Below are 288358 nucleotides of genomic sequence, written 5' to 3'. Positions count from 1 at the left end.
GCATACTCTAGAAGAGTATATTTCTTAGTGGGTCTGAAATCCCACAGTGGTTTTTCCCTATTTGGGTTTCCATGTTAAATCTGGTGTTATGAGTGTTATGATGATTATGTGTTTATGAGTTAACATGTTTAGCAGTTTTTGGTTATGTTGCTGAAGTAGAAGTTACCAAGGTTGAATCTGTTGTTTTTATGGAAGTTTAAGTTTGTATGATTCAACCCCCCCCCCCCCCACCCCCCTCTCATCTTGTTAGCTATTGGAATCTGTACTTTACAATTAGTATTAGAACTAACAAGAAGTTGATGATCAACCTTGTGGAGAAGAAAAGGAATCTCTTAGAAAGGGGGAGAAAAAAAAGATCAGATATGGGAGAAGACAAAAGCAGGAGAACTGGTAGATTATGTGTTACTTGCAAGCAATTTGTAGATGATAGGCTATGATAATGATTTCTCTAATTGTATATCTGATTGGTGTTTCCATCAATGCCAAAGGGGGAGAATGTTGGCATGTTTGGCATAACTGATGCAGATGAGATGATGCAAGTGATGCAATTGAAGGATAATGAACTAGTAGAGGATAGAAGACTGAGATTTGTGGTTAGATGACATGATTAGTTATTTATATTGTCATTGATGAAAAATGATGTGAAATGATGTTTGATGATGATCACTAATGTCTTCTGATGTTTGGTTTTTCATCTAAGTGATTTGGTTTATCGAAGATAGGGTTTATCGACAGAGAACTAAAGTTTGTGAAATAGGAGTTTAACCAGTAAAGCAGAGAAGTTTTGATTGAATCGGGTGATCGGTGATGATTAGTGGTATACCTTGAACTTCTTATGGGCTACAAATGCAAGTAAAGTTCTGACACCTTCCAGTCTTGCTACTGGGGCAAAATTTTCTCCATAATCTTCTCCTTCTTCTTGAGCATAACACTTGCATAATAATCTTGCCTTGTTGTGAACTACAACACCATATTCATCTAACTTGTTTTTGAATACCCATTTAGTACCTATAACATTCTTATTTATCAGTCAGGGTACTAGGGTCCAAGTGTTGTTCTTCTCAATTTGATCTCATTCTTCCTCCATAGCTTTAACCCAATAATCATCACCAAATGCCTCATTAGCACTTCTAGGTTCAATGGTGGAGATCATGCAAGAGTTCTCTCTTATTATTCTTTTAGTTAGTACTCCAACATCCTTATCCGCAATAATCTGTTCAGGACTGTGATTCAGTCTTATATATCTAAGAATAACATGATCATTCTCTTCAAGTTCAGCTTCTTCATTATCATCTTCTTCTGAATTTATTTGTTCTGGTTGAACAGGTGCATCAAAATTTGCTTTGCCAGTTTCTGACTTAATAGTTTCAAGTTCCAAAAGCAAAATGCAAGGATCTTCATCCTTTTTCTCTAAATGGGTTTCTTCTGAGACTTTAGGACATTCATCTACTCGAACATTAGCACTCTCAACAATTCTCTATGTCCGATTGTTGAATCATTTATAGGCCTTAATCTTGGTGGAATAGCCAAGAAATATGCCTTCATCACTCTTATCCTCAAACTTGCTAATGTAATCACCTCTTTTAATAAAACATTTGCTACCAAATATCTTAAAATAGCTAACATCAGGTGAACTTTCATACCAATATTCATAAGGGGTCTTTTCCTTACCTCTTTTCACCATAACACGATTCATTGTGTAGATAGTTGTACTTACATCTTCTTTCCAAAATGTTTTCGCTACACCTCCTTGTATCAACATTGTCCTAGCAGCTTCAACCACTGACCAGTTGTTCCTAGAAATATGTAAGTGTGTTTTTAAAAATTTGGTATGTTGTATGTAGTAAAGGGGAGTATGTGTATAAATTAATATTTTTGTAAGCACCACTTAGCGGTATTGTTGTAAAATTTTCTAAGTGTTGCCATCAATGCCAAAGGGGGAGATTGTTGGCTTGATGATGATTGCAATGAATTCATCATATGTTGTCATTGATGAAACACATACACACATATATGTTTATACTATCTACTAGTATGACTTCAATTTTTTTTCCATACTTCATATGCAGTTTCAATACCATGAACATCTACATATTCAGCATCAGATAGGGAATTGATAATAGCCTCCAATTCTTGATGATTTTCTTGTTGTTCTTTCTTTTGATCATCAGTCAGAGTTCCAGTAGGTGTAACATACTGAGTTTCTACATTATCCCAATACTGACTTCCTAGACTCTTAATGTAAATCTCCATTCTGTCGCTCCATATCCTATAGTTATCTTTGTTGAACTTCGGACCTTCCTTCTTCACCATGATCTACAAGATATTTTCCTCAAGTTGTTAGGATTTTAGATTTAAGAGGATCTGAGACACTCTTATACCAATTGATGGACTTGAAAAGCATTGAGAGGGGGGGCTAAATCAATGACACCAAAAATAAAACTACTTCAAACACTAACCAGTAGATGAACTTAACAAAAAATTTAAACACAATGCATGCAATCCAAAATGATATAACAACATCCACCATAACACAAGTGTTTGTATGTGGAAAACCTAAATAGGTAAAAACCATGGTGAGATGAGACTCACAAGATAGCTATCTAAACTCTTCTGAAGTTCGCCCTGTTAGGAGCCAAGCCTATTAAAGCTTTTACAATAAGTCTTGTTAAGAACTATTCCTATTAGGAATCACCTGGTTAAGGGATTTACAAAATGCCTTGATAAAAATAAAATACCCTATTAGGAGTAACCTTGATAGAGGATTTGAGAATCCAAGCTAATGGACCACCTTGTTAGAGGATTTAAGAAGTAACCAAGCTTGTTAGAGCTTATCCGGGTAGGGGATTTCAATTCTGCTATAATTGTTAGAAGACAACAGGTTTTGTTTGATTTGTCTGTGTAGCACAATACATGCTTGATCAGATCCTTTTAGCATATTCAACACTGCTTCTCAACATATTCTGCAACTTAACACTTTTTCCTTTCCACATAACATATCAATTTTGCTCATACAAAATAATTCATTGTGATGTCAATAAATACACATTTAGATTTCATGTCAGCCTCAAGAAATCATAACACAATTTCCTAGGTGCAATGTATTTGGTCAAGTGATCATAACTCATCACAAAAATACCGCCAAACTATCGGTGGTGATAAATCATCACACAATCTATGAATACTAGTTGGAACACTTAATACCGATTAGAGTTACACCGCTTGTCCTTAATGCTTCTGAAATAGTCTCCGCTGATATTCATGTTGATGTTGAGACAATTATAACCAAGTGGTTATCTCCATGCATATACCGGTTGTCACCAAATACCAGTTAGAAATAAACCTATAGTATACTAGTTGTAGTATAAACAACTTGAAGTCATACCGGTAGACAATATACACATATGTGTGTGTATGTGTTTCATCAATGACAACATATGATGAATTCATTACAATCATCATCAAGCCAACAATCTCCCCCTTTGGCATTGATGGAAACACTTAGAAAATTTTACAACAATACCACTAAGTGGTGCTTACAATAAAATAAATTTATACACATATACACATACTCCCCTTTACCACATATAACATACAAAATTTTCAAAAGCACACACATATTTCTACTCCCCCTTTGAGAAAAATGCCAAATTGATATATATATATATATAGAGAGAGAGAGAGAGAGAGAGAAAATTTAGATCAAAGTGTCCAGGATATACAACAATTGGAAAAACTGAATCAAGATTCATGCATTAGGAATCTTTATAAAAATTGCACTAAAATTCCTCTTCAACTGAGATAAAACATGCTCCCATGTTTCCAGCGAATTCTTAATGAACTCAAGTATTGACATGATCTGATTATGAAATTCCTCCATGGAATCCAGTGAACACATTTTTGGGGTAGCTAAAATAGCTTTTGCATGCGTGTAGGCTCTCTGTAGGATGTCCACTTGTGATGTGAGTTGACTCTTTAGTTCCTTTAATGGCCGGAGTCTTTTTGCTTTCTCAAGATCATAGGTGTCTAACCTATTGTGCAAATCATCCATAGATTTACTAAAAGCAAAAATAGAGTCTTGAAGTGGCACATATGTATTGCATATCTTCTCTAGTTTCATCAATATTGACCTTCTGCTTGCCTTTCTGATCTTCAAAAGGGTTGACCGTTTTTCTCTTCCTGGATCTACAAAATTTTGCCAAGTGCCCCGGTTTGTTACAGTGATAGCAGGCCATACCAGTTGATTTCCAAGGTCCTGCATTACCTCTCCTAGTTCTTCTTCTGCAATTCATAGCCACATGACCAAAGTTATTACAGATGGTGCATATGACATTTGTTACCTTTTCCATCTCAAATGGACTAAACTGGTTGTCGTAGGGTCTTTGCCAGTTCATATTGACCCGGTTATCAAAATTCCTCATCTAGTTGCCATTTGGTCTTGGATGCATATGCGGTACAGGATTATTTGCTCCATACCTACACTTAGTTGATCTATGTCCATATATTTTACATGTGAAGCAATGACCTTAAAATTTCTTGGAAACATACCTAGCATTAGTATTGTAGCTTTCATTTCTATTAGGTTTGTCTCTACAAACATTTATAGTGTGACCAAATTTATGGCAAACAAAACAAATAGGTTTAAACACCTTCTTACTGGCAGGTTTTTTGGCCTTAGGAGAAGATTTGTTCTTAAGAGTGTTGCTCTTTGTACTAGATGATTCTCCTTTCTCAGATGTGTTAAAACCAAGTCAAGAGGTATCACCTTTCATCCTTTGTGATTCGATTTGTTCATCTAGCAAGGTAGAACTCTTGTTGAACTTTTCCAGTTTCTCATTAGCTTCGGTGAGCTGTCTGGTGAGATCTTAATTATGTTTTGGCAGGTTCTCTCTCAGAGATGATGCTAGTTCAAGATATAGATATAAACTCCCATTTTCTTCTCTTTCTGCAACCAAATGCTCATGCATAGTGACATTTTCCCGCTTGATCTTGACAATCTCTTGATCTCTTTCCTTGATAAGATCTTCAACAGTTCTTCTAGCTTCTAGTTCCTGACTCATGCATATAATTAAACCTTCTAACTCTCTCCTCAGATTTAGTTTCTCACTGTTTAACTTTTCAACTTCCTCGACTAAAGCATCAATATTGGCCTCATCTAAAGAATTGTTATAAGATATTTCCAACAACTGTTTAGTCAACTCTCTCCTTTTGCTTTGTGAAGCTTTAAGTTTGATTCTAAGGTTTTGAAGCACATTTCTACTAGCTTCAAGCTCTCTAGCCATCTCAAAGTAGCTCATGTCCCCCATGGTGGTTTGAAGGCTCCCTTCTAAGCGATTAGGCTTCAAAGAAGTTAGGCTCTACAAGAACCAGTGATGATAGTAATATTTATCTCAAGTCTGAAGGAGATGAAATACTAATACAACAAGTGAAGAATGGTATTTTCATTACACAATCTAAGTATGTGAAAGAGGTTTTGAAGACTTTTGGCATGAGTAACTGTAAACTAGTTGGAACACTTAATATCGATTAGAGTTACATTTCTTGTCCTTAATGCTTCTGAAATAGTCTCCGTTGATGCCGAGACAAGTATAACCAAGTGGGTATCTCCATGCATATACCAGTTGTCACCAAATATCAGTTAGAAATAAACCTATAGTATACTAGTTGTAGTATAAACAACTTGAAGTCATACCGATAGACAATATAAACATATGTGTGTGTATGTGTTTCATTAATGACAACATATGATGAATTCATTACAATCATCATCAAGCCAACAATCTTCCCCTTTGGCATTGATTGAAACACTTAGAAAATTTTACAACAATACTGCTAAGTGGTGTTTACAAAAAAAAATTTTATACACATACTCCCCTTTACCACATACGACATACAAAATTTTCAAAAACACACACATATTTCTACTCCCCCTTTGATAACAATGCCAAATTGAAAAAGAAAATATATATATATATAGAAAATTTGTATCAAAGTGTTCAACATATACAACAATTGGAAAAACTAAATCAAGAATCATGCATTAGCAATTCTCAAAAAAATTGCACTAAAATTCCTCTTCAACTGAGATAAAACATGTTCCCATGTTTCTAGAAAATTCTCAATGAACTGAAGTGTTGACATGATCTGATTATGAAATTCCTCCATGGAATCTAGTGAACACGTTTCTCGGGTAGCTAAAATAGCTTCTACATACGTGTAGGCTCTCTATAGGATGTCCACTTCTGATGTGAGTTGAATCTTTAGTTCCTTTAATGACCAGAGTCTTTTTTCTTTCTCAAGATCATAGGTGTCTAACCTATTGTGCAAATCATCCATAGATTTACTAAAGCAAAAACAGAGTCTTGAAGTGGCACATATGTATTTCATATCTTCTCTAGTTTCTTCAATATTGACCTTCTGCTTGCCTTTCTGATCTTTAGAAGGGTTGACCATTTTTCTCTTCCTGGATCTACAAAATTTTGCCAAGTGCCCTGGTTTATTACAGTGATAGCAGGCCATACCAATTGATTTCCAAGGTCCTGTATTACCTCTCCTAGTTCTTCTTCTGCAATTCATAGCCACATGACCAAAGTTGTTATAGATGGTACATATGACATTTGTTACCTTTTCTATCTCAAATGGACTAAACTGGTTGTCATAGGGTCTTTGCCAGTTCATATTGACCCGCTTGTCAAAATTCCTCATCTAGTTGCCATTTGGTCTTGGATGCATATATGGTACAGGATTATTTGCTCCATATCTACACTCAACTGATCTATGTCCATACATTTTACATGTGAAGCAATGACCTTCAAATTTCTTGGACACATACCTAGCATTAGTATTGTAGCTTGCATTTCTATTAGGTTTGTCTCTACAAACATTTACAATGTGACCAGGTTTATGGTAAACAAAACAAATAGGTTTAAAGACCTTACAGGTAGGTTTTTTGGCCTTAGGAGAAGATTTGTTCTTAAGAGTGTTTCTCTTTGTACTAGATGATTCTCCTTTCTCAGATGTGTTAAAACCAAGTCGAGAGGTATCACCTTTCATCCTTTGTGATTGGAATTGTTCATCTAGCAAGGTAGAACTCTTGTTGAAATTTTCTAGTTTCTCATTAGCTTTGATGAGCTGCCTGGTGAGATCTTAATTATTTTTTGACAGATTCTCTCTTAGAGATGATGCTAGTTCAAGATCTAGCTATAAATTCCCCTTTTCTTCTCTTTCTGCAACCAAATGCTCATGCATAGTGATATTTTCCCGCTTGATCTTGACAATCTCTTGATCTCTTTCCTTGATAAGATCTTCAGCTGTTCTTCTAGCTTCCAGTTCCTAACTCATGCAGATAGTTAACCTTCTAACTCTCTCCTCAGATTTAGTTTCTCACCATTTAACTTTTCAACATCCTTGACTAAAGCATCAATATTGGCCTCATCTAAAGAATTTTTATTAGATATTTCCAACAGTTGTTCAGTTAGCTCTCTCCTTTTGACTTGTGAAGCTTTCAGTTTGATTCTAAGGTTTTCAAGCTCATTTCTACTAGCTTCAAGCTCTCTAGCCATCTCAAAGTAGCTCATGTCCCCCATGGTGGTTTCAAGGCTCCCTTCTAAGCGATTAAGCTTCAAAGAAGTTAGTCTTTGCAAGAACTAGTGATGATAGTAATATTTATCTCAACTCCAAAGGAGATGAAATATTGATACAACAAATGAAGAATGGTATTTTCATTACACAATCTAAGTATGTGAAAGAGGTTTTGAAGACTTTTGGCATGAGTGACTGTAAACCAGTTGGAACACTTAATACCGATTAGAGTTACACTACTTGTCCTTGATGCTTCTGAGATAGTCTCTGTTGGATATTCATGTTGATGTTGAGACAAGTATAACCAAGTGGTTATCTCCATGCATATACCGGTTGTCACTAAATACCAGTTAGAAATAAACCTATAGTATACTGGTTGTAGTATAAAAAACTTGAAGTCATACCGGTAGACAATAAAAACATATGTGTGTGTATGTGTTTCATCAACGACAACATATGATGAATTCATTATAATTATCATCAAGCCAATAGAATGTTGGCATGTTTGGCATAACTAATATAGGTGATGCCATTGAAGGATAATGACTAAACCAGTAGAGGATAGAAGACTGAGATTTGTGGTTAGATGACATGATTAGTTATTTGTGTTGTCATTGATGAAAACTGATGTGAAATGATGTTTGGTGATGATCACTAATGTTTTTTGATGTTTGGTTTTTCATCTAAGTGATTTGGTTTATCAAAGATAGGGTTTATCGGCATAGAACTAATGTCTATGAAATAGGAGTCTAATTGGTAAAGTAGAGAAGTTTCGATTGAATTGGGTGATCGGTGATGATTGGTGACTTGCGGTTTGAAATATAAGCTTTTATGATGGATTTGAGGATGTGATTGGAACCGTATCTTGTGATGTTTTTTGGAAGACATGTTTTGATTTTCTGATGAAGTCTTGATAGGGTTTGTTGGCATTACAATAGAAAGCAGATTGTTGGCATTTCAATAAGGATATTGAGAAGGTTGTTGGAGATTATTGATATAATTGAAGAAGGATGATTATTGTCTCAATAATATAATTTTGTCATTAATGTCAAGAAATTGATTTTCTGATTCAGTATGATGTTTCCATATCTTGAGAAGTATGTGTTAATGAGCATTAGGAGGTCAGTAAGTGACACAGAAAGAATGTGATAATAAAGGGGAGAAATAAGTTATTCAATGGGCAACTATTACCGAGTTAGACAATGATGAGATCATGTTGTTCTAATTGCTTTGATATCCTACACATGTTGTTGATTATAAGTTTAATATTGTATTATGTCACCAAGCAAGGAACCTAGCCAGTAAACCCTAAGGTACCTAGTCGGTAAACCCTAAGGTTATCGATATCGGTTAAAGAAGGGAGAATGTCTACCGAGCAAAGTTCAGTATTAACCAAGTAACAACCGAGTTATAATAGATCTCATTGGATGGATAAAAGCATTACTTAATGAAGGATGCTAATGAGATGGAGATGAATAAATGATTAGTATGTCACACAAGAAGTTTTTGTTAAGGATCTACGGCAATGAAAAATCAAGAGGAAAATCTATAGCAAAGATTGAACCGCAATAACCTAGCACAAGTTCCTAGGAAGGAATGCAAGTTCCAAGGTGAGGTAAAACATTTTCAGATCAAAGGATTCATTGAACCTAGTCCAGTTTAATGATGTGATGGCTAATATTGATCATGGGAAATGTGATCAAGGAGATTAAGCAGTTAGAAATTGTTTATAAATAAGGAATTGTTGATAAACAATGTATGCGGACAAATGTATGCACTGTGACGCTACAAGATTGTTTACCGAGCTCAAAAGCTTGAAAATCTAATTGAAGAACATATTGAGAAGCCTAACAAGCCCAACAAGGGACTAGATAATTCTTATGACAAGATTGTTTTGAGCAAATAGAATCTGCTTTAGCATTTCAGATGTGAAGTTGCAGATATAATTTATTACTGTTATTTGTTTTGTAAGTGACAGGAAATCTCTTAACTGAGTGGACCTAATAGTCTTATTTGTAAAACCCTCTAGCGAGGTAACATTCTAAATGAGTGTTTGAAATCCTTTGACAAGGCCACTTCTAACAAAGTGCAAGACTCTAACAAGTTTGAGGGAAATCCCTTAACCGGGTCACATCTAGCAATGTGTTTGTAATCTTTAACAGGATTTTCTTTTAACCGAGCATACTCTAGAAGGGTATATTTCTTAGTGGGTCCGAAATCCCACAATGGTTTTTCCCTATTTGGGTTTCCACATTAAATCTGATGTTATATGTGTTGTGATGTTATATGTATATGTATAAGCTCCTAAGGTTGAATCAGTTGAATATATTGAACAAGTTAAGTTTGGATGATTCACCCCCCCTCTCATCTTAATAACTATTGGCATCAGAACTTTACAATTGGTATTAGAGTAGTGGACTCTAGAAGAAAAGTTTAAAGGTACTTGAGGCAAAGATCCGAAGATGTATAAAAGGGATGCACCAAAGCTGAACAAGTCAAGTTTCTCCACATGGCAGAAAAGGATGAAGTTGCACTTATCATGAACTGGAGAATATGCAACATATTATTTGGAGAATGATTACATACCACCTAGCACCAACCTGATGGTTGTGGAAGAGATAAAGGCAAAGCAAGAACATATTCAAGCTATGATTGAAATAACATTAGCATTAACCGACTCAGAGTTTAAAGATCTAGAAGGTTGTAATGATGCAAAAGCGATGTAGACCAAGCTCATATATGTGTATGGCAGTGATGAACATGTTCAAAGAGAAAAATTTGATAGTCTAAGAGGACAACTTGAATCTATGAGAATGAATGAAGGTGAGAACATAACCCAATATAGTACAAGGTTAAAGGAAATTGTCAATCAAATTAAAGGAGCAGGAGGAACTATTGAAGAAAAGGATGTAACAAGTAAGTTGTTGCGAACCCTTCTACCTGCTTATGCCATTCGAGTCTCTGCAATCAATGAATTAAGGTCTGTACCAAACATGCCAGTCTCTTTGGATGCCACTATCAGTAAGCTACATGCATTTGAGTTAAGTAATTTTGATAATAGTGGGTCTTAGGTAAATAAATTAGAATCTGCATTCAGTTCTTTTCATATTAGTGAATCTGATGACTATAATGATAGAATGAATAAGTATTCTGAAGGAAACCACTGTGGAGCAAGTGAGAGATTTCATAAAAACATGGAAGAAGTACACAAACTATATGAGGAAATCAGAAAGCAAGAAGAGTTTGAAGCACTATTAGCCAGAAGGTTACCAAGAGGCAAAGGTAAGTATAAAGGAAAGCTACCTTTAAAATGTTTCAATTGTGATAAAATAGGACATATGGCTTCTAATTGCCCTGACAAAGAATCTACTGAAAAGAGAGAATACCGAGATAACAAGTAGAAAGACAACCAATACAGAGGACACCGAGACTTCAGAAGGAGAGATAGAAAGACATGCCTAGTAGCTAATGAGGAATCCAACGATGATAAATCTGATGAAACTGATACATAGGAAGTTGTTTATGTGGCTATTAAAGATGGATCAGATGAAGAAAGGTATGAAGAAAAAGCCCTAATATCTCACATAAATAATAATGATTCTTGGATCATAGACAATGGATGCTCACATCACATGACAGGTGATAAACACAAGTTTTTTAAATTAGAAGACTATGATGGAGGATATGTAAGATTTGATAATGAAGCACCATGTCTGGTGAAAGGTAAAGGATCTATAACACTTCTTGACAATGCTAAATGTGATGATGTATACTGGGTTGAAGGTTTGAAATACAATTTGTTGACTGTAGCACAACTAAACAATACAGGATACCGAACAGAATTCCAGAAGGGATGTGTCAAAGTTCATGACAAACATGGAAAGTTAACTGCTACTGGGACACAAAAAAAAGGTAATACATTTCATCTTGACTCAACTCAGAACAAATGTCTATATGCAAAAATAGAAGATACCTGGTTATGGCATAAAAGGTTTTGTCATGTAAATTTTGATAATCTGATCAAAATAAGTAAGAAGCACCGAGTAAGAGGTCTACCGAGCTTGGAAAAACCTGAGAATGCTATGTGTCAAGGATGCTAGATGGGTAAGATGACAAGATCAAGCTTTACAAGTCCTACACTTCTAAAGGAATTTTAAATCTAGTACGCACTAATCATTGTGGTCCCATGAAAGTTCAAAATTATTATGGTGATAAATATTTCATATTATTTGTGGATGATTACTCAAGGATGATGTCAGTTATGTTTTTAAAAGAAAAATCAAAAGCTTTTCAAATGCTTAAATGGTACAAGGCAAGAGTTGAAAATGAAATAGGAAGACAGCTGAAATGTCTTAGATCTGATAGAGGAGGAGAGTTCACTTCTGATGAATTTAACTTATTCTGCAATGATCATAGTATAAAAAGGCAAGTGTCTGCACCGAGAACAACTCAGCAAAATGGGATAGCTGAGAGAAGAAACATATCAATTGTAGATTGTGCCAAAACCTTGATGATAGAAAAGAGGGTACCTCAAACATTTTGGAGAGAAGCAATCAGCACTGCAGTTTACACCCTGAACCGAGTACAACTGAAGAAAGGAACTATGAAGACACCATATGAAATATAGCATGACAAGAAACCTAATGTAAGTTATTTTAAAATCTTTGGAAGTAGATGTTATGTTCGCAAAGATGACAGAAATGGAAAGTTTGACCAAAAAAGCGAAGAACATTTCTTGGTTATTCTTCTAGAAGTAAAGCATTTAAATGTCTGATCAAATCATCTAACAAAATAGTAGAAAGTGCAAATGTGAAAATTGATGAATTTGCAGAAAGAAATGATGAAGGAAATTCCAAAGAACCAGAAAATTATGAAGAATTTGTTTATGTTCAATCGAGAAGTCCTACCGAGAAAGTTGCTGAAGAAAATGAAGATAATATCTAGTTACCGAGTGATGAAGAAGATCATACAGAGCCTACCGAGCCTATATTAGCCAAATATGTTAGAAGAAAACATGCATCAAGTCAGATTATAGGAGATAAGGATGATCCAGTGATGACAAGGAACAAACTGAGGCTAAACACATGTCTGATATCTGAATTTGAACTAAGAATAGTAAAAGAGGCATTTTACAATGGAGATTGGGTAAATGCTATGACAGAAGAGATTGATTGAATCAAGAAGAATGAAACATGGACATTGGTCCCAAGACTGAAGGACAAAAATGTAATCGGTACAAAGTGGATTTTGAGAAACAAGATAAATGAAAAAGGTGAGGTCATTCAGAACAAAACAAGACTAGTTTGCAAAGGTTATGCTCAAGAAGAAGGAATAGATTATGGTGAGACTTTTGCACCTGTGGATAGACTTGAGGGAGTAAGAACATTGTTAGCATATGCTACTTTCAAAAATTTCAAGGTATATCAAATAGATGTTAAATCTACATTTTTGAATGGTACACTAGAAGAAGAAGTTTATTTTGAACAACTTGAAGGATTTGTTGAAGACAAGAGTAAAGATCAGGTATGTAAATTAAACAAAGCTTTATATGGTCTGAAACAAGCACCTAGAGCATGGTATGAGTGACTGCACTCTTACTTAATCAAGATTGGTTTTACAAGAACAAGTGAAAACAACAATATGTACATGAAGAATGATGAGGACAATGGAATACTGATCTCAACCATATTTGTTGATGATATTATTTTTTGTGGAAATGATTCTCTATGCAAGAACTTTGTAAATGAAATGTGCAAAGAATTTGAGATGTCATTAATCGGTGAGATAAAGTATTTTATAAGTTTACAAATACTTCATATGAAAGATGAGATTTTCATTACTCAATCCAAGTACATAAAGGAAATCTTGAAGAAGTTTTGAATGGAGGATTCTAAACCTGTAAGTACTTCTATGACTACTAACTGTAAACTATCAAAGAATGATGAATCTGCATCTGTTGATGAGACACTTTATCAATCTATGATTGGAAAGTTGCAATATGTTGTTCACAGCAGGCCAGATATAGCACATGCAGTAGGAATAGTTGCAAGATTTTCTGCAGAGCCCAAAGAAATCCAAATGACATCAATCAAGAGAATTTTCAGATACTTGAGAGGCACTGAAGATTATGGCTTAGTATATGAAAAGAGGAATGATTTTGATTTAAAATTTTATACTAATGCTGATTGGGTAGGAAACATTGATGACAGGAAAAGCACAAGTGGTGGAGCTTTCTTCTTGGGAGATAGACTAGTAAGCTGGCTTAGCAAGAAACAAGGATGCATTTCACAATCAACAGCCGAAGCTGAATATGTCGCTGCAACATTGAATTGTACAAATATAGCATGGATAAAGCAATTGTTGCAAGGTATAAATGAGAAAGTTACTGAGCTAGTAACTATATTCTGTGATAATACTAGTGCCTTTAACATTTCAAAGAATCCGGTAATACACTCTAAGACAAAACACATCTTTATAAAGTATCATTATCTCAGAGAAGAAAGTTGTGATAGAATATATCAGTTCAAAGGAGTAAATAGCAGACATCTTCACAAAGCCACTGCCAAGGGACACTTTTGAGTATCTTAGAAGCAAGTTAGGGGTCCTACCCCTATCTTGTACTCACTGATAGAGTTCAGTGAAAGCATCAATTCAATAACTCTATAGAATATTATGTGTGGATTGATGCTGATTTATGCACTTTAGGAGGTTTTCTAAAGGTGTGTAGGAAATAGTGAATAGAGACAAGTTGCTTTGACCGAGACCGATTTGATACATGTGTAACACAGCAAGGCAAATCACTTCACAGGAGAAGAAATCATGATATTTTTTTTGGCATTGTTGTCAAAGGGGGAGAAAACTAAATGGAGAAAACATCAGAAGACTAATGATAGGGGGAGAAGACTTCAAGAAAAGCCTAACAGCAATCTGAATCCAATAATGATAGGGGGAGAAGACTTCAAGAAAAGTCTAATAGCAATCTGAATCCGAATCAGTTGGAACAAATCAAGTTGGTATTGCCACTTAAAGTTGGTTTTTCCATCAATTCCAAAGGGGGAGATTGTTGGCATTACAATAGAAAGGAGATTGTTGGCATTTCAATAAGGATATTGAGAAGTTTGTTGGAGATTATTGATATAATTGAAGAAGGATGATTACTATCTCAATAATATTGTTTTGTCATTGATGTCAAGAAATTGATTTTCTGATTCAATATGATGTTGCCATATCTTGAGAAGTATTTGTTGATGAGTATTAGGAGGTCGGTAAGTGACACAGAAAGAATGTGATAATAAAGGGGAGAAATAAGTTATTCAATGGGCAACTATTACCGAGTTAGACAATGATGAGATCATGTTGTTTTGATTGCTTTGATATCCTACACATGTTGTTGATTATAAGTTTAATACTATATTATGTCACTGAGCATGGAACCTAGTCGGTAAACCCTAAGGTTGTCGATATCGGTTAAAGAAGGCAGAATGTCTACCGAGCGAAGTTTAGTATTAACCGAGTAAAAATCGAGTTATAATAGATCACATTGGATGGATAAAAGCATTATTTAATGAAGGATGTTGATGAGTTAGAGATGAATAAATTATTGGTATGTCACGCAAGAAGTTTTTGTTAAGGATCTATGGCAATGAAAAATCAAGAGGAAAATCTACAGCATAGATTGAACCACAATAACCTAGCACAAGTTCCTAGGAAGGAATGCAAGTTCCAAGGTGAGGTAAAATGTTTTTAGATCAAAGGATTCATTGAACCTAGTCCATTTTAATGATCTGATGGCTAATATTGATCATGGGAAATGTGATCAAGGAGATTAAGCAGTTAGAAATTGTTTATAAATAAGGAATTGTTGATAAACAATGTATGCAGGCAAATGTATGCACTGTGATGCTATAGGATTGTTTACCGAGCTCAGAAGCTTGAAGATCTGATTGAAGAACAGATTGAGAAGCCCAGCAAGCCCAACAAGGGACTAGATAAGTCTTATGACAAGATTGTTTTGAGCAAATAGAATCTACTTTAGCATTTCAGATGTGAAGTTGCAGATATAATTTATTATTGTTATTTGTTTTGTAAGTGATAGGAAATCTCTTAACCGAGTGGACCTACCAGTCTTATTTGTAAACCCTCTAGCAAGGTAACATTCTAAATGAGTGTTTGAAATCCTTTGACAAGGTCACTTCTAACAAAGTGCAAGACTCTAACAAGTTGAGGGAAATCCCTTAACCAGGTCACATCTAGCAATGTGTTTGTAATCTTTAACAAGATTTTATTTTAACCGAGCATACTCTAGAAGGGTATATTTCTTAGTGGGTCCAAAATCCCATAGTGGTTTTTCCCTATTTGGGTTTCCATGTTAAATCTGGTGTTATATGTGTTGTGATGTTATCTGTTCATAAGTTTGAATGTTTTACAGTTTTGGTTACATATTCTGAAGTATAAGTTACCAAGGTTGAATTAGTTGAATATATTGAACAAGTTAAGTTTGGATGATTCACCCCCCCTCTCATCTTACTAACTATTGACATCAAAACTTTACAAGGTTTTAGTAGGGTTTAAGGACTGGTGATGAAATCACTCAATCGGTAATGATTTTTGATATGACAGTGATTAACGGTGAGTCTACATGAAGGAGGTAACACAACACAACCCATGTAGAAGATTTGAATGTTGTTTTGGCATGATTCAAGGAAGAATTTCTTGGGAAATTGCAAAATATTTAGAAGAGTGTTTTAAGGTTTGACTTTGGTACAGATTGGATTTTTGTCATGAGTTACGATCATCCAATGGTTGATATTGCATTGTAATTTGATGTAATGATCTGTATGATTGATCTAAGATGGTCTCTTATGATTTTTATTGTAATTCATGATGTAATTTAGGGTTTAGTGACTAAACTAGTTGAGATGGCTATTTATGTTGACATAGTTGATGTTCATTGTGTCGGTGGTCTTAGAGAATGTGTTGAGCCATCCAAGTGAAGTGTGAGATCTGCCTAATAGTTGCAGAGTGTTGAGCCATCCAAGTGAAGTGTGAGATCTGCCTAATAGTTGCAGAGTGTTGAGCATAAATGGATCTGATTTAGCAAGAAAAGAAGTGCAAGTTGTGGGTGTGAAAAGTGGATCGTATATGTATCTAGAATACACAACACTTCAATAAGTCATTAGATGCATGGTTAGTAAATCAATCAACAATGAATAATAAACCATGACAAAGCGACCTATTGCCTTCTAGTAGATGCGAGTTTAGTCTTGCTCTCATATTTTTATATGCAATACCAGTGACTAGACAACACCTAAACAAAGGATTTAATCTATATGATTATAAAATTGAGCTAGATGAATGCAAGATTAAGCTAGATAAATGCAAGATATGCAGGATTTAATGAATATTAGGCTAACATGATTAAGCTATGAATGAATATTTAAGCTAAATGATTTAAAAAATATGAAATAACTAATATGGAAATACTCTCAATATAAAATCTTAGTGAACCTAGAGAAAAAACAACATGATAATAATATATTCTCCACGATCCTTGATTAGGAGATGAGAGCCTAGATTTTTAGAAAATTTAGAAAGAAATCGACGATTGAGATCAAATGATGATGAGTAGTCAAGATTTTCCAAGAAGAAGCACAATCCAGGTGAATTGATGTGATTGGTTGCTTTTCTCAGTTTTAAAGGAAATTGAACTAAAATTAAGATAAAATCAGAAAAAATTGATTTATTCTTCATTTTATTCAATTTTGAGATTTAATTGTTTTAATTGCTTTTCTGAGATTTTTTTAATTTTTAATTCTTTTCAAGATTATCTCCATTTGATTTATTTTCTCAAATTTTATTTCTTTTCTCCAATTAATTCCTTTTTTCCATGATTTGATGGCAAAATGATTAACTTAATTAAATATACTAGGATATTTAATAATTGTCTTCAAATGAGTTACTTGAAATGATCAATTAATCAAATATTTTAATTAATTTAGAGTGATTAATTTTTCATGTGACATTGATGATTTAAGAAATTAATTGTGTGCACCTTGGTGATGTTGTCTTGATTAGGGGGCCTATGGTCTAGATGACCATTTTTAGGGTGAAAACAATGCACCTTTGGTTAGGACCTTGGTGATGTTGTCTAGATTAGGGGGCCTATGGTCTAGATGACCATTTTTTAGGGTATTGCATTTGCCCCTCTTTGAATCGATGCGCGACCAGCGTGTTTATTCAAAGAAAATTTGATGTCAAAGAGAGAAATCAGTTCTGAACTTGATGGATTACAAATCAATGAAAAGTGCAATATTCAGCTTGATTTGAAGCGATAAAACTAAATAGAGTTGATTAAAGCGATACCAATCCTGAACTTGATTGAACAAGAATCGACAAAGAGAGAGATACTGTTCTTGAACTTGATTGATCAAAAAACAAGCATCGCTCTAGAGCTTGATTGAACTAGATTCAGCAAGAGATGCAACTCATTCCGAACTTGATTGAACAAGAATCAACTGAGCAAAGCGAGAGAACCGATTCTGAACTTGATTGAACAAGAACTGATTAGCAGGAGAAAATGTCCAGTTTGATTTGATGTGATTGAAAACTGAACATCGATTTTGAAGATTGATTCAGATAAGGACAAAGATTGATATGCCCCTAGAGATTTCTTTATTTGACATCGAAGAATCTCAACTTAATACAAGGTGGTTTAGTTAAGATGCCCCTAATAACTAGGTTTAATTGATTTTCTTAGTTTGAAAATATTTTTTCTCAACTTTAGATGAAGATTTGAAAAAAATTGTCGACTTTTGATGAAGATTTGATTTGAAAAAGATGTAATGAGTATGCCCCCTCAGGAGAGAAATCGAAAGATAGCGAGGGTACAATGATTTTAAGCAATTTTTAGCAATGATATTTATTTGAGCATGAAAGATTGATGTTGAAGATGAAAAATAGAGTTGATTTGAGAATTAAATGGAGATTTAGAATTGAGCGTGCCATGATTCAAAAATTGACTTGAGGATGAAAGTGCTAAGTGGTCAACATTTTGAAATTTTGACTAGAGAATTGACATCAAATTTCGATTTCGATCTCAAAAATGGACTCGGGGAAGTCAATTTATCTTAGGGTACAAGTTTCACATCCATCAGAGAAAGTTGAAAATTAGGATTTGGGCTATATAAGGGGTTCAATGTGCCATTTTCAATTCATTTTGACCTCCCAAAGTTTGAAATTTGAAAAACCCTCTGCGAAGAAAAATGGCTATTCTGATCCAGGAACATCGATTTGAGCACTAGAGACGTCATAATCGACCATGAAATTACGACCCAATAGTAAGTGATCAATATTAAGCTTGTGCATTTCTTAAATTTTGGATTTTTGTTGATTTTTTTGCATTTTATTTTCCGTTTGAAGTCGTTTGCATCATTTTGTCGTGCAGTTGAACACCATTTCTCATATGACAAACTGTTCATCTTTTGTTTTGTCATTTGAGCATATAATTTTTATCGTTTGGTTTCATCCCATCAGTCGTATGAGATTGTTCTTGGTAGACCATTGTATTCTGCAATAGGTTATATTTTATTATATGGGAATGTTTACTCATGCGAAGTGTAATCTTTACTCATACGAGTTTATGCTTGTCTGTGGAAACTCATATGAAAAACAACAAGCATTTTTCAAAGTGTAAACATCAATTTTTAATGTTGAAGTTTGTATATTTGGATTCATGAGCATGTTTAACATATTTTTAGCACAAGTTGAATCATGTGCTGACAATTTGGATGTTTGATTTTGCAAATTCGGTTGCCGGATATCCAATTTTGGTGTGTATTTCCGTCGATGATGAGGTTAGTCTGTGGTTTATTATATGTAGAGGGAGCACATATTGACTTGTGTGAGTTCAGATACCTTTTACAGATGCATGATATCCATGTGAATCATGGGATGTTGACTGTGTTAGTTGAGCATTTTTATTCAGAGCATAACACCTTCCATCTACCAATTGGAGAGATGACTATTACACCGGAGGACATATATAGGATTCTGAGGATTCTGTTTGTTGGGGACAAGGTTGATTATGATTCTACTCAGTGACTAGGTTTTTTAGCATTGAGACGGATATTCCATGATGAGACTATTCTTGAGCGTGCTATCACATGGGATGATCTGATGAGCAAATATGGTAAGCAGTACCCTCTAGCATGCATTTTAGCAGGTATAATTGGTTGTTTTGTTATGCCTGATAGAGGACAACGGGGTTTTCTTTATGGTTGGGCCAGGATGCTTGAGAGGTTTTTGACTCATCCTTTGAGATTAGGGTGGGGATCATGCTTGCTTTCCCAAATGTATCATGAGATGCACGAGATTGTGTATCGGGAGGGGAAGAGCATGGAAACAGGGGTTCTAGTTTTGTAGATATGGGCATGGGAGCACATCCCAGTATGTAGACCTATAGTAGATGATTCTAGAGAGGTGCACCAACCTATTGTTTTTTGTTATTCAGGTTATGTTACTCAGCCCCATCTGCGCAAGACTGACTATTGGAGGAGGTAGTTGGATGATTTGATCACGGTAGTATGGAGACCGTATAGGGGTTTAGAGCTGTGAGACGATTGGAGAGATTAGAGGAAGGACATGTTCTTGACTCAACCTCTCATTGGCAGATTAGTGTCTATCATTGAGCAGTTTGTAGTATCTAGGGTGATGAGGCAATATGGAGACCACAGGGTATATCCCAAGTGTTCACAGCTTATGCCTGATATGGAGAGGAGGAGAGATGAGGATGGGTACCGAGGCTATCCTATGTGTTGAGCATGCAGGAGTTAGTGGGTTTACAACTGCAAAGATGGGATTACCTAGAGGATTTTGTAGATGTGGGGGTTCTTCCCCAATACAGAGATTGGTTTCATAGACTTCAATTTCCTCGATTTATGGATCCAGGAGAGCATGCACCTCTTATAGAGGAGGTTGAGGATGAGGCACCAACATAGGCATAGGTACCAGGTCAGGTACAAGGATGAGGGTAGGTACAGGGACAAAGAGTGGATGTACCTAGGTGAGCAGGAGGTGATCTCGAGGCTAGTAGAAGTAGGGTACCGGCTGGAGCTAGACAACGATAGAGAGGGGAGGGTGGATCTTTAGGAGTTGTTGGGGTTGAGGCTAGTGGTGCTAGGGTAGAAAAGGGTGCAGGTGAGGAGGAGAGAGTGACTCCTAGGTAGGTTAAGTAGCAGAGAGATGAGCAGGGAGGTGGAGAGGGAGATGGTGGGAGAGAGCAAGGAGTACCAGACATGGTACAGTCTTTGAGAGTGAGGTTGACAGGTTTGCAGTCACAGTTGATAGTGGCATAGATGCAACTTTCACAGTGAGACCGAAAGCTTGCAGAGGTCTGAGCAGAGCATGATCGACAAATTGTTGAGGTGAGAGCAGAGTGTGGTTCTCTTCAACGGGAAGTGTTACATCAGATGAGTCGGGCAGCGTATTATGTTGCAGCTTATAGTGTAGCGGTCCTAGTAGCACAACAAGTTGTTCCGTATTCTCAGTATATGGCTCGATCTAAGGGAGCTAGGGCACCCAGACAAGTCGTCGATCAGCAGACACCACCTCCTCCACCTGACGATGAGGGAGAGGCAAAGAGCTAGCTTTGTTATATCTTCTAGTTTTTGTTATATACCCCATTTTTTGTAGCCTATACGATTCTTGCTTCGATGAGACATTGTATTTGATGGTTGATACCATTTGTACTCCAAGACACTGAGATTATGACGATATATACGAGCTCTTAATTTGATCTCATCTTACTTGTGTTGATTGATTATGAGATGTCTTTCTATATGCTTTATTCTATATGTATGCATGTTCTTTTTCAGTATGGATGTATGCAATGGAGATGAATATGAATGTTCAATGTTTTGTTTCTTTTCATATGCAAATAAATGATGAAAATGAGTAACTAGTAATGCAAATGTTTATTTTTCTTCATGCAATAATATGAATGCTAATAAGTAATAATAAAATGTATGGATCTATATAAGATGCTTATGTATGCAGCTAACATCTCAATACAAAAGTAATTGATCGAAGAAATGATGATGAAAAAGAAACCACTTAGCTGATAAATGATGATGCTTCGAACTCTCATTCAGAAGATAAAGAGATCATTGTTATCATGTCGAAATCACTCAAAATGCATAAAATTTAATGAATTCAACCTAAACCTAGTCACTCGATTTGGAATGCTTAATTTTCATCACTGAGTGTTTTAAAAATAGACTAGGAAAAATAGAGTTCCTTCCTTTTCATATGCAATATTAATTATCTTATCCGCAATGACCCTTTTATCGTTCATATCCTTGGACATATTACACATGCATCCAAATTGCACATTAAAGAAATTCCCTCAGACAAACAAAGAAATGACTCCAACCTCCCTATAGTATACAAATAAGCAGAGTCGAGGTATGTGTGGCGATTTCACCTTGATGCGAAGGCACTTATTAGAGACACCCAGTTGATTAGATGTTTCCAAATCATCAGAATCACCCCTACAAGTAGAAAATAAAGAAAATTATTATGCCCCCAATCCTTGCTCCTCTTACTTAAGATAGGCTTCCTTGAGTTACTCAGAGGGAATAATAATCGAAAACCAATGTAAAAGACAACACACAAAGAAAATTTCAATCATATCTCAAATTGTTTAGTGATTGTTTTTAGTAATCTTGTTTTGCTTGTTTACTCAATGATAAAACTCTTTAGTAGTTTGGAGATGGATGATTGACTCAGATTGGATGACCTAGTACTACTGACAGAGAGATGACTTGATTGATACTTCTTAGGACATGGGAATTGATCGTTCGAGTGCCCTAAGATTAGGACATTGATTGGTTTCAAGCCATGAGGGTTCCAAAAGAACAGGATGTCACAAAAGTGAATAAAAGATATGTACAAATGAAAGAAAAGATGCAGGAAAGTGGGAATGAAAATGAGAAATGCCAAATTTGCGTTGATAGATGGAGCACTTGAGTACAAGAGGCGCCTGTTTACCAGGTTTTCACCTAGTTTGCAAGGATTCTTTCTCTTCTTTTTTTCTTTTTTTTCTTTTTTCAAGACATTTTATGATTTTTTCAAGACATTTTAGCTATACAGGTTGCTAGAGCAGAGAATACTAAGTGAAGAATTTCTTCAAGTGGATGGTGTTGATCATTTCATAGAGCTATTCTCTTTCTGATGTTGAGATATGATAGGTACCAGAGCCAAAGACTGTAGTAACAATGTAGGGACCTAGCCAGTTGGGTTCAAACTTCCCTTTGTTGTCTCAAAACTATTGATTTTTAGGATTTTCTCTCAAAACAAGGTCACCAACCTGAAATTCTCTTTGTTGAACTTTCTTGTTATAACCTCTAGACATTCTCTTTTGGTATTCTCTCAAATGATCAAACGCCACTTGCCAATGTTCATTCAGCAACTCGAGTTCTTGCAATATAGATATTTTGTAGTCTTCATTAGTAACAAGCCCTAGCAAAGAAACTCTCAAAGATGATATTTCCACCTCAATAGGCAAGATTTCTTTGGAACCATGCACCAAAGAAAAATGCATAGCTCTAGTAGGTGTTCTGATACTTGTTCTATAAGCCCATGGTGTAGGATTGAGCTGCAGATGCCATTCCTTTCCAGATTTATTTATTGTTCTATGTAAGATAGTTAGCATATTTTTGTTAGATGCTTCAGCTTGTCCATTACCTTGAGGGTAGTATATGGATGAGAAGTGTTGTTTGATTTTGAATTTTTCAGAGAGCTCATCTAAATATTTGTTTTTGAACTGTCCTCCATTATTAGTCACAATGGAAGAAGGTATCCCATACCTATAGATGATATAGTTAAGGATGAACAAAGCTACTTGTTTACTGGTTGCTTTGATTAGCGAAACTGCTTCTACACACTTAGTGAAGTACTTAGTGGCAGTTATAATAAACTTGTGCCCATTAGATGATGTAGGATAAATTTGGCCAATGAGGTCAAATGCCCATTGTTGACAAGGACAATGTGTGATGAAAGGTATGAGATCCCTTGCTAAAGCATGTATGAGGTTCCCATCTACCTGACACTTCTCACAAGTTTTAGCAAATTTTATAGCATCTTTATCCATATTTGGCCAGAAGTAGTTATCCCTTAGTAGTTTTTGAGCTAAAGTTAGACCGTTTGAATTGTTAGGTCCCGGAGACAACTGAGAGGGGGGAAGTGAATCAGTTGTCAACTAATTTTAAACCAAAAACAACTTAACCATCTTAATGCTTAATACCAGTAAACCAGTTAAGTATGCCGGTAGACAGTGTTAATAGTTAATGGCTATACCGATAAAGATTAATGCATGAAACATAAACACAAAGTCATCCACAACACATGACACCAATATTTGTACGTGGAAACCCTATAAGGGGAAAAACCACGATGGGAAACCTTACCCACAATCAGATGATACTACTACAGATAGTAAGTGTACATAAATGGGGTCTGCACATGCAGAAAGGCCAACAGCCTAGAGCTCACTGCTCAAACACAAAATGGGAGTCACACTGACTACAGTTGGATGGTTAAATCCAATAAGAATATACTGCACAAAATAGCATCTTCATATGCTGGATTCAGTACTATTGTAGTGCTGATATGCTTTCACAAAAACCTAGCTTCACCTTCAAATGATGTCTTCATGTATAACTCTGCTTAATCTCGCATATAGCTTCACACAATTCTTTTTCGCATTCCACATTTGATCTTAAATTTATACCATAACCTAAGACCAATTTTAGTAGGTTGGCTCTACAAGATATTACAATAAAAATATTTTACAAACAATATAATGTCTGATGCAACAACCGATTGAACATGTCAGCTTAATGCATTTACAACAATAATTAATCATTTCCTTAGCGTGCCATGCTGATCTGGAAAAGATAAACCTGCCAGCGTAACCCTAGGTAACCCTGGACCTATTTGTCGGTAAAAGAAAATATGCAAATATGAATATATCAATGAACAAAACTCTAGGACAAGATGTCCAAAAGATGTCTTCGACATTACCAAGTGTCTTCCACATAATTCTGAGTGTTGGTGATCATTATATCCTACTGGTGAACCATATACCAGTAACTGTGCAATAGTTACTTGCTTGCCGGTGAATGCTATTGGATCTCCAAAGTGCTAGTGTTTTAGTAGGTGTTGACATCAATGACAAAACCATACCAAAATACCAACAATCTCCCCCTTTGGCATTGATGGCAACACAAGATGGAAAAACCATCAAAGTACCAAAATAAAAATGCCAAGTATCAAAAACCAACAATCTCCAAAAAGATTATAACCAAAAATCAGAGAGTAATAATCTGTCCTAAACAACAATCTCTCCCCCTGGGAGCAACCTGTGTTATCCAAAGTTTCCATACCAATCTCTTCAAAAGATAATGTGTTTTTCTATAGATATCTCTCCCCTTTTGACATCAAATGCCAAAGTTACAATAATACCAAGTTCATATACAAAATACCAACTACTCCCCCTGAGAAGTAGCTTCCTCATCAAAGACTAGAGTAAAAGTTTTGTCTTTTAATTCTGCCAGTTGATGACAATCATCAACTATCTAAGTCTCTACTGGTGGTGGTATGACTCCAAGCTGATCTTTGAGGTATTCAAAAGTCTCATTAGGCAAAGGTTTTGTGAAAATATCTGCAAGTTGTTCTTAAGTGTTCACATAAACCAATTTTATCTCCTTTTCTTCAACTTTTTCCCTTAGAAAATTTAGTTTGATAGAAACATGTTTTGTTTTAGAATGTAGTACTGGATTCTTAGATATATCAATTGTTGCAGTGTTATCACAATATATGGTAATAGGTTCCTTGCATTTTACCTTTATGTCTTTCAACATTTGCTTAAGCCATAGTACCTATGTATAGTTAGTTGCTACTGCAACATATTCTGATTTTGTTGTTGATAAAGATGTACAACTCTATTTCTTACTCAACCAAGAAACTAGTTTGTTTCCAAGAAAGAATGGTCCACTGGTGGTGCTTTTTCTATCATCCACATCTCCTGCCCAATTTGCATCTGTGTATGCACATAATTCAAAGTTTTCATCTCTAAGATACCATAATCCAAGATTTATAGTGCCTTGTAAGTACCGGAAAATCTTCTTTACTGCTGATTCATGATTTTCTCTAGGATTACTTTGAAATCTTGAAATAATATATACTGCATTCATAATATCAGGTCTGGTTTGTTTTTAAATTATAGTAAACCTCCTATCATGGATTTCTATCTAGTTGGATTAACAGGTGTAGATTCATCCCTTTGAGATAATTTTTCATTTGTAGTCATAGGTGTGCTTACCGGTTTAGAGTTTTTCATCCCAAATTTCTTTAGTAACTCTTTTAACTATTGGGATCGGCTCAAGAATATTCTCTTGTCAGTTTGTGAAATCTGCAATCCTAAAAAGAATTTTATTTCTCCAATCATAGACATTTCAAATTCTTAATGCATTTTAGTAGAAAATTCCTTACATAAACCATCTTCTCCTCCAAAGATTATATCATGAACAAATACTTCTATAATCAAGATGTCATCATTAGTTATTTTGTAATATAAATTGTTGTCTGCATTTCCTTTAGTAAAACCAATCTTTAAAAGATACTTATCCAATCTTGCATACCAAGCTCTTGGGGCTTGTTTCAGTCCATACAGAGCTTTCCTTAACCTGCAAACCATATCATTGTCATCTGTCAAAGAAAATCCATTAGGTTGTTCAATGTATACTTCCTCTTCAAGATCTCCATTCAAAAATGCACATTTAATATCCATTTGATAAACTTTGTAGTTCTTGTGTGCTGCAAAAGCCAAGAATAATCTGATTGCCTCAATTCTAGCTACCGGTGCAAAGGTTTCATTGTAATCAACTCCTTCTTTTTGAGAATATCCCTTACATACTAGTCTTTCTTTATTTCTGACAACCTCACCATCTTCATTAAGTTTGTTTCTAAATACCCATTTGGTTCCAATTACATTTATATCTTTAGGTCGGGGAACTAATGTCCAAGTGTTATTTTTCTCAATTTGTTCTAATTCTTCTTCCATAGCTTTGATCCAAAATTTATCTTCACATGCCTCATTAACAGATGATGGTTCTATTTGAGAAATAAGACATACCTCTTCATTTGCCAATCTTCCTCTTGTCATAACTCCTTTAAATTTATTTCCAATTATTTGATCTTCAAAATGATTCAATCTTACATACCGGGGTGTCCTTGTTTGCTGTTGTTCTTCAATTATTCTGGAATCCTCAGATGGTACCAGGGTAACTGGATCTTCATTTTGTACTGGTGGATTTGGTGTAGGTTCATTTGTCACAATTTCTATTGCTGGTTCATAGTCTATGTACCTTGAAGTTCCTCTGAATTGTTCATCAATTTTTACATTTGTACTCTCAACAATTTTCTACAATCTCTTGTTAAAACATCTATATGCCTTGCTCTTAGATGAATAACAAAGAAATATTCCTTCATCACTTCTAGGATCAAATTTGCGAATATACTCATCTCTTCTAATATAACATTTACTTCCAAAAATTCTGAAATATTTAAGAGTAGGAGTATTACCAAACCATAGTTCATGAGGGGTCTTACTGGTTTCACCTTTGATGTGAACTTTGTTGAATGTATAGACCGTTGTGCTGACTACTTCTCTCCAATACACATGTGGTAAATTTGCTTCTGATAACATACTTCTTGCTACATCCAAGATAGTTTTGTTTTTCCTTTCAACAACTCCATTCTGCTGTGGTGTCTGAGGTGTTGATAGTTGTCTTCTGATTCCATTCACTTCACAAAATGTATTAAAGTCCTTCGATGTGAATTCTCCTCCTTGATCTGATCTTAAAAAATTGATTTTCTTACTGATTTCATTTTCAACCATTGCTTTGAATAGTTTGAACTTTCCAAGTGCTTCTGATTTTTCTCTGAGAAAAGTAACCCAACACATTCTAGAATAGTCATCAATGATTAGCATGAAATATCTATCACCTTGTAAGCATTTAGTTCTAGCTAGACCACATAAATAAGTGTGAATAAAATCAAGAGCATTATTGGATTTTTCTGGAATACTTTTGAAACTAGCTCTAACTTGTTTTCCAAATTGACATTCCTTACATATTGTGTTTTGAGGTTTGACAATTTTCGGTAGATCTCTAACTGCCTTAGAAGTACTGATCTTTACAATGCAATTGAAGTTTACATGAAAGAGTCTCTTATGCCATAACTAACTTTCATCTATATGTGCAATCAAGCATGTCTTTTCATTGTTATTCAAATAAAAGATATTACCTCTAGTCTGATTACCGGTTGCAATTTCCAAACCAGTTCTATTCATGATATTGCATTTTCCATTTTTAAATTGTAACTGAAATCCTTTCTCAACTAATTCACCAACACTTAAAAGATTATGCTTTAATCCTTCGACATAGTAGACATTGTCAGTGTTATGCTTACCATCAAGAGATATTGTACCCTTACCTTTGATTGAACGGGCTTTGTCATCTCCAAATCTTACTAAACCTCCATTGTATTCTTGAAAGTTCAAGAATTTACCTCTGTCTCCTGTCATATGATGTGAGCATCCTGATTCAATGATCCATTCATCCTTTACTTCAACTTTAGCTACTAGGGCTTGTTCTACCGGTTGAACAGTAGGTGTTGGTTGATCTTCTGTTATAGCAACAAAAACCCATCCATTGTCTGTTGGATCCTCATCAGAATCATCAGTCACACCTTCATCAACAATGTAACAAGATTTGTCTTTGTTCTTCTTGAATCTGTATCTCTGATATTTAGGATTAGGCTTGCATGTCCTTCTAGCTTCTTCTCTTATTCTAGCACGTCTATTAGGGCATCTTGAAGCCATATGACCAATCTTATTGTAGTTAAAACATTTAAAGGGTGCTTTACCTTCATACTTACTTCCAATTGGACCTTTAGTCATTTTCCTTGCAAATAGTGCTTCAAGTTCTTCATTTTCTTTTCTGCTTTCTTCAAGTTCTCTTGCATAAAAGGCTTTCCAATCAGATTTGTCAAATGATGGAGCAGATGATGTTGATGCTTGAAAGGCTAAATCTGTCTTTATAGTAGCAACATGACCAAATTCTTCAATTTCAAAAGCTGAAAGTTTCCGAATCAATGTATCCCTATTTACTGATGTATTAGGCATTGTTCTTAACTCATTTATAGTAGTAACCTTCATTTTATATGCCGGTAGCAATCCTCTTAAGATTTTTGAAACAATTTCATCCTCACTTAAGGTTCCTCCACAACATTTAATACCCAAAACAATTTCATTTACTCTTTCCATAAAAGCAGAAATCCTTTCATCTTCTTCCATTTTTAGATGTTCATACCTGACCCGGAAGCTTTCAAGTTTTGCAATTTTGACTGTGGAATCTCCTTCATTCAGTGTTTCCAAATGATCCCAAATAGCTTTAGTAGTAGACCTATCTGATAATCCCATGATTTGTTGATCTGATAATGCACTCAAAAGTGCTTCTCTTGCTTTGCAATCATTTTCCTCATCTTTAGCTAGGGTAGTTGGACTGGCCTGACCAGATACAGTAACAGTCTAAACTTTCTTTGTAATTTCCTAGACGTCTTTTCCAATGCAATTTAGATGTGTCTCCATTCTGATCTTCCATATGCCATAGTTGGTTCCATCAAGTTTAGGACTGTCCTTCCTGAAACAATTAGTAGACATTGGATCTCCTCAACTTGTGCAAAAGAGGACTAGGCTCTAATACCAATTGTTAGGTCCCAGAGACAACTAAGAGGGGGGGATGAATCAATTGTCAACTAATTTCAAACCAAAAATAACTTAACCATCTTAATGCTTAATACTGGTAAACCAGTTAAGTATGTCGGTAGACAGTGTTAACAATTAATAGCTATACTGGTAAAGATTAATGCATGAAACATAAACACAAAGTCATCCACAACACATGACACCAATATTTGTACGTGGAAATGCTGTAAGGGGAAAAACCACAGTGGGAAACCTTACCCACAATCAGATGATACTAATGCAGATAGTAAGTGTACATAAATAGGGTCTGCACATGTAGAAAGGCCAATAGCCTAGAGCTCACTGCTCAAACACAAAATGGGAGTCACACTGACTACAGTTGGATGGTTAAATCCAATAAGAATGTACTACACAAAATAGCATCTTCATATGCTGGATTTAGTACCGGTGTAATGCTAATATGCTTTCACAAAAACCTAGCTTCACCTTCAAATGATGTCTTTGTGTATAGCTCTGCGTAATCTCGCATATAACTTCACACAATTCTTTTTCGCATTCCACATTTGATCTTACAATTAAGATCTTACATTTATACCATAACCTAAGAACAATTTTAGTAGGTTGGCTCTACAAGATATTACAATAAAAACATTTTACAAAAAATATAATGTCCGATGCAATAACCGATTGAACATGTTGGCTTAATACATTTACAACAATAATTAAACATTTCCTTAGCATGCCATGCTGATCTGGAAAAGATAAACCTGTCGGTGTAACCCTAGGTAACCCTAGACCTATTTGTCAGTAAAAGCAAGTATGCAAATATGAATATATCAATGAACAAAACTCTAGGACAAGATGTCCAAAAGATGTCTTCGACATTACCAAGTGTCTTCCACATAATTCTGAGTTCCAGTGATCATTATATCCTACCGGTGAACCATATACCAATGACTGTACAATAGTTACTTGCTTGCCAGTGAATGTTGCTAGATCTCCAAAGTGCTAGTGTTTTAGTAGGTGTTGACATCAATGAAAAAACCATACCAAAATACCAACATGAATGAGATCCACAAATACCTTCATGGACTTAAGATAATGCACGTTGGGACTCTTCAGTTTCTAGAAACCTAAGAAAAGTACTATCCAAACCTCACCTAAATAGATTGTTAGCGATGATGACATACCATGAAGCATTTCAAATTAGGTTCCTTTTCTCATTACGAGTAAGATTAGCAGGAATAATTTGGTCACGCAAGTAAGAGTAAATGTGGATATAATGAGATGAGTCATGTCCAATAATAGAACAAACCATCTGGGACTCAGGAGAATCATAGGCAAGATAATGTAACTCTTCCACCAGGAATTCAAAGTAGAAGTTAGATTCTTGTAACTGTGGTATAGATGCCAAGGTATCCATAGCATCTATTGCTCTATTTGCTGATCTGGGAATCTACTGAAATGATACAAAGGCTAAGAATTTCTTGAGATCATCAACCATTCTCCTATAGGGCACCAAGTTCTCATCTCTAGTCTGATATATATCATTGATTTGATTGATGATGAGCTAAGAGTCTCCATAGATGTGTAATTCAACAACCTTCCATTCGATAGCCATCTTGATCCCATTTACCAAAGCTTCATACTCTGCATTATTGTTTGTGCAAGGAAAGAGAATCTTGTAAACCTTTGGGATTGAATATCTTTGAGGAGTGATAAAAAGTATTCCAACACCAGAACCATGTTGAATGAATGACCCATCAAAGAGAATTTTCCATGATCGATGAGTAAGGTGCATGATGGATTCATTTGGAAATTCTATGTGCAAAGGTTGATTGTCTTCAAGAAGAGTCTCAAAACATTGATATGCAATTACCTATCCTTTGATAGCTTTGCGTTATATATATTCAATATCAAATTTTGTAAGAACCATGACCCATTTAGCCAATCTTCCTGTAAGTGTTGGTTTGCTGAGAAGGTATTTGAGTGGATCAATCTTAGCCACCAACTTAATAGAATGTGCTAACATGTAGTGTCTTAATTTCTATGATGCAAAGAATAATACCAAACAAGCTTTTTCTATGATAGTATAGTTCATCTCATAGGACACCAAGGTCCTATTATATAATATATAGCTCTTTCTTTTTTATTCTCATCCTGTTGTGCTAGAAGTTCCCCTAGTGATGTATTTATAGCTGATATGTAGATGATCAATGGTTTACCTTGAATTGGTGGCATCAATATAGGTGGACTAGAAAGATGTTCCTTGATTTGTTTTAGATGTTGTTCACAATTTGCATCCTAGTTGTATTTGACTCCTTTTCGTAATACCATTGTGAATGGTTGAGCTTTATCTGCTAGCTGAAAAATAAAGTGCCTTATTGATTGGAGGTGTCCTTACAAACTTCTCATTTGACAGATATTCTTTGGAGGTGGCATTTCCATGATAGCCTTAACCTTTTCTAGATCTACTTCAATTCCTTTCGCTGAAACAATATATCCTAGGAGCTTACCAAATGTAACTCCAAATGCACATTTCTTAAGATTTAATCTGAGTTTGAATATTTCCATTCTATCTAATATTGGACCTAGTTCTAATAGATGTGTTGATCTTTTCATGGAATTAACTAGAGTGTAATCGACATAATCCTCCATGTTTTTGTGCATCATGTCATGAAAAAACATTATTACGTCTCTTTGATAAGTAACACTTATGTTCTTTAAACCAAAGGGCATTACAATCCAATAGAAGGTTCCCCATGCACATGTGAATGTTGTCTTCTCTTGATCCTCAGGTGCAATTTTGATCTGATTGTATCCTGAAAAAAACATCCATTAAAGAGTACATCTCATAGCCAACAGTCATGTCCACGATCATGTCTATGTTGGGTAGTGGAAAATCATCCTTCAGACAGGATTTGTCTAAATATCTGAAATTAGTGCAAACACAGATTGATTTGTGAGGTTTAGAAATAGGTACAATATTAGATATCCATTCGGCATAATCAATTGCTCTGATGAATCCAACTTTTAGCAATTTTCTAGCTCAACCTTTACAAGTAATTGTTGGTAATTGACACTCACCGGATTCATTTTTTTGTCATTTATGGCAACAAGATTAGATGGAAGTCATATACCGGAATTAGGAGGCATATGTCGACAGACATTGGCTTTGGAGCATTTAGGGCTACATCGGCACTGACATCAATACTTGAAGGAAGTCGACATCAAGGGAGATTTATTTAGTAATTAATTTTGTAATTTTTGTCGAGGCCGACATTGAATATGTTTTGTAATGCATTGTAAGATGACATAAGGCATATTATTTGTAATGGGTATATAGGTCAGTCTACTAGGTCATTTTGATATATATGATGAAGGTATGACATAGCATGCAATATAAGAGAATATAGCAGAACTGTATAATGCGAAGTATACGTATGTAGATCATTTGTATGCAAGTGTTATATCATGTAATGATATGTGGATAGCTTGGAAAGAATTCTTGGAGGAGAAGAGATACCGGTAGTAGTGTTTAGGGTTTATGAACCGGTACAGAGCAGAGCTAGAACTGGAACTCTATTTGGCATAGCAGATGCATTTTTGAGTTTAATTTTATTATTTTAATTCAGCAAGAAGCTTGTAGTCAGTGAGACTCTTTAGTGATGAGAAGTATGATCTAGGCAATGTGCCTTCCTGCATGTGCAAGCCCCAATTATATGTAATATCCTTTCATATGGCTAGTGAACTGATATTGTGGGTCACAAATCCCATCGTGGTTTTTTCTCTTTGAGGTTTTATACATACAAATTTTGTGTGTTATGGTGTTCATTTATGTGGATGGTTTATTTTCTTCAAGTTATATATTTATTTGTTTACCATTTTATATGTGTATGGTATAAAAGGATAAAATCTTATGTTACCGGCAGAACATTGATTCACCCCCCCCGCCCCCCCTCTTAGTGTTCTTGGATCCCAACAATTGGTATCAGATCCTAGTACCTTGGAAGAAGCTTAACAGCTTGAGGAAGATCTTGAAAATGGAATCTTTGAACATGGCTATGGAGAAGCAACTTGAGATGGCTCTTGAGGATTATGATGCTGAAAGGATCAAGAACTTGAAATTGCAAGAAGAATTGAATTCTGCAAATGAGTTCATTCTTATCCTGCAAGAAAGGTTATCATTAGCTCAAGCCAAGAGAAAAGAACTTTTGCAAAACCTAGATGATGAGGAGAAGAATGCACATAAGGAGCAATGTCAAAAACTAAGTCAAGCAAACATGCTCATGAATAATTAAATGCAAGATCTGACTATGAGGTTATCAAAAGATATTAAGGATAGAAAGAAGAAGGAAGATAATCTTGTTATATCTCTAAAGAACAAATTTGATGAATGTGGTAGATTGACTCATGAGAATAATCTATTGAGAACTGATCTGGTACACTCCCGAAATAATGAACAAGAACTTGAGAGACAAATAACTACTCGGAGAGATGATCTGACTATTGCAAGTGAGTATAAAGAAAAATTCAGGATTAGTGCTATACAGCTGGATGACTTATTGAAAAGACAAAGACAGATTGATGATTCTAGAGGACTTGGATTTGTACAAGGTGAAAGCTCCGGTTCTACAAATGAAGATCAGACAACTGATATGTAGAACTCATCAGAATAGAGAAAACTGGTAAGGCAATCTAATGCTTATAAATTCAATCGTAGATGTTTTGTTTGTAATAAATTTGGGCATATGGTTAAACAATGTAGAAATAAAGCAAATCAAAACTACAATTTTGTTCCTGGTCAGTGCACAAATTGCAAGAAGTATGGCCATAGATTAGAAGATTGCAAAATGAATGTTAAATGTCATGCATGTGGAAAGTTTGGACATTTTGCTAATCACTGTAGCTCAAGGAATGACACCGGATTTGTTAAAGCAATTTAGACTAATAATGTTACATGTTATGCATGCAACAAAATAGGTCATATTACTAAATACTGAAGATGAAAGACTCAACCGGTTAGAAATGATAAAGATAATGAGAAAGGAAAGAAGAAGGTAGATGAAATACAACAAGATCACACCAAGAGATGGGTTAAAATTTTTGAAGAACCAAGTGGAGATGGATCTACACTGGTAACTCCACCAATAAAATAGGGTATTCCTCCACTGAAAGGAAATTCCATTGGTAACTAAGGCATAAGCCTTAGGGGTTGGCAAATTCATTGCAAAATCCTGCATATTACCTCAGAGGAGATCTGGAAGAGATATGGAGAGTTCTTTTCATCATTGATGAAGGGTCACCCAACACAAGACTATGAAACCGACATACGTAGGGCTATTGGTGAAGCATTTATTACAGAGAAAGATTAGGGTTTTATTCACTAATAAAAGGGGTAAGTGAAGTCATTTTCACTCACCAGGTATTCAAGAATTCAGAGCGAAGAAAAGGCAAATTTCAGGCAAATTAAGAGCAAGCAAATGCATTCTGAAAGGATTTCGAGCAAAAACACTCAATCTTCCACCGACATTGACTTTCAGGTATTCTTTAAAATGGCATCTGGATCTTCAACTCCTACTTTCATTGCAAATCCCATCATTGTTGAATTCAAGGATAGGTTAAGGCCTGAATTCAAGGAGGTTCCCAAAATTGCTAAGAAAGAAGACTTTGCAGGAGCATTTTCTAGGGTTCCTAACGATGTGATGTATGTTGAAGACATAAGGGCATACATTCACTACACCCTAGAGGATTTACACATAGAGCACATCAAAAGAATGTATCAATCTATGATATTGGGAGACTCTGAAACCATCAAAACGGAATACAAAGCAATTGAGGATTTAGGGTTAACTGATATTCTATACATACCGAAATTCAAGGATGAAGTTATCAGATACATTTTGAGAAGGGTTCACAATGAGTTTATCTGGCTGGATAGGCCTTACATGATAAAAAAGGAGGCTATTCAATTAGTCACCAGCTTACCCAAAGTCAGACAAGAACCTAGTAAGAAAATTTCCAACACAGAGGTCAAGAAACTCATTGGTGTAACTCTTGATAGTAGATCAATGAGGATTAACACAATCACCAACACTGATGTGAAATTTGCAAGCACGATAATAGGTTATAAGGTAACTCAATCCAACCTATTGAATTCTGTTCCTAGTTCATGCATTCATGCTGCATATCAGATGCTAAGGAATAATGAAAAATATGATTTATGTGAATGGATGAGGAGTGAATTGATGTTGAACCTTGGGAAGATCAAGGGAGTCCAAAAAGGAACTTTCAGATATGGATATTTGATTGTATGTTTGATGCTTTACTTCTTGAATGAGCTACGTAGTCTTGGCAAGAAGTGTTGGGCTCATGACATACTGGTAGGTATGTAGATCAAGTAAGCAATCATCGATCTTGGTATTGATAGAGATGAGAAACTTTGGGGTATTTTAAAACATTCCAAGAAAACATGAGGCAGAGGGAGAGAATATCAAAGAAAATTGTGGAGTACTCCATTGATATCTGTTTTATGGTGAAAACTGATGAAACTCTTATGGGGGTAGTTGAACCTAGGACAATCTGGATTACTGAGCTTGGATATGAGGTAGATGATAGAATTTTTGAACTCTATGCAAAAATGTTGCTCGATGCCCCATTGGATGATAAAACAAAGCATTTTGGTACAACAGAAGAGAAGGCACTTGAAGTCAAACTGGTTTTAAAAGGAAGAGAAGAAAGCCTTATTGCATTTAGAACATTTATCGGGAGCAGAATCAAGGTTCTGATTTTCTCTATTTCTACATTGCCTAGCCATGTGACCAAATATATTGCAAACAAAACATCTACATTGAATTTATAATTATTAAATTGTCTTACCGAAGCCTTATGGTTTTGATCATCATTAGCAGTACCGGAACTTTGTCCTTGCTCAAATCTAAGTCCACTGGAATCTCCAATCTGTCTTTGTCTTTTCAATAACTCATCAAGCTGTGTTGAGTTGATCTTTAATTTTTCTTTGTACTCACTTAAAGTAGTTAAATCTTCTCTCAGTATTATCATTTGTATCTCAAGCTCTTGGTCATTACTTTGGGATTGTACCAAATCAGTTCTCAACATATCATTTTCATGAACCAACCTACCACATTCTTCAAATTTGTTCTTTAGGGATACAACAATATTTTCTTCCTTCTTATTTATGTCCTCAATCTCCTTAGACATCCTTATAGTTATAATTTGCATTTTATTCTTCATAACCATGTTTTCCTGACTCAATTTTTCACATTGTTCCTTAAGTGCATCTTTCTCTTCATTATCCTAATTTTGCAAAAGTTCCTTCCTCCTAGCTTGAACAGATGATAGCCTCTCTTGTAGGACAAGAATGAATTCCTTAGCAAAATTCAATTCATCTTGTATTTTTAAGTTCTTCAACATTTCAGCATCATAATCTTCAAGTGTCATCTCAAGTTGCTTCTCCAAAGTCATATCCATGGATTCTAGTTTCTGGATCTTCCTCAAGTTGTTAAAATTCCTCTAAGGCACAAGTCTCTGATACCAATTGTTGGAAACCAATAACACTGAGAGGGGGCTTGAATCAGTGTTATACCAGAATAGTATATTTTAGCCTTATTAAAACATTCATACACCAACCGATATGTCAATACATACATAATTCAAAGAATTAAAGCAACTAATAAGCCAATCACATAAATGAGAATCATAACACATAAATTTATATGTGGAAAACCTCAAAGAGGAAAAACCATGGTGGGATTTGTGACCCACAATATCAATCCACTGGTCATATGAAGAGATTACACAATATGAAGGGCCTGCACTTGCAGGAAGGCTTACAACCTAGAGCACACTGCTCAATCACAATAGGAGCCTCACTGACTACATAAAAATCCAGACTAAATCCAAAGGAGTGAGAACTGTGAGGCCCTACCCCGAGTCGTCATAGCATTTCAATTATTTTCATGTTGGACCTATTATTGATACTATATTTTAATGCATTATGGACATAGATTTTATATGATCTAGTGTTTGGATAACATTGATATGATTATGTCATATACTTTGATTTGCAGTATTTATTTTGATGCTTGAAATTATGGATGCATGCTCTATAAATGATTTAATTTCATGTTTATGATGATGATACCATTTAGTAGATTATTGTATGTGGATGTTATCAGATAATTGGATACTGGATTTTTATAATTAAAATTTTATGCGATGTCTAAATTGTACTCTTTTTTATAATATTATATGTGATTTTGGAATTACTAATGTGCAAGTGAGATGTGCAGGAAAATTATTCCATGTGACCATGGAAACTATTCGAAGAATCAAGCCTAGGCCTATGTGCGATTGTGAAGCCAAGGGTTGTCTATTTGGAGAGACATCACCTCGTTTGTAAATGTGTTTTAATTTGTAAATGTTATGTTTGAATGTGTGTTTAATTTGGAAATTGTTTAATTTATAAATTCCAAAAAGGGACATTTGCCATGTGTAATTTAGTAATGTGTAATTCTTTTTGTAGTGTCACTTGACACGTGTTGTAGGATGAGTTGGCATTGGCATGTCTCTTTTGAGGAATTTTTTTTTACCAATGCATATTTTTCAATTATCCTAGAATGGTCCCAAGAAAGCCTTGGATAGGGAGCCATTAGAAAGGTCAACTTAGGGTTGACCCGTAGGTAAACTTTGGGTGACTTTCAAGGGGGTTAAACTAACTCCTAGGGTCAAGTTAAGCATATTTTTAGTGGGCCATATGATGTACCTATGGATGAAGGCCAAATTTAGCCATGTGTCCACTCCCTAGGGCCTATTTAGCCTCCCCAAAAATTGAGTTTTCCAAGTTGGCCGAATTTCAACTTTAGAGGAGCCTTCCTAAGTTAGATAACCCTCCTCATGAGTGGCATTTCTCTTCCCCATTCCTTTTACCTATTTTTGAGGTGTCTTGGCTAGAGAGTTTGTAAGGTATTGGGAAGACCAACCAATGAATATCCTTCACCCTTCCCAAGTGGGTTGGAAAGAGTGATGAGTGTCTTCATAGGGAATAGTTTGGGAGGGAGAAGTTTTATCACCCACTCTCCATTTTGGAGACTTAGATTCTTGAGCAATTTTTGTAAGTTTTTTTTTTGAGGATTTTGGCTAAGTCTTGAGAGAAAAAGGTTGTGGATTTGGGCAGCTCTCCTACAACTTCTTTTCACACTTTTGGCAGATTTAAGGTTGGTTGAACTCCTATCTCATGTATGTTATTGTTTTTGAAAAGATTGTTGTTGTATTTGTTTTTCCATTGTTGCTTTTTTTTATATGTAAAGGAAGATGTTGAGTTCTTCCCTATGTGTTCTTGGTTGAGTTTTTATGTTATTGTTTTGGGAGTTTTCAAGGCCAAACTCACCCTTGGGAGGATAGAGTGGCCTTGGGGTGAAGGGTTGTTTGACAGCCTATGAGTGAGAGGCTCTCTTTGGAAGGGAGTGATTCACAAGGGATTTTGTGACCCTTGTTGCATAGTGATTTGTTTATGCAATGGGGGTCATAAGGGTAGTTATGTTGACTTGTATGCCTTGGGGGACATAAGGGATTATAGGGACAAGTTTGGAACTTGTGGATGTGTTTATTTGTAGTCTTGCTATGGCATTATGTTCTCTACTTGCATAATTCTCCTCGAGGTACTTAGTCCACTTTCACCCCACTTAAAAAGTCACATATGTGATGTTGTTTAGCCTTGGGTTGGAAGTCTGATGTTGTGAAGTTTTCTTGCTTGTATGTGTTTGAATGTGTGTTTCCCGTCTAGCCTTGGTTCTCCTAGCCCGGGGGTGGCTTCTTGTAGGCCTAGGCTGGGAGGTGAGCCTCCATGGTCACAACCTCAAGCTTTTTATTGTAGGTTGCTTCGAAAAGGATTGGAAGAAAAAGCTTGAAGTTGATACTATTCTTTATTTGTATTAAGAAAATAAATGTATTAGGAAGCCCTCGTTTAGTAGAAATGAGAGGCTATTCTTTGTACCTACCTATTTGTAAAAGAAATTCCATGAAGTATTAAATGTATTTATTTGACTAAGTTTTACCATGAAATAAAATGCATTTTATTTGAACTATATTTCCTTGCAAAGTGAAGAATGCATTGTTGAAGTTATCTTTTTAATGATCTGTATTTATAGGAAAAGATTAAGCATGAAAATTATAGTTGTTCTTATTGCTATTTGAAAAGGAAATGAAATCATCTAAATGTTTATAGTGCATTTTTAAATAAAAAGAGAAGAAATGTCTATTTCTATCTATAGTTAAACACAAAATTTAATAGGCAACTTAGAAATGTTCTTTTTAATCTTACATGGCATCTTCTTGTTATTAATCAATGGATTCTAGAAAGATTTATATTGCAGCTGTAAATAAATTAATTCTGCTAATTTTTCTATTTTGTAAATGCATGTTAAGTAGGAAAAATAAATAGACTTTTAGAAATGAATATTAGTATTGAATTACATCATGTTGTTTATGGATTTAATGTTTGTTTTAGAAAAGTTAGTTGCAGTTGTAAATAAATAAAACTCTGTCATATTTTTACATTCTATAAAAGTAGTAAATAAATCTAGATATAGTTATTTAAATCAACATGTTAACTATATGTTATTGATGAGAAACAAATTTATTCTATTCTGATATTTGATAATATCCTACTGCTGAGTAAATCATTTAAGAATATAATTATATACATACATATATTCTCCAATATATATACACATATATTTATATTATAAAGGGGTTAAATTTTAATGCCTTTATATTTAAAAATTCACATATACATATATATATATATATACATATATATATATATATATTTAAATATTTAAATGTAAAAAAAAAATTAATAGCAAAAAAAAATGTATATTCTCCCATACCCTTGGAGCCGAAGCTCCCTGTGTGATTTTCGTTGGGCGGCTTGGGCCGCGACCCACAGGGGTGACCTCGGCCGCTACTATGGGCCGTGTCCCACATGACGCCCGTGGCGCCACTACGGGTCATGACCCATAGGGACGGTCTCAGCCGCAACTATGGGCCATCTCCCATAGGGGCGTCGCGGCACTGTTGTGGCCCGTGACTCCCAGTGGTGGCCTTGGCTGCCACTCACAGTGGCCGCCACCGCCGCCACCATCCTTCAAACCTCCGCCCCTCCTCCTTCAAACTCATGTGGCCTGTGCATAATGCCCCCTGATCCAATGTAAACTCTCGGTTGTCTCCCTTGCTCGGCCGCCATGGCCACCACCTACACACACACACAGAAAAAAAAAGAGAAAAGAGATAAACAAGCAACCCTAACCCAATTTTGGGTTATGGTTAGATTGATAAAAAGAAAGAAAAAAAGAGGTTAAACAAGAAACCCTAACCCATTTTCGGGTTAGGGTTAGTAATGAGAAAAGAAAGAAAATGTTTAAGATATAAGAAATAATCAACCCTAGATAGGGTTTGTAATAAAATATTAAATAAAATGAAATAAAAGGGAAATTATTTTCAAAATTTGAAAAGAATTACCCCCCCATTTATCTATAGTCAATATGTACGATTAATTAACCCCTAATATTGACTAGGGTAAAATTGGTTCTTAATGTAGACTTTTTAGGGATTATAATTGAAATTGGGGATTATTTTTTATATAGCAATATTATTCTCATAATTGATTAAATTTTATTAACAAGGTTTATTAAGGAGAATTTAATATAGTTATTTTTCATATTTAATTAAATATGGATGTTTGGGTTAGAATTCCTTTGGGGGATTTTATTAATGAAATTTATTAAATCTATAATGTAAAATTTTAGCCTATGAGGTCATTGTTGGCCGAATATTTAATAGCAGAAATTTAAATATCTAAGGGGACTTAAAATTTGACTTTAGTATAAAATGAATTTATTTGGCAAATATTATAATTGATTTGGTTAACTTTATTAGTTATATTTAAAAGTGTAATCGCATACGTTCAATTAATTATTTTTAATATGTGTTAACATTATTTTTATTTAGTCTTGAGTATTTTAATGCTCTTGAGATAATTAATATCTCTTGATTTATTTATTGGAGAAATTTTTATTAGAGAAAATTTAACTAATTAATTAAGTTGTGATGCCCCTTTTTAGGGAATAATTAGTCTACTCTAAATGTTGATGCTAAAATGATGGAGTTGATTAATTCAACTTTAGGAAATCATTCTATTTAATCATAAGTTAACCCTTAGTTAAGACAAAACTTGTTTATTCCATTTTAAAAATAGATTATTTAATGTAATTATGTTGTTTTAAAAAAAAATGTTGTTCCATTTTTGCCCAAAAGTTTGGGCATGACATTTTGGTATCAAAGCAAGGTTTCCAACACTAGGAACCTTTCTCCGTTATGTTTCTCTTTTAACATTATTTTCTTTAAGAATTGTTATTAATTTTATTTATTTACTTTATTTTATTGATCATTAAGGATGCCGCCAGTTACGCGACAAGCTCGCAAGCACGGTACGGGTCCTAGATGTGTTTGCTAGTTACGCAACAAGCTCGTAAGCTCATAAACATGGTAGGTAGTGGTAAGATGGGTTTTTCAGAGAACCAGTGAAGACAACAATATATATCTCAAGACTGGAGGAGATAAGATACTGGTTAGTGAGGTGTTTGTGGATGATATTATTTTTGGAGGCAATGTTGACATGAGTGATGACTTTGCAAATGAGATGAAAAGTGAATTTGAGATGTCTCTAGTAGGATAGATAAAATTCTTCATAAGTTTGCAAATTCAACAGATGAAGAGTGGTATCTTTATCACATAGTCCAAATATGTGAAAGAGGTATTGAAGACATTTGGAATGGGAGACTGTAAACTAGTTGGGACACCAATGGTTACAGGCTATAAACTGTCCAAGGAGGATGATGTTGCATCCATTGATGAAAAGGAGTACATGTCTATTATAGGGAAACTGCATTATATTGTTCACAGCAGGCTGGATTTACTTATGTAGTTGGATTAGTTTCTAGATTTTAGAAGAACCCGAAGGAGACACATGGTAGTAACTAAAAGGATATCCAGATATCTGAAAAGTACTATTGATTATGGATTATGGTATCCATATGCAGGTAATTTTGATTTGAAAGCCTATACAGATGCAAATTGGGCAGGAAATGTTGATGACAGGAAGAGTACAACTGGAGGTGCATTCTTTCTTGGAGGAAGGCTTGTATCTTGGAGCAACAAGAAGCAAAGTTGTATATAATGAAGACATAATGATATTGTATGTTGTCATTGATGTCAATATGAGACATGGTGTGAACCGGCACATGTGATAGGTGAAAAGAGAGAGGAACCGGCATATGTATGAATTGGTTTATATGCCAAAGTGAAGCAGCATATTTGTTCAAGATGAACCGGCATGTAGTTACGGGAACCAACACATGGAAGCATTGTGTTACTACCAGTTGGTAGGTAGTTCACACTTCAGGATTTTTGGTTGGAGCACCTCAAGCTTGTGTGACTCAATTAGTGATCTTTGTGTGATGAGTTAGCAGTATAATGGAGGACAGATCATGTTGCCATGTAAGCTCTATGCGCGTGAAGGATCTTGCATGAAGAAGACTATTCCTATCTACCTTGGGAATGTGCGAAGTCTGTCAAACGGTGATAATGCATGATGGGTTATCAGCCGCTATGAAATCGGTGGAAAATGGATGATGGAGAATGCCTTGAGATCGATTCAAGATTGTTGCATTTAAAGCAGTATGATTCAACGGTTAGGATTGAACCGCTTGAATTGCTTAACCTAACAGGTTTAGGGTTTAGGGTTTTTGCTATTGACCTGTTTGTTTCCTATAAGGTTGATGTTGAGTTTCTTTCTAAGGTTGTTGGAAAAAGTTGTGAGTGTGTATCCAAGGGATGAGATACATGATTCTTGCCGGACCAAAGGAGAAAAGAGATACCTGCAAAGTAAATGTGCAGAAGGAGAAGAGGAGCCAAAATGGATCTGCATTAGCATTGAGTGTTGTTATCAAATCATTGTAATTCATGTTGATCTCTAACCTCTTCAACAGTTGTGAAATCTACTAATAGAGTAGCCTTAACTGGCTTGATGCAAAATCCCCTAACAGGGTGGTCATAACAGGCTTGATTCAAGTCCCTTAACCGGGTAACTCGAGGCTAATGAGTTCTGAGAAGCTATAGAGCTCGGAGATCCTTTAGCTATTGAGTTCTAGAAATCCTCTAACAAGGTAACCCTAACCGGGTTTAACCCTTAACCAGGTATTATAGCTATCCCTTAACCAAGTGATCCCTAACAGGATCGGTTCCTAGTAGAACCTATTGTAATGTCTTTAACCGGACAAGGCTCCCAACAGAGCGGACTTTAAAAGAGTTCAAAAGCAGCTTGTGGGTATTCATCCCCATCGTGGTTTTTACCAGTTGGATTTCCACGTGAAAAAATATGCGTGTCATGTGTCATGCTTTTATCTTGTGATGCTTTGTTATTACCTATTGAGCATATGATGGTTCTGTGTTTTATGCCTATCTATAAAGCATACTGAACTAACTGTTGTGATGATCAGAGGATAGTTTACCTATTCATGCATGAGGGTGAAATAGTAGTGTTGTTTTGAGTTAAATGAAAAGCTAAGGGTTCAACCGGTCAATGCTTGTTTTAGACACTCTTGGCTTTACCTGTTGCAGTCTGTGTTGAACAAGTATTCCTGTTTGCCAGTCGTTTGAAGTATTTGTTGTTAAACTAGTTTTGGACTGTATTTGTGTTTGTACTGATTCACCCCCCCTCTTAGTACCGGTTTGGTACTAGTGGTTCATCATTAAGTTATCAATTGGTATCAGAGCCATCCAGGTCCTCTGTGTTGTAAGCTTAACCACTTGAGGAAAAGATCCTAGTCAAATGATGAAGAGGGAAGGTCCAAAGTTTAACAAGGAAAATTTCGGTATATGGAAAGATAGGATGAAGATATTCATCAAAAGCATGGGTGTTCAACATTGGAGTTATGTTGAAAATGTATATGTTGTTCCTACCAGTACTCTCATCGATGACCAAAAGAGAGAGATACAAGAAAATGGGCAAGTCATGGAAGCCCTCATCAGTAGTCTATCTGACATTGAGTTTATTGATGTTCAGGACAAGGCAAATCCCAAAAAGGTATGGGGTGCTCTTGAAAATATCTATGGTGGTGATGAGCATGTAAAACAGCCTAAGGAAGAAAGCCTGAGAGGGAAGTTTGAAGACATGCAGATGATTGAAGGAGAGACCATTCAGCAGTATGGAATAAGAATCAAAATAGTTGTTGGAGAAATCAAGAGTGTAGGTGGCAAAATAGAAGATTCCACTATGGTAAGTAAGGTCCCGAGATCCCTATTGCCGGTCTATGCAATAAGGGTAGTTGCTATTCAGGAGCTGAGATCAATAGACAAGTCTAAGGTGTCCTTGGACTCCATCATAGCCAAGTTGACAGCTTATGAGCTGAATAGTTTTGATGGCAGTATTCAAAAGATAGAATCAGTATTTAAAGCCTCTGCTATACCATCCAGAAAAGGAAAAGAGGCTAGCACTAGTGGGGAACCTAATCAGATTAGAGAAATGAATGATGAAGAGTTTTTGAAGGAATTTGAAGCTCTTCTTGCCAGGAAATTTTCAAAAGGAACTGGTAAATACAAAGGTAAGCTACCTTTGATATGTTTTTCTTGTAACCGGATAGGACATATTGCTATGAACTGTCCCAATAGCAACAACAAGGCTAAACTAGAAAGGTTCAAGAAATTCAAAGGAGGAAACCGAAGAAACTATTTTGTGGCAGTTGATGAAGGTGTCATAGATGAGGAATCAAAAGATGAAGAGAATGAAGACATTGTATTTGTTGTTGTAAAGGAAGATGTGGTAGACAAGAAGGCTCTTGTCTCCCAGTTTGATATTTCAAATGAGTGGATCATTGACAGTGGCTATTCTCACCATATGACTGGTGACCGGAGTAAGTTTCTATCCTTTGAGGAGTATGATGGTGGTGTGGTTCACTTTGGCAATGATGCACCATGCATGGTCAAAGGCAGAGGGTCCATCTCTTTGAATGGAAAGAGCAGTGCTGACAATGTGTACTGGGTTGATGGTCTCAGACACAACCTTCTAAGTGTTGCTCAGCTAAATGACAGTGGCCTCACTCTGCAATTCAAGAATAGAGTTTGCAGAATCAAAGGAAAAGATGGTAAATTGGTAGCCATTGGAATGCAGACCAAAGGTAACCTATTTTAATTGAATGCAAATGTAAGTACCTGTCTTATGGTGAAGCTTGATGATAGTTGGATATGGCATAAGAGACTCTGTCATGTAAACTTTGATAACATTGTAAAGGCTAGTAAGATCAAGGCAGTTAGAGGGTTGTCAGTGCTAGACAAACCAGATAATACCCTGTATAGAGAGTGTCAATTGGGGAAAATGTCTTCCTCAACTTTTAAAGGTAAATCTTTCACTGCTGACAACATGCTTGATCTTGTACATACTAATTTGTGTGGTCCTATGAAAACTAGGAGTGTGCAGGGTGATAGGTACTTCATGATCCTCACTGATGATTGCTCAAGAATGATGTGGGTCACATTCTTGAAAGGCAAGTCTGAAGCCTTTGGGAAATTCAAAGCTTTCATAGCATTAGTGGAGAAGGAAAGCGGTAAAAGGATCAAGTGTCTCAGAACTGATCAAGGAGGGGAATTCACTTCCGGTGAATTCAACAAGTATTGTGAAGAATTTGGCATTAAGAGATAGTTGTCTGCCCCCCGAACTCCACAGTAGAATGGCCTAGCAGAGAGGAATAACCAGATTGTAGTTGAAGCAGCTATAACCATGTTGATTCAAGGAAAGGTAGCTCAGACCTTTTGGAGAGAAGCAATGAGCACTGCAGTCTACACTATGAACTAGGTACTCATCAAAAAAGGTAAGGACAAAACTCCTTATGAGTATTGGACCGGTAAGACACCTATGGTTAGCTACTTTAAGGTATTTGGTAGCAAATGTTACATCAAGAGGAGTGAACATCAGGGCAAATTTGAAGCTAAATGTGATGAGGGAATATTTCTAGGATATTCCACCAAGAGTAAAGCTTTCAAGTGCTACAACAATAGGACTCAGAGAATTATGGAAAGTATCAATGTAAGAGTTGATGAATCCTCTGAGAAAACTAAGGAAACTGGCAGTGAGCAAGCTGTAAATGAACCGGTTGCAACCTTCTAGGAACTGGTTGTTAGCCAACCAAGTACCAATAATAATGTCCCTGAACCGATGAATGCTGATACTGATGAAGATGAGGATGAAGAAGAAAAGCAAGAAGAACCAGTTAAGACCATTCCTCAGTATGTCAAGTTGAATCATGATCCTAAGCAGATCATAGGTGATAAGGATGCAGGAATCCTTACAAGAAGAAAGATCAAAGAAAACTCATGTATGATCTCCGAATTTGAGCCTAAATCATTCAAAGAGGCTCATAAAGATGAAGACTAGATCAAGGCAATGGAAGAGGAACTTGATCAGATAGAGAAAAATGGTACATGGTCCTTGGTACCCAGACCTGAGCATAAAAATGTCATTAGCACCAAATGGGTGTTCAGAAACAAGTTGAATGAGGATGGCACAGTGATTAGGAATAAAGCTAGATTGGTATGCAAAGGATATGCTCAAGAAGAAGGAGAAGACTATGGAGAAACCTTTGCTCCTATAGCTAGATTGGAAGGAGTTCATATGGTTCTTGCATATGCAGCTTTTAAAAGGTTCAAAGTATATCAAATGGATGTAAAATCTGCATTCCTAAATGGTGTACTTGAAGAGGAGGTATATATAGAGCAACCAAATGGGTTTTCCCTATCTGAAGACAGTGATATGCTTCGCAGCCTACATAAAGCATTATATGGTCTAAAGCAAGCACCTAGGGCATGGTATGAGCACCTACATTCCCATCTTGTGAAGATTGGATTTGAGAGAACAAGTGAAGATGGCAATATCTACTTGAAGTCTGGAGGAGATCAAATCCTGATCTATGAGGTTTTTGTTGATGACAAGATGAGTCATGAGTTTGAGATGTCACTCATAGGGGAGATTAAGTTCTTCATTGGACTGCAGATCCAGCAGATGGAAGATGGAATCTTTATCACTCAGTCCAAATATGTCAAAGAGTTACTGAAGACCTTTGGCATGGAAGATAGCAAACTGGTTGGTACACCGATGGTGACCGGTTGCAAATTGACAAAAGAGGATGATTCCACACTAGTTGATGAGAAGGAATACCAATCAATGATTGGTAAGTTGTATTATGTAGTGCATAGCAGACCGGATATTGCACATGTAGTTGGCATTATTGTAAGGTTCCAAAAGAGTCCCAGAGAATCCCACTTGATTGCAGTCAAATGGATTCTTAGGTATCTGAAGGGAACAGTTGACTATGGATTGTGGTACCCATATAGCAATGATTTCAATCTGAAAGTGTTCACAAATGCTGATTGGGTAGGTAATGTGGATGACCGAAAGAGCACAATCGGTGGTGCATTCTTTCTCAGTGGTAGACTAGTCTCATGGAAGAGTAAAAAGCAGAGTTGTATCTCTCAGTCTATAGTGGAAGCAGAGTATGTTGCAGCTTTCATGAACTATACTCAGATAATTTGGATGAAGCATGTACTGGAAGGCTTCAAAATCCCTGTATCTAAACTGGTAAGTATATTTTGTGATAACACAAGTGATATCAATATATCAAAGAATCCGGTTTTACATTCTAGAACCAAGCATTTTGAGCTTAAGTATCATTTCTTGAGCGAAAAGGTTCAGAATAAAGAGATTGTACTAGAGCATGTGTCTAGTAAGGAGCAGTTAGTAGACATATTCACCAAGCCTCTCCCAAAGACTACATTTGTGCATTTAAGAGGTGAATTGGGGGTACTGCCCCTTCAGGAGGTGAACTAAAAGTAATTGTTCCACATCAGTTAGGTATTAGAAAGACAAATTTTTGGTTGATTGATGTGTTGAAGGATGCTACTCCTCAGGGGGAGCAGCATGATGGAACAGAGATGCTTATACCTCCACTTTGGCATTGTTGTCAAAGGGGGAGAAGGCAAGAAGAAAAAAGATATCTACAGCAAATGGGGGAGAAGATGTGAAGCAGAGAAGATATTTGTGTATATTGCCATCAATGCCAAAGGGGGAGATTGTTGGCATTATGTGAACTGGCATGAAGACATAATGATATTGTATGTTGTCATTGATGTCAATATGAGACATGGTGTGAACCGGCACATGTGATAGGTTAAAAGAGAGAGGAATAGACATATGTATGAATCATTTTATATGCCAAAGTGAAGCAGCATATTTGTTCAAGATGAACCAGCATGCAGTTACAGGAACCAGCACATGGAAGCATTGTGTTACTACCGGTTGGTAGGTAGTTCACACTTCAGGATTTCCGGTTGGAGCACCTCAAGCCTGTGTGACTCAATCAGTGATCTTTGTGTGATGAGTTAGTAGTATAATGGAGGATAGATCATGTTGCCACGTAGGCTCTGTGCACATGAAGGATCTTGCATGAAGAAGACTATTCCTATCTACCTTGGGAATGTGCGAAGTCTGTCAAACAGTGATAACGTGTGATGGGTTATCAGCCGCTATGAAATTGGTGGAAAATGGATGATGGAGAATGCCTTGAGATCCATTCAAGATTGTTGCATTTAAAGCAGTATGATTCAACGGTCAGGATTGAACTGCTTGAATTGCTTAACCTAACAGGTTTAGGGTTTAGGGTTTTTGCTATTGACCTGTCTGTTTCCTATAAGGTCGATGTTGAGTTTCTTTCTAAGGTTGTTGGAAAAAGTTGTGAGTGTGTATCCAAGGGAAGAGATACATGATTATTGCCGGACCAAAGGAGAAAAGAGATACCTGCAAAGTAAATGTGCAGAAGGAGAAGAGGAGCCAAAACGGATTTGCATTAGCATTGAGTTCTGTTATCAGATCATTGTAATTCCTATTGATCTCTAACCACTTCAATAGTTGTGAAATCCCCTAACAGGGTAGCCTTAAGCAGCTTGATGCAAAATCCCCTAACAGGGTGGTCTTAACAGGCTTGATTCAAATCCCTTAACTAGGTAACTCGAGGTTAATGAGTTTTGAGAAGCTATAGAGCTCGGGAGATCCTTTAGCTATTGAGTTCTAGAAATCCTCTAACAAGGTAACCCTAACCGGGTTTAACCCTTAACCAGGTATTATAGCTATCCCTTAACCGGGTGATCCCTAACAGGATCGGTTCCTAGCAGAACCTATTGTAATGTCTTTAACCGGACAAGGCTCCTAACAGAGTGGACTTCAAAAGAGTTCAAAAGTAGCTTGTGGGTATTCATCCCCACTGTGGTTTTTCCCAGTTGGGTTTCCACGTGAAAAAATATGTGTGTCATGTGTGATGCTTTTATCTTGTGATGCTTTGTTATTACCTGTTGAGTATATGATGGTTCTATGTTTTATGTCTGTCTATAAAGCATACTGAACTAACTATTGTGATGATCAAAGGATAGTTTACCTATTCATGCATGAGGGTGAAATAGTAGTGTTGTTTTGAATTAAATGAAAAGATAAGGGTTCAACCGGTCAATGCTTGTTTTAGACACTTTTGGCTTTACTTGTTGCAGTTTGTGTTGAATAGGTATTCCTGTTTGCCAGTCGTTTGGAGTATTTGTTGCCAAACCGGTTTTGGATTGTATTTGTGTTTGTACTGATTCACCCCCACTTCTTAGTACAGGTTTGGTACTAGTGGTTCATCATTAAGTTATCAGTTCTTGGTGTGTGGATCAATTTTGGGTCTTGTCTGATGCTCTTTGGCATGTGGTTGACCTTCCTGCTAAACCACACTTCTTGGGTGTTATTTTCTAGAAAGATTTCTTTAATTCTTAGAGCCGACCTAATTACATGTTTCACTTTCCTTCATTGGTAAATGTAATCTTTTGTGGCCGACCCAGATATGTTCTGGTGGGTATAAATATGTCATTATGTAATCATTTGTAAGGGAAAAAGAAATATAATTGAGAATACAGATTGAGATTCTCATTTAGTGATCCAATTGATTTTTAGAGTCCCGGTTGTATTGTATATGGCTAGAAGCCTGCATGTAACCAGTTAACTATTGGATGTTCCATGATGATTGTGCGATGAAAACAAGTTGGTTGCCAGAAGTTCTAAGGCAATAATATGATTTGTTTCTGTAATCTTGCTATGTTTTCTTGTTGCTTTCATTGTGTTACTCTTGCTGCATAAGCGAGTTAATTCTCTTTTGAGGGTTTCACCGGTTATGGCTACATCAATATATTTCATGTTAGTAGGTTGAATTTTGTATTGCTTCTTCCTAGTAGGCAAGGCAAGATTTAGTGTATTTTAATGAGAAATGTTGGGAATATTATGTCCCTATCTTCATACCCTAGCCTTGTGACTTCCAGGACTAAGTCAAACCCTAGGGGGGGAGGATGTAGTGCCCCTCCCCAATCAAACATTGTTTAAACTATTATTGACAATGGTTGACCTTATTAATAGCTCACATAGATGGTTGAAACACTATGTTAAGATGATTTGATGTAATATGGTAGACTATGTTAGACAGGTGATTTAGTGAATGATGATCTCCTTGTGGATAATTGGGTTTGGGGTCCTACCACGAACCCATCATAGGAATATCTTTCATTTCTGTTATAGACTTATCTTTCGGGATAGAACCTTGATACATTATGGTCAAGGGACTCTTTGACATATGATCTTCATGAAAACTAGTGGATATGATGTATTCCACATTATGCTTGATTTCAATATTTATATTTGATGATGTTCTAATATTTTGATGCATGTTTATTGGTGATGGTATAATATGATTTCATTGGTGTTGCAAAGATTATTTGATCATAGGTGAATTGTTGGGAAAAGTATTTGAACTATGTTATGGAATCATCTTACCTTGCAGTGCATATTTTGATGCTATGTGTTTGACGTGTATTTCCTTATGTGTATATATATGGATACTGTTTCGGATCTACTAATGTGTGAATTGAGATGTGCAGGATATTAATCCATGTGACCATGGAAATACATAGAAGATCTAGGGCCAAACCTATGTGCGACTGTGAAGCCAAGCTTTGTCTATTTGGAGAGAAAACACCTCATTTGTAATGTGTTTATTTTCATATAAGTTAATGTATGTGTGTGTGTTCAATTTGTTAAATAGTTAATTTATTTCTCCTTGAAAGGGAATGTCCAATATATTTTGATGTGTTGTATTTTATGGTGTTACTTGACACTTGTAATGTGATGCGAGTTAGCATGTGACATGTCCTTGAGAGGGATATGTGAGAACCAATGTATTTTCAAACCTCATTTAGTTTTTCCAAAAGACAACATGGTTAGGGAGCCCTTAGAATGGTCAAATCAAGTTTGACTCGTAGGTAATTTTTAGGTGGGTTTTGAGAGGTCAACTTAACTCATATAGTTGAGGTTACGTCATTTTTGAAGGCCCAATTGATATAGGTATGGGTAAGGGGATTTTTTGAGCATATAACCACTCACATGTGATTGCCAAGTCACTTGAAAAGTGACCTTTTCTTGATGCACGAAAATCAGCTTTTAGAAGATTGAGTTTGGGAAAGACAACCTTCTATTCTTGTGTTTGTATGCACTTCTTCCACCTTCCACCTACCTTTTCAGTTTCCTCTTTTAGTAAGTTTGTAAGAAAATTGGGAAGACCAACCAATGATCTTTGACCATATTCTTCTAAGGAGATTGGAAAATGTGAGAAGAGTCCTAGTTAGGATGGGAATAATTCTAAACTTAGAGTCATTACCAAGTCTCCAATCTTGGAGATCAAGAGTTTTGAAGGATTTGAATTTTAGAAGAAAAATTTAGCTAAGGGAAGGAAGCTTGTAGTTGGTGGGATGTTTGATTTTCTTGGGTTGGAAGCTCTTCATCAAATCTTCACCACCACATTCCATTTGTAGGAGTTGAGGTTGGTGCATGTCACCTTAAAATTTAAATTTGTTTTCTTGTTGTTTATGTCTAAATCTGCCAGTTTGTAAGTGTATTTGTGTGTGATTCATGAGTTTGATTTATTGTGATTTGGATGTGTTGTTGCATATTTTTGTATATATTTCATATGGTTGTATGTTTATGGGAATTAAGACCACACTCACCCTTGGGAGGGCAAAGTAGTCTTGCGATGAAGGGAGTTTGACAATCTTAGGGTGTAGATCTCTCCTCGGGGAAGAGAGGGAAACTTGGATCTGGTATCCTTGCTGCATTTTTTTTCTATAAACTTGGGAGCCATAAGGAGGGATTGGCATGTTTGCCTTTGGGGGTCATAAGGGGTTTTGATTTGGGTCATGAGAGACCAAGTGTGTGTGTGTGTGTGTGTGTGTGAGAGAGAGAGAGAGAGAGAGAGAGAGAGAGAGAGAGAGAGAGAGAGAGAGAGAGAGAGAGAGAGAGAGAGAGAGAGAGAGAGAGAGATTGTTGCTTATGATGAAATTTAATGTTTAATGTTAAGGAGGTATTTGTTACTCATTTCTATGGTAGATCTCCCCTTTGATTTGGTCCACCTTCACCCCTATATCTCAAGTCATATTTGACTTTGTGCAAGCTTGGGAAGATGGGAGTTTTGTGTTGAATCTCTATGTTATTGAAATCAACTTTTTATGTGTAAGTATGTTTGTAACGTGTTTGGTACCTAGATCTACCTAGCTTGGGGGTGGCCTCTTGTAGGCCTAGGTTTAGAGGTAAGCCTCCATGGTCACAATCAAAGGAAATATTTTGTTTGCAGGTCTGATTTTTGGATGTAGTAGTTGGAAGAAGGAAAGTTATCTATGTGGTTGATTGAGGAATGTTTAAGTAGCAACTTCAAGATTATTTCAGTTTATGCTATATTTCAAGTGTTTAGTGAAATCTGAAAAAGATTGTAAAGGGAAAGAAACAAATGTATTTTACTTTCCTACTATGGAGTTATCAAAAAGAAAATGTATGTAAAATAAATGTATTTATTTCTTTAATTTTATGCATTTAGTAGAAAAAAGGAAAAAAAAATACAAGAAATGTGTAGTATTTCTGTTGTAACTTTGATTGAGTAAATACTAAGTTGGAAAAGATTTACTTTCTTTTAAATGGCAATGAGTGGTTGTTTTCATATTTGAGTCAATAAAACCTTGTCATCTCTAAACTAGTGTTGTATTATGTGCATTCTATTTATCTCTCATGGTTAATCTTCTCCCTAAATGATTTTTTCAAATGTCAACTTGAAAGGGAAAAAGAAATAGTATCTAAATCTGCACCTTCCATTTAAGTTTATATGAGTGTTAGCATTGGGATGAGTTCTTATTCAAATTTGATTATGAACCTAGGTAGTGTTCTGTATTTTATTAGATAAAAGAAAAGTTATTCTCACAAAAAAAAAATAGGAAAAGTTTCATTCCATTTTGTGTTTTGACATTTATAACAATGTAGAAAAATAGCTTGCTATGGAAAAAGATATATAAGTTAGATTAAATCTAAGATTAAGAGAAATGGTAATACAATAAAATTAAAAGAATCTTTATAATCTCCTGTTTTACATTCTAAGATATTTAGTCAGAAACTAAAAACAAAAAGAACATTAGATTTTAACAAAACATTAGGATCAAAAGGAAATTTTGTGAGAACTTAGTTTTCAAGCTCTTTGTTTTATTTTGCTTTGGGGTTTGAAAGGAGTAAGGATCTCCATAGAAGGGAGTCCTCCTCTCTTTCTCATTCCCCTTTTATAATTCTTTATTTAATCATACATTGAATCAACATTAAACCAAAAAAAAAAGAGATCTAAAGAACCTACAACTATGAAAAAGATAAGAGATTAAACCTACAACTTGCTTTTAAAGGAACTAGTCCCTAATGATTGTAATATAATGCAATGGCTTAAGGGGTTAAATTTACCCCACATAGTCATTGTACGTTGCAAGTTGCCATTTTAATTAAAAATTTAATAAATCATTTATTCGTTCACATTGAAGATCACCTAAGTTGACACTAGAATAGTCAAGTTCATGAGACTAACTAATCAACCACTTATTCACATAACATAAATCACCAATAATTATGTCTTTAAAAAAAAAAATTTGTTGTTGTGTTTTTGCTCTAAAGTTTGGGCATGACATCTTAAATGAAATTCTTGTTTTCTTTCCCAACTGACATTCTTTACATACTGGATTAGAAGGCTTTACAATCTTATGAAAATCTCTAACCACTTGAGTAGAACTTATCCTTATCATGCAATCAAAATTAACATGACACGTCCTTCTATGCCACAACCAACTTTCATCAGTCTGAGCAATCAAACAACTTTTGTCACGGGCCTTATACATGTACATATGTACACACACACACACACACACACACACACACACACACACACACACACACACATGTATATGTAAACATATATATGTACACACACACACACACAAATATATATATATATATATATATATATATATATATATATATATATATATATTGTGATAATTTTTTTGGCCAAGGAGATTGATTGACAATGGGTGGATTTAACTTGGAAGAATTTTGAATTTTTCTAAGTGTACTTACATGGTAACACCACATCATGCAACCGGGTAGACCGAGCAACAGTAGGGTTCCAAAATCAAGTCTAGCACTAAGAGATTTGAGTTAGTTGATGGTCTATAGGAGGACTAGGTTGTGGCCTATGCTCGTGTCTTCCTACCCCAAGAACTCTAGGAAATTGACCACCTCTTGCAATATCTTCTTGTTCATCTATTGTGTTGAGTTGATTGATGATCAAAGGAGAGATGGTAGTAGAGACAGATTATAATGTCCCCATTTTTCCTATGATCACTTAGTTGCATAGTTTTGCCTGTTAGCCATCTCTGCAGGCAATTGCAGAGGCTAGGAGATGACTTGCACCAAAACAATAAAAAATGCAATTTTCTTTTTAAAATTATAAATAATCAAGTGCACTACAATAATATATAGAGTTTTTTAAATTTTGATTAGTAGATCAAAAGTTAATAAAAAAATGGTACACATTTCTTTGAGAACTATGGAGACACTCGTAAAAGAAATTCAAGAATAATATGGTGTTGTTGTTCAAATTTTAAAAACATTTTATGGTTACAAAGCTCAGAAGATGGGTGAAAATATGGTGGCAATTTTAGAAATACCAGTTGATGAAGTGTAAACTTGATAATGACAAAGTTGAGAAACCAAGTTGATAAAATAAAACACGTCAAAAAGGAGGGAAATGGAAGGAAATCAAACCTCCAACCCATAGCTCTGTCATCCAAACCAATTCACAAGCCTAAATAAACTAAAGCGCGTACGGGTTATTTTGAATATAAAGCACATACGGGGTTTTAATAAACAAAACCGCGTACGGGGTTTTAAGAAGACAAACCCTATATGGGTTATGTCCACATAAAGATAGCCTAACACAAAAAAATACATATGTATGTTTAAAATGTGTTTTTGTATGCATACATATGCATATGTATAATATGTATATATGTATATATATACATATATAGTATGTATATATATAATATGTATGTATATATATAATATGTGTATGCATGTATGCATACATATATGCATATATATTATCTTTTGATATCTTATTACATTGTATTCCTACCCTCCCCCCCTCTCTCTCTCAGGACCCCACATAACACCTAATGACATTATTTAAGGTCCCTTAGCACAAATATGACCCCTTAAGACCATATGAAGTCCTAAGGGGTCATATGATGTTCTAACACATTTACGGCCCCATTAGGACCCTACATGACCCCCAATGATGCCATATGACCCCTTCAGACCATGTATGATATCCTAAGGGGTCAAATAGTGTCTTAGGGGTCATGTGGTGTTGTAACACATGTGTGGCTCAATTAAGACCCCACGTGACCCCTAACGACATCATATGACATTCTTCCTCTCCCCCTTCTCCCTCCCTCCCTTTCCCATCCTCTCCCTCTCCCTCTCCTTCCCTCTCACTATATCTCTCCCTCCCTCCCCATTCTTTCTCTTTCCCTCCCTCTTCTATCTCCCTTCCTTTCCCATCCTCTCTCTCTTCCTCTCCCCCCATCTCCCTCTCTCTCTCTCTCTCTCTCTCTCTCTCTCTACATAACACCTAATGACATCATGTGACCCCTTGACACACCACATGACCCTTTAGGAGCATATGTTGTCCTAAGGGGTCATATAGTGTCCTAATGGGTCATATGGTATTGTAATACATGTGTGGCATCACTAGGAACCCACATGACCCCTAATGACACCATAAGACCCCATAGCACACTACATGACCCCTTAGAACCATACAATGTCCTAAGGCATCATATGGTGTCCTAAGGAGTTATATGGTGTCCTAAGAGGTCATATGGTGTCCTAAGGGGGAAATGTGAACCATTATTACAATATATGACCCCTTAGGACCCCACACAACCCCTTAGGACCCCACACGATCCCTCACGACACCATATGACCCCTTAGCACACCATACAACTCCAAGTAGGACCATATGACATCCTAGGGGGTCGTATGGTATCCTAAGGGGTCATATATTTTCCTAAGGTGGCAAGATGAACCATTATTACAATATAAGAAGCAGTACCAATATTGCTTACAAAAATAACAAACCAACATAATCCCCCTCTCTCCCTTCCTTCATACCCCATCCCTCTCTCTCTTCTTCTCTCCCTCCCCACTCTTTCTCTCTCCCTCCCCCCTCTATCTCCCTTCCTTTCCTATCCTATCTTTCTCTCCCCCTCTCTCTCTTTCCCTTAGGAACCCACATAACACCAAATGACATCATGTGACCCCTTAGCACACCGCATGACCCTTTAGGAGCATATGATGTCCTAAGGGGTCATATGGTGTCCAAATGGGTTATATGATGTTGTAATACATGTGTGGCACCACTAGGACCCCACATGACCCCTAATGACACCATACAACGCCTTAGGACATCATATGGTCCTAAGACCACCATCATACCTTTCCATATTTACAAATTTACTTTTCACCTGTCATATGATGTGAAAAACCACTGTCAATTACCCATTCATCTTTCTCTTCAATCTTAGCAGCCAAAGCTTTCTCCTCAACAATGCAGCTTGTAGAATTCACCAGTACCAAATCATCTTCCTTGATAGAAATAAATACAAATTCATCTTCTGAATTCCCATTCTTAGATTCCTCATCTGTCACACCTTCGTCATCAGCATAATAACATCTATTCTAATATTTGTACTTTCAATTAGGCTTATAGGTCTTATCATACTTCTCATATCTATCATGCTTATCAAATCTATCATGTCTTTCATGCTTATCATATCTAGACATTCTTTCAGGACACATAGAAGCAAAAATGTCCTATCTTATTACAAGAGAAACATTTCAAAGGTAACTTTCCATCATACTTATTGGCTCCCTTAGGCAATCTCTGAGCAATAAGTGCTTCTATCTCATCCAACTCTTTTTCCCATTCTTCCATCTCTCTCATTTCTCTTTCATATTTTCAAAACCCTAGATGGACTCTCTCCCGGATCATACTTCAACTTCCCAGATATAGAAAATTGAAATGCAGTCTCAGATTTTTCATGTGATTCTCAAAATTCACTCAGCTCAAATGCAACTAGCTTACTAACCAACATGTCTCTCATCATAGTAGTCACACTTCAAATCTCATCAATAGAAAAAACTTTAGCTTTGTAAGAAGAAGGCAATGATCTCAACACCTTAGCAACAATCTCATCTTCCTCAAGAGTTCCACTGGCATATCTCATATTCATAACAAGTTCATTCACTTTAGCCATAAAGGATATAATTTTCTCATCTTATCGCATCTTCAATGTCTCATACTTTCCTTTTAGACTCTGCAACTTAGCAACTTTAACTTGTGTAGCTCCTTCATACAAGGTCTCTAAATTTTTCCAAATCTCATGCACAGTCTGAAGACCCATCACATTAGTTATTTCTGAATTGGTCAAAGCACTCAGCAATGCTTTCTTAGCTCTTATGTTATTTTCAGCATCCTCGATTCCAATAGTAGTAACCGGACCATTCTGAGGAACATTGTAGACATTCTTCGTAATCTTCCAATAATATTCTCCAATACACTTCAAGTGAACTTCCATTCGGTCCTTCCATACAGTATAATTATTTCCATCAATTCTAGGACTCTCTTTCTTGAACACATAGGTTGCCATCCTATATCTCCTCAAGCGGTCAAGATTCTTCCAGAGGATCTAGCTCTAATACCAATTGTTGGCAACAACAATGAAGGAAAACTGAGAGGGGGTGAATCAGTTTTCACCGGATTAAACAAATTAAGCACAATATCAGATCTTATTAACTATAGAAATAATAAAGATAAACACAATAACAAAAACCATGGTGGGAACCTACCCACAATGAGATGATACTCTACAGTAGTATGTGTAAATATTACAATGGGGAATGCACATGCATTCAGGCACACTGCCTAGAGCTCACTGCTCAAAATACAATGACCCAAAAGGCTACAACCCTCAAGGAAGGTTCACTACCTTACAAAGATATTTAGACTACAATCTAGTTAAGATGATCTGAAAGAATAGCATATGCTAATGCTTGATGTCAGTTTCGGTTAAGCTCATTTGTCTACCCTGCAACACTCTCTACTCGATACAACACTCTACAAGATGAATTCTCTTATTCACACATACATGACTCTCTGATAATGCAAACTTAACACCCATACCCAAATTACATGAATATAGCACCTATTTATACAAATCATCAACCTTGACTAGAAGGTCGACCAAACCCTCAACACCTAATTACAAAATTACATCATACAATACATAAGTCAACCACTAGAATAATACAATGTCATAAACAACATATCATGGACCCAAATCAATCCTTGACACACAACAACACCGAGAATCTTGCCAAGATCAACTGCAACATGTTACACCACCAAAAATACCACATAACATGAAGAATATCACCAGACCCATAAAGATCTTCAAAAAACACACACAATAATCAATGTAGAACACCAAAAAAATAGGAGATGATTAGAAAACACCAACAAACATGTTAGAAGCATCCACAATAGCTCCACCAACACTTGTTAATCAAATCTTCATCGATCAACATGTTAACACTCAATAACACTTATCAGCAACAACTCATATAAGAAAGATAACTTGTGGAGCATCAAATCATGAACAATCTAAAATGAAGATACACATGAACATCCGAAACATTCTCCCAAATCTGCAACACAAGATATGATCATACCAGAGCACAATGGATCAAACACCAGAACACTGCAATATTGAACACTAAAAACCAATCTTCATACTGAAATCCTCAACTCAATCAAATCACCACATAGAATCATGAAATCAATAAAGAATAAATTATCTCTAGTTGATTCAACATATCAAATAGATAAACCAACCAGATCAACTCACTGCAAACACTGGATCACAAAATAACTCTCTGCAACACCAAAATAGAGGAATATGTTGACATCAATGACAACAAGATATTCTAGTAGTGGCAATATCCAACGTTGTCCCTATAACATCAACATCCTAAAGGAATTCAAAAACATCAAAAAAACTAGAGCCAAAAAGAAAAAGCAATTATATCTACAATAATCTGTAAGTAGATAAAAATCACCAACCAGAAAGTAAAACCATAGTCCAAAATTAGATCGTCAGCTAATAGTAAATAAGCTATAAATACGTAAATTGTTTAATAGAGTTGCCAAGCTTTTGTTGGATATTGTTTTCTATTATAAAGCAGCCAAAACCGAGGGCTGGCCTGAAAGAAACAGAAAAAAGCATTACCAGCACACACACCACAGACACGTGGCAGTTAGCCAATCCCTACTCTAGTAATCAAAAATAAAAACTGCTTGCCGCTATTGGATAACCCGAGATCGAAACCAATCTCGTCCAACAAGTTCCATAACCAATAGTAAACCATCATAATGTCAGTACTATAAAAACTGTTAATAGTAGCAATATCACCATGGAACCAGGCGTTCCAACAATAAAAACTATAGAAAAAAGGAAGGAAACTAACCATACAACCTAATTATCAGCACCCATGTGCTTTGAGAACATAAGCCATGTCTAGTCATCAACTAGGAACTGTAACAGTTCCTTAGTGGTGTCTCTTCCTAGTCCGTCCAGATCAGCCTTATCCTGGTGGATCAAGTACAGAGAGATAGTCGACGAGTGCATCACTTTGACAATGGATTTCCCAATCTTGTTGACATAGGACTCCAAGTGCTCCAGCTTTTTCTTAACACCATTTAAATCTTCAGAGATAGCATTGCAACCTGAACATTGCACCGCCTCTTCCTTCTCACCTTCTTTAGTAGCAGTCTTCTCACCTTGAGAATGTCTACCATCCCCCTAAGAGGTGTGGGACAGGGAAGTGTTAGAATGATGGGAGGTGTTCTTGATATCCTCCTTGATGGTCTCTGAGTCGAGGACATTAGTGCCCAAATTGGAGGAATCTAAGCCCTCCGTGGCCTCCAAATCCTCCTCCCCCTTCTCACTTTCTGCTTTCTCATAATCATCCTCTTCTTCATTATCATAATTCTTTCTCACAACCATTTGCTTCATCCATAATTTATTTCTATGGGATCTGTGCAAGGTGATACCCTCCTTTGCATTAGACTCAACAAGGAGGATTTTGGCTCCTTTATGGGTTTCTTGGAGGTGGGTTTCATAGCAGAAGGGTTGCATTTATTTTTTTCCCCAATTTTGAGGGGGTAGGGGGGGCCTTGGTCAGGGGATTGACAAGGAGTCATCAAATTTTTCAAAGACTTTTTTAGGCCTTTTTTAGAGCCTTCAGGGGGACCTAGAATGGAGGGGGCGGGTTGAACCGAGATAGGTTTAGGGGGGCAAAGGGTCTTATGAAAATTATAAAGCCTAAACATCAGCCCTTGGTGGAGGATGGTAAAATTTCCCTCTTGACTCATACAATTACGGACATATTTGGCAGTAGACTCAAGAGCATGCAACAGAAAGAAAGGAAAAAAATGGTGTCATGGTTGCGAAAGTGGTTTAGCAACGGGAAGTGATAATAGTAGAACAAACCATACCTTCCCTCAAGGGTGAATTATTTCATTATGATTTTGCAAACCTAGTCCCACGCGTAGGGTAAACATTCCTTGTTGCAACCCCCATGCATTATGGCCGGTTCCTTTCCCTTTTTGAAGAAGCGGTTCATGTTTTTTTGTCCGCAACCCTACTGGTTTTCTTCCATTTCCTCTCTTCGATGGAGAGACCCATAGCCTAGGCGATAACTTCCTCACTGATTTCAAACAAAATGTCCTTCATGACCACCCTCCTATTCTTCCAACTATTGACAAATTGCATGGAGAGGTTTTTGTCGAATCCCTTCATGGCTTCCATGAATGGGATGATTCCTCCTTCTTTAACATACATCCAAATGCACGGGTCGTTGTGAAAATAGTCATCAATAATGTCTGGTTCTACTTGGACTAAATCCCCTCCCATGGTAGCTTCCTCCAGAGTGAAGTTGAGATACAACACAAGCCTAAAAAGAGAAATGCTAAGAGGAAAACTAGAGCTGGAGTTAAGAGAAAACAAATGGTAATTAGCCAAAATATTGTGCAAGGTGTAATAATGATTTTTGGTGATGTTTCCCAAGGCATGTGTCCTCCAGCTTCGGGAAGCATGTGAAGGGATACCTCTTGATATCTCTGCCAACTTGCAAAGATCGTCATTATTACGAGTTCTAAGTTTCCAATTAAGGTAATAATTAGGGTCCTTGCTGTGATTAATGATCAAAAGTTGGCACTCCAGCCCATCGACGATGCAAAAATAGGTGGCTAGCCAAGTCAGCATCTGGCAGAGAAGGTGGGGACCACAAGAATCTAGCATGGCAAAGCCCACCCAATTTGAATTTAAATTTACCACCAGTAGCGTAGCATAGCAGCCGACCTAAAGCAACATGTTGATTAAAGGAAACTGTAACTTCATTGATGGATAGAGGCGATTTGATCATTCCCAATAAGGTCCTTATGCTTGTCAGTGAGAGAATATAGGTGTCTCCAGCACCTCATACCTTTTATCTCCAGTCCTGTCACAGCCAATGAGTCCGCCACCGCATTCCCCTCTCTATAGATATGCTGAATTTGAAATTCCTCCAGCCAAACAATCATGGACCAGATGTCCTTGATGACATTGTTGATTCTCCAGCTGATCCCTGAAGCTCCTTTAGTGGCCTCAATAATTAGTTTAGAGTCCCCTTCAATGATCAGTCTTTTGATATTGGTGCTAAGGGACAACTTAATCCCCCAAAATAGAGCAAGGGCTTTAGCCATGTTTCTTGAGACAGAGTCAAAATCTCCTGCATAGGCCAAAACCAAGTTGCCCAAGCTGTCCCTGATAATTCTGCCCCCTATTATTGAACCACTACAAGCAGCACCATCAAAATTGAGCTTGAGCCAAGGGGGGGGAGGTGTTGACGATCTAGTATTAAGCCTCTCCATCTTTTTCTAATTGTCATATTGAAGGAAGATATTTGGAAAATTCCATGTTTTAATCCACCTATGATCCAAAGCCATAGGGCCAGATTGTGGGGTTTTCCACTTGCTGATGAGGGCATTCTCCATGAGGTAATTCTCATCTATATCAGTCACCGTGTCAACCGAGTTGCTGGTGTCACAAAATATCCTATTACTTCTTTCCTTCTAGATATGCCAACAGACATGGGGAGGAATGAGTCTCCAAAAAAGTATGATTGGCGGGTGTGCGGAGGGGCACTTCTAGTTGCTGATAAACTACTGCAAGTCTTCTAAGAATGTCCAAGCCAAATTAAATTTCTATAGAACTTTGTACCAAACCCCAGAGGCAAAGGGGCAATGAATAAAGAGGTGATTTATGCTTTCCTTAGCACAATTACACATAACACATTTGTTGGAAAGCGTAAATCCCCTCCTCTTCAGGTTATCAATAGTAAGGATCTTCCCATGAAGGATCGTCCACTAGAAGAAGTTAATTTTGGTGATGAGTTGAGACTTCCAAACTTCTTTCTAGCTATAGAAATCATTGAAGGAGGCAACCAAGAGATTGTAGGCTGATTTAACACTGAAAGACCCTGAGGGATTCATGGTCCAAACAAGTTTATCAGTGTGAGTGAAACAGGGGATCATGATCCCTTTAAGAAGGGATTGCAGCTCTTCAGCCAAATGAATCCATTGGGGGGTATTTCCTAGACTATCAGCAAGCCTTAACCAACAGCGGGAGGGAGAGATGTAGTTTATCACAAGGGACCCAATCGAATCCTTGAGAGTGATCATGAGGCAACTGAAATAGGAGGAGGCAAGGGGTCTATCACCAATATAGTTGTCCACCCAAAATCTATTTTTCTCACCATTACCAACTTGCCACTTTAGACCCTGCTTGAGAAGTTTCCTATTCTTAACAAAGTTGTTCCAAATTTTAGACCCAAGAGGGAGCTCATTGGAAGAGAGGAGGGAGGGGAAGGGGGTGTGATTGAAGTACTTGGCCCTCATAATCATGCTTCAATTATTTTTTCCCTTCATAAGGATCCATCTGATTTTAGTCAACAAGGCTTTATTCAGATCAGAGATTTTTCTAATCCCAAGGCCACCCATGGCCTTCAGTTTGCACACCTTTTCCCAGTTGACTAAGATGATTCTATCCTTCTCCTCTAATCCTATCCATAGAAAGCTTCTTTGGATTATCTCAAGTTTTTCAGCCATAGAATTGGAAATCTTGAAAAGAGAGAGAAAGTAGACAGGGACACCTTGAAGAGAGGCCACTAGGAGCTAGAGTTTACCCACACTACTCAAAGTTTTTCTAGTCCAACCTACAAGTTTCTTTTGCATTCTTTCTAGGATTGATTCCCAAAAGTGGGAGGTGACCTCCTTGATAGTGAGGGGGAGACCCGAGTAGGAATCAAGGAGATTAGCAACACTACATCCCAGGATTTGAATAAGTTTACCCTAGAGAATTTTGTTTGTGTTAAAGAAGTAAACCTTGCTCTTGTAATAGTTAATCAATTGACCAGAGGCAAGGGCGTACTCTTCCAATAGATGTTTCCATTCTTTAGCCTCTATCATAGACGATAGGCTAAAAAGGAAGGTGTCATCCATGACTTGCTGCATAACCATATGAGGGAGAGTGGAAGCAACCTTTACCCCCGAGATTCTATTGGTCCTGATCAGATTGGAGAAATTCCTACTCAAAACGTCAACTACCATAATGAACAAAGGTGAGAGAGGATCTCCCTATCATAGCCCCTTCCTAGCCTAGAAGAATCCCTAGGGGGTGCCATTGACAATCACCGAATAGTGAACACTTTCCACTGCCACCCTGATAATATTGATAAATCTTTCCTGGAATCCCATCTTAGAAAGGACCGCATATAGGAATTTCCAATTAAATTTATCATAATCCTTAGAGATTTCAAGTTTGAGAGCCATACCTAGGTTGCAACTTTTCTCCATGGAGTGAATGACCTCATGAGTAGTAATGACAACATCAATAATCTGCCTGCCCAGAACAAAACCTCTTTGGGAGGGACTAATGCATTTATCAAGGAGGGGTTTGATTATGTTGACAATAAATTTAGAGAAAATTTTATAAACTAAGTTACATAGGCTGATGGGCCAATAGTCAGTTTGTTGGATATTGTTGAGAAGTGTGTTGAAATGATGTTTTGTCATTGATGTTAACATATTCTTTTGTGTATTCCAATGTTGTAGTCAAATTAAATAAGTTTCTTTGGTCAGTGTGTTTTAGATGAGATGTTGCGGTGACATTGTGGTTTAATGGGTTTAGAGATACTTATCTCTAGTTGATTCAGCAAAAAATTTAGTGATCTGCATGATGTTTTGATCGAGTTGTGTGATCCGGTATTATGGTTGTTATTTAGTTGTTCGTGTTATTTGATATTCTGGTTTGTGCTCTGCATTGCTCCGAAATTGATATATCTTTAGTTGTGGATGTATGGGATGTATTAAGGACGTTGATGTGTATCCTTAGTTTGATTGGTTCATGATTTGGAATTTTGCAAGTGAATATTCTAGGTTGATAGTCAATTATGCTGGTGTTCTTGAGCTTTTGAATGTTTTTAGATCATTTTTTATCTATTTTGTTGCTCTGCATTGATCCTTGTGCATGATATTGATCAATTTCTTGATCTGGTGGTGTTCTTCATGTTATGCGACATTCATGGTGATTGTGGCATGTACAGATGTTTGTGGCATGATTGTTGGTGGTGTTGTGTGTTTGAGGAGTTGGTTTGGGTCCAGACTATGTCTTAGCTGACATTGTTTTGGTCTGCATGTGCATTGGAGATCGGACTGAGCCGACTTGGTATTACACATTTCATTTGTGTGTTATGTGTTTTTGGGCTGACATGCAAAAAATCTAAATTGACGTTGCAGATATATAAAAACAATTGGTAGTGTCATTCTTATGATCGGTGATTATGTTGTGAGAGTTGGTGATTGAGTGTGCGTAGTTCCTTTGCATAGGTGGAATATTTGTGCTCTGGATTACAACATAACTACATATTAGAGTAGAGTGTGCAATTTGATATATGAGCTTAACTGGAACTATTTCTAGGCATTTGTAGATTATATTTATTAGTTCAACCATTTTAGTTATCTATTGTAGTAGATCTGTAAGGCAATGAGCCTTCCTCAAGGTTGTAGCCCTTCATGTATATGAGCAGTGAGCTCTAGGCAGTGTGCCTGAATTCATGTGCATTCCCCATTATAATATTATTATACTTCTAACAAGGTATATTAATATTGTGGGTCTCAATCCCACCATGCTTTTTCCCTTAACTGGGTTTCCACATAAAAATCTTGGTGTTGTGGTGTTATGAGTACTTGCTTTATGTTTATGCATCTTTTCTTTCTTCATATGCTCTATGTGGTTAAGTGATTAGTTTAAAAAGGTTAAAGATTGCAGAACATTGATTCACCCCCCTCTGAGTATTCCTTGATTCCAATTTCTCCAAAGGACATAAACAACAAAAAAAGGAACCCCTATAATGCTAATCATGACTAGGATTTTTGACACCATGACCCACCTACAGTAGGACATTATTCCAATCCTCAGTCAAGAACTTTAAGATCTCCTTGTTGATTTTGTCCTCATTTTCCATGTCTCCTAAAAACCTTATCCTGCATTAAACAAAGATATTTCGCCAAGTTGTGCATAACCTGAAGGTTGAACTTGGAGATGTTGTCCACCTTCTCCATACAACTTTGACCTGAAATAGTCTCCTTAGTGTCCTCCTCCATGGTGACCTCCTCCATTCTGTCATCCCCAATTGGGTTCCCTTGGTTAGCCCAACTATTTTTTATCGACTTCTCCTGGTTCTCCTCCAATTATTCCCCACCACCATCCCTATTGTCCTCTTCCTTTTTTTCCTCATAATCCTTCACTTTTTCTTCCTCCTCATCTTTCGAGCCATAATAATCAATCTTAATTCTTTTTCCTTTCTTAAAAATATGAGAGACCAACCTATTCAACCTTCTTCTACCTTTTTTTTGGTATTTCTCTCCCTACCATCCTCCTCCTCCTTGTTGGACTCTTCTAGAATAGTAACTTTCTTGTGGTGGCTAGTCTTTTGTAATGGAGGAGATTTGCTACCTCAAGGATGATAAATCCAAGAGAACAAAAGACCCTCTGATACCTCACTCAAACTGACACTAAGATGATCCAAGGGATGAAAGTAACTAAACTAATATAACAAAATGTAGAGAAGATGTCTGGACGACACTGATGATCCTCTGTCCTTAGGACGAGCACATAGATCTGGGAAACCAGCGTGATGCAGAGTTGTCCTGTATGGATGGAGCATAAAAACCATACAAGAATACAATTAAAATACTAAATGCTTGTAGGAAATTCTTAAAATAAAATAATATTATGAAATTCAAAATGAAAGAATAACTTGAGAGGGAATAGAGAGAAATCATGAATTGTCCACGATTGAAGCCTCCCGTTAAATAACTTCTTTCCCACGATCAAGAACCTACAAACAAGCAAGAAGGAAAATGTTGGGGGTTGTGTTTTGGAGTCTGCCTAAGTAAGACCCCCATTTTGGTTTTTCCACATCTACAAACAACCCAGATAAAATCCACAAGGAAAATAAACGATAGAGAATTTAAAAATAGTGCGAGAAAAAGGATGATAATATGTGAAATGAAAGGTTAAAAGGATAAGTAAACTCCCCTTTCCAAGATGCTCATGGAAATGATTTCATGAGCTATTTGTGAAGTTGCAATAGTGATAGACTTCACAATAAAGATTGTGAATGTTGTCCAAAGAGATTTCCAAGAGCTCCAACTTGCAACTAATATACTCAAAATGCCAAAAGATCCTCAAAATTGTTTCAAACGAGAGAGATATAGATCTTGGAAGGAAAAATGATGTCGATGGGTGCATGCAGGAATGCTACAATTCCTCTCGAGCGCAGGAATAACACTCAAATGACCACCTGCGAACTATCGGATTCGCAAGATGCTAGCGCATTGCGTAGACTTCTCCACATTGCGCTCTCATCCCAAAGGTGATGGTTCGACAAAGTCTATGAAAATCCAGTTTGAAGTTGACGAAGTGATCCAAATGGACAAAAGGACAAAGGTGGTGGAACTCGACCTCCAATGGCATGGAGGAAGGCACCATTTGTCATGTTGAGTTTGCATAGGGTGTAACTTTTGATATTTCATATTCTTTTATTTTTTCTTTTTTGTCAAGGTCTTTTGTCCTTAGATGTACCAATCTCTATAATAACAACTGAGGAAGAGGGGGTTTTAAGGGAAGTGAAGAAAGCAGCCTTAGGCTAGCAAATGCATTGCTTTTTCCAAACATTAAGTGTACTAATTACAAAGGGGGCTGAAGAAGGGGCTTCCATAACCGTGACATTCCTAGGTGGACACAAAGCTATTTGGAAAGAATAAAGTCTATAAATCAAGTCCTGGTGCAAGGGCACATGCTTTTTCTCTTAGATTTTAGACTTAAGGGCCTCTTTAAGAGAGTGTTCCAAGGAGTGAAATAGGTAAAATGGGAAGGAGATAATGTCATGATTCCTAAAGTGATTCAAAAGTAGCATATGAAAAAATAGTAGACTTTAAAGAGACCTTCCAAACTAAAATACTTCATTATCATTAGGCATATTGTTTTCTTGTGGTTAGGCAACTCCTCTCTCATATACCCACCCTACAGCTTGACTAGGGCTTCATTACCATGAAAGAACCTATTTAGGCTTTCACTATTTGCCACATGACTGGTTCTCTTCCACTCCTTGCCCTCCATGAAAAAGCTAGTTGCTTGCACAATCACCTCCTCACTTATTTCAAATTAAATTCCTCCCACTTTGAATCTCCTATTGACCCAAGTTGTGGTGAATTGTATAGAAAATTACCCATCAAACCCTTTTAAAAGTTATAGGTATCCATCAACCCCTTCCTCCTTACAAATGTGCCACACAATCTCAATATTCCTGAACTCATCTGACTTATCAAGCTCAATGTGCACATGGTCTCCCCCCATTTTGAGAGTAGTGATAAGGTTTCACCAAAAAACTAGAGAAACATGATTTTTTTTTAAAATACAATCCTAAAAATTAGGAGAAAATTTGAAAGCTAACCTTGTGCGGGTCATCAAGGTCATAATAATACCTACATCTTTCCTTAATCCTCTACTCATGAAAGTGACACAACATGCAGTAAGATGTGATAGTAAAATTAAAATACATAGGCTTTTTATCCCTCAGGATTACCTTGTCATTATTATCCCAACTCCCACACATCTCACAATAATGATGCCAACACATCATAACATAGCAATCTAAAAGGCTCACAAGACATAGAAAAGGACATCATATCACATCAATGAAAAGGAACTGCCACATTCAACATGATTGTACCACACCCACTTAGGAGATCACATCAACAAATTCCACATCATCCTCAGACAACTCATCATCTTATTCAAATTTTCCTACCATCAGCATTCAAAATTGCAACCCAAAACCCAATTAGTTAGGAGCTACAAAAACATACTTCCAAAGAGAAGGATGTTACCCATTTGAATCCAATGCTAGGGAATCTCACACAGGAGTAACTAAACATTATTAGGGAGGGAATCTTTCCTCCTCCAATATCTCTATCCTTCAATTTGGAAGCCCAAAGCTGCTAGAGCATCGGTAGCCATGTTGCCCTCTCTATAGACATGACCAATTTCAAATTTCTCCAATCCAAGAAGAAACTTGTGGATATCTCTAATTATTCCTTTAATTGACTAGTTAACCTTGTTCAGTCCCTTAACCGTATCACTTATGAGTTTGGAATCACCTTCAATCCAATTGAAAGGGAAACTTTGATTCACCAAATTAATACCATCCCTTTAGATTGGTTATTTGTAGTTTCCCTTCAAATTCCTAGAGTAAGCAACCACCATCTCCCCTTATATGCATCCTTATAACCCCCTTACAACCACCTCACCCAAGGACTATCTTGCAGCACCATTGAAATTCAACTTAAACCACCCCAACCTAGGTGGAGACCGTCTAGTATTCCTTCTCAACATCATTTTAGTGTGTTAGGTCCTAGAGGCAACTAAGAGGGGGGGGATGAATCAGTTGTCTATTAATTTCAACCAAATATACTTTAACCAAACTTAGTGCATAATACTAGTAAACCAAACTTTAATTTCAATAGACATTTTAACAGTTAATTGTAATACCGGTAAAGTTTAATGCATGAAACAAAAAGACAAATAACATACACAACACATAACACAGTTATTTGTGCGTGGAAACCTTGTAAGGGGAAAAACCACAGTGAGAAACCTTACCCACAATCAGATGATACTACTATAGATAGTATGTGTGTACAATATGGGGTTTACATATGCAGAAAAGGCCAACTTCCTAGAGCTCACTGCTCAATCACAAAATGGGAGTCACACTGACTACAATTGGATGGTTAAATCCAATGATAATGTACTGCTCAAAATAGCATCTTCATATGTTGGATTCAGTATCGATTAAGCTCTGATTTTACTTCTTCAAATCTTCCTTTAATCTTGAATGATGTCTACGTGTATAGCTCTTCTTATATTCGCATATACCTTATTACAATCCTTTTCGCACTTCTTTGCCTTATTTTCACAATCTCATAAATGAGATCTTACATATATACCAAGACCTAAGACCAAATGTGTAGGTCGGCTTTACAAATAATATTACAATTAAATTAATTACAAATAAATCAATATGCGATGCATGATATCGGCTCAATGCATTTAAAACAATAATAAATCATCTTCAAGACGTGTCATGCTGATCTGGAATAGATAAGCTTGCTGGTCCATAGCCTAGACCTATTTGCCAGTAACAGCAAATATGTAAACTCGATTAGACCAATAAAGAAATCACCAAAACCAAGTGTCCAAATGATGTCTTAGACATAACCAAGTAATCTCCAAGTGATAACAGATCATTCTCAGTGTCGGTGAACAATATAACCTTCTGGTTAACCAGATACCGATGACTGTGCATAAGTCACTGAGCATGCTGGTGAACATAACCAAATATCTCCAAGTGTTATCAGGTGTTGACAAGTGTTGACATCAATGACAAAACAAATACAACACATCCATAATACCAACAATCTCCCCATTTGGCATTGATGGCAACACAAGATGGAAAAACCATCTAAGTGCCAAAGTAGAAATGCCAAAAACCAAAAACCAACAATCTCCAAATGAGATCATTAACCAAAAATCAAAATACATAATATCTCTTCCCCTAGGAATAATCTCTCCCCAAAAGATAAAGTTTTTTTCCATAGATATCTCTCCCCCTTTTACATCAAATGCCAAAGCAATAGAGAACCAAATACAAAATAGTTCATAGAACTTATTTCAAAATACCAACTTATCAATTTATCCAACTACTCCCCCTAAGAAGTAGCTCTCCTCATCAAATCCAAAAAAAGTTTCTCTGTTAATTTTGTCAGTCTAATGCCATGCTCCAACTGTCTAAGTTTCTTTCGGTGAGGGTATAACTCTAAGCTTCTCTCTTAGATATTTAAAGTTTCTTTAGGCAAAGGTTTAGTAAATATATCTACAATCTGCTCTTTAGTATTCACATAAACCAATTTCACTTCTTTTGATTCAACATTCTCTTTCAGAAAATTGAATTTGATAGAAACATGTTTAGTTTTTGAGTGAAATACCAGATTCTTTGATATATCAATTGCTGCCATATTATCATAGTAAATGATTATAGGTTCCTTGCATTTTACCTTTATGTCCGTCAACATTTTCTTTATCCATAATACCCGTGTACAGTTAGTTGCTGCTGCAACATATTCTGATTTTGCTGTTGATAAAGATGTGCAACTTTGTTTCTTGCTCAGCCATGAAATTAGTCTGCTGCTAAGAAAAAATGCTCTGCCGGTGTTGATTTTCTGTTATCTACATCTCCTACCCAATTTGCATCTGTGTATGCACATAAATCAAAATATTCATCTTTAGGATACCATAAACCAAGATTTGTTATGCCTTGTATATACCAGAAAATCCTTTTTACTGTTGATTCATGATTTTTCTTAGGATTACTCTGAAATCTTGAAACAATACATATTGCATTCATAATATCAGGTCTTGTTTGTGTCAAATACAGTAAACCTCCTATCATAGACTTGTATCTTGTTGGATTAATAGGTGTTGATTCATCCTTCAAAGATAGTTTATCAATTGTAGTCATAGGTGTTCTTACCGATTTAGAGTTTTCCATGCCAAATTTCTTAAGTAATTCTTTCAAGTACTTTGATTGATTTATGAATATACCTTTATCAATCTATGAAATCTGCAATCCTAAAAAGAATTTTATCTCTCGAATCATAAACATTTCAAATTCTTCTTGCATCTTATTAGAAAAGTCTTTACACAATCCATCTTCTCCTCCAAAAATTATATCATCAACAAAGACTTCTATAATCAAGATGTCATCATTAGTCACTTTGTAGTATATATTGTTGTCAGCATTACCTTTAGTGAAACCAATCTTCAAAAGATATTTGTCCAATCTAGCATACCAAGCTCTAGGAGCTTGCTTTAAACCATATAAAGCTTTCCTTAACCTGCAAACCATATCTTTGTTATCTGTCAAAGAAAATCCATCAAGTTGTTCAATGTAAACTTCCTCTTCTAGATCACCATTCACAAATGCACATTTAACATCCATTTGATATACTTTATAGTTCTTGTGTGCTACAAAAGCCAAGAATAATCTAACTGCCTCAATTCTAGCTACCGGTGCAGAGGTTTCATTGTAATCAATTCCTTCTTTCTGTGAATATCCCTTACACACTAATCTTTCTTTATTTCTGATTACCTTACCATCTTCATTAAGTTTATTTCTAAATACCCATTTAGATCCAATTACATTTTTGTCTTTAGGTCAAGGAACTAATGTCCATGTGTTAATCTTTTCAATTTGTTCCAATTCATCTTCCATAGCCTTAATCTAGTGTTTATCTTCACATGCTTCATTAATAGTTGCTGGTTCAAATTGAGAAGTTAGACATACCTCTTCATTTGCCAGTCTTCCTCTAGTCATAACTCCTTGATACTTATTCCAATTATCTGACTTTCAGAGTGATTCAATCTTACATACCGCGGTGTGTTCACTTGCTATTATTCTTTAGTCACTGTGGAATTCTCAGATGATGCCGGTGTGATAGGATCAATATTTTGTATCGATGTGCTTATAGTAGGTTCATTTGTGATTATCTAAACTGCCAGTTCAGAGTTTATAGACCTTCTAAACTATTCATCAATCTTCACATTTGCACTTTCAATGATTTTCTTCTATCTATTATTAAAACATCTATATGCCTTGCTCTTAGATGAATAACCAATAAATATTCCTTCATCACTTCTAGGATCAAATTTTCCAATATAATCATCTCTCCTAATATAACATTTGCTTCCAAATATTCTGAAATATTTAAGAGTAGGAGTATTACCAAACCATAGTTCATGAGGGGTCTTACCAGTTTCACCTTTGATGTGAACTCTGTTGAATGTATAAACAACGTTATTGACTGCTTCTCTCCAATACACATGAGGTAGATTTGCTTCTGATATCATGCTTCTAGCTACATCCAAAATAGTTCAGTTCTTCCTTTCCACAACTCCATTTTGCTAGGGTGTCTGAGGTGCTGATAATTGTCTTTTGATTCCATTCACTTCACAGAATGTATTAAATTCCTTAGACATGAATTCACCTCCTTGATCTGATCTCAAGCATTTGATTTTATTATTGGTTTCATTCTCTACCATCACTTTGAATAGTTTGAACTTCCCAAAAGCTTCTGATTTCTCCCTGAGAAAAGTAACCCAACACATTCTAGAATAATCATCAATGATTAGCATAAAATATCTATCTCCTTGTAAACTTCTAGTTCTTGCTGGACCACATAAATCAGTATGAATTAAGTCAAGAACATTATTGGATTTTTCTGGAACACTCTTAAAGTTTTCTCTAACTTGATTTCCAAATTGACATTGCTTACATACTAGATTGTGAGGTTTAACAATCTTAGGTAAATCTCTTACTGCCTTAGTTGTACTGATCTTCACAATGCAATCAAAATTTACATGACACAGTCTCTTATGCCATAGCCAACTTTCATCAATATGTGCAATCAAGCATGTTTTCTCATTGTTATTCAAATGAAAGATATTACCTCTAGTCTGATTACCGGTTGCAATTTCCAAACCAGTTCTATTCATGAATTTTCATTTACCATTCTTGAATTGTAATTGAAATCCCTTTTCAACTAATTGACCAACACTCAAAAGATTATGCTTCAAACCTTCAACATAGTAAACACTATTAGTATTGTGCTTACAACCAAAAGATATAGTGCCTTTTCCTCTGATCAAACAAGCTTTGTCATCTCCAAATCTTACTAGACCTCCATTGTATTCCTGAAAGGTTAAGAATTTACTCTTATCACTAGTCATATGATGTGAACATCCGGAATCAATGATCCATTCATCCTTATCTTCAATTTTAGCTACAAGGGCCTGCTCTACCGATTGAATAGTAGGTGTCGGTTGATCTTTTATTATTGCAACAAAAGCCCATCCATTGTCTGTCCGTTCCTCATCAGAATAATCAGTAACTCTTTGTCTCTATTCTTCTTAAATCTGTACCTTTGATATTCAGGGTTAGGCTTATATGTTCTTTTAGATTCTTCTTTCAATCTTGCATGTCTACCAGGACACCTAGAAGCCATATGACCAATTTTATTGCATTTAAAACATTCAAATGGTGCTTTACCTTCATACTTACTTCTAACTGGACCTTTAGGCGTTTTCCTTGCAAATAGTGCTTCAAGTTCTTCCTGTTCTTCATTCTCTTTTTTGATTTCTTCAATTTCTCTTGCATAAAAGGCTTTCCAATCAGATTTCTTAGATGATGATGATGATGATGTTGCAGATGATGATGCCTTGAAAACTAAATCTATCTTAATAGTAGTAATAGGACCAAATTTCTCAAGTTCAAAAGCTGAAAGTTTTCCAACCAAAGTATCTCTAGATACTGATGCATTAAGCATTGTTCTCAATTCATTAATAGCAGTTACTTTCATTTTGTATGCCGGTGGAAAAGCTCTTAAAACTTTAAAAAAAAATTCATCTTCACTTAAGGATCCTCCACAACATTGTATACCCAAAACAATTTCATTAACTCTTTCCATAAAAGCATAAATTTTTTCATCTTCTTCCATTTTCAGATTTTCATACCTGACCCTGAAGCATTCTAGTTTTGCAATTTTGACTGTGGTATCACCTTCATTCAATGTTTCCAACTTATCCCAAATAGCTTTAGCAGTAGATTGGTCTGATAATCCCATGATTTGCTGATCTGAAAATGCACTCAAAAGTACAAATCACTTTCCTCATCTTTAGTCAAGGTTGGTGGATTAGGTTGAGCTTGAGTAGGAACAACATAACCATTCTTTGTAACATCCCATATGTCCTTTCCAATGAAATTCAGATGAGTCTCCATTCTGATCTTCCATATACCATAGTTGGTTACATCAAGCTTCAGACTATCCTTCCTAAAATAGTTAGTAGACATTGGATCTCCTCAAGCTATTAAACTTCCACAAAAAGAGGATTAGGCTCTGATACCAATTGTTAGGTCCTGGAGGCAACTGAGAAGGGGGGGGGTGAGTCAGTTGTCTATTAATTTCAACCAAATATAATTTAACCAAACTTACTGCATAATACTGGTAAACCAAACTTTAATGTCGGTAGACAGTTTAACAGTTAATTGCAATACTGGTAAAGTTTAATGCATGAAACAGAAAGACAAATAACATACACAACACATAACATAGTTATTTGTACATGGAAACCCTGTAAGGGAAAAAACCACAGTGGGAAACCTTACCCACAATCAGATGATACTACTACAGATAGTATGTGTGTATAATATGGGGTCTGGACATGTAGAAAGGCCAATTGCCTAGAGATCACTGCTCAATCACAAAATGGGAGTCACACTGATTACAATTGGATGGTTAAATCCAATGATAATGTACTGCTCAAAATAGCATCTTCATATGCTAGATTTAGTACCGGTTAAGCTCTGATTTTCCTTCTTCAAACCTTCCTTTAATCTTGAATTATGTCTGTGTGTATAGCTTTGCTTATATTCACATATACCTTATTACAATCATTTTCGCACTTCTATGCCTTATTTTCACAATCTCGTAAATGAGATCTTACATATATACCAAGACCTAAGACCGAATGTGTAGGTCGGATTTAGAAACAATATTACAATTAAATTAATTACAAATAAATCAATATGCGATGCATGAAGTCGGCTCAATGCATTTACAACAATAATAAATCATCTTCAAGACGTGTCCTGCTGATCTGGAATAGATAAGATTGTCGGTCTATAGCCTAGACCTATTTTCCGGTAACAACAAATATGCAAACTCGATTAGACCAATAAACAAATCACCAAAAACAAGTGTCCAAACGATGTCTTCAACATAACCAATTAATCTCCAAGTGATAATAGATCATCCTCAGTGCTGGTGAACAATATAACATGTTGGTTAACCAGATACCGATGACTGTGCATAAGTCACTGAACATGCCGGTGAACATAACCAAAGATCTCCAAGTGTTCTCAAGTGTTGACAAGTGTTGACATCAATGACAAAACCAATGCAACACATCCATAATACCAACATCATGTTGTCAAATTTGGCATAAGAACGAGGCATGCCTCATTTCTTAGCAATCTTATCATCAAACAATGAGGGGGGAAAGTATGGGTGGGGTAAAGTGATGACAGAGAGGTTATCTATGAGGAGATTATAGAATGATCTGAAAACCACCTCAATAGGATTTTCCAAATCAAGGAAGATCCTTTTGTTCCTTTATTTCAAATGCTCCAACCATGATGAGGTGAAATATGTCTCTATAAATTGTTTAATCAAGGGGTTGTGTGAGGGCCCTCTCTAGTCCATAACAAATTGTTGTAGGTCCTCATTCATGACCCAGAATGTATCTAGCTTTTGCATCACCAAACCCTATAGTGTTTTTTTGAATGTGTAGTGAATTAATAAGAGAAACATTTTCTTCCTCTTGATTGCATAAAACACAACGATTAGGGAATTGAAATCCCCTCTTGGATAGGTTATCTTGAGTAAGAATCTTGTTGTGTATAATGTTCCACCAAAAGATGTTAATCTTTGGGATTAGCTACTAGTTCCAAACCTTCATCCACCAACTTGGAGCAATATTTTCCCTAAGGAGAGAGATATATGAAATCTTGACAGTGAAATCACATCTAGGGTTCAATTTCCATATAAATTTATCCTCTCTATGGAAGAGGGGAATTCTAATCTATTTTAGCAAATTCTGCAACTCCAAAGCCTCATGCAACAAATGAGGTTGATGATGGCAGCATTGCAAAATTTCTTTTCAAGATTTGGAAGGGGTGATGTAGCCCAAGATCTAATGTCCAAATAATGCCTTAGTGCCATTACAAATTTTCCTAAAGAAATGGTGCAAAATTAAAGGTTTATCCCCCAACCATGTATCCTCCCAGATATGGATATTACCCCCATTCCCAATTTGCCAGAACAATCTAGATTGAATAATGCTTCTATTTTTTAGGACATTGTTCTAGATCTTTGAGCCACTTAGGAACTCTTGAGTTGGAAGATATCTATATAACTTCCCATGGTTAAGATACTTGGCACTTATAATATTTCACCAATCAGCATTATGAAGGGCCAACTTCCATCCAATTTTTTCTATGAGTGCCTTGTTAAGCAAAGGGATTTTTCTAGTTCCCATGCCCCCAATATATTTAGGACAATAGACCTTGTGCAAAATAACCATGACCATTATTTTCTTTTCTTCCAACTAGTCTATAAAAAAGTCTTCTAAATGCTTTCAAGTTTTTATGTCATAGAACTTGAAATCTTAAACAAGCAAATAAACAAGAATGCCTTAAAGAGAGGCAACTAAGAGATGAAGTTTTCCCAGACTACTAAGGGGCTTTCCCTTCCAACCAACCAATTTAATTTGGATTACTTCTAAGATCATGTTACAAAAGGTGTTAGAGACCTCTTTAACCATGGAGGGAATCCCCAAGGAGACCCTAGGTAGGGTAGCACTCTGACAACTAAAACTAGCCCTAATTTTATCTTGCAATTTCACCAAAGTATTGAAGAAATAAATATTGCTTTTTTTGTAATTTATGTGTTGTCTTAAAGATTTTGCATACTAGCTGAGGAAAAACTTCCATTTCCTCACCTCAACCACTAAAGTCCCACTAAATAGGATGGTATAGTCAACAAACTGTTGCTGAATAGTCGACAATAGGGAGGAAGCAAGCTTAACCCCTTGCAATGTTCCCTTGTTGATAAGATTTAAAAAGTTTCTCCCCAAAATATGAGCTAGAATAATGAACAAGGAGAAAGCGGTTTCCCTTGCCGAATGCCTCTAGCCACTCCAAAGGATCCTCTAGGAATTTCATTGACCAACATATAATACCTCACAGTGGTAACACACTCCCTTATTAAGCTAATTAGGTTTCCTCCAAAACCAAATTTCATTAGGGATTTAAAAACAAATTCCCAATTAACTTTTTCGTAAGCCTTAGAAATGTCAAGATTAAGGGCCATCATCGGCTGACAACTCCTATCCATAGAATGAATGATTTCATGCATGATAACCACAACAACAAGAATCTACCTCCCAAGAACAAACCCCTTTGGTTATAATTGATAAATCCATCCAAGAAAGGCTTGATCCTATTCACCAATGTTTTAGAGAAAATATTATAGATAGCATTGCACAAACTAATGGGTCTAAAATCTACAATCCTTAGGGGCTCTTCAATTTTAGGAACCAGAGAAATATAATAATTTTTTTTTCTTTTTCAATAATTTACTAGTTCTAAATAAATCTTTGGCATCCATGGTCACATCGAATCCTACAATATCCCAAAACTCTTGAAAGAAAGCCAGATGGAATCCATTAGGTCCTAGGGCTTTGTAAACCCCCATAGAAAAAATTGAATTCCTAACCTCCTCATTAGTAATTGGAGCTAGCATATGTGCATTGTCAACCTCATCCAATGCATGAGGAAGACATTGGAGAAGTTGATCCTCCAACAACAAATTCCTAACCCTGCTCTCTTCTCTAAAAGTATTATAAAAGTAATCAAAGGCCAAAATACCCAATTGAGTGTCATCCTTAATTTCCTAATTTGAGTCATCCCTAAGGCTTAAAATCATATTCCTCCTCCTATGTTTAAGTTAGTTGATCTATGGAAGAAGGCCTAATTTCTATCACCCTCTCTCAACCACTTAATTCTAAACTTTTTCTTTCAATAGATTTCCTCTTGCTTCAGGTTTTTCTTCCACTTTTCTCTTAGATTTTCCTCAACCCTATGGGTAGATTCTGAGGATTCCCCCTGCAAAATCTTTTTCTAAATAGCAGCCAATCTTGAATTAATCTCTTTTTGCTTAGAAAATATATTACCAAACATGAAATTATTCTACCCCCTCATATTCTTCCCTATCAAATCAAGTTTTTGAGAAATTATATACATAGGAGTTCTCTAAATTGGGATGCTCCACCATTCACTAATACAATCTCTAAACTTTGGGTATGTTGTCCACATGATCTCATAGCGGAAAGGAATGCATCCACAAGTGGCTCTATCAAACCATTCTAGAAGAATGGGGTTATGATCTGAAACTATCTTGGAAAGGGCATGAAGGGTGGCATTGTATCTAATATCCCAGTTGGATGAGACCAAGAACTTGACTAGCCTGGCCTGAATAAGGTGATCTCCCTTCCTATGATTGGACCAGGTGAATGAATAGCTCTTCAAGTCAACATCAACCATGCCATTCTTAATAATTGAGTATGCCAAGTCAGCCATACTATCTAAATAATCCATCAAGCCTCCACATTTCTTCAAAGGAAACAAGGGGAGTTAAAATTACCTTCCACAATCCAATAGGAATCTTGGTCCTATTGAATAAAGGAGGAAATCTCATCACAAAGAACCATATGACCAGTTCGGGTGTTGGGCGCATACACATTAACAAGACACCAAGAGTTAGATTGATAAGTAAACTTAACAAATAAATGACTAGTAGAGGAAGATATAAAAGATCTTCCCAACTTCATGGTATTCCACATAGTGATCACCCCCTAAGGCTCCATTAGCATTACTAATAAAAAAAGTGGATCTCAACCAAATGTTTCTATCAATATTACTAAAAGACCTATGATTTGTTATCTTAACTTCTTGAAGTAGAAAAATATCAATCTTGTTTTTCAAGAATACAATCCCTAAGGGCCAATTGTTTTTGGGAGTTGTTTAAGCCCCTCATATTCCATGAGAGGAATTTCATTTTTTAATTTTGCTTGAAGAATCATGGGTCCTCTACCTCCCATTGTCAATTTCCCTTGCCACTTCCTTATGTCTAGTTAGTCTTTGTGATGGGGATCCAATCTTTAGATCTTTCCCCACATCAATCTTCTGATTCCTAGTTTTCCTTTTATAAGTCATCCAGCCATCATCACTAGTTTGGGCACAACCACTAGAGAAAGCACCAGGTGAGGAGAAAGTATGCACCATACTTGGGGAAGGGGGCATAGAATTGGCAGGGGGGGTACTTGAGACCTTGTGCCCACTTGATTTACATATACTTGGATTAATTGGAGTTGGGACCCCATCAACAACAGTGTAGGTGGAAGGGGTAGACGGGAGTGGGATCTCCCCCTCCATAAGGGGTCCCATAATCACCACATCATTTAGTGTTCCCAAAGAAGTCACATTAGTAGACGACAAAAGGATGTCACCTTGAGGCTAGGAATCTAATTTCCTTGGAGTAGTATTCCTTTAGTGCCCCTAAGAAGACTTATTGGGGGTTTCCATCATCTTGAGGATCCCTTCCATGAAAGGGTAATCCTTAATTTCCTCCTCTGAGTCATCCCCTCCTAGAGTCTTGTCCATAGGTCCACAGACTCTGCAAATGTGCAAATTTCCTTTTGTTTAAGAGTCCTTTTTTTTGCACGGGGGGAGAGGGGAGGTGGTGGGGGGGGCTTGCAATCAAAGATTAGGTGTCCCGACTTAGAACACTTTTTGAAATAAACCATGTCATTCTCGTAAACTAATGCCTGGGTCTAGCTTCCCAACATAGATTGCAAGGTAATAAAATTAGGAAGATTCTTATTCACAACAACCATCAAACAAAAATGAGAAAAATCTAACCTGGATCTCATTCTGGTCACTTCATTTGTGGACATGTAGTGGCTAAATGTGTTGCCTAGATCTAGTGAAATATCTGCTCATCCCAAAACTTGAGTGGGAACCCAGTCAAATGGACCCACACATAACCAGTCTTATTTAAATTTGCAATAGGATCAAAACCAATTTTTTATCTACAAAGAGAGAAATGGTGTTTCTCATAAGCCTAGGATCCTAAGAGGACTGCAACTAAATCTTCCTCCATTGTAAATTTAAATAAGAACAAAGCACCAGGCATGACGCTAATTGTAATAGTTACCTTCAACCTCAATTTAATAGACACCCATTTCCATACCATCTCAATAGTGGGTTTGAAGGAGAGAAATTTCCCAACCAGAGTATTCTTCATTGAAGAAACAACTCAAATCACCATTGAATCCAGTAACAAATAGCAGGTCCTACCTCACTCTGCAAGCACTCTAGGACTATATTGAGGTCAACTTGACTATGCATCTCACAAAAAAGCATATTCTTCCATCCATTGAAGCTTGTGTTTTCCTTTGGATTCATCTGCTCTAACACATTGGAGTTACCAACATTATTATTATTGTCTGGAATGGGGACAATAGAGCTCACAAGTAGAGAATCAATAGTAACCAAAGTGGGGTCATCAGAAGATACTTTGGCAGTGACCTAAGAGGAATCCTTTGATAATGACACAACAATAGTGTTTGGAGGGGGATCCACAGGCGGGGAGACTGGCCCCCACCCTCCATGGGCACCATGTGCAAGGATCAGGGTTTGAAATTTGAAAAATATTCGAGCAGGAAGTTGTAGAGCTACTAATGATATGTTTAATGCCTACTACTCCTTGATATGTATATATATTGGAGACAACACAATGTTAAAGTCAAATATACTTTTATTATGATGTATATAATATTGTATATGTTCAAGTCATTGATTGAGCAATAATTTGATTTTTCCAATGACTATTCCCAACATGAGCCGATAGGGAGAAGATAAATTACATTTTTTAAATCTTTAAATGGAAAAAGTAATTATAGACTATAGCATTGCTATCCAATTTTTTTAATTGCATACAATAATTGGTTGAAGTAATAAAAAAGTTGGATGCATTAGTATCCCACCATAGGAATGAACTAATAATATTGATGATATTCTTACAATACAATACATAAATGATAAGTGTTTCAGATATTTATTTTATTGATGTTATGGTAATGTGAGTTGTGAAAAGTCAAATTACCATGTAAATATATACCAATTACTATCATCTATTATTTGTTATAATAGATTAATACCAAAAGCATTTATTATTAATTTATTTTTTATTTGCCAAAATTGATATCAAATTTTGTCATATCAACATCCTTCATTAAATATATATTCTAAATATTATACTAATTCTTATTATAACATATTCACATATCAAAAAGATTATTGATAATTGTTTTACAATAGAAAAATTATAAGTGGACCTCAAAGGTATTTTTTTATTAATATTATGATAATGTGAATCATGAAAAATCTAAATGATCACTCAAATATCATACTATTACTATCATCTATTATTTGTTATGAATGATTAGTATCTAAAGCATTTTTAAATTTTTTTTTAAAAGTAAAATGCTATAGCCTGAAATATTATTTATAAAAATATGCAGGGTTGCTTAGATGTAGAAGAAAGAGAGAGGAGAAAGGCCAAACTACAACAAGGTCGAGAGGTTTGAAGAAAGTACAACTTAGATACTTTCAGGAGTGACAAAAGCGCTTGGATGCTTATATTCCATTGTGAATGGTGATGCAACTGACATGATCAATTTGTGAAAGTTGATGTTCCAAATTTATTTCGAGCTCAAGCTGTGAATCCTGAAAAAGAAGTAAGCACTCATGTACCACTACATTTTGAAGATGTAATTGACAGTTGCTCTTCTAGTGTGTTGAATTCAGACTTTGAATGTTGTTCTTTTGGATTACTACAAAACACAAACTCTGAATATTGATTTTCTACATTTAAGCTAAGCCTTGACTGAAATTTTTAATCTACTGCGTTTATCTTGATTACAAACAATGAATGTTGATTAAGATATGACCATTACAATCAACAAAAAATCTACCAAAGACGTCCACAATTAGTCTACCCACTAGCATATAGAAAACAACAACAGTTAAGAAAGCACGTCTTTCAGTAAATTGGCCACCTCAAAATATCCACTGGGAGGACATCTGGAAATATAAGCAATCGCAAAATGCACTCAAACCACATCAAAATGACTATTGTAGACCCATAGTTGGTGACCACATTGATGTGAATATTGGAGACCCACAGTTGGTGATGAGGAGTGAAGTTTATAGGCTTGGCAAGCACTAAATCATAACCTTTTCAAAGGGGGCAACAAGTAGCAGACCTAAAGTCGTTTGCAATGGTTATTTGAACCCCGAAGATGCATGAAATATCTGAAATAATTATTATTAATTTATTTTTTATTTGTCAAAATTGATATCAAATTAGCCATATCAACATCCTTTATATACTTTAAATATTATACTAATAACATATTTATATCATATATTTCAACAATATTTAATTATTATTATAAATAAATATAATATTCAATATAAATTTGAACAATTTAATTTTCTATTCAATATAAAAATCATCAATGTCATTGTAGCCAAATAATTATATCAATATTCACCAAACTTTTAATTAATTATTATTAACCATAAATTTAACATCATGCAATAATAAAAAGGTAAATATATTAAATTAATAACTTAGTTTTATATTCAATTAATAAATTATTTTCACTTTCAAGATTTTTGCATATAGATTTTCTATAGTACGATCAAATTAAAGAGGAGGTGACATAAGAAATGACGAAGAAATATCAAGTATAATGTTAAAAGGGAATCAATTGGATATTCTCATCCACTAAAAGAAAGCGACAAATTAGTAAGGAATCATGTGAAATGATAAAAAAATATCTGGTGGAATAGATTTACTTTTTATTATATTAGAAGAAATTTATTTTGTATGCAATGATTTTTTTTAATAATATTAGAATCTTTTTAATTATATAATAGAAGATGAGAATAAAGTATCAAATTTTAGTTAATTTTTTTATATAGTAGAGCCAATTTGTATCTATTAGTTTTGAAATAAAAGAATGGGGAATAAAAAATATAATAATTAATAAAAGATAATTTAATTTTAATTTTTTTTTGTCTATTTGTTTCAAAGGTTATTCAAGAAATGTTATTTTGTACAAATTTTAAAATCTTTCATCAATTTAAAGCTAAAAGCATTCATGTTCAAATATGATAATTAAATTGTATCATATTCATAGCTTTACTTTTCATTTGACAATATCTCTCTTTGAGAAATATTTGCAACATAGTTCTAACTTTTGTTGAAGCATAGACTCTAGACGATGTGTTGGTGTCCTTTAGGAAGAACACTAGGATAAAAGGCTTTAATCAAGACAGAGTTCTTCCCGAAGGACACCAACACATCATCTATCGTCTATGCTTCAATTTTTTTCTTTGATCCCATGGAGGCCAATAGTCCTTTGTCTGAGGAAGTGCTTCCTGAATAGTCATGGGGGGGGGAGGTAATGCTTGAAATCGCCCTTCTATTGGGAGATTATGTACATAACCTCTTGTTCTTCTGAAAGCTGAAAATTACTTCGAGTCTGCCAACTCTGGTTCCACACTATAGAAATTTTTGGATATTGCCTTCCAAATATCCTTGGGTGCAAAAGAATCATTCTCATAATAGAAAAAAGGTGCTCCTTGCATGAACACATTGATTTCCTCCAAGTGTGGCCCAATAGGTTCCGCAGGAATTCCAAAACTAGTTAGTCCCTCTAGACATAAATTAGAGATGTCACATCACACACTCCAGACATTGTTTGTTTGTATTGCATACTCTCTATGTATTTATCACCCTTTAACACTTTCCTCTGCTTTTCTCCAATTGCTCTCTTCTAGGCAACTGATGAGCTTGTTTCCATGTCATTCAAGATAATGCCTGCTTGCTTTCTTTTACGAAATTTACTTGCACATGACTCTTCAGCTTGTATGTTCTGCTTCTGTACAGATATCAATTTTAATTCATGCTCAGATGATAATTAAATAAAATAAGCATTTGTAAAGAAAATATTTAGTCGTTTGATGTTACATATTATCTGACGGGAAGATCCTAGACAGTTCTTGGAGAAAGGAAACATCATTGATAATCCTTTTTTGCAAATAACACTGAATCAAATAAATAATAAATGTTTTATGCAATTTTTGAAAGTAGAACTCCTGCAATGCTTTCATGCACCGATGGCAAAGCTGTCTGACCCACACCATTATCCATAATAGAACAAATCAATATAATAGGCTATTATAAAGAATATATACAAAAATATGAAAGAATATTAAATTACCATTACAAACCCATAAACCATTAAATAGTGAAAATAGATATAAATTTGTAAATGTCTCCCTACAAACACCACAACCATAGCCAAAACAAAAAAAATTCTTACCCACAAAAACTAAGTAGCTGGTGAGTTGCAAGTCTACAACATCTCTCAGATGATCGAACTGTTTCTTAATTTTGTTCTTCTGATTAATCAATGCATTTAGTTGCATGTGCAAGTTTTCTATTTGAAGCCTTCCATTTCCCTATATTTGAGACTTAATAAAATTCTTGTGAGTAGAATGGTGAAGTTTATCACCCAAACAAATCATATGCAAGGGAGACAATCACTTAAGGTCCATCTGATCTTGAGACATTGATGCCCACTTTAGCATGTCACATCCTAAACTGACAAGACTCGTGATTGGGACCCAAAATATGACCCCTCATTTCTTGCCTCATGTGTGAGAAAAAAATCAAACACTTTATGTATGATTAGGTATAAAAGGATGCCTACCCTATCATTTGAAGGGGTCTACCTACAATTCAAGTGATCTCGTAACTATAAAATCAATTAAATTCCAAGCGAACAAGCAATCAAGCATTCATCAAGAATTGAAGGATAATTCAAGTTAAAGCACAAAATTCATGATCAACAGTCATGATCAAGTTAAAGCACAACATTCATGAACAAGCAATCAAGCATTGAAGGAGAATTCAAGTTGGTGCAGGCGCATTTGGAAGACCAAAGGACTCAATGAAGCCATTAAAGACTTTTGAAGGTCTTAGGAGTGAAGAGCCAATCAATTATGATGTCTCAAGGTCCATTATGGCCTTTAATGATGAAAATTGTAATAAGTTTGTAATTTGTCCTAAAGGGCCTGGTAAGGACCTTAGGACCAACAAAAAGATGTAATAGGAATTTATGGCTTAGGGAGTCTACAAGAGTTTAGGCAAGTTCAATAAATCATTTCATGACCTTGTGTGTCAGCAATTAAGAGTTTTTGATCAAATGGTTGATGTAATGCTTTGTACGACAGATAATGCTGGTGTACAGACTAGGACAAGCAATAACAACAAATTTTTGTTTTCTTGAAATTTTTTGGTGTTTTGGCTTATGGTAACTTTGTCTTGAGTGTGTATTTGAATTCCTAATGCATTGAAGAGACCTTTAACATCTTATTTGTAGGGAAGATGCACTGACAATCCATTTGTCTCAGACTTTAGACTAGTTGCATTGACTATTCTAACAGATTTGTGCAATTTGACATTTGATTTGGTTGATTTACAATGAGAATGGTCATTACATGAATGTAAAAGGCCTAATATTCACGGGATGGAACTCCTCTAACATGTACAATAAATTACTAACAGGTTGATGTGCAGATTGGGTGGAGAACTGGGGTGATCACCAAAAGAGCGAATGTAAGAGTGGAGAAATTTCTTGCTAAGGAGCAGTAGTAGCAAATCCGCCTTAAGGAGGGGCACATTTTATGATTGACAATGTTTAGACATTTCAAATGAAAGGTGAATCCATCATTATTTTGCAGTAGTAGCAAATCTGCCTTAAGAATTTGGTTGTTCCATACACCTTCCTTTACTATTTAAAAAATATCATCGACCAAAATATTGTGCAGCAGTAGTATGGAGTGCATTTCATCTATTTTATGCCCAAATATTTCATCATACCACTTTCTTTTCAAAGGTGACTGATCGATTGCGTTGTTTGGGTAATGCATTCCAAATAGATACACTTGCATACCATTTATCTATCTTGAAAGCCTTTTATCCTGATGGCATTAAATTAAAGTTCTTTCTCTATTTTCTGGTGATCTCTGGAGCATAGGTTGCTTTGCATCTACCTGGGATATATTTAACTTGTGTTGTATCTGCAGAAATATGTATCCTAGGTCGATGCAATGCAACCTCTGTGCCACCAATACCAGATAGAAGAGAAAGTACTTTAATTTAGAGTCGTGAGGATAAAATGCTTTCAACACATATATTAGGTATAAAAGGAAACCTACCCTGTCATTTGAAGGGGTTTACCTACAATTCAAGTGATCTCTTAACTATAAAATCAATTCAATTCCAAGTGAACAAGAAATCAAACATTCATTAAGAATTGAAGGAGAATTCAAGTTAAAGCACACCATTCTGCATGACATCCTAAAACCTTGTGTGAGGATTCAAGAAAGATTCATCAAGGTATCATGTTCAATTTTAAGCATTTTTAGATTAGATCTAAAGGGATTATTTTAAAGAGGGAGGAAGAGATATTTTCCTAAAGATGACTACCTCCAAAAATAGAGGAGATATTTAATAAAGATATCATCTTTTAAATTAAGAAATGGGCAGGAGATTAAGAATACAAACCTTCCATATTGCACACTTCAAGGTATATTCAAACCTATTTGACCTAGGAAAGCCCCCATCTATTGAAATGTGGCGACTGATCAACAAAGTACTGTACACTCAACACGTATCCTTTTCGCGCAAGGGTTCGGGGGTGGGAGCCCCTGAGAAATTTTTTTTTGGGTATTGTTTTGATGAAAACTGACATTGTAAAAAAACCCTAAAAAAGGCCGACTTTGTTTTTGCCCTAAAAATGCATGTTATAAGCGGCTGGGATGCTTAAGACATTGTAAGGTTGATGTACTATTTTTGTTGGATAATAAGAAAGATTGGACGATTGTGTATGGTGGACGTAACCCATTCTGGGTGAACCACGTTAAATCTTTGTGTTATCTGTGTCCTGTTTTATTTCATTATCTTTTGTATTTAAATCTGCATATAATTGTTAGTTCATATTTGCTTCGGATCTGCTTGAAACCCTAATGATTGGTATCATAGCGAGGTATTCTGTAAATTGGCAGGACTCTCAGATTTGAGTGGGAGCAATGGAGGATTCCAAATTCAAGGTCGAAAAGTTTAATGGCTAGAATTATCAGTTATGGAAAATGGAGATGGAGGATTACCTGTATCAAAAAGATTTGTGGCAGCCATTGGAAGGAAAGGCAAAGAAAGTGACCACAATGTCAGATGAAGAGTGGGACATTTTAGATAGAAAGACACTGGGATCCATTCGATTGTGCCTTGCACCGTTTGTAGCATTCAATATAACAGAAGCAAAAAGGACTATAGATTTGATGGTAGCATTGGCTAGGTTGTATGAGAAACCCTCAGCTTCGAATAAGGTATTTCTTATGAAGCGTTTGTAATTTAAAAATGAGTGAGGGAGGATCTATAGCGGAGCACTTCAAATGAATTTAATACAATTACCAGTCAATTGTCTTCGGTAAAAATTACCTTTGCAGAAGAGGTTAGGGCTCTCTTGATTTTATGTTCTTTGCTAAAAAGCTGGAATAGCTTGGTTATAGCTGTAAGTAACTCTATCTCTGGTAAAAATACTTTGGTATTTGATGATATTGTTGGTGTTATCCTAAGCAAGGAAATGCGAAGGAAAAGCATAGGTGAGACTCCAACATCATCAAGTAGTGTTTTGAATGTGGAGAACAAAGGAAGATCAAAGGAAAGAGGAAAAGGCCCTTGGAATGAGAAGTCACGAGGGATGTCAAAGAAAGGATGCTCTCAATCTAGAGGAAAGAAAGATTGCTGGTACTACGGAAAGCCTGGTCATCTAAAGAAAGATTGTTGGTCTCAAAAAAACAAAGAAGGAGACAAAAATGAAAATGACAGTAAGGAAGCTAATATTTCAAGTAATACTTTACAAGATGCTTTAATCTTATGTTTGGATAATGTTAATAATTCCTAGGTAATAGATTCTGGGGCTTCATTTCATGCTACACCCCATAGAAAATATTTTCTAGATTATGTTCAAGGTGATTTTGGACAGGTATATTTGGGTGATGATGAGCCCTGTCAAATTGTTGGAAAAGGAAAGATAAAGATCAAGTTGTAGAATGGAAATGACTGGTTTCTGCAGGAGGTAAGACATGTTCCTAACTTAAGAAGAAATTTAATTTCTGCAGGGCAACTAGGTAGTGAAGGTTGCATAGTTACCTTCTCAGATAGTATCTGGAAGGTCAATAAAGGATCATTAGTAGTAGCTAAAGGTGCAAAGGTAGGCACATTATATCTATGTACTAGTAACACTTACTCTACCTTAGCTGCTACAGATAAAGTTTCTGCAGGGACAACAACAATAGATGCTGCAAGAACAGATTTGATAATGTGGCACCATAGGTTTGGGCACATGAGTGAGAAAGGGATGAAAATCCTTCACTCCAAAAATCTATTTCCAAGACTAAAGAAGATTGATTTAGAGTTATGTGAAAACTGTGTTTATGGCAAACAGAAAAGAGTCAGATTTCTCAAGGTTGGGAAAGAGAAGAAGAGTGAGAAGTTAGAGCTTGTGCATTTAGATGTATGGGAACCGGCTCAAGTATCATCTCTTGGTGGCTCTTGTTATTATGTTATTTTTATTGATGACTCAACCAGAAAAACATTGGTATATTTCCTAAAACAAAAATCAGATGTTTTTGAAACTTTTAAGAAATGGAAAGCTTTGGTTGAGAATGAGACAGGAAAAAAGTTGAAGTGTCTCAGATCGGATAAAGGAGGTGAGTATTACAGCAAAGCATTTGAAGATTACTGCTCCTTAAAAGGGATTAGAAAGCAGAAGACAGTTCCAAGAACTCCATAGGAAAATGGTGTGTCAGAGAGAATGAATAGGACTATCATGGAACGCATGAGGAGCATGAGATTGCATGTTGGATTGCCCTTACATTTTTGGGCAGATGTTGTACATACTGTTGTCTATTTGATAAATAGAGGACCTTCAACCCCTTTGGATGGTGGTATTCCAGAGGAGGCATGGACTGGTAAAAAGGTAAATTATTCTTTTCTGAAAACCTTTGGTTGTGAAGCTTTTGTCCATGTTGATAAAGAAAACAGAACCAAGCTTGATGCTAAATCTCATAAATGTACCTTCATTGGATATGGGATAGATGAATATGGCTATCGGTTATGAGATTTTGAAAATAAGAAAATAACTAGAAGTAGAGATGTTATATTCAATGAGAAGGTTATGTATAAAGAACAAATGCAGGAAAAGAAGCATGAACAGGACAAGCAAGAATATGTGGTGTTGGATGAGATTCCTAAAAATGAAATGCCATAGGTACCTGATGCTCAGTAACAACAGAATGTCCCACAAACTCCTGCAAGTGTTAGACATTCTACGAGGTCAATTAGACCCCCTAAAATATTTTCTCCTTCTTTGTATTCTATATTATTAACTGATTCTGGTGAACCAGAAGAATATGAAGAAGCAATGCAGGTGGATGCCAGACAACAGTGGGAGCTAGGCATGAAAGAGGAGATGGACTCCTTGATAAAAAATAAGACTTGGGACTTAGTCCCTTTACCTGCAGAAAAAAGAGCCTTGCCTAACAAATGGGTTTATCGGTTGAAGGAGGAGGAAGGAGGTCAGAAAAGATATAAGGCCAGACTTGTGGTAAAAGGTTTTGCACAGGAAAAGGGTATAGACTATGATGAAATATTTTCTCCAGTTGTAAAAATGACTTCAATTAGAACTGTACTTAGTCTTGTGGCTACAGATGATTTACATCTTGAACAATTAGATGTGAAAACAACTTTTCTCCATGGAGATTTGGAGGAGGAAATTTACATGTTGCAACCACAAGGATATGAGGTCAAAGGTAAGGAGAACTTGGTGTCCAGGTTGAAGAAAAGTTTGTATGGCCTAAAGCAAGCACCTCGACAATGGCATTTAAAATTTGATAGTTTCATGGATGAACACGGTTATCATAGATGTTATTCTGATCATTGTGTATATTTTAAGAGATTGGATAATGGCAGTTATATTATCCCATTGCTTTATGTTGATGACATGTTTGTTGCTGGTTCTAACATGGAACACATAAATGATCTTAAACAGAAATTAGCCAGGTCATTTGCTATGAAGGTTTTGGGTGTGGCTAAGCAAATTTTGGGTATGAGGATTACACGGGACAGAAAAAATAGAACCTTGAATTTGTCCCAAAGTGAATATATAAAGAAGGTGTTGAAAAGATTTAACATGCAGGATGCAAAAGCAGTTAGTGCACCTTTGGCTAGTCATTTCAAATTGACTAAGGAGATGTGCCCAAAGGCACAGGAAGAAGTAAAGAAAATGTCTAACATCCCGTATTCATTAGCTATTGACAGTTTGATATATGCAATGGTATGCACAAGGCCAGATATTACACATGCAGTGGGAATTGTGAGCAGGTTTATGAGTAATCCAGGTATGGAACATTGGAATGCTGTGAAATGGATCCTTTGGTATTTGAAAAGAACCACTACGAAGGCATTATGTTTCAAAGGATCGAATGCTGCTCTTAGTGGATTTGTTGACTCTGATCTGGCAGGTGATATTGATTCACGTAGGAGTACTACAGGGTATGTTTTTACTATAGGGGGAACTACAGTCAGTTGGATTTCTAGGCTACAAAAGGTTGTTGCACTTTCAACCACTGAAGCTAAGTATGTTGCTACTACAAAAGCCAGCAAGGAGATTATTTGGTTACAATGTTTTCTAGAGGAATTGGGTCAGACATAGGAGGATCACCATTGTATACTGATAGCCAGAGTGCCATTCATCTTGCGAAGAACTCTATTTTTCATTCAAGAACAAAGCACATTTAGCTCAGGTACCACTTCATCCAGATTGTTTTGGAGGAGGGTCAATTACGGCTTGAGAAGATTCACACAAGTGAGAATCCTGCCGATATGTTCACGAAGGCAGTTCCACAAGAGAAACTGATTTCTTCATCAGTTTTTGTTGGTCTTCTTGATTGATAATTGTGGAATTTATACCAGTCAATTCCTAGTGTTTTATCCAGTGGATGTTGCATGTATAGTGGTGTTGTGTAGTATCAGTCTCCAAGTGGGAGATTTTTTGGTGTGGAGCCTAATCAATCTCCAAGTGGGAGATTGTTTGGTGTGGAGCCTTATCAGTCTCCAAGTGGGAGATTGTTAAAATGTGGTAACTAATCAACAAAGTACTGTACACTCAACATGTATCCTTGTCAGGCAGGGGTTCAGGGGCAACAGCCCCCAAGAAAAGTGGGGGTTCGGGGGTGGGAGCCCCCGAGAAAAAAATTTTGGGTATTTTTTTGATGAAAACCAACATTGTAAAAAAACCCTAAAAAAGGCCGACTTTGTTTTTGCCCTAAAATGCATGTTATAAGTGGCTAGGATGCTTAAGGCATTGTAAGGTTGATGTACTATTTTTGCTGGATAATAAGAAAGATTGGACGACTGTGTATGGTGGACGTAACCCATTCTAGGTGAACCATGTTAAATATCTGTGTTATTTGTGTCCTATTTTATTTCTTTATCTTTTGTATTTAAATCTACATATAATTGTTAGTTCATATTTGCTTCGGATCTTCTTGAAACCCTAACACCATCAACAAAACTATTTTTGTCATTTTGTGTGTAGGAAATTGATTCAGGAGTTACGTGTGAAGAATTTGGCAAAGTAAATAATGACAATCAAACTCAAATTTTGGTGGCATGAAAAGCAGAAGAGTAGGTCAGTTCCATACACCTTCCTTTACTATTTTAAAAATGTCATCGACCAAAATATTGTGCAGCAGTAGTATGGAGTGCATTTCATCTATTTTATACCCAAATATTTCATCGGTGTATATATTACTTAACAAAACACCTGATACTTAATCGACGTGTCTATCATATGCAAGACAACTGATACTAATCGATATGTATTAGTTAAGCCGGATAACAATCAATGCTCACAATTAATATATTAACCGATATTAATCGGAGTGCATTGGTTAAGCCCGATAACAATCGGTGTTCATAGTTAATAGGTTAACCGATATTAATCAGAGTGCATTGGTTTTAATGTAAACCAATACCAATCAGTATTTTGTGCTATGAGATTTACAATTGATGATTATCGGTAGTTAAGCATTGATTGAACTTTTCAAGTATGGTTGAATATATACAAATTTAAGAATGATCATCGATCAAATGAAGGAATAATAGCTTGAAGTCTTCATCATAGTTTATTGATAGGATAGATGATTGAATGGGAGACTTCATTTATCTCTCATTCAATCATTTATCTTACTAAGCCTATCATGCATTAACAGGATAGAGGGACCTTATATCAAATTAAGGAAGGCATGAGAGTGATATATGTATTAGTGTAATTATTATACTTTTTGAATAATTATCCTTGGTTACATTTAGACCAAATTACAAGTTACATTCAATATAGGACCACACGTTACATCACCCAATTAGGGTCAGACCAGATTACAAGTTACATTTATAGGGTCTGTCCTATTCGAGCTAACTACTATTTCAACACATTCTAACACATGTATCTATTTCTATGCAATAATTAGTAGTAGCTACATAGACTGGCATGGTACATAAGTTTTTTTCTAATAGTTCCCTTCATATGCAATTATTTCAAGATTATTTAGTTGTATCTACCTTCTTAGATTATGCAAATGGAGATTAGATTAGGTTATGTATCTACTTTCTTACTCTGTAATTCTTGTTGTGTTTAATAAATTTTTATCCCTTTGGTGAAAAAAAAGGAGGTTGATGATAAATATCTATGTTGTCTATTAGTTGATTCCCATGACAATAAGTGGTTAATGTTGATACAAAGTAACACTAATAGGAAAATTTGATGACAATCTAATACACATCACTGTTGAACTTACCCCTGTCTCATATAACCCTATGTTGGCTAGGTCCCACCATAATTAGAAGATCCTAATTACTACTATCCTAAACCTTGCATTGATCGTCACAATTTCATAGTGAGTTGAGTTAATTAGCGAGATTGGGAAAGAGTTTGGTATTGAGTTAGGTGTTGGTGGAATGTTTAAGAAGGTACACTATCATCATAATTAATATTGGAGAGTGTTGTGTGAAGAAGAATGGCCATGAAAGGAGTGACTGTCCTAAGTGCTTGAGACTGTCACAAAAAGTGAGTGTTGCAGCAGTGAATCTTCCTTTGACCTTTGGGTGTTTGCGAGGGTAAAGACCCATGGTGGTATATGTTGAGTGGTTGGGAGGGTAAAGACCCAAATATCAACTATCTACTTTTACATCCTAGGATGGTGTCCACCTACTCTAAAACCTTGTGGGCACTCTCTGTCTGATACTAACATATACATAACATGTGCCTCTCATATAACCCTATGTTGGCTAGGCCCCACCATAATTAGAAGTTCCTAACTACTAAAAACACTAGATTCTCCCCTAAAAGGTTGTTGAGTCATAGAAGGCCTAGCTTGATAGCCCTATAGTCTCTCATACCTAAAATATCCTTGTGTCGATGATGGTCACATGTGACTACCCTATGGCCCCTGCTATGGTCTAGAACTTTGTCCCTAATATTGATACTATTGGGTTTTTCTTTGTAAATCATATAGTAAGTCTAAATTATCCTTTGAAGGATGGGGAGGCCTATGGACATTTTAGTCTCTTCATCAAGGTTACAAACTTCTCCCATGCCTCTTGTGTCCTCCCATGTACCTCCTTTTCCATAAGAGACTTTTCCATAGAAACCTTAAAGTCATTTGGATTGGCCATGTGTAGGAAAACTGAAATTTTGGGATTTCCACCCCTAATGAAATAATTGACAAGTAACTTGTCTTGAATGTAATTACAAACTACAAGAACTCCAAAAAATAAATCTCATGTTGACCCACTATGAAACCTTATTATGTAAATTGTGAAACTCATCTATGCATCTCTATCAAAAATATCTTAAAATAGAACACACTTTGAAGCACTCCAAAATGGTATCTGGAGAGGGTTTCCAATGTGAGTTGGTGCATTTTATCCTCCCAGTACCACAAGGTGGAAGCAAGTCCTCTCAAAAATTTCATTGAAAATTATGCCTTTAGGTTTCTCACACATAGATGCAACCCAAAGCATAAGTCCAAGCTAAGTAACCAAGACTTATCCTCAACCCCATTTGTGGATCTTAAAAATGTAGAGGATTGGAGATGAAGCAACTCTCAAATATGATATGTGCTTGCTATAGTCTATACCTCTTGTATTTATGCATGATGAGACTAGGTAATGTGTATTGATCAATATTCTATCTCCTCTATGTGTATTTCCCAAATTCAAGGTGAACTCCTAATAAGCTCCCAAGATGCAAGTATATGCTCCTCTACTACAAGTGGATCCTCGTGGCTTGTAAGATTTGAGGTCCATACTCGAGCTACTCATCTTGGTGAAAACTCTCAAAGTGATATGACACTTCCTTCCATTTACTACACCCTATTTTCTAACCCACACCTCATAACATTTACCTCACTTCCTATCATTATTACCTTCCATCTACCTTTCATATCCCCTATCTTAACCTCCTCCACTTTCCTACATCCTATCCTAAACCTTAACCTCATACACACTTACTTTTACTTCACCTACCTAACCCCATTCCATCCTTCACATCCTTTTATCTCCCCCGTTCACTTTCCTACCTTCCAAAACCCTAACATATCCTAACTTACTCTTTCACCATTACATCCTTCATCACTTACCTTCCTATCTTATCCTAACCCACACCTCATAACCTTATACCTCTCAGCTTCCATTTTATACCACCTTCCTAACAGTACACTTATGCTCTCTTCCAAAACACCGACAAAAAATAGCACTTGATCACTACATATGCTCTCACGGTTCTACAACAGGGATTTTCTATCACAACCATATATACCAACATCCATAATTAAGATATATTTTACAAAATGGCATTCAATCATGCAGGTTTAGGTCATCCCTCTCCTTAATTAGGATATATTTTAAATATGGAAAGTAGTGTTAATATGTTTCAGGCTTACTATATTGTTCATTGTTTAAAATGTAGTGTTTAAATAATACGTGATTGTAGGATTGTTCAACGGTTTAGGTCTTGTAAGAAATTTTTCTTTTAAATCGATCATATCATATTACGATTCCTCTCACCATCTCTGCTATTGGAAATTAATTTGATAAATCTATAATAAACTTTGAATCTAAATATTTGAATATGTATAACAATAAATTTTCTGATTATACCCTACCTTTTTTCTTCAACCGGATCTTGTAATGCCCAATTTAGAGTGAAGCAATGATAATTGACATGGCTGCCCTAACAAACACATCCTTTGGCTCAAATGCAAAAGGAAAGGAAAGCGGTACTATGATAGCTGACCATTCCTACATCCTACAGTGATTAAACCCATAGGGAACCTATGTCTGCCTCCCTCCTTCATGTTCATTGGAGGATGGCCCAACAATAACTTCTCAGCTTACTAGACCCCCACCCGCGACTTCTTGAGCATGTAATTGATCTAGATTCTTTCGCTAGAGTCGGCATGGGAGGAACCTCTTCATTCCGTGGTTGGAGCACTAGTAGTAGATAGCTAGGATAGCTGACAATTAAACCCACAGGTTCCCTGCAGAGGCGGGATGAAGAGGCGGGATTTTGTAATGGCAGAGGTCGATGGGACGAAGAGGCAAGATTTATGAAATGACTTGACCTTTTGTTTTTGTTTTTAAGTAATGCATGCGGTCATCGGAATTTCGACAAATGCGGGCACTTTTTCTAAAAAAACCCAAATGTCATTGCCAATTCCTTCTCTGTCGAAACCAAATGTTGCATTATCATCGGAATTCTGATGCAATCAGGTATTTTTTCAAAAAAAATCAAATTTGATCACAATATACCTTCTCCGTCAGAATTTTAGGCCAAATGTATTAGTGTGTGGTCGAGTTGTACATCACCCTCAAACTGGACTTGGAGACGTTGATATTTTCTGCTCTATCTCCATCACCTTTTTTTTCAAGGCCTCCAATTCCTCTATTGTGATCTTACAATTAGCATAGTTGTACATGCTCTCCCCTTAGTGATTGTCCACCTCCTCTAGCATGACCTCTTGGGTCAAGTCCAGGGGTTCATTTTTACCATTGTGCTCAAAGTTGTCACTCATGGATTTGTTAAAAATCTCTTCCTTCCATATGCCATCCTCAGCTTCATCTTCATTTTCAGTAGTATCCTCATGGTTAGAAGTGTTCTCCTCTGATTTCTCATCATAGTCAACTATTTTTTACCATCGGTTTACTCACCATTCAGTTTGCCAACCTATTGGAGCATCTGTGTTTAGCGCTTCCATTCTTACTATCATCTTCAACACCTTCCTCATCCTCATCATGGACCACCTCTTAAATGGTAATCTTGTGTTTTTTTGCTAGTGGGGATGGTCTCTAGGGTTTCCTTTTCTTATCCATGGCAAATATGGTAGCTGGGTGTTTATTTTTAGCCACCATGCCAAGGGTAGGGGTTGTAGGGGAGACAGGGCTTTAGCTGTAGCAGGTATTTTCAGACATTTCTTTTTGCTAGTCCCACGAGAATCAAGAATAGTAGCCCTAGAAAGAGAGTCAAACCATGGGGATTCAAAGGGTTCATGGGATTTTGTAACCATTAGTTGTCTAGGTGGGAAAAGAGCCAAGTGGAAGTGGTACAAATGTAAAATGAGGCCTTGGTGAAGGGGTATGGGTTTTCAACCTTGATTTTTTACCATATCCAAAGCATCATGAAAAATGGAAGGGAGAGAAAATAAAGGTTATAAAAATGATTAAGTAGAAGAAGATGGTAAAAGTAATATAATTTGAATCTTCTCTCTAAAGTAAAGAGCTTCATTAATATTAAGAAAAATTTCCTTCATGAGTCCAACAATTGGGCACAAGAAAATCCTCCATGTAGCCTAATCCGTTCCTCATTATTCCTGAAGAATGAGGATAACCTCTCATTGCTTGTTACCCAACTTTTCTTCTTCCATTTTTTCCCTCTGGTGGAGAGATCTACCACTTTCCCAATGAATTCCTCACTAATCTCAAATGATACACCTCCCAGAATAACCCTCCTATCAACCCAAGACCTAGCAAAATGAACCAAAAGGTTTTCATCGTAACCATTTATGCATTCAATAAATTGGGCCACCCCTCTCTCATTACAAATATGCCACACTATGGAGTTCCCTTTGAAATCAGTGTGGGTGTTGGGCTCAATTATTAGGTACCCTATTCCCACCTATGGTGAAATCAATTATAGTAACATAGAGAACCCAAACCAGACTTTGCCCTTTCTTTTTACTAACAGTCTAAAATTAGCCCATAAAATAAACTTCTGAGCCTTGGAATTAATTATCGTTGTTAAATTCCTACCAACGATGATGTAATAATTGATAAGATCTCATGATAAATGCATAGCATACCAACCCTTTCCCTCAGTACCAAGTGAAAGATTACACTAGGATTCCCAATCATGGAAAATAACAACACTTAAAACAATCATTAAAAAACTATTATTTGTTCTCTTATTAGTCATTTCAATGACATGGATGCATGTAAAATGATAACTTTTCAACCTCATAAAATGGCCCTCTAGGGTGGCCACATGACTGAGCTATACATAGACCAACCACCACATCAACACAACCCCTTCACTATAAAGGGGACCCCACCCTTTCATCCTACTTGGCCTATTTTACCATAGGCTAGGCATCCATGTAATCTCAGTAGTCATCACCCTCCTAACAGTTAGCTTATTGTAATCAAGGTGCCACCTTTTCTTCCATCTAGGCCATGAATATGGCATCCATGTCAGCCTAATGACCATCATGCCCCATTTTCTTGCTCACTACCAAGAGGACCCCAACCTTTCTTCCGCTTGAACCTATTTAACCCCTGGTTATTCATCCACCTTAGCTCCATGTTCATCACCTATCCACCAGCCCTATAAGGAGCCTCAATGTCATGTCTAGGCATCAAGTAAGTCAAATCCATCTCCCACTTGAATAATTTGATTTTTTTGTAGTTACATCTCATCCTCTGTTCCAGAAAAAGTGAAAAAAGAATGGATCTGAGAAGCCAAACCCCTCATTTTTTCATCATTCTACATGTTGATTATATCTACTCTCCTCTATAAGTAGTCTTCAAACATTGGTGGGTAGTCATTCCCTTACTCTCTAGCATCTAAGGTTTCTAATCCTCAAACCCAAAGCAACCATAACATTCACTACTTTGTTTCCTTCGATGTATGTGTGTCTTATTTCAAATATATTGAGCCCTAACACTAGTTTGTGAATATTACTAATAGTCCCATCAATGGTCCAACTTGCCATGTTATTGCCTTTGATAGTATCCATAATGAGATTTGAACCACCCTCAATATCCAAAATTTGGATGCCAATTGAGAGAGAAATATTTAACCCCCAAAGAAGTGTCATACCCTCTGCTTGATTACTAGTACCCTCATCCAGGCTACCTGTGTATGTTGCCACCAAGGCACCCATGTTGGATCAAATTTATCCTCTAGAAATAACCAAACCCTATCGATTTGCCCCATCAAAATTTAGCTTGTGCCACCCAGAAAGAGGGGGTGTCCTCGCATATTCATCCTCAATCCTTTTTGAGTTGTCAAATATGGTATAAGCGTTGGGTAGGTTCCAATTCTTGGCAATTTTATCATCAAAAGTTGAAGGGAAGTGGGAGGGGTACACCCATCTACAAACAAATATGTTGTCTTTTAAGAGTTTGGAAAAGTTGATAAATGCCTCTTCCACAGTTCTTTACTCCTCGCTAATGATCCTATTATTCATTTCCTTCCATATACTCTAGAATAGGTGTGGCAAGATTTGTTTCCAAAGTTCCTCAACCTAAGGATGTTGACATGGGCACATCAAATCCAAAGTAATGGTTGGGGTTGCCTTATTCATAGACCAACACACATCCAACTTTTGCAAAACCTAACCCCACAAATTATGGGCAAATTGACAATGTAAGATGATATGGGGGATGGATTCTTTTGCTTGCAAAGGGTACATCTGTTAGAGAGTTAAAATCCCCATTTAATGAGATTATCCTATGTGAGGATCTTATTATGCATCACCATCCACTAGAAGAATTTTATTTTTTGGGAGGAGTTGAGGGTTCCAAACTTTCCTCCAAAGTCTTGTATGGATACCCTCCTTTATCAACATATTGTAAGTCAATTCGATCAAGAAGTTGCTTTTTGGGTTTTTTGTCTAGACAAACTTGTTGTCTCGTGTGAAGAGTGGAATTATAATTTGTTGCAAGTGTTTTTGTAGCATGGAAGATGAATGAATTAAATGTGGTTGATTTTGACAACACTATTCTATGTCTCTCCATATTTTGTGAGGTGACATGTAGTCTATAACTTGGTAACCAAATAGGGCTTGATCCCCTCCCTTGATTTCTTTGAAATTGGGATGAACAACCAACGGTATATCCCCCAACCATTTGTCCTCCTAGAAGTGAATAGTCATCCCATCTCTAATTTGTCACTTCAGACCCAATGAGATTAGACTTCTTCTTTTAATGATATTATTCCAAATTTGAGAGCCACGAGCCCTAAGGTGGAAAAATATCTATATAATTTTCCAGAGTTGAGGTACTTAGCACTCATAAAACTAATCCATTCAGTTTCATGCAGTGAAAGATTCCATCCCACTTTGGATAAAAGGGCCTTATTGAGGATGTTAATTCTCCTTAAACCTAGTCCTCCAAGCTTCTTAGGGAAACACGCCATGTCCCATTTGACTAGAGTCAATCTTTTCTTTTCTTTAGTCCCCATTCACAAGAAGTTTCTTTGGATTCTCTCAAGTTTTTAAGCTATATATGTTGGGATTCTAAAGATGAAAATAATGTAGACAAGGATCCATTGTAGGGAGGTAGCCAAGAGTTGTAATTTCTCCATGCTACTTAATATCTTACTTTTCCACCCCGCTAGATTCTACTGAGATTTTTCTAATATAGATTTCCAAAAAGAATGGGTTACCTCCTTGATAGTCAGAGGTAGGCCCAAGTAGACCCCCGAGAGGGCTACACTTTGACAACCTAAAATATGTTTGATTTTTCTCTAAAGTCCATGACCCGTGTGAAAGAAGTATATGTTGCTCTTCTCATCATTTATGTGTTATCCCAAGAATTTAGCATATTGGTTAATGAATATTTTTCACCTTTTTGCCTCAACAATTGAGGCAATGCCAAACAAGATGGTATCATCCACTAATTGTTGTAAAACAGAGGGTGGGATAGTAGAAGTTTCCTTAACACCCTAGAAAGAACCACTTTCCACCATATTTAGGAATTTCCTACCCAAAAATTCAGCCACCATTATGAAAAGGTAATGGGAGAGAGGTTCCCCTTGCCTTAGCCCTTTTTCAACACCAAAGAAGCCTTTGGGGGTTTCATTGACTAGGACCAATAATTTCATAGTGGTTACAAATTCTTTGATCAATCCTATTAGATTATCTTGGAACTCCATCATTCTGAGGACTTTGAAAAGAAAATCGTGTCTCACTCTATCATAAGCCTTGGAAGTGTCAAGCTTAAGGACCATAATAGGAAGGTGACATCTATCCATTGAGTGAATAATTTCATGCATTGAAATTGTAGCATCAAGGGTTTGTCTTCTTGGGACAAATCCTTTCTGATTTCTTGTCAATAATTCTATCAAGCATTAGTTTGATTCTATTGACCAAGACTTTAGATAAGATCTTATAGACTATGTTACACGGATAAATAGGTCTAAAATTGACAAGTCATACGAGGCTTGAGACTTTGGGAATTAGAGAAATATAGGAATTGTTCATTTTTTTTAAAATCTTACTAGCGCGGAAGAAGTCCTTAGCAATCATTGTTATGTCATACCCCAAAATATCCCAAAATTTCTATAAGCAAGTTAGGGGGAATCCATTCGGTCCTGGTGCTTTTAAATCACCCATAGAGAAGGTAGCAGATTTAACATCCTTCTTAGTTACAAATGCCTTGACTTGAGCATTATCATCTTGGCTTAAAGTCATAGGCATGCAGTTTGACAATTGATTGAATCCAAATTAGGTTCATGATCAATTCCTCCATCATTGTACACATTATAGAAGTACCTAGAATCCATATTCCCCACTTGTAGGTAATCAGTAATAGTGTTATTAAACTCATCCACCAAGGGCTAGATAGTGTTCCTCTTTATGTGTTTCAGAGCTGATCTATGGAAGAAGACAGAGTTCATGTCACCTTCTTTCATCCATTGAACCCAATATTTCTATTTCTAGTAAATTTCTTCCCTTTCCAAGTTTTCTTTCTGTTTTCCTCTGAGAGATTCCTCCTCCCCGTGTGAGGTTTTAGACCAATCACCATTAGCAAGTTGCATCTATATTATTGTTAATTTGGTGTCTATCTCCTTTTTATTTATAAAAATATCTCCAAAGGTGAGTTTGTTCCAACCTTTGACTTTGTTCCTTGTGATATTGAGTCTATGGGACACTCTATACATGGCAATACCCTAGATAGGGTTATTCTACCAACTTTGAATATATAGTTTCTAAAGTCTGGGTGTGAGGACTACATAATTTCATAATGGAAGGGGATGGGTTCCCTTGCTAGTTTGTCAATCCAATCCAAAAGAAGAGGGTTGTGATTAGAACCATTCTAGGAAGGTCCCTAAGGGTGGATTTGTAGCCTAAATCCAAATTGGACGAAACAAAGAACCTGTCCAAATTAAATTGAATGAGATTATCCTCTTTCCTATGGTTGAACCAGGTGAAAAGTTGGCCCCATAGATCAATTTTAAGGAGGCCTATTGTATTAATGAAATTATCCAGGTTTGACATGTTGTCAAAGTAATCAACTAGCCCTCCTAATTTCTTCAAATGGTAAAGAGGGGTATTAAAATATCCTGCAATCATCCAATGATCATCGGAGGCAACCAGAATTTGAGCAGAAATATCCTCCCAAATAATTTCCCTACCAAAATGAGTGTTTGACGCAATAATATTCACCAAATACCATGACACCTAAGGAGAAGTAAGATTTATAGTCAAATTGTTAGTAGAGTAGAAGAGGAGACTTCCTATAGGATTTTGAGGGTCCCACATAGTGACACCACCACTAGAGGCACCAATAGCATCATTAATGAGAAAGCACGAGCCTAGCCAAATATAGTCAACAACTTTCTAAAAAATAGCAATAGTCATTTTAACTTCTTGACGTAAAAAATGTCAATTTTCTTCTCTAGGAGGTAATTCCGTAGGGCATATTGTTTTTTGAGGGCTATTAAGGTCCCTCATATTACAAGTGATAAAATTCATTTATGAACTTTGGAGGTTGATTCTAGGGTTCTTTACCTTTCATTGGAAATCTCTCTTACAACTTCCTTTTGTCTTGTTAATTTCTAGGATGTTTAGTCAATTTTTCATTTCCACCCCCACATCTAAGTACTTGTTTCTTATTTTCCTCTATTGTGTTGTCCATCCCTCCTCCTTAGGTTGGGTACCCAAGTTATTGTTAGGAAAAATGGTTTCTTAACCTTGCATTTACATGAGGTTTCTATTTATAGTAAGTTTTTATTTGAGCACGAAATGGTGTGAAATTATTCTTGAAGCTTCTGGTTGGCTAGACAAGCATTTCGGTAAAGTTACGTCGTAAGATCACAACTAGTTTTGAAGATATTAAAGTTTCCATTTTGGAGGGGTGTAATGAAAGGTTTAAATTTAATTTTGAGGACTTTAGAGGCCCCAAAATGCCCTGAAAAATTGGGTGTAAATGGTGTAATTGTTTATGAGGCAATATAGTATTTTTCAAGCTTTATGACGCTTCAAACGGTTCGTCAATAGGACACACAGTTCTCAAGTTATGACCTCTGAAAGTTTGTAATCTTGAAATACTAAATATAAAATGTATCGGACACATAAATGACTTGTAAAAGGGAGGGACATATGTTGATGTATGTTTTACCATGTCATAGGGCATCTAGAAGGGAAATAAGGTCGACTGTACTTTATTGGGTGGTTTTAGCCCATGGTTTTGTAATACTATTTGACTGTTTCTTGTATTGTATCTCCTACATATGATGTGTGTGAGATAGAGGTTGTGTGTAAGAGTCTTATGGCGATTGAGTTACCTCTGAGTCTCTAATTAGTGGTACTCCTGCGAAGAGATTTCTTTGCAAGTATATTGTAATTTGTTATTGATTATTGAATAATATATCGAGCTGCTTTTAGAGTGTGGGGTATTTCTCCCGAAAGGGTTTTTCCCACGTAAATCAATGTGTTGTTGTGTTGTGGTATGCATGATATTTTAATTATTTCTGTTAAGTTTTTGTGATTTCTATAATGATCTATAAAAGTTTTTGCATTATCCTTCTCTCAAGGTTAGTGTAGGAAGTTGTTCTTCTACTTAACTTCCTTACAAGTGGTATCAGAGCCTGATCACCTTTGGTTTCAGTTGTGGGTTGTTGGGTTTTTTGACCTAATCCAGATTTGAGTGGGAGCTTATGCAGAAGACATTTTTTGATCTTGTTGCGGAAATTTTTGGATGGTAAGTTTGTCAGGTAGAATAGAGGTGGATAAATTTAATGGTAGTAATTTTAAGATATGGAAGCTGAAGATGGAAAATCTGCTAATATATCGAGATTTGTGGGACGTTGTTGATGTGAATGTTCTAAGACTTGCAGATCCTAATACGACTACTCAGTACAATGTTATGGACTAAAAAACAAAGGGTATAATTAGATTGTGCATGGCATACTTTGTTGTAATCAATGTCCACGAAGAGAACACTACAAAGAAGTTATGGACTATGCCTGGTGAAATGTATCAAGCAAAATCCTTAATGAATCATATTTTGTTGAGGAAGAAATTATATTCCTTGAAGATGGAAGAGGGTGGATGAATTGCAGACCACCAAGAAGCATTTAATATGTTAGTGGCTCAATTAGTATCTATTGGTGTTAATATCAACAAAGAGGAGAAATGTTAGATCTTGCTTTGTTCTTTGCCTATTTCGTGGGATTCTCTTGTTATGGCTATCGGTAGTACTATTGTTGTTTTGAAGTATAAAGATGTGGTAGGTGCCCTACTCGATGAAGAGATGTGAAGGAAGACATCCATCAGTTCAAAGGAAGCCCTAACTGTTCATGGAAGACCTAAGGAAAAAGGTAAGAAGAATGAGAAGCACAATAAGTAAAAATCCAAAGGGAGATCCAAATCTCCTAGAAAGTCCAAATTCATATGCTGGAATTGTGGTAAACCAGTTCACATCTATAAGGACTACAAAGAAGAAAAGAAGAAGAAAAAGCAGAAATTTAACTTTAATTTTGAGTTTGAGAAGGAAGATGGTGATGGATTCATTGCATCTTTGGCTACTCATGGAGGTAATGACACATGGTTAATTGAATCAAGTGCATCTTTTCATATGACTTCTAATAAAGATTGGTTTTTTGAATATAAAGAATTTAATAGAGTCAAGGTGTACTTGGATGATGATTCACATTTAGACATTGTTGGCTGAGTTAAAGTTAGGATCAATTTTCCTAATGGTAGAATAAAAAGGATTAGAGATGTGATGTATATCCCTGGTTTAAAACAAAATTTATTATCTACGAGCAGACTGATAGATGCGGGTGTGCAGGTAGTATTTTCTAATGTAGGATGTAAGATGATTGAGGGTTGTATGGTGATTTCTAGAGGTGTCAAGTTCAAAACTTTGTATAAGCTAGAGACATATACTATTGAATGTAATAGCACTTCTGTAAAAAGTAAATCTGTGGATACTTTGTCAGAAGATTTCAGGGTTTCACCTTCAACAGATGGACATGGATTTTGGGTACCTAAGGGTGCTCTTTCTTCTAAAGCAAAGTTACCTACAAAGAAGACTATGTTATGGCACCAAATACCTGGCCACATTGGAGAAAAGGGTCCGAGGACCTTTAAAAATAAAAACCTTGTTGAAGGATTGAATGATTGTAATATTGACTTTGATTTCTGTGAGCATTGCATTTATGGAAAACAAAAATCATGTTAGTTTTACTTGAGTTCTCATAAATCTTGTGGTGTTTTGGATCTTATTCATTCTGGATGTGTTTGGTCTTGTAGATGTTCCTTCTATTAGAAAATCCACATATTATGTTTCATTTATTGATGATTTTAGTAGGACATGGGTATACTTTTTAAAGAGTAAATATAAAGTTTTTAGTTGTTTTAAAGAATTTAAAGCAATGGTTGAGTTGCAAACTAGAAAGAAAATTAAATGTTTGAGGACAGATAATGGTAGTGAATTTTGCTCTAATGATTTTGATAGGTTCTATAAAGACTGTGGTATTAACACACAAAAGACAACTCAATATTCTCCACAGTAGAATGGAGTTGCAGAAAGAATGAACAAGACACTAATGGAGAAGGCTAGGAGTATGTTGAGTGGTTCTAGTCTAGAATAAACATTTTGGGCTGAAGTTGTTGCCATAGCTTGCTACCTGATTAACAGGTCTCCTATATCAGCTCATGTTGATAAAACGTCTATGGAAGCATGGTCAGTTCACAAGCCTTCATTGAGAAATATTAGTTTTTTGTTACGAGGCATATGCACATGTGCCAAAGGAGAAGAAAACAAAGCTGGAGAACAAGACTTTGAACTATATTTTCATTGGATACAATTATGGTGTGAAAGGATATAAGCTTTGGGACTCTATTTCACAAAAGGTAATTCATAGTAGAAGTGTTATTTTTAGACAAATTAAGTCTTTTTTTGTTACATTGCAGCTAGAATAAACTTAATAGAAAGATGTGATTCAATTCCCTTCTACACCTGAAAGAGTTGAATCGAGACCACTTGATAGGAAGAGCTCATCTAGCTCTTAATCTTTAGAGGAGGAGGAAGAACCTCCAACTCAGCTTGTTCCAAGGTCTACAAGACATAGACAACCACCAGAAAGTTATTCATCTAATGATTGGAGATGGATTTTTTCTTTTAATATTAATGTGGATGAACCTAATCTTTAAAAGAGTCATTAGGTATGAATGGTGCATAATCCTAGAAGATTGCTATGGAAGAAGAAATGATAGCTTTGAAAAAGAATGATACATGGGATCTTGTACCATTGCTTGAAGGATGGAAACTTACAGGTTTCAAATGGCTTTTCAAAAAAAAGATTGGTTCAGATGGAAGCATTGAGAAGTATAAAGAAATGTTGGTTGCAAAAGGCTACTCTCAGGTTGAGGGTGTTGATTATGGTGAGATATTTTCTCCTGTTGCAAAAATGACATCCATTAAATTTTTTCTTTCTATAGTTGTTGCTTATGATTTATAGGTTGAGAAAATGGATGTGAAAAATTCTTTTCTTCATGGTGATTTAGAGGAGGATATTTATATGCAACAGCCGGAGCACTATGTGGTGAAAGGTAAAAGTAATTTGGTCTGCAAATTAAAGAAATCTTAGTATGGCCTCAAATAAAGTCCTAGGATGTGGTACCTAAAATCTAATAAATATATGTTGATTTTGGGATATGAGCGTTCTAAATTAGATCATTGTGTTTATTATAAATATAATGGTGATCATTTCCTATACATTTCATTATATGTTGATGATATGTTATTCATTGGTAAAGGGAAAGGTATGATTTCAAAAATAAAGTCTTAGCTAGCTGCTAAATTTGAAATGAAAGATCTTGGTGCTACAAAGCACATTCTTGGGATGAAAATTAGAAGAGAGAGAGTGAATAGAAAGATATGGATAGGTCAAAGTAAGGATGTGAATTCAGTTTTGTGGAGGTTCAACATGCATGATTGTAGACCATTATGTGTTCCTTTTGCAGTTGGAATGAAATAATCTGCTTCAGATTGTCCTACATCCCCATCGGAGATGGAAGACATGAGTAGAGTGCCTTAGAAAAGTGTAGTTGGAAGTTTTATGTATGATATGGTCTGTACCAGACTAGACATTACCCAAGCAATGGGAGTTCTTTCTAGATATATGTCTAATCTTGGTAGAGTTCATTGAGATGCAGTCAAAAGAGTCTTTAGATTTTTGAAGGGTACCTTAGAGTATTCTTTGTGTTATCATGATAATTTAGTTGGAGACATGACTTCCCTTGATATTCATGGTTATGTGGATTCAGACTGGGCATGTGATATTGATAGCAGAAGATTCACCAGTGCTTGTGTTTACTTTATTTGGTGGTGCAATTAGTTGGATGAGTAAGCGATAGGATGTGGTTACTTTGTCCACTACTAAAGAAAAGTATATGATAGCTACTCATTCTTGTAAAGAAGCCATTTGGATTAAGAGACTATGTTCAGATATTGGAATAAAACAAGGTGCAGTGACAGTTTAGTGCAACAGCTAGAGTGTGATCTGCCTAGCTAAGAACTTGACATTTCATGCCCGAACCAAATATATTGATGTTCAGTATCATTTTGTCAAAGACATGGTCGAAGATGGTAGGATGAATTTGGTTAAGGTATAAACTTTGATGAATTTTGTAGATTCTTTAACTAAGGTTGTGAGCACAAAGAGGTTTAGATGGTATTAGGAGTCTATGGGCCTCATGGTCCCTAGCAATTGATTTATTGTGTTGCTACCCCCTTTGCTCTTGCAAGGTGTTTGAAAAAGTGGGAGAATGTTGGGAAAAATGGTGTCTCAACCTTGCATTTACATGAGCTTACTATTTATAGGAATTTTTTGCTTGAGCATGAAATGGTGTGAAATTATTCCCGAAGCTTCTAGTTGGCTAGATAAGCATTCTGGTAAAGTTACGTCATAAGAACACAACTAGTTTTAAAAATATTAAAGTTTCCATTTTGGAGGGGTGTAATGAAAGGTTTAAATTTAATTTTGAGGACTTTAGAGGCCCCAAAATGCCTTGAAAAGCTGGCGACAAGAAAATAGAGCACTTTGTGAGCTTTTTGGTGCTTCAAATGGTTCATCAATAGGACACATGGTTCTCAAGTTATGGCCTCAAGAAGTTTGTACTCATGAAATAGGAAATATAAAATGTACCAGACACACAAATGAGTTGTAAAAGGGAGGGAAAAATGTTGATGTGTTCTTTAACATGTCACAAGGCATCTAGAAGGGAGATAAGGTCAGATCTACTTTATTGGGTGGTTTTAGCCCATGTTTTTGTAATATTGTTTGACGATTTCTTGTATTGTATATCCTCTATATGAGGTGCATGAGATAGAGGTATTGTGTAAGAATCTTATGGAGGTTGAGTTACCTCTGAATCTCTTATTAGTGGTACTCATGCGAAGAGCTTGCTCTGCATGTATATTGTAATCTATTATTTATTGTTGAATAATATATTGAGCTTCTTTTGGAGAGTGGGGTTTTTCTCCCGAAAGGGTTTTTCCCAAGTAAAGCATTATGTTGTTGTGTTGTGGTATGCATGATATTTTGATTATTTTTGTTAAGTTTATGTAACTATTGTAATGATCTATACATTTTTTTGCATTATCCTCCTCTCAAGGTTAGTGTAGGAAGTTGTTCCACTACTTAACTTCCTTACAAGTGGTATTAGAGCCTGATCGCCTTTGGTTTAAGTTGTGGGTTGTTGGGTTTTTTGAACTAATCCAAATTTGAGTGGGATCTTGTCGAGAAGACACATTTTGATCTTCTTGGAGGAATTTTTTAGATGACAAGTTCGTCAGGGAGAATAGAGGTGGAGAAATTTAATGGTAGTAATTTTGAGATGTGGAAGCTGAAGATGGAAGATCTGATAATAGACCGAGATTTGTGGGATGTTGTTCATGCGAATGTCTCAAGACCTGCAGATCCTACTACGATTGCTCAGTATGATGTTATGGACTGAGAAGCTAAGGGTCTAATTATATTATGCCTGCCAAACTCTATTCTAATCAATGTCCATGAAGAGAACACTACAAAGAAGTTATGGACTAAGCTCAGTGAAATGTATCAAGCAAAATCCTTATTGAATCAAATTTTCTTGAGGAAGAAATTATATTCCTTGAAGATGGAAGAGGGTGGATAAATTTCCTACCACCTGGAAGCATTTAATATGTTGGTGACTCAATTACTATCTGTTGGTGTTAAGATGGATGAAGAGGAAAAATGTCAGATCTTGCTTTCTTCTTTGCCTGATTTGTGGGATTCTCTTGTTATGGCTATCAGTAGTAATTCTATTATTTTCAAGTCTAAAGATATGGTGGGTGCCCTACTTGGTGAAGAGATGTGAGTGAAGGTATGCATCAGTTCAAAGGAAGCCCTAACTATGTTAGATAGTTCAAATAATTGAAAGACAACTGAGAGGGGGGGGGGAATCAGTTGTCACCAGATTACTAGAACCTTAAGCAATTAAAAATTTAATACCAGAACCCAAAAGATCAATACCAAAATGCATAAACCAATTAAGCATAAACAACAATTAGAGAATAAATACCATCCACATAACACCAAGATTTGTACATGGAAAACCCGGTAAAGGGAAAAACCATGGTGGGAATCCTACCCACAATCAGATAATACTTCTACAGCAAGTATGTGATTACAATTAAGGGTCTTGCACTTGCAAGAAGGGAAACAACCTAGATCACACTACTCATCAAAAAAGGAGTCTCACTGACTACATAAAAATCCAAACTACAATCCAGAAGAAAGAATGAACTACATTGATAACATCTCCTATGCTTGAGTATAGTTCTGGTTAAGCTCAATAACGAAGGACTAAATCCTCTTACATAAACCCAAATCAATTACCAATGATTGACCAAATCCTCTACCTGAATGATTAATACATTAGTCGCTCCTTACATATCCATATCCCTTACACATATATTCCCATGATCTTCAATGAGATCTTACACCATATAACCCTCAACTATAAACAATAAGGTTGACCACCGAACAATAAACCAATTACATAATTACAAAACATTTTGGCCTGAGACCAAACAAATAATATCCAACCCATAAGACATCCCAAAAACACAATAAGAAGTCCAATCCACATGTTAAATTAAGTCGGCCCATAACCTAGATAAATCGGGACCCAATTTAGGTCCACACACACTAAAGAAATGATCCCAATCTGCCAAGTCTCGAACATGATCACCATCACCATCCTGAATCTCCACTAGAAGCCACACCAACACCACTTATGCATAACATCAAAGCTCTTCAACAAAGCTCTACCAATGAAACCCTCACTGGAACAACAAACCAAGCTTACTAGCATACAAGATAGCATCCGATCACCAGATCAAAACCAATTGACTGATCATGAATCTGAGTAGCATGAATAAGCCAATTCCATAAGCCAGAACATACCAGAGCATACCAGATCATCATGATCTAATCCAACTAGAAACCAAACAACCTACAAGGACCAAAAGGATACTGGTAAACAACCAAAATAGCTAGTGTTGACATCAATGACAAAACATCAATGCAACACATAATCAATTCCTCCAAATGGCCAACAATCTCCTCCTTTGGCATTGATGGCAGCACTAGATGTGAAAAACATCCAAGTGACAAGAAATGCCAAACAAATCTCCCACAAAAGAATATAGCAATGATGTTCTAAAATTTCTCCCCCTAATGTATATATCCCTTAAGTTTTTCACATGAATATCTCTCCCCCTTTGACATCAATGCCAAAAACATGACAAAAATATTAAACAAAAAACATAAACCACCGAATTACAAAACTAACTACTCCCCCTAAGCAGTAGCATCCCCACATCAATCTATAATGAATAATATATCTGATAATGCATACCAGACTGATGCCAAATAGCATTAATCAGTTCTCTATCGGAGGGGCAGAAACTCCTAATCTATCTCTGAGGTACTCAAATGATTCTTTAGGCAAAGGTTTGGTGAAAATATTTGCAATATGCTCTTTAGTGTTCACATAAACCAATCTAACTTAATTTTCTTCCACCTTCTCCTTCAAAAAGTTATACTTGATAGATATGTGCTTTGTCTTAGAGTGAAATGCCAAATTCATTGATATGTCTATAGCAGCAGAGTTATCACAGTGAATAACTACTGGTCCAATGCAATGCACTTTTATGTCCTTCAACATTTGCTTCATCCATATAAATTGTGTACAGTTAATAGCAACAGAAACATACTCAACTTCAGTAGTAGATAAAGAAGTACATGATTGTTTCTTGCTGATCCATGAAACCAACTTCTTTCCAAGAAAGAAAGCTCCATCGGAAGTGCTTTTTTGGTCATCAACATCAACTGCCCAATCTGCATCTGTATATGCATATAGATTAAAGTCATCATCCTTAGGGTACCACAAACCATATTTAGATGTACCTTGCAAGTATCTAAAAATTATTTTCAACGCACTCTCATGATTTTCTCTATGATCACTTTGATATCTTGATGCAATACAAACAACATTCATTATATCAGGCCTAGTCTGAGTCAAATATAGCAGACCTCCAATCATAGACTTGTATCTTGTAGGATTTACTGATGCAGATTCATCTTTCCTTGTCAATTTCTCACTTGTAACCATAGGAGTACTTACCGTTAGAGTCTTCCATACCAAATTTCTTCAACAATTACCTAGTATACTTGCATACCAAGCTCTAGGTGCCTGTTTCAATCCATATAAAGCTTTCCTTAACCTGCAAACCAAGCTTTTATCATCTGAAATTGAAAACCCATTAGGTTGCTCAATATAAACTTCCTCATCAAGATCCCCATTTAGAAAGGCACACTTAACATCTATATGATAAACTTTGTAGTTTTTATGTGCAACATAGGCAAGAAATAATCTTATAACTTCAATCCTAGCTACAGGTGTAAAAGTTTCACCATAATCAATTCCTTCCTTATGAGAATATATTTTACAAACCAATATAGCTTTATCCCTTACAAATTGTCCATCTTCATTCAATTTATTCCTAAAAACCCATTTAGTTCCAATAACATTCTTATTTTTAGGCCAGGGAACTAAAGTCCATGAGTTATTCTTCTCTATCTGATCTAATTCTTCTTCCATAGCTTTCATCCAATATTCATTTTTACATGCTTCAATTACTGATACCAGTTCAACTTGAGAAATTAAACATACCTCATTAGTTTCCAATCTCATTCTTGTCATCACTCCATTGTTCTTATCCCCAATGATTTTATCTTTTGAATTATTCATCCTTACATACCTAGGAGTCTTCTGACTCTCTATTCCTCTTCCTAGATCTTTAGTTACTGTTGAATTTTTTGATATTACCAGAGTAACTGGTTCAACATTTTGTTCTCATAAAGGTATTACCAGTTTAGTTATGATCATTTCCACTACCAGTTCTTTCTCATAAAATTTGATTTGACTTCTTTTTTGCTCATCCACCTTGACATTAGCACTTTCCAAAATTATCTTCAATATCTTATTATAACATCTATACGCTTTGCTTTCATTAGAATAACAAGGAAATATTCCTTCATCACATCTAGGATCAAATTTTCTAATGAAATTATCTCTTCTGATATAACGTTTACTACCAAAGATTCTGAAATACTTCACTGTATGTGTATTCCCAAACCATAATTCAAATAACCTGAAGTCAACTGAGAGGGGGGGGGGAGTGAATTAGTTGTCACCAAATTACCAGAACCTTAAGAAATTAAAACTTTAATACCGGAAGTCAAAATATCAATATCGGAATGCATAAACCAATTAAGCATAAACAACAATTAGAGAATAAATACCATCCACATGACACCAAGATTTGTATGTGGAAAACCTGGTAAAGGGAAAAACCATGGTGGGAAGCCTACCCACAGTCACATAATACTTCTACAGTAAGTATGTGATTACAATTGAGGAGCTTGCACTTGCAGGAAAGCCAATAGCCTAGAGAACACTACTCAACACAAAAGGAGTCTCACTGACTACATAAAAATCCAGACTACAATCCAGAAGAAAGAATGAACTACATTGATAACATCTCCTATGCTTGAGTATAGTTCTGGTTAAGCTCAATAACGGAGGACTAAATCCTCTTACATAAACCCAAATCAATTACCAATGATTGACCAAATCCTCTACCTGAATGATTAATACATTATTCGCTCCTTACATATCCATATCCCTTACACATATTCCCATGATCTTCAATGAGATCTTAAATCATATATATACAAACCCTTGACCACAAATAATAAGGTTGGCCACCAGACAATAAACCAATTACATAATTACAAAACATGTTGACTTGAGACCAAAAAAATAATATACAACCCATAATACATCCTGGAAACACATCAAGAAGTCCAATAAGTCGGTCCATAACCTAGATAAACCAAGACCCAATTCAGGTCCACACACACTAAAGAAATGATCCCAATCTACCAATCTCAAACATGATCACCATCAGCATCTTGAATCTCCACTAGAAGCCACACCAACATTACTTATGCATAACATCAAATATCTTCAACAAAGCTCTGCCAGTGAAACCCTCACCAGAACAACAAACCAAGCTTACTAGCATACATGATAGCATCTGATCACCAGATCAAAACCAACTGACTGAATGTGAATCTGAGTAGCATGAATAAGCCAATTCCATAAGCCAGAACATACCAGAGCATACCAGATCATCACGATCTAATCCAGCTAGAAACCAAACAACCTACCAAGACCAAAAGGATACCGGTAAATAGCCAAAACAGCTAGTGTTGACATCAATGATAAAAATCAATGCAACACATAATCAATTCCTCCAGATGGCCAACAAACTATTTGTGGAAGACCTAAGGAAAAAGGAAAGAAAAATGAGAAGCGTAATAAGTCTAAATCCAAAGAGAGATCCAAATCTCCTGGAAAGTCCAAAATCATATGGTGGAATTGTGGTAAATCGGGTCACATCTATAAGGACTCCAAAGAACAAAAGAAGAAGAAAAAGATGAAATTTGATTCTAACTATGAGTAGGAGAAGGAAGATGGTGATGCATTCATTGAATCTTTGGCTACTAATGTAGGTAATTATACATGGTTAATTGACTTAGGTGCATCTTTTCATATGACTTCCAATAAAGATAGGTTTTCTGAATATGAAGAATTTAACGGAGGCAAGGTGTACTTGGGTGATGATTCAAATTTAGACATTGTTGGTCAAAATAAAGTTAGGATCAGGTTTCCTGATGGTAGAATAAAGAGGATCAGAAGTGTGCTGCATATCCTCGGTTTAAAATGAAATCTATTAGCTGTGAGAAAACTGATAGATGCAGGTGTGCAGGTAGTCTTTTCTGATGTAGGATGTAAAATGATTAAGGGTTCTATGGTGATTTCTAGAGGTGTCAGGTTTGACACTTTGTATAAGCTAGAGGCATACAGTGTTGAGTGTAATATCAATTCTATAAAAAGTAAATATGTGGATACTCCGTCGAAATATTTAAGGGTTTCACCTTCAGTGAATGGATATGGATTTTGGGTACCTAAGGGTGCTCTTTCTTCTGAAGAAAAGTTACTTGTAGAGAAGACTATTTTATGACATGAGAGACTTGGCCACATTGGAGAAAAGGGTTTGAGGACCTTGAAAAATAAAAAACCTTGCTAAAGGTTTGAATGATTGTAATATTGACTTTGATTTCTGTGAGCATTGCATTTATGGAAAACAAAACTACGTTCAGTTTTATTCGACTTCTCATAAATCTTGTTGTGTTTTGGATCTTATTCATTCTGATGTGTTTAGTCCTATAGATATTCCTTTTATTGGAAAATCCACATATTATGTTTCATTTATTGATGATTTTAGTAGGACATGGGTATAATTTTTAAAGAGTAAATCTGAAGTTTTCAGTCGTTTTAAAGAATTTAAAGAAATGGTTGAGTTGTAGATTGGAAACAAAATTAAATGTTTGAGGACTGATAATGGTGGTTAATTTTTCTTTAATGATTCCGATAGATTTTGTCAGGACTGTGGTATTAACAAACAAAAGACAAATTTGCATTCTCCATAGAATAATGGAGCTGCATAAAGAATGAATGGAACATTGATTGAGAAGGCTACGATGATGTTGAGTGGTGTTGGTCTAGAACAAAATTTTTGGGTTGAAGTTGTTGCCACTGCTAGCTACCTAATTAAAAATTCTCCTACATCAGCTCTTGTTGATAAAACACCTATGGAAGCATGGCCAGGTCACAAGCCTTCATTGAGGCATCTCAGATTTTTTGGTTATGAGGCATATACACATCTACCAAAGGAGAAGTGAATAAAGTTGGAGAACAAGGCTATGAAATGTATCTTTATTGGATACAATTATGGTGTGAAAGGATACAAGCTTTGGGACCCTATTTCACAAAAGGCAATTCATAGTAGAAGTGTTATTTTTAGAGAAATTAAGTCTCATGTTACATTGCAGCTGAAACAAATTAAATTGAAAGATGTGATTCAATTCCCTTCTACACCTCAAAGAGTTGAATCAAGACCATTTGATAGGCAAGAAGTCTAGGAGACCTCATCTAGCTATGAATCTTCATAAGAGGAGAAAGAACCTCCAACTCAACTTGTTTGAAGGTCTACAAGACATAGACCACCACCTAAAACATATTCACTTGATGATTGGAGATGTATTTTTTCTTTGAATACTATTGTGGATGAACCTAGATTTGTAGAAGAGGCATTAGGCATGAATGGTGCAAAATCCTAGAAGATTGCTATGGAAGAAGAAATGGTAGCTTTAAAAAAGAATGATACATGGGATCTTGTACCATTGCTAGAAGGATGGAAGCTTGTTGGTTGCAAATGGGTGTTCAATAAAAAGATTGGTTTAGATGGAAGCATTGAGAAGTATAAAGAAAGGTTGGTTGTAAAAGGCTAATCTCAGGTTGAGAGTGTTGATTATGGTGAGATATTTTCTCCTATTGCCAAAATGATCCATTATATTTTTGCTTTCTATAGTTGTTGCTTATGATTTAGAGGTTGAGAAAATGGATGTGAAAACTGCTTTCCTTTATGATGATTTTGAGGAGGATATTTATATGACACAACCAGAGCACTATGTGGTGAAAGGTAAAAGTAATTTGGTCTATAAATTAAAGAAATCTTTGTATGGCCTCAAACAGAGTCTTAGGATGTGGTAATAGGAATTTGATACACGTCTGTTGAGTTTAGGATTTGAGTGTTCTAAATCGAATCATTGTAATTATTATAAATTTGATGGTGATCATTTCCCGTACATTCCATTGTATGTTGATGATATGTTATTCATTGGTAAAGGGAAAGGTATGATTTTAGAACTAAAGTCTCAACTCATTGCTAAATTTGAAATGAAATGTCTTGGTGCTAAAAAGAAATGGCTAGGCTAGAGTAAGTATGTGAGTTCAGTTTGGTGGAGGTTCAACATGTAGGATTGTAGACCATTATGTGTTCCTTTTGTAGTTGGAACTAAATTATTTTCTTAAGATTGTCCTACATCCCCATCGGAGATGGAAGACATGAGCAGAGTGTCTTACCACAATATAGTTGGAAGTTTGATGTGTGCTATAGTCTGTACTAGACCAAACATTGCCCAACCAGTGGGAGTTCTTTCCATATATATGTTTAATCCTGGTAGAGTTCATTGGGATGCAATCAAAAGAGTCTTCAAATACCTGAAGGGTTCTTTAGAGTATTATTTATGTTATCATGGTAATTTGGTTGGAGACATGACTTCCCTTTATAGTCATGGTTATGTGGATTTAGACTAGGTAGGTGATATTGATAGCAGAAGATCCACCAGTGCTTATGTGTTTACTTTATTTGGTGGTGCAATTAGTTGGATGATAAAGTGACAAGTTGTAGTTTCTTTATCCACTATTGAAGAAGAGTATATGGAAGCTACTCATGCTTGTAAATAATCCATACGACTTAAGAGACTGTGTTCAGATATTGGAATAAAACAACGTGTCCTGACAGTCTATTGCGATAGTCAGAGTGCGATCTACCTAGCTAAGAACCTGACATTTCATGCCTGAACCAAACATATTGTTGCTCATATCATTTTGTTAGAGACATGGTCAAAGATAGTAGGGTAAAGTTGGTTAAGATAGAAACTTCGGTGAATGTTGCATCTATTTTAACTAAGGTTATGAGAACAGAGAAGTTTAGATGGTGTTCAGAGTCTATGGGCCTCATGGCCCCTATCAATTGATTTATTGTGTTGATACTCCCTTTTCTCTTGCAAGGTGTTCAACAAGTGGGAGAATGTTGGGAAAAATGGTGTCTCAACCTTGCATTTACATGAGGTTACTGTTTATAGTAAGTTTTCAATTGAGCACAAAATGATGCAAAATTCTTCCCGAAGCTTCTGGTTGGCTAAGTAAGAATTCTTGTAAAGCTACACTGCAAAGATCACAACTAGTTTTGAAGATATTAAAGTTTTCATTTTGGAGGGGTGCAATGAATGGTTTAAATTTAATTTTTAGGACTTTAGAGGCCCCTAAACATCATAAAAAGTAGGTGTAAATGATGTAAATATTTACAAGGCAATAGAGCACTTCGCGAGCTTTCTAACACTTCAAATGGTTTCTCAATAGGACACACTATTCTCAAGTTATTGCCTCTAGAAGTTTGTATTCCTAAAATAGGAGATATAAAATGTATTAGACACATAAATGAGTTGTAAAAGGGAGGGACACATAATCTGTGTTTTAACATGTCATAGGGCATCTAGAAGGGAGATAAGGTTGGCTCTACTTGGGTGGTTTTATCCCATGGTTTTGTAATACCGTTTGACGGTTTTTTGTAGTGTATCTCCTATATATGAGGTTTGTGTTGAACACTAGATGTCACTAAGAGGGGGGGGTGAATAAGTGATTTCCAAACTTAACCCTTTTCTATCCTATGTGTATATACTGGTTAACTAATCTAACATAAAGCAGACATACTAGTTAGATGAGAGGATAACACAAAAGCAATCATATATAAAAGGGACATCTAATAACACTAGTTGTACGAGGAAAAACCAAGATGGAAAAAAACTCGGTGAGAAATGTTGCTAGAGACTACTGCTCCAATTAGGCCTCACAATGAAAACCTCGGTTACAATATTTAGGGCACAAACCCAAGGAGTACCACTCCTGCTTTTAGGGAACCAACCCAAGGAGCACCAACCCCTGATTTTAGGGCACCAACCCAAGGAGAAAAAACCCCTGTATTGAGCTCCAACTTAGTGATCTACAATGAACATAATCAATTACACAAGTAATCTCCTTGTTACAAAAGAACTTTTTAACTCTCATGCAAGTCTCTCCACTGATTCTCCTATCTCCAATTCTCTGCTCACCTTCTCACTGCTACAACCTTATCTCATGTTGCAACTCACTCTCTGCTGCAACCTTACTGGCTCAACCTCTTCTTCTTCTTAGTCGGTTCTACTCTTTTTCATTTCTCTTTTCTCTCTGCCATATTGCTACTAACCATCACCAATCTTCTTCACTTAGTCAGATATCTACTCTCTGAAGACTATCGGTTCTTAGCTTACCAATTCTTCACTACACTCTCTACTGCAATATTTTGTGGCTTTTCTCTACCGGTTCAGTCACCACCAGTGTACTCCTCTGTCAGACTTAATGGCAGGCTACCGATTGTCTCACTCTCACCTATTGAACTCTTTAGACCGGTTCTCTCTCACACACTTTGTCTCTTCTCCGATTGATGTTGAGCACTTGAGTGATTGGCTCTCTTCACTAGCATCACTTTCTCATGCAGCAGCACCATCTACTTCTTTAGCTTACACTCTTATAGACATATTTTCCCGCCTAAACGTGAGTTTGAATATTGACACGCTAGGGTTTCTGCCATGCACTAAATCTACATCCCATTTGATCTTTAATAATCATGGCACATGATATCTAATCAGATCTCATGTCCTTGACCTATGACCAACACTTCATCAATGAGCATCGCCATTCTTTTTACCTTGTGATTCACGTCTTCTGTCTTTAGCAGTCTGTAGCATGATTTTTGGCCTTATGTCTGATCAATCATGTGCATGATTTGGTCTCCTTCACCCACTTCAATCTACTAGATTAGTTTGTCCTAGATCTCTATTGTTTCCTTAATCTCGAGCTACAATCCTCTTCCATCCATCCTTGAGCTTCACAATCACCATTTAATGTTGGACCAACTGCCAATGACCTTGCTGACACACCACACTGACCTGTGCATGCATGCAACTTTACCTTCATGTGGCACCTTTGTCGATATTCACCTTGGCTCACTATGTCGGTCTGACTTGGTCATCGACTAGTAGCATACAACTGGGTTCATCTACCGGCTCACACACATTGTTGGTTATACCCTAACCAGTCTATCTTCACCCTTGCACTTTTCTTCTCTTTCGGTGGAACACCTAGACCGGTCAACACTCTTGTCAACTTACCTCATGCACATCTTCAACAAATGGGACCCTTTTGCATCTGGACTTTGCCATCTTACCGGTTGACATCTATACCGATAGTATCTTCGACATGTACACTGGTAAGATACCATGCACACCGGTTGCACCAAAATTCATCTTCATTACAACAACATTTTGTCTACAGTTGTTCCAACTTTTCCTTCTTCATGAATAGACCGGTTCTCCTATCAAGTGGTTTGTCAAAGTGACAAATGTATCCTTCCTTCTTTGTGCCAACAACACAACATGCCTACCCAAAATATCTCATGCATATCTCTAATCTCATGCACCTAAGGCAACTTAGTGTTTCACTGGTCAATCCGGTGTGAGTCTTTAATCACTTGTCTTTAATTCTTCTATTTTATCTCAAAGAGATATGTTGTATTCCATGCATATTGGGAGATAAGCTCAGTATTACTACTTACTGGTGGAAGATGATCCTTGTCATCTCATTCTTCTTCCAATATTGCACTGATATGGCTTCCTCAATTGGATCATGTGTGTCAATGACATCAATGACAACACAATGTCAATAATCTCCCCCTTTGGCATTGATGTCAAAACATGTAGTGTTTGGCATACTACAGATTCTCTCTCTCCCCCTTTGTGTATTCCATGAATTCTCACACATGTAGTATGTGACATACTACAAAATCACTCCCCCTCTTTGACAACAATGGCAAAGGGCATTGACAAGGTTTCTCTCCTCCTTGTGTCTACTAGGCACTAATAGAGTTTTATCTCCTCCTTTGACCTTCATACTTTACATCCTCTCAATTCACAACACTCGAGATGGAGGGCTCAACCACCAACTGACACCAATTGCTCAGCAACCAACTATATATGCAAACCGAAAACACATAAATATACAAGTCTGAAACCAATTGAAGGCACATGTGTCAGTGAATAAAACTTACCTGTTGGTTAGACTACATCATCTCCCCTTTCATATGCAGAAGTTATTCTGACCCCGATTTGTTGATATCAAGTGTTGAAGCTGACATTGATACCAATTGTATCTTCTCCAATGTCAAATGCATGTTCTCATGTGTAGGTAACTCTCCTTTTTGGAAGAAACATTCCTGGTGGTCCAGTTGTGATTTAAGTTGGATAGAAATTGAAATATCTCACAACCCCAGACACTTCCAAAGACACAATCATACCAATACAACCATAGAGACATGCACTCTTCCCATGTCCAACATGTCTGATAACAATAAGAAGATATGGCTTTTAACTCCCCCTGAGTCATAGATCTTAGGTCCTCAATGCTTATCAAGTTCTAAGTCAAAGCTCCAAGCTACACCATATACTGGTTGAGATGTGTATATATGATCATTCTAATGATCTATCAGCTCCACAATTTTCACTGCAACATATGACATGATCCTAGGTATACATAATGCCATACAATAACACTATCATGCCATATATCAAACTGGTTAGCCCAAAAATATGCATGTATACATGATCAACTACTGGGCCATCATATGTCATTTAGGTTTTACCTTCACGAGCTCAATCCGTATTGGATTTGATCTGATCTACTTTTCAGGAGTGATGATGTACATGTCATCAATCAACACTGCCAACCCCTCGTATTTCAATGTGCTTTTTCTATATTTGGATGTCTGCAACATGCTTTTCTATTTTTCTTTGTCAAACGGCATTAATGGCTCAGTTGTTTCCTTCAAAAAATGGGTACAAAGATCAGATCTTCTTGCAAGGTTTGTTCAATGACTTTGCACCTTGTCTTCCTCGAGCCACAACCTTCTACCAACCTCCCATGATTTGCAGATTCTTCATAAAAGCTGACCTGCTTGCTGACTTTTACGTCAATGAATACTTCACCAACCTCTATGTGGTCACCACCTGGCTTCCACATGTCATCCTTGTAGACGTCCACCTATGCTCAGTTTTCTATGTCAGTTTAACATCCTTCACCGACCAAGATTGACTACCAGTTCAACTCACCTTACCGATATAACCTTACTTCACCGGTGGACCTTCATACCTGCTGACCTTTTCTCTGTCAGTGGATCAACTTGGCCTTCCATCAAACATGTTGGTCCTACTACTTCATCCATTTACCGATAGCATTAAACTTCTCAATGTATATCAGTTTAGATTCTTCAGTTCTTTTGTTTGCTTGCTTTGCCTTGTCAGTGGTCCTGCTTGACTGGTAGATGATGCATTTCATATGTACTGGTAACCTACCTTCTATCTTCGTACATACATATGGATTGACATCATCATGTCTTACTTTTCCCATACTAGTCACCACTTCTTTTTCACTGATGACCATGCCAAACTAGTTGACATCAATGACAACTTAATGCCAATAATGCCAACAATCTCCCCATTTGGCAATAATGCCAACTTACTAGAAGACTTCAGACCAGTATATTTCTCCCTCTTTGACACAATAACAAAGGGTCAAGCCATCCTTTTATTGAATCCATTCTCCACCAATTATACAGTGTATTCTCCCCTTTTGGCCACAATCCGCTCAACCAACAACATAGAAAAATTAAATGTGATTGTACTATGAGTGTTGCCAAGTGGGAAAGTAGGTACCCATAATCATGAAATTATCTTGGGTATTCCTACAACAATTTCCTTCTTCTGCTATTGAATTTGTCAGTACACCCATAAGTTCAACCATGTCGGTTCTGCATCATAAACATTTGATCTCCCCCTATGTCCAGCATATGGTTCAAGAGATAGGAGATTTTATAATGAACTCCCCCTGAACCATATATCTCCTTACAATCTTAAGTGCATGAGGCAGGTGACGTTCTTACCAGTAATGGTTTGGTGAAGATGTCTACCACTTGTTCTCTTGTAGGAACATATTCCATCTTTACTTCCTTTCCTTCAACCTTTTCTCTAAGAAAATGATACTTGATGGCTATATGCTTTGTCCTTGAATGCATTACCAGACTCTTTGATATGTTGATGGCACTTGAAATATCACACCGGATAGGAATATGATCAAAGATGTCCACCTGTATGTCCTTGAGGGTTTACTTCATCCAAAGCACCTGAGAGTAGCATGTAGCAACAACAATGTATTCTACCTCAGCAATTGATAGGGAGACTGAATCTTGCTTCTTGCTATGCCATGAGACAAACCAACCACCTAGGAAAAATGCACCACCAATTATGTTGTTTCGGTCATCAAGGCAACCTACCCAATCAGCATCAGTATATGCTTCCAAGATTAATTCCCCTTGTTTAGGATACCACAAACCATAATTGAGTGTCCCTTGTAGGTACCTAAAAATTCTGCTTACGACATTCATATGTGACTACTTTTATGCTTCTTGAAATCTAGCCACCATGCACACTACCTACACTATATATGGTCTAGAAGTAGTAAGATACAATAATATGCCTATCATGGATCTATACAATGTCTGATCTACCATCGGTGATTCATCATTCTTGCTTATTTTTCTTCCGGTCACCATGGGGGTACTCACCGGTTTGTAGTCCTCCATTTGAAACTTCTTTAACATATCCTTTGCAAGCTTGGTTTGTGAGATAAATATTCCCTTATCTTGCTATGATATCTATAAACCAAGGAAGTATGTCAATTCTCCAAGCATTGACATCTCAAATTCTGACTGCATCTGATCAGCAAATTCTTTGCAAAGGGTGTTCTTGTTGCCTCAAAAAATAATATCATCTACATACACAACCACAATGATCATGTGATTTCCATCTTTTTGATGTATGAATTGTTGTCAGCATTCCCCTTTTTGAATCCTTGCTCCTTTAGATACTGATCTAGCCTTGAATACCATTCTCTAGGAGCCCGCTTTAAACCATAAAGGACTTTCTTCAATTGGCACACAAAGGTTTCATCATCATGTAACAGAAACCCTTCCAGTTGCTCCATGTACACTTCTTCTTCCAAATTTCTATTGAGGAAGGCAGATTTTACATCCATTTGATATACTTTATAACCCTTGTAGGTAGAAAAAGCTAGAAAAGTTCTCATTGCTTCTAATCTAGCTACCAGTGCAAATGTTTCTTCAAAATCAATGTCATCTACTTGAGAGTAACCCTTACACACAAGTCTAGCTTTATGCCTAACAATTTTACCTTATTCATTCATCTTGTTTGGGTAGACCCATTTTGTGCCAATGATGTTCTTTTCTTCTAGTCTAGGGACTAATTCCCAAGTCTTGTTCTTCTCAATTTGTTGCAACTCTTCTTCTATGGCATCCATCCATTTATAACTTTTAGTGGGCTCATTGAATGTTTTAGGTTCTACTTCAGTCATGAGGTAGAAATTGACTTGTTCATCATTCCAAGAAAGTCTTCTCCTAGTCTGCAGACCATAACTCTTATTACCTAAAATTTTCTCTTTCGAGTGGTTTATCTGCACATAGCGGTAAGGGATATTTTTGGATGCTTCTTCTGGTTCACTATCTGACTGAGCTTCTTCACCTTCATCATCAGAATCATCATATTGGTTCACTTGTACTTGTCTTCCTTTATGCATATCCTCATCAACTCTTACATGCACACTCTCAATGACTCTTCTTATTCTTTTGTTGTAGTATTTATAGGCCTTACTGTTAGTTGAGTAACCAAGGAAGATTCCTTAATCACTCCTAGAATCAAAACTACCTAAACCATCCATATCTCTCTTGATAAAACACTTGCTTCCAAATACCCTGAAGTACTTGACTGATGGTTTCCAGTCATACCACAACTCATAAGGTGTCATTCTGTTGTTTGTTCTTAGTTGAACCCGGTTCAAGGTATATGCAGCAATATGAACTGCTTCCTTCCAATACATGTCTGACAAACTTGCCTCATTTAACATGGTTCTGGCCATCTCCTTGACTGTCCTTCTCTTCCTTTTTACCATGCCATTTTGCTGTGGTGTCCTAGGGGTTGAGTATCACCATCTGATTCCATGTCTTTCATAGTAATCTTTGAACTCATTTGATGTGAGCTCTCCACCCCGGTCTGATCTTAGACATTTAAGCTTGCACCCACTTTCCTTCTCTACCATCTTCCGAAAGATCTTGAATCTGTCAAATGCTTGTGATTTATCTTGTAGGAAGGTGATCCATGTCATCCTTGAATATTCATCAATGAAGAGCATAAAATATCTTTCACTGGCAAGAGCTCTTGTTCTAGTTGGACCATATAGATCTGTATGTACAATTTCAAGTGGTCTTGCAGTGTTATGTTCTTTTGTCCTGAAGCTCACCTTAGTCTTCTTTCCTTTCACATATTCATCATAAAATGTGCTTACCGGTTTGATGATGGGTGGAATATTTCTTACACAACCCTTTTTTCTTACCGCAACTAGATTATCAAAATTTATGTGGCCTAATCTTTTATACCACAACCAGCTTTCATCCACTTGTCCCAACATGCATTGGGATTCAAAACATTCTTTCAAATTGTATAAATTACCATCTGTCCTCTTGCCTTCGGCTACAGTTTGACCAGTACTCTCCTTGTTTATCTGGCAGCTGGTAGAATCAAAGTTGAATTTATAACTTTTGTCACACATATGACTTACACTCATAAAATTGTGCTTCAAGCCTTCCACATAATACTCATTATAGTCACATAAATCTATCCAGTTTAATTAAATGAATATTTGATATTTATTTGATTAAAAACCCACTAGCCATTAGTTAATTAAATCGACATTTAATTAATTCATCTTCAAACATTCTCCTATTAATTAATGTAATCCCCTTTCCTCTTTTAAATAAATAATTAAAAACATATATTTAAATCATTTAACCCCTAAATATTGTCACATTCCTAAGCAACTTGGAGTCACTTCTCAAAGACTCCAAAGTCTTTGAAAAGCATTTAATGCTTTATGTGTCCAACAAGTTAACCTCTAAAGTCTTCCAAACCACTAATGACTCTTACATGACCATTAATAGCTCTTACATAACCATTTATGATTAGATCCACTTGCACCCATGGTTAGGGACTTTGACCCCTAACTCAACCCTCATTTAACCCATGTGTCTCTTCAAGCATTTATTGCTTTGACCATGGTTATTCTCACTAACTCTTGCAGAATTTATTCACTCAACTCAACATTAACCCTACCTCCCAAATTAACCCTCAGGCCATGTCAAGCATTTAATTCTTCTTCTCTCTCCTCTCAACCCATCTCATATTGACACTTGTCATCCTGGGATTGGGTTGAAAGTCTTCACATGGATCATAAACCATTCAGTCCTGACCCTTGTTGAGATTACTCAATCTCAACCATCCATTTCTCCATTTTACCTATAAATAGAGCCCATTTCTTCAATATCTAGATCCTAAAAACTTGTATGCATTTACCTTATAGTCATTTTTTAGATAGAGAGAATTTAGCATAATTTATTTACATTCACTCTTTTGGCTTAAAATCAACACTAGCTAATTAAATAACATATCATTTTAGCTTTTGTTTACACTTGCATAGCATAGATTAATCATATTCAATCTTGAACCTCCATAAGGCATCCATAGTGCAAAAATCTATTGAGAGCTACACTTATTTGGAACTTGGAGAGGAAAGGAACAAGGAAGGAGAAGCTACCAACATGGTAGAGAGAATTTGGAGGTGTTTAGTAGCATTTCTTAGATTTATTAACTATCTATTTTGTAGTGTCTTTCTTGATATGTTTACCAAGGAAAGTGTTTTGCTTGTGATTTCTAACACTAACAATTGGTTTTCTTGTTTGTTGTTTGTGTTTGGTTATCCTAACTAATCCTTCCGCAGAACATCATTTGGTGAACCCAACGTGAATCCAAAAGTTTTTAAAACTACTAACATTTTTCTGATTTTAATTGCCACACAGATTGCACTTTGGTGCTTTTGAACACGCTTTAGCGCTTACGAAAGTTTGTGCTTTAGCTCTTTTGTTCACCAGAATAGCGCTATTGTTTTGGAAATAGCGTTATTGCTCATAGTTTAGTGCTTTTTCTTATAGAGTAGCGCCTTTGTCCTTAGTTTAGCGTGTTTGCATTCCCTGTTTGACATAATTTATTTATGTCCAACAAAATCTTTTAGCGCATTTATAATAAGTTTAGCACTATTAACCTTAGTTTAGTGCGTCTATAATTAGTTTAGCGCATCTATAAGTTATTTAGTGCTTTTGTGTTAAATAGCGCTTTTGTGTTTGCATAGAGTGGTGCTATTGTAACAGGGAGTTGTAAATTTTATACCTTGTAACCGAAAATCAAAACTTAGGCTTCTGGAAGCCCACCTATACTTCATTTCATCTTTTTAACTGTTTGATTGTTTGTGCAGGGTGAAGGAGTTTAGAGTAGAAAGTATTTGAATTTATTTCTTTAAACTTTGTTGTTTTTCAAAGTTCGATAAAATGAATTCATTTTCTTTTTGGTTTAAAGATTAAACTCACACTTCATTTTGGATTCTTAAAAAGAAACACAACTTTTATTTGGGCTTAAAACAAACTTCATTTGTCCAAGGTAAAAAGAACAAAAAACTCAAAATCCCACAATTTTTCTTTCATTGCAATTTAGGATTCACTTATTTTGGTGCTTAAAAATCAACAAACAAACTTCATTTCTTGCATCAAACTTAAGGCAATTCACAATCAACACTTCAATTTTTGTGCAAGTAAAAAGAACAATCAACTTGTCAAAGGTTTTCATGTTTCAAGGCGATTTACTTCAAGCATACGTGTTTCAAATTCAGTTGACCGGGATTTCAATTTCCTAGTTTACTCAACATTTTGCCTTTGAAGTTAAAAAAAACACCATGATTGTTGGAGCAACATCTCCAAATAGTTAGATCACATTACGATGAAAAAAGGTTAAAAAGAACAAGTGATTTTTGTGATTGGCACACTTGTGAAAATAGTTTGTCGAGTGGTCCTACTTCTAACACACACTATCTTCTCCCTTGGCTTTCATGGTCCTAGGTGCAAGAGAAAAGTGTTAGTAACATTCAAAGTTTATCTTTTTAAGAGAGGCCTTCCAAGAGACACATAACACTTGGGAATGACCTCGTGCGGTAAATCCTTCAAGCCGCTATAGAAATCAGGTGTGAGCAAAAGTTGTAGCCTTGGGTATAGTTGTTCGTACAGTGTAACTTGTCGAAAGGACAAATAGGCCCCACCACAAGTTACAAGGATCTTAAGTGAGTCACTACAGAATGAACTTATGTCCAAAGACATCAAAAATTACTAAACACCTTTATGTAGTGGCCCACCCATTCTATTGATTGAGGATATTTGTGAGAAGTTCAGTGCAAGAATATAGATGGTTTTGTCCTTCTTCAAATTCTAAGCCACTGATCTTTAGATTATTTCTGTTTTCTCAAAGAGGCAAATACACAAATGCATAACCCACAAAACAATATGTATTTGCCTCTTTTGATATCCACTCTTATATTACCGGTTTGATTGTTTAGTGTCTAGGTTGTAATTGGTACTCAAGGCTTGGTTTAAAAGGAAAAGTTATAGGAACCAATGATTCACCCCCCTCTCAGTGGTACATTGTGTTCAACATGTTGACATTTTGATGATGTTGTGATTGTCATTGATGGACACACTTTTTTTTTCATTGATGGACACACACTTGTTTTGTTTTATTACCCAGACTACAAATTCTTCAGAAGTGCTTTCTCAATCTGGACATTGACGGTAACTCAAGAGATGAGTACAATTGATGCCATGGAGGAACAGGTATCACAGATGCAAATGGAAAGTGAAGTTTCTACCTCATTACTTGAGTCATGATCTTTATCCATGAAGACTTTTATGCAGGATTTTAAATCAATTTTTGATAAGTTTCACTCATTATTGTCATAAACATTTACTTATTTTAATGATAATGAGAAACAAGGGTTATTCTGCAGTACTTTGTCATTTTTGGCAAAGGGGGAGTAGTATTTAAAATTTTGAATTTTGATTACTGTTTTGTATACTTTCATGCTTACCTCTTTAAGGGAGTAGTATACATTGTATTTTTTGCAAAAGGGATAGTGTATATGCTTAGGGGGAGTATTTTGATTATGGCATATTTTTGTTGTAAAACACTTAGATGTCAAAATTTTCCTAAGTGTTGCCATCAATGCCAAAGGGGGAGATTGTTGGCATTTTGATGATGTTGTGATTGTCATTGATGGACACACACTTGTTTTGTGATTACTTTCTCTATGTATGAGTTATGCTCAACTGGTATTTGTTCCAGCCGGTATCATGTAATATAGTCTTTAGACTATTGGTGTTTTGCAGAAGGTGTTAACCGGTCACAAACTGACTGAAGACCCAAAGTGGTATGGAGACCTCAAGCAATTCAAGGATCTCAAGTGGAATGAAGGAATAAAGTGGCAGTTATCATTTTTCCCAGTCTTCATTTTGACAACTGGTAATTGGTAAAATGTATGAACCGGTATTACTCTGTGATGAGTTACCAGCCGATATTTTTGTGATGAGTTATCATCCACTGACACTTTGGCGGTGATTTTGTGTCGTGTAACCAAATGTGTCCAGATGCACTGAACCTAGGAACTTGTAATGTAATCCTATTGGACCAACATGAAATCAGATTCCTTTATAAAGAAATCATGTCTAGGGTTTTAAAAGTTGATAGGGTTTTTAGTGGTTGATGAGATTTTTGCATGTGCAATCATAGAGACAAGATTAGGTCTATGTGAAGAAATAGAGGGTGGAGATATTGAAGACTGAAGTAATGCTGAAATGCATTAACAAAGATCTATCATGGATCTAACCAAGCATATTGTGCTAGTATCTAGATCACTCACTTGTTGATTACTCACATCTTCGACAAGTCTGAAACCCTTAACCGGGTAGGCCTGCAAAGCCTTTGTAAATCCTCTAACAAGGTGGTTCATAGCTGTGAATCTGAAATCCTCTCACAAGGTAGTCTTTAACAAGACTTATCTCCTAACAAAGATCTAGATTCCTAATAGGATATGTTCTAGTGAAGAACATTGTATGACCTTAACCGGTCTAGTTTCTATTCTACATATAGTTACTTGTGAGTTTCTGCTCACCGTGGTTTTTCCCATTTAGGTTTCCACATCAAAACTTCTTGTGTTATGGTGATTGTGCTCTTGTGGGTGAATGCCTTATTTTCTATTTGGGTTGCATTTGTTTTAACCAGTTTGTTAGTAAATCTGTTATACCGGTTGATTGCTAAACTATTTAAGTGTTTGAGTTCAGTATTTATTGGTATACTAATTCACCCCCCTCTTAGTATTCATCACAATAGTGTGTGAGATAGAGGTTGTGTGTAAGAGTCTTATGGCGATTGAGTTACCTCTGAGTCTCTGATTAGTGGCACTCCTGCGAAGAGATTGTTTTGCAAGTATATGCTAATTTGTTATTGATTGCTGAATAATATATTGAGCTGCTTTTGGAGTATGGGGTTTTTCTCCTGAAAGGGTTTTCCCCATGTAAATCATTGTGTTGTGTTTTGGTAGGCATGATATTTTGATTATTTCTAATAATTTTATGTAGCTGTTGTAACAATCTGTAAAATTTTTTGCATTATCCTCCTCTCAAGGTTAGTGTAGGAAGTTGTTTAGCTACTTAATTTCCTTATAGTTATTAGCTAGAAACATCTAGCCACTAGAGGAGGCACCTAGTGAAAAATAGGTATTTTTGATCGAGGAAGAATTATTTGGCTTTGGTGAAAGCATATGGGTGTGTGCCAGAGAGTTTGTTAAGAACACACAATTCTCTTGAATGCTAGGGTTGGAAGGAGCTAGGATTTCTCCCTCTTCCAGGATAACCTCACTAATAGGAGTACCCATAGTATTACTCTTTGAGGGTTTGAAAATTTTGGTTGGGGTCTCCATGATTTTAAGAATCCCCTCTATGAAATGATAGATGCTGCCTATTTCATCTCTGTAAGGTTTATTGATAGGCTCCTCCCCCTTGGGAGAAACCATGGCATCCTGAGTACCATTCCCCTCAAAAACATATATTTTTTATATGTTTTTGGGCCTTTTTAGGTGGGAATTTACATTCTGAGATTAGATGTTCAAACTTAGAACAATTATAGTAGAATATCGTAGTATTTTCATAAACTATAGCTTGGGTCTGACCTTCTAACATAGATTGAAAGGAAATGAAGTTAGGGAGAATTTTGTTAATATCCACATTCACATAGAAGCATGCAAATACTAACCTAAACTTAGCCTTTGTCACCCCATCAGTAGCCACAAAGTGTCTGAAGATGTTGTCAACCCATATAAAGATCTATTCATGCCAAAACTCAAGCGAGAGACCTGAGAGGCACACCCAGATTGACATTGTTTTATTCAGGTTTGTAGCATGATCAAATATTAACTTCCATTAATAAATTGACAAATGATGTTTACCATAGGACATTTATCCTAAAGTAAGAAATGCAATGAGATCCTCTTCAGTTGTAAATTTAAAAAGAGCACTAGCATCACTCTCCCTTTAAGCTTCCATTTAGCAACAACCCAATCGTAGAACATATCAATGAATGGACAAAAGGAGAAAAACTTTCCCACTAGAGTGAAGTTCATGGTTGAGACATTGCAGTCCACTATAGAGTAGGGAAACATAATAGCTATTCCTTCCTCTATTTGCAAATAACATGGGGTTATATTAGAAATATTACGCTTCTTAAAATCACCCATTAGCACATTTTTCCACCCCTTGGGTTTCAAGATTCTCTTTGGAGGCGCATGCTCTAGATTCTCAATCACTATAGGACTATCATCATTGTCACTCTTGGGATAACAATTAAGTTGGGTGGAACTTTCAAGTTCCTCCTGTTCAAATGGCATAGGGACATTTAGAGAATCCACCGAATCCCTAGAAAGTACCATTGAAGCCTTCATAGTAGGACCCTTAGAACATGACAAAAGAGTGTCATTGGTATTAACAGGAAGAGTAGGAGGAGGGACAAGGTACCCCCTAAAGCAGGTTCAGTGTGTAAAAAATTCAAAAGTTCCAAAGTTGGAGAGAAAGAGAGTATACAAAACTTGTTGTAATAATGCACCATTTGTTGATAATCTAAGCACATACATGTTTTGATCTATTGAATTCTTATTATAACCTATGCATATATCAAAAAATATTGATGATTCTTTTACAATACAATACAAAAATAATTAAGTGTCTCAAATTATTTATTTTATGAATGTTCTGATAATATGAGTCATGAAAAGTCAAATCACCATTTAAATAGTATATTAATTATTATCATCTATTATTTGTTATAATTGATTAGTACCAAAAGCATTTATTATTAATTCAATTTTTATTTGCCAAAATTGATATCAAAATTTGTCATATCAACATCCTTCATTCATTACATATACTTTAAATATTATTCAATTTCTTATTATAACCTTTTCATATATCAAGAAAGATATTGATGATTTGTTTACAATACAATACAATAAAAAAAAGATAAGTGTCTCAAATATTTATTTTATTGATGTTATGGTAATGCGAGTCATGCAAAGTCAAATCACAATTTAAATATTATATTAATTACTATCATCTATTATTTGTGTAATGTGGTGAAAAATGATGAGGGGAGATCAAGTGGAAATCTTTACTCCTCTCAAAAGAGGGTTGCAAGTTTCACAAAGGATTCCCTTCAATTTTTCAAACATTACATTCAAAAGAGGGGTTGAATTCACTAGATCCAATCCCCAATGGTAAGAGATTGAATACTAAGTGAATTGCAGTAAATTTGGAAGGTATTAGGAAAGTAAATTAACACTCTTTTGTAATAGATTAGTTGAAATAAGAAAATTGAGACTAAGTACAAAAATGATAGAAATGATTATATCTTGAGATAGAGATGCGGGATGAAGCTGTGCACCTAAAATTGGTAGTAGAATGTCGAGATGGATCTTCCCTACAAATCTGAGCAAAAGTTGCAGGGACCATGTGTAAGTTATGCATGGTCCTCTGAAAAATCCGTGCACCGAAAAGGGTTTTTCTGTCTCTGAAAATGAAGCCTAAATTTGCAATTACAGCCATGTACCTGCAACCTACACACATAAAAAGAGAGGGAAATGTTGTTGGGATTGGGGTTTGCCTTCAGGTCAAACCCCATTTTGGAATTAACCAGGTGGTTGAAAAATATTGCAAGTAAATGAAAGGAAATGTCTGAAGTAAATCCACCTCAAGGAGGAGATGTAATTGAAAGGTTGATACCTTTGTAGATGAATTTGCTTGAATGGATATGTGAAATAGGATGTCTTGAGTGTTGGTAGAAATCTCCTCTTCAATGGTTGAATCCTTGTCTTGAATGCAACACCTATCCTTGAAAGGAGACTTGAAATTCTCAATGCTTGAATTCTTGAATGCTTGAATGCTTATTTTCGCTTATGATCAACTTCGCTTATGCAAATAGAAGGGAAAGTGCTCCTTATATACTTGCCAATTAGGGGTTTTTAGGTAATTTCCCATCTTAGGCTAACATAGGAAGACTTTTCCCACTTCACATTTGACAAGCCCAATGCAAGGGGGGACCAAAGGGGGCCCAAAATAGGGCCAGGACAAGGGAGCCACACCCCTATCATGCCCTAATTCAGGAAAGGCAACAAAAAAGGCAATGCAGTATGATGGGAAATGCAAGTTATTGATGGCATGAGCATGTTTCAGGTCTCCGATCAGGCTTAGAGATTCATCTACTAATGCAAAGACCCAAATGTGGCTGAAAATTGCAAGGGTCGCAATTTAATGATGCTACAATTTGTTATAATTGATTAGGTATCTAAAATGTTTATTATTAATTCACTTGTTTATATGTCAAAATTGTTATCAAATTTTGTCACAACAACATCCTTCATTGATTATATATATTTTAAATATTATACAATTCTTATTATAACATATTCATATATCAACAAGAGACGCATTTGCCTCATGTTCCTCACATAATACTTTTGTATTAAGGTTGGAACTTTTGTAAATTTTAGTAATAATATTAAAATTTTGACATCTTTAAATAACAATTTAGAATTCTTTTATAATATTTAAAATAAACCACATGATTTTATTAAATATGAAAATGTAAGAGAAATAAATGATATAATTTTACTAGTATATAGGTTTAGGTTTTTCTAAGATAGTGAAATTTGAGAGTAAAACTATTAAAAAATGTAGCTAGAAAATAGAAAACATTTCAAACCCCCAAAAAAGTTCTTTTGTTGAGTCTTAAGTCTTGTGAGCATGAACTAAACCATGAATTTTAGAAGAAAACAATGACTTAGAAATAAATGAATATATATTACTATTTATCAAAATTGAGAAAATAGCCCAATCTACACATTAAAAAAATGAGTATTTCTTCTTACAAACAACATTGAGAAAAGTCTAACCTTGAAGCATCTATATTTAACAAATGATTCTTATCAGAAAAATCTATTACACATGTTAAAAAACTAGATAAGTGTTATAGATGTTTTGCAAATTAAAAAAGTGTCAAATTAGAATTAAAGATCTATGTACAATAATTTTAATCATTAAATTAAAATTAATTAATATATAATTATATTAGCTATATAACTATTATTAATTAATTAAATATAATAATAATTATGATAACTAGTATCAAGCATAATTATATGTGTAATAATTAATATATATTATATTAATAATATGTACTATTACTTATAATAATTTTTATATTATATATTATTAATGATTATATAATAATAAGTATTATTTATTTAATTATATTTAATTTTTCTCTTTATAGAATGATTTTAACAAAAAGGGCTTTTTATTATCTTTTTCAATGACACTAAGTTGCAGGTGCCAGTACTAGACTATTGGGAGTTGTACCTTTAGGGACCTTAAGTGGTCACCTGAAGCCATTTATGATGAGATTCTGGCACTATCCTACACAAGATGGATTGTCGTTTAGAATATCCCTCCTCTGCTTTGGATCCTAATCACACATATGCTAGAATCTATCGAGAAGGTTCTTAGGGTGGATAATACCCAATCTCTTGTTCCCCATATGGACGTCAGGGTGCTAATTTCAATTAACCCAAGCAAAGACCTTCCTAGGTTCATTGAAATTAATATAGATGATGAACACATTGCCTGTATTATTGAAACCCTAGGTGAGATTAATTTATTTTTCTTATGTATGTTAGGGCCATAACTAGAGGAGCTGCCCTATTCTTTCAAAATGCAAACCACCTGGTAAAACTAATGGTGTTTTCTAATAGATTACCTCTTGAAATTGATAATAGGGAGACACCCCTACTTGAGAAGACCTCCTTTGTTGTAAACACCATTTAGTTCATTTGACATTGTGCAAGGGCCAATTTTAGAATAGCCTAATTCACTAAAGGAAGTAGTGTGGGTCATGGTTACAACCCCATTCGATACAATCCTCACCTTTGACAGCTTCTTGAAAATTAGGAATTTTAATGTTGATCCCCCCTGACATTTTGCTGTCTTTGTCTCATCATCCTAGATTAGAGAGACCAAGAAGGATATGGGTGACCAATTCATTTATCCTATGGCTCATAAAGCTAGGATGGAAAATGCTCAATAAATGGATCTAGAGAATCTTAGGAAGAACAGAGGTTGCATGATAAAGATGACTCAATCTCCTAATGAGTCCCTTCCTACTTTTCCAACCTATAGTGTCCCTCTATAGATATATATAGACTCTTATGTGATGTTTTGATTCATTCTTATGACTCTATTTCTATCTCAGATGATATTGATGATGCTAGATACTTTATATGGACATGGTTGTGTGTTCAGTTTGGGAGTTTGTATCGCCTCAGTGGATCTTCGTGTGCTCTCTTTCGGTTCCTATGGTGTTGTGCTAGGCATGGATTTTCTTGAGGATCATCAGGATAGTATTGATTATCATGGCAATAGAGTGCAATGTCTTGATGATAGTGGAAAGAATGTGGAGATAGTGGGCATTCAACGACTTGTTTCTCTTCGCATGATTTCCGCTATACAGTTAAAGCAATGCATGAAATGTTGGAAATTGACACTCATCTAGTAGATATTGATGCTTGATTAATGGTCTAGGGTTGTCATTGATGGAAAATATTCTTGGAAATCCTATCTAGTAATCATGGATTTTGATACTCAAAAGTTATTGTGATTCGGTGACAGTCTTCCGGTATTTCAAGATAAGTAGAGTAGTTTTCGTCTGGAAGCTTTCTGGTGATTGTGATAGTGAGATTCGTGTATGGGGTGATAGGGCCAACTTGTGGAAGTAATTTTGACATTATTTGATGGATCCACATATGTTTATATGATCCGGTTCAAGTTGACTCATGATTACACGTTACACTACAGGCCGACTTCATAATTGTTTGTTTTGTGATTGAGGATATATAAGACCGGTGTAGAAGATTGTTTGGTATATGGTATGATGTTGTATGAGAAAGTTATGATCGATAAATCCTTTTGGTGCAGTTTCACATGCACATCCTTAATATGGTAGTTGACTGAGATAGAAAATAGAGTAGAGTAGCAGAGGTGGTACAGTCAAACCTTATGCACTTAACCAAAACTCATCTAGGAATTGTTCGATGATATTTTGGAGCTCAATAATTGTAATTCATAATTGTAAAAGATTTGTAAGGCAGTGAGCCTTTCAGGGTTGCAACCCTTATTGTAATTGAGTTGTAAGCTCTAGGCAGTGTGCATGAATGCTAGTGCATTCCCCTTTTGTAATATTATTTTGGTACTAGCCATAGTGGAATTATATTGTGGGTTCAAATCCCATTGTGGTTTTTCCCATTTGGGTTTCCACATAAAAATCCTAGTGTTATGATTTTGTGGTTGATTATCTTGTGTTTCTGCACTTTACTTTCTTGCATATGATTCTGGTGGTTTCAGAGTAAGTCAGAAAATTTATTTACTATTAAATCACTGATTCAACCCTTCCTCTCAATGATCCTTGATTCCAACAATTGGTATTAGAGCCTAGTTCCTCTGAGAAAGCTTAAACTCTTGAGGAAGGTCCGGGAGATTGAATCAATGGATTCCATTTTTTAGAGACAACTTTGTGTGGCACTTGAGGATCTTGATGCAAAAAGAAGATCAGGTCAATACTTCAAGAGACAAGAGGAAAGAGCTAACAGACAAGCTGAAGGAGAAAGAAGATCAAAGCATGGAAAATTAGGACAAAGTTGATAAGTGTGAGAGGCTTGCTAGAGAGAATTGCTGGAATTATTTTCATTGATGCTAAAAGGATGTCAAGGGAGGTTGTAGTGATGCAGAAATAGTCGCACATAACATGTCATGTTATGTTGTATGAGTTTTGACCAGATTCGTCGTCATCACTTGTCAGTCATGTCGGCAATAGTCACCAAGTTGATTTCCATGACAACAGTCATTGAGTCGATTTCCACATGGAAGAAGTTATTTGGTTCACATGCATCCAAGGGTTCCATGTGTTCATGTGCAGGGAAGAGACCATGTAGGATAACATTGTTGACAAATCAATCAAGCTACCCTCTTATCCCATGGCGTCCTTGAGAGAGAGTGTTGACCTCATGAAAATAACACTTGTGAGATGCACATGATGCTTCTTCTTATCCCACAACATATTGGTTGAGCATTGAATGCCTCACAAGATAATACTTAAGTGAAGAGAACAATATTATACCTTATCTCGCTTTGTCAAAATGTTACCACTGATGGTCATGCGGGATAACTTAAGTTTGTTGAACAAAGTGGTTCCTCTTATCTCATGTTGTCAAAAGTGATCAATGATGGTTGTCCGGGATGAGATAGTCAAAAGAGGTCAAAGTGGAGAGATGTTCACTCTTATCCCATGGTGTCAAAAGTGACCAACAAATGTCACACAAGACAAGAAACTGAAGGGAAGATTATAGATTCCCTTATCCTGCACAAGCTAAGATGCATACAAAATTTTGCGTGGGATAACAAGTGGAAGCATGCCATGAAGAAAACCTTATCCTATTATCCCATGACACTAAGTAGGACAAGACGTTGGTCTTGTGGGATAAAAAAAGGTAAAGGGAGAGATGTCTCCCGCTATCCCACATGAAGAGAAGCCGAAGTAAAATGAGCTCGTTGGGGAACAAGAGATGATGTAAGGGATGGCCCTCGCTATCCCACACCATTCAAGATGAATGGGTGATGGTTGTGCAGGATAAGACAATTAAGTGTGTGAAGGATCTTCTATCTCACACAAAATAGATGGTTATGTGGTGGTCCCGTGGGGTAAGGAAAAGAAAAGACAAAATAGAGAAACCTTATCCTGCATGAAGTAAGAGGCTACACAAGGTTCACATGGGCTAACATAGAAGAAGAAGATGCTTGTCAAAGGAAGACAAAGCTTATCCCACATGTTCCTATGGTGATAAGGAGAAGGTCACGGGATAAGAAAGAAGTGAGGCAAAAGACAAAGGCTTATCCTATGAAGGTTAAGAATCTACCCATATGTGACATGGGCTAACAAAGAAAAGGGGAGGCTTTTTGAAAACAAACAAAAGCTTATCCCATATGGGTAGAATAGGAAAACATACATATGATGCGAAGGAAACCGATAGTCCACATGAGCTTTGACAAAATTTGCCCTGATGACATGGCATGTACGGATCAAATCAGAGGACACTTGTAGAAATGTTAAAAGGGTATTTTGCCGATAGATTTGAAGATTGTGACTGACTTTCCAGCCATGTCTGCAAGTTAATAGACTCAAAGGTCCACATCGATGATCGACTAGGATTGACTGATTGACTTGGACACTGAATATGAAAATGATATACATGGTGTCCAATCGACCTTGACCGAATGATCTGGACAAAGGAAATGGAGACATATGGCTCCCTAACTGATCAAAGAAGATATGGAGATATGTTGAAGTCGGTGACAGTGGATTTCAGTGTGGTAGTCTCTAACTTTTCAGAGAGAATGAAAGATGCATTAATGGCGATCGAGTTGCAGGTAGGCTGTGTGGCTCAAGGGAGGATTGCAAATCATTTTGGGCAGAGGAAGATTACTAAACTTAGTAATCCAAGTACCAAGAAAGATATGAAGACAGACATGATGCATTTAATTCAGGCATCTAATCTGAGATCTTATTTAGGATAGAGAATAAAATATCTTGAGTCGCAGACCTCCAAGACAACCGACTTGAATAAAATATTCGAGATTGAAGTAGAAGAAAACTTTGATGTGTATAGAGTCGATCTAATTCAGCAGTTGCTATAAATGTGACTCGATAGTTTGGCAGTTGTGGTTGTAGAGAAAGAGATAGAGGTGAAAATAAAGACAACTCCACCAGTTGTTGTGTAGCATAGTGTGTAGTGATAAAGAGAAGTGTTTTTTTGTTGAGAAAGAGATTGAGTGTGTATCTGCCAAGAGAAAACATAGTGAGAACAAATCATCTGGAGAGCAATTCTGTAGCAGAGAGAAGAAGTTAACCAGATAGAGGAAGGAGGAGAAATAGAGGGAAAAAGTGTAGCAAGAAGAGAGAGAGTCATTCTCAAGATATGAGAATTATACAAGTGTTACAAGATTCATTTATAACAGGGCTTTATCATTGCATTGTAAATTTGAACAATTATTGAATTTCTTTGAGTGGGTTCTCAAAGTAGGGGTAGGTGCTCATAAAATCATGGGTTGGTGCTCCTTGGGTTGGTGCCCTAAACATTGTAATATGTTATTTATTGTGAGGTTGGATTGGAGCAGTAGACTCCAACAACTATTATCACTGAGGTTTTTACCACATTCGGTTTTCCTCGTACATATGGTGTTATGTGATGTGCTCTTATGTGTGTATGCCCTCAATTAATTTGCAGTAGCAGTATTAGCACACATAGTTAAAATGTTTTTAAAATACACTGATTCACCCCCCTCTCAATGTCCATTTGTGTTCTTCAAGAATGTTGTATTGAAGAATGAGATGCAATCCATTGTGATGAAGATGACTAAGGAGATTGAAGACCGAAAGAAGAATGAAGAGAATTTGACTCAATCATTGAAGGACAAAGAAGATGAATGCTTCAAGCTTACCTATAAGAATGATCAGTTGAAGCTTGAGTTGAATCAATCAAGGAATAATGGTCAAGAACTTGAGAGACATATTGTTGCCCTAAGAGATGAACTTGCTACTACAAATGAATACAAAGGCAAATTCAATGCTAGCTCAACAAGGCTTGATGAGATGTTAGAAAGTTAGAAACATGGAAAGGACATGAGACGATTTGGATTTTAGAAGGGAGAATCCTTTGGACACAGAGGAGATGAAAGGTGAAGAGGCTCAAGAGACTCCTAAGGATGTTACTGCACCAAGTGGAGACACCGATGAATAAGTAAAGGATAAAGAAGAAGTTCTCACTGAGCAGGAACCAGTTGCAAAAAAAGAAGAGGCAGAGAAGGATAAGGTACAGGAGAAGGGAGAGTGGATAACTGTCAATGTCCCGGTAGTCACGACAATTGACACTCCTAAGGACAAAGGGAAAAGAATTCTTACACAGATCTCTATTAATTTTGACAAACCTATTGATATCGGATAGATGTCCTCAAAAGAAAGGCTAATGATAGCTACAACAATTTAGGCTCAAGCTAGTCAGGACTTAGTAAATTTAGAGAATGAGGACAAGAAGTTAATTGAGGTGTCTATAGGTATTCTGCAAAAGGTAGTACCAGACTTGCAACTAGATCCCAATGTTAACCCCTCCAATAAATTATTATAGTTGATTAATAATGTAAATACCAATTTTGAATCATTAGATAAGTCTACTACTGAGCGGGTATTAGATAGATTTAAGGAGGTTTGTATGCAGACATTCTGGAAGATGATATAGGATGGAAAAGTGAGATTAAACAAGGTTTTGTAAACAATTTCTAAGGCACTGTCTGAAGGTGGTAAGATATATAAGTCTTGTCTTATTTTTCCCAAATTCACAGTTGATATAGACAAGCAGATTAGCATTTGTCAGGGTAAGCTAGCTGGAATTTCACTCATTTGAGTCAAATGTAGCCCTAACCAGCAACATAGAAGGGCAAATAATGGCTCTAAATGATCAAATCTCGAACCTTAATGCAAATAAAGACAAAATTTTGAGGAGAGTTGGTGAACTCTAGAACCTAATTGCCCCCTAGATGGATACCATGTTAAGTAATAAAATAGATTGTATGAAGGCTATGTCACAACCTATTTTGATTGAATTAAAGGATGTGGAGATTCATGCATATTTTTTTAGCACATTCATCATAGTTTTGGACAGCTTGAATAATGGGTGGGATACTCACCTAGGATTTTTGAAGACCATTTTTTGTTGATATCAACAAATATGTTATATCTAGTATACACTCTTATACATAAGTTTCTGAGGGGCACCCCATCTTTGGCATTGTTGTCAAAGGGGGAGAGTAGAGTGAAAAAAGTACAAAAGGAGGCAATTTTTTGGGTTGATAGGTTTCTATAGGTTTTTGAGTTTTTGATCTAAGGGGGAGCCTTAGAAATTTTGATCTCATGTATTGGTTTCAACACTTAGTCATTTTTCACGAGTGTTGTCATCAATACCAAAGGGGGAGAATGTTGGCAATTGACACTCATCCGATGGATATTGATGCTTGATTAATGGTCTATGGTTGTCATTGATGGCAACTCTTCTTGGAAATCCTATCTGGTAATCATGGATTTTGATACCTGGAAGTTTTTGTAATCCAGTGACAGTCTACTGGTTTTTCAAGATAAGCAAAGTAGTTTTGGTCCAGAAGCTTTCTGGTGATTGTGGTGGTGTGATTTGTGTATGGGGTGATAGGGCTGACTTGTGGAAATCATTTTGACATCATTTGATGCATCCGCATATGTTTTTATGATCCGGTTCAAGCTGATTGATGATTACACGTTACACTACAGGCCGACTTGATAATTATTTGTTTCGTGATTGAGGATATATAAGACCGATGTAGAAGATGTTTTTGGTATATGGTATGATGTTGTATGAGTGAGTTGTGATCAAGAAATCATTTTGGTGTAGTCTCACATGCTCATTCTTGATCTAGTAGCTAACTGAGACAAAAATAGAGCATAGTAGCAGAGGTGGTACAATCAGACCTTATGCACTTAACTGGAACTCATCCAAACATTTTTTGATGCTATTTTGGAGTTCAATAATTGTAATTCATCATTGTAAAATATTTTTAAGGTAGTGAGCCTTTCAAGGTTGCAACTCTTATTATAATTGAGTTGTAAGCTCTAGGCAGTGTGCCTAAATGCTAGTGCATTCCCTTTTTTTTAATATTGTTCTGCTACTGGCCATAGTGGAATAATATTGTGGGTTCAAATCCCACCATGGTTTTTCCCATTTGGGTTTCTGTGGACACTTAAAAATGTCTGATTAATCATGTACTAATTATTTGTCTAATTGATTAAATAATTCTTTAATTATTTAATTAAGTTAATTAATCTTATTCTTCTAATTTCATATTTCATCATCATCTTACTAATTATTCTATTTCAATTCTATCATCATTTAATCATTTAAATCATTTTCTAATGTTAATTAAATATTTATTATTTAATTAATTGTGATTATTAATCCTTCAATTTAAATAATCTTAATTATTTAAATAAATTCATTTTCAATTTCTATCTCTATTCAATTAATCATTTAACCATTTTCTAAATATTAATTATTTAACTAATTGTGATTTTAATACTTTAATTTAAATAATCTTTATTATTTAATTAAATTCAATTTTTAAATAATTAAATAGCTTCTTTAAATTATTTAATTAACTAATTTATTCTTCTAATTCAAATTCAAATTCAAATTTCTCCAAATTCTATTTTCATTTAATTTCATTAATTCTCCAAATTAAAATTCAATTCATATTCTTCTAATTTCTTCTAATTTCAAATACATGTGCATTTCAATTTCATGATTTCAAAAATCAAATTGAATTCTTAAATCAAGTTTGCATGAATTCAAGATCAAGTTGAATTTAAATAAAATAAAATTCAATTAACATTCAAAAATCAAATTGAATACCAAATCGTTCTAAATATATTCAAAGATTAAATTAAACTATTTAAATCAATTCTCATGCAAAGATTAACTTGAAAATCTAAACCTAGGTCAAGCACATGCTAAATTAATTAATTCAATCAATCAATTAATTATCTTTTCAATCTCTTTTTCTATCTTCCACTTCTTTTTTTTCCCAAAAAAGCATTCAATTTGTCATCTCCAATTAACAATTCAATCTATTTTAATTGATTATTTCAATTAATTGATTAATTGCATCATTTCTTTAATTCTCTCCAATCATTCTTTTTCTATCTTCTAATTAGCTTTTTTCTAAAATAAAACTTTCTTTGTCATCAATCAATTTTCCTCCAATCATTTTTTTTCATTCTTTCAATCATCTTTTTTCTCAATTGGTTAACTCAATTAACTATTCAATCAATTCCATTCCACCTCCAAATCAATAGCTCAACTATCAATCAACATGTGAGGTCACTTCTTCAATTTCCAGAAATGGGTTGTTGAAAACATCACCAGTATGCAGGGTAAGCAAAGGGAGCTGGAAGATAAGATTAATAAGCTGATTAAGATGTCTGACTCTAGGAAACAAAATGAGGATACGGAAAACAGTGAAGCTGAGGAGGAAATGGAGATGGAGGACTGGTTGGAGAAAGATCTGATCAAAGGGGACCTGAAACATTTGGAGGATGTTATTAGAACTCTGAAAGAGCAGGTGGAGGAGGACAAAGACAACATCAACACCCGGATTGTCCATAATGAGAAGGCTTTGAAAAGCCTTATGAACCACAGCCTCCAGGTCCTTAAAGTTTCTTCCCAGAATATGAATGCGTTGGTGGATCATTTGGAAAGGAAAAATCAGGATAAGAACCTGGTAATTATAGAAGATGCTCCAACTTTCAGCCCCACCCACCAGAACCCTAGGTGCAAAACTAAGCAGACCACTATTGGGAAGGACACCAAAATGAAAGAGAGTCAGCTTGGACAGGAAAAAAATGACCTGAGGGAAGCGGCCAAGGTGATGATGCTCTTGGTACAGAATGTTGAGGAAACTATGGAGAGTTCTTAATTAACTTGTAATGCTAGGCTTGGGGCCAATTTCTTGCTGGCCTCCTGCTATCCCTTTCTCTGCTGCTGGTTTTTTTGTTGGTCTTTTGTAGCTGTCTTGTTTTGTTTCCTTCTTGAATATATTTCGAATGTAATCAGGTTTCGGGTCCCTTAAAACCTGTTTTTACTTAATAAAAAACATGTGAGGTCACTTGAGTTCTACCTCTCAATCAATCTTCTCCAAAAATCTATAAATTCAGCATTCAATCTCCATTTTCAACAATCACAAACTTTGAATCTTTGTTTCAATTGTAGGTTGCCAGCATAATATCTGAGAGCCATCATACCACAAAGAAGAGAAGAACAATGGAAGCCATATGCGATCATGGGATAGGGAGTCTTAATTAATATTTTACATCCTTATTGCTTTGATTGTGTTATTCTATTGATATTGTTTAAATTATTAGCTAGAATAGGGAATCGTGATTTTCCTTATTATTTCTAGTTAAGCAATGATGATTTTAAGCATACGACATTTTGGGGAACCCGACGCGAACAATAGCTAACTAACCCTCTATGTTTTCTATGTGATTTTGCAGGATCGTACGAATTTCAGATTTTTTTGTAGGTTTTGTATGGATTTAATCATCTCGCAATCGTGAAAACATCATCACACAATCGCATAGATATAATTATGTATTCGACCTGATAGGGTCACGCATTCACCTAGATATAATTACACATTCATCATTCATATTTAGGCATTATGTTTGTTTTATTTTCTTGTTTTTTAATCCTTTGTTCTATCTAAATTTTGTATTCAAATATGCAAATTTAAATATTTTATCCTTATATGATGATTTCAATATAACTTACCAACAAATCCTAAACGCGGAAAAGAGAAATACAAGACCTGGAGGATCAACCAACTTTTGATAGATACAATAGACTAGTTCTATAATACAAAGTGAAATACGACTTGCTTAATATAGAATGGTTGATGAGAGATCTAACTAGAGCCTCATAGTCTTTTTTGCAAGTTTTTGGTGAAGTTTAAGTTTTTTAAGATTTTCTTTGTTTTTTGTTTATCTATCATACATTTGCCCTATTAGTTTCATACATTCACTCTGTCAGATTTATGCATTCATTCTGTCATCATAACGCAATATCCTAGACATTATTACGCATTCGCTCAAGTAGTATCACGCATTTGTTGGACAAATAGTTTGGCTTTCTATTTTCTAGTTTTTTTGTTAATCTTTTGGTTACTAATTCCTTGTTTACAACATGTGGCAAAATTACAGAGAAGGCTTGATCATCCAAGATTATTTTGGAAACCACTAACAATTTGATTGTAGGATCCTTTAGGGTTAAATCAATTTTGGATTTTGGGTTTAAAATAGACATGCATGCTTTCATACTTCAGCTTGGTGCTTAAAATGAATCTAGTTAAAATTGGCATGCATGATCTCATACTTCATCTTGGTCCTTAAAATAAATCTAGTTAAAATTGATATGCATGATCTCACACTTTAGCTTGGTGCTTAAAATGAATTTGGTTAAAATTGACATGCATGATCTCACACTTTAGCTTGGTTCTTAAAACAAATCTGGTTAAAATTGACATGCATGATCTCACACTTCACTTTGGTGTTTAAAATAGACATGAACATGTGTATTTCACACCTTATTTTGGGCTTTAAAATTGATGTGGATATGGCTTATGAATAGAATAAAGCATACATTATGATATTTAAGGGAAAAAGAACTTTTTTGTGTCTGGGCTGGATCTATTGTTGCATTAAGTACCTTTTCACTTGCCTTAAGGGTCTTGGGAGAGAGGGAAAGGTGATAAAAACACTTGCTTTTATTTTGAGTAGTGAGGGGTATCTTTGACTAGGTATTTTATCACTCCATAGAGGTACTTCGAATTGGGATACATTGGGGATATCATCTCTCCCAACGTACTCTCAAGTGTGTTTTTTGAGCCACTATATAAATATATTGGTTAGGCAGCTAGAGTGTTGAGTGAATTTGACGTATGTGGGCCCCTTCCCTACACTGATAAGCTTAACTAAAGCCTTTAGTGGCTCGCTCTGAGAATTTGTCGTTGGATTGGGATCCCTCAAAACTTACAAGAAGAAATAACTTATTATCTCAAATCCCACATTTATTGGTTTCGGGTGTGTGGATCGTACCCTATAGATACCCTCCATGTACCTTGCATGATGAGACAAAAAATCCTCGATGATAAGATCTTTGGATCTTCAGGGTAAGAGAGACTGACATGCTCGAGAAGTGTGTACTATGGAGTGGAGCCAGTGTTTCCAGACTCTCTATCTATTCATCTTATTTCAGTATTTTGATGTGGGGGCCCCCATTAAATGGTTTCAACTTTCTAACCTAAGATTGTCTTCTATGTTTTAATATGTATCGTTGTTCTAGACCAATATTGAGTCAGTATTTGGGCTATTTTAGGCCCTACTTTCATATCTCTAAATCCTCAGAGTTTGTCAGAACATGGTTCATCTAGCTATACTTATCTTTAGATAGTGTTCTCAGAATTAAAAAATAGGCTTGTCCTACAAACAAAGTTATTTGAAACATAGTCTACCTTGAAATATTTGACAATACCAACAAAGTCCAAAATTTTGCATACTTGTGACCATAGATGTTCTTAGAGTCCTTATTCCTTTCTTAGTCCTTATTATCATCCTCATTATAGTCCTCATTTACGTCCCTAGAATTTGCATAAGTCCTTGCATAGTCCTCATTATCATCCTCATTTATGTCCTAGAAATGGCCGAAGTCCTTGTATAGTCCTCATTATCATCCTCATTATAGTCCTTATTTGTGTCCCTATAATTTGCCTAAGTCCTTGCATAGTCCTCATTATAGTCCTCATTTATGTCCTTAGGATTTTCATAAGTCCTTGCATTGTCCTCATTATTGTCCTCATAAATTTCCCATACACGTCGTCATAATCTTTGCATAAGTCCTTGCGTAAGTTTTACATAGTTCTTAGAAAGTCCTTATTTATGTTATCCTAGTTCATTCTAGTATCATCATAATCTTCATTTTAGTCCTTGTCTAGACCCCATATACATCTGTCTTAGTTCGTCGTCATTTGCATAATCATCCTAGAAAGTCATAGCATGTGTCCTAATGGGTCTACCAGGTGATGGTTTTCTCCCTTTCGAGAAACCTAATCTAGTGCCAAATGACGGTCAACAATAAATCATTGATGGCTTAGATAACCTGGCTTGGGAATTAAAGAAAAGTGCACCTCAGTACATAGGAGTCAAGTTTGAGCTAGATAGAGAGTATAAGATTGCCCGTAGAATCGATAGAGAAATTGTGGCAGAACTCCTTAGATAAGAGCTTGAAAAAATTGCATTGCAAAAATCTCAAAGTACTCAACAAGTTTTGCATCCTTATCCCCAATAGAGAATTAGGTTTAGTGTTGCATACCTCATTTTTTGGTCTAGAGTCTTGCATTCGTACCCAAGGTCTGTTATTGTCTTTCATTAGGTCCTAAGTGTCCTCATATAGAAGTCTTAAATTCTCGTCACAAGGTCACAAAAGGCAAAGAGTAAAATGGACTCAAACAACAACCTATAAATTAGCCCTACTTGGAACATGGACATGTCAAGCATTCAAAATTTTCAATAGCCAAATGCTTATGGCATGCCCACAATACAAGAGCTACAACAAAACTTAACACATGAGTAGATTGAGTCAGCTCAATAGGAACACATGTCCTTATGATTCTAAATGCTCTTATAAATAATGACAAAGATATATATCTTTCTTTCTTATCACAAAATGGTGCCAAGCTACCTGAAGGTTTTGATGTCACAATGATCTTACCACCAAGGATTACCTTAGGTCAAAAATAGTAGTCAAGTACCAAATGTAACACAAACACAAGCTACAACTTCAAGTTCCTCCCAAAATACATCAACATCGGCAACTCAATCAACTTTGGTGTCAAACACAAACTCTCAAGGAAGTGCATCATCCTCAACAATGAATGTTAGTGCACAAACGCAAGCTATCATAGCTTCTCAAACTACACTAGTAATGTCAAGTGCCTCAACACCGATTCAAACACAAGCCTCACATGTTTCTCATACGACAAGTGTGACTCAACCTCCGGTTTCCTACTCAATAGGTTATACATACAATCATCGGAATATAAACCCAGGTTCCGCTAATACAATCAATGCAACCCAATCAAACATGGGTTCACAATTCACTTATTTCACAATACCCAGTGGAATCCACAACACGTGAAATTACAGTTGTGGTACATTTCAACAACCTCCTATTTATACTACCACAAACCTTTTTGTGGGAAATGTACATGCACAAAATGTACCACTGACTTAAACAAAAATTCTAACCCAAGAAATGAAGAATCTACAACAACAGGTGACAACTATGCAAATTGGTAATGACAAAAAGAGTTATACAATGGAGGACTTACATCCTTATCCCTTTGATCATACAATATACATGTCTTCTTTCCCTCCATATTTTGAAACACCGAAATTCAACAGATATCGAGGGAAAGGTGATCCTAGAGATCACATCAGAGATTTTTTCACTGGATGTAGAGACGTTGCACATGAGGACACTTATCTGATGAGATTGTTTCTAAAAAGTCTTGGAGGTTCTACCTTGGAGTGCTTTTCACATCTCCTACCAACGATCACATCATGGGGTGAACTAGCTGAACAATTCATTGCTAACTTCTCGCATAACATTGATACCCCAGTTACATTGATGGATGTATGTGCTACAAAACAATATAAGAATGAAACATTCACATCCTTCTTACAAATATGGAGATCTCTCTATAGAAGATGCAAGACTATTATTCCTGAACCTGAACAAGTTGACATGTTTTCAGAGAATTTAATCCTAAAGATTAAGTAACCGATACAAATGCAATGTTTGACCACATTTAAACAAATAACTGAAAAGGCCTTAAAATGCAAGAAGGGACTTGTAGAACAAGGTATCATAAAATATGGAGCTTCCACAAACAACACAAACAATTATAAATATAAGTTTTCATCAAGAAACAAGAATGTGACCAATAATGGTGTGGTAGATGCCCGTATAGTGAATAGAGCTCAACCAATTGTATCTTTACAAGGAACAATTCAATCATCTAGTCAGAATAAAAGTCCACATACAAAAAATAACACAATATCAACAAATGCAAACACTACACAAGCTACAAAAATGTGATTCCCAAGAATGAATGCTCCCAAAAGGAACTACACACCACTAGGTGAGCCTATTGAATCAACATTAAAGAAATTAATACAAACAAATATGATCACTTTGCCAAAATTTAGAGTGTATGAACCAGGTCCTTTCAAACCAACCTGGTGGAATGATAACAATTTCTCTAACTATCATCGTACAAAGGGTCATAAGACTACAACTTGCTATAAGTTGAAGAACTTAATCCAAGATCTGATAGATCAAGATGATATTATAGTTGACACCAACAAAATTTTGATAGACACAAATCACACCATTTTTAAAGACCCTTTTGTCAAACATGACAAAGGTAAGGCATCAACATCAGGAACACAAGACAACACTACTAACTACACAAAAGTCTCATATAGCTATACCATTCATGCTATTAGCTCGGGAGATGTAGTAAATGTTGATACACAAGAAGAACTTGATGATGATGAGAAAGATCAATAGACTAATAACTATGATAACCAAGTTTGCATTATGTCAGAAGCACCAAAATATGATAAAGATGAGAATCTTTGTCTTATGGACTAGCGGCAGGGAGAACCACCTTATTTAGGATGGTTTGAAGATGAAATTATAGCACAAATCATGGATGTCAAACTTGCACATGATGACTATAAGAGGAAATATGAAATAAACCTTGATAGCACAACATATGTTGAAGAAATGTCCCTCACAAGAGATAATACAGTGGCAACTATCACAATAAATTCAAGAGATAGATATTGTGCAGTAGCTACCCACAGATCAAAAGTAACCTTACAAGGAGTACCATCAAATTAGTCACCAAAGGTAGGGAACTATAATGTGGTTGAGTAACTGAAGAAAACCCCAACACATATATCCCTCTGAGTTGTTGTATATATCACCAAATCACAAAGCTATCCTAGATAAAGCACTTCAAGATTTAGTAGTCGATAGAGACATAGACGAAAATACTTTCCAATCCATGTTAGGGAATCTGGTTGATTCTACCTATATTTCTTTCACTAAACAAGATGTTCCTAATGATAGACTTCCATAATGATCCACTACATCTAGAGGCTTACATACATAAGAAGAAATCCATAAGAGTACTCATAGATGGAGGATCTAGTCTTAACATCTACACACTATAGTTGGTTGAGGCATTTGGTAATTTTGAACTACACATTGATCCTATAAAGAGAATAAACATCAAAGCATATGATGATGAATAATGCCCTTCAAAAGGTGTAGTTACACTACCAGTACAAGTAGGACCTATCACAACAGAGGTTACCTTTCAAGTCTTAGTTAGAGAACTGGGGTATAACATGGTCTTAGGCCACCCATGGATTCATGCCATGCAAGCCATAACTTTGACATTCCATTGATGTGCTAAGTTCCCATACAACGGTATTGAAATCACCATATAGGGTGATCCCAACCCATTTCAACATTTCAATCACTTAAAGGCAAGTGTGGATAACCAAGTACCCATTAATCAAGTAGCACCACTTATTACACAAATGGATTCATTGACTATCATAGAAACATAGAAAGATACACCTACAACATCTTCTTTATAGATTAAGGATGTTGGTTGTGGGGAATACTGCATTTCAAGTACATTGAATGTTAGACAATTATCTCTTTCTCCCAGGTCTTTTGGGAAACCTCATAACACTATGATGAAAAAAGATAAAGAAAATGAGATAGTCAAGTACTCTAATTCATACTCATTCATTAGATGGGGAGACTTACAAGAAGAATCCTTAAATGAAGATGTCAATCAATGGATATATAAAGAAGAAGATGACATGACAATACCAAGGTTACCTTTAATTTAGTATTGCACTGGTTTCAAAATGCCACCAAAACATGGGTATGATGGTAACACAGGCTTAGGACTACAAAAAAAAGGGAGATTGGAACCTGTTTTACCTCAATAAAACCCAAAGAATCAAGGGTTAGGTTATAAACATGTCCCAAAGATAAAGGAGGCAAGACAACGAACACTTGACATATTGAACAAACCTAGGCTACCATCAGAGTACATACCTTAGAATCAGCTATCAACACATAGTAACATATCCTAGTATGGAATCGGATGGTGAATATATGTGGTGTCTTCTACATGAAGCTAATCTAGAATAATCTAACAATATAGTACCTTAAATGTCTTCACAAGCGAATGTGGTAACGGAAATGGGTTTAGCACCAACAAATGAGCCTAATCATTGGACTGTGTTAATACTTTTTCCAAGGGAAACAACACAAGCTCTACCAAATGAGTCAGATGAAGGAAGACTGTAATGACTTATACCAGGCTTGAGAAGGGTCTCCACCACACACAAAAGATCCATAAGTCAAGAACAAATTTAGTTACAAGAGAAAGATGAGATAAGTGATACAATCTCAGATAGTGAAACATACATAGAAAGTGTGATAGATTCTCACAACTATGAATTTCTATCTAACCATGATAGAAACCCACAAGCAATAGACACAAAAGATGACAACCAAACACCCATTGCTGATGACATTTCCTATGAGGATATACTAGGTCATCCAAATTCAGTAAAACCTGTTCAAAATAACCAGGTATGCATGTTGTCAGAGATTTTTTCAACAAATGGAAGCAATGACTTACCTCTTATACATTCACATTTTATTATCTAGGGGTGAGAAGAGTCACCAACTCTAGAATGGTTTGAGAATGATGAAGCTATTGCAAAATTCCTTGGTGTCAGAGAACGGTTTCCTCATGATGATCATAAGGAAATATTTTCTATATAATTGGATAGAACAACATATTTCAAAGAGGCAAGTTCCTCTATGTTAGAAGATACAGATGAAAGTGATAACAATAGAAAAAGCAAGTTAGATAACCTCCCTATTGAACAAGAGAACTAAGCATTACTCATGGAAAAGACTGAAGAAGTCAATATAGAAGAAGGATAAGTTATACATAATATCCACTTAGCACAATCATTAAATCGGGAAGAAAAGGACAAGTTCATATAGTTCTTCAAGCAATGCCTGATCAATTTTTCTTTGTCCTATGTAGATATGCCAGATCTAGATCCAGAATAAGTATTGCATCACTTACCATTGTTACTAGGAATCAAACTGTACAAACAAAAACTCAGAAAGATGCATCCACATATTGCATTATTGGTAAAAGTGGAACTACAAAAACTTCTTGATGTGGGTTTCATTAGACCTATTGACTATGCAGATTGGGTATCCAACCTAGTACATGTGACTAAGCCCTCTGGGGGCATAAGAATCTGCACAGACTTTTGATATCTAAACAAGGCATGTCCTAAGGATGATTTCCCATTACCTAACATAGACATGATAGTTGACTTAACTGTTGGGAATGAAATGCTTTCACTAATGGATGGTTTCTTAGGATACAACCAAATCAGGATTGCACCAGAAGATCAACACAAGACAACATTTACTTATCCATAGGGAACATATTGTTGGAACATCATGCCATTTGGTCTTAAGAACGCTGGAGCAACATATCATAGGGCTACAAAAATATTATTTCATGAAATGATCCACAATATCATGGAGAATTATGTGGATGATCAACTAGCTAAATCAAAAACAAGAGAAGAACATCTGGAAGTCCTTTCTAAGATATTTGATCGATTAGAACAATACAATGTCAGATTAAACCCAAAAAAGTAAGTTTGGTGTCACAACGGGAAAACTTCTAGGCTTTATTGTTTCTAATAGAGGAATTGAGGTAGATCTAGCAAAGGTCAAAGTGATCATTGATATGAAACCTCCATCAACACTCAAATAGTTAAGAGGATTAAAGGGACGACTACAGTCTATGAGAAGGTTCATAGCACAACTACCGGATAAATGTCATCCATTTCAGCATTTAATCAGAAAATGAGCCGCCTTCAAATGGATAGAATAGTGCTAGGAAGTTGTTCAAGCTTTAAGAGATTATCTTTTGAATACTCCATTATTAGTTCCACCTACTCAAGGCAAGCCTCTATTACTATATATATCAACAACAAAATCATCTTTGGGAGCTCTTTTGGCACAACATGATGATCAAGGAAAGGAAAGAGCAATATACTATATAAGTAGAACCCTAATTGGATATGAGCTTAATTACACTCCTATAGAACGAGAATGTCTAAAAGTGATCTTCACATCTCAGAAGCTTAGACACTATATGCTAAGTCACAAAGTTCAACTCATAGCACAATTTGATCCACTCAAGTATCTGTTGAGCAGAGCAACATTAACTGGAAGATTTGCCAAGTGGGTCATTATTTTAAGTAAGTTTCACATAGAGTATGTGGAAAGAAAGGCAATCAAAGGGAATATTATAGAAAATCAATTAGTAAAAGCTCCCTTGCAAGAGAGTCACCCACTACTAGTGGTTTTTTCTGATGAATCTATTGGCAATTGACACTCTTCTCGGGTTATAGGTATTGTCATTGATGGAAACACACTTCATTGTAGATATGGAAATCATGGTAGTCGGCATTCACTTAACTAACATTTAGGGAACTGATAGGCATGTAACCAACAAACTTGGAACCGATATTCTAAGGCTGATGTAGGATATTGATTTGACAAACGTGGAAGCGGCAACAGACATATAGTTTTATATTCATATTTTGTTTGGGCCAACATGTCTCTTACCTTTTGGTATATAATGTTGTAATACAAGGAATCCAAGAACACTAAGAGGGGGGGTGAATCAGTGTTCTACCGGTAAAACAAGATTTTAACTTATTATAACATGCACATATAAATCGGTAAATAAAGAAACATATAACATGAAGTAAATAAACTAGCCACATGAATGAACACCATAACACACATAATTTTATTGTGGAAAACCTCAAAGAGGAAAAAACACAATGGGGTTTGTGACCCACAATATCAATTCACTGGCCCTATGAAAGATATTACATAGTATGGGGGCCTGCACATGCAAGAAGGCACAATGCCTAGAGCACACTTCTCAACACAAAAGAGCATCAGTGACTACAAGCTTCTATTGAGATAAAACAGTAATGGTGAACTCACAAAATGCATCTGCAATGCCAAAAAGAGTTCCAGTTAAAGCTCTGTTCAGTACCAGTTCATAAACCTTGAACCCTTTTACCGGTATCTCCTTTCCTCCAAGAATTCTTTATAAACCATCTACTGATCATAGCATGATATAGTTTTCACATACAAATGACCTACATACATATCCTTCAAATCACACTATTCTTCTACCTTGTCATATATCAAAATGACCTAATAAAATGACTTCTATACCCTCTACAAACAATATGCGTTATGTAGACTTACAATACATTACAAAAGATTTTCAATGTTGGCCCTATACAATAATTATAAAATGATTTTACAAATAAAACTTTTTGGATCCCAAACTAATGTCGGCTTCACTGAAGTGTTGGATGTCGATGTCGGTGTTGATGATGACCCTGATTACTCCAATGCCGATATCTGTTGGTGTATGTGTCCAATGCCAGTATCTGCCGGTATATGCCTTCTATAGAATCTTGTCGCCATCAATGACAACATATGAATCCAATGAGTTTCAATTACCAACAATCTCCCTCTTTGGCATTGATGGCAACGCTCATGTGAAAAATGGATTCCCTGTTGGTTCAACTGAAACATGCTCCCCCTGAGCTGATTGACTATGTTTTCAATATACTCTCTATCTGATATCCTCCCCCTTGGATTATATACATATTTTTCACATACATATACTCCCCCTTTGGCATCAATTCCAAAGACCGGTGAAAGAATTCAAAGAATAATTACAGATTACTTTGTCAGAGCTTGACCAATTTCAAGATTTCTGGAAAATATTTCTCTAGTAACTGTATATAGGTATCCCAGCCGGTTTTGAATGTATCAGATATGGATACATGTCCACTCAGTAAATGTGTAAGTGTTTCTTTCTCAATGACTTCTGGTGGTGTGGGCTTTGCAAGCATATACATGCATTCCCTCTTATGTACACCAAGTGAATCCAATCTTGGACTCACAAACCCTCTGAGACTCCTTTCAATCCGAATAATATTGTCTCTTTCCTTTTCAAAAGCAAAAATTTGGTTCTCCAAAGTCAAAATTTGTCCATCAATAGATGTTGTAAGTGAAGTTAGTCCATCAAAAGAATTTTCAATATTATCAATCTTTTCTTGTAACTCCTTTATCCTCTTATCTACATTTGTTGTAACAATTTCTATATTACAACAGACCTTGTAGATGTTAGTACCATGTTTCAAAGATTTTTCAATTAGTATAAGTTTATGTCCAATCTTCCTCTTTTCTGTCTCAATAATCTGGTCAAAAGTGGCTTTCTTAGCCAAAGTAAATCTTTCAAGTGCTTTCTGGTCGGAAATTTGTTATAATGATTTAAAGTTTTTAGATATGTTCTATTTCAATGCCTTAAGCTTGCCAGAAGGGCTTGCTTCATTTTCAATCATAAATTCAGGAATCAATCTATACAAAACTATTATTGACTGATCTATTATTCCTTTGTTTGCAGATCCCTCCTTCATTAGCTTTTAAGCAACCATCATCATTAGCTATGTGGGACTCATCTCTGTGATTGATTTCTTCTCAACTTGAGAAGTCTCAATTGCCAAAAGTTTTGCTGAGGAATCAACTACCAGTTTAGTCTCCTTTTCCTTATCCTCTTCTAGTGTATCTCTTTTCTCATCCTCTTTTGCATTGGTGGCTTCACCACTTGGTGCAGTATCTGTTACTGTCGGTGGATTATTATCCACAATATTATCAATATCTTGTACAATACCTATATTACCTTACTTAGACTGTACAAATGTTGTCTTTATCGGTTTAGTCTGTACACTCTCATCAATTTTAGGTTTATCTACTGCTTCATTCAAAATTTGATCTAAACTTCCCAAAATTCCTTTTCCTTTAGATTTGTCTGGAATGGTGGGAGTTGTTGCCTTAGCAAATTCTTCTTGAGAAGTAAGGAAATCAGGATTCTTTTGGATGAATTTAGCCCAACCATCTTTGGTCTCATTTATTATTTCATTGACTCTACCCATCATTAAGCTTATTTGTCGAGGTTTGCTACTAAAGATTGTTCTATTTGCAACTTATATACATCTTTTAATTTCCTCATTATTTATAGTACCACAAATGCTCAAAAGTTCAACTTATTTAATCTCTTTGTCCCTCTTAATTCTTGGTCAACATATCTAATCATTTCATCCTCGAATTCCGATATATATAGGATTCTGGTTAATCCTAGGTCTTCAATGATTTGATATTCTAGCTTGATTGTTTTGGAGCTGCCTAGTATCACAGATTGATACATTCCCTTGATTTCATCGGTGCCTAAATCCTCCAAGGTGCAGTGAATATAACCCTTGACATCTTCCACATAAACTACACCATCAGGAACCCTTGAAAATGCGCCAGTAGAGTCTTCCTTCATTGCAATTTGAGGAACTTCCTTGAAAACAGGTCTAAGCCTATCCTTAACATCAACAATAGTGGGATTCACAATGAAAGTAGGAGTAGATGTTGATCTGGATGCCATTTCAAAGAAATACCTGGATAATGATCGTCGGTTTAAAGATCTTGATCACTTCTCAGATAACTATTGGAAATCCTTTAGAATGCCTTTTCTCACTCTTGATCACCTTTGATTTGCCTTTTCTTCACTTGAGTTTGCTCAAGTGCTAGGTGAGTGAAAATGAGTCCATTTTTCCCTTTTATCAATGAATAAACCCTAATCCTTCACTATCATAAATGCTTAGTAGTGTGCCCTATTGGATGTCGGTTTCATAGTTTTATGCCGAATAAACCTCCATCAATGATCAATAGAACTCTCTAAATCTCTTATGGGGAATATGCAAGATTTGCAATGGATTTGCCAACCCCTAAGGCGTATGCCTCAGTTACCAGTTGAATTTCCTATCAGTGTAGGAATGCTTTATTCTATCGATGGAGTTACTAGTGTAGTTACCAATGTAGTCGCATCTCCACTTGGTTCTTCTAAATTTCTAACCCATCTCTTGGTGTGATCTTTTTGTATTTCATCTACCTTCTTCTTTCCTTTCTCATTTTCTTTGTCATTGCTAACTAGTTTAGTCTTGCTTCTGTAGTACTTAGCAATATGACATATTTGGTTGCATGCATAACATGCAACATTGTTCTTTTGAATTGCTTTGCCATATCCAGCATCATTCATTGATCTACATTGATTAGCCAAATGTCCAAACTTTCCACATGCATGACACTTAACATTCATTTTGTAATCTTCTGACTTATGACCATATTTCTTGCAATTTGTGCATTGAACAGGAACTGAATTGTAGTTTTGATTTGCTCTATTTCTATATTGTTTATCCATATGCCCAATTTTATTACAAACAAAACATCTACCATTGAATTTGTAAGTATTAGATTGTCTTACCAGTTTCCTCTGGTTTGATGAGTTATGCATATCAGTTGTCTGATCTTCATTTACAGTACAGGAGCTTTCACCTTGTACAAATCCAAGTCCTCTAGAATCTTCACTCTGCCTTTGTCTTTTCAATAAATCATCCAACTGTGCAACACTAATCCTAAATTTTTCTTTATACTCACTTGCAGTAGTTAGATCATCTCTTAGAGTCATTATTTGTCTCTCCAGCTCTTGTTCATTATTTCGAGATTGTACCAAATTAGTTTTCAATAGATCATTCTCATGAGCCAATCTGCCACATTCTTCAAATTTGTTCTTGAGAGATATAGCAAGATTTTCTTCCTTCTTCTTTCTATCCTCAATATCTTTTGATATCCTCATAGTCAGGTCTTGCATTTCATTCTTCAAGAGCATGTTTGCTTGACTTGGTTTCTGACATTATTCCTTAAGTACATTTTTCTCTTCATCATCCTGGTTTTGTAAAAGTTCCTTCCTCCTAGCTTGAGCTGATGATAACCTTTCTTGCAAAACAAGAATGAATTCATTAGTAGAATTTAATTCATCTTGAAACATTAAGCTCTTCAACCTTTCAACATCATAATCCTCAAGTGCCATCTCAAGTTGCTTCTCCATAGCCATGTTCAATGATTCTGGTTTCAGGATCTTCCTCAAGCTGTTAAAATTCCTCTGAGGTACCAAGATATGATACCAATTGTTGGAATACAAGGAATCCAAGAACACTAAGAGAGGGGGTGAATCAGTGTTCTACCAATAAAATAAGATTTTAACTTATTATAACATACACATATAAACCGATAAACAAAGAAACATATAACATGAAGTAAATAAACCAGCCACATGAATGAACACCATAACACACATAATTTTATAGGTGGAAAACCTCAAAGAGGAAAAACCATGGTGGGATTTGTGACCCACAATATCAATTCATTGGCCATATGAAAGATATTACATAGTATGGGGGCCTGCACATGCAGGAAGGCACACTGGCTAGAGCACACTTCTCAACACAAAAGAGTCTCACGGACTACAAGCTTTGGTTGAGATAAAACAATAATGGTGAACTCACAAAATGCATCTATAATGCTAGAAAGAGTTCCGATTAAAGCTCTATTCTGTACCAGTTCATAAACCCTGAACCCTTTTACCGGTATCTCCTTTCCTCCAAGAATGCTTTACAAACCATCTACTGATCATAGCATGATATAAATTTTGCATACAAATGACCTACATACATATCCTTCACATCACACTATTCTTCTACCTTGTCATATATCAAAATGACCTAATGAACTGACTTATATACCCTCTACAAACAATATGCCTTATGTCAGCTTACAATACATTACAAAAGATATTCAATATCGCCCCTATACAATAATTACAAAATGATTTTACAAATAAAACTTTTTGGATCCCAAACTGATGTTGGCATCACCGAAGTGCTGGATGTCAGTGTCAGTGTCGGTGATGACCCTGATTACTCCAATACTGGTATCTATCAGTGTATGCCTCCAATGTCGGTAGCTACTGGCATATGCCTTCTATAGAATCTTGTTGCCATCAATGATAACATATGAATCCAATGAGTGTCTATTGCCAACATATGATTGTAAGCCAACATAAAGCATTTATGTTTATACATGTAAGTGAGTATATAAGTCAATTTGGTTAGGTCATTTTGGATATATACACAGATGCGAAAGGTTATGTGATGTTATGCGAGTGAGAGATTGATCAATAGAATGTGAATGTAAACATCTGTAGTTGGTCTTGGGTATTGGTCTAGAGGATTGGAAAGAGAACTAAGGTACCGATAAGGGAGGTTATAGTATAACTGGTACAGACAATGCTTTAACCGGAACTCATCTAGCATGTTAGATGCACATTTAGAGTTCAGATTTTGTTTTTAATTCAATATTTCTTATCTGTAGTTAGTGAGGCTCCTTTGTGATGAAGTGTGCTCTAGGAAGTGTGACTTCATGCATGTGCAAGCCCCTCTTGAAATATTTATTCAGTTGGCCAGTGGATAGATATTGTGGGTCACCAATCCCACCATGTTTTTTTCTCTTTGAGGTTTTCCACATATAAATCTATTTGTTATGGTGTTGATTCTTGTGGTTGCATTGCTATTACTTGTTGTTACTTTCTTTTATGCATACCGGTTAATAAGTGGATTTGTGAATAAGGTGAAAAATACTCGAACTAGCAGAACACTAATTCACCCCCCTCTCAGTATTCTTGGATCCCAACAATTGGTATCAGAGCCTGGTGCCTTAAAATAAGTCTAGTAGCTTGAGGAAGATCCTGAATCTAGAATCCATGGAGATGATTATAGAGAAGGAACTTGAAGTAACACTTTAAGACTATGATGTTGAAAGGTTGAATAACTTGAATCTGCAAGATGAGTTGAATTTTGCAAAGGAATCCATCCTTACCCTGAAAGAGAGATTATCATTTACTCAAGATAAAAGGAAGGAACTCTTACAAAGTCTGGATGATGAAGAGAAGAATTCCCTTAAAGAATTATGTCAGAAGTTGGGTCGGGAGAATGGTGTCATGAAGAATTAAATGCAAGCCATGACCATTAGGATTTCCAAGGAGATTAAAGACCAGAAGAAGAATGAAGAAAATTTTGCTATATCTCTGAAAGACAGATCTAAGGAATGCATTAGGTTGGCGCATGAGAATGATGTGTTGAGAACTGAATTGGTGAAATCATAGAATAATGAGCAAGAGTTGGAAAGAATGGTGGCAGACCTTAGAAGTGATCTGAATGCTACAAATGAATACAAAGAAAATTTTAGGTCAATTCTACAAAGCTTGATGAATTACTGAAGGATCAAAGAGACACTAGAGACACTAGAGGTCTTGGATTTGAGCATGGATAAATCTTTGGTACTACAAATCAGGAGAATCCACTAGAAAACTAGAATCAGAGATCACCAATAAGGAAACCCAATGCACAAAAATTTAATGGTAGATGTTTTGTTTGTAATAAGTTTGTTCATAGAAATAATTAGAATAATAATGCAATTCCCGGTCAGTGCTCAAATTGTAAAAAGTATGGTCATAGGATAGACAATTGTAGAATGAATGTGAGATGTCATGCATGTGGAAAGTTTGGATATGTGGCTAATCAATGTAGTTCAAGGAATGATCAAGGATACTACAAGGCAATTTAGAAGAACAATGTTACTCGCTATGCATGCAACAAAATAGGACACATTGCCAAATATTGCAAAAGCAAGAATACACCAAAAAAGAATGACATGTCTAATGAGAAGGAAAATAAAAATGTTGGTTAAATCAAGAAAGCTCATGCCAAATAGTGGGTTAGGAAGTTTGAAGATCAATCAGTAGAGGCAAATTCCTTAGTTACTCAACTGGCAAAGAAGAATGTTCCTACATTGGCAGGAAACTCATCCGATAACTAAGGCATTAGCCTTAGGGAGAGGAAAATTAATAACAAATTCTACATTACCTCGGTAGTAGTCTGAAAGCTTGTTTCAGATCCTGGAGAAGTCAGTCTGAAGGATAACCGATGCTAAGATAATAAATTTTGAATCCAGTATGATATATGCCAACATGCATTAATGTCAATAATAAATTAGGGTTTCACAGAATAAAAGGGAAAAATCGCTTCATTCTGATCACACAGCACTCAGAGAAAAGAAAAGTGAGTTTAAGGCAATCAAAGGTGATTAAGAGTATTTTTTAGGAATTTCCAGTATTTTCAAAACGGATTTCTAAAGGTTTTCACTGGCATAGGTTGAGAGGTATTTTCTCTATTTTCAAGCTATTTTTCTGAAATCAGAATGGCTTCTGGATCTACTCCCGCTTTGGTAGATGTGTCTACTCCTGTTATGGTGGATATTAAGGATCATCCACATTCATAATTCAAGCAAGGCCCCCAAATTGCAAAGGTTGATGACTCAATTGGCTCATTTTCTAGGGTTCCTAACGGAGTTCTCTATGTGGAAGATGTGAGAGCCTATAATCATTGTACTCTAGAGGATCTGGGATCATCGGAGATTAAGTCAGTGTACATGTCCACTTTGTTGAACAAGGATGGGTTGATCAAACTAGAATTTCAAATTATGAAGGATCAAGGTTTCACCAATATTCTAGAGATGCCCATGTTCAAGGATGAGATGATTGGGTACGTGCTGAGATGAGTCCATGGCGAGTTCGTGTGGCTTGATCGGCCCTAGAAAATCACCAAGGAGGCAATTTGTGTTATCACCGGTTTACCCCAGGTCGTACAGACACCAGGAAAGAGGAAGATTCTGAACAGTGAAGTGAACAAGCTAACTGGTGCCACCTTTGACAAGCGATCGATGTAGATTAGCACCATCAAGGATAAAGTTGTTCATTTTGCAAGCATGGTAATTGGATAAAAGGTAACTCAATCAAACCGGCTGAACTTTGTTTCTAGTTCATGTATCTACTGTGCACACAAGATGGTCAAATAAAATGTGAAATATGATCTATGTCAATGGATGTGTGATGATTTGATTTTGAATTTGGGAAAGATTAAGGGAGAAAAGAAAGGTACATTTTGGTATGGAAATCTCGTTGCTTGTTTAATTCTTTTCTTTCTAAATGAGATACCAAGCTCTGGTAAGAGGTAGTGGGCCTTTGATATACCAGTGGGAAAACAAATTAAGGATGCCTTGAGGAATTTGGGTCAGGATAGGGACTCCATTATGTGGGGTTATTTCAAAGCATTTCAGAAAGAAATGAAGAAGAGGGAAAGGATTCCTAAGCATATAGTTGATAAATACTCTATCGACATATGCTTCATGGTCAAAAAGGATGAAACTTTAATGGAGGCAATGCAACCTAGAACAATTTGGGTTACTGAAATGGTCTATGAGGTTGATGCACAAATCTTGGACTTTTATGCCAAGATGCTTATAGATGCCCTGGTTGATGAGAAGGAGAAAATTTTTGGAACAACAAAGAAGAAGGAATCTGAAGTGAAGATAGGTTTCAGCAAGAAGAAAAGGGAAGGACAAATATAGAAGGTTAGACAAGTTGTCCTGATTATGTCCTCTAAGATTAAACAAATCATTGGTTTAGTCAAGACATCTCCTCTGGTAGCTATGCAGGCTTCTCTAGAAGAAGGAACCGACAAGGGTATAATAAAGAGGAAGAAAGCGGAGACATTCATTGCCCCTGTTGAATCTAGTTCTGAGACTGAGGATGAACTCCTGAATATTCCTAAGATCTATATGATAATTCAGAGGAAGAATCCCGAGGAAGGGAAGCTCCAGAAAACCAAAGTCACTCCTCTGGTGGCTCAGAAGAAAATTTTGAAGGAGAGGAAGGCTACTAAGAAAAGAAAACTAGTCAAGGAGTCTTCTCCCACCCCTGGTAAGAAGAAGAAATTAGATCTAGATAAAGCTCTTTAATTTGGTAAAAGTATTAAGGTTATTGGTCCTATTTTTGTTGCTGAATTAATTGATCAAATTATAAAGGATGGTATTTTGAGTAATATACAACATTATTATGTCGATATGGATGATAAAGAGCAAAAGGAGATAGAGGAAGAAGTTTTTTTATACTTAGATATGTATGAGAAATGCATACTTGAGATTGAGAAGCAAATACTGATAAATTTATATAATAAGTTAGATGCTAGGAGGTTATCTTCTATTGAGGAAGATAAACATATGAAGGTTCAAGAATTTTTAACTATTTGTGGTGCTATTGCTAGAGATGAGATGTAGCAGTGTCTAGATTTTGCTAACAAAACAATTTTTTGGAGTAGACACTAGCATATAAGTCTTATGGTGGGCAGAGTGAATGAGATAGTCAAGGAAACCCATGAGGTATGGGTTAAATTATTTGTTGATAAACCAGGTTTCCTTACATCACTGGATACTCCACCTAAGTCTAACATTCCAGACATCCTGGTTGATGCTAAGGGTAAAGGTATACTAGGTGAAGATCAACAGGTTTTGGAACAAAAAATAAGTGAAAACATTCCTCCAGCAGTAACACATGTATAGGATGTTGAGATCAATAAACTGGTAGATAATATTGAGGATAATTTTCCTCCAATAATTGATGTTGATACAATTGAAATTCATGAGGTAGAGGCGATAGAAATAACTACACCAAGTGGTGAAGCCACCGGTGTTGAGGAGAAGGTAAAGGATAAGGTAGAACAGAAGGAAGAGGAGAAAGGATAGGTTAAACAAACTGAATTCAGGGTACCGGTGCCCTCATCGATTGTTGGTCCCTTGTTGTTGGCACTTGACTCATCTAGTCAAGATAATTTTGGTAATTTTGAGAAGAAGAATATTGAGTAGCTGAGCATTTTTGAATTGATGTTTGTTGCAGCTCGGAAATTGAAGAATGAAGGATCAAAGGATAAGCAAATTATTAAGCAAGCAATTCCAATTTTGCAGTAGCTTGCACCGGAATGCAAGATAGATCAGGTTGTAATTCCCTCTGGTAAGTTGAAAGGTTTGACTGAGCACATTGCAAAAGAGTAAAAAACTCTTCAACAAGTGTCAAACGAGCAGTTGGTGGAAAGATATAATGTAGCTAGGAAGGTCACTTGTGATAATATGATCATATCAGATAAAGCTAAGCTGACAGAAGAAATTACAAGGATTGATGAAGCTCTTCATAAATGTAGTCAAATATACCTGTCTTGCACTAACACAACCAAACTAACAACAAACCTAGATAACAAAATTAAGGTAGATAAGGACAAGTTGGAACAACTTGTAGTCATTTTTGATGGTATTGAGTCTTTGACTAGCTTTGTTGATGGTCAAAATTTGCTTTTAGAATCAGAAATTTCAGCCTTGGAGAAGGAAAACGACAAGTTAATGCGATGGGCTAGAGAATTAAGAGGTTCGATCAGTCCCCAACTTAATACTTTATTACTTCATAAGTGGGAATGTATGGATCAGATGAATATGCCCACACCGGCAACCCTAACAGAAGAAGAATTGCACGCTTACATTCTGAACGGGTTTGTATCAATTTTGGGAACTTTAAAGACCGAATGGGATACTTATTTGGCATTTTTGAAGGCTTCTTATTTGGATATTTTCAAGTACATCTAGATCCGGTAATCACAATTTTGATTTGTACAAAATTTCATCGATTTCTTGTTTTTTTTGCCCTGTCCTTTGGCATTGTTGTTAAAGGGAGAGAGGTTGGATGTGAAAAATGTTAAGGGACATAAGAAGTAATGTATATCTTAGGGGGAGCAACCTTCTTAGACCATCTTTGGGAGATCAAATTTTGGACAAGAACTAGTACAACACTTCAAGGATCTATTTTTTAGATAAGTTGTCATCAATGCCAAAGGGGGAGATTGTTGGCAATTGACACTCATCTAGGTTATAGGTATTGTCATTGATGGAAACACACTTCATGGTACCTCTGGAAATCATGGTAACTGACATTCACTTCACTGACATTTAGGGAATTGATAGGCATGTAACCAACAAACTTGGAACCAATATTCTAAGGCCAACATAGGAGATTGGTCCGAAAAATGTGGAAGTGGCAACAGTCATATAGTTTTATGTTCATATTTTGTCTGGGCTGACATGTCTCTTATATTTTGGTATATGATTGTAAGCCGACATAAGGCATTTATGTTTATAGATGTAAATGGGTATATAAATCAATCTGGTTAAGTCATTTTGGATATATATATATAGATGTGAAAGGTTATGTGATGCTATGCGAGAGAGATCTTGATCGACAGAATACGAATGTAAACATTTGTAGTCGGTCTTGGGTATTAGTCTAGAGGATTGGAAAGTGAACTAAGCTACCGGTAAGGAAGGTTACAATATAACCGGTATAGTGTTTTAACTGAAACTCATCCAACATGCTAGATGCACATTCAAAGTTCATATTTTATTTGTAATTCAATATTTTTTATATGTAGTCAGTGAGGCTCCTTTGTGATGAGCAGTGTGCTCTAGGCAGTGTGCCTTCCTCCATGTGTAGGCCCCTCTTGTAATATTTATTCAGTTGGCCAGTGGATTGATATTGTGGGTCACCAATCCCACCATGGTTTTTCCTCTTTGATGTTTTCCACGTATAAATCTCTATGTTATGGTGTTGATTCTTGTAGTTGCATTGCTATTACTTGTTGTTACTTTCTTTTATTCATACCAGTTAATAAGTGGATTTGTTAATAAGGTGAAAAATACTCTAACCAATAGAACACTGATTCACCCCACCCGCCTCTCAATGTTCTTGGATCCCAATAGAATTGACAACATCCACTACTTCAAAATTATACTTTGATGGATCTTACACAAATCATGGAGCAGAAGCCGGGATTCTTTGCATCACCCCTCAAGGTGATTCTATCCTGAAGACATTCAGAATCAATTTTCCTTATACAAACAATATAGCTGAATATGAAGCTCTCATCATAGGACTTCATATCTCTATACAATGAAGAATAAAAGAGCTACAAGTGTTTGGCGACTCACAACTAATTGTCAACCAAGTCAATGATGACTATAACACAAAAGATGATAAATTGATGCCTTATAAACAAATGGTAGAAGATTTCAAAGAACACTTCACTACAATCACTTTTGAATAGATTCCAAGAATGTAGAACAAGGCAGTAGATGCCATGGCTACATTAGGGTCTCTCCTAGACATACCTAATAATGAAAGTTAGATTGAGTTTATTGTAGAACAATTGATGGTATCAACATATAAGATTCCCTCATCAACATATGTATGTGTAATTGTGGCTCCCGAATCCCCATGGTATAATGAGATATACACATACTTACATAATCAGTATATATCTCCTGATCTATCAAGAAATCAAAAGAAGACTCTTATGCTCCAAGAATTGAGACATACTATTATTGTTGACACATTGTACAGAAGCCTTGTTGGGACACTTTTTTGATGCCTTGATGTTGAAGAAGCACAACTTGCCCTAAAAGAGGTACATGATAGAATTTGTGGTGCACATCCAAGTAGCCCAACACTATCAAAAAAATTACTAAGAACTGGATACTATTGGCCTACTATGGAAAAGGATGCCTACAAATATGTACAGAAGTGTAGACAATGTCAAGTTCATGGGGACCTCATTCATGCACCAACATAGGATCTCCAACCTTTCACATCACCCTGGTCATTTTCACAATAGGGGTTAGATCTTGTTGGTAAAGTTAATCCTACTTCATCCAATGGGCACAAATTCATCTTAACGGCTATGGAGTATTTTACTAAATGGGTAGAGACAATCCCTCTAACATACACAATAGGTAAGCAGAGAGAAAAATTCATGATTAACTACATCATCTATTGGTATAGGATTCCAATGTGTATAGTGACTAACAATGGACGTTCGTTTAAGAATCAAGAAATGAGAGAGCTATGTGAGCAAATCCAAATACAATAGATATTTGCAACGCCCTATTATCCGCAAAGTAATGGACAAGAAGAGGCAACAAACAAGACAATATTGAAGATCCTAAAAAAAGTTGTCACTGACACAGGATGAGATTGGCATCTCTAGTTAAATGCCACTCTTTCGGCTTATAGAATAGGGGTACGCACACCTATAGGAGAAACACCATATTCATTGGTCTATGGTATAGAAGCAATATTGACCATTTAAATAGAACTACCATCTTTAAGAGTCTACTTAAAACACATCATATCAAAGGAAGACTATCAAGTTGCAAGGTTACAAGAGCTTGAAATGCTCGATGAAAAGTGACAAACTACTTTAAATCACTTGCAAGGCTACCAGAATAGACTAAGAAGGAGTTACAATAAATGAGTACAACCAAGAAATTTTGAAGTAGGAGATCTAGTTTTCAAGGAGAACCAAAGCAACCTAGCAGAGCGTGAAAAGCCAAGGAAGTTTGAGCTTAACTGGCTAGGTCCTTTTATCATAACAAGGGTAATAGGAAACAAAGCATATAACTTGGCTACCATGGAGGGAGATCCACTCCCTAACCCTATGAACAACGTGAACCTTAAATGATACTACATCTAAGGGTTGGGTTAGTTTAGATTTTACTTTCTATGTTGCATATCATTTTCTTAAAAAGTACTGCATTACATATAGTTTCTTTTCAAGCACATCATATTCACAATTTTTATAGCATATATTTTTTGCATTTTTCATTCAAGAGAAACATGGGTCATCTCCTTTAGATATTCAGACATGAAGTCTTTGAGATCCTTAGGTCATTCATTTTCAACATTACCCTATGACGATGCTTTACTTATGGTTGGGTTGTGATTTCACTATTTGAGACTTGTTAACCCAAAATCTATCAATTGCTATATCTCAAATAGATTAACAACATCTCTAATTCATTCGAGACACCTAGTTGATTATATGACTAGTGAAAAATCTAAAATTCTACTTCAATATGGTTGTAATTGTAACACCCATGTAGGTTTCATTACTTACAAGTCAAGGCAAGAAAATAAAAAGAAAAAGTGCTATGCCAAATATCCATCTCAAGGCAAAAGAGCAATGATATATAACTAGAATATCATGCATACAAAGTGCGACAAAAAGGTTGACTATGGGAACATGTGAGTAACTCCATCAGGGCTATGGACGCCTACTGGCAATGGAGCAATATTCGAGATATTATAGTCTATATCTTCATCAGAGATCTAAATGCTTGTTTGAAGTGAGGCTCTATTTGAGATGATTTTCAAGTTATGGTAATCTACATAGCTAGCCATATAGGATGCTAAGGATCTTTAGTGAACACAAGAGCAGGAATTAACTCATTTGCACACACATGGGAAAAAGAAGATCAAAGTTTTGAGAACCAAAGGAGAATTTTTCCACATATCCATTTGTAAATCCTAGCCACTAAGTGTGTTGATTTGGATGTTCCAAGGGACCTTAAGGATCGATTGATTTCTTATCTATTAAATGAATTGTACCTCCAAATCAATTGGTGTATTACAAAATACTAAACAAACACACTCATCCTTGTTCAAATAAGAAATACATCTTCATCATGTATATTGCATTAACATAGGTGATGTCAAAATTCATTGTCTCCACATACATTCTGCAGATCATCATGTCATATAGGTCTGCATACTGGGGGCATAGCTGAAAAAATCCAAAAACACACATATTATCCTGAAAAAAAATCCAAAAATATTGAAAACCAAAAATCCTAAAAATCATATAGAGTCCTGAAAATATATATATACACCAAAAGAATCCATATACGATCTTGAAAAAATCAACCAAAAATATTCAAATATTGATCCATAAAATCAACCAAAAAACAATTAAAAAAAAAAAAAAATCAATCAAAGAACTTGCAATAAAATGTCTCGCAAGAATCAAACACCCTAGCAGATATCCAGCAAACGCTTCGCACAAAGTTAACAAAGGATACAACTATCTAGTCAAACATCTGCAATCAACTAATCAAACCGTCTTATCAGTCGTATCATATCCATATCAAGTGATAACTATCTTGTCTTAAACAGAGATGGATACACTTGAAATCAGATAGGTCAGTCTTAAACGGGGTCCAAAACTTTTTGAGATCGGACATTATCAACCATCACATCAAGCAACTAAGAACGAAGGCAGAGATCAGTATAGCTTCTGAATTTTGTCCAAGTCAATCTTTATCTTTTATCATTTGGAGATAGATTATGTTCCTATGCTACTCAAGGATGTCCACAAGTGACTAGAGGAGCCATGATGGGCATTATCTTTTTCTTTGTTTGTTGTTTGTGATGTGAACCAATGAAATTTTGGGGCAATTTCTCTAATGGGTGTCTGTGATAGGAGCATTCAGCTTGTGAATGCCACACATACCTCGACCCTTAGCGTAGTTCCTAGAATGGAGGGTTCACTCCTTATCTACTACATGTTTGTTTCTTCAATAAGATATCTTTACATCTTGGTTCCTTATACTCTGATGTGCTAAGATCCATTGTTCCATAATAAGGCCCAATGATGAATATATATTGTGCAATAAATAATGACACAAGTTCATGAATCGATCATTCTCATTTCATCTCATTTGCTTATTTTTAGTCTATTCTAATTGATTGAAAAATAGGCTTTAAGGACCCGAAACCATTACATCATTGAAAGATAGAAAGCAGCAAAAGGAATAAAAGTCCACATACAAAATGACTGGCCAAAAGACCAATGAACAGAAAGAACAACAAACCAACAAAACATAGCAAAGAGACCAAGGAGACACTACATAGCAATTTTCTTTAGCAGATCCTCTGCCTTTATCACCAGCTCATCATAGGTCACCCCAACTACTTCAGCTCCTCCAAATCCTTATTCACTTTCTTTTACTTCCTCTTACCTCTGGTGCAAGTTCTGGGACCTTGGGCTTCCCCTGTTCCTTTAGCGTCCAAGTCAATTTCCTGGATTTCCTTGTCGTCATCAAGCTTGCTGATGAGGGTATGGGTATTGTTGGCTAAGATTTTCAAAATGCTGAGGCTCTACTCTGCAATATTCTTAAGGCACTCCTCAATCTTTTCCACTTTGATGACTGTGTTCGAGAGCATTTTTTCACTAGTTTCCGCCAGGGTTTTTCTATCCAGCATCTCCTTTTCAATCTTCTCAAACCTAGGGTTAAAAGCATATCTGATGTCTTCCGCTTTAGCAATAGTGTTTTTCAGATCCTTGATATAATCAGCCATTGTATTCCCCTCACCAATGTTAATGGTCTCCAGAATCAGGACTCTGTTGCAAGGTTTTTTATACTCATCCGCTGCTTTCTTATACCCATCAATAAGCCATTCAATAGTTTTCATAAAACCATTCAAGGCCTCGAGAGGAGGGCCAGAGGAGGGAGTCACTTTTCTAGGGGTTACCTATTCATTTTTAGAATATGGAGGGTGGAAATAGTGTCAGCGGCCCTGAGAGTCTCCTCCATTGTCTCCATTTCCAAGTTGTGCTCAGCTTCCAGGGTCCTAGTTTGCTTGTCATCTTCCGGATCCTTGCCACTCTCCTCTGTTTTCTTATGCTTTTTCTGGGTTTGGGCTTGGTTTTTACTTTTCTTCTTCAACAACCCCTTAGGGTTCTTCTCTTCAGAGAAATTAGAGTACTCTTCTTCTGAAGAGATACTGATCAAGGGTTTGCTTTGATGTTTTTTGCTCTTAGAAGAAGAGGATCTTGATTTCCTCTTCTTACTACTCTCATACTCTAAATCATCAGAGCTATCCTCATTATCAATCGAGGAATCATTGTCCGATTCCTCCTCCTCTGAAAAATCAGAATCAGACATATCTTCCTCAGAGTCCATAGAGAGTTGCTTTCGATTGATTTGACTGGCCTTTAAATGGTCATAAATGAGGACCATAAGACCTTGGTGCATTGCAGTATCGCCCCGAGGATTTTCTTTGTAGGATTTTAGGGAGGCATTCATTGAGCAGAGCAAGAACTAAGGAAAATTTACCTTATCATTATGCCTAAAATGGTTTAACAGAACAAAGTGATACCCATAGACTTTCGTAAACCTACCATCTAGAGTTATATACCACATTAAAACAAAGAGAATTTCCCACCAGGGTTTTGCAAAATCCCTAGGCGGGTAATAGGTTTTGCTCAACTTTACCATTTTTTTTTTCTCTTTCTCTGTAACCGGGTACCTTTCGATGGCTTCCCTGCTGACTTTCCTGTCTCTGTAGAAGTTGCAGCCCTCCTTGTTGAGGCCCGTAGCTTTAGCTATTAATTCTTCATCAATTTCCACCATTTGGTCACCCATTTTTAGCATGCCCTTAATCCAATTTTTGTAGAAGAGGCTAGTTACCTTTCCATCATGACCATGGAGTCTCTCTATGAAGCTCGAAAGACCACCCTTCTACAAAATTTCCCACACCTCTTCTTTCTATTTCCACTCCTTGCAACTACTTGGCTCATATCGTCTCCTATTTTTGCCCATGGTGTCATTTCTCACAGCCAAATTTTGAAGTTTATAGAACTAGTAAAACAAAGAGCTTTTCAGAACTAAAACAAAAACCCAAAAAGTGTGTGTAGCCTTAATGATCTGATAGATTATAAAACATGTTTTGCTGGCTTTGATGTTATAATGAGTGATTTTCTCATTATAGAAGTAACTCGAGGTGCTTACTTCGATACTTTTCATAATTACCCTATCAATCAAGAGTCTTTGGGGTACTTTGATATATTTCATCAATTATGATTTGTCTGACATCTTCGGGGAGACCGCTCTCACCCATCCACGTGGTAATAGTCTCATTCTTAACTGCCACATTTGCAGCCCAATCAGTAGAACAATTGGCCTCCTAATAGATATGGGATGTATGGCATTTTTTAAAGGTTCTAATGATGTCGATAGTAGAAGTAATTATATTGTGATCAACCAAGAGGGATTTGAAGTCCCATTGAGGCACTTTATTATATTATTAGAGTCCCCTTCTATCCAAAGATAGGGGCAGTTCCATTTTTTGGCTAGGATAATGCCTTGAAGGGCTGCCATAGCTTCTGCTTTATGATTGGTTTGAGTACCAATAGGGACAGCAATCATACCTTTGCAAATGCCTCTGTAATCTTTGAGAATAGCTCCACAGCCTGAAGGACCTCGGTTTCCTTTGGCTGCACCATCAAAATTGATTTTGAGCCAACCTTGGGGAGAGGTTTGCCATTTAGCTTCAAGCCTTTAATTGTAGCTGAGATTAGGACCATCAGTAATCTTCATATTCCACGCTCTTAAGATATTTGACTCCTGGGAGTTATTTGAGTAACAAGAGACCTCCATGATTCCCATATTTTCCTGGATAGCCCTTTGAATTTTCTAAAAAATAATGTCTTGTTTTAGGGACACATCCCTAAATATTTGGTTGTTTCTTTCTTTCCAAAGACCCCACAAAATGTGAGGGAGAGAGAGCTGCCACATACATCTCAGAAAAGAGTTAGTCCATTGAATTTTCCAGGAGGAGAACAAGTCTCTGATGTTACTGGAAAACACCCAAGCTAAACTAAAGCTCTTGAGGAAACTTTCCCAAATAGAGGCTGAGAAGGAACAGTGGAGGGCAAGATGGTCCACTGACTCTTCCTCTTGAAAGCACAGCACACACCTATTTGGAAGGGCAAAACCTCTGCATTTTAGGTTGTCAATAGTAAGGATCTTATTTTGGAGGATAGTCCAGAAGAAAAAATTGATTTTGGGAGTGAGACCTTTTAACCAAGCTTTAGACCAGAAAGGATTTATAGGAGGAGGGGGGGGGGGGTAGGATACCATACATCGAAGACACGGTTAAAATGCCTTTGGCATCATGTTTCCAAATTAGGGAGTCCTCTTCCTTATTCAGCCAAATAGTAGACAGTTAGGTTTTGAGCTTAGAAAGGCTAGGGTGAATACTATCAATGTTCTACCAATTGTTCCCATTCCAGTAATCTGCCACCAAGGAACCAAAAGAGCCAATACAGGAAGGGGCATGGGAGGCCCACTCATGGGAATCCAAAAGGGGTTTATCAAAAAGTAGGGATCCTCCTAGAATCTAACTTTTCTACCATTTCCATGTTTCCATATCACTCCTTTAGCAATCACATCTTTACATTTGGAAACATGGTTCCAAATATGGGATCCATTTATACTGAAATCTGAATTAAGAAAAGAAGAGAGAGAAGAAGATAGAAGAGAATACTTACTTCTCCAAATTTTGCACTAGTTAGAATCAAAGTGAAACCATCTCCAAGATTTTTTGGACAAGAGAGCTTCATTTAAAGTGTGAATCCTCGTGAGCCCTAGACCACCTTTGTTTTTCGGCCTACAGACCTGATCCCATGCCACCAAGGACATTCTTTGCTTTTCCTCAACCCCTGACCATAGGAATCTTCTTTGAATTTTCTCAATAGCTTCAGCATACTTAACTAGAATTTTGAATAGTCTACTAGCATAAATAGGGATACTTTGGAGAGTAGCCTTAAGGAGAAGGAGCTTACCAGCTTGACTTAAGAGGGCCCCTTTCCAACCTGCAAGTTTTTTGTGAAATTTATCAACTGGAGAACTCCAAAAGGAGTCAAGAGGGGAAATCCCCATGGGGACTCCAAGGTAGGTAGTAGGAAGGTCAGCATTCTTACACTCCAGAATTCTGCTAATCCTCTATTGTCTTCTCTTAGGAGTATTAATGAAAAAGACATCACTTTTGGCCCAGTTAATAAGCTGCCCCATTGCAGATGCAAATTTGCACAAGGTACTCTTCAATACTTTGGCTTCTAAGATGCTTGATTCCCCCATAATTATTGTATCATCAACAAACTATTGGTGTGAACAAATAAGGTCAGCAGAAGAAGGTTGGAGGCCCTTAAAGGATCTGTGCTGCACCAAATTTTCCATGGTCCGACCAAAGCATTCTACCATAATAATGAAAAGGATTGGGGAGATAGGATCTCCTTGCCTAAGACCTCTCGATGCTTGGAAAAAAGTTAAAGGAGAACCATTGACAAGGATAGCAAAGGATGCAGATGTGATAAGTTGGAAGAAAAGATCCACAACTCTAGGGGTAAACCCAAAAGAAGTAAGAACTTTCTGAAGAAGAGACCAGTCAACCCTATCATAGGCTTTGGAGAGGTCAAGCTTAAGGATGAGACCCTACTTCTTCGCTCTCACAAGAGAGTGAATATTCTCGTGAACTATAATAATGGAATCAAGAATTTGTCTTCCGGGAACAAACCCATTCTGCTGGTGTTTAATTAAGGTAGGGAGGATAAACAAAAGTCTGGAAGTCAGGACCTTAGATATGATCTTGTAAAAGGAGTTGTAGAGGCTAATAGGTCTGAACTTGTCCAAAGAGTCAGCACCTTGAATCTTGGGGATGAGGGAAATAAAAGTACCATTGATTTCTTTCAAGAGTTTTCTAGTCTCGAAGAATTCCTTAACCCCATTGGCTACATCAATCCCAATAATGTCCCAAAAATCTTGAAAAAAGAGCATTGGAAAACCATCAAGTCCAGGTGCTTTGTTTCCATCAAAGGAGAAAACAACATTTTTAATTTCTAAGAAGATGGAATGGAAGAGAGGAAGGCATTATTTTGGGCATTAATGAGACAAGGGATGTTCTGAAGAAAAGAGGACTGAGCTTCAGCATCTAGACTGTGATCCCTCTTTAGGAGGTCCGAGAAATACCTCTTAGCTTCATTCCTTATTTCATCCTCCTTGACCAACTCCCCACTTTCCACAACTAACTTGTTAATCCTGTTGGCTGCTTTATGCTTGATAGTCGACATATGGAAGAATCTTGTATTCCTGTCCCCTTCCTTGAGCCAAATGCATCTTGATCTCTGCTTCCAGAACATTTCCTCTTTAGCAATAATGTCATGGTATTTCTTAAGGATCTCATTTTCATCAGCAATAGACACAGTACTGAAACCATCCTTTTGGATCTGGTCTTGTATTTCTTTAAGGTTTTCCTAAATTTTACTCTTAGCCTCAAATATATTCCCAAAGCTATTCTTTTTCTAGAGTTGAATGTTGTCCTTCACACTTTTGAGCTTCTTAACAACTTTGAACATTGTCATTCCCTCAACTTGGATACTCCACCATTTTTGAATATTTTTTTTAATGTTTGGGTGAAGGGTCCACATTTTTTCAAATCTAAAGGGATAGTTTCTCCTTCTATTGATTAGATCAGCATTGAAGGTGATTGGAAAGTGATCAAAACCAACCCGAATATGTGCAGACAAAGAATAGAAGTACTGACTATACCAGTCATCAGAAATGAGAGTTCGGTCAAGACACACTTGAATAAGGTCATTACCATTTCTCCTATTTGTCCAAGTGAAATTGCAACCCTGTATCTCCAAGTCATTAAGAGCTTGGGAATTAATAAAATCCATGAGGGCCATCCTACTTTCCAGCTGAGAAGGACTGCCTCCAAATTTTTCCTCCTCTTTCAAAGGCATATTGAAATCCCCCATAACCATCCAACTAAGATTTTTGAAGTTGTCCGTAGCCTGTCTGATCTTTTTCCAAAAAGAGTTTCTAGCCTTTAAGGTATTAGGAGCATAAATGTTTGTGAGAACCCATGAAGAACCATCTTTAAGATGCTCAAATTTGATACAAGAAAAATTACTTTCTTGAATAATGACCTGGCCTTTAACAGTGCTAAGATTCTAGATGGTAGCAATGCCTCCAGAAGCACCCTTAGAACTACCCCCACTAACATTGCCATTTTTAAAGAACTTCAAATATTCAACTTTTTCTCTACTCATTTTGGTTTCTTGAATAAGAAAAATGTCAGGATTGTTGTCTCTTATCATATTCCTAATAATATCATGTTTATGGGGATTATTTAGTCCCCTTATGTTCCAAGAAATTATCTTCATAGCTACTTACCAATTCCCAACTCCTTGAGAGTTTTTTGAGTTCCATCTTCTATGTTCTTGCTGGCCTCCATGTCTCTTACTTTGTGGTTAAAGGGACATCCTGGGGAAGAGGAGATGTATCCCACGTCAGCTTGAGCTATTCTACTAGATTTCCTTATCAGAGATGGCGAGGGAGTTGCTGCTTTCTTGTTCCTGTGTTTAGGCTGCTTCCATTCCGTTTCTGTCACAGGAGCCACTTCCGGATTGATGAGGATTTTGGAAATTTCTTCTTCATTACCCCATTTAAGAACTCTGGAATCAGTTGAAACATTATTTGTTGTTCTTGAATTCTAATCCGAATCCGAAAGATTCATACCCAAAATTGCACAATTTTGGGCTTCTTGAATTTCAAAACTAGGTATGGCTACAGAAGAGTCAGTCCTTTCAACTTGGGGATCAGGGATCTCTCCTTCCTTGGGTTGGTAATCTCTTGCTTCCACTTCCTTGTTTTCATATGTGTCATCAACCACTTCAGCTATCGCATTTGGAGGATCGCTTATTTTTAGTTTGTTGATTCTTTTCTCATCATCTCTTTCTAAATCATTATCTATCATCTAACATTATTCTTTCATGAATCTATTATCCGTTTCATCTTACTAACATTTCTTCAAAGTATATCTGAGTCAAAAGAGATAAAGCAACATTCTGACATTATTAAACAAAAATGAATTGCATCCATTTTAAGATTGCATTCATACAACATAGATGGCTTTTATTTTAGATTAGTGTCATATTACACATTGAATTAACTAGATCATATTCATATAGTTTAAATTGCATTCATATAGTGGAGATTATATTAATTCATTTAAAGTTTCATTCATATAGACTACATTAAATCATATAGAAATCATTGCATTCATATATATAGAAATCATCCATAAATCATATAGACATGCAACACATAGAATCATACATCATGTAAAGAATGCAAAGCACAATATATCGCTGCCAAAAAACTGCATATCATATATATATAACTCAAAAATGGTAATGTGTCAGAATAAAATCATCATAAAAGGCCCAAAGGCCCAGATAACATGATCTAAAGTGTTTCAACCCACCCTGCCTCTATCTCTAGGTGGATCCTGTCTGCTAGATCCTACCCCAAGATGTCCCAAAGATGTCTGTGGTGGACCCATGACACCAGCGATACTAGTATCTCTCGAGGTAGATCTTCCTGGTCTCCTACCAGCTATATACGCACTATAGCTAGGACCTCGCTCTCACTCTGGGAAAACTCTCTCATACTCCCAACTCCAACACATACGCTCCTCAGACAACTGAATAATGCGCTCATCATGTGCCAGCCTACTTGTATTAGAAGCCCTATACTAATTATATGCATCATGTGCCAATTGCATCCTCCTCACTGCGTCATATCTCTCCCTCTGGAGATGATCTCTCTCACTAGATATTTGGTCCCTCTCTCTCTCTAGTGCACCATATTCCTTGCGGAATAGATCCCACTTAGCACCACAACTCTCTCTCAGTCTCACAACCTCATCCTCTAGACTCTGAATCCATGCTCTAAGAATTTTTTGATCATCATCATCTTCGTCACCACCCTATCCTCCATCCCCACCACCCTCTGTAGTTGGTGCATCCTCATCCCCATCCTCGCTACTCAATGATCCTGATGTAGAATCATCATCATCATCTCCATTGCTACTAGACTCAGTGTCTCCATTGATATTTATGTCCTCGTCACCACCCTCCTCATCTCCTCCTCCACCCTCATCTCCTATGTCATCTACCCCCTCTCCTCCCTATTAACCCTTCTCTACTATCTCGGATGACGTATTTGTTGAGGTGTGATTGGAACCATCGGATCACTAAGTGGAACAAGCCTATTTCTGGCCCACCATGCATCATACTGAAGTGTCATCCCTAGATCTACATCACCTACCATCCAACCCCACTGTACTACCTAAAGTGCATCAAACTCTATAGTATCCACATGTGGTTGTATACAAGCACCCCAATCTAAAACCTCATGAGAAACATGAGCAAAATAAGTTGTGACAATAGGTACTCCCTGTACCTCTCCAAAATTTGTAAGTACCCATCCTGGTAGATCCTCTTCATCTCCATGGTCCTCCCAATGAGATATCTATGTTGTTTGCAGAATGGTAAATGTTGAGCATCATTTGTCCAACTGGGGCAATCCAAGTAAGGTCAACAAATGAGATGCTACAAAATGTCAAGTTGATGTCGCCAGTATAATATGCTACCTGAACCCCTGTGTCTAATCCCGGGTGTATATCTATAAGCATATTTCTCCTTAGGCTACAAATCAACATGAATAACTAGCCTTGAGATAGAAATGTGCTCCCAAGCCCAAGTCTGGAGCAATGTAACACCACAACTGATGGATATTTATGTCAAATAAACAATGTTGTGCATCTGGTAATAAACCATCACTAAATTACATGGACCCCAAGCTTACACATGATGATGAACAATCATATCATGGAGTACTCTGCCCCATCCAACTAGGAATCCATGACCTCTCCTATCAAGGATGAGAAAACTACCTACAATACTGCACAATAGTACAGTGAGATTATCATAATCTAAACGATTCCATGGTATATCATAATGACCACTAATCTGTAAGTCCTTCTCGTCACACTCAAAAAGTGCACACAGTCTTGCAATACCATCATCATGATAATATACAACTCTATTTCCATGAAGGGGAATATAAAGTATCCACCAGACATCTTCTAAAGTAATGGATGCCTCACCGGTAGGAAGATGGAATGCACATGTCTCAGAATGCCACCACTCAACTAATGTAGTGATCAAGGCCCTATTGGTCATAATCTCTGGCAAATGTAATACATGATACAATCCTAGATGTCGAATGTGAGAAACCTCTTCATCAAGTAACTGATCTCGAAGATCGAGACCACTGGGTCTACTATTTTGGTAGTACAACACTCCAATATTTTCCCGCATAATAAAAATGATGAAAATGTCAAATAACATATAGCGCGATAAAAATTCATTATGTGCATGACAATAAAACAACTCCTCACAACAGATGTGTGACATTTTTAGTGCATGCATTACATTAAGAACTAATGTGTTACAATTGCAGTGATTGTGTAACAATTACAAGGAATGCATGAAGACATACAACAATGCATAAACACACAGTCTTTTGTGTAACACTTATACTATTGTAGTATAGTTATGGATAATGCATAACAGTTAAAGCTAATGTGTGAAAATCAACAAGTGTATGTGTAAAGCTTAAGAAATCAGGAATTTGGGAAAAATTGGAAAAAAAGACAAAAACAGGCATAAAATTAAGCAAAAAATTGGATACATACCATGCCACACATCCCAGGTGGTCTCTAATATGAACGTACTCGCTCGGACAAGTGTTGTTGTGCCCTAATGCCAGCCATGATGATCAAAACACTCGCAAGAAAGCACTAGACTCACAATGGTCTCCAAGAACTCAAAACAATGTAAATGAGCAAATGAAAGGTCAACATCACTATTTATAGCTCAAAATTAGGGTTTTCTCACTTCGATGGTCGTGGTCCCCCTGAACTTCAAAACATTTGTAGGCTAGCCAAATGGACTCAAAATCGCATGAAACTTGACATGATTTCTCACTACCATGATATCAAAAAAATTGTCTTAGTTTCGTAATTTTTCAACCACTTTTTCTAAGGGGGCATATTTACACCCTAAGCATCATCAAGGAATACTAGGGTAGAAATTTTTCGTTTTCTTTGAAACAACATTGCTCTAACATTGTCTCAAAGAAGGGCAAATGTAGACACCTAAAAATGTCTCATTAATCATGTACTAATTATTTGTCTAATTGATTAAATAATTCTTTAATTATTTAATTAAGTTAATTAATCTTATTCTTCTAATTTCATTTTTCCTCATCATCTTACTAATTATTTTATTTCACTTCTATCATCATTTAATCATTTAAACCATTTTCTAATGTTAATTAAATATTTATTATTTAATTAATTGTGATTATTAATCCTTCAATTTAAATAATCTTTATTATTTAAATAAATTCATTTTCAATTTCTATCTCTAGTCAATTAATCATTTAACCCTTTTTTAAATATTAATTATTTAACTAATTATGATTTTAATCCTTTAATTTAAATAATCTTTACTATTTAATTAAAGTTAATTTCTAAATAATTAAATAGTTTCTTTAAATTATTTAATTACCTAATTTACCCTTCTAATTCAAATTCAAATTCAAATTTCCCCAAATTTTATTTTCATTTAATTTCATTAATTATCCAAATTAAAATTCAATTCATATTCTTCTAATTTCCTCTAATTTCAAATACATGTGCATTTCAATTTCATGATTTCAAAAATGAAATTGAATTCTTAAATCAAGTTTGCATGAATTCAAGATCAAGTTGAATTTAAATAAAATAAAATTCAATTAACATTTAAACATCAAATTGAATACCAAAGTCATTCTAAATATATTCAAAGATTAAATTGAATTTATTTAAATCAATTTGCATGCAAAGATTAAATTGAAAATCTAAACCAAGGTCAAGCATATGCTAAATTAATTAAGAATATCTTTTCAATCTCTTTTTCTATCTTCCACTTTTATTTTTTCCCAAAAAAGCATTCAATCAGTCATCTCTAGTTAACAATTCAATCTATTTTAATTGATTAATTGCATCATTTCTTTAATTCTCTCCAATTATTCTTTTTCTATCTTCCAATTAGCTTTTTCTAAATAAAGTTTTCTTTGTCATTAATCAATTTTCCTCCAATCATTCTTTTTCATTCTTTCAATCAGCTTTTTTCTCAATCAGTTAACTCAATTAACTATTCAAACAATTCTATTCCACCTCCAAATCAGCGGTTCAACTATCAATCAGCATGTGAGATCACTTGAGTTCCACCTCTCAATCAATCTTCTCAAAAAATCTATAAATTCAACATTCAATCTCCATTTTCAACAATCACGAACTTTGAATCTTTGTGTCAATTGTAGGTTGCTAGCATAATATCTAAGAGCCATCATACCACAAAGAAGAGAAGAACAATGGAATCCATATGCGATCATGGGATAGGAAGTTTTAATTAATATTTTACATCCTTATTGCTTTGATTGTGTTCTAATTAATTAAAAAAAAAGGTTTTCAGGACCTGAAACCTTTAACATAAGTTTTAAGAAAGGACACCAAAAATACCAGAGCTTAAGAGCCGCATACAAAAACATTGGCAAAAAAACCAGTGAACAGAAAGGACAACAAAACTAACAACAGCTAATGAACTAAGAAGGCGCCACGTAGAAATTTTCTTCAACAGGTCCTCTGCCTTTGTCACCAACTCATCGTAAGAAGCCCCGACAGCTTTAAGGTCTTCCAAATCCTTATTAGGTTTTTTGTCCTTCTTTTTGCCTCTGGTGCGGGTTCTGGGGCCTTGAGCTTCCCCTGTTCCTTCCGTTTCCGGGTCAATGTCAAGGATTTCCTTTTCATCATCCAACTTACTGATGTTGGTGTTGTTGGCTGAAATCTTTAGGATGCTAAGGCTCTATTCAACAATGTTCTTCAGGCACTCCTCAATTTTACCAATTTTGCCAACAGTTTCCATGAGGGTGTGGTCATTAGTGTCAACAAGATTCTTTCTTTCCAGCAAATCCTTCTCAATTTTTTCGAACCAGGGGTTGAAAGCATCTCTTATGTCTTCAGCTTTGGTGATGGTACTTTTTAGGTCCTCTATGAAGTTGGCCATGGTCTTCCCTTCTCTTGTATTGATGGTTTCCAAGATTAAGATTCTGTTATAGATTTTTTTATTTTCGTCCACAACTTTCTTGTAACCATTGATGAGCCACTCCATAGTTTCCATGAAACCTTGCAAACCCTCGAGGGGAGGGTTAGAGGGGGGGTCATCTTTTCTAGGGGTTATCTTTTCCTCTTTAGGAGTGTGCTAGATGGTTGTGTCAATAGCCCTAAGAACCTCTTCCATGGTCTCCTTTTCCAGATTTTGATCATCTTCTAGGGCCTTAACCTTCTTGTGGGCTTCCAGTTTCTTAACAGTCTCCTCTTTCTTCTTGTGCATTTTCCTTGCCTGGGTGTGAGCTTTAGTCTTCTTCTTCAGCCACCCTTGAGGGTGCTCCTCCTCAGAGTCATCCGCAGTCTCTTCTTCCGAAGAAATGCTAATCAGGGGTCTTCCTTTAGGCTTTTTGCCCTTAGAGGATGAGGGTCTGGTTTTGATGTGTTTCCTCTTCTTCCCACTTTCATAGTCCAAGACATCCATGTTGTCCTTAGTATCAGTCGAAGGGTCACTTTCAGACTCCTCTTCCTCAGAGAAGGAAGGGTCAGACCCCTCATCCTCAGAATTTGGAGAGGACTGCATCCGAGCAATTTGGTTGGCCTTGAGATGGTCATAGATTAGTACCATAAGGCCTTGGTGCATGGCCGTATCACCCTGTGGGTTCTCTTTATAGGCCTTGAGGGATGCATTCATCGAACAGAGTAGAAAATAAGGGAAGTTAACCTTATCATTGTGCCTAAAGTGATTCAATAGAACAAAGTGATAACCAAATACTTTAGTGAACCTACCATCTAGAGTGATGTACCGCATTACAACCAAGAGGACTTCCCACCAGGGTTTGGCAAAAGCCCTGGGTGGGTAGTAGGTTTTGCTCAACTTTACCAGTCGTTTCTTCTCTTTCTCAGTGACCGGGTATCTTTCAATAGCTTCCCTACTAACTTTCCTATCTCTGTAGAAGTTTCACCCTTCTCTTGTGAGGCCCGTAGCTTGAGCAATTAAATCTTTATCGATTTCTACAGTTTTGTCTCCCATTTTCAGCATGCCCTTTTTTCCAGTTTTTGCAGAAAAAATTGGTGATCATACCATCACAACTGTGGAGTCTCTCCATGAATTTTGAGAAGCCACCCTTTTACAGAATGTCCCAAACCTCCTCCTTCTGTTTCCATTCTTTACAACTACTTGGTTCATATTGCCTCCTGTTACCACCCATGTTGTCGCTTCTCAACACCAAATTTTGAACCTTGCAGAGCAGATTAGCTGGTGAGTTTTTCAGAACTATCAAAGTCACCCAGAAAGTGTACGAACTTATGGCATTGGTAATATAATAAATGAGTCTCTCATTATTATAATGACTCGAATTACTCAAGTCAGTTCTTTTCATAATTATCCTATCCATCAAGTATCTTAGGAGTGCTTTTATAACGATCATAGCAAATGATTTGCCTGACATCTTCAAGGAGTCCTTGTTCTCCCATCCACGTGGTAATTGCTTTGTTGTTAACCACTGTAGTGGCCGCCCAGTTAGCAGAGCCGTTGGCCTCCCGGTATATGTGGGATATGTAGCTTTTTTTAAAGGTGCTAATTATGTCTCTTGTAGAGATGATGATATTGTTGATTGACCATGAAGGTTTTGAGACCCCCTTAAGACAGTTTATAATATTGTTTGAGTCCCCTTCAATCCATAGGTGGGAACAATTCCATTTCTTTGCTAGGAGGATACCTTGGAGAGAAGCCATCACTTCGGCTTTATGATTAGTTTGAATTCCAATAGGGACAAGAACCATTTCCTTACACATTCCTTTGTCATCTCTTAGAATAGCTCCACAACCTGAAGGACCCGGGTTACCTTTGGCAGTACTGTCAAAATTGACTTTGAACCAACCATGAGGGGGGGTTTGCCATTTAACTTCAAGCCTTCTATTATGAGTGAGGTTTGGACTATCGGTACCCTTCATATTCCACACCCTTAAAATATTTGCTTCTAGTGTATTGTTCAAAAAACAAGGACCCTCAATGATCTCTATATTTTCCTGAATCTCCATTTGGATTGTCTAGAACACAATATCCTGATTGAGGGAAATATCCTTGAAGATTTGATTATTTCTTTCTTTCCATAGTCCCCATAGGATGTGAGGAAGAGAGAGTTGCCACAAAGATCTCAAAAAAGAATTAGTCCATTTTATGTTCCAGGAGGAAAACATATTTGTGATGGTGTTGAGAAACACCCAGACAATGCTAAAACTATTGAGAAATATTTCCCATATTGAGGCTGAGAAGGGGTAGTGAATGGAAAGGTGGTCCATAGACTCTTCTTCCTAAAGGCATAGAGCACATCTATTAGGGATAGCAAAGCCTCTGCATTCTAGGTTGTCAAGGGTCAAGATTTTATTATGGAGAACTGTCCAGAAGAAGAAATTGATCTTGGGGGTTTAGGCCTCTAATCTAGACTTTAGACCAGAAGGGATTACCTAAAGGATCAAGGGACAGAACATGATACATAGAGGAAACAATAAGGATACCTTTTGGATCATGTTTCCAGATCAGGGAGTCAACCTCTTTGTTCAACCAAACTGCAGACAAATGGATCTTGAGCTTAGAGAGGCTTGAGTGGATGCTTTCAATATTTTGCCATTCATTACCAGTTCAGTACTCAGCAATAAGGAGCCAAAAGATCTTACACAAGAGGGAGCATAAGGGGCCCATTCATTGATTTCTATCAAAGGCTTATCAAAAAGCCAGGGATCCTCCTAGAATTTGACTTTCCTACCATTTCCAACTTTCCAGATCACACCTTTAGCTATACTTTCTTTACATTTAGAGGCATAATTCCATATGTGGGAGCGTTTAATACTAATATCCGAATTGATAAAAGAAGAAAGGGAAGAGGACTGAAGAGAGTACTTACTTTGCTAAATTTTACACCATTCAATATCAAGATGAAACATTCTCCAGACTTGCTTGGATAGAAGAGCTTCATTCAGGGTTCGGATCCTCCTCAGGTCCAGACCACCATGGCTCTTTGGTTTGCAAACCTTGTCCCAAGCCACCAAGGACATTCTTTTCTTGTCCTCAACCCTAGACCAAAGGAATCTTATTTGGATTTTCTCGATAGCATCAACATACTTAACTGGAATTTTGAAAAGGCTAAGAGCATATATTGGGATACTTAGAAGAGAATCTTTTAGAAGTTGGAGCTTTCTAGTGACTTAGGAGGGCTCCTTTCCATCCAACTAACATTTTCTAGAATTTGTCCACAAGAGAACTCAAGAAGGAGTTAGGAGGAGCAGTGCCCATGGGGAGACCAAGATAATTTGTGGGAAGATCAGCAATCCTACACTCTAGGATTCTACTGATTCTCTGTTGTCTTCTTTCTGGGGTATTGATGAAAAAATCTTCACTTTTATTCCAATTGATAAGATGACCCAAAATAGAGGCAAACTTGCAAAGAGTACTCTTCAAAGTTTTAGCTTCAGAAATACTAGATTCCCCCATGATAATAGTATCATCGACAAATTGTTGATGACAACAAACAAGATCCGTTGAGGAGGGGTGGAGACCCTTAAAGGAGCCTTGCAAAACCAAATTTCCCATACTCCTTCCAACACATTCTACCATAATAATGAAGAGGATGGGGGAAATAGGATCCCCTTCCCTAAGACCTCTAGAGGCTTGGAAAAAAGGAGAAGGTGAACCATTGATAATAATAGCATAAGAAGCAGAGGTGATAAGTTGGGTGATGAGATCCGAAACTCTGGGAGAGAAACCAAAAGACTTTAGAACCTTCAAGAGGAAAGACCAGTCAACCCTGTCATAGGCTTTGGAGAGATCCAACTTAAGGATGAGACCCTGCTTCTTAGCTTTAAAAAGAGAGTGGATGTTCTCATGGACAGTAATAATAGAATCAAGAATTTGACGACCAGGGACAAAACCATTTTGCTAGTGCTTAATGAGAGCGGGAAGGACAAAAAGCAATCTAGAAGTAAGAACCTTAGAGATAATCTTATAAAAGGAATTGCAAAGACTGATAGGTCTAAATTTGTCCATTGAGTCAGCACCTTGAGATTTGGGAATGAGAGCCAGAAATGTGTCATTGATTTCTTTCAAAAGTTTCCTAGCCCCAAACAATTTCTTGACTCCATTGGTAATATATTTCCCAACCATGTCCCATAAATCTTGAAAAAAGAACATTGGAAAACCATCCAGACTTGGCACTTTGTTACCATCAAAGGAGAAGACAACATTTTTGATTTCTTGATTAGAGGGAATGGAAGAAAGGGAGTCATTCTTATGATCATCAATGAGACATGGGATGTTAAGAAGAAGAGAAGATTGAGCTTCAACATCCAAGCTGTTATCCCTCATTAGCAGTTCTGAAAAAAACCTTTTAGCTTCCTTTCTAATTTTTTCCTCTTTACTAATCTCCCCTTTATCCACCACGAGTTTGGTTACCCTATTACCTGCTTTATGCTTGATAGTTGACATGTGGAAGAATCTTGTGTTCCTATCTCCTTCCTTAAGCCAGTTGCATCTTGATCTCTCCTTCCAAAAGGATTCCTCTTTGGCAATGATATCATGATATTTTTTGAGAGTCTCATTTTCATCAGCTATGGATATAGTTCTAAAGCCATCTTTTTGGACTTGAGTTTGTATTTCTTTGAGGTCTTCCTGGACTTTACTTTTGGCCTCAAAAAAGTTCCCAAAGTTGGATTTATTCCAGATTCTTATGTTGTCCTTAACACTCTTAAGCTTCTTAACAACTCTATACATGGAAGTTCCCTCAACTTGAATGCTCCACCACTTCTGGATATTACTTTTGATGTCTGGGTGGAGGGTCCACATTTTTTCAAATTTGAAGGGGAATGTTCTCCTTCTATTGATGGAGTCAGCGGTAAAGGTGATGGGAAAATGATCTGAACCAACCCGAATGTGGGCCGATAGAGAACAATAATAATGACTAAACCAGTCATTGAAAATCAAGGTCCTATCAAGACGAACTTGGATAAGATCAGTACCAGTTCTCCTATTATTCCAAGTATAATTACATCCCTGAATTTCCAAGTCATTGAGGGCCTAAGAGTTAATGAAATCCATAAGGGCCAACCTGCTTTCCAGCTAAGGGGGGCTTCCTCCATATTTTTCCTCCTCTCTCAAAGGATTATTGAAGTCTCCCATAATCAGCCAGCTAAGATTCTTGAAGCTGTCCCTAGCTTGAATAAGTTTTTTCCAGAAGGAATTTCTAGCCTTCAAGGTATTGGGAGCATAAATGTTGGTGAGGACCCATGAAGTACCATCTTTTAGGTGCTCAAATTTAATATAGGAGAAATTGTTGTCCTGAGTGATAACATGCCCTTTAACAGAATTTAGATTCCAAATGGTAGCTATACCTCCTGAAGCACCTTTAGAACTACCACCACTGACATTTCCGTTTTTAAAAAACTTCAATGATTCGACTTTTTCTTTACTCATTTTGGTTTCCTGAATTAGAAATATATCAGGTTTATTATCCCTTATCATGTTTCTGATAATGTCATGCTTATGGGGGTTATTAAGTACCCTAATATTCCAAGATATAATCTTCATAGTTACTTACCAATATCTAACTCCTTAAGAGTCTTCTGGGTTCCATCTACAATGTTCTTACTGGCCTCCTTGATTTTGACTGTGTGATTAGAGGGATGACCTAGGGAGGAAGAGGTATACCCGACGTCCACTTGAGCTATTATGCTAGATTTCCTTAGAAGTGAAGTCAAGGGAGTAGTTCCTTTCTTATTCCTTTGCTTTGGTATTTTCCACTCAGTGTCTATCTCAGGAGACGCTACCAGGTTGCTTAGGATTTTGGAAATTTCTTCTTCGTTTCCCCAATTAGAGGTTCTGGAAGCATTTGAATCAATTAAGTCACTATTAGCTGATTTTGAACTCCAGTCTGAGTCCGAGAGGTTCAAGCCCAAAATTGAACATTTTTGGGCTTCTTGAATTTCAAGACTAGGCATGAGCATTTTCCTCTTGCAGTTCATTTCCTTCACAAGTATCAACCACTATATCATTTGGGTAATCAGTCTGATCTTTCTGCTCCTTTTATTGAGAAGAAATTGGAAAGTTGGCAATGGTTGAATCATTTCTCAGAGCTTCCTGGGTTGTCGGGCTGGAGATAGAGACTAAGGGCACTTCCTTCTTCTCCCCCAAGGGATTAAAATGATTTAAGTTTTCTTCTTTGCTTTCTGAGTTTTTAACTTTCCATACCATTTTTTCTGGTACCCTTTGGTTCTAAAAATGGGGCTTAGGCTTCCTGGATTCTACCTTGGGTTTGATGGGACAGGACTTTGCCCAGTGCCCTACTTTTTTACAATGGAAGCAGGCAAAGGGAATAGATTCATATTCAATATGTTTCTTCCATGTTCCCAACTTTGAAACTAAATCTATCTATTCTAGCATATCTGCATCATGGGTTATCCCTATGCAAAATCTAGCATGAGTGAGTCTCATTTTTGAAGCTGTTACTGGGTCTATAGAAAGAAATTCACCAAAAGAGTTTGCAATACCAAAGAAGATACTTTCTGCTCAATATTCCAGAAGCAAGCCTAGCAGCTTTACCCAAACTGGAACTTGTGTCAAGAGAGAGTCATTCATATTCAGATTCGGTTGCCATTTACGGAGAACCAAGGCTGTCTGTCCTACCAACTAGGAACTTCCACAAAGAATCATGCGTTTACCTTCTTCGCAGGAGAAAGAAAAGGACATAAGGCCTTTGGGTAAGGCCGGAATTTCAACATTACCCTTAAGGGTCCATTTTCATTTGACATAGGCCCTAACAACTTCAATGTTAGGATGATGTCCCATAAATTTTCCTACCAAGGAGTTCGACATACTATTTATATTATGATCCAAAACCAGATCCGAGATAGAGATAGCGAACTTACCTCCTGAAGGGTCAGATATATTCTTGATAGGAGGAAAAGAGGATTTACCAGTTGGTCTAGTTCCAAAGAGGGAAGACCATTTTTTATTCTTTTCCGCTCTCCCCGGAATCGTCACGTGGGATGGGCCCCCTGCTGGTCCCTTCCCCCAAGGGCCCAGAGGAACCCACTGTCTTCTCTGGCAGAGTACCACCAGTCTATTGAATAGCAGTAGCTTCTGGATAGTCCAGAGGCTTATCCTTCTCTCCTATGGGACCAGCTACAATCTGGCCACTCCCATCATTGGAACCAGAGTTCCCGCCTTGCAAAGAATTTGAATTTTGAATTCCCCCATTGTCGCTTACTACTTATTCCCCCATTGCTGCTCTTCTGCAATCTTTTGTTATTCCTTTGCTTTGATTGTGTTATTCTATTGATGTTGTTTTAATTATTGATTGTTCGAATTTTCTTTATTATTTCTAGTTAAGCAATGATAATTTTAAGCATATGACAGTTTCCATGTAAAAATCCAAGTGTTATGATTTTGTGGCTGATTGTCTTGTGTTTATGCACTTTACTTTCTTACATATGCTTCTGGTGGTTTCAAAGTAAGAAAAATTATTTATCGATAGATCACTGATTCACCCCCCCTCTTAGTGATCCTTGATTCTAACATTCAATGGGGTTAAAAAAAATTTGCAGTGAGAGTGGATCACTTGGATGAGGGAGAGAATTGTGATGATCTCTTTCACCATCATCCCATTCTCTAGGAGTATTTAGATGATTTCCCTAGCGAGATTCTAGGTATATCACCTAGGCGTGACATTAATTTTCAAATATATTTGGTTCGAGGTGTAGAGCCTATATCTAAGGCTCCTTATTGGATGACTGCTCAGCAGTTGAGTGAGTTGATATTGTAGTTGGAGAAGTTGTTGGCTAAGGGATTCATTTTCCCTAGTGTCTCTCCATGGGGTGCGCTGGTGTTTTTTGTGAAGATGATGTAAAGCTCTGAAGCCAATAGTTAATAAGATGAGAGGGGGGGGGGGTGAATCATACAAACTTAATCTTCAATATATTCAACAGATTCAACCTCGGTAGCTTATACTTTAGAATATATAACCAAAAATGTAAAACATTCAAACTCATGAACAGATAACATCACAACACATATAACACCAGATTTAACGTGGAAACCCAAATAGGGAAAAACCACTGTGGGATTTTGGACCCACTAAGAAAAATACCCTTCTAGAGTATGCTCGGTTAAAAGCTAATCCTGTTAAAGATTACAAACACATTGCTAGATGTGACCCGGTTAAGGGATTTCCCTCAGACTTGTTAGAGTCTTGCACTTTGTCAGAAGTGACCTTGTCAAAGGATTTCAAACACTCATTTAGAATGTTACCTTGCTAGAGGGTTTACAAATAAGACTATTAAGTCCACTCGGTTAAGAGATTTCTTGTCACTTACAAAATAAATAACAGTAATAAAATATATCTTCAACTTCACATCTGAAATGATAAAGTAGATTCTATATGCTCAAAACAATCTTGTCATAAGACTTATCTAGTCCCTTGATGGGCTTGTTGGGCTTCTCAATTTGTTCTTCAATTAGATCTTCAAGCTTCTATGCTCAGTAAACATTACTATAGCATCACTGTGCATACATTTTCCCACATACATTGTTTATCAACAATTCCTTATTTATAAATAATTTCTAACCGCTTAATCTCCTTGATCACATTTCCCATGACCAATCTTAGCCATCAGATCATCAAACTTGACTAGGTTCAATGTATCTTTCAATCTGAAAATGTTTTACCTCACCTTGGAACTTGCATTCCTTCCTTGGAACTTGTGTTAGGTTATTGTGGTTCAATCTGTGATGTAGATCTTCCTCTTGATTTTCTATTGCCGTCGATCCTCAACAAACTTCTTGCATGACATACCAATCATCTGATCAACTCTAGCTCATCATCATCCTTCATTAAATAATGCTTTTATTCATCCAATGCAATCTATTAAAACTTGGTTGTTACTCGGTTAATACTGAACTTCACTCGATTGACATTTTGCCTTCTTTAACTGATATCGATAACCTTAGGGTTTACCGACTAGGTACCTTAGGGATTACCGACTAGATTCTTTTCTCGGTGACATAGTACAGGATTAGACTTATAATCAACAACATATGTAGGATATTAAAACAATTAAAATAACATGATCTCATCATTTTCTAACTCGGTAATAGTTTCCCATTGAATAATTTATTATTCCCCTTCATTATCACATTCTTTCTGTGTCACTTACTGACCTCTTAATACTCATCAAAACATACTTCTTAAGATATGGCAACATCATACTAAATCAGAAAATCAATATCTTGATATCAATGACAAAATAATATTATTAAGACAGTAATCATCCTTCAGTTATATCAATAATCTCCAACAACCTTCTCAAAATCCTTATTGAAATGCCAACAGACGAAGGATGGTTCTTTTCACCTATGCATTGATTACAAACAACTTAATAACGTGACGGTGAAGAACCAATATCCCTTGCCAAGGATTGATGATTTGTTTGATCAGATTAAGGATGCAAAGGTCTTCTCTAAGATAGAACTTAAGTCCAGGTATCACCAGTTTGAGGATTCATGAGGCAAATATTCATCGTACAATATTTCACACTAGATATGGATATTAAGAGTTTATAGTGGTACCTTTTGGTCTCACTAATGCTCCATCAATTTTCATGAGCTTAATGAATGGATTTTTCAAGACGTATCTTGACAGGTTTGTGCTTGTATTCTTGGATGATATATTGGTTTATTTGAGATTAGTGGAGGAGCACGAGGAGCATATGAGGTAGGTTTTGTAATGCCTTCAGGAGAATCAGTTGTACACTAATATGGCAAAGTGTGATTTCTTCCAGATAGAGGTTATGTTGGTATTATGGATGTGTTGCATTAGTTTTATCATTGATGTCAACACTTATCATTCTAAATATCTTTGGTTATGTTGAACCGACACATTGTGTTCACCAGCATGTTCAATGACTTATGCACAGTCATTGGTATATTGTTCACCGGTAGGTTATACTGTTCACCGACACTAAGGATGACTTGTTATCATTTGGAGATCACTTGGTTATGTCAAAGACATGGTTTGGATACTTGGTTTTGGTATTTTGGTAAATGGTCTAATCGGGTTGACATATTTGTTGTTACTGGCAAATTAGTCTAGGTTATGGACCGACATGCATTATCTATTCTAGATCAGCACAACATGTTATGAAGATGATTTATTAATTGGATATTCTTGTAAATGTATTAAGCCGACATGATGCATCACATCTTGACTTATTTTTAATTGATTTTATTATAATATTATTAGTAAGCCAACCTACACATTTGGTCTTAGGTTTTGGTATATATGTAAGATCTCATTTGTGAGATAGAAAGAAGTGTGGAATATTGTAAGTAAGGTTATGGTATTGTAATATGGTATGTGTGAATATTAAAGATCATATGAGAAGACCATAGAGAAGGTTCAAGGAAGGTTTGAAGGTGATTATCAAAGTTTAACCAATACTGGATCTAGCAATGAAGATTCTAATTTGAGTAGTACCTTATCATTGGATTTAACCATCCAATTGTAGTCAGTGTGACTCCTATTTTGTGATTGAGCAGTGAGCTCTAGGTGGTTGGCCTTTCTGCATGTGTAGACCCTATTTGTATACACATACTATTTGCAGTAGTATTATCTAATTATGGGTAAGGTTTCCCACTATGATTTTTCCCCTTATAGGGTTTCCATGTACAAATGTTTGTGTTATGTGTTGTGGATGTTGTTTCTCTTTCTATTTTATGCATTAAGCTTCATCGGTATTAATACTAATTGCTAATCTGTCAACCGACATTAAGTTTGGTTTACCGGTATTATGCATCAAGTTTGATTAAGTTATATTTAGGTTGAAATTAATTGACAACTGATTCACCCCCCCCCCTCTTAGTTGCCTCCCAGGTCCTAACAATTGGTATCAGAGTTAAGTCCTCTTTTGGCAGAAGTTTTACAGCTTGAGGAGATCCTATGGCAACAAAATTTTTCAGGAAGGACTGTCTGAAACTTGATGGAACTAACTATGGTATATGGAAGATCAGAATGGAGGCTCATCTAAATTGCATTGGAAGATACATATGGGATATTACAAATAATGGCTATGTTGGTCCTACACTGAATCAACCTAATCGACCAACATTGGGTAAAGATCAAGAAAATGATTGCAAAGCAAGAGAAGCACTTTTAAACGCATTATCAGATTAGAAAATCATGGGATTATCAGATCGATCTACTGCTAAAGCTATTTGGGATAAATTGGAGACACTAAATGAAGGTGATACCACTATCAAAATTGCAAAACTGGAATGCTTCCAAGTAAGGTATGAAAATTTGAAAATGGAAGAAGATGAAAGGATTTATGCTTTTATGGAAAGGGTTAATGAAATTGTTTTGGGAATACAATGTTGTGGAGGATCCTTAAGTGAAGATGAAATTGTTTCTAAAGTTTTAAGAGCTTTTCCACCGGCATACAAAATGAAAGTAACTACTATTAATGAGTTGAGAACAATGACTAATACATCAGTATCTAGAGATACCTTGTTTGGAAAACTTTCAGCATTTGAGCTTGAGGAATTTGGTCATGTTGCTACAATTAAAACAAATTTGGCCTTCAAAGCATCATCATCTGCAACATCATCATCATCATCTAAGAAATCTAATTGGAAAGCACTTTATGCAAAAGAACTTGAAGATATCAAAAAGGAAAATGAATAATTGGAAGAACTTGAAGCACTATTTGCAAGAAAAATGCCTAAAGGTCCTATTGGAAGTAAGTATGAAGGTAAAGCACCATTTAAATGTTTTAACTACAATAAAGTTGGTCATATGGCATCTAGATGTCCTGATAGACATGCAAGATTGAGAGAAGAATCTAAAAGGACATATAAGCCTAACCCTGAATATAAAAGATACAAATTTAAGAATAACAGAGACAAATCATGTTACTATGCTAATAAAGGAGTTACTGATGATTCTGATGAAGAACCGAGAGAGAATGGATGTGATTTTGTTGCAATAAAAGAAGATCAACTGACACCTACTGGTCCACCAGTAGAGAAGGCCCTGGCAGCTAAAATTGAAGAATAAATGAATGGATTATAGATTCTGGATGTTCACATCATATAACTGGTGATAAAAGTAAATTCTTATCTTTTCAAGAATAAAGTGGAGGTCTAGTAATATTTGGGGATGATAAAGCTTGTTTGTGATGACTCAATGATGAATAATAAGTACCAAACTGGTACTGAGAGAGGGGGGGTGAATCAGTACAGTCACTGCAAATGTTTGACTGAATCAGTACAGTCACTGGTTTGACTGCCAACACTGCAAATGTCTGACAGACAATAACACTGATCTGAAATAGAGTGCAACTGGTAAAGCTAAGAATGACTATGACAAGCATTAATCGGTTAATCACTTAGCTTTCCACTTAACTTAATACATCAAAAATATAATAACAGCTAGCTCAGCATGATTTACCTTCAGACACAAATCACTTAAATCATCACATGAAAAATACTAAACATGACACACATATTTTTCACGTGGAAACCCACTGGGAAAAACAACGGTGGGGATGAATACCCACAAGCTACTTTTTAACTCTTTAGAAGTCCGCTCTGTTAGGAGCCTAGTCCAGTTACAGACTGTTACAATAGGTTCTGCTAGGAACTGATCCTGTAAGAGATCACCCAGTTAAGGGATGTCTAAATACCCGGTTAAGGGTTAAACCCTGTTAGAGGTTACATTGTTAGAGGATTTCAAGAACTCAATGAGTTTGAGTCACCCTGTTAAAGGATTTACAACAAGTTGGTTAAAGCTACCCGGTTAAGGGATTTTCCAACTGTCAAAGTGGTTAAAGATTAATAGGTATTACAATGATCTGATAATAGCTCTCAATGCCTAATGCAGATCCACTTAAGTTCCTTCCTTCTGCACACACACTATGCAGGAATCAATCCTAATATCTCATCTGGTCTGGCAAGAATCACGTATCTCTACACTTAGATACACACACACAATTTGCCAACAACCTCAGTATGAAACACAACATCAACCTTATAGGAAATAGGTTGGTTGGTAGCATAAACCCTAAACCCTAAACATTTAGGTTAAGCAATTTAGGCGGTTCAATCCTAGCCATCGAACACTTTGCATTTGAATACAACGGTCTTGAACAAATCTCAAGATATTCTCCATTGTTTGTTCTTCACTATTTCATGGAGGCGATAACCCATCACGCGTTCTCCACCGTTTACAGGGACTTCGCACATTCCCAATGCAGATAGGATCAATATCCTTCATGCAAGATCCTTCACGCGCACAAGGCTGAAGTGGCAACATGATTTTATCTTGATTACAATGCTAGCTCATCACACAATGTCATCGGTTGAATCACACAAGCTTGGAACACTTCAACCGGAAACCCTTAAGCTAAGACTACCAATTGGTAGTCATACCATATTAAGCCTTACTAGAAAACATTCCATATGCCAGTTCACATTCCATCATACCGGTTCACTTGGACAAACATACCACTTCACCTATTTCTCATATATCAGTTTATACCGCTATACTAGATCTCTTTGCCAACACTCCTTTGCACATATACCTATACACTCCTTTGCACATATACCGGTTCACCACATTATACCAGTTCACTTTTCAGCATATTGTTGGTTCACTCTCCTATATATTGACATCAATGACAACATAATATCATCATGTCAACATACTCTGCACAAATGCCAACAATCTCCCCCTTTGGCATTGATGGCAATATACAAAGATATTACCTAGCATCACATCTGCTGTTGTAGATATCTTCTCTGCTTCACATCTTCTCCCCCTTTGACAACAATGCCAAAGTGGAGGCACAAGTTTTTCCTGTTCCACTATGTTGCTCCCCCTGAGGAGTAGCATCCTTCAACACATCAATCCTGAAAAATATTGAACACTACAATACCTAATTGATGTGGAGCACATACTTTCAGTTCACCTCTCAAATAGGTAAATATAGCCTTTGGTAGAGGCTTGGTGAATATGTTTGCTAAGTGCTCCTTACTAGAAACATGTTCCAACACAACCTCCTTGTTCTGAACCTTCTCCCTCAAGAAATGATACTTGAGCTCAAAGTGCTTGGTTCTAGCATGCAAAAATGGATTCTTGGAAATGTTAATTGCACTTGTATTGTCACAAAATATGCTTACCGTTTCAAATACAGGAACTTTCAAGCCATTTAATACATGCTTCATCCAAATGGTCTAGGTGCAGTTCATAAAAGCTGCAACATACTCCATTTCTGCTTTAGACTGAGAGATACAAATCTGCTTTTTACTCATCCATGAGACCATTCTACCACCAAGGAAGAATGCACCATGGGTTGTGCTCTTCCGGTCATCTACATTACTAGCCCAATCAGCATTTGTGAACACTTTCAGGTTGAAATCATTATTGTATGGATACCATGACCCATAGTCAATTGTTCCCTTCAGATATCTAAGAATCCGATTGATTTCTACCAAGTGATATTCTCTTGGGCTTTGCTGAAACCGAGTGGTAATACCCACTGCATGTGCAATGTCTGGTCTGCTATGCACTACAGAATGTAACTTACCAATCATTGATCAGTAATCCTTCTCATTTACCAATGCCGAGTCATCCTCTTTTGATAATTTACAACTGGTCACCATTGGTGTACCAACTGGTTTACTGTCTCCCATGCCAAAGGTCTTCAACACCTCTTTGACATACTTGGGCTGAGTAATAAAGATTCCTTCTTTCATTTGTTGAATCTGTAGTCCAATGAAGAACTTAATTTCACTATGAGTGACATCTCAAACTCCTTTTTCATCTCATCTGCAAAATCATGACTCATCTTGTCATCTCCTCCAAAGATGATGTTATCAACAAATACTTCACAGATTAGAATTTGATCTCCTTCTAATTTCAAATAGATATTTCTATCTTCACTTGTTCTTTCAAATCCAATCTTCACAAGATGGGAGTGCAAGCGTTCATACCATGCTCTAGGTGCCTACTTTAGTCCATACAAGGCTTTATGTAGCCTAAACACCATGTCACTATCTTCTAATAGGGAAAACCCATCTGGTTGTTCTATGTACACCTCCTCTTCAAGTATTCCATTTAGGAATGCAGATTTTACATCCATTTGATATACCTTGAATCCTTTAAAAGCTACATATGCAAGAAGCATATGCACTCCTTCCAATCTTGCTAGTGGAGCAAAGGTTTCTCCATAGTCTTCTCTTTCTTCTTGGGCATATCCTTTACACACTAGTCTGATTTTGTTCCTTACTACTGTGCCATCCTCATTTAGCTTGTTTCTCAAAATCCATTTAGTTCCAATGACATTTTTATGCTCCGGTCTAGGTACCAAAGACTATGTATCATTCTTCTCTATCTAATCAAGTTCCTCCTCCATTGCCTTGATCCAGTCTTCATCCTTATGTGCCTCTTTGAATGATTTAGGCTCAAATTCAGAGATCATACATGAGCTTTCTCTGATCTTTCTTCTTGTAAGAATTCTTGCATCTTTATCTCCTATGATCTGCTTTGGATCATGATTGTTATAACTCAATGATGAACGGATAGTACCAAACCGGTACTGAGAGGGGGGGTGAATCAGTACAGGCAAAAACACAATCCTAAGACCGGTTTTTCAACAGACACCATGCATAGGCAGATAGACAGTAACTCTGGTCTTAAACAGAGTACAACCGGCAAAACCCTGAATAACTGAGACAAGCATAAACCGGTTGACACTTATCTTCTCATACAATCTAATACTTCATTTCCATTTCATCCTAGTGCATGAACAGGTAATCTACCATCAAAGATATATATATAAGAAGCTAGATCAACTTGATTCACTACTTGACAGAAAACAACATAGCATCACATGAAAAAGACATCACATATGACACACATATTTTTCACGTGGAAACCCAACTGGATGGTGGGGATGAATACCCACAAGTTGTTTTTGAACTCTTTAGAAGTCCGCTCTCTTAGGAGCCTTGTCTGCTTAAAGATTGATACAATAGGTTTTGTTAGGAACCGATCCTGTTAGGGATCACCCGGTTAAGGGATAGCTAGAATACCCGGTTATGGGTTAAACCCTGTTAAAGGTTACCTTGTTAGAGGATTTCAAGAACTCAATAATTTTGAGTCATCTTGTTAAAGGATTTACAGTAAGTCGGTTAAAGCTACCCTGTTAAGGGATTTCCCAACTTTTGAAGTGGTTAGAGATCAACAGGTATTACAATGATCTGGTAATAGCACTCAATGCCAATGCAGATTTGCTTTAGCTCCTCTTCACCTTATGCACTTACACTTTGTAGGTATCACATCTCTCTTCTGGTCTGGCAAGAATCACGTATCTCTTCTCTTGGATACACACACACAACTTTTGCCAACAACCTCAGAAAGAAACAAAACATCGACCTTATAGGAAATAGATAGGTCAGTAGCTTAAACCCTAAACCCTAAAACTGTTAGGTTAAGAAATTCAAATGGTTCAATCCTGACCATTGAGCACATTGCATTAAATGCAATAGTCTTGAGCCAATCTCAAGATGTTCTCCATCATTCATTTTCGACCGATTTCATGGCAGTTGATAACCCATCACGCGTTATCACCATTTGCAGACTTTGCACATTCCCAAGGTAGATAGGGACAATCTCCTTCATGCAGGATCCTTCATGCGCACAAGGCTAACATGGAAACATAATCTGTTATTCATTACAATGCTAACTCATCACACAAAGTCACCAATTAAGTCACACAGGCTTGAGGCACTTCAACCGGAAACCCTGAAGTTGAGACTACCAATCGATAGTCATACAAAGCTTCCATGTGCTAGTTCCCATAACCACATGTCAGTCCACCTTAAACAAAGACACTGCTTCACTTTGGCACAAATGCCAGTTCACAGTGTTATACTGGTTCTCACATATACCGGTTCTTGGTAACATATTGGTTCTCACATATATTGGTTCTCTCCTCTTCAGCACATTGACATCAATGACAACATACAATGTCATCATGTCCTCATACCGGTTCACATAATACCAACAGATTGAGTTTGACATACTTAGGTATGTTCTTAACAGATTCTTCTTCATCCTCATCTTCGTCAGCATCAACATCCACCAGTGTAGGAACACAATTACTGGTACTGGGCTGATTTGCAACCGGTTCCCAGAAGCTTACTACCGGTTCATCTCCTACTTGCTCACTACTGGTTTCCTCAGGTTTCCCAAAGTTTTCATCAACCCTAACATTGATGCTTTCAACAATTCTTTGAGTCCTATTGTTGAAACATTTGAGAGCTTTACTCTTGGTGGAATATTAGGAATATTCCTTCATCACATTTTGCATCGAACTTGCTCTGATGTTCACTCCTCTTGATATAATATTTGCTACCAAACATTCTAAAGTAGCTTACCACTGGTGTCTTACCAGTCCAATACTCATAAGGAGTCTTATCCTTTCCCTTTTTGATGAGTACCTGGTTCATTGTGTAGACTGCAGTGCTCACCGCTTCTCTCCAAAAGGTGTGAGCAACTTTTCCTTGGATCAACATTATTCTAGCCGCTTCAACCACAGTCTAGTTGTTTCTCTCTGATAAGCCATTCTGTTGTGGAGTCTGGGGGGCAGACAGTTGCCTCTTGGTGCCATTCTCTTCACAGTATTTGTTGAATTCACCGGAAGTGAATTCCCCTCCTTGATCAGTTCTAAGGCATTGATTCTTCTACCACTTTCCTTTTCTACTAGTGCTCTGAAAGCTTTGAACTTTCCAAAGGCTTTAGACTTGTCCTTCAAGAATGTGACCCAAATCATTCTTGAGCAATCATCTGTAAGAATCATAAAATACCTATCTCCCTGCACACTCATAGTTTTCATAGGACCACACAAATCAGTATGCACAAGATCAAGTAAGTTGTCAACTGTGAAAGATTTACCTTTGAAGGTTGAGGAAGACATTTTCCCCAGTTGACATTCTCTACATAAAGGATTTTCCAGTTTGCTCAGCATCGACAGTCCTCTAATTGCCTTGATCTTACTGGCCTTCACAATGTTATCAAAGTTTACATGGCAGAGTCTTCTATGCCATATCCAGCTATCATAAAACCTTGCCATAAGACATGTGCTTATATTTGCATTTAGCTGAAATAAGTTACCTTTGGTCTGCATACCGGTGGCCATCAAATCACCATTCTTTCCTTTGATTTTGCACACTCCATTTTTGAATTCCAGAGTGAGTCCACTGTCATTCAGTTGGGAAACACTCAATAGATTGTGTTTGAGACCTTCCACCCAATACACATTGTCAGCACTGCTCTTTCCATTCAAAGAGATGGACCCTCTTCCTCTGACCATACATGGTGCATCATTGCCAAAGCGAACCACACCACCATCATATTCTTCCAAAGATAGAAACTTGCTCCAGTCGCCAATCATATGATGAGAACAACCACTGTCAATAATCCAGTCATTTGAATTATCAAAGTGGGAGACAAGAGCCTTCTTGTTTGACACATCTTCCTTTACTACAACAAACACAATATCTTCATTCTCTTCATCTTCTGATTCCTCATTTGTGACACCTTCATCAATTGCAACAAAATAGTTTCTCCGGTTTCCTCCTTTGAATTTCTTAAACCTTTCCGGTTTGTCCTTTTTGTCACCATTAGGATAGTTTATAGCAATATGTCCTATCCGGTTACAAGAAAAGCATTTCAAAGGGAGCTTACCTCTGTATTTTCCGGTTCCTTTAGGAAGTTTCCTAGCAAGAAGAGCTTCAAATTTCATCACGATTTCCTCATCATCCATTTCTCTGCTCTGTCTTGGTTCACCACTGGTGCTTGCTTCTTTTCCTTTTCTGGATCGTACAGCAGAAGCTCTAAAAGTTGATTCAATCTTTTGAACACTGCCATCAAAACTATTTAGCTCATAGGCTATCAACTTTGTAATGATGGAGTCTAGTGATACCTTAGTCTTTTCTATTGATCTCAACTCCTGAATAGAAGCTACCCTTATTGCATAGACCGGTAATAAGGATCTCAGAACTTTTCTTACCACAGTGGAATATTCCATTTTACAACCTGCACTCTTGATATCTCCAACAACAATTTTGATTCTTATTCCATACTGTTGAATGGTCTCACCTTCAACCATCCGCATGTCTTCAAACTTCCCTCTAAGGCTTTCTTCCTTAGCTTGTTTTACATGCTCATCACCGCTATAGATATTCTCAAGAGTGTCCCATACATCTTTGGGATTATCTTTATCCTAGACATCAATAAACTCAATGTCAGATAAGCTACTGATTAGGGCTTCCATGACTTGACCATTCTCCTGTATTTCTCTCTTTTGATCATCAATGAGAGTATCGGTAGGAATAACAAAAGCATTCTCAACATAGCTCCAGTGTTGAGAGCCCATGCTTCTGATGTAAATCTTCATTATGTCCTTCCATATTTTGAAGTTATCTTTGTTGAACTTTGGACCTTCCCTCTTCATCATTACAATAGGATCTTTCCCTCAAGCAGTTAAGCTTACAACACAGAGGACCTGGAGGATGCTCTGATACCAATTCATGACTCAATGATGAACAATAAGTACCAAACCGGTACTGAGAGAGGGGGGGTGAATCAATACAGTCACAAAAACTTTTCCCGAACCGGTTTGGCTACAAACACTACAAATATCTGACAGATAGTAACACCGATCTAAAACAGAGTGCAACCGGTAAAGCTAAGAATGACTGTGACAAGCGTTAATCGGTTAATCACTTAGCTTTCCACTTAACTTAGTACTACACTTCCATTTCACCCTTATGCATCAATACTTAATCTATCATCAGAAATATAATAATAGCTAACTCAGCATGATTTACCTTCAGACACAAATCACTTAAATCATCACATGAAAAATACTAAACATGACACAGATTTTTCACGTGAAACCCAACTGGGAAAAACCACGGTGGGGATGAATACCCACAAGCTGCTTTTGAACTCTTTAGAAGTTCGCTCTGTTAGGAGCCTAGTCTGGTTAAAGACTATTACAATAGGTTCTGCTAGGAACCGATCTTGTTAGAGATCACCCAGTTAAGGGATGGCTAAATACCGGTTAAGGGTTAAGCCCTGTTAGAGGTTACCTTGTTAGAGGATTTCAAGAACTCAATGAGTTTGATTCACCCTGTTAAAGGATTTAGAGCAAGCTGGCTAAAGCTACCTAGTTAAGGGATTTTCCAATTGTTGAAGTGGTTAAAGATCAACAGGTATTACAATGATCTAATAATAGCTCTCAATGCCTAATACAGATCTGCTTAAGTTCCTTCCTTCTGCACACACACTATGCAAGAATCAATCCTCTTATCTCATATGGTCTGGCAAGAATCACGTATCTCTACACTTAGATACACATGCACAATTTGCCAGCAACCTCAGTATGAAACACAACATCGACCTTATAGGAAACAGGTTGGTCGGTAGCATAAACCCTAAACCCTAAACCCTAAACATTTAGGCTAAGCAATTTAGGTGGTTCAATCTTGGCCATTGAACACTTTGTATTTGAATACAACGGTCTTGAATAGATCTCAAGATATTCTCCATTGTTTGTTCTTCACTGTTTCATGGAGGTGATAACCCATCACGCGTTCTCCACCATTTATAGGGACTTCACACATTCCTGAGGCAGATAGGATCAATCTCCTTCATGCAAGATCCTTCACGCGCACAAGGCTGACGTGGCAACATGATCTGATCTTGATTACAATGCTAGCTCATCACATAATGTCATCGGTTGAATCACACAGGCTTGGAACACTTCAACCAGAAACCCTTAAGCTAAGACTACCAACTGGTAGTCATACCATATTAAGCCTTACTAGAAAACATTCCATATGCCGGTTCACATTCCATCATAGCGGTTCACTTGGACAAACATACCACTTCACCTATTGCTCATATACCGGTTTATACCGCTATACCAATTCTCTTTGCCAGTTGCTTAGCTTCAATATACATGTACACTCTTTTGCACATATATCAGTTCAACACATTATACCTGTTCACTTTTCAGCATATTATCGGTTCACTCTCCTATATATTGACATCAATGACAACATAATATCATCATGTCAATATACTCTGCACAAATGCCAACAATTTGATCAAAGGAAAAGGCACTATATCTTTTGATGGTAAGCACAAGACTGACAACGTTTATTATGTTGAAGGTTTGAAGCATAATCTTTTGAGTGTTGGTCAATTAGTCGAAAAGGGTTTTCACTTACAATTCAAGAATGGTAAATGCAAAATCAGGAATAGAACTGGATTGGAGATTGCAACTGGTAATCAGACTAGAAATAATATCTTTCATTTGAATAACAATGAAAAGACATGCTTCATTGCACATATTGATGAAAGTGGGTTATGGCATAAGAGACTTTATCATGTGAATTTTGATTGAATTGTAAATATTAGTTCAACTAAGGCAGTAAGGGATTTACCTAAGATTGTGAAACCTCATAACCTAGTATGTAAGGAATGTCAAATGGGAAAGCAAGTTAGAACAACTTTTAAAAGTATTTCTAAGAAATCCAACAATGTTCTTGATTTAATTCAGACTGACTTGTGTGGTCCGGAAAGAACAAGAAGTCTACAAAGAGATAGGTACTTTATGTTAATTATTGATGATTGTTCTAGAATGTGTTGGGTTACTTTTCTCAGGGAGAAATCAAAAGCTTTTGGAAAATTCAAACTGTTCAAAGCAATGGTAGAGAATGAAATCGGTACGAAAATCAAATGTTTAAGATCAGATCAAGGAGCAGAATTTACATCTAAGGAGGTTAATACATTTTGTGAAGTGAATGGAATCGGAAGACAACTATCAGCACCTTGGACACCTCAGCAAAATGGAATTGTGGAAAGGAAGAATAGCTATTCTGGATGCAGCTAGAAGCATGATATTAGAAGCAAATCTACCTCATGTGTATTGGACAGAAGCAATGAATACAGTGGTTTACACTTTTAACAGAGCTCACATCAAAGGTGAAACCAGTAAGACCTCTTATGAACTATGGTTTGGTAATACTCCTACTCTTAAATACTTCAGAATATTTGGAAGAAAATGTTATATTAGGAGAGATGAGTATGTTGGTAGATTTGATCCTAGAAGTGATGAAGGAATATTTCTTGGTCATTCATCTAAGAGCAAGGCATATAGATGTTTTAATAAAAGAATACAAAAAATCATTGAGAGTGCTAATGTGAAGATAGATGAACACTTTAGAGGAAATTCAAGGTCTATAGATTCTGAACCGGTAGTTGAGATGATCATAAATGAACCTATACAAAGTGCACCAGTACAGAATATGGATCCATTCACACGGACATCATCAAAGAATTCCACAGTGACTAAAGAATAGCAACAAGTGAACACACCTAGGTATGTAAGACTGAATCACTTTGAAAGTCAGATAATTGGGAATAAGTATCAAGGTGTTATGACAAGAGGGAGACTAGAAAATGAAGAGGTATATTTAATTTCTCAAATTGAACTGGAATTTGTTATTGAGGCATGTGAAGATAAACATTGGATTAAAGCAATGGAAGATGAATTAGAACAAATTGAAAAGAATAATACATGGACATTAGTTCCCCAGCCTAAAGACAAAAATGTAATTGGAACAAAATGGGTATTCAGAAATTGTTAGGATTCCCAAAGATATTGAGGGGGGGGGGTGAATCAGTATCTGACCAGTATGAGATTTTTTTTGAATTATAACTTGAAAAGCATATCAAAACTGTGTATCGGTAAACCAAAAATAATGCAGTAAATAAGAGAAATAACCACAACATAAGAGACATACCATAACACAGTATTTTTAATGAGGAAACCCAGTGTGGCAAAAACCTCGGTGGGATTTGTGACCCACAATATTCGCTTACTGGCCAATAAGGGAATATTATTGTTTACAATAAGGGCTTACACATGTAGAAAGGCCAAGTGCTTAGAGCTCATTGCTCAGTGCTTAGATTCAGTACCGGTTTAAGCTCTGCAATATACATAAACCCTTATCCAATATTTGCCTTACAATTCGCATATTAGGTTTGCATTAATCCTTTCATCTTCTATATAAATTATCTACAATGATCTCATACTTATGAGTCATATTACAATCCACCAAGTCATCTCACAAAAGATTTTACAATTAAATACATTTAAACAAAATTCATGTCGGCCATGGTGTCGGTGATCAATCTTTTTGGTGCCGGTGATTTGTGCGTCGGTGTTGAGTCTGCCGGTATCATAGGATTGCAAGGTTTCCATCAATGACAATACCTTCAATCACCTACAATTTCTCATTAGAGTGTGCATTTTCCAAAAATCTCCCCCTTTGGCATTGATGGCAACACTCATGAGAAAAATCAAAACTGTATCCAAAAATGATTTGCCAAAATTTTCTTACCAAAACTGTGTTGTCAAAAATGTATGCTCCCCCTGAGCTGATGATGTCTTTGTTCTGATCATTTTTCTCATTTCCACTACTCCCCATTTGACATCAATGACAAAGGTTGTCATTCATTGTCAGTGGAGTGTGGTTCCTACCTAGATCCTTGTAACTGGTGGGTTACAATCTAATAGATATCTGCTAATGCAAAATTCTGACTGTCGTTGAATCTTTTGCTATCCTATAATGTTGCTTCTGTTCTCTGAACTATACCAGTTAGTATGTGCATTTTCTCTTCCGGTGTCTTAAGTTCAGGAACCAGAGCCTCAGAAATTTGTTTTCTCAAAGAAATGAGGTAATCTAGTTTAGGACCTAGTTTGCATTTTAAATCCTTTGCCTTAACCTTTATCTTTTCTTTGTCTTTTTCTAACTTCTCTATTTTCTCTTCAAGATCTGCAATGTTCTTTTCAATTTCCAAAAATGAATCTAATGATCCTATTAAATTGTTAGCAATATTGTTAATGTCTTCTTGAGCTTTTCTGATCTCCGAATCTATGTTCTCTGTCAAAATATTAGTTTTGCAGGTATCTCTGTACAGTTTCTTGAAATCCAAAATTGTTTTCCCTAGTGCCAATAATAAGGTTTCTACTTTCTCCTTATTCTTCTTCACTATTTCCTCAAAGAATTTGTCTTTCTCCTTATTCATTCTCTCTTTGAATGTGTCCTCATTTATCTAATCAACTGCCAAAATGTTATCGGTGATGTATTTAGACAATGTGTCTAGTTGACCTAAAGAATCTTTACTTCCTACAATGCACTTGGGTGCTATCAATTTGAGAATGTGAATTGTGTCATCAATAGCCTTATAGGCTTGTGCATTACACTCAGTGATCTTCTTAAGAGAATCTAATAATACCTCTATCACGTTTATTGGTCTGAACTCTGTCATTGGAGTACCAAATGTCTGCCCAACTGTTTTCACAATTTACATGCTATTTGTTGTAGTAATAACTTTGCTTGTTTCGACCTCTGGTAGGTCAGTTTGTGTTTGCATTTCTACTAGCAAAGGTTTAGGCTTTTTAGTTGTTGCCAGTGGCATTGTCTCGGTCTAAACCTGTACCTCGGTGTGTTTCTGTTCCTGTTTCTCAACCTGTGCCTCAAAGGGTTTCTTTGTGCTCTCTATTGCCAATTTTTCTGATGAAGTCTCGATATGCACTGTCGATTTCTCTTTATTCACCTCTGCACTGTCCATTGCTAGTTTCTTTGATTATTTCTCAGTTTTACCTACCATTTCTTCTGATGGTTTCTTAGTGGTGTCCTTTGTCGATTTCTCTATCTGAGTAGTTTTTTCTATGCTTATTTTTACAATATCACTAACTCCAACATCTGTAGTCGGTGGCTCAATAGCCACATCCTTCTTCTTATCCTCAGTGGTCTCTTTGTCCACCACAATGTTTACCTCTTGTGTATTGATATTCATAGTGTACAAAACTTTAGACTCAGGATTTGTATCCTCTTGAGGAGTCTCCATACTCTTTGTATCCGATTGTGTATCAACGGTTTCTACCGGTGGAGTATCAAAAGGAGGTGGGGGTAAGTTATCAGTTATTTTTAGGTTCGAGGGTCCACCTTCCATACCTTTCCCCTTATCCTTGTCCTTTTGATAGACTTTGATAGTCTTAGGTCTTTTAAGTTCTTCTTGTTTCTCCTTTTCAACAAACAATATGTCCCATTGATCCGCAGTCTCTTTAGAAATTTTATTCATTCTTCCTGCCATAAGTGCAACATCTCGGTGACCGGTTGAAAATACTGTCCGGTTGGCTTCACTGATTAATTGATCTATTTCTTCAGTGGAGTTCACTAGGTGAACTACAAGCAATTTTTCTATTTTTATCTTTTTATCTAGCTCAACAATAGCTACCCTTCTAGCTTCTAGTCTTTTGTATAGTTCAGTGGGTATTTCATCAACAATCTCCATCAATAATTTCTTGTATATATCCAAGTGTAAAATTACACTATTTTCTACGCTTTCTTTATCATCAATGGAAAGTGTGTTATACAGTTTGCTAATGTTTTTCAACTTTCCATCCTCTATTATTTCACTTAAAAGTTTATCCAGTGGAGCAATATCCTGTTTTACCTTCTTCTTCTTTGGAGTTAACTTCTTAGCTGGAGGCCTCACTGCCCGTTGCTTTTATCTTATTCTCCTGGGAGTAGGTGAGGGTGTCGATGAGGGTTTTCTTTTCCTTTCTACCCTTTTGAATACCATCAGTATATCACTTGCAGAAGAAGTTGCAATCGATGAAAGATGAGTTTCTGGTATAAGTCCTTCCAACTCACTTTCCTTAATACCAGTTTTCTTTAATACATCTTCCTTAATTGCTTTAGCTTGTCTAGTTCCCTTCCTCACTGTTTGGTCAACTTTCTTAACTCTTTTCTATGACTAAATACCACTTTCAATTGTTTTTGCATTGCCAAAGACTTTCTCAGATGGTTCCTTTGGTGCTTCAAGGAGGGCTTTTGCATAAGTTTCAATGATGTTATCATCTGTTTCATATCCCATTTCAGTTACCCAGATAGTCCTAGGGACAACTACCTCCATCCATATTTCATCTTTCTTGATTACAAAACATATTTCCTTTTGATATTTATCCACAATTGCCTGAGACAACCTAATTCTTGTCTTCATTCAAGCCTTTAGTGCTTGAAAATGTTCATTTATATTTTTCTCTTTGTTTTCTCCCATGTTGTTTAATGTATCCAATAATTGCTTTCCTACCAGTATATCAAAGCCAAAGTCTTTTCTACCAATACCGAGTACTTCCTTAGTAATGTACAACATTAAACATACAAGAAAATTTCCAAATCTAAAAGTTCCTTTCTTGTCTCCTTTTATCTTCTTCAGATTGTCTATCAATTCATCTTTAAGCCATTCACAGATGTCAATCTTAGCATTGTTGTTCACTAAGTCATAAGCACTTTTAATACACAAGCTAGATACTAAGTTTAACCTATTTGCATGTGTGGCTTTATAGCCAAGGATCATATTGAAAAATATAACATTTATGTACTTTACATCATTGACTCTAAGTGATCTCTTGTCAAATGTTGCACTGGTCAGGTCCATTACTGTGTCATTGGAGACCTTTTTAGTTCTATCAAGCCTGTTACTGGTGGAAGGTAACCCTGTTACTACCTTAACTACTTCTTTGGTGATCTTATGAATTGAATCCAACCAAAAGAATTCGCCATGAACTCTGCTTAGCACAATCCTTATAACATCCTTGGGAAAATCTGGGATACTAAGGATTTCAGTAAAACTTAGGGTTTCCACTATCTTATGTTCCGGTTTGATGTTTCCAGATTCATCACATAAAACAATTTGATACATATTCTTGATTTCATCATCTCCTAATTCCTCTATATGACAATGTATGTATATCCTAGGATCCTCTGCATAAACTACTCCTTTAGAAATTTGAGAAAATGCACCTAGGGTATCATCTTTCTTCGCTATTTCTGGAACAAGTTTGAATACGGGTCTAGGGCGCTTGATAACCTCAATCACAGTATGGTTTGCAATAAATTCAAGAGTGGATGAGGAAGCCATAGTTATAAATACCTCAACCTGCCTTAAGGATGAGTGCTTGGATGAACTGCTTCACTTTTTTGCTAAGGATGCCTTGGCTCGGTAATTTTCGCACTCTCAAAGATTTGAATGCTCAGTGAATGAAAAAAGAGCCAAAACACTTACTTTATAATGTTATTTTCTCCAACTACCACATTTAATGCTTGCCGGTTAAGTCACAACTTAACTCATCTGCCGGTAAAGAAGTAATTCAACTTCTCACCATCAACCGAGGGTATATTAGTATGTTTTTCAGTTTGTTGCTAAACCCCCAAAGGATTTTTCTTCAGTTAGATGAAGAGTCTCCTATTGGTGGAGTGTTACTCTGTTCTGTCGGTGGAGGAGTATTCCCATCAACATTCTGATCTGACTTTCTGATCCACTATTTTGATAATTCTTGCTTTACCTCTTCAACCTTTTCTTTACTTTTCAAGTTGGGTCCTTTGTTATTTGTCGATGGAGTCTTGCTTCTACAAAATTTAGCAATATGTCCAATCTTATTACAATCATAACAAGTCACATTGTTTTTCTGAATAGCTTTCCCATATCCTATGTCGGTTTGTGTTCTGCATTGATTAGATAGATGTCCAAATCTTCCACAAACATAACATCTTACATTCATTCTGCAATTTTCTGAATTGTGACCAACTTTGTTGCATTTAGAACATTGACTGGTGGGTGCATTAGTGTTATGATAATTTCTAGATCTACACTGATTTTCTGTATGACCATACTTGTTACAATTAAAGCATTTTCCATTGAATTTGTAAGCATTAGGTTGTCTTACCGATTTTCTATGATCATGTTTGTTTGTAGTACCGGAGCTTTCACCAACTTCAAAGCCAAGGCCATTAGCATCACCATTTGGTTTCTGATTCTTCAGCATGTCATCAAGTTCTTCTGAACTTTTCTTGAATTTTTCCTTGTGTTGATTTGCAGCAGCCAGTTCACTCTCCAAGATTCCTTTCTATCTCATGAGTTCAATTCTGTCATTTTGTGTATGCATCGAATATGTCTTTAACATATCATTTTCATGACTTAGTCTTGTGTTTTCATTTCTAGCATCATTCAATCTTCTAACCAAGTCCTCTTTATTTTTCTTCCGATTTGCATTTTCTTTACAAAATCTCATAGTCATATCTTGCATCTCATTCTTAATTGTATTGTTTTCTTGTCTCAGTTTGTTTACCAGATCATTAAGAGTTTCTTTTTCATCTTCATCATTCTGCATCTTTTCACAAAGTTCTCTTCTCTTATTCCTTGCTATAGTGAAATTTTCTTGAAGTCCTCAAATAATATCCCGTGCAGCCTTCAGATCATCTTCAAGTTTGATATTCTTCACTTTTTCTGCATCATAGTCTAAAAGAGCTATTTCCAATTTCTTTCTCAAGTTTTCCATCTCTATCGGTGTCAAGATCTTCCTCAAGTTGTTAGGCTTTTGAAAATAGAGGACCAGGCTCTAATACCAATTTTTAGGATTCCCAAAGATACTGAGAGGGGGGGGTGAATCTATATCTGACCGGTATAAGAATTTATTTGAATTATAACATGAAAAGCATATCAAAACTATGTATCGGTAAACCAAAAATAATGCAGTAAATAAGAGAAATAACCACAACATAAGAGACACACCATAACATAGTATTTTTAACAAGGAAACTCAATGTGGGAAAAACCTCGGTGGGATTTGTGACCCATAATATTCGCTTACTGGCCAATAAGGGAATATTACTATTTACAATAGGGGCCTGCACATGCAGGAAGGCCAAGTGCCTAGAGCTCACTGCTCAGTTACAAAACAAGTCTCACTAACTTACAAAAATGGATTATACAAATCCAATATCTTGTATTGCTTTAGATCAACACCTACTATGCTAGATTCAGTACCGGTTTAAGCTCTACAATATACATAAACCCTTATCCAATATCTACCTTACAATTCGCATATTAGGTCTGCATTAATCCTTTCATCTTCTATATAAATTATCTACAATGATCTCATACTTATATGTCATATTACAATCCACCAAGTCAGCTTGCAAAATATTTTACAATTAAATACAAAATTCATTTAAACAAAATTCTTGTTGGTCATGGTGCTGGTGATCAATCTTTTTGGTGTTGGTGATCTGTGTGCTGGTGTTGAGTCTGTCGGTGTCGGTGCCTGCCGATATCATAGGATTGCAAGGTTGCCATCAATGACAATACCTTCAATCACCTACAATTTCTCATTGGAGTGTGCATTTGCCAATAGAAATAAACTTAATGAAGATGGTAAGGTAATCAGAAACAAAGCAAGGTTAGTGTGTAAAGGATATTCACAAGAGAGGGAATTGATTATAATGAAACCTTTCCACCAGTAGCTAGAATTGAGGCAGTCAAATTATTTCTTGCATTTGCAGCTCACAAGAACTATAAAGTATATCAGATGGATGTAAAATGTGCATTTCTGAATGGTGATCTTGAAGAGGAAGTTTACATTCAACATCCTGATGTATTTTCATTGACAAATAATGAGGATATGGTTTGCAGATTAAGGAAAGATTTGTATGGATCGAAGCAAGCTCCTAGAGCCTGATATGCTAGATTAGACAAATATCTCTTGAAGCTTGGTTACACTAAAGGTAATGTTGATAACAACTTGTATTTCAAAGTGACTAATGATGACATCTTGGTTATTGAAGTTTTTGTTGATGATATCATTTTTGGAGGAGAAGAAGGATTATGTAAAGACTTTGCTAATAAGATACAGGAAGAATTTGAAATGTCTATGATTGGGGAGATAAAATTATTTTTAGGGTTGCAGATTTCACAAACTGATAAAGGTATAATCATATGTCAAACAAAATACTTGAAGGAACTATTGAAGAAATTTGGTATGGAAAATTCCAAACTGGTAAGTACTCCTATGACTACAACTGATAAATTGACATTGAAGGATGATTCAACTCCTGTTAATCTGACAAGATATAAATCTATGATTGAAGGTTTATTGTATTTGACACAAACAAGACCTAATATAATGAATGCACTATGTATTGTTTCTAGATTTTAGAGTAATCCTAGAGAAAATCATGAATCGGCAGTAAAAATGATTTTTCGGTATCTACAAGGCACAACAAATCTTGGATTATGGTATCCTAAAGATAAAAATTTTGAATTATGTGCATACACTGATGCAAATTGGGCAGGAGATGTAGATGGCAGAAAGAGAACCATTGAAAGAGCATTCTTTCTTGGTAGCAGATTGATTTCATGGTTGAGCAAGAAATAGAGTTGTACATCACTATCAATAGCAGAATCAGAATATGTTTCAGCAGTAACTAATTGTACTCAGGTATTATGGATTAAGAAAATGTTGAAGGACATCAAGGTAAAATGCAAAGAGCCTATAATCATTTATTATGATAATTCAGTAGCAATTGATATATCAAAGAATCCAGTATTTCACTCTAAGACTAAACATGTTTCTATCAAATATAATTTTCTGAAACAGAATGTTGAAGCAAAAGAAGTGAGATTGGTTTATGTGGATACTAAAGAGAAGATTGCAAATATCTTTACTAAACCTTTGCCTAAGGAAACTTTTGAATATCTCAGAGAGAAGATTGGGGTAATACCTTCACAGGTAGAGACTTAGACAGTCAAAGATTGGCATCAAACCGACATAAACTAACAAAGAAATTCTTTTTCCGGCTTTGATGGAGGAGAGCTACTTCTTAGGGGGAGTAGTTGGTTAAAATAATTGGTTGACTATATGTTCTAGTATTTGTATTGCTTTGGAATTTAATGTCAAAGGGGGAGAGATATCTATGGAAAAACTTTGTATTTAGGAAACATTATCCTTTGGGGAGAGATTATTCATTGAGGGAGAGATTCTATTCGGGAGATAATTGTTGGTTTTTGGTTTTTGGTTTTTGGCATTCTGTTTTGGCACTTAGATGTTTTTCCATCTTGTGTTGCCATCAATGCCAAAGGGGGATATTGTTGGTATTATGGATGTGTTGCATTATTTTTTTCATTGATGTCAACACTTATCATTCTGCAGATCTTTGGTTATGTTGAATCGGCACATTGTGTTCATGGACATGTTCAGTGACTTATGCACAATCACCGATATATTGTTCACCCATAGGTTATATTGTTCACTGGCACTAAGGATGACTTGTTATCATCTGGAGAGCACTTGGTTATGTTGAAGACATGGTTTGGATACTTGGTTTTGGTATTCTGGTAAATGGTCTAATCGGGTTGACATATTTGTTGTTACCGACAAATTGGTCTAGGTTATGGACCGGCATGCATTATCTATTCCAGATCAGCAAAACACATTATGAAGATGATTTATTAATTGGATATTGTTGTAAATGTATTGAGCCAACATGATGCATCACATCTTGATTTAGTTTTAATTGATTTTATTGTAATATTCTTAGTAAGCCGACCTAAACATTTGGTCTTAGGTTTTGGTATATATGTAAGATCTCATTTGTGAGATAGAAAGAAGTGTGGAATATTGTAAGTAAGGTTATGGTATTGTAATATGGTATGTACAAATATTGAAGATCATATGAGAAAACCATAGAGAAGGTTCAAGGAAGTTTTGAAGGTGATTATCAGACCTTAACAGGTACTAAATCCAGCATTGAAGACGCTACTTTGAGCAGTACATTATCATTAGATTTAACGATCCAATTGTAGTTAGTGTGACTCCTATTTTGTGATTGAGCAATGAGCTCTAGGCGGTTGGCCTTTCTGCATGTACACACCCCATGTGTATACACATACTATCTGCAGTAGTATCATCTAATTGTGGGTAAAGTTTCCCACCGTGGTTTTTCCCCTTACAGGGTTTTCACGTACAAATCTTTGTGTTATGTGTTGTGGATGTTGTTTCTCTTTGTGTTTTATGCATTAAGCTTCAGCGGTATTAATACTAACTAATAATTTGTCAACCGGCATTAATTTTGGTTTACCGGTATTATGCATCAAGTTTGATTAAGTTACATTTGGGTTGAAATTAATTGACAACTGATTCACCCCCCCCCCCCCTCAGTTGTCTCTCAGGTCCTAATAGGTTAGATATCTTGGCCATGTCATATCAAGAGAGGGTATAGCAGTGGATCCCTCAAAGATTCAGGCTATAGTGGATTGGCCAAGACCCACTAATGTGGGCAAGGTTCACAATTTCATGGGTCTTGCAGGTTATTATCGCAAATTTGTTCAAGATTTCTTGAGGATTGCTCACCCTATCACTTCTCTTCAGAGAAAAAGGGAGAAGCTCGTGTGGTCAAATCAGTGTGAGATATCTTTTTGGATCCTCAAGGAGCCTCTGACTAGTACACCTATTCTAGGAGTGCCAGATCCTTTAGGTAATTTTATGATGTGCACAAATACATCTTTGGAGGGTCTTGGACCAATTCTAATGCAGGATGATCGAGTGATAACATATGAGTCACGTAAGCTCAAAGATCATGATTTGAATTATCCTAATCATGATTTAGAGCTAGCAAAAGTGGTGCATGCCTTGGTTTGATGGAGAAATTTCCTTCTTGGGCATCAATTCAAGCTACACAGTGATCATCGCAGTTTATAGTACATTTTCATGCAACCAAACTTGAATGCTAGGTAGTGGTGTTGGATGGGGTTTGTATGTGAGTATGATTTCAAGGTGAGATACATTCAAGGCAAGGAGAACGTGGTAGCAGATGCTTTCAATCACAAGAGGCATGAGGTTTCAGTGATTACGTAGTGTAGATTTGAGGAGCAAGGTTCTTAGTGCCCTTCCTTCAGGTGATTGGTATAGGGAGATTAGAGTAGAGATTGCATCAGGGAGAGATTTGGAGCATATATGCAAGTTATTCATTAGAGTTTGATGGACTTCATATGGATTTGCAACAAATATATCATTGGGTAGGAATGAGGAGAGATATAGTGGATTTTATGTCATATTTCTTAGAGTGTCAATGTGTGAAGGGAGAGAACCATTATCCAGCAAGTTTGTTGCAGTCAAACCTAGTTCAAAATTGGAAATGGGACATTATATCTATGGATTTTATTGTTTGATTGCATATGTCTTCACGTCATCATGATGCTATCATGGTCACCATTGATAGGTTGAACAAGGTGGCATGCTTCTCTTCGATCATATCTTCCTGCACATCAATGATAGTAGCTCGTATATTCACGGAGGAGATAGTGAGAGTGCATGGTATTCCTCAACGATATGGTATTCAGGCAAATTTTTTTGGAGAGTCTATGCGCATTCTTCAGTGTCGAGGGTTGAGCCTGAGGTGTTGGGACATAGAGCAGGTAAGGGTCCAATGGGACCCAAGTGAGGATTCATCAGCGACTTGGGAGGATGTTGCATGGATGAGAAATTTTTACTCCTTTTTGTTCTTAGGCTTTCAAGAGTAAGCCTAAGCAAAGGGGGTGAGGATGTAATGTTCCTCTTAGACTTGTATTTTGATTTATGCATCGATAGACATATATAGACACTTATGTGATGTTTTTATTCATGCTTATGACTCTATTTCTATCTCAGAAGATATTGAAGATGCTGGTTAATTTATATGGACATATGCTATTTGATGACTAATGTGGATGATTGATACACCTTAGACTATATTGATGATGGACCTATATTTGATGATTTATATGTGTTCATTATTTATAATGGATCATATTACTTATGAGATTTTGATGATATTATGATAATGCTAACCCTACTCTATAATTATGATGTCTGAGTTGATGCTATGTTGATTGTGATTCTCTTCTAGTGTCTTCGTGATAGGGACGATGTCATACCACTCATTGCGAGCACGATATGATGTTGTGATTCTCTATCACATACCTAATCATTTATGATGTATATGTGGTGTATATATGTTGTATTGTGTTTAATGGTGGTTGCAAGATTTCAGGTACTAGACATTGACTCCACCTAGTCTCATAGATCTGAGCGTGTCTTATCCCAATGGCAAGTTGTTGGAGATGACATGTGTTTCCCTCTTCATACTTTAGGCTTAAGTTGTCTACCTTGTTAGTTTGTGTCGTGGTGTAAGTTGGTGGTTAGAGTCTTGTATCGACATTCAACCCTTTGTCAGGTTGCTTGAGGTGTTGTGAGTATGTGATTAATATTTTATTAATATAGTATTAGTACTATAGTTGATTTATTTGATAGTTTGATTATTTGATTATTATTTGGATGATTATTTAATATTTATTTGTATTGGCTAGATTTATGATTATTTAGCTTGATTTATTTAATTTATTGATTTATTGCTTATTGGTTATTTATTTATTTATTTATTATTATAGTTTATTAATGTTTTCTTATGTTGGTTGATTTTAGATTTAATTGGATTTTATTTATTTAATTTGTTTATTTATTAATTGGGTTTGATTTGTTATTAATTTACTAATGTTTATAATATTAATATCTTGTTACTATATGGTTAATTGATATAATATAATTGTTACCTACCCTTTTATCTCATTGGTTGATTTTGTGGGGGTAAGTAAATAATATTATTAAATATTACTTACCTCAATTTTATGCATGGTAGGTATATTATATGGTTTATTGGAATTTTTTGTCTGGTAAGTGCATTTCTATAGTTTTGGTTTAATTTTTTGATTTATTGGTTTTTGTTGTGTGTTGCCAGGGTTGGTATCTCTACGAATTTTGATTGAAGATTTTTAACTCTTGATTGATTAGGCTAGGAATTGGATTGCTATAATTTTGGATTGGATTTGTTGTGCTTCATTGATAGTCTTGGTCATCACTTCAATTATCCAGGTTGGAGCTTGACTTCATTCTTGATTTTTGGTTTTCAGAAAGAACTCATTTTCTCCATGTCATCTAGATTGCTTTCAAGGATTGATGGGATAATTATTTGATTATTTGATTATGTTATTAAGTTTTGGGGAGATTGGAAAATGGATATATATGTATAAGAATTTTATGCAGTCATTATGTTTGGATGTGTTGTTGTGAATCATCAACTATGTGTTTTCCAAATATGTGATTATTACTTTTCTTTCCTTATGAATTTTCTGAGTCCCTACTTCTTTTTTTATGTGGTGTTAGGATCCTCTATAATGTTATGTCTGTCGTGTTAGGATTCCCAAATATACTGAGAGGGGGGGTGAATCAGTATCTGACCGGTATAAAAAATTTCTTAACTTATAACATGAAAAGTATATTAAAACTATGTATCGGTAAACTAGAAATAATGCAGCAAATAAGAATAACAACCACAACATGAAAAGAACACCATAACACAATATTTTAATGAGGAAACCCGGTGTGGGAAAAACCTCGGTGGGATTTGTGACCCACAATATTCACTTACTAGCCAATAAGAGAATATTACTTCTTACAATAGGGGCCTACACATGCAGGAAGGTCAAGTGCCTAGAGCTCATTGCTCAGTTACAAAAGAAGTCACACTGACTTACAAAAATGGATTATACTAATCCAATGTCTTGTACTGCTTTAGATCAGCATCTTCTATGCCAGATTTAGTACCAGTTTAAGCTCTGCAATATACATAAACCCTTATCCAATAATTCACATATTAGGTCTGCTACCTTCTTTTCATACTTCACACTCTTAGTCATCTAAATGATCTACAATGATCTCATACATATATGAGTCATATTACAATCCACCATGTCGGCTTACAAAATATTTTACAATTAATTACAAAATACATTTATACAAAATGCTATCAGCCAAGGTGTCGGTAATCTTCTTTTTCAGTGTCGCTGATCTATATGTTGATGTAGAGTCTATCGGTGTCGATGCCTGTGTCTGCCTATCAGTATCACATAATTGTAAGGGTTGCCATCAATGACAATACCTTCAATCACCTAGAATTTATCATTGGAGTGTGCATTTGCCAACAATATCCCTCTTTGGCATTGATGGCAACACTCATGAGAAAAATCAAAAAGTGTCTAAAATGATGTCCAAAAAGAATCTGCCAAAATTGTCTTACCAAAACTGTGCGACCAAAAATGTATGCTTTCCCTGAGCTGATGATGTCCTATTCTGATCATTTTTCTCATCTCACTACTCCCCCTTTGGCATCAATGACAAAGGTTGTCATTCATTGTCAGTGGAGTGTGGATCCTACCTAGATTCTTGTAACCGGTGGGCTACAATCTATAAAATATCTGCCAGAACCAGATTTAAACTATCGCTGAATATTTTGCTATCTGTTAGTGCCGCTTGTGTTCTCTGAACTGTACTAGTGAGTATGTGCATTTTCTCTTCCGGTGTCTTAAGTCTGGGAACCAGAGCCTCAGATATTTCATTTCTCAAAGAAATGAGGTAATCTAGTTTAGGACCAAGTTTACATTTTAAGCTCTTTGCCTTATCCTTTATTCTCCCTTTGTCCTTCTCTAACTTCTCAATTTTCTCTTCTAGATCTGCAATTTCTTTTTTATCTCCAAAAATGAATCAGATGTACCTATTAGATTGTCAACAATATTCTTTATTTCAGTTTGAGTTTTGCTGATCTCTGAATCTATATCCTGTGTCGAGATGTTTGTTTTGCAAGTATCCCTATACACTTTCTTAAAATCCAAAATTGTCTCTCCTAGTTCCGGTAATAAGGTTTTCATTTTCTCCTTATTCTCCTTCACAATTTCCTCAAATAATTTCTCTTTCTCCTTATTCATTCTCTCCTTGAATGTGTCTTCATTTATTTGATCAACTATCAAAATGTTGTTGGTGATGAATTTAGACAATGTGTCTAGTTGACCTAAAGAATCTTTGTTATTTATAATTCATTTGGGTGCAATCAATTTAAGAATAGGAATTGTATCATCAATGGCCTTATAGGCTTGTGCATTGCACTCTATAATTTTCTTTATTGAATCCAATAAGACCTTTGTTATATTTGTAGGTCAGAATTTTTCTATAGAAGTACTAGATGTCTGCCCAACGATTCTCACAATATCCATACTACCAGTTGTAGTAATCACCTTTCTTGATTTGACCTCTGGTAGGTCAGTCTGTGTTTGCATTTCTACTAGCAAAGGTTTAGACTTTTCACTTTTAGACGGTGGCACTGTCTCTGTCTGAACTTGTGTCTCAACCTGCTTCTGTTCCTGTTTCTCCATTTGTATCACAAAAGGTCTCTCTGAGCTCTCAATAGCCGGTTTCTCAGATGTAGTCTCTATATGCACTTCCGGTTTCTCTGCTTGTACCTATGTATTGTCCATTTCTAGTTCTCCTGAAGTTTTACCAGTGGTGTCCTCTTCCAGTTGCTCTGTTTGAGTAGGTTTTTTTGTGCTTATGTTTACAATGTCATTAACCTCAACCTCAACATCTGTAGCCGATGACTCAGTAGTCACTTCTTCCTTCTTATCCTCAGAGGTTTCTCTGTCAACCACAACATTTACCTCTTGAGTGTCAATATTTAAAGTGTACAAAATTTCAGACTCGGGATTAGTATCCTCTAGTGGAGTTTCCATACTCTTAGTGGTCGGTTGATTGTCAATGGTTACTACCGGTGGAGTATCCGAGGGAGGTGGGGGTAAGTTATCAATTATCTTTATGCTTGGAGATCAACCTACCTTACCTTTTCCCTTATCTTTGTCCTTTTGGCATACCCTGTGTTAGTGAAGATGGGAGAGGGGGGGGGTGAATCATTAAAACTTCACTATACAATATATTCACTAGATTCAACCTCGGTAGCCTTTATTAATATGCATCTATGACTGTAAATCATTCACTACTCATAAATAGATACACCTAAAACATCATAAGACATTTAACACCAGATTTAACATGGAAACCCAAATAGGGAAAAACCACTATGGGATTTTGGACCCACTAAGAAATATACCCTTCTAGAGTATGCTTGGTTAAAAGCTAATCCAGTTACAGATTACAAAAACACATTGCTAGATGTGACCTGATTAAGGGATTTCCCTCAGACTTGTTAGAGTCTTGCACTTTCTTAGAAGTGACCTTGTCAAAGGATTTCAAACACTCATTTAGAATGTTACCTTGCTAGAGGGTTTACAAATAAGACTTTTAAGTCCACTCGGTTAAGAGATTTCCTATCACTTACAAAATAAATAACAGTAATAAAATATATCTGCAACTTCACATCTAAAATGCTAAAACAGATTCTATATGCTCAAAACAATCTTGTCATAAGACTTATCTTGCTTCTTACTGGGCTTCTCAATCTATTCTGCAATCAGATCTTCAATCTTCTGTGCTCGATGATCACTACTGTCATGTCACTTTTCTTCTATTTTGCCCGCATACATTTTTCATTACCAGTTTCTTATTTATGAACAATACCTAACCACATAATCTCCTTGATCACATTTCCCATGATCAATCTTAGCTGTCAGATCTTAAAACGTGACTAGGTTCATTATATCCTTCGATCTAAAAATGTTTTACCTTGCCTTGGAACTTGTGCTAGGTTATGGTGGTTCAATCTGTGCTATAGATCTTCCTCTTGATTTTCCATTTCCGTAGATTCTTAACAAACTTCTTGCGTGACATACCAATCATTTATTCATCTCTAGCTCATTAGCATCCTTCATTAAATAATGCTTTTATTCATCCAATGTGATCTATTATAACTCGGTTGTTACTCAGTTAATACTGAAATTCACTCGGTAGACATTCTGCCTTCTTTAACTGATATCGATAACCTTAGGGTTTACCGATTAGGTACCTTAGGGTTTACTGACTAGGTTCTTTTCTCGGTGACATAGTACATTATTAAACTTATAATCAACAACATATGTAGGATATCAAAACAATCAAAACAACATGATCTCATCATTGTCTAACTCGGTAATAGTTTCCCATTGAATAACTTATTCCCCTTTTATTTTCACATTCATTCTATGTCTCTTACCGACATCTTTATACTTATCAAAACATACTCATTAAGATATGGCAACATCATACTGAATCAGAAAATCAATTGCTTGACATCAATGACAAAATAATATTATTAAGATAGTAATCATCCTTTCTCAATTATATCAACAATCTCCAACAACCTTCTCAATATCCTCATACCAACAAACTTACTGAGATGCTAACAATCTCCTTTTGTGAAAATGCTAACAATCTCCCCCTTTGGCATTGATGGCAAAACCAACTTTAATGGCAATACCAACATGATTTATTTCAATTGATTCAGATTTGGATTGTTGTTTAAACTTCTCTAAAATTTTTTGGAATTCTCCCCCAGTCATTAGTCTTCTCCCAACTTCTTATGTTAGTTTCTTATAAATTAGTCTTCTCCCCCTTTCACAACAATGCCAAAAAGAAAAACACTAATTCATGATTTCTTCATTTGTGAAGTAATTTCCTTGCAGTCTCATTCACGGTCAAAACATCTTTGTCTTCAATCACTTTTTCTTGTACAACTTTAGGCAACCTCCTAAAGTGTGTAAAGCAACATCAACTCATAAATAGTTATCCTTTAGATTCATAGAATTGATGCTTTCACTGAACTTTGTCAGTGAGTACTAGATAGGCGTAGGACCCCTAACTGACTTCTGAGATACTCAAAAGTGTCCCTTGGCAATGGCTTTGTGAAAATATCTGCTATTTGTTCCTTTGAACTGATATATTCCAGCACAACTTTCTTCTCTTGAACTTCTTCTCTAAGATAATGATACTTTATAGAGATATGCTTTGTCTTAGAGTGCATTACCAGATTCTTTGAAATGTTAATGGCACTAGTATTATCACAGAATATAGTTACTGGCTCAGTAACTTTCTCATCCATACCTTCCAACAGTTGTTTGATCCATGTTATATTGGTACAATTCAATGTTGCAGCGACATATTCAGCTTCAGCTATTGACTGTGAAATGCATCTTTGTTTCTTGCTAACTTACTAGTCTATCTCCCAAAAATAAAGCTCCACCACTTGTGCTTTTCCTGTCATCAATGTTTCCTGCCCAATCAGCATCAGTATAAACTTTTAAATCAAAATCATTCCTCTTTTCATATGCTAAGCCATAATCTTCAGTGCCTCTTAGGTATCTAAAAATTCTCTTGATTGTTGTCAAATGAGTTTCTTTGGGATCTGCAGAAAATCTTGCAACTATACCTACTGCATGTGTTATATCTGGCCTGTTGTGAACCACATATTGCAGCTTTCTAATCATAGATTGGTAAAGTGTCTCATCAACAAATGTAGATTCATCACTCTTTGATAGTTTACAATTGGTAGTCATAGGAGTACTTACAGGTTTAGAATCTTCCATTCCAAATTTCTTCAAGATTTCCTTTATATACTTGGATTGAGTAATGAAAATCTCATTTTTCATTTGTAGTATCTATAAACCTATAAAATACTTTATTTCACCGATTAATGACATCTCAAATTATTTGCACATTTTATTTCCAAAGTTCTTGCATAAGGAGTCATTACCACAAAAAATAATATCATCAACAAATATGGCTGAAAGTAGTATACCATTGTCCTCATCATTCTTCATGTACATATTGTTGTTTTCACTTGTTCTTATAAAACCAATCTTGATCAAATAAGAGTGCAGTCTTTCATACCATGCTCTAACTGCTTGCTTTAAACCATATAATGTTTTGTTCAGCTTACATACCTGACCTTTATTCTTGTCTTTAATAAATCTTTTAGATTGTTCAATATAAACTTCTTCTTCTAGTATACCATTCAAAAATGCAGATTTAACATCCATTTGATATACCTTGAAATTTTTGTAAGCAGCATATGCTAACAATGTTCTCACTCCTTCAAGTCTTGCCACAAGTGCAAAAGTCTCACCATAGTCAATTCCTTCTTCTTGAGCATATCCTTTGCAAACTAGTCTTGCTTTATTCCGAATGACCTCTCCTTTTTCATTTAGCTTGTTTCTGAAAATCCACTTTGTACTGATTACATTTTTCTCTTTTGGTCTTGGGACCAGTGTCCATGTTTCATTCTTCTTGATTTGTTCAATTTCTTCTGTCATAGCATTTATCCAATCTTCATTACTAAATACCTCTTTTACTATCCTCAGTTCAAATTCAGATATCAGACATGTGTTTTATCTCAGTTTGTTCCTTGTCATCACTAGATCATCCTTATCTCCTATAATCTGACTTGATGCATGATTTCTTTTGACATACTTGGCTAATATGGGCTTGTTATGCTCTGTTTGATCTTCTTCATCACTCGGTAACTGAGTATTTTCTTCATTTTCTTCATCAACTTTCTTGGTAGGATTTCTCGGTTGAACATAAACAAATTCTTCATAATTTTCTAGTTCTTTGGAATTTCCTTTATCATTTCTTTCTGCAAATTCATCAATTTTCACATTTGCACTTTCTAGTATTTTGTTAGATGATTTGATCAAACATATAAATGCTTTACTTCTAGAAGAATAGCCAAGAAATGTTCCTTCCTCGCTTTTATGATCAAACTTTCCATTTATGTCATCTTTGTGAACATAACATCTACTTCCAAATATTTTAAAATAACTTACATTAGGTTTTTTATCATACCAGATTTCATATGGTGTCTTCAAAGTTCCTCTCTTCAGTTGTACTCGGTTCACGGTGTAAACTACAGTGTTGATTGCTTCTCTCCAAAATGTTTGAGGTACCCTCTTTTCTATCATCAGGGTTCTGGCACAATCTACAATTGATCTTTTTCTTCTTTCAGCTATCCCATTTTGCTGAGGTGTCCTCGGTGCAGACACTTGTCTCTTTATACCATGATCATTGCAAAATAGGTTAAATTCATCAAAAATGAATTCTCCTCCTCTTAGACATTTCAACTATCTTCCTATTTCTTTTTCAACTCTAGCCTTATACCATTTGAACATTTGAAAGGCTTCTGATTTTTCTTTTAAAAACATAACTGACATCATTCTTGAGTAATCATCCACAAATAATATGAAGTATCTATCTCCATAATAACTTTGAACTTTCATAGGACCACAAAGATCAGAGTGCACTAGATCTAAAATTCCTTTAGAAGTGTAGGAATTACTTGTAAAGCTTGACTTTGTCATCTTACCCATCTGGTATCCTCAACATATTGCATTCTCTGGTTTTTCTAGGCTTGGCAGACCTCTTACTCGGTGCTTCTTACTTATTTTGATCAGGTTATCAAAATTTACATGACAAAACCTTTTATGCCATAACCAGGTATCTTCTAGTTTAGCATACAGACAATTATTCCAAGTTGAGTCAAGATGAAATGTATTACCTTTTGTTTGTGTCTCGGTAGCAGCTAGCTTTCCATATTTGTCATGAACTTTGACACATCCCTTCTGGAATTCTATTCGGTATCCTATATTGTTTAGCTGTGCTACACTCAAAAAATTATATTTCAAACCTTCAACCCAGTATACATCATCACATTTAGCATTGTCAAGAAGTGTTATAGATCCTTTACCTTTCATCGAACATGGTGCATCATTACCCAATCTTACATATCCTCCATCATAGTCTTCTAATTTAACAAACTTGTGTTTATCACCTATCATGTGATGTGAGCATCCACTATCTATGATCCAAGAATCATTTTTATTTATGTGAGATATTAGGGCTTTTTCTTCATACCTTTCTTCATCTGATCCATCTTTGATAGCCACATAAACAACTTCCTCTGTATTAGTCCCATCAGATTTATCATCGTTGGATTCCTCATCAGCTACTAGGCATGTCTTTCTATCTTTCCTTCTGAAGTCTTGGTGTCCTCTGTATTGGTTGTCTTTCTGTCTGTCATCTTGGTATTCTCTCTTTTCACTAGATTCTTTGTCAGGACAGTTAGAAGCCATATGTCCTATTCTATCACAGTTAAAACATTTTAAAGGTAACTTTCCTTTATACTTACCTTTGCCTCTCGGTAACCTTCTAGCTAATAATGCTTCAAACTCTTCTTTCTTTCTGATTTCTTCATATAGTTTGTGTACCTCTTCCATGTTTTTGTGAAATATTTCACTTGCTCCACTATGATTTCCTTCAGTATGCTTATACATTCTATCATTGTAATCATCAGATTCACCAATATAAAAAGAACTGAATGCAGATTCAACTTTATTTACCGAGGACCCACTGTTATCAAAATTAATTAACTCAAATGCATGTAGCTTACCGATAGTAGCATCCAAAGAGACTGGCATACAGACCTTAATTCATTGATTGCAGAGACTCGAATGGCATAAGTAGGTAGAAGTGTTCTAAGCAACTTACTTGTTACATCCTTTTCTTCAATAGTTCCTCTTGCTCCTTTGATTTGATTGACAGCTTCCTTTAACCTTGTACTATATTGGGTTATTTTCTCACCTTCATTCATTCTCATGGATTCAAGTTGACCTCTTAGACTGTCTACTTTTTCTCTTTGAACATGTTCATCACCACCATACACAGATATAAGCTTGGCCCACATCGCTTTGGCATCATTGCAGCCTTCTAGATCATTAAACTCTGAGTCAGTTAATGCATATGTTATTTCAATCATAGCTTGAATATGTTCTTGCTTTACCTTTATCTCTTCCATTGTCATCAGGTTGGTGCTAGGTGCTATGTAATCATGCTCCAGATAATATGTTGCATATTCTCCAATTCCTGATAAATGTAGCTTCATCCTTTTCTGCCATGTGGAGAAACTTGACTTGTTCAGCTTTGGTGCATCCCTTTTATACATCTTCAGGTCTTGCCTCAAGTACCTTTAAACTTTTCTTCCGGAGTCCAAAGCTTTGATACCAATTGTTAGTTAAGATGAGAGAGGGGGGGTGAATCATAAAAACTTCACTATACAATATATTCACTAGATTCAACCTTGGTAGCCTTTATCGATATGTAACTATGACTGTAAATCATTCACTACTCATAAAAAGATACACTTAAAACATCATAACACATTTAACACCAGATTTAACGTGGAAACCCAAATAGGGAAAAACCACTGTGGGATTTTGGACCCACTAAGAAATATACCCTTCTAGAGTAGGCTTGGTTAAAAGCTAATCCAGTTACAGATTACAAAAACACATTGCTAGATGTGACCCGGTTAAGGGATTTCCCTTAGACTTGTTAGAGTCTTGCACTTTCTTAGAAGTGACCTTGTCAAAGGATTTCAAACACTCATTTAGAATGTTACCTTGCTAGAGGGTTTACAAATAAGACTGTTAATTCCACTCGGTTAAGAGATTTCCTGTCACTTACAAAATAAATAACAGTAATAAAATATATCTGCAACTTCACATCTGAAATGCTAAAGCAGATTCTATATGCTCAAAACAATCTTGTCATAAGACTTATCTTGCTTCTTGTTGGGCTTCTCAATCTGTTCTTCAATCAGATCTTCAATCTTCTGTGCTTGGTGATCACTACTGTCATGTCACTTTTCTTCTATTTTGCTCACATACATTGTTCATCAATAGTTTCTTATTTATGAACAATACCTAACTGCATAATCTCCTTGATCACATTTCCCATGATCAATCTTAGCCGTCAGATCTTAAAACGTGACTAGGTTCATTGTATCCTTCGATCTGAAAACATTTTACCTTGCCTTGGAACTTGTGCTAGGTTATGGTGGTTCAATCTATGTTGTAGATCTTCCTCTTGATTTTCCATTGCTGTAGATTCTTAACAAACTTCTTGCGCAACATACCAATCATTTATTCATCTCCAGCTCATCAGCATCCTTCATTAAATAATGCTTTTATTCATCCAATGCGATCTATTATAACTTGGTTGTTACTCGGTTAATACTGAAATTCACTCGGTAGACATTCTGCCTTCTTTAACCGATATCAATAACCTTAGGGTTTATCGATTAGGTACCTTAGGGTTTACCGACTAGGTTCTTTGCTCAGTGACATAGTATAGTATTAAACTTATAATCAACAACATATGTAGGATATCAAAACAACATGATCTCATCATTGTCTAACTCGATAATAGTTGCCCATTGAATAACTTATTCCCCTTTTATTTTCACATTCATTATGTGTCTCTTACCGACATCTTTATACTTATCAAAACATACTCATTAAGATATGGCAACATCATACTGAATCGAAAAATCAATTGCTTGACATCAATGACAAAATAATATCATTAAGATAGTAATCATCCTTTCTCACTTATATCAACAATCTCCAACAACCTTCTCAATATCCTCATACCAACAAACTTACTGAGATGCTAACAATCTCCTTTTGTGAAAATGCTAACACCCTGATGGTTTTAGGTCTTAGTAGCTCTTCTTGTTTCTCTTTTTCTACAAAGAATATGTCCCATTGGTCTGCAGTTTCTTTTGTTACCTCATTCACTCTTCCTGCCATTAGTGCTACATGTCGATGAGCAGTTGAAAATATTGTGTTGTTTGCTTCACTGATTAGTTTGTCTATCTCATCAGGTGAGTTTACAGGATGTACTGCAAGTAATTTTTCAATTTCTATCTTCCTGTCCAGCTCAACAATGGCTACTCTTCTAGCTTCTAGTCTTCTATACAAATCATTTGGTATTTCATCAAAAATTTCTTGTATATATCCAAGTGTAGAATTACATTGTTCTCTATGCTTTCTTTGTCGTCAGTAGATAGTGTGTTATACAGTTTGCTGATGTTTTTCAACTTACCATCCTCTCCTATTTCACTTAAAAATTTTATCCAGTGGAGAAATATCTTGTTTTACCTTCTTCTTCTTCTTCTTAGGAGTCAACTTCATCACTAGAGGCCTCACTACCTGTTGCTTTTGCCTTGTTTTCCTGGGTGTGGATGAGGATACCGGTGAGGGTTTTCTTTTTCTTTTTACCCTTTTGAATACCATCAATATATCACTCTCAGAGGAAGTTCCAATTAGTGAAAGATGAGCTTCTGGTTGAAGTCCTTCTAACTCACTTTCTTTTATACCAATTTGTTTCAAAACATCTTCCTTAATTGCCTTTGCTTGTCAGGCTCCTTTCCTTACCGTTTCTTCAACTTTCTTAACCCTTTTTCTTGACTGAATTCCACTTTCTATTGTTTCTGCATTTACAAAGACCTTTTCAGTGGGTTCCTTTGGTGCTTCAAGGAGGGCTTTTGCATAAGTTTCTATGATATTATCATCTATTTCATATCCCATTTCAGTTACCCAGATAGTTCTAGGGACAACTACCTCCATCCAGATTTCATCTTTATTGATTACAAAAAAAAATTCCTTTTGATATTTATCTACAATAGCCCGTGACAGTCTTATTCTTGTTTTCATTCGAGCCTTTAGTTCTTGAAAGTGTTTGTTTATGTTTTTCTCTTTGTTTTCTCCCATATTGTTTAATAAATCCAATAGTTACTTTCCTACCAGTATATCAAAGCCAAAATCTCTTCTACCAATACCAGGTACTTGTTTAGTAATATGCAGCATTAAGCAAACAAGCAAATTTCCAAATCTAAAGGTTCCTTTCTTATCTCCCTTAATCCTCTTTAGATTGACTAACAATTCATCTTTGAGCCATTCACGCACATCTATTCTAGCATTATCATTTACCATGTCATATGCACTTTTGATACATAGGCTAGATACCGAGTTCAACCTATTTCCATGTGTAGCTTTGTAACCTAAGATCATATTGATAAATTTGACATTGATGTCCTTTACATCGTTTACCCTTAGAGATCTTTTGTCAAAAGTTGCACCAATTAGTTTCATCACTGTGTCATTTGAGACCTTCTTTGTTCTGTCAGGCCTGCTACCGGTGGAAGGTAACCCTATTACTGCTTTTATTGCTTCTTTGGTGATCTTATGGTTGAAATCCAACAAAACAATTCACCATGGACTCTACTTAGAACTATTCTTATCACATCTTCGGGAAAATCAGGTATGCTAAGAATATCCACAAAGCCTAGGGTTTCTACTACCTTGTGTTCCGGCTTGACATTTCTAGATTCATCACAAATCAGAGTCCTATACATATTCTTGATCTCATCATCAACTAATTCCTCTATATGACAATGTATGTATATCCTAGGGTCTACAGCATATACTACTCCCTTAGGAATTTGAGAGAATGCACCTATGTTATCATCTTTCTTTGCTATTTCGGGAACAAGCTTGAATACGAGTCTAGGGTGCTTGATAACCTCAATAACAGTAGGGTTTGCAATAAATTCAGGAGTGGACGAAGAAGCCATAGTTATAAATACCTCAATCTACCTTAAGGATGAATGCTTGGATGAACTGCTTCACTTTTTCGCTAAGGATGTCTTCGCTTGGAATTTTTTGCCCTCTCAAAGATTTGAATGCTCGGTGAATGAAAAAGAGCCAAAACACTTTCTTTATAATGTTATTTTCTCCAACTACCACATTTAATGCTTGTCGGCTAAGTCACAACTTAACTCTTCTGTCGGTACAGAAGTAATTCAACTTCTCACCATCGATCGAGGGTATATTAGCATGTTTTTTCAGTTTGTTGCTAAACCCCCAAAGGATTTTTTCTTCAGTTAGATGAAGAGTCTCCTGCCGGTGGAGTGTTACTCTGTTCTACCGGTGGAGGAGTATTCCCATCAACATTTTGATCTGACTTTCTGATCCATTTTTTTGAGAATTCTTTCTTTACCTCTTCAACCTTTTCTTTACCGTTCAAACTAGGACCTTTGTTATTTTCCAATGATGCCTTACTTCTACAAAATTTTGCAATATGTCCAATTTTGTTACAAGCATAACAAGTCACATTGTTTTTCTGAATAGCTTTCCCATATCCTATGCTAGTATGTGTTCTGCATTGATTAGATAGGTGTCCAAATCTTCCACAAACATAACATCTTACATTTATTCTGCAATTTCCTGAATTATGACCAACTTTGTTGCATTTAGAACATTGACCGGTGGGTGTATTAGTGTTTTGATAATTTCTAGATCTACACTGATTTTCTCTATGTCCATACTTGTTACAGTTAAACCATTTCCCATTGAATTTGTAAGCATTAGGTTGTCTTACCAGTTTACTATGATCATGTTTGTTTGCAGTACCGGAGCTTTCACCAACTTCAAAGCCAAGGCCATTTGTATCACCATTAGGTTTATGATTCTTCAGCATGTCAACAAGTTCTTCTGAACTTTTCTTGAATTTCTCCTTGTGTTGATTTGTAGTAGTCAGTTCATTCTCCAAGATTCATTTTTGTCTTATGAGTTCAGTTCTATCATTTTGTGTGTGCATCAAATGTGTCTTCAATGTATCATTTTCATGATTGGGTCTTGTGTTTTCATTTCCAGCATCATTTAGTCTTCTAGCCAAATCATCTTCATTCTTCTTTCTATCTTCAATTTCTTTACAAAATCTCATAGTCATATCTTGCATCTCATTCTTCATTATACAATTATCTTGTCTTAGTTGGTTCACCAGATCATTAAGAGTTCCCTTTTCATCTTCCTCATTCTGCATCTTCTCACAAAGTTCTCTTCTTTTATTTCTTGCTATAGTGAAATTTTCTTGAAGTCCTCGAATAATATCCTGTGTGGCCTTCAGATCATCTTCAAGTTTGATATTCTTCACCTTTTCTGCATCATAGTCTGAAAGAGGTGTTTCCAATTGCTTTCTCAAATTTTCCATCTCTACCGGTGTCAAGATATTCCTCAAGTTGTTAGGCTTTTGAAAATAGAGGACCAAGCTCTGATACCAATTCTTAAGATTCCCAAAGATACTGAGAGGGGGGGGGTGAATCAGTTTCTGACCGGTATAATAATTATCTTAACTTATAACATGAAAAGTATATTAAAATTGTGTACCGGTAAACCAGAAATAATGCAGCAAATAAGAATAACAACCACAACATGAAAAGCACACCATAACACAATATTTTAACAAGGAAACTTGGTGTGGGAAAAACCTTGGTGGGATTTGTGATCCACAATATTCACTTACTGGCCAATAAGAGAATATTACTGCTTACAATAGGGGCCTGCACATGCAGGAAGGCCAAGTGCCTAGAGCTCACTGCTCAGTTACAAAAGAAGTCAAACTGACTTACAAAAATGGATTATACTAATCCAATGTCTTGTACTACTTTAGATCGGCATCTACTATGCCAGATTCAGTACCGGTTTAAGCTCTGTAATATACATAAACCCTTATCCAATAATTCGCATATTAGGTCTACTACCTTCTTTTCATACTTCGCACTCTTACTCATCTAAATGATCTACAATGATCTCATACATATATGATTCATATTACAATCCACCATGTCGGCTTACAAAAGATTTTACAATTAATTATAAAATACATTTATACAAAATGTTGTCAGCCAAGGTGCTGGTAATCTTCTTTTTCGGTGTCGGTGATCTGTATGCCGATATAGAGTCTGTTGGTGCCGGTGCCTATGTCTACCTGCTAGTATCACATAATTTTAAGGGTTGCCATCAATGACAATACCTTCAATCACCTACAATTTCTCATTGGAGTGTGCATTCGCCAACATGTCGTGCTCTGTGAAGTGTACCTGTACCTGCAAACATAATGCACTCAATAAATAATTACAAGCAATGGTTAGTGAATTAAAACAATGAAATGTAAAACCATAGCTAATCGACTTATTACCTCCTAGTAAATACGAGTATGAATTTTGCTTCCTGATCTTGGTATGCAAATTCCAGTGACTTGACTACACTTAGATGGAGGATTTAAATGATGCAAAAGCATGATCTAGCAATGATAGCATGATTAAGCTACATGATTCTATGATTATGCTAAGAAATAAGCTAAGATTTAAGCTAAAATGAGCATGATTACATTGCTAAGATGATAAACTAGAAGCTAGATGCCTATAGTAACAATGCATAAGCTAAGAATGAGATGGGATCATTATTTCTCCAAAATGAGGTCTATTTATAGGATTTCCCAAGGCTAGGGGTGAGGTGGCATGAATCAATGGTCAAGATTGATTTGAAGATATCAATGGTTAAATTGGAGGAGGTTGGCAAAGGGGTTGGATTAAAGGGAACATCTGTCATCTCTATGGTGACAAGTATCAAGAGGCTTCTAGAAGAGGTGGGATGAAAGGGGACATTTATTCACAAGTGTCACAAAGCTTCTATAATAGGTTGGATGAAAGGGGACATGGAGGTAGGTAGAATGGGTTAAGTTTAGGAATGGTTAGGTTAGGTGGTTAAATGTTAGGAGAATTTGAATTTAGAAATTCAAATTATAGGAAAAGGCTAATTAATCTCAAATAATAGGAAAAGGCTAATCAATCTCAACAACTCATGAATTTGATTTTTTTTAATTAATTAGAGGATTTAGAAGAAATGAATTTGATGGAGGGAAGTTAATTAATTTAAATTAATTAATCAAAGGAGATTATTGTAATGAACCTATTAAGTAAATCCTTAGATTTATTAATAAGTAGATGGAAAGGAGGAATTTAATCAAATTTTTTATTAAATTTAATTAAATTAGGGAGGGAGATTAATTAAATAATTGCTTATTCAATTAATTATCTTCAGACCATTTTTAGGTGTATACAATGTCTTTTGGAACTATTTTTGGATCTTTGAGCATCATCAAATGCATGACTAAGAGAGTTTGATTGTCGGTTTTGGTGTGATCTTCTCTTGTATGACCTTGTTGGTTCTAATTGGGATTTTAATTTTTTCCTCTTGCACCTTTGGGAGCATTGGGTAGTCATTTTGTGAGACTATGTGTGAAACTAGACAGTTTTGTCACTTAATTTGTCTGTTTTCCTTCATTTTTGCACTTTGTTTCATATGTGTTATTCTGGACATCATATGCGCTAAAGTATGAATCATATGTGCTAAATTTTGTATCATATGCTCTAATGTATATTTCATATGTGCTAAACTAGTCTTTGTATGCACTAAACTGCCCTGCTATGTGGGTTTTGTCAGTTCTGTCCTATGTGGTTGCTTTTCCGGATTTTGGGCATTTACCAGAGGATTTTGTGATTACTTTGAGTTTCTCAGAAGTGTCTATGATGTTATCTTTATCATTTAATTTGTATTTTATACCTCTGATAAGATGGTTTATGCCTTACTGTAGAGGATTCTGCATATGTGTTTGATTAGCTCCAACAAGAGGGAAAATGAATTGTTGTTGAGGGATATTTTATGTGAACTCTAGTGAGAGGAATGTGCCTCACTGTTGAGGATTTATTTGGATACGTTTGAGTAAGAATAATTCATACCTTACTCTTGTTTATATTTATGATTTTTATGGTGAAGGCTCTTTCTTATATGTTGTCTTAATGGTTCAATTGTGCTTCAGTTTTGCATCAATATTGTTGTGGTATTGGTTTCATTTCTTGTTGAGCCTTCATGATGTTATTATGATGTCATTGTTGAATGTTCTTTACCTTAAGGTCTTGGTCCATGGTTAGGGGGAGTGGGCTCTTGCATGTGTGGACCGGGGTCATGAGCAATAGACTGCTAGGGTCTAGACCAACGAAGTAACCACATGAAATTTTTTCCATTGTAATTGCATGTGATAAAATTAATAAGTGATTAGTGGGTTTGGGTAACTAAGAATTCACTTAATCAAGATAATGAAATTGGTTTTTGGTGCCTCACCTCATAGCCCTTGAGTTTTGACCCAAGATGAGCTTGGGAAGACCGTTGGAGTGGTAAACTAAACTCCCTTGTTTGGCTCCAAGGTGGAGATGATTCCACATTTCTATCAGGGTGTGGCTTGGCCCCTTCTATATTGAGGATAGAATGTGATTACACTCTTCCCTACATGTGTCCATGATCCTTATGCCTTTAATTTTTCTATGCCTTTGGGATTTTTTTGATTTATGATTAGCCTTGTGATGAGATTATGATTATTTCTTTGGTTGTTATCTTGTGGATGTCATGTTGAGTCCCTTGGTTGCTAGGTGTCAGCATAGGTCTTGAGTGTGATTTGGAACCCCATGTCATCTCCTAGCATGGGGGGTTGGCTCCTATTAAGTTCCACATGGTCGAGTGGTTTGATGCCTTCTTCCATTGGGACGTTCTTCATTGGATGCTAGCATGCATGGATATCAATTCTATGATTCTTCATTATGTGGATAGTTGTGGAGCTGATTTTTATGTATTGAGATAGTATATTGTATCATGAAGACATTGCGAATGTAAAGGAGATTATGTACTCTTATGCCATTTATTCGTATGCAATAGGTCGTGATGTAGTAGTTGATATCATGGCTTTGTAAAGATGTGAGATGTTGTAATCATTGTATGTAATATATTGTAATAAATGTTAAATGTGTAATAGATAGATATTTGGATTCTATATTGGATTAGAAAATGAATGAATAATTTATATATATTATTGTAGTATATGAGTTCATGTAATTTGTTTTTTTATATGGAATCCCATTTTGGGAGGAAATTAGTATTTGTTGTTATGATTCTTGAATATGTATGTGAGTAGAATCTTAATGAAATGTAATGTTAATCTTAAGGAATGATCTATCTCTATTGTAGAAGATGGTTATTTAGACTTATGTTGTGATAGATGGATAAAGAAAGATAAGAGTATTAGGAACATTTGGTTTGGTGCTTTAAAATGAACTTAGAGATTGAGGTTAATTGGGAATGTAATAGTAGGTAAAGTTGTCATTAAGTAGTGATGTTGAAATACCCTAAGGAATGAATGAATAGATAAATGTATGCAACAAGAGATAGTTAATATGTTTTTATTTATGCTTGCATAATATGTTGTTATGGTTAAGGTTATGTTCATGATGTTCTATGCACTCATGTGATGTTGACCTATGATCTTGAGTAATGATAGTTTGTATTATGTTGCATTAGTAGATGTTTAAAAAAAAATTGTTGGTTAGTTTAGTTATTTTCTCTATGGTATTTTGGTGGGCATTAAATAGCCACTATTCTAATGGATGATGCCTCTCAATCTCAGCTACTGGGGGTTAATGCGACTGAAAGTGGTAATTGTTCCCTTGTTAAATATATAGTTAGAGATATCAAATTAAAGAGGCATGCTAATATAAATCCAAATGAATCATTTACTCTAGTTAAACCCAATGGGAGAATCGCCTCCTTGAAACTTTCAAACAATTTTAGTATTCTTGTGGAGTCTTAGGTTTAGAATCCCTAAGATAATGAGATTGGAATTTGAAATTACTCACCCTCAGAGGATGCCCAAGTTACACCTCCCCTTGGGGAGAATCAAAATACCCCTTCATCCCAATTTTGTAATAGTTTGGCTCTTGTAGCGTCCTAAAATTGCGACACTTGCAATTTCGACTGCATTTCGGTCTTCACGATGGCGACGCAACATGCAACCTGAATGGAGACCCCGAAACTTGATTACGACACTGAAAACTGCATTTTCTTGCACCCTGGCCTGAACCTCCTTTGCACCCTGCTGTCCCGGGAGGTGGGACCAGAGCGCCCAGCGCCCTGGTCCCTAGGTCCTATTTTGGGCCCGGTCTCCTAAGGGGTCTCAGGTCTTTTTGTTTGCAATTTGGAAAATTATCTTTCTTGGTCGGCCTAAGGTCGGGAAAATCAGTCTATCAGCCCTAATTGACAAGTATATAAACTACATTTTTCTCTCTCATTTGGCATGAGGAGGATATATGTACAAAAGCGTGGAAACTATACTCAAGCATTCAAGCATTCCTTCAAGCAATTGATCATTTCAAGTCTCCATTCAAGGCTAAGTGTTGCATTCAAGTCAAGGATTCAACCATTGAAGAGGAGATCACATACTACATGCTACAACATACAACATACAACATACAACATCTATACCTTCGCACATAAGGATACAAACATCCTTAGAACAAGGTATTAGTACTTGTTTTACATACATTTACATTTACAGCACTTGCTCATTTCTTGGTTAATTCCAAAACCGGGGTTTGACCTAAAGGCAAACCCCTAATCCCTAACCCCCCAATCGTCTTCGCTTTTCTGTGTGTAGGTTGCAGGTACGCGGCTGAAATTGAAGATCTGGAATCCTTGTGCAAAGACGAACAGATCCCCCTTCGTTTCGCGGATTTTTCGGAGGACCGTGGCGGTCGGGCGCCATCATCCCAGTGAATTTTGCTCAAATTTGCAGGACAACGCTGTATCGACACTTCACTGCTAATTCCAAGTCCGTAGCTTCATACTGTATTCCTATCTCAGTTTATAAGCGAATCTTTGTCACTTTCTATGCATGCTTAGCTTAATTCTTCTATCAACATTCTTTACAAAAGAGGGTAGCCTTGCTGTCATAACCTTTGAAACTCATTTAGCATCCAATCTTGCATTGCATGGGATTGGATCTTGTGGGTTTCAACCCCTCTTTTGAATGTAAAGTCTCTCCCCTAAGTGAAAACCATCAACCCTAGTGAACCTCCCTTCTCTCTCCTCAGAGTTGGAAGAGGGGAGGGCAACTAGGGTTCGATCGCGATTTTCCGCTTTACATTTTGGTGAACCCAACGTGAACATCCTTTCTGATTATTCATAGTTAGATCTGAAAATTGGATTCCTTGATTACATTTCCATGTTTGATCTTTTGCAAAATTTTAGAGGTGATTGCATAAAAACCCTAAAATTTCTTTTTGAAAATTAAGCTTGCGAAATGTTTAATTATTAATGCTTGTTTCAGATCTGCCCTTCTATTACAAATTATCAGTTCATATCTATGCTTTAATTTTGAAAATTAAGTGGTTAAGTGTCAAAACCCTAATTTTTGAAACCCTCTTGATTCAACCTTTGTCCGACAATTTCACTGATCAAAACATCTCCAAATCAGCTGTAACTTTGGATTCCGCAATAAAAACACAATATCTTTCATCCCTGAAAATTTCGAAAAAAGTTGCGAGGACCGTGTGCACTCCGAGCGCCATCGTCCCCGACATTTTTTCTGAAATTTCGGGAGCGAGATCTTACTGTATTTTCCTGCTAAAATCCAAAATTTTGGCTGATTTTATCAAATCTAACACTTTCAAAATTACAGTCAAAGTTGGTCTTGTGATTGCTTGGTTTAGGGCTCCTAATCATTCAAAAATCATTGAAATTGAAATTTTGTATCAAAATTGTGTTCTTACTATCCTAAATCTGAAAAGTGTGTTTGCATTCATTCGAAATTTCAGTGATTTATTCAAATTCTTACAATTTGTGACTTTTGAAATTAAGTGCTTAATTACAACAACTTTAATTTCCGCTTTCAAAATTGAATTTTGCGTGAAATTGAGTCAATTTTTAAATTTCAAAATTTGCATTGCTTTTGACATTCCCTCTAAAATCATAACATTCAAAATTTCAGTTTCCCTCTCTTTTTCAAAATTCAAATTTTGCATTTTTCGACAATCTTGGTAGGGTTCAATTTTGAATTTGCAACTTTAATTTGGCCTATCTACAGATCGTAAAATCACTCAATTTTTTCAGATTAGCTTTAAAATCATCATACCTTTCATCCCTGCAAATTTCGAAAAAAGTTGCAAGGACCGTGTTGCACTCCGAGCGCCACGGTCCCGGACATTTTTTTCAAAATTTCGGGAGACTGTCGTGATTGCATTTTACAGCTTAAATCCAGAAGATTGGCTGATTTTACTGAAAATTGCTACCTCTAAATTCAAAATCTTCTCTCTCTTTCTAGTGCATGAGTTTTACAACAATCAGCCCTACTTACACTATTCCCATTAGACGAAGCCGTAGAATTAAGTCTTTCCGAGGTTTAACTACTGAGGAGATGGAACCTAATTTGAATGGTCTTTTTAACGAGGACATGGGTAATTCCTCTAATCCTCCTAATGATGAAGAAGCTCTCCATGAGGTTTCTGAAGAACAACTTTCAAAATTGGATAACCAATTTGACAATTTTCACCAATGGATGTCTCATGAGTATCCTGATAGTCAAGCTCTTCCTTTAATTGAGGGTCTAAAACATATGCTTCAAAGCGATAAGAATGGAATTGATATTTTGCGTGGTATTGCACACATCGTGGATTCAAATGTGATGCCTATGAAGAGTTGTGTCGAATCTTTAGGTTATACACAACCTCCTACACAAGTCAATCATTCTATTCCTTTGACAACTTCTATTGCTAGCATACCTACCTTTACATCAAACATAATGGCTACTTCTATACAAGATATTCCCCCTATGATCACCAGTCATGGGGGCAATCCCTCTTCTTCAATTAACCCTATTCCTTCATTCAATCCGATTTCTTCATTCGTCCCTTCAATGAGTGTTCCTATTACATCTTCACAAATGAACATGACGCAAGGGGGCAATTCATTCAACCATTCCATTCCTCCTTGTAGTGTTCCTCTTGTCCAATCATCTCCTATGACTAATTATCATAGAGTCCCACCACCTTACTCTTTACCTTCTTTCAATAACATAACACCTTCATCTCAATCTAACACGTCTAATATGAATTCTTTGACTAAAGCGACCATTAACAATCTTGCACAAACTGTCTCTTCTTTACAGCAACAAATTGCCTCTATGAATCAATCTAAGTTTAGTGTGCCCACCTTTGATGTTGCGAGCCCACTTTCTCTTGACATTGTTCAAGCTATCCCTCCTAAACATGTTGAAATCCCGCATTTGGAGCTTTATAATGGTAAGGGTGATCCTCTAACACATGTTAAGACTTTTCAAACAATCTGTACTGATTTTGCCTATGACCAAAGGTTGCTTGCAAAATTGTTTACTAGAACATTAAGAGACAAAGCCCTACAATGGTATTGCTTGTTGCCTTCTTATTCTATTACTTCTTTCGAACAACTTGCAAATGCTTTCATTCAACAATTTCAAAACAATATAAGTCCTAAAATTACTTTGATTGATTTATGTGAGGCCCTACCCCGATTCAGTTTGACATTTTCAGTTATTTGCATATTGAGACTATTATGGATGCTTTATTTTATGCATTATGGACTTAGAACACATATGATACCATGATTTGGACCGCATTGACATTTGTTGATGTTTTATTTCATGCATGATGATAATGGAACCTTAGATATGTTACTAGAATAGAATTACATTACGATGATAAATGTCATTTGCAGGATTTTATTTTGATGAAAGAAAAATGATGCATATTTATGAATGGTTCATCTTTGGGAAATTATGTTGTTTGCTTATGTGAAATTGAATGTGAAAACAAATGAGATATTGAATTATTGTTGCCTAATGTATGAGCGTTTGAATTGCAATGGAATCCATGTATTTGATTATGAATAATTGTGATTATTTGGAGTTACTAATGTGTTAATTGAGATGCGCAGGAAATTATCCATGTGACCATGGAATTTATGGAGAATCAAGCCTAGACCGATGTGCGTTTGTTAAGCCGGGAGTTGTCTATTTGGAGAGACAACACCCCTCCCCTTGTAATGTATTTTATTTGTGATGTGTATAATGCTTGAGTGTAAAAAAATTTAATTTATATGTAATTGTGTAATCCTTCAAGAGACCAATTTTCCATGTGTGATTTTATATTGTATTTTTTTTGTTGTGTCACTTGACACATGTGCTGATTAAGTGTCATTAAGTTGACTTGCCTCTTGGAGGGAGTTTTGTTTCTACCAAAGTCATTCAAAAACATGAGTGTGGTCCCAAATTTGTCTTGGGTAGGGAGTCATGGGAGTGGTCAACTCATGCTTGACCCGTAGGTAAACTTCAGTGGGGTTTCCAAAGGGTTTAATGGACTCCTAGGGTAAGTTTTTAGGCTTTTCCAAAGGTCCAAAGGGTATACCTATGGGTTAGGGGTGTTTTGCAACATGTGGCTTCTCCCATGTGACTATGAAGTCACTTCAAAAAGTGGTGTTTTCAAGATGCACGAAAATTGAACTTAGAAAGTTCTTCCTAGAATAGTGAACCTTCCCCTTAGGAGTCAAACTCTCTTCCCCATTCTCTTCCACCTTTTCCCTTTCCAATTTTAGTAAAGTGCAAGAGTTTGGGAAGGGCAACCAATGGGAACTCACACCTCACCCAAGGAGTTGGGAAGTGTGTGAGAGGCCTTCTTAGGCAAGATTTTTCAAACTTAGTGAGTAATCACCCACTCTCCTTTCTTGGGAGATTTTGCTTGTTTTGAAAAAGTTAGTAGGAGTTGGCATTTTAGTGGAATTTTGGGAGAAAAGATAGTGGGAAATTGGGCAGCTCATCTTCAACTAAAGTTAGCAAACCTTTTGGCAGAATTAGGTTGGTTACTCTCTTCTTTCTTTTATCATGTTGAAAATGATAGTTTATGTTGTTTTGTAACAAGATAGGAGTTGCTTGAAAGATTGTGTTTTAAGAAGTTTTTGTGTTGAAGTAAGATGTATAGTTTTCCTTTCTATGTGTTTGTTGTGTTCTCTTGTTGTTTTTGGGAGTGTCCAAGATCTCCTATCCTTGGGAGGGTAGGAAGATCTTGGGGTGGAAGGAGTTTGACAGCCATGGGTGAGAGGCTCTCCTTATGGAGAGTGTTCTCAAGGAGTCCTTGGTGACCCTTGATGCATAGCCTTGTGTATGCATTTGGGGGTCATAAGGGGAGCATATATGGCCTTGAGCCCTTTTGGGGGGCATAAGGTTTGTGAAAGCATTTGGGTTGCATTGTGTTGCCATGAGGTGGCTAATGTGGTATTATTTTTTTTTGGCATGCATTCTCCCCATAGGTACTTGGTCCACTTCCACCCATGGAAGAGTCACCATGAAAGTGGTGAATGTGAAGCTTGGGAAGGGATATTTGAATGTAAATGTGTTATTATGTTTGTTGTGGGGTTTGCCTGTATGTAACCCGTCTAGTGCTTGGTTCTCCAAGCTCGGGGGTGGCTTCTAGTAAGCCTAGGCTGGGAGGTGAGCTTCCCATGGTCAAAATGTGTTGTTTTGCAGGTTGCATGGGAATGGAAAAAGGAGGATTGAAAGACCATGTTGCTGTTTATGTGGCAGAAATTAGTTATTATGACATTTTATTCTCTTTGGGAGTTGTAAATAAAAAGAAAGGAGCTAGATTTTGTTATTCATAAGGAAAAAAAAAAAAAGATGTTTGCATGCATCATTAGCTTGTAAAAGAAAGAGAAGGATATTGTGTATTTATTTACAAAAAAAAATAATGTAGCAATGTAACTCCATTATCTTGAAAAAAGGGGAAATGTAGATGTTTTTTTTAAACTTCAATACTTCCTTGTAACCATGCTCATTGTACTTAAATCTGTTAAAGAAATACATGATGTTTTTTTTTACTATTCTAGTTAGTTGCAGATGGAAGCATTAGTGTATTAGGTTGTATGAAAATTTTGTGTTTAACTAGGGTGGAAGGGTAGATGCATTATATTTCTTTTATGTAATCTGCAAATAAGTGAAAACATGTTGCTGTAAGTTTAATAAAACAGTCTTTTATTTTCTGGTTATTGCAAGAAAGGAATTTTTATTAAACAAGTTTATCCTTTGCAAAAAAAAAAAGGAAACTTATAGCTTTTAACATTATCAATTTTGTTACAAAATAAAATATAGATTTGGAGACCCATTTTAATGTATTTGATGCCTATAATGATAATTGCTGATAGATAGCCCTGTTAGTTCTATAGAAAATTATGCCTTCTTGAATTACAAATTAATCAGACACAAGGATATTCATATATATATAAATATATATATTTTTATACATATATAAATATATATTTATATATATTTTTATACAATTTTAAACATTAAAGAATCTGTTAAAAAAAAAAAGATATTCAGGCAGATCTGGTTTTACTAAAAGAAAAAGAAGCAGGGGGGCTTATTGAAGCATGTATATATGGATATATACATATATTTATATATATATATATATACCTAAATGTATATATATATATATAAATATATAAATATATACTCTCTCATTATTCTGTTAATTTAAAAAAAAAAACAGAAGACTTGCAAAGACATATATATATATAGATGTATGTATATATATATATATATATATATATATATATATACACCAGAGTATATATATATATATATATATATATATATATATATATATATATATATATATATATATATATATATATATATATATTTGCATATACAAAAAAAAGGGAACCAAAAAGAAAACCACCATACAATGTGCCTCCACGAAGTGCAATTTCAATATAACCGCACGCAGTTAATAACGCAGGAGACGTAGCGCGGGCCGCGGCCTTGGCAGTGGCGCCACCCAGGCTGCGGAACCCGCAGACCCTGGGCGGCGACGTCCAGGGCCTGCGGGGGCCGCAGGCTGGGCGGCGCTGCCGCAGCCGGCAGCAACCCCCGCGCTCCGCTCGTAACACTCCCCACGTTGCAATGTTTTCGCCCAAAAAAAAAAGAAACGCAGGTCTCCACGCCACATAAAAGATGAACAAAACCTGTTTACAGCCAAGCTCGCAGATAGTTAAGGAGGGAGGGTGGCTAGGGTTCGGCCCTGTGCGCGCCTCCCGCGGCCAACCCTGCATACACACCAACGCAAAAAAGGGGGGTTAAGTGGATATGTCGTGTTCGCCCTAACCCTAATTTCGGGTTAGGGCAACACTCATAAAGTATAAAATATAAAAGGAGGGGGAAATGATGTTCAAAAAAAAAATAAGTATTATCATAAAGTTATAAGTACTTGTATGGGTGAATATGTAGATATTTATATATATGTATGTATATATATATATTCAAATATATATATATATATACATATATATATATACTTTTATATTTAGGTATATATATAAAATTAGTAGGATTAAATTGGTAATTAATGGGTATTAAAATTGATAGATGTGAAGGTAAATTATGAACACTTGGTTATTAAGAGGAAGGAACGTTATAAATGATTTAAGTACCTAGGTGAATTAGATTTAGATAAATAAAAATAAATAAATAAAAAAAAGGGAAATATATACATATGTAGATTTATTTTTATAAACATATTTATATACACATCAATACGGGTGTATATAAATATATATATATATATATATATAAATAATTTCAAATTATTATGGACGTCTGATGACCCCAAAATTGTAGTTGGTAACGTTACCTAGAGTTCATTTAATTTTTAATTAAGAAGCTTTAATAAGGTGATTTAAATTATGGTGGAAATTGACTGAGGAATCCCAGCAGGGTAAGAAGGATAAGGTAAAATTTTAGAACGCCTAAACGGAGATTAAGCATCATAATTAATTATGAAAATTAGAGAAAATTCATTTGGGAGAGATTTTAGCTCGTAGATGAATTGGTAAACCTTGTCACCCAATTGAATTTAACTACCCAATTGACATAAATGTAATTAAGACCAAACCCAAGATGCATTATATTATATAAGATCATTACGCTTAGTTGATTAAACTAGTTAAGTAGGTCGTTAATAAGTTAAGTATTTTTTAAAAAAAAATTTCCGTTCGTGTCCAAAAGTGGGCATGACAATTTAATGCATTGTAAACAAGGTGTTAAAGAAAAATCGACTGATTTCATTGGTAGATATAAGCATTTGTATGCTCAAATTTCCTTTCCAGTGCCTGACAATGATATTCAAAGAATCTTTATTTCTAATTTACAAAAAGATATTCGAGACAAACTTCTGTTTTCTGAGTTTACTTCTTTCCAACAGTTGTGTGCAACTCTTCACAATTATCAACTGACTGTGAGTCAAATGGAACAATCACATCCTATGGCTCCGAGTGATAAGGGTGATAGCAGTCAACAACCATTTGGGAAGTTTAAACTGAACAGAGATTCCATCAAATTCAATGAAAACATCATCAACAACAATGTGAATGCAGCATCAGGTGTGCCTCCTATTTCTAAATTTTTCAAGAAAGAAAGAAAGTATACTCCTTTGAATGAATCATTGCATAGTATTATGAATAAGTTATTGGAACAAAATGTGCTTACTCTTCCTCCTATAAGACAAATTGATCCTGCAAAGATTACTTCACCTTATTTTGATAACAAAGCTTTTTGTCACTTTCATCGTCAGCCTGGGCATGATACTGAAAAATGTTTTTCTTTAAAGGGTAAAATTCAAGATTTGATTGATAATAACACTATTTCTGTTTCTGGAGTGAATGATAAAGGCAATACATCTGTAGCTCCTCCTAATCAAAATCTTCAGATTTTCACTGATCCATTACCTTCTCATATCTCTAATGCAATTGAGGCTAATGATTCCTCTCTCTCATCTGATGTTCTTGTGTCTATGACTCCGAATGTGATTAACTTTGTAGAGCAACAAGAAAACCCTAAAGAACCTTCCATCACATTTGATTCTAGTGAAACCATTAGGGCACCTGATGGTCCTTTATACATAGTAGCAAAAGTTAAGAATACACCTTGCCGTGGAGTGCTTATTGATCCTTCGTGCATGGTTAATGTTATTACTGAAGAATTTCTTTTTACTTTGCAATTGAATCAAGTGACTTATGACAAAACAGATGTGGTTGTGAAACTATTTGATGCATTTTCTTCTCCTGCAATTGGTTCTATTACATTACCTATTGAGGTCCATAACAAATCTCTTGATGTGAACTTTGCTATTATTCCTTCATCCGAACAATTTCGTGTGAAGCTTGGCTATCCTTGGCTATCTTCCATGAAAGCTATTGCTTCTCCTATTCACAAGTGTTTGAAATTTCCCCATAATGGTGAAGTTGTTACTGTCAATCATAGTCTCTTTAAACCAGCTGAAAGAACTTCTAGTGTTCCTATTGATTACTTTTGGCCTAAACAATTCCAATCTCTTCCTCCGCGAAGTGATCATCTTTTCAAATCTTATCAAAAGTGGAAAACAGATATGATCCTATCTCTAAGTGAACCTAGAACACCTAAACTTGATATTCCTATCATTCTTGAGAAGGAAGTTCTTCCTTTGAAAGATAAAACTAATATCTTTCCTCAAGAAGATTCCCAACCCGTTCCCATGGATGTGACTATGTCTATGCCTAATAAACCTCCTAAAAGCAGACCTATACCTCCTTGTCATGATGGACTTGGTCTTCTTCCTAAACCAAATATTCCTCCTTTGTATGGAGCAGTCCCTCCTCCTTCTTTTTATAGAGAGAAGAGACCTTCTTCTTCTCCTATTATCCAGCCTAAGAGACCACAACCTAAACACCCAAGTGCTAAGGATGAGAACATTCCTCCTCAATCTTCTCCACTTCCTACTAAGACTAGACGAAATCGTTCGGCACGTGAACACCGGCGAAAGCGTCGTCTTAGAGCTCAAACTTTGCAATCTCCAAAAACACCTTCAACAAGCATTATTCCATTTTCTCCTCAGTCGGACGTTGAGCCTAAATCTCCAAAACATAAGATGCATGATGGTCTTGATCTTGTGCAAGTTAAAGATCCTATTTTTATAAATCTTGATGATGATATAGATGAAAATGTTATTCATGATGAAAATGTTACTCCTCTTGCTTCTGATAGTGAATATGAACTTGTTGATGTTGATAACCATTTATCTAATGAATTTTCTAAAGCACTTATCCTAGCTCCTAGACAAGAACAATGTGGCTCGGAACATGAACATAGCCCTTGTTTGGATCTTGTGATAGCTCCATCTGCTATGTTGGATGTTCCTCCTCTAGCGTGTTCCCTGCCTTCCTGAAACATTGATCAGCAAGATTGGGGGGTAGATGACGTGCTAGACTAGTTACATTAGCATAGCAAATTCTCTCCCCCTCTCTTGTGTTACTTCTTCTATATGTTATTCTCATTCTTCTATTTGTTGTCCTTAGTGTTGTCTACTTGAGGACGATGCAAAGCATTGAGATCTCTCGATCTCTCTCATGTTGACTCAAAAGACACATGTGTTCCCTTCTTCTAGGTGACCTTCCTTGATTGGGGAATGAAGAACAATTATGCATACATACATATGATATACATGAATTATCATACAGCATACTGACCCCGAGGAAAGCGAAGTCACCTCGTGCTTTGTGTTTTGTGTCTATTATCCTTGGGTTTATCTCACACTTGGGGGCTAAATCCTTGCAATAGCATGCTCCTTTCCTTTCTCATTCTTATATGTATCACTACCTTAAAGCAATCACCCCCGGTGAGGTGTGTGTGATCGCTTTAATGTAGGGGGGCATACATCCCGTTCATATCTTTTCAAGATAGTTGAAAATTTCTTGGTAAATTTAGCCTTGCCTTGAAAATTTTTGATATCTTTCTTGCATGACTCATAGTGAGGGAACCTTATTACTGACAGTCATGGTTCTCCCTCGTGATCTTCCCTTTTACTTTGTCAATCGAAGTCGTAAGATCCTTAGTCCACTGGGGGCTTGGTGTGTCTTGCCTCCTTGACGTGGTGAAAGTCTTTCAATGTTGTTTCCTTGTACTTTACCGGAAGTATGAGCATACATACTCCCGCTAAAGTGGGGGCTAAATGTAGCGTCCTAAAATTGCGACACTTGCAATTTCGACTACATTTCGGTCTTCACGATGGCGACGCAACATGCAACCCGAATGGAGACCCCGAAACCTAATTATGACACTGAAAACTGCATTTTCTTGCACCCTGGCCTGAACCTCCTTTGCACCCTACTGTCCCGGGAGGTGGGACCAGAGTGTCCAGCGCCCTGGTCCTTCAGGACCAGGGCGCCCAGCGCCCTGGTCCCTGGGTCCTATTTTGGGCCCGGTCTCCCAAGGGGTATCGGGTCTTTTTGTTTGCAATTTGGAAAATTATCTTTCCTGGTCGGCCTAAGGTTGGGAAAATCAGTCTATTAGCCCTAATTGACAAGTATATAAACTACATTTTTCTCTCTCATTTGGCATGAGGAGGATATATGTACAAAAGCGTGGAAACTATACTCAAGCATTCAAGCATTCAAGCATTCCTTCAAGCAATTGATCATTTCAAGTCTCCATTCAAGGCTAAGTGTTGCATTCAAGTCAAGGATTCAACCATTGAAGAGGAGATCACATACTACATGCTACAACATACAACATACAACATCTATACCTTCGCACATAAGGATACAAACATCCTTAGAACAAGGTATTAGTACTTGTTTTACATACATTTACATTTACAGCACTTGCTCATTTCTTGGTTAATTCCAAAACTGGGGTTTGACCTAAAGGAAAACCCCTAATCCCTAACCCCCCAATCGTCTTTGCTTTTCTATGTGTAGGTTGTAGGTACGCGGCTGAAATTGAAGATCTGGAATCCTTGTGCAAAGACGAACAGATCCCCCTTCGTTTTGCGGATTTTTCGGAGGACCGTGGCGGTCGGGCGCCATCGTCCCGGCGACTTTTGCTCAAATTTGCAGGACAGCGCCGTATCGACATTTCACTACTAATTCCAGGTCCGCAGCTTCATACTGTATTCCTATCTCAGTTTATAAGCGAATCTTTGTCACTTTCTATGCATGCTTAGCTTAATTCTTCTATCAACATTCTTTACAAAAGAGGGTAGCCTTGCTGTCATAACCCTTGAAACTCATTTAGCATCCAATCTTGCATTGCGTGGGATTGGATCTTGTGGGTTTCAACCCCTCTTTTGAATGTAAAGTCTCTCCCCTAAGTGAAAACCATCAACCCTAGTGAACCTCCCTTCTCTCTCCTCGGAGTTGGAAGAGGGGAGGGCAACTAGGGTTCGATCGCGATTTTCCGCTTTACAGCTCTTAACAACTATATCTGTAAGGAAAGCAGAGTGCAAAAAATGCCTTCCAAATGTTAATTTCTTAGAGGAGAGAAGCAGTGATGTATTTCAATTCTAATTACAATCATGAAAATGCAATACAATGAAATAATATAGTAAACAACAATATTCACAATCACAGATTTGACACCAGAATTCAATTGGGAAAACCCTTATGAGTGAAAAACCCACACATCAAAGCAAGTCACTTGTATTACAATAAAATTGATTACATACAAGATTCAAACCAATTTATTTATTATAGTCTCTATTAAGGAAACATTACAAACATCAGATTGTATTCAATCCATAGATCACAGTCTCAAATTTCTCTGCAACTCATCACATTCAGCATCCAATTGAACCACAAATTGACCATCATCATCTCGTAGCCATTTTTCCAAAAGTTTAGATCTCCTGCATAGAAAATTGGTTTGATTCAGTTCCCATGGCTTTCAATCGTCTAACCCATGAGCTATCAAACAAACATAAACTCTGAATGAATTCTTAAGGTTGTATCTTGGACAAATTGCCAACAAACAGTTGAACAAGTCAACACAAGTCTACCATGGTCCCCACATAGTCTCATGGATTATCGACAAGAGTTCCTCACTATGACAATGCCTTAAAACTCTCTTAGAAAACTCTAAAGTCTCATCGACATTAACTTTATTGCTCAGACAATCCTCATGTCTTATCGATATGTCTTTAAGACATGGACATTGTCTTCAACTTCTTTCTTGGAATGTCTTATCGAACTTCGAAGTCTCATCGAAAATAACCGCTCATCACCAAGACTCAACAATGTCTCCAGAACATGGTCTTATCGACATGAGGTGTGACTTCGACTTCTAGTTAGAAGAGTCTTATCGACCTCTAATGTCACACCAAACTCTTGACTTCTCCCAGACTGAACAAAACTATACAAAAATGGTCTTATCGCCAAGGAAATAAGACTACGATGGACTCCTTCGGATGACTTATCGAAACCCCAAGCTACACCGAAATATTCATTTTCACCAAGACGTTGCCAATGCTACTTCAAAATAAACTTTATCGGTGTAGCAACATAACTTTGGCTAACTGTTGGGAAAGACACACTGAAACCATGAGTTGTACCAAAATTTTTCTTGTCACCAAGACTCACCTAAGGTTATATCGAAGTTGGCCTTTGTCAGGGAAGTAACATGACTTCGATTAACTGCTTAGACAATCTTATCGAAAGCTAATGTCACACTGAACTGCGCTAAGACCCATCAAATGTCTCAATGATATCGATAAGAAGAATAATCTTTGTAAACTACTTGAAGAGTCATGTCGAACCCAAATGTTACACTGATATCCTTCTAAGCTTGACTTCGCCAAGACACTGAAAGAGTCACACCAAAATTTTTGAAACTAGTCCTTTATGAGAGGTTTCAACAAGTAAGTTTGAGGCATACTTCCTCAACAATATCCATAACTCTAGACATGCGAATATGGATTGTGAGTATGAATCCTTATTTTATATTGTTGTTTTTGATCCCCTTATTAGACATGAGGCTTCTAATGGAGCCCATGACCTGACCATATTACCCTATCATAGCACTAGTGTGGGTCTCAACACAAACACCTCTGAAACCCGCCCATTGGAGTCAGGCCTAAAAACCGAGTCAATGCCCAGTGATTTTGTTATTAGAAAGGAGAAAATTCTAGGCCAAGATAGCATAAATAAATATAACTATGAGGTATCAATCCGTACTAGAAATGGTTGATTCACAAAGGTAAAGAGGAAGAGAAGGAGACCTACAGGAAAAAACTCTTCCCTACCAAAGAAGAAAGATAATAACAAAGAGCTCCCTAAATGTTTTGATAGCTTTAAGGATGTTATGGACACCTCTAACTAATGTGCCCCATGGAATTAAAGTATATATCATGTAATTAGTCAAGAGATTTATGAACCAACATAAACACACAAATATTATGCTACCACAAGAAGTAAAAGCCACTAAGTTTACATTAGATGTTAATCTTAGATACATCTGGAAAGATGCACTCCAATTTTTCACCAATAATGATAAAAGAAAAGGTGGGTTTGTCATCCTAATGGGTGGAAGATGGGGTAATAAGGTCACTGATAATGGGACCTCCCCATGTAACAGGGCTATGTGGGCCATTATTAACAACCAAGATACTAAAGTTGGAGTGTGCTCTCTTTATTCCTCTAATAACTATACAGAAATAATTAAACTATGAAAGTGGTTGTGTACACTCCCTGATATCCCCTAGATAATTGGAGAGGACTTTGACATGATTGAACATCAGGAGGACAAACTTGGGGGGCCAGAATTAGATTGGAAGTATAATGAGAAACTCTATTGGACTAGGATGAAAGAGAAGCTCTGACTTTTTGATCCTCTTGAAGGAAATAATAATAGCTATAATTCCATTTGGTACACTTGGTGTAATTTCCAACAAGAAAGAAATAGGATCTACTATAGGTTGGATAGCTTTTATGCTAACAAAGATTTCTTCTCATTCAAGTAGGAGGATGATGGTACCATGGTCAGAGTATGCCCATAGAATATCTATGATCATCATCCTATTAAGGCCTTGATTCATGAATATTTTTTCTGGCCTATCTATTAAGAGGGAGGACAACTTTATCCTCAACTATAGTCTGTTGAAGGAACGCAATGTTATTTGTGCAATTTACATGATTAGGCAAATTAATAAATGGGATAGTAACACTCCCTCTGCCATTTATAGGTGGATGCGGGAACGTTAAAAGATGGAAGATCCTATTTAGAACTATGGTGAGGAAAAAATCCAAGGATGAGAGGAGAATGGAAAGAGGCCTTGTGGAGAATCTTCTAGTCCTTAAATCCCACATCCAAATGGATCCCACCAGCCAATATTACTCAAAATCTCTAGCCTACACTACAGATCAATTAAGGAGCCTACAAACTAAAAATATTTAGGGCCTTAAGGTAAGGGCCCAAATTAATTGTTTGTAGTAGGTTGACAAGGGGTCCAATTTCTTCTCTAATAGGTTGTAGAAATAATTCAAGGAACAAATAGATAGAAATTGGGAAGATGGTAAATAATTGGTGGATCGGGAAGACATTAAAGAAGCATTCTTTTTGTATTACTACAAGTTGTTCTCTTCTAAAGGGAATTCCCTTATTAGTTAGAATGCAAGAGAGAAATATAGAGCACTCATCCCAAGGAAGAGGTTAAGGTTCTCAAGAAACCAATCTCAATAGAGGAGATCATCAAGGTCATTATCACTCTCAATAATGACAAAGCCCCTAGCCCTGATGGTTTGCTTATTGAGTTTTACAAAGAAGCTAAGGATTGGATCATTATGGACTTACTTCATGTATATTGGGAAGCTATTAATATGGGTTGCTTAGGGGTTGAAATCAACAAGGGTGTGATTAAGATTCTCCCCAAAGATGGGGATAATTCCCTTGCCCAAAATTGGATGCCCATTACACTGTTAAAAATATGTCATACAAGGTTATACCAAAAATTATTACACTATGATTGGTGGATTTCCTACCCAAATTTGTGAGTAATACTCATACTAATTTTATCAAGGGTAGGTACATACTTGAAAACCTCATCCCTAGTTGGGAAGAAATGAATTGGGCTAAGTGCACTAATAAAAAAATGACAATGTTCTTGTTTATGGTGAAAATGGATAACAATAACAACAATATTGAAAGGCTATAATGAATTCAACCACCAAACCCTAGCCTAGCAATGAACAAAGATCCACCATAACATATGAAGATTACTTAAGACAATGCAAATAACTCAAAATCACAAAAATTATACCATCACATGTCCAATAGGGTTTTGATCTCCATTCTTCCTATCTCCATTGATCTTGCTTAATATATTTGCTCTCAGATTTTTATATGCACAAGAGCTCAACAAAGAACGGAATGTGGTTGCAAGTAGGATCGTAATGTAGCCAAGTACTCCAAAATCAGTCATTAGTCATTAGGGTTTGACAATGAAGAAAGCATCTCCTTAAATAGAAGACACAATGAGAAATGAAGGGTTAAGATTGAGAGGTGTAAAAAGAGAGGTCGGCTAGGATTAGAGGGTAGGTAAAAGAAATACCAAAATAATGAAAGAGGTAGGTAGTGTATGAATTAAGAGATGAATGACATGTGTCATGTGTAGAAAAAGCTAATGAATTAATTAAATAAATAAAGATTTATTTAATTAATAGAAGAAATAGGACAATTAAATAAATAAAATATTTATTTAATTTAAGAAAGGGATAATTTAAATAAATAAATGTATTTATTTAAATGAGAAATAAGGCTAGAAGAGGATAAATGAATTAATTAAATAAATAAAAATTTATTTAATTAATAGAAGAATTAGGCTTAGATAATTAAATAAATAAAATATTTATTTAATTAGACATGACAATTTTAGGTGTCTACATTTTGCCCCTCTTTGAGACAATGCGGCTTGTCGCGTTGTTTCAAAGAAGATAAGATGAACTGATACAGAGTTGCCCCAGAATGGGAATGATATGCCCCCTCGAGAGATTGGATGAAAATGTCTGAAAAGATTGCAGACAATCTCTCGATAAGAAAGATGGGATAGAATGGACTGATCGGATAAAGTGACAAAGTCACGAGATGAAGAATACTGACCCGGGAAATGAAGACGAGGGCTAGGGTAGGCTATAAGATAGACCATGGGCAAAAGACATCCTCATTGTCATCCACACCCTTAGAAGATCACAGTGCAGAGCGAAAAAAAGAGCAGCAGCAGTCAGCAGCGATGGCTTTCATTCATAGATTCGACCGTGTTCACCGATTCCAGTGACCAGCAGATGCAGGAGAGCCGGTAAGTACCCGAAAACCTCCTCGTACTTTCATGCATTTCAAGTTTTGTCATAAATGCTCAGTAGGTAGCAATAAATGTGCTAGGAATAGGGTAGTTTAAAAAATGCAAAAACGCGCAACCGCGTCTGTGTTAGTGCCAGGCGCGTCTGTGTCGGGCAGGCGTGTCTGTGTCGGGTCCAGGCGCGTCTATGCCTAGAACCGCGTTTGTGCTGAATGCGGACGCATTTGTGAAATGTAGAAGCGTCTGTGCCCTGTAGGGGCATTTATGTCATGTAGGGACGTCTGCGTTCCCTGGTCGCGTTTGTGCATGGCATAGGCACGTTTGTGTTGCAGAAGCGTGTTTGTGCAGTCTATAAGCGCGTTTAGGAGTGTAAAGCACGTTTGTGTGTCAAAATGCATAGTTTTAGTCTTCTAGGTCAAATCGGCAGTTCTGTGATGAACATACGCTGACAATTGGATAAGCTACTGAGAGGATACACTCAAGCAGGTCCTCTAGGAAGACTAGGATAGATCAAGGCACTTTGTGATGAACAGGGAGCACCAAGATAGGCAGCACTTTGTGATGAACAGGGAGTGCGAATGTGAGTAACACTTTGTGATGAACAGGGAATGTCACACACGTAGTACTTTGTGATGAACAGGGAGCACTACTAGGATAAATAGCAACACTTTGTGATAAACAGTGAGTGTCACTAGGATAGATAACCATATGCATTTAGATAGCAAGTAGCATTTTGTGATAAACAGTGAATGCCACGATAACTGACATGATTGATTGATTGACTGCAGGAGTATCTGCCTATGTAGGAGTCACGGGAGAGATTCCCATCGACTCAGAGGTTGCGACCAGAGTTATCGATTCAGGATAGGATTTCCTTTGAGGAGATGGGTCTTACACATGTGCTATTTGTGCCTGAGTTTCGGGCGAACATGGGTTTGCTGACTGCGTTAGCTGAGAGATGGCACTCTGAGATGTGCACGTTTCATCTGCCGATGGGTGAGATGACAGTGACACTGGAGGATGTTTACAGGATTTTGCATATTCCGATCGATGGAGAGTTGATTCCATACGATCGAGATGGTGACAGGGAGGCACTGAGACGGGTATTCCAGGATCCCGGATTGGAGATGCGAGCAGGTCACGTAGCCTGGGATACCATGACCGCCACAGGTTTAGCTTTGCCAGCGGTTATTGGAGGAGCCATCAGTGGTTACTTGTGTTCGGACAGAGCCACACGGGGATTAGCAGTTGGTTGGGGAGGGGCATTGGAGACGCTGATGATAGAGCACACCAGATATGCATGGGGGCCATGTGTCTTGGCACATTTATACTATGAGCTGCATCAGTTTGTGTATCACGGATCAGTGGGCTTGGCCTGCGGAGTGACTCTCCTTCAGGTGTGGGCATATGAGCACCTGCCGATCACACGGCCGATCCACTTCAGGGGCAGAGGGCATGGATGGAGTTTCGTGCATTTGTACGATATAATTACATCACAGCCTCGGATTGGGCGACTAGAGCATTGGAGGCGCATCATAGATGACATTGACATGGTTATCTGGAGGCCATACCTGGGGTGCGAGGAGTGGGATGACGACGCATTGGAGCTACCCTATACATTCAGGAGCAGGTATCTGATTGGGCGGACGCCCTATATTCTGGAGAGGCAGCTTGTGGACAGGGTATGCAGGTAGTTTGGCCGTATTCAGCAGATGCCACAAGGCTCGGGCATGTATGCCCGTACAGTCAGAGATCAGGTACAGTTTGGGCTGCTTCTATCATATGATCAGGCCCTGACACAGCTGGCGGAGATGATGCCCTTACCATGGGACATGTGGCCGGAGGTAGAGGATGCAGGGATGGACGCAGAGTACTTTGCGTATTGGGCAGAGCATCTGTTTCCTAGATTGACAGATCCGGGAGAGCTGCTGGAGGGAGAGGTCGGGGGGGATGATGATGATGATGGTGGAGGAGATGGAGGCAGGGGTCGACAGAGGCGGAGGGGGGTGGTGGGAGAGAGGCGAGTAGCACCTCAGAGGGAGGGAGGACAGGAGAGAGCAGCTCAGGTGGTGAGGGGTCGCGGTGGAGTGCCCCTGCAGGTACCAGCAGCACAGGGTCCTAGACAGGGACCTAGACAGGTGCAGGGACAGGGACAGATACAGGCACAGGTACCTATTCAGGCACCTAGACAGGTGCAGGCAGAGGCACAGGGATAGGCACCTGTAGAGGAGGAGCCACAGGCAGAGGCTGAGGGCGGAGATCCTGAGGAGGATGAGCTGTTGGAGCTGCGAGAGATCTGCCAGGGTCAGGCAGATGAGATTGAGGATTTGGTTCGGGAGAGGGATCACCTCAGGATCAGACTTAGGGACACAGAGTGGGAGAGGGACCAGGCCATCCAGAGATATACTGAGGCTGAGACAGCTCTGAGGGCAGGGAGGCGGGCAGCAGAGGATGCAGGGGCAGGCTACGCATATGTGCTGCGAGCTGGAGAGGAGATCGCCTATTGGAGGGATCTGTACTATGGTGCCATGCCAGCGGATCAGCGGGCAAGGAGCTTCCATAGATCATCGCGCATAGCGACGGCTACGAGAGGGAGTCGTAGGAGGCAGGCATCCAGCGGTGGGGTCATGGGTCCTCCACCACCACCAGACAGGCAGGGGGATCCTAGAGCGGGACCATCTAGAGCTCAGACTCCATCGAGGCCAGGCGGCTCTGAGGGAGGGAGTTCATCATATCCATAGAGGGCTCCCCTTTGTATCAGTATATGTACCATTTTTGTATTGTAGACACCTGCGGGTGATTTTGTAGCCATATGATTCTTTTGACATCATTGTATCATAACACATTTTGATTATATATGAGAGATGGTCCATTTTTGCGGCAGCTATATGCATGTGTACCTTATGTGATGAAATGTTCTTATGTAATACATGTTTTATGATATGGATGCTTATATGATGCGATGCAATATATTTTTGTTCTTTTATGTTGTACATGTGATGCATGATGCAAATGTGAATGTATGTAATGCAAATGAATATGATAATGCAAATGATTATTTACATAATAAAAATGTAAGATGTGCTAACATGTGTTGTATGCAGGATGTGATGCAATTGTGATATCTATATGTATGTATGAAATGCTTATATGTGATAATGCAGGTGCAACTATATGAAAATGCAAATATTTTTGGTGTGTCATTATACTCAGTCATGTGATAGCGGGCTACGCGGACTCGAAAAGGACAATGGAAGTCAATCAAGAAAGGGGGATGGAAGACAGAAGATATGAACATGAAAGAGCTTCTTGTGCGTTATCATCATTGAGCTTATTATGGCAAGATAGGTTATGACAATCGAGGCATTTGTTCGGCCCAGAAAGTCATTGTACCTGTTTGCATGGAGATAAGACAGTCACAAACAAGGAATGCCCCAGTTCATACTAGACTCACAATGTCCTCATATCCTTGGACAAGTCATAGCATTACTAAGAGACAATCCACAGACAGCAAACAAAATAGGTGACGATACCCCATCCTCGCCTTTCTAGTCAAAGACATCCTGGAGATAGAATCTCTAGTCAGAGACATCCTAGAAAAGCTAAAAGACATGTCACCAAAAGATAAAATCAAAAGAAAACCAAGACTCGACACCAACATCCACTGTAGTCCTCAAGTTTAGTGTCTCTTGTCACCTGTATAAGTCTTATTTGATTGTGGTCACAATGTTCACTTTCACAAAAGGGATAGATTAACACTGAACCATATGTTGTCTGAGTCTGTTGAAATATTTGATTTGTTGAAGCCCATTGTTGTTGTTGTGTCTCATCTAAAACTGACTGAATCCATGAAACTGATACTTTATTGCGGAGAAGATGAAACTTTATTGCGGATCTGTGATGCAAATGTTGCTTTATTGCGGATTGTGCGCAGATAGACTGAAGAAAGCTGGAAGAAACTATACTCCTCAAAACATGTGATGTTCTCAGTTCCACACCCATCACTAGACGTAGGATTTTGCCTTAGCCACAGATAGGATCGGATTTATTATGAATGGAAAGGGGGGCGAAAAGGGAGGTTTATGGATGGCTAACCAATATTAGGTAGATCAATAACAAGCCATGATGGGAATGGGTAAGTTTATTGTGCGTGAATAGGTTGTGAGTGTGTGCAAAGTGAAAGGATGAAAGTGAATCCTGAAGGAGGGAGGAGCAATGTCTCTACGCATGGCGCTGGTGACCCAGTTTTCACCATGGTACTTGCCCAGGGCGCCACCGAAGTGGTTTTCACCGTTGGACAAAATTATTTCTCTTTACTTTTTTTTCGATTTTTTTGATTTTTCAATGTTTTTTGTGTCACAAGGCGCCTGTTTGCCAGGTTTTCACCATGTAACGATTTTTTTTGTTTTATAATTTTTTTGTATTTTTGAATTAGGATGTTCCGAAGAGCTTATGTGTAGAACCTGCGAAGGTGCATGTTGTTGATAGGATCCTCTAAGGGTTCACCTTCTGTAGTTGAGAGCTGATATGCCCCAGATCCATATACCGTTGTAATGATGTAAGGACCAAGCCAGTTTGGTTCGAACTTGCCCTTCTTATCTCTGTCTTGCTGATTCTTGGGGTTCTCTCTGAGGACTAAGTCACCTATCTCAAATATGCGAGGCTTAACTTTGTGATTGTAGCTGCGACTCATTCATTGTTGGTAAGCCTTGAGATGACTAAAAGCAGTGTGCCTTCGCTCCTCCAGCAGTTCTAGTTCTTGTAAGCGAGAAACCCTGTAGTCTTCATCGTTGATTATGTTTCTTAAGGAGACCTGTAAAGAAGGTAACTCGACCTCAATAGGCAATATGGCTTCAGCACCGTAGACAAGTGAGTAAGGTGTAGCTCCTGTAGGTGTGCGGACACTGGTACGATAGGCCCAAAGTGCGGGATTGAGTTGGACATGCCAGTTACGGCCAGCGTCGTCGACTGTCTTTTTAAGGATTTTGAGAATTGTTTTATTAGACGCCTCAGCTTGGCCATTACCTTGAGGGTAATATGGTGTGGAGAAACGATGGGAGATATGGAAGCGCTCACAGAGTTCACGAACATCCTGGTTTTTGAAGGGATGCCCGTTATCAGTAATAATGGAAGTAGGAATCCCGTATCGGCAAATGATGTAGTTCAGGATGAAAGTAGCGATTTGTTTCCCAGTAACTTGTGTGAGAGGCACGGCTTCAATCCACTTTGTAAAATACTCTGTGGTTGTGATAATGAATTTATGTCCATTGGAAGAAGGAGGGTGAATCTTGCCTATGAGATCGAGTCCCCACTGACAAAAGGGCCAAGGAGACGCAAGTGGTTGTAGTTCCTGTGCTGGTGCATGTATGAGGTCTCCATGAATTTGACACTGCTTACACTTTTTGACAAACTGATATGCATCTTTTTCCATAGTAGGCCAGTAGTATCCAGTCCTGATGAGTTTCTTGGCCAAGGTAGGACCACTAGTATGCGGACCACATATCCCTTCATGCACTTCTCGTAACGCAATCTAAGCTTCGTCATTCTCTAAACATCTAAGAAGGGTGCCATCTAGACCTCGTCGGTATAGGATATCAGCTAAAATGACGTATCGAGAGGATTGGCGAATGAAAGTGCGGCGTTGGTTGTTTGATAGATCGGAAGGTAAGATATTGTCGCGAAGGTATGTGAATATGGGACCATATAACTAGGATTCAGGACCAACAACACATATCATTTCCGTAGGAGTGATCTCATATGACGGAATCAGCAGGTTGTCTACCAGGAATTCATAGCAGGTCTTATTTTGCGGTAGATCAATGCGCGAAGCAATTGTAGCCATGGCATCTGTAGCACGATTCTGTTCTCTTGGTATCTGCTCAAACTCTATCTTTGCAAAGTGCTGTTTTAGATCATCTACCAGTTGTTTGTAAGGCATTATCTTTTCATCTTTTGTTTGATAATCATTAGTTACTTGATGGATGACAAGTTGAGAATCCCCAAAAACACGAAGTTCTTGGATCTTCCATTGAACTGCAATTCTTAGCCCAGTTGTTAATGCCTCGTATTCTGCTATATTGTTAGTGCAAGGAAATGATAAGCGATATGACTTTGGTATAGAATCACCTTGGGGAGTCATAAAGAGTATACCTGCTCCTGCCCCGTGCTGTGTGTATGAGCCGTCAAAATATAATTGCCATGGCTTTGCAGGTGATATTGTTAGAATGGACTCATCTGGAAATTCTGACTGTAGAGGAACATCATCTATCATGGGAGCATCTGCTAGTTGATCTGCGATGGCTTGTCCTTTTATAGCTTTTCTGTCCACGTATTCAATGTCGAATTCACTCAAAATCATTACCCACTTGGCCAGCCGCCCAGTAAGTGTAGCTTTGTTGAGAAGATATTTTAGTGGATCAATTCTGGCAATCAACTTAGTCTTGTGAGTGAGCATATAATGTCGTAACTTCTGTGAAGCAAAGACCACAGTGAGACATGCACGCTCGATTGGTGTGTAGTTTAGCTCATATCCCACCAATGTGCGACTGATATAGTAGACTGTTTTTTCCTTGCCATCAAGTATTTGTTGTGCTAGGAGTGCCCCCAATGCTATGGGAGTAGCTGATATGTAAAGTAGCAATGGTTGATCTGGAATTGGTGGCATCAAAACTGGCGGGTTCAAAAGATAGTCTTTGAGTGCCTGAAAAGCTTGTTGACAGTTCTCATCCCATTTGAACTTGATGTTTTTGTGTAGCAGGTGCTGGAAAGGATTACACTTATCTGCAAGTTGTGCTATGAATCTTCGTATGGACTGGAGTCTCCCTTGTAAAGATCAAAGTTGACTGATATTCTTGGGTGGCGGCATGTCCAAGATAGCCTTGACTTTTGCTGGATCAGCCTCGATTCCTCTTTTAGACACAATGAATCCTAGGAGCTTCCCTGAGGTTACTCCAAAGACACATTTCTTTGGGTTCAATCTTACCTGGTATTTTTCCAGCCTATCAAAGACAACTGAAAGTATGTCCAAGTGTGTGTCTCTGTCTATTGATTTTCCCAAAAGATCGTCAACATAATCTTCCACGGTTATGTGCATGAGATCATGAAAGATAGTCGTCATCGCTCTTTGATAAGTGGCGCCTGCATTTTTCAGCCCAAAGGGCATGACATTCCAACAGAAGGTTCCCCATGGACAAGTGAATGATGTTTTATGTTGATCTTCAGGTGCAATCCTGATCTGATTATATCCAGAAAATCTGTCCATTAAAGATAACATTTCATGGCCTGTTGTGAGATCAACGATCAAGTCAATGTTTGGTAATGGGAAATCGTCCTTTGGACAAGCCTTGTTGATATCTCTGAAGTCTGTACATATTCGGATGATACGATCCGGTTTGCTGACAGGTACTAAATTGGAAATCCATTCAGGGTAATCAATTGGGCGTATGAATCCGACATCCAATAATTTCTCTAGCTCTGCCTTGACTAGCAATGCCACTTGTGGATGCATTTTCCTTAATTTCTGCTTTACTGGTTTTGCCCCTGGTTTGACTGTTAAATGATGCATCACCAAATCCGGGTCTAGCCCAGGCATATCAGCGTATGACCATGCGAAATTGATTTGTCGTCCCTTAAAGAAGTTTATGAATTTTGCTCTCTCGGCCTCTGTCAATGATTGAGCCAAAAATATGTTGTGTGGAACCTCTGTTGTACCAATGTTTGTCTTTATAGTCTCCTCTACCAACATGGATGATTTTTCCTCGTATGATGCTGGGAGAATGTCGAGCCTTCCATCTTCGGGCGCCTCAGAGAGGTTTTCACCCTCAGATACATCCTTTCTTTTTACTTTTTTGGAGTCAGATAGCGCCACAGTGTGGTTTTCGCCATAAGACCCTTGTTTTGTTTTTATTTTCACATTTTTGCGACTAGAAGGCCCGACACCTTCACCAAAGTATGCTATGTTGTTGAGCTCTATGGCGTATCCTGCTTTGTGGTCTCCAGGGGGAAGATCATCTCGAATGCCAAGGTAGTCGATAATAGCTTCGTCATTTTGAAATGTATCAAATTGTGCTGGTCCTTCATAATCCCAGTCAATGAGTTGAGGATGAACAAGGGGAAGGTCTTTAGTGCTTTCAGGGTTTGCAGGACTAATAGTGAAGACGTGGTTATATTCAGGTATGTCAAGGTAATCGTTGAGGTCATCGATGGCACTCTCCTCATCCATTTCGATCGTGAGCGAATCCAAATTGTCATCACTAGTAGAGCCTTCTGGGACAGGTGTCCTCATCCTATGTGATTTTGACCTAGGACCTTGAAACGAGGCTTGTGCAGGATCCTTATGGGTTGGTTCTTGACCAACTCTGAACTTTTTGTAAAATTCTTCCTCCTCTGTGGGTTCATCTGGCTCTCTGAATGTTTCAGTGAGCTCATAGTCACTGGAGGATTTGTCTGAACCCCATTCCCACTCATTGGAGTCTGTGGAATAGTAATCCTCTTGTTGAACTTTAGCAACTTTGATTCACCATACCTCTTTTGTTCTTTTATTATGTAGTCTGGGATTCAGAAAACCAAGCCCCTTGGAGCGTTCCCTTCTTGTAGTTAGCTCAGGTTGTAAGGGCTCCATGACACCTTCTTTGCGTAGTCCGAGAGGGCTTTTTCCATCATACCCGAATCTTTGCAAAATTTTGAATCCTTTGCCATAGTTCTCACAGGGTATAATAATCTGATCATGTGTGTCCTCTTCAACGTCCTTATAGAGAATTTTATATAAATTTTCTTCTTCTAGTTCACCCCATTTTTGAAAGATGGTAGGATCCCATTTGAGCATCATGATGGAGATTTGCTTGTTAGGATGTGGCCTCCCATATTCCTTGGGAGAGCTCATGACTTGTCGTAAAAACATTGTCTGATTCAGAGTGTATTCTCCCATGCCTTTGTCTTGAAACTTGCCTCTAAGTTCACCTTGTTTGGATGTCGAGGGCTTTAATGACTCAGGATCAATATATGCTGAAGAAGGAGTAGCCTCACGATTGCTGGGGATGATAGTCTCAGTATGTGATCTCAAGTTATTACAATATATGAATGGATTTGGATCACCATTGACCGTTACCTCGACTCCATTGTGAGGGAACTTTATGCATTGATGGTATGTTGATGGGACTGCCCTCATTTCATGAATCCACGGACATCCTAGCAATATGTTATACGTGAGATCTAGATCTAGGACTTGACAAACCACATCCTTTGTGACTGGCCCTATTCTTAGTGGTAAGGTGACTGTACCCTTGGACGAGTGCTCTTCATCATCATAAGCCTTAATGGTGATTTGGTTTGTAGAATTCACAGCCTTGTCAGAATATCCCAATTGTCTGATGGTGCTCAATGTACAAATATTAAGACCTGCTCCTCCATCTATCAGGACTCGCTTTATTCGGTGTTTATGTATGAAGGCTTCAACGTGTAAAGGTGCATTATGTGGCTGACTTATGGAGGCGTCATCGGCTTCTGTGAATGTGAGGGAGTGTGGAACGGATAGGTATCCCACCATGGCTTGAAACTGGTCCACGTTCAGATCAGTAGGGACGGCAGTATCTCTCAAGATTTTGTCAAGGATAGCTTTATGTGTAGGAGATATACGTAAGAGCTCAAGAATAGAGATGAGTGCAGGTGTCTTCCCTAGTTGTTCTACAAGGTCGTACTCAGGCTTGGTTAATGAAAGATTGGTATTCTTAGTGGAGGCACCTGGCAACGTGATCTTACCTCGACGGGTTGTAACATGACATTCAGAGGTAGATTCGGATGAAGATCCCACACCTTTTAGGACAATCTTGGGTCTCTGAGAAGGATTCTCAGGATTTTTGTTCTTGATAGTAATAGTAGAGATATGATTATCCATTGAGATGTGATTGATAGTAGAATCATAATTGTAAGGTGCTCTAGTATAATTGGCTTGATCATCTGTGACTTTGCCTTTTCCTTTGTCATGTTTTGGGAATGGTTCCTTAAACACCTCATGTTCTTGGTTAGATGAATGTCCCTCAATCTCAATATCTCCTCTGTCAATGAGATCTTGTACGATGTTCTTCAGTCGATGACAATTACCTATCTTGTGACCCTTACTCTTATGAAATTCGCAATACTCATCATCATTCCACCAATTTGGTTTGACCTTTGGTTCATATGGAGGAAAATCTGGAACTGTAATTACTTTGTTTGCCACAAGCTTTTTGAATACTGATTCAAGTGGTTCCCCCAATGGAGTGTACTTCCTTCGAGGTTTAGAAGTTGTTTGGTTGTTCACTTGATTGTTGGTAGAACTTGATCCAGAAAAGATGAACTTTGGTCTCACTGTATTGGCATCAATAACGCCATCATTAGCTGTGTTCTTGTTCTTGTTCCAAAATTTTGGTTTGTCCTTTCCCTTAAAGTCCTCTTTGTTTTCTTTGAATAGTTTGATAACTCCTTGTTCAATTAAGACCTTTTCTGTTGCTAGGCCCTTTTCAATAACATCCTTGAATGTAGACAAACAAGCTTTTCTGAGATCATAGCCAATAGCTTTATTAACGTTTTGAGTGAACATCTCCACCATCTGTTTTTGTGGGATTTCACAAGAGCATCTGCTAGCTAGGTTTCTCCATCTCTGTAAAAATGTTGCAAAAGATTCTCCTTCCTTTTGTTTCGTATTGCACAAGGTAGTAACTGAGACATCTGTTTCAATGTTGTAAGAGAAATGCTGAATGAATGCCTCTGCTAAGTCGCCCCATGACTTAATACCAGGAGGTAATTGAGAAAACCATTCCATAGCTTGATCTCCTAAGCTCTGTGGGAACAACCTCATTAAGGATGTTTCTTCTGCCGCTACCTCAATGCAAGCTGTGAAGAATTGTCTTATGTGTGCCTTGGGGTCTCCTCTCCCTCTATATTTGTTGAATTTTGGTGTCACAAAATGTGGAGGAAATGGAGGCATTGGAATGCTCTTATCGAAGGGATAAGGGCATATATCTCTCATAGTGTATGTAGGTTTTGATGTACTCATGTCCTCCACTTTCTTTTGTAGATCTCTAATTTGTTGCTCCAAATTATTCTTGGGAGGAGATGGATTTCTTGTAGCATACCCTATGTTTGAAACACCCATTTGAGGAGGAGCTTGTTGCATGTATGGATGATACTGATCGTAGACATGTCCATATGGAGGTCTATATTGTTGTGACATATATGGAGCACTTGGCATAACTTCTTGTTGAGGGACTCCATATCTGTTTTGTGTGTATATACCATATTCAATAGGCCTTTCATTTTCCATTGTGTTGCCCCCAATTTTGACATGAGGTCTCCTTGTGTCAAAATTTTGAGGATGTCCTTGAGTATCCACTTGTTTTGATTGATTCATACCTTGAGCATGTGATTGAGCATAAGGCCTCCATGATGGTCCTTGAGTGTAAATATCATATGTTTGAGCTTGTGTATGTGGGATTGCTAGTTTTTGAAGCAAAACTGATGGTGACTCCAGCATCATATTATTCGGTCCTCTATTTCCTCCACTATTTGGTCTCCTTTGATCCATGTTAGGTTGAGTTTGTTGTGAGGGTCGACCTTCCATAAGTTGAGATAAGTCAAAATCAGGCGGTATTTTAGCTCCACTTTGTGCCATTATGTTTAGAAAGTATTGACGATCTCTCCTCATTATCTCTTCAACCAATCTATTGAATTGAGGATCCATTATGGATTCTTGTATGTCTGCTGATAGTATTGAAGAATTGTCCACTGTGTCATTGTGTGTAGCATTGTTGTTTATAGTGTTTGTGTTTTCCACATTTGGATTGTGTCTATAAACATTCATGTCTGGTAATGTAGTGTGCTCAGGATTGTAGAATAGATCATTGTCATACTCATAAGAACTCATGTTTACGGATTCTTGAGCTTCTTTAGCTATTCTCCTAGATTTTTGAAGGCGGGTTTCAACCATGAACTAGGTGTTAGACCAATATGTGAGAAACTAGATGAAAAATGACAAGAGTATGGAAGACCAAGAGTTGTATGGAGTGTAAATGAATCTTGAGGTGTACTTGCAATGTCCAAAGTGTAAGACCAAGTATGTAAGTAGTAGAGTAGGTGTGACTTCCAAAGAGAGGATAGTTTCTCTTGATGAGGTAAGCTGACCTTGACCCTAAGTAAGACCAAATGAGACCCAAAGGTAAGAAACCTTGATGAGGGACCAATTAGCAAAGTGTACTAGTATGTAGTGTGTTGACAAAGTATGATGAGGACAAGCAAGTGACCTTTTGACTCAAGTTTAGACAATTGTGGATGTAAAATGAGATGTGAAGCAATGATGGACTGTATGAGACCTTAGAACAGGCTGAATGCTAGATGAAACCTGAAGAGACAACCTAGGAAGCTCAAGTATGCCGAAACTGATTTTCTTTGTTTGCTTGACTGTTAAAGTTTTCAAATCCTGACACAGATGCCTCTGTATACTTCACAGACGCGTTTTCCAGACACAGATGCCTCTCTGTTTGACACAGATGCTGATAAAAACACAGACGCTATTCTGTACTTCACAGACGCGCTTATCCGACGCAGACGCGGTTTTAACAGACACAGACGCGCTTCTGTAACCTTAGTGCAATTTTTTCTATCTGTGAAGTTGTTTTGTTGTGACCAAATCTGATTTTTCGACTGTTTTTCGTGACAAGAGGACACAATGTTGATGACTCAATGTTTGCAGACTGTTTAGACTCCCAAAAGTGTGTTGTTTGATGTAAAAAGTTGTTGCATACACTTGAAGACACAAAAGACACAATGTTTTGTTGTTTTGTCTTGAATGTTTGAGTGTTTAGCATAAGACAAGCACAAATCTTAGGGCTGGCCAAGACAATAGTTGTTGATCCCACATAGGGTTTTACCCCCGAGGCTACGCTATTCAGAGCGGATACTTAGATGCTTGACCTCATTGGCTCCACCCTCGGCACTCACTTCTCAGGTCAGCCAAGCATCAGTCCCCATGAAAACTCCCCATGGCGAACTTTGTATCTCTACTAAGAACCGTATGTGTGTGGGCCGCTACCAGAGGTCCGACCTCCTGCCTCAACAACTAGAAGGATTTGGGCATCTAAAACAAAGAGGTGCTAGTAAGGGCATCCGCTCATGTGGCCATACATGCGGCACTTTCAGCTCTGTAAATACAGAAGGCTCCCAGCCAGTAGGGCTTACGCCCTACAAATGATCAAATAAATTTGATCAAACGGGTTTATGGGGAGACATGGTGTCGGTATGAACTAATCAGCACACGTTATTCATAGTTTTCACCATGAATACATTTGATTATAGTGGTTTGGATGAGGTGGGTTTTCCTCGCTACCACTTGGGTCGTTCTCTTCTCACTAGTAGTCCTAATGACCACACGGGAAGACAGGCCCTCTAAAGAGTAAACAAAAAGAGCCTATTGCTCAAGACACAAAAGACAATGATTCAGTTTTTAGTGCACCAATTGAAGTGTTTGCTAAGCTATGAAAACAAGGCACACAATAAAATTACAAAACCCTAGCTAAGGCCCTGCAACAAAATTGTTAATAGTTTGGGTTGTTTCAAATGATAACCCCTTCCTGCAAGCACACAAGTTAGGTAAATTTTAGAAAACCCAAAAAGACTTTGTGAAAAGGGGCCTTCAACAAAAACGTATTTGCCTCCAAAACAAGCTGCACAAACCAGGTTAGCTAGATCTGCAAGAGTTAGCCGAAAACAAACTAGATCTGAAACCCTAAGTACAAAATCCGAAAACTCGAATCAAAGAAAAATTGAAAAATTACAAAACAGAATGCACAAACGCCCTTATACCAGACACAGACGCATCTGTAAGACACAGACGCGGTTCTATAGTTCACAGATGCGATCAGAGGTCACAGACGCGACTTCCAAGTGCAGACGCGATAAGATCCAGCACAGACGCGGTTAAAATTCTTAGACGCGATTCCAGAAACCTGCAAAAATAAAAATTGGCAGAAACACAGACGCGATTCTCGATATCGCAAACGCTTCTGAAACACAAAAACGCGATCTGAACACTCGCAGACGCGAAAAAACCTAAAATATCGTCGAAATTGTCTAATCTGCAACTTCAAAAATGCCAAATCTGCAACAAAAATTGTTAAATGCAAAGGGACAAGAGTCCCACCGGGCGTGCCAAAATGTTTATGGTGAAAATGGATAACAATAACAACAATATTGAAAGGCTATAATGAATTCAACCACCAAACCCTAGCCTAGCAATGAACAAAGATCCACCATAACATATGAAGATTACCTAAGACAATGCAAATAACTCAAAATCACAAAGATTATACCATCACATGTCCAATAGGGTTTTGATCTCCATTCTTCCTATCTCCATTGATCTTGCTTGATATATTTGCTCTCAGATTTTTATATGCACAAGAGCTCAACAAAGAATGGAATGTGGTTGCAAGTAGGATCGTAGTGTAGCCAAGTACTCCAAAATCAGTCATTAGTCATTAGGGTTTGACAATGAAGAAAGCATCTCCTTAAATAGAAGACACAATGAGAAATGAAGGGTTAAGATTGAGAGGTGTAAAAAGAGAGGTCGGCTAGGATTAGAGGGTAGGTAAAAGAAATACCAAAATAATGAAAGAGGTAGGTAGTGTATGAATTAAGAGATGAATGACATGTGTCATGTGTAGAAAAAGCTAATGAATTAATTAAATAAATAAAGATTTATTTAATTAATAGAAGAAATAGGACAATTAAATAAATAAAATATTTATTTAATTTAAGAAAGGGATAATTTAAATAAATAAATGTATTTATTTAAATGAGAAATAAGGCTAGAAGAGGATAAATGAATTAATTAAATAAATAAAAATTTATTTAATTAATAGAAGAATTAGGCTTAGATAATTAAATAAATAAAATATTTATTTAATTAGACATGACAATTTTAGGTGTCTACAGTTCTTAATTGACTTTTAGAAGGCATATGACTGGATAAAGTGGATTTTTCTCATTATGATGTTGGAAGCATTCAGTTTTCCAAAACAATTCTGTCAAATGATTCATATACTATTAAAGGATGCATTTGCACAAGTTGAGATTAATGGCTCTTGTACCCATTTTCTTACTCTTTAGAGATCCATTAGGAAAGGTTGCCCACTTTGTCTCACCCTATTTGTTATATCATTTGATTATATCTTCTATCTACTAAGAGACTTTACTTTCTCCCCAAGGATTAAAGGCATTTCCTTGCCTAATAAGTAAGACTTGATCAACATACACTTCATAGATGACATTGCACTTTTCTTAGAGATTGAAGAGGCAAACATGGAATCTTTGATTAAGAAACTGAACCTTTTTTGTGAATCCTTAGGGTCCAAGATATCTTTCGAAAAATCCATATTGCTTGGATGGGACGAAGCCCCCCCCCCCCTCCCACGTGGCTCAATAAGTTCAATTATCAGTGGAGAAACCCCTCAAAGTAAGTTAGATATCTCAATATCCCCTTGTGGTTAATCCTTGTCTAAAGGATATGTGGCTATGGATCAAAAGGAAGATTGAGCATAAGATAGGCAAATGGAATAAACAATACTTGTCTTTGGTTGGTAGAATGCAGGTGTGTTAGAAGATCCTCTCTTCATATAATCTCTATTATGCCTCTGTATGGATGTTCAAAAACTACTATATCAATGACATTCAAAAACTAATTAGGAAATTCATGTAGTCTAAAGGTAAAGGTAATAGGAAGTGGCACTCGGTCAAGTGGCAGTGTTGTTGCCTAAGCAAGAATATGGGTAGATTAGGTCTTAAAGGTCTTAAGATGCAGGGGATTGCCTTAGCTACCAAATGTATATTTCATGCTTTGGAGGGTAATGAACCATGGATTGTTCTCATTAGAAACAACATCAGGCTTATTGTTCCTAAATAGACTAAAACCTAGAAGTTTCTCCCCTTTAGTGATCTTATTACTAGTATACTACCTATCTCCTTGGTTGGCTCTAATATCTTCAAGGATATATGGAAGAAATGAGAGTGTATTAGAAATATGATCTCTCATAATGAAATCATTAGTGATAATAATAGCTTATATGGGGAGAGATTCATTTGGCTGAACTTATCCCACAAATGTAGACCTCTTTCTCTTTTCCAAGGATGTTCTGCTAAAAGATGGAATCTTAGAGGTATTTGTTATTTTAATGACATTAATATTAATGGACAGTTAATGTCCTAGAATTCTCTCAGTCAGAAATACCACCTTTCTTCCTCTAGTTTGAGAACTTAGTCTATCTTGAGGAAGGCCTATCTATATCTTCAACTTCCCAAGCAATGTTTTATGGACGAAGATAGATTTAGTATGTTCAAGTGGGTTGATGGTGCTCTGTTGAGGAACAACAAATCAATCTATGAAGCTTTATGCAATAATGCTGATTTAATTTATCATCTTAACTTTGTGTGGAATATGAATTGCAATAACAAGTATTGGCAAAATGTTTTTACTTATTCACAGGGTAGTAATATCACACCTAAGAAGAAATTTTTTAACTGGTTATCTTATCTCTATAGATTCCCTATTAAAAATAAGTGGCAAGATACTGATGTTTATAGCATTTGCAAAATTGTTGAATCCACTGTGCATATATATTTTGAGTGTGATATGGCTAAAGAAATATGGAATAGCATTGGAATTAGTTATTCTGAAGGATTTTATTATCACAATATTATTTTTGGATTCATAACTGATATTAAAAAAGATAGTAATCTATTTTGGTCTGTGTTATCTTGTGAGATACTTTGGATGATTTGGTCCCTAAGGAATGCAGAGAAATTTCAAGGTAAGGGCATGTTGCTTACCAAGTCTTTGAGAAGACTCGTCCTTTACAATGTTGACATGTAGGTCACCATCGTCATGTGATTAACAAAGAAGAAATTTGAAAGATTCATAGAGGATGGTACCACAAGAGTCTACCTGTTAGAGTTATCACATGGCTACACGTGGTTCAGGTTCAAGATGGATAGAACACCCTTTGTGAATGCACTGAAGACCTTTATGAACGAAATAAATGAAGCCAGGAAAGTGGAAAGGCAACAACAAGTCATTCAGGTAGTTGTAGAAAAAATGGTGCATTGGAACATGAACATCATATGGATGGAAGGACCCCTAGGATGGACAACATGGATAGAGGAGTAAATGTTTAGATGTCCTCACTTTGTACAACATATTTTGATAGATTTTGCATATAGTATACAGTATATGGGTCGCAAATGTATATAGTCAAATTTAGTATTTTATACATGAGGTAGTATATTGTATATGGGTCAATATTTTATATATGGGGCACATGTATATACATTCAATGTAATTTTGTACTTCTAATTAGTGCATTGTTAGTCTGATAGGATGCTTCATAAGGATTTTTCTTGATATAGGCACGAACTGCTAATGTCATAAACATATATTGTACGATGTTTTTACCTTATACTAGATATAATAAAAAATATATTTAATTTAATAAAATTAATATATTATATTTATTTTATTAATATGTATAAATTAATTTTACATTATATATTAATTATTATTTTATTATCTAATGATTATTTTTATATAATATAATGAAGAAATTATTATCTCATCATTATATAAATGGATTAATTATAGCCACACATTTAACTTTTTTATATGTTTGATATTTACTATTTTATAAATTTATAAAAAAAATTTATTAAAAATCAAAGAGCTTTATTAATTATTGCATTATCAAAAGAAATACATGAAATCGGTGAGGAGGCTATTGGGAAAGTGATGGGTCTCTCCATGAGGGGTAGAAAATGGAAGGAGTAGAGCAAGGTTATAGACAACGAAAGCTTAGCCCAATTCCTTAGAGAGGACAAGGAACCAGTCAAGATTTATGGTAGTTTTTCTCATGCTAAATTGTCAGACCCTTGGAATGAGATTTGTCTAATGCCGACGATTTTTTTTTTTACCTTAGAAGGAAGATTCAAAGTTTATTATTATTACCATCTTCCTTTGCTTAACCATTTTTGAAACCTTGACTTGCTTTCTCTTTCGTTTTTTCAGCTATCTTCTCTTGAAAGTTTTTTTATGATGCTTTAAACTTAGCCAAAAATCAAGGCATGAAACCTATTCCCATCCACCAAGGCCTAATTTTTTGCATATACCACTTCCACCTAGCCCTCTACCCACTTAGACAACTCTCAATTTCTGAAGCCCTTGAAGCCTTGTGATGTGACTCACTCCCCACAACTACAATTCTTGACTCCATGGGAACTTGCAAAAATAACTACTTGCAAATTCCTTGTTGCTAAAGCCCTTGCTCACCTCAGTTCCCTAGCTACCCCAATCCTGGTCTTGGTGGCCAAAGATAAACTCCTAACTTTTACCTCTAATATGGAGAAGAAAATGAAATGCCAAAGATCCTCTCCTTGGCTAAAAAGCATAAAATTATAATTCAGAAAGTGGTTAGTGATGAGGAAGAGGAGGGTGTCAAAGATGATAGTAAGAACGGAAGCACTAATCACAAACACTTGAATAGGTTGGCCAACTGCATGGTGAAAAAAATTGGAGGCAAAAAATTAATTGATTATGAGGAATAATCAAAGGAGGAGGACGAAACCGATAATAAAGATGTAGTTGAGGATGAAGATGAAGAGGACAAAAGGTTTGGACAAACCAGCTAGTGACAACTCTGAACAAAATGAATCCTTGGACCTAACCCAAGATGCAATGCTGGAAGAGTTTGACAACCGACAAGGGAGAGCAGCACAATTGTATCAATTGTACGACCATGATAGAGGAATTATAGGCCCTAATGAAGAAGGTGTTAGAGATAGAGTAGAAGATGGTCAATGTCTCCAAGTTCAGCATGAGGGTGATGCACAACTCCACTACATCTTTGTGCTTGATGCAGAAAAAAGTCTTGGGCAATGATGTTGACAATGAAGGGAATTACAAGGAACATTTTAAGTTCCTTATTGATGACTGGAGCATGTGCCCAAATAGCCACTGGTTGGCCAGTTTTATTTCTCTAGGACTTTTGGTTTATGTTGTTAAGACTTTTATTTTGTTTTACTATTTGCTTAAGACTTTATATGGTTTTTGATATTTGTTGTTAAGTTGTTGTTAGTTTATGTGTTGTAAATGTTAATGGTGTTGATGGGTTGTTAGTGTCAAAGGTTAGCACCCTTGGTTTGTTGCTTTTAATATAAAAAAACATACTATTATAAAAGACTATTGTATAAAAATACCAAAAAAAGAATTCAATGAATAGCCAAATGCTTACATCATACTACTAGTACTGTAGAGTACTATTAACCAATAGAATAATAGATTCATTAATTTGTGTATTTTAAAATAAATTTGAAAAATTATAAACATTAAGAAATCTGGTCAACCTATTTTTATTCTTATCTCTCATTAGTTGATGCATTGACATAAAAAAAATTTGGGTGAATGCATAAGTATTCCTAGTGATTTTTTTTACAATACAATACAAAAATTATAAGTATCTCAAATATTTTTTTAATTGATATTGTGATAATGTGAATCATGAAAAGTCAATATCACCATTTAAATATCATACTATTACTATCATCTATTATTTGTTATAAATTATTAGTATCTAAAGCATTTATTATTAATTCATTTTTTATTTGTCAAAATTGATATAAAATTAGCCATATCAACATCATTTACGTACTTTAAATATTATAAAATCAGTGATATAAAATCCAAGGGTGTTAGGTCCCTTCAAAACCTATTGTAAGGAGTGTTGGGTCCCCTCAAAACTTGTTTGTTCCTCAATCAAAAACATCATTTATGTTACTTTAAATATTATACAAATAATATATTTCTATCATATATTTCAATAATATTTAATTATTATTATAAATAAATGTAAATAATTCAATTTTTTATTCAATTTTAAAAAATTATTAATGTCATTATAACAAAATAATTTTGTCAATATTCACCAAACTTTTAATTATTTATTATTAACCATAATTTTAACATCCTACAATAATAAAAACTAATTATATTAAATTAATAACTTAAAATTATTTTCACCTCCAAGATTTTTGCGTTTAGATTTTCTATAGTACGATCAAATTAAAGAAGAGGTGACGTAATCAAAGAAGAAATATGGAGTATAATTAAAAAGGGAATTAATTGCATATTCACGTAACAAAAATATTCCGAACCACTAAAGTAAAGTGACAAATTAGTAAGGAATCACATGAAATGATTAAATATTTATTAAACGTATTAAAAATCAAGAGTGCATTATGATTCAGGTCACATGATTGTGACCATACGCTAAAGACAAAACTCATAAAGATATGGGCATTATAATCAAATATATGTAAAAGCATAGCCCTTGGCATTATATAGAATCCCAAGGAAATAAAGATATGAGCATTCCATCATTATCTATGTGTTCTTTTCAAATTATCAATTTGATTCTGGTTGGTGAGATGTGCAATGTATTGGTTTGAAGTATTGTCAATATTTTATTAATATAATGAAATCTTATTTAATCATTTTGATATACTAAATAGGATAATAAATAGAATAAAGAAATGGTATGACAATAAGTTTGCAATGTTAATTTGTCAAAATGAAAAAAAAAAAAATTATAGCTTGCATCACACAATATTACCATTCACAACTATTATCTAATATAATAATGGATAGATTAATTTTGATATTTTAAAATATTTTTTTAAAAAAAATATACATTACAAAATTTGGTCAAAGTATTTTAATTCTACCATCTTATTAGTTCGTTTGTTTCTGCAAGAACTAACAATATAAGTCTTTAAATTGTTTGTCTTCATCTATTTATTTGAAATTGTCAAGACATTGTTTATAAATATCTTAAGGGAGATCATCAGATCTTTAAGATGAAGTTTCTTAGATCAACCTTCATGTTCTAACCAAGTTTATTATATTGAGCGAATGATTGAAGACGTCGTTTATAAGCTTAACAATAGTCTATATAATTTCAAAGTGAAATCATCATCCTTCGTATACCATAATCCATAATTTCAAAGATTTTTTGTCCTTTACAAAATGAAACATGCTCTATGTTTTCTCCTATATTATCATATAATTCTATAATATTTATGTATATTTTATTGTACAAACAATAGCCTTTAAATAACATGATATAACAAGTTGCAAAATCATATGTCAAGTCGGCTCGTAATAGTTAGCAAAAAGGGGCGATGATTTTATACTTTAAATTTGAAATGTTTCAATGTTAGATTCAATCTTGAATAGCATAAAAGTGACGCCTATGTAAAAACCTATTATTGGGGCTTGGAGCAAATGTATGGAGATGTGTACAAATAGAAATGCATAAATGGAAAATAAATGACAAATATGTGGGATTGTGTGTAAAGGGAATGAAATAAGGTCAAATATATAGGGATGAATCAAATAGATAAAGGTATTTGGTTGTGAGCCAAATTTAGCACAAGAGTCTATCACTTGTCAATACATAATCATATTAAGACATTCCAAACTAAAAAAGAATCAACACGTGTATGTCTATTTCACTATTACATTTTTCCTCCACCTTGAGATGCATACAAATCTATTATAAGTGGGTATTTTAAAATATATGATCATTCTTGGCTATGCATGGAAAGTAATATTTAGATATTTAAAAATACTATCTGGTTTATGTAAAACAATGGACCCAATTTAGATTCTTAGCGTTGTCCTTTCCTTGGAATGAGTGCTCCATAGGAACTTGAAAAGTAAATAAATTATATGTAATGAGTAGCTTATGTCACACATGTGAGATAAATGAATAAATGTAGTTTTAGTTGCCTACAAAAAAAAAAGTTAAAAGTTTTTGATATATGAAAAAGTGATACAAAATGTTCCTCTATATTTGGTGATACAATATAGCATGCTTGGTATAGAATGTGATGTAATACCACTTGATTGTGAAAAAAAAAATTATCTACATATATAGCCATTAATCTACATGTGTTACAACCACTTTAATTTCCACGCCCTATCATGTTTTGGAATCACTTATGTTATTTCCCTTATATTTCTATTATATATGTAGATTATCTCACTTGGGATGTAATTAATGCCAGTATATTTTATTCTCAAATGTCATCTTTTATTTTTATTTTTAACGCTATCCATTAAATGTTCAATACCTTTCTTTACCAAGATAATTATAATTTCCAAAATAAAACTTGTAGTCTCACCTTAACCCCTTATAATCTATACCATTTTCATAAACATTTTCCACATCATACACTAGAAATCATGCACATTATAAAAGCCTTCTAACATTTTATATTTTTTTACAACTTTATGCATTTAAATAACACAAAGTATACTAGCTTAAGTATAGACTCTCCAACTTCCTTTATTTACTATAGTAGGGTTTAAAGCTATGTAATGGGGACTTGAATATGCTAGGCATCAAAGTAATACAAAAAAAATTCTCTATTTCAATTATAGGTTTGAACTAGCTTTCTTTCCACAAAATCATTAGGTTTAAAATTTACAATATTGTGTAGCATCTATAAAATGTTGAACATTATATGATTACAAGTTATTCCTATTACCACTACAAACCACATGCCATAACATTTTTTTTTAAACTTAACCATTCTATGCTTCTTTATATTTTGAGTACTCCATATTTTGTACAACTCAATGGCCTCAAAACTGAACTATGCTCTTCCAATAAACATATTTATTAATGTTCTTTTTTTACCTTCTTCATTTATTTTTAGTAATTTATTTTTTTTAAATATTTGCTAGTTTGAGGAAAATATTTAATAAAGGCAACATCAATATCTTAATAAAGCAACAACATACTATTATTGCATTGATTGGAAGTTTTTTTAATTGGTTGCACATGTGATGCTGTGTAAAATTAGTAAAAATTCATTTATAATCAAATTACACAAAACATCCAATGAAGCATTACATGAAAGAGTAAAAACATAAAATAACACAATTCAAAACACTCCCTCAAAGAGCCTCATTTCTCTCTATTCTTGAGAACTTTCATTGTTCATATGATGGCTCTCAAATGCATGATATTTGCAAAGTGACAACTCAAGAAATGAGAATATGATAATGCAACTCTATGATCTAGGATGAGATAAACAATGCAATTCTATGCCATTCTAAACTATGACGAAAACTATCATGGAGGACATTGTGCTAGATACTAAATGATACTATTCTAAGCTAATTATGTTGCAAAAGATGATCGATGAAAATACTAAGAATGTTAAAGATGCTAAGGCAGGGGGGGGGGGGGGGGGTCTCATGGCTGAAATGAGGACCATTTATAGATGTTCCAGGGCCAAGGTTGAGGTGGCATGAATCAATGATCAGGATTTGATCTAGAGATATTGATGGTTCAGAATGAAGGAGTTAGAAAAGAGATTGAAGGACACATGTCATGCTACAGAGACAAGTGCCAAAGGATTTTCACCAAATACCCACAAAGAGGCAAGTGGCAAAGATAGGAGGGACAAGTGGCAAAACTGCCATGTGGCCTCAAGGGAAGATGCACAACCCATAGGAAGTTAGTATAAGATGGTTAGAGAGGATAGGGTTGCTTAACCCATGGTTAGGCTAGGGGGTTGGTTTAGAAGAAGGTTAGGTTAGGAAGTGGTTAGGAGTTAGGACATGTGTCCAATTTGAACTAAAAATTCAAATTTAATGTGGAGAGAATAATTAAACTCATGTATTTGATTAAGAAATAGAAGAAATGGAATTATGGTGGGATGAATTAGGAAAATGAACTATATAAACAAATTATTAAATTTATTTATATAGTAGAAGAATAAAGAGTTTAATTAATTAAATAACTTTGTATTTAACTAATTATCTCCAGATCAAATTTTTAGTGTATACATTTTGCCCCTCTTTGAAGCGATATGTGACAATGCATCGATTCAAAGAAAAATTCTATCGATAATGTTGATTTATTGCCCCAAAAGTTGATTACCAGAGAATGATACGAGGATGCCCCCTAGGGAGATAAATAAATAAAAAAATCAATTTTTAGGATTTTTTAGCCATTTTTGAAATTTTTGAATTTTTAGGATTTTTGGATTTTTCTAATTGATCTCCCGAAAGAGAAAATTAAAAGAATGCCCCGGCCATGGTATTTTTGAAAATAATGCGATAAAACATCCCACTTAAATGCCCTTTTAAAACCCCCTTTTAAATTAAAAGGTAAAAGTCATTTTCACCACTCATTTGTCATTTTCACACTTGGTAATGTGAAATTTTGAGCTCTGAGAGAGATGGCAATTCCTCTAAGAAACCACCGATTCGAGCATGTGCGGCGAGATCAGTGACCTCCAGAGTACGTACTATTGGTATGTATACTGAGAAACCCTGGCTTTGTACAATTTTTTATTTTTTTAGCTTATTTTTCAGATTTTTGCACAATTTCCTTTGATTTAATGTTTCAAGTTGGGGTTTCAGCGTTTTTGGTTTACATTTTAGCGTTTTAGGGTAAATTAACACTTCTAGTTATTACATTAGAGTTTTAGGTCTATGATTTAGTGCTCTATGTAAATTTAGCACCTTTGGTCTAGGTTTTAGCACTTTAGGTCAAAACGTTAGCATTTTAGGTTGTTTTGTTAGTGCTCTTGGTCCTTGTTGTAGCACTTTTTGGTATTTTAGCGCTCTCGATCTAGATCTTAGCACTATAGATCAATGTTTTAGCACTACCGGTAATTTAGTGTTGTAAGCCAATGATTTAGTGTTCTGACAATGCAGATTGGCATTTTTAGATTTTTTGGCATTTTGATGATAATTTTTCATATTTTGATGAGAGATTAGTGTTTTAATGTCAGATTGATGAAAATTTGATTTTTTGGTCTCCTTCTTAATTGATTTCGATCAGTTTTGATTGCCGTGATGTTGATAGGTTGATAGGATAGATAAAAATGACCTTGTGATGAATGAGAGTCACCGGTCAAAGCTCAACAAAATTGATTGAATCTCACATGAGTTGAGTAGATTAAATTGATAGATTTATTGATAATTCAAAAACAAATAGATTGATTTTTGATATGATAATAGGAGAGATTAGGTGTTCTTTAGTCTTGGGAGAGATTCCTGAAGACCTGGCAATTGATCCCACATTTGACATAGGCAGAGCTCGATATTATTGATAGATGTGGATTGTCTTTGTAATGTCCCCTTATAGGTTTAGGGATACTTTAGCCATAATTAATCAATTTCAAGATACTTATGACTCAAATTGAATATATTAGGAGACAACTCCACCTTAACATGCATCAAATCAATGATATTTCGCAAATCAATCAATTAAATATTCATAAATAAATTATTCGTCCATCAAACATCCCTAGTTCTTAATGTAAGTATCAAACCAATTGTAATGTCCCCTATTAGGAACATCTCCTTCCCCACTTCTTAAATAATGATAGTAATAACATGTTTTAGACTATACGTATACTAATTTCTTATGTATTATGAATATATATATGAAATTAAGTATGACTGTCATACATATTGTAGTCCATATTAATATTACTATTTATTCTGCATAAGAACATTATCGGGCTTCATATATTAAGCATACTTATTAAACACATCCCCATGCATACCACCAAGAACAAGGATGTTACTGCCTATAACTTAATAACAGTTCTGATCTGATTTGATCCATGGTGATCCTACTAGATGTTTTTGATTCCTTTCCTTTATATCTCTTAATGTGAGGGAGAGGTCACACCTCTTCATCATGTATGCCCTTTGGCAAGAGACACGCCCTTTCACCATTCTCTTTGATAGAGTGCAACTCTTCATTATTTCTGCCCTTTGAAAGGGACACAACCTCTCATAATCAAATCTGCACTTATTATTTAAATCAGATATGCACTTCTCATTTCCAAATTATCCCCCTCTCAAATGAGGTTCTCTTCTCCCTTTTATATCTCATTGTTGAGGGAGTCACAACCTTTCCTTTCATTTCTTTTGACTTTTCATTAACTTAATTAAATTTTAATTAATCATATTTAATTATATTTAATTATTTTACTTTATATTTTAATTTAATTTTAAATATTTTAATTTTATTATTATCATTTATTATTAAATTTTATTTCAAAGTGGGGACATTACAGTCCGCCCTTCCCAAATTTGCTTGTCCTCAAGCAAATGTTTATTTTAATTTCCTCAACTAAGTCATCTACCAACATGAGTTAAACATGAGTTAAACAACACAAAGCATATACATGGGAAACACGAAGCATACACGTGGAAGGCACAGAGCATACACATGGAAAACATGAAGCATACATATATGCAAACACGGAGTATACATGTGAATACACACATTGTGAAATTTCTTTCTTGTTATGAATAGAAACACAAATCAACACCAGCTTGATGCAAAAACATAAACACTCAATCTAGTTTGTGATCTTAGGTAGAGTATTTAAGAATTTCAAATGGAGTAAATATAATGAGTCTGATTAGCCATATCGACAAAGAGGATAGATAGCACAATGTTTGGATACTTGCCTCAAGGATTAATTAAATGGACTATGCTTAACCCCCTATTCGCCATTAATGAAAGAGAAAAGATTTAGACACAACGAGACGCCCGTAGCGCTTATCAGGCCCAAGAGCGGTACACTCCCACTTGGCCTAACTGATGGTAGACTTTCAATCATCCACGTCGGGTTGCCTACCTGACAGAGGCCTAGTTTCTGCTGACCTTATTGCTCTATCTCTCTCCCACGCTAGTGGTGAATGTGAAGTATACATCTATTATTAGTCAATTTGTTTAAGATTATATTGTTATCAATGAGATAAGTCCATACTCATTCCCTAGTGAGACCAAGGAGAAGTAGGTGCAATAGGATGCCCGTAGTTCTTATCAGGCCCAAGAGCAGTACACTCCCCCTTGGCCCAACTTGTGGCAGATGTTCGGTCATCCACAGTGGGTTGCCTACCTGACAGAGGCCTAGTTCCTGCTATCCCATGGCCCTATTCCCTTGTATCTTACTGGGTTTGGGTATGCAATTTATCCATTCATCATTACTTAATAATTAATCTATGGTTTCTTTATGGGACTAATCCTTGTGATCTTAAAATCACATTAATAATGCAATTCAATACTGACTTGTAATTTCAATAAATATTTGTGTATGCATTAGCCTTCTTCGTATTCACTTCCTTAGTGAGATCAAAAGGATTTAGACACAATGAGATGCCCGTAGCGCTTATCAAGTGCAAGAGTGGTTTACTCCCCCTTGGCCTCACTAATGGTAGACCTACAATCGCCATAGCGGGTGATGTACTTGACAGAGGCCTAACATCTGCTGACCTCATTGCTCTACCCCATTTCCTCACTAATGGTCCATATGGAATTTATGATTAATTTATTCTCAATTTAAATGCCAACTTATTATTATTATTATTATTATTATTATTATTATTATATATATATTAAGTATTTTAAATGCCACATGGATATGCCTAGTTATCCACTATTCTAATTTGAATTACTCTGAAGTCATACCCATTCAATATCTATTTGGCTAATAATAATATATTTTAAATTCATCTTATGAGATGGAACCCTCATTGCTTATCGGTCATGGTATTTGCCTCTATTTATTGACTAGAATAATTCGTTGATTCAATCTTACCCTACAGGATGGCAAGATCATAGCTCTAATACCATTTGTAATGTCCCCTTATGGGTTTAGGGATGCTTTAGCCATAATTAATCAATTTCAAGATACTTATGACTCATATTGAATATATTAGGAGACAACTCCACCTTAACATGCATCAAATCAATGATATTTCGCAAATCAATCAATTAAATATTCATAAATAAATTATTTGTCCATCAAACATCCCTAGTTCTTAATGCAAGTATCAAACCAATTGTAATGTCCCCTATTAGGAACATCTCCTTCCCCACTTCTTAAATAATGATAGTAATAACATGTTTTAGACTATACGTATACTAATTTCTTATGTATTATGAATATATATATGAAATTAAAGTATGACTATCATACATATTGCAGTCCATATTAATATTACTATTTATTCTACATAAGAACATTATCGGGCTTCATATATTAAGCATACTTATTAAACACATCCCCATGCATACCACCAAGAACAAGGATGTTACTGCCTATAACTTAATAACAATTCTGATCTGATTTGATCCATGGTGATCCTACTAGATGTTTTTGATTCCTTTCCTTTATATCTATCAATGTGAGGGAGAAGTCACACCTCTTCATCATGTATGCCCTTTGGCAAGAGACACACCCTTTCACCATTCTCTTTGATAGAGTGCAACTCTTCATTATTTCTGCCCTCTGAAAGGGACACAACCTCTCATAATCAGATCTGCACTTATTATTTAAATCAGATCTGCACTTCTCATTTCCAAATTATCCCCCCCTCTCAAATGAGGTTCTCTTCTCCCTTTTATATCTCATTGTTGAGGGAGTCACAACCTTTCCTTTCATTTCTTTTGACTTTTCATTAACTTAATTAAATTTTAATTAATCATATTTAATTATATTTAATTATTTTACTTTATATTTTAATTTAATTTTAAATATATTAATTTTATTATTATCATTTATTATTAAATTTTATTTCAAAGTGGGGACATTACAGTCTTCATTAGCCGATATGTTCTGGTTTGTTGATTTTTGATATGATAACAGGAGAGATTAGGTGTTCTTTAGTCTTGGGAGAGATTCCTGAAGAGCTGGCAATTGATCCCATGTCTGACACAGACAAAGCTCGATATTATTGATAGATGTGGACTGTCTTCATTGGTCGATATGTCCTAGTTTGTTGACTGCACTAGTTGAGAGGTGGTATAGCTAGCATAATACCTTGCACCTTCCAATCGGCGAGATGAGAGTTACGTCGGAGGATGTCTACAGGATTCTGCAAATTCCTTTCGTTGGAGATATTGTGTGTACAATGATTTATATGAGAAGGGTAGGACTGTTTCCTTGAGGAGGCTATTCCATGATGATCAGATCTATGGATACGATATTCCCTAGCAAGAGATGATTGACTTGGCATACACACCACTTCCTTCAATTCTTGTTGGTTTCGTTAGAGGATTCCTTTGTCCTGGTCATAGGTCAAAGGGATTGTCAATTTCCTGGGGTTGCTTGCTCGAGCAGATGATCACATAGAATCCGTGGTTCTCTTGGGCTCATACATGTTGGCCCACTTGTACCATGATTTATATAGGGTAGTCTATCTCGGACCTACTAGTCTCTCAGTCAGTGTCACACTACTCTAGATATGGGTCTGGGAGCACTTGGCCATCACACATCCATTGGCAGATGGGAATCGTCTCCTTGGGAGACCATATGTCTACGGTTATGTAGGTGTGGTTGTCTAGCGATAGCTGGGAAAACTTGATTACTGGCGATGAGCTCTTGATGATCTTGATACCCTCATCTGGAGACCATACAAAGACTATGAGTCATGGGCCGAGGATGCACTTGAGATGGCCTATTTTTTTACTTCATGGTAGGTCATTGGATAGACACCATATGTTATTAAGTGGTTTATCATCACCTAGGTTCTGAGGCAGTATGGCAGAGTGCAAGTACCATGACAGAGTATTGCTATATATGCACGACGATGATGGGATGTGGTCGACTATCTCAACTGATGTAGCATATGCAGAGTATCAGGCACCTTGAGGACAAGACTGAGATTACTTGTGAGGCATCATTGATCTAGGGATGACCATGGAGTATGCTTAGTATTTTATTGCCCATCCCCTTCCCAAATTATCATGTGTTGATGAGCCAATACCAGTCTTCGATGATGGGGAGGATCGGCCACCTCGTCGGGTTGCGAGATGGAGGAAGGATGGAGATGAGGGGAGAGAAGGTGGTGGGGGAGATGGAGGAGATGGTGGTGGTGGTGATGGTGGCAGTTGTGGTGTATCAGTGATAGGTGTAGCAGGGGCCAACAACTTGAGAGATTCTAGAGAGCTTCCTACTGATTGGGGGACTTGACTGGTGCATAGGAGGAGATCTGGTGGGGCCCCTCCTTAGGTCATAGACACAGGGGCCATAGGAGAGTTAGGATTGGGATAGGTACCACAAAAGGGATCTCCATAGACAAAGTAGGCCCAGGCACCCTCATGATAGATACTCATCAGAGTGTCATCCTAGCAACAACATACACAAATTAGTAGCCTTCAAAGCTATCCACATGGGCAGGTGACACAGTTGCAATCTCAGGTTTCTACATTGACCATCGAGAGAGATACAACTATAGAGAGGCATGGTCAGTCATAGGCACAGGTGCAAATTTTGATTGCAGAGTGATATTCTACGATAGAGAGGCATGGTCAAGCATAGACATTGATACAGGCCATGTAGGAGACATCTTCTCAGGGATTGACCTAGGACATTTTGAGTGAGCTTACATATCAGTCTGGTCGGGCTAATTACTATAGTACTCTCTCTTTCCAAGTTGTGCCCCTAGAGAGACAACTTTAGTCATATGCATAGAGCTCTAGGAATGGTGGATCACAATGGGGTACTGAGAGTAGGGGCATTATAGGCCCTAGGAGGGATCCATGTGGTCCTTCAGGTTGTGATGCTAGACCCACTGATTCTGGAGAGATTTTTGCTTAGCAGCACACCTGAGACATTGATATTGCACCCTTTGATATTTTGTATACACTATTGATGAGACATTCGATGATTGATACCATTCATTTTTTTGATGTATCTTTGATATTGTATTGATATAATTGCACATTGAACATCAATTATTTTGATTATATGAGATGCAGTTGATATTATTTCTCTATATGTTTCATGATGGATGCACTTATTTACATGGTTGTTTATTTTCTATATGGCGATGCATTTGCTTTATATGATGGGATGTATGCATTCATATATGATTATACATTGTGTGAGTTTTATTGATGATGGTATGTAATGCATGATGGATCTACTTGAGATGTTTATCAATGTTTTTGAATCCATATGTACTATTTTCGTATGCTTATGATTGATGCAATGGTTCCTAATGGATGAATAGACATCGATCCTATATGCGATTATGTGTGTATGCTTATGGTTACTAACTTTATGTACTTTGTGATGCATATGCGATAAAATGAGATGTTATCTGTATGATATGCTTTATACATGATGGAATGCAATGGTATGAGATGCTTATTGATATGACTTATTTTATCGTTTTTATGTCTTTTTACATGTAATAGATCATGATGTGAAATGAAATGAAAATGATACTATGATAATAAACTGCAATATGAAATGTATGGACTAACTAAATTAATGAATGATGAAATGTGATGCAATGAAATTCCATGAATCGACCTAAAATGCAGGATGGATGAATTGCTTATTTGTGTTGTTGTCCAATGTACTCAATCACTTAATAAGAGAGATAACATCATTTGTCCTCAGCCTTGGAAAAGTGAGTACCCAACATGCTTATGCAAAACAAAATGCAATCTACTCTAAATATGCAAGTACTAATTAAATGCAATGTTGCAATCAAACCGGACATGTGATCATCCTTTTTATCATTGTTGAGCCTTTAAAATGTTGTAAGCAAATACAAACATCAATGGTATAATTGAACCATGATGACCTAAGTATTGCTTGCATGGATTTCGATATTGCAAGTTAACACAAGCATCGAGGTATGAAAAAACCAAGATGACCTGAGTATTGTTGGCATGGATTTTGATATTGCAAGTTAACATCGAGGTATGATAAAACCAAGATGACCCAAGTATTTATTGTGTGCAAACAGGCTATAGTTAATCATTTTCCTATGCAAACCCGAAATGTCATCAATTATATTTAGCTGATCATGTCCCATGACAAATTTACATACTAGGAATGATTAACTGATAGATAACAGACAAAGAAAAGATCATGCTATGTCCTTGTTCCTCTAGTTTGAGACATCCTTGAGTTGCTTAGGAGGCATGATAACAAAAATCAAAACACAAGAGTTGAACATTCAAACTAAAGTGTTTCAGACGTGACTCGGAAGATATCGTCCATTGATTGTTTGTTTGTTTGATGTTGAGTTTGATTTTGATACATGTGCTCGATGTTCAATGTTGTATTTTGTGATCTTTGGTTTTTATAAGAATTGTTTGATTGTTGTTTGCATGTTGCGCTAAAGCTCAATATAGGTTCTTGCCAAGTAGATTCAGGATTTTTCCCCCAGTCAATTTATTATGGGTATACGATGATCCAACCATGGTGAGAATGTACACACGATGTTTGATTAGGTACAAGAGGTTTTATTGCAGATACAATGACGACGGATGGATGCAAGTAGAAAGTTGTGTGACCTAATAGATGGAAAAGCTAGCTAACAAATAGCGTCTGTTTCCAAGTTTCAATATTTTTTTTATTTCACTTTTTCTCATATTTGATTTTTCACTTTTTTGATTTTTTTTTCACTTTTTTTTTGTATTTTTCACCTTTTTTTTTTTTTTTTTTTTTCAGATATAGAAATTTTTTAGTTTTAGGCTATTGATATCTTCCTCAAGCTGATCTCCCTTAGGTGTGGATAACTAATAGCCACATAACCCATATGCAACTATGACGACAAAGGGACCTAACCAGTTTGGCTTGAACTTCCCCTTCTTTTCACGATCCTGATGGTTACATGGATTCTTCTTGAGTACGAGATCACCAACTTGAAACATTCTAGGCTTTAATTTATGATTATAATTATGTGACATCCTTTGTTGGTAAACCCTCAAGTGATCAGCGGAATTCTGTCGGTGTTCTAGTAACAGTTTTAACTCTTGCAATCTAGACACTTGTTATTCTTCATCTAGAATGAGACCTTTTAGTGATACACACAAAGAAGGTATTTCAACCTTGACTGGCGGTATTGCTTTAAATCCATAGACAAGGGAGTAAGGTGTGGCACCTGTGGGCGTGTGGATACTAGTACGATAAGCCCATAGAGTTGGGTTCAACTAAACATGCCAATTCTACCAACGTCGTTGACTATCTTTTTCAAGATTTTCAAAATGGTGTTGTTAGACGCTTTTGCTTGACCATTCCCTTGGGGATAGTAAGGCATGGAGAACCTATGCTAGATCTGAAATTTCTTGCAGAGTTCTTGTACATCTTGATTTTTGAAAGGCTGCCCATTGTCAGTGATGATAGTCATGGGAATGCCATAGTGGCATATGATGTAGTTCAAGATGAAGACATCAATCTATTTCCCCATGACATTTGTGAGTGACACTACTTCAATCTATTTGGTAAAATACTCGGTAGTTGTAATAATAAACTTGTGACCATTTGAAGAGGGACAAATTTTTCCCACTTGGTCAAGGTCCAATTGACAAAATGGCCAAGATGTTGCCAAGACATGAAGTTCCTAAGTTGGTGCGTGTATGAGATTGTCATGGATTTGACACTGATTGTAATTTTTGGTGAACTGAAAAAGAATCTCTCTCCATGGTAAGCCAATAATAACCCAAGTGTATGAGTTTCTTCGAGAGAGTAAGACAACTTGAATGAGTACCACAGATACTATTATGGACTTCATTTAAAGCCTTCTCAGATTATTCCTTCTCAAGGCATTTGAGGAGAGTACCATCCAAACCTCATCTATAAAGAGTATCCGCAGTGATGGTGTAATGAGTGGATTATCAGATGAAATTTCATTTTTTATTTTTTGATAAGTTGGGAGGGAGGGTACCATATTTTAAGTAGGCATTAATTTGGCCATAGCAGGAAGAATTAGGTCCGACTAAGTGGCATATGAGTTGGGTATCAGAATAGTTATAAGTAGGAGAAAACAATTCTTCCACCAGGAATTCATAACAATCTTGGTTTTCCTACACCTGGAGTAGAGAAGCTATGGTAGCCATGGCGTCTACTGCTTTTTTGTCCTTCCTCAGAATTTGTTCAAAATAAATGTCCACAAAGTACTTTTTGAAATCATCAACTATCTTTTTGTAGGGCATTAGTTTGTCATTTTGGTTTGATAATCATCATTGACTTGATTGATTACTAGCTGAGAATCTCTAAAAACTTGTAAACTTATGATGTTCCATTCTATAGCCATCTTGATTCCAATGACTAATGCCTAATATCTTTCATATGTTAGTGCAAGGAAAATTCAGTTTGTATGCTTTCGAGATGGTATGACCTTGAGGTGTGATAAATAGAAATCCTGCCCCCAATCCATGTTGTGTGTAAGAACCATCAAAATACAAGTGTCAGGTTTGCTTGTTAACTGTGAGGACACCAGCATCTAGAAATTTAATGTGCAATGGTTGATCATCATGGAGTGGTTCTTTTGCTAACTAGTCAGTGATCACTTTCCCTTTAATAGATTTTTGGTCAATGTACTCAATATCAAACTCACTCAAGATCATTACCCATTTTGTCAATCTATCTATTAAGGCTGCTTTGCTGATAAGATATTTCAATGGATCAATTTTGGCTATCAACTTGACTGAATGAGCTATCATTTAATGCCACAACTTTTGAGATATGAACACTACTGCTAAGCATGCTTTCTCAATAGGTGAATAGTTGAGCTCATATCTGACTAAGGTCCTGTTGATATAGTAAATGGTGCGTTCTTTCCCTTCATGATCCAATTGTGCTAATAGAGCTCCCAATGATAAATTTGTGGTTGATATGTAAAGTAATTCAATTGGTGACATTAGGATAGGTGGATTCATCAGGTATGCTTTTATTTCGTTGAAGGCTTTCTCACATTTGTCATCCCATTTTAAAGGA

This window comes from Cryptomeria japonica, chromosome 5 (genome assembly GCF_030272615.1).
Source record: "Cryptomeria japonica chromosome 5, Sugi_1.0, whole genome shotgun sequence".
In the NCBI taxonomy this organism is placed as follows: Eukaryota; Viridiplantae; Streptophyta; class Pinopsida; order Cupressales; family Cupressaceae; genus Cryptomeria; species Cryptomeria japonica.
The sequence above is the reverse complement of the archived record's forward strand: the minus strand, read 5'-3'. Positions refer to the sequence as shown.